The sequence below is a fragment of the Crinia signifera genome, chromosome 3 (genome assembly GCF_055691185.1).
Source record: "Crinia signifera chromosome 3, ASM5569118v1, whole genome shotgun sequence".
In the NCBI taxonomy this organism is placed as follows: Eukaryota; Metazoa; Chordata; class Amphibia; order Anura; family Myobatrachidae; genus Crinia; species Crinia signifera.
Genome location: NC_139219.1, coordinates 342041622 through 342286557, shown reverse-complemented (window position 1 = coordinate 342286557; position 244936 = coordinate 342041622). Strand labels below are relative to the sequence as shown.

Here is a 244936-nt window from a genome sequence, read left to right as displayed (position 1 = left end):
TTACTGTAGTGTGCAGGGGGAAGTCAGTGTGTGAGTGGGGGGGGGCTTGGTACTGTAGTGTGCAGGGGTGAAGTCAGTGTGTGAGTGGAGGGGGGCTTGGTACTGTAGTGTGCAGGGGTGAAGTCAGTGTGTGAGTGGGGGGGGCTTGGTACTGTAGTGTGCAGGGGGAAGTCAGTGTGTGAGTGGGGAGGCTTGGTACTGTAGTGTGCAGGGGTGAAGTCAGTGTGTGAGTGGGGGGGCTTGGTACTGTAGTGTGCAGGGGGAAGTCAGTGTGTGAGTGGGGGGGGCTTGGTACTGTAGTGTGCAGGGGTGAAGTCAGTGTGTGAGTGGGGGGGGGGGGGGCTTGGTACTGTAGTGTGCAGGGGTGAAGTCAGTGTGTGCGTGGGGGGCTTGGTACTGTAGTGTGCAGGGGTGAAGTCAGTGTGTGAGTGGGGAGGGGCTTGGTACTGTAGTGTGCAGGGGGGAAGTCAGTGTGTGAGTGGGGGGGCTTGGTACTGTAGTGTGCAGGGGTGAAGTCAGTGTGTGAGTGGGGGAGGGGGGCTTGGTACTGTAGTGTGCAGGGGGAAAGTCAGTGTGTGAGTGGGGGGGGGGCTTGGTACTGTAGTGTGCAGGGGTGAAGTCAGTGTGTGAGTGGGGGGGGGGCTTGGTACTGTAGTGTGCAGGGGTGAAGTCAGTGTGTGAGTGGGGGGGGGGCTTGGAACTGTAGTGTGCAGGGGTGAAGTCAGTGTGTGAGTGGGGGGGGGGGGCTTGGTACTGTAGTGTGCAGGGGTGAAGTCAGTGTGTGAGTGGGGGGGGGGGGGGCTTGGTACTGTAGTGTGCAGGGGGGAAGTCAGTGTGTGAGTGGGGGGTTTGGTACTGTAGTGTGCACGGGTGAAGTCAGTGTGTGAGGGGGGGGGGGGCTTGGTACAGTAGTGTGCAGGGGTGAAGTCAGTGTGTGAGTGGGGGGGGGGGGGGCTTGGTACTGTAGTGTGCAGGGGTGAAGTCAGTGTGTGAGTGGGGGGGGGGGCTTGGTACTGTAGTGTGCAGGGGTGAAGTCAGTGTGTGAGTGGGGGGGCTTGGTACTGTAGTGTGCAGGGGTGAAGTCAGTGTGTGAGTGGGGGGGGGGCTTGGTACTGTAGTGTGCAGAGGTGAAGTCAGTGTGTGAGTGGGGGGGGGGCTTGGTACTGTAGTGTGCAGGGGGGAAGTCAGTGTGTGAGTGGGGGGGGGGCTTGGTACTGTAGTGTGCAGGGGGAAGTCAGTGTGTGAGTGGGGGGGGGGCTTGGTACTGTAGTTTGCAGGGGGGAAGTCAGTGTGTGAGTGGGGGGGGGGGGGGGGCTTGGTACCGTAGTGTGCAGGGGTGAAGTCAGTGTGTGAGTGGGGGGGGGGCTTGGTACTGTAGTGTGCAGGGGTGAAGTCAGTGTGTGAGTGGGGGGGGGGGCTTGGTACTGTAGTGTGCCGGGGTGAAGTCAGTGTGTGAGTGGGGGGGCTTTGTACTGTAGTGTGCAGGGGTGAAGTCAGTGTGTGAGTGGGGGGGGGGGGGCTTGGTACTGTAGTGTGCAGGGGTGAAGTCAGTGTGTGAGTGGGGGGGGGTTGGTACTGTAGTGTGCCGGGGTGAAGTCAGTGTGTGAGTGGGGGGGGGGGGCTTGGTACTGTAGTGTGCAGGGGTGAAGTCAGTGTGTGAGTGGCTGGTGATATGACCAATCAGTGTGATAAATACATGGGATTTAATCTTAGTACCATAGTGTTCGGAGGTTGTTATTATTATTATTATTATTATTATTATTATTATGATAATTTTATTTATAAGGCGCCACAAGTGTTTTGCAGCGCCGTTCAAAGGAACAGTACATGGAGACAAAACTTAACATTACAGTAAATGAATAACAATATAGAGTACAGGTAAAGAGCGCCACAGTTACAGCTTAAATGTAAGTAGTGAGGACTCAATCAACATACAACTAGAGGCTTGAGGCCAATGATGGAGATGAGTATGCGGACAAAGATGGTCACTGAGTGTTGGAGTATAGGAGAGCTGTGAGTGACATGTGAAGAGAAGAGGGCTTTGACAACAGGAGGGAAGAGGGCCCTGCTCAGAGGAGCTTACAATCTAGTAGGAAGGGGAGACAGACAGATTACATTACATGAGGTGCAAGTGAGTGGGAGGTGGCTTGATGGCCGCATGTTAGCAGGCAGAGATTGTCAAGGCGTGTATCAGGGGTCAAAGGACAAGCCTCAGAACTACGTTATGCAGTGGAGTACAGTATGTGAGGGGCGGTTCATCTTACCTTAGTGTGGGAATAGATTCAGTTTCTGAGGGGTGGGTCATACCTCAAGGCATCCAGGGTGTAGTGATATCCAGGCTTCAGCACAATAGGAACTTATTAAGTCACCTGTGTTCAAGTATGGCTGTGCTGAAAACCTGGCCTGAGAACCATGTCTGGGAATCTCTTACTATAGCCAATGATCAGCCAATCACTGGGAAGACTACTTACCAGTCACCTGAGAGATAATGGATCATTTCCTAGTGTAAACTTCCCAATACCATCCAATCAGAAGTTCTCTTTCATTTTCCACAAGAATGTCTGGTACAATTTGGCACCCGCAGCCAATTCCCCAACACTGGCCACGTACCCGCAGCCAATTCCCCAACACTGGCCACGTACCCGCAGCCAATTCCCCACAACTGGCCACGTACCCGCAGCCAATTCCCCACAACTGGCCACGTGCCCGCAGCCAATTCCCCAACACTGGCCATGTGCCCGCAGCCAATTCCCCAACACTGGCCACGTACCCCCATCCAATTCCCCACAACTGGCCACGTACCCGCAGCCAATTCCCCACAACTGGCCATGTGCCCGCAGCCAATTCCCCAACACTGGCCATGTGCCCGCAGCCAATTCCCCACAACTGGTCACGTGCCCGCAGCCAATTCCCCAACACTGGCCACGTACCCCCATCCAATTCCCCACAACTGGCCACGTACCCGCAGCCAATTCCCCACAACTGGCCATGTGCCCGCAGCCAATTCCCCAACACTGGCCATGTGCCCGCAGCCAATTCCCCACAACTGGTCACGTGCCTGCAGCCAATTCCCCAACACTAGCCACGTGCCTGCAGCCAATTCCCCACAACTGGCCACGTGCCCGCAGCCAATTCCCCAACACTGACCATGTGCCCGCAGCCAATTCCCCACAACTGGTCACGTGCCTGCAGCCAATTCCCCAACACTAGCCACGTGCCCGCAGCCAATTCCCCAACAATGGCCACACGTGCCCGCAGCCAATTCCCCAACACTGGCCACACGTGCCCGCAGCAAATTCCCCAACACTGGCCACGTGCCCGCAGCAAATTCCCCAACACTGGCCACACATGCCCGCAGCCAATTCCCCAACACTGGCCACACGTGCCCACAGCCAATTCCCCAACACTAGCCACGTGCCCACAGCCAATTCCTCAAAACTGGCCACACATGCCCGCAGCCAATTCCCCACAACTGGTCACGTGCCCACAGCCAATTCCCCAACAATGGCCACACATGCCCACAGCCAATTCCCCAACAATGGCCACACATGCCCACAGCCAATTCCCCAACACTGGGCCTGATTCAGATTTGCAAACAATGCAGAACAGCAGGATCTAAGTAATGCCAAGCTGCACTGCAGGGGGGCAGATGTAATGTGCAGAGAGAGATAGAACTGAAATCTAAATTGCAGTGTAAATTTAAAGCAGTATAACATGTGGGCTACATGTAGAAGCAGTCAATATTTTCCTTGCACAGAAACATGTATGTACATAGAAGCATTGTGTGTCCCAGAGTTACTTATCCCAAGTACGCTATCACATAAACTGCCAGGGTTCCGTGACATCTACAGATGTGTCCTCTGACCTCTATTGGCATAATGCCATAGTCTCCCAGTCATGGCATGGCGATCCAGTCGCAGCGTGTCATGGCGTGGCATTCCTCCCAGTCACAGCGTGTCATGGCATGGCATTCCTCCCAGTCGCAGCGTGTCATGGCGTGACATTCCTCCCAGTCGCAGCGTGTCATGGAGTGGCATTCCTCCCAGTCGCAGCTTGTCATGTCGTGGCGTTCCTCCCAGTCGCAGCTTGTCATGTCGTGGCGTTCCTCCCAGTCACAGCGTGTCATGGCGTTCCTCCCAGTCGCAGCGTGTCATGGCGTTCCTCCCAGTCGCAGCTTGTCATGGCGTGGCATTCCTCCCAGTCGCAGCGTGTCATGGCGTGGCGTTCCTCCCAGTCGCAGCGTGTCATGGCGTGGCATTCCTCCCAGTCGCAGCTTGTCATGGCGTGGCGTTCCGCCCAGTCACAGCGTGTCATGGTGTGACATTCCTCCCAGTCGCAGCGTGTCATGGCGTGGCATTCCTCCCAGTCGCAGCTTGTCATGTCGTGGCATTCCTCCCAGTCGCAGCGTGTCATGGCGTGGCGTTCCTCCCAGTTGCAGCGTGTCATGTTGTGGCATTTCTCCCAGTCGCAGCGTGTCATGGCGTGGCGTTCCTCCCAGTCGCAGCGTGTCATGGCGTTCCTCCCAGTCGCAGCGTGTCATGGCGTGGCATTCCTACCAGTCGCAGAGTGTCATGGCGTGGCATTCCTCCCAGTCGCAGAGTGTCATGGCGTGGCATTCCTCCCAGTCGCAGCGTGTCATGGCGTGGCATTCCTCCCAGTCGCAGCGTGTCATGGCGTGGCATTCCTCCCAGTCGCAGCGTGTCATGGCATTCCTCCCAGTCGCAGCGTGTCATGGCGTGGCATTCCTCCAAGTCGCAGCGTGTCATGGCGTTCCTCCCAGTCGCAGCATGTCATCGCGTGGCATTCCTCCCAGTCGCAGTGTGTCATGTCGTGGCGTTCCCCCCAGTCGCGCGTGTCATGGCGTTCCTCCCAGTCGCAGCGTGTCATGGCGTGGCATTCCTCCCAGTCGCAGCGTGTCATGGCGTGTCATTCCTCCCAGTCGCAGCGTGTCATGGCGTGTCATTCCTCCCAGTCGCAGCGTGTCATGGCATTCCTCCCAGTCGCAGCGTGTCATGTCGTGGCGTTTCCTCCCAGTCGCAGCGTGTTATGGCGTTCCTCCCAGTCACAGCGTGTCATGGCGTGGCATTCCTCCCAGTCGCAGCGTGTCATGGCGTGGCATTCCTCCCAGTCGCAGCTTGTCATGGCGTGGCATTCCTCCCAGTCGCAGCTTGTCATGGCGTGGCATTCCTCGCAGCGTGGCATGGCATTCCTCCCAGTCGCAGCGTGTCATGGCGTGGCATTCCTCCCAGTCGCAGCGTGGCATGGCGTTCCTCCCAGTGGCAGCATGTCATGGCGTTGCGTTCCTCCCAGTGGCAGCGTGTCATGGCGTGGCGGGTGCACGTGTTACGTGTCCTCCCGACCTGTTCATACCCCCACTATCCACGCCAGCCCGAAGTGTGGCGAGTGCACGTGTTACGTGTCCTCCCGACCTCTTCATACCCCCACTATCCACGCTAGCTACCCCCCCTCCCTAACAGCCTCCCCCATCCCCCCTCCCCCCCCCCCCCCCGGCCGCCCGTGCACCCCCCCCCCCCCCCCCCCCCATTGCCGCAGGCTTACTTTTCTGCGCGTCCCAGGGCCCCTCCTGGCTTCAATTAATTCTATGCAGACGGACCACGATAAAATGGCCGCCCCCATACTGCAGACTGTTTCAGAGAAATGTCTGCTTTATGGGGCGGCCATTTTATCGTGGTCCGTCTCCATAGAATTGATTGAACCCAGGTAAGCCTGCCGGGGATGGGGGGCGGGGGCATTAGTATAGCACCGCAGCGCCCCCCCGCTACCGTGGGGGCTGCGGTTCTATAGTTACGCCACTGCCTTAGAGATGAGGCTTTGTATGCTCTGCACCCCTCAGAGATGAGGCTCTGTATGTGAATGCTCTGCACCCCTCAGAGATGAGGCTTTGTATGCTCTGCACCCCTCGCAGATGAGGCTCTGTATGCGTATTTTCTGCACCCCTCAGAGATGAGGCTTTGTATGCTCTGCACCCCTCAGAGATGAGGCTTTGTATGCTCTGCACCCCTCGCAGATGAGGCTCTGTATACGTATGCTCTGCACCCCTCAGAGATGAGGCTTTGTATGTTCTGCACCCTTCGGAGATGAGGCTCTGTATGCGTATGCTATGCACCCCTCAGAGATGAGGCTTTGTATGCTCTGCACCCCTCAGAGATGAGGCTTTGTATGCTCTGCACCTCTCGCAGATGAGGCTCTGTATACATATGCTCTGCACCCCTCAGAGATGAGGCTTTGTATGCGTATGCTCTGCACCCCTCAGATATGAGGCTTTGTATGCTCTGCACCCCTCAGAGATTAGGCTCTGTATGCGTATGCTCTGCACCCCTCAGAGATGAGGCTTTGTATGCGTATGCTCTGCACCCCTCAGATATGAGGCTTTGTATGCTCTGCACCCCTCAGAGATGAGACTTTGTATGCTCTGCACCCCTCAGAGATTAGGCTCTGTATGCGTATGCTCTGCACCCCTCAGAGATGAGGCTTTGTATGCGTATGTTCTGCACCCTTCGGAGATGAGGCTCTGTATGCGTATGTTCTGCACCCCTCAGAGATGAGGCTCTGTATGCGTATGCTCTGCACCCCTCATAGATGAGGCTTTGTATGTATATGTTCTGCACCCCTCAGAGATGAGGCTCTGTATGCATATGTTCTGCACCCCTCAGAGATGAGGCTTTGTATGTATATGTTCTGCACCCTTCGGAGATGAGGCTCTGTATGCGTATGCTCTGCACCGCTCAGAGATGAGGCTTTGTATGCTCTGCACCTATACAGTAGTATAGGGGGGTAGATTTCGCACTGGATGGCTGCTTATTGGTACATTGCCCTTGAGAATTACAAATAAGACAGTATAAGCTCCTATACCCAAATTTAGTAAGCTTAAGAAAAGCTATCAGAAGATGATAGGGTAGGAGGTGCTCCCCAAAGTCAGAAGCAACATAAATTTACACATAGAAAAAGAAGACTTATGTTGGGGGCACTAATTAGAAAAAAAGGGATGTAATATGGTTTATTATTCTATTAAAACTTAACGTTTATTTTATGTACACTTAGAAAAAGGTCCTGTAGTACCCTCTCAGTTTATATAACCGAGCCGGGTATGGGACTAAAAGGGGAGGAATATGGTAATATTCCACTACTACATAAATTGACATACAGACTCTGCACCCCTCAGAGATGAGGCTTTGTATGCTCTGCACCCCTCGCAGATGAGGCTCTGTATACATATGCTCTGCTCCCCTCAGAGATGAGGCTTTGTATGCTCTGCACCCCTCAGAGATGAGGCTCTGTATGCATATGCTCTGCACCAGAGGCGTAGCGAGGGCGGTGCCGGCGGAGCACACGCTCCGGGCGAAGGAAGATAGCATGGCGCCGGAGCTGTGCCTGTGCCGGCACCGCCAGCTCGCCCGCCTGCTACTTGCCAGCCCCCCCTGTCAGTGTGTGTGTCCATGTTCGCACCGCCCGCCCGCTCGCGGCTCCCCCGCTGTGTCCAGGAGAGAGACTCGCTGTGCTGATATGCAATATTCATATCCCACCCTACTGCACCCACCCAGCTGCACACTACTGCAATCCACCCTGCTGCACCCTCCCTCCCTCCCTGCTGCACGCTACTGCTCCCACCCTCCCTCCCTCCCTCCCTGTTGCACACTACTGCTCCCACCATCCCTCCCTGCTGCACACTACTGCTCCCACCCTCCCTCTCTGCTGCACGCTACTGCTCCAACCCTCCCTTCCTGCTGCACGCTACTGCTCCCACCCTCCCTCCCTGCTGCACGCTACTGCTCCCACCCTCCCTCCCTGCTGCACGCTACTGCTCCCACCCTCCCTCCCTGCTGCACGCTACTGCTCCCACCCTCCCTCCCTGCTGCACACTACTGCTCCCACCCTCCCTCCATGCTGCACGCTACTGCTCCCACCCTCCCTCCCTGCTGCACACTACTGCTCCCACCCTCCCTCCCTGCTGCACTCTACTGCTCCCACCCTCCCTCCCTGCTGCACACTACTGCTCCCACCCTCCTTCCATGCTGCACACTACTGCTCCCTCCCTGCTACACACTACAGGCGGAGCATTGAATTGAAAATAGCGTCGGGGAGCCAGGAGTGGGCCACCGCACAGTTCGGTTCCCCTTGGCAACGAGCAAATTCAGTCCCCCTTGGCATCGAGCATGAAGCCTCTTGGCAACGAGCATGAATCCCCTTGGCATCGAGCAAGAAGCCCCTGGCATTGAGCATGTAGGTAAGTGGCACTTATGTGTCAAATGTGTATGGTGTGTTATATAGTATGTAATGGGCATTACGGTGTGTTACTGTATATAGTATGTCATGGGCATTGCGGTGTGTTATATAGTATGTAATGGGCATTACGGTGTGTTATATAGTATGTGATGGGCATTACGGTGTGTTATATAGTATGTGATGGGCATTACGGTGTGTTATATAGTATGTCATGGGCATTGCGGTGTGTTATATAGTATGTAATGGGCATTACGGTGTGTTATATAGTATGTAATAGGCATTACGGTGTGTTATATAGTATGTAATGGGCATTACTGTGTGTTATATAGTATTTTATGGGCATTGCCGAGTGTTATATAGTATGTTATGGGCATTGCAGAGTGTTATATAGTATGTCATGGGCATTGCGGTGTGTTATATAGTATGTAATGGGCATTACGGTGTGTTATATAGTATGTCATGGGCATTACTGTGTGTTATATAGTATGTAATGGGCATTACTGTGTGTTATATAGTATGTAATGGGCATTACGGTGTGTTATATAGTATGTGATGGGCATTACGGTGTGTTATATAGTATGTGATGGGCATTACGGTGTGTTATATAGTATGTAATGGGCATTACGGTGTGTTATATAGTATGTCATGGGCATTGCAGTGTGGTATATAGTATGTCATGGGCATTACGGTGTGTTATATAGTATATAATGGGCATTGCGGTGTGTTATATAGAATGTCATGGGCATTACGGTGTGTTATATAGTATGTAATGGGCATTACGGTGTGTTATATAGAATGTAATGGGCATTACACTGTGTTATATAGTATGTAATGGGCATTACGGTGTGTTATATAGTATGTAATGGGCATTACGGTGTGTTAAATAGTATGTAATGGGCATTACGGTGTGTTATATAGTATGTCATGGGCATTGCGGAGTGTTATTTAGTATGTCATGGGCAATGCGGTGTGTTATATAGTATGTACTGGGCATTACGGTGTGTTATATAGTATGTAATGGACATTACGGTGTGTTATATAGTATGTAATGGGCATTACGGTGTGTTATATAGTATGTACTGGGCATTACGCTGTGTTATATAGTATGTAATGGGCATCACGGTGTGTTATATAGTATGTAATGGGTATTATGGTGTGTTATATAGTATGTACTGGGCATTACGGTGTGTTATATAGTATGTAATGGGCATTACGGTGTGTTATATAGTATGTCATGGGCATTACGGTGTGTTATATAGTATGTAATGGGCATTACGGTGTGTTACATAGTATGTAATGGGCATTACGGTGTGTTATATAGTATGTGATGGGCATTACGGTGTGTTATATAGTATGTCATGGGCATTACGGTGTGTGATATAGTATGTAATGGGCATTACGGTGTGTTACATAGTATGTAATGGGCATTACGGTGTGTTATATAGTATGTAATGGGCATTACGGTGTGTTATATAGTATGTAATGGGCATTACAGTGTGTTATGTAGTATGTAATGGGCATTACGGTGTTATATAGTATGTAATGGGCATTACGGTGTGTTATATAGTATGTAATGGTCATTACGCTGTGTTATATAGTATGTAATGGGCATTACGGTGTGTTATATAGTATGTCATGGGCATTACGGTGTGTTATATAGTATGTAATGGGCATTACGGTGTGTTACATAGTATGTAATGGGCATTACGGTGTGTTATATAGTATGTAATGGGCATTACGGTGTGTTATATAGTATGTAATGGGCATTACGGTGTGTTATGTAGTATGTAATGGGCATTACGGTGTTATATAGTATGTAATGGGCATTACGGTGTTATATAGTATGTAATGGGCATTACGGTGTGTTATATAGTATGTGATGGGCATTACGGTGTGTTATATAGTATGTGATGGGCATTACGGTGTGTTATATAGTATGTAATGGGCATTACGGTGTGTTATATAGTATGTAATGGGCATTACGGTGTGTTACATAGTATGTAATGGGCATTACGGTGTGTTATATAGTATGTAATGGGCATTACGGTGTGTTATATAGTATGTAATGGGCATTGCGGTGTGTTATATAGTATGTAATGGGCATTACGGTGTGTTATATAGTATGTAATGGGCATTGCGGTGTGTTATATAGTATGTAATGGGCATTGCGGTGTGTTATATAGTATGTAATGGGCATTACGGTGTGTTATATAGTATGTAATGGTCATTACGCTGTGTTATATAGTATGTAATGGGCATTACGGTGTGTTATATAGTATGTAATGGGCATTACGGTGTGTTATATAGTATGTAATGGGCATTACGGTGTGTTACATAGTATGTAATGGGCATTACGGTGTGTTATATAGTATGTAATGGGCATTACGGTGTGTTATATAGTATGTAATGGGCATCACGATGTGTTATATAGTATGTAATGGGCATTACGGTGTGTTATGTAGTATGTAATGGGCATTACGGTGTTATATAGTATGTAATGGGCATTACGGTGTTATGTAGTATGTAATGGGCATTACGGTGTGTTATATAGTATGTAGTGGGCATTACGGTGTGTTATATAGTATGTAGTGGGCATTACGGTGTGTTATATAGTATGTGATGGGCATTACGCTGTGTTATATAGTATGTAATGGGCATTACGGTGTGTTATATAGTATGTAATGGGCATTACGGTGTGTTATATAGTATGTAATGGGCATTACAGGGTGTTATATAGTATGTAATGGGCATTACGGTGGGTTATATAATATGTAATGGGCATTACGGTGTGTTATATAATATGTAATGGGCATTACGGTGTCTTATATAGTATGTAATGGGCATTACGGTGTGTTACATATGCCCTTATTCTAATCGGCACGGTACGGCCCGCGTGCGGCCGTACCGCCGATGTTTTGCCACTGCACATGCGCAGAGGTCATTCTGCGCATGTGCAGCCCCCTTCGCCGCAGACGGATTTCGTCCGCCGCAAAGGGGGCGTATAGGGGCGTGAGGGGCTTCATCCCCTCATTTCCCTATGTGTACGCCCCGCGTTTCATGGGCGTTCCCATGCAAACGCGGGGCGTATGCATGGTAATGAGGGCATGACGCCCTCATTACCATGACATGGGGGCGGAAAGCTGACGTCGCCGGATGTCAGCTTTCAGCCCCCATACAAGCTACCACACGGACGATTGTCCGTGTGGTCTCAGCTTGCGGGGCTGCCGCGGCGTGCGGCCCTGCCTTCGATGGTCGACGACCATCGAAGGCAGGGGGCAGCTCCCACCATGGTGGAGGCGTACGCCTCCACCATTTTGATGCGGATCGCCAGCCGTCCGTGTACGGACGGCAGTGGCGATCCGTCGGGTCAGTGGCAAACGCAGGATTTTCAGAAGGGGGTTTCCAGAGGGGTGGAACAAAGCACGGAGATGGACACTTAGGTGACCCAGTATATACCGGGTCAGTTAAAGTATTATAGATAGACCAAATGTATATAAATAATAATAAAAAAATATATATACATACATACAGGGGCGTCAACAGCAGTGTAGACCCCTGGGCATAGCAATGTATTGGGGCCCCTACCGATCCTCCATCGGTAGGGGTGGGGTAAGCTTTGATGTCCCGCGGGTGGTAGGGGGTGTTATATAAACCGCTTAGCATGTAGGGCTCAGTAATTTCCACTAATTACCCCTTTACTGCACAGATGGTGGGAGATGGGGTGGGAGAAGGGGGCATTGGGCTGAATAAAGGGGCCCTGATACATAACTTCCAGGGTGGTAGAGGATGTTTAATAAGCAGAGGAGGGGTGTGTAGTGGAGTGGGCTTATTATTCATAATTTTCTGGTGCGAGGACAGCTTGCTTGACAGCAGATATCTCCAGTTCCCGGAAATAGATTTCTTGAATTTTAATGGAATTAAAAACTAGAGAATCCCACCTACCAAATGGTATTGGGGACTAGGGGATTAGAGTTCAGGAGGCAGAGAAATCCGCCAACGAGTATATAAAACTACATACCAGGTGTGTGGAGCTGGGGCAGTAACCAGCTACTGGAAGGCTGATATCTCTGGTTCTGGGAATAGTAGAGACAAGCTACTAGGGCCTTTCAAAGGGGGAGAGTCCCAGCTTTTGGAATATATCCTCAGAAAAACTCTAAGTCAGACAGAACCTGAAATATCTGACTGGGAATAACAATTAACATGCTTGGATGGGGACCACTGCTTTGAAGTCAGATATCTCTGGTTCCCAAGGGCCGATTTTTACAATTCTTGTATCCATGGAAAGAGGGGACCCTCAGCTTTCATGTAAGTGCCCTTAGACTCCTGGGGGGGTTTCTGGGTACTCAGAAACCCCCCCTGCGTGCGCTACTGCGGCGGCCCTTGGTTTGTGCGGTCGGAGCCCCGTGTGCGGCTCTGACCGCACCAACCAGAATAAGGGCCATAGTATGTAATGGGCATTACGGTGTGTTATATAGTATGTAATGGGCATTACGGTGTGTTATATAGTATGTAATGGGCATTACGGTGTGTTATGTAGTATGTAATGGGCATTACGGTGTTATATAGTATGTAATGGGCATTACGGTGTTATATAGTATGTAATGGGCATTACGGTGTGTTATATAGTATGTAATGGGCATTACGGTGTGTTATATAGTATGTCATGGGCATTGCGGTGTGTTATATAGTATGTAATGGGCATTACGGTGTGTTATATAGTATGTAATGGGCATTACGGTGTGTTATATAGTATGTAATGGGCATTACGGTGTGTTATATAGTATGTAATGGGCATTACGGTGTGTTATATAGTATGTAATGGGCATTGCGGTGTGTTATATAGTATGTAATGGGCATTACGGTGTGTTATATAGTATGTAATGGACATTACGGTGTGTTATATAGTATGTCATGGGCATTACGGTGTGTTATATAGTATGTAATGGGCATTACGCTGTGTTATATAGTATGTAATGGGCATTACGGTGTGTTATATAGTATGTAATGCGCATTACGGTGTGTTATATAGTATGTAATGGGCATTACGGTGTGTTATATAGTATGTAATGGGCATTACGGTGTGTTATATAGTATGTAATGGGCATTACGCTGTGTTATATAGTATGTAATTGGCATAACGGTGTGTTATATAGTATGTCATGGGCATTACGGTGTGTTATATAGTATGTAATGGGCATTACGGTGTGTTATATAGTATGTAATGGGCATTACGGTGTGTTATATAGTATGTAATGGGCATTACGGTGTGTTATATAGTATGTAATGGGCATTGCGGTGTGTTATATAGTATGTAATGGGCATTACGGTGTGTTACATAGTATGTAATGGGCATTACGGTGTGTTACATAGTATGTAATGGGCATTACGGTGTGTTACATAGTATGTAATGGGCATTACGGTGTGTTATATAGTATGTAATGGGCATTACGGTGTGTTATATAGTATGTAATGGGCATCACGATGTGTTATATAGTATGTAATGGGCATTACGGTGTGTTATGTAGTATGTAATGGGCATTACGGTGTTATATAGTATGTAATGGGCATTACGGTGTTATGTAGTATGTAGTGGGCATTACGGTGTGTTATATAGTATGTAGTGGGCATTACGGTGTGTTATATAGTATGTGATGGGCATTACGCTGTGTTATATAGTATGTAATGGGCATTACGGTGTGTTACATAGTATGTAATGGGCATTACGGTGTGTTATATAGTATGTAATGGGCATTACGGTGTGTTATATAGTATGTAATGGGCATTACGGTGTGTTATGTAGTATGTAATGGGCATTACGGTGTTATATAGTATGTAATGGGCATTACAGTGTTATATAGTATGTAATGGGCATTACGGTGTGTTATATAGTATGTAATGGGCATTACGGTGTGTTATATAGTATGTCATGGGCATTGCGGTGTGTTATATAGTATGTAATGGGCATTACGGTGTGTTATATAGTATGTAATGGGCATTACGGTGTGTTATATAGTATGTAATGGGCATTACGGTGTGTTATATAGTATGTAATGGGCATTACGGTGTGTTATATAGTATGTAATGGGCATTGCGGTGTGTTATATAGTATGTAATGGGCATTACGGTGTGTTATATAGTATGTCATGGACATTACGGTGTGTTATATAGTATGTCATGGGCATTACGGTGTGTTATATAGTATGTAATGGGCATTACGCTGTGTTATATAGTATGTAATGGGCATTACGGTGTGTTATATAGTATGTAATGGGCATTACGGTGTGTTATATAGTATGTAATGGGCATTACGGTGTGTTATATAGTATGTAATGGGCATTACGGTGTGTTATATAGTATGTAATGGGCATTACGCTGTGTTATATAGTATGTAATTGGCATAACGGTGTGTTATATAGTATGTCATGGGCATTACGGTGTGTTATATAGTATGTAATGGGCATTACGGTGTGTTATATAGTATGTAATGGGCATTACGGTGTGTTATATAGTATGTAATGGGCATTACGGTGTGTTATATAGTATGTAATGGGCATTGCGGTGTGTTATATAGTATGTAATGGGCATTACGGTTTGTTATATAGTATGTAATGGGCATTACGGTGTGTTATATAGTATGTAATGGGCATTGCGGTGTGTTATATAGTATGTAATGGGCATTGCGGTGTGTTATATAGTATGTAATGGGCATTACGGTGTGTTATATAGTATGTAATGGGCATTACGGTGTGTTATATAGTATGTAATGGGCATTACGGTGTGTTATATAGTATGTAATGGGCATTACGGTGTGTTATATAGTATGTAATGGGCATTACGGTGTGTTATATAGTGTGTAATGGGCATTACGGTGTGTTATATAGTATGTCATGGGCATTACGGTGTGTTATATAGTATGTCATGGGCAGTACGGTGTTATATAGTATGTCATGGGCATTACAGTGTGTTATATAGTATGTGGTGGGCAATACGGTGTGTTATATAGTATGTAATGGGCATTACGGTGTGTTATATAGTATGTCATGGGCATTACGGTGTTATATAGTATGTAATGGGCATTACGGTGTGTTATATAGTATGTCATGGGCATTACGGTGTGGTATATAGTATGTAATGGGCATTACTGTGTGTTATATAGTATGTAATGGGCATTACGGTGTGTTATATAGTATGTAATGGGCATTACGGTGTTATATAGTATGTGATGGGCATTACGGTGTGTTATATAGTATGTAATGGGCATTACGGTGTGTTATATAGTATGTAATGGGCATTACGGTGTTATATAGTGTGTAATGGGCATTACGGTGTGTTATATAGTATGTAATGGGCATTACGGTGTGTTATATAGTATGTAATGGGCATTACGGTGTGTTATATAGTATATAATGGGCATTACGGTGTGTTATATAGTATGTAATGGGCATTACGGTGTGTTATATAGTATGTATTGGGCATTACGGTGTGCTATATAGAATGTAATGGGCATTACGGTGTGTTATATAGTATGTCATGGGCATTACGGTGTGTTATATAGTATGTCATGTGCATTACGGTGTTATATAGTATGTAATGGGCATTACGGTGTGTTATATAGTATGTCATGGGCATTACGGTGTGGTATATAGTATGTAATGGGCATTACTGTGTGTTATATAGTATGTAATGGGCATTACGGTGTGTTATATAGTATGTAATGGGCATTACGGTGTTATATAGTATGTGATGGGCATTACGGTGTGTTATATAGTATGTAATGGGCATTACGGTGTGTTATATAGTATGTAATGGGCATTACGGTGTTATATAGTGTGTAATGGGCATTATAGTGTGTTATATAGTATGTAATGGGCATTACGGTGTGTTATATAGTATGTCATGGGCATTACGGTGTGTTATATAGTATGTGATGGGCATTACCGTGTGTTATATAGTATGTAATGGGCATTACGGTGTGTTATATAGTATGTAATGGGCATTACGCTGTGTTATATAGTATGTAATGGGCATTACGGTGTGTTATATAGTATGTAATGCGCATTACGGTGTGTTATATAGTATGTAATGGGCATTACGGTGTGTTATATAGTATGTAATGGGCATTACGGTGTGTTATATAGTATGTAATGGGCATTACGCTGTGTTATATAGTATGTAATTGGCATAACGGTGTGTTATATAGTATGTCATGGGCATTACGGTGTGTTATATAGTATGTAATGGGCATTACGGTGTGTTATATAGTATGTAATGGGCATTACGGTGTGTTATATAGTATGTAATGGGCATTACGGTGTGTTATATAGTATGTAATGGGCATTGCGGTGTGTTATATAGTATGTAATGGGCATTACGGTTTGTTATATAGTATGTAATGGGCATTACGGTGTGTTATATAGTATGTAATGGGCATTGCGGTGTGTTATATAGTATGTAATGGGCATTACGGTGTGTTATATAGTATGTAATGGGCATTACGGTGTGTTATATAGTATGTAATGGGCATTACGGTGTTATATAGTATGTGATGGGCATTACGGTGTGTTATATAGTATGTAATGGGCATTACGGTGTGTTATATAGTATGTAATGGGCATTACGGTGTTATATAGTGTGTAATGGGCATTATAGTGTGTTATATAGTATGTAATGGGCATTACGGTGTGTTATATAGTATGTCATGGGCATTACGGTGTGTTATATAGTATGTGATGGGCATTACCGTGTGTTATATAGTATGTAATGGGCATTACGGTGTGTTATATAGTATGTAATGGGCATTGCGGTGTGTTATATAGTATGTAATGGGCATTACGGTGTGTTATATAGTATGTAATGGACATTACGGTGTGTTATATAGTATGTCATGGGCATTACGGTGTGTTATATAGTATGTAATGGGCATTACGCTGTGTTATATAGTATGTAATGGGCATTACGGTGTGTTATATAGTATGTAATGCGCATTACGGTGTGTTATATAGTATGTAATGGGCATTACGGTGTGTTATATAGTATGTAATGGGCATTACGGTGTGTTATATAGTATGTAATGGGCATTACGCTGTGTTATATAGTATGTAATTGGCATAACGGTGTGTTATATAGTATGTCATGGGCATTACGGTGTGTTATATAGTATGTAATGGGCATTACGGTGTGTTATATAGTATGTAATGGGCATTACGGTGTGTTATATAGTATGTAATGGGCATTACGGTGTGTTATATAGTATGTAATGGGCATTGCGGTGTGTTATATAGTATGTAATGGGCATTACGGTTTGTTATATAGTATGTAATGGGCATTACGGTGTGTTATATAGTATGTAATGGGCATTGCGGTGTGTTATATAGTATGTAATGGGCATTACGGTGTGTTATATAGTATGTAATGGGCATTACGGTGTGTTATATAGTATGTAATGGGCATTACGGTGTGTTATATAGTATGTAATGGGCATCACGGTGTGTTATATAGTATGTAATGGGCATTACGGTGTGTTATATAGTGTGTAATGGGCATTACGGTGTGTTATATAGTATGTCATGGGCATTACGGTGTGTTATATAGTATGTCATGGGCATTACGGTGTTATATAGTATGTCATGGGCATTACAGTGTGTTATATAGTATGTGGTGGGCAATACGGTGTGTTATATAGTATGTAATGGGCATTACGGTGTGTTATATAGTATGTCATGGGCATTACGGTGTTATATAGTATGTAATGGGCATTACGGTGTGTTATATAGTATGTCATGGGCATTACGGTGTGGTATATAGTATGTAATGGGCATTACTGTGTGTTATATAGTATGTAATGGGCATTACGGTGTGTTATATAGTATGTAATGGGCATTACGGTGTGTTATATAGTATGTGATGGGCATTACGGTGTGTTATATAGTATGTAATGGGCATTACGGTGTGTTATATAGTATGTAATGGGCATTACGGTGTTATATAGTGTGTAATGGGCATTATGGTGTGTTATATAGTATGTAATGGGCATTACGGTGTGTTATATAGTATGTAATGGGCATTACGGTGTGTTATATAGTATGTAATGGGCATTACGGTGTGTTATATAGTATGTAATGGGCATTACGGTGTGTTATATAGTATGTAATGGGCATTACGGTGTGTTATATAGTATGTAATGGGCATTACGGTGTGTTATATAGTATGTAATGGGCATTACGGTGTGTTATATAGTATGTAATGGGCATTACGGTGTGTTATATAGTATGTAATGGGCATTACGGTGTGTTATATAGTATGTAATGGGCATTACGGTGTGCTATATAGTATGTAATGGGCATTACGGTGTGTTATATAGTATGTCATGGGCATTACGGTGTGTTATATAGTATGTCATGGGCATTACGGTGTTATATAGTATGTAATGGGCATTACGGTGTGTTATATAGTATGTCATGGGCATTACGGTGTGGTATATAGTATGTAATGGGCATTACTGTGTGTTATATAGTATGTAATGGGCATTACGGTGTTATATAGTATGTGATGGGCATTACGGTGTGTTATATAGTATGTAATGGGCATTACGGTGTGTTATATAGTATGTAATGGGCATTACGGTGTTATATAGTGTGTAATGGGCATTATAGTGTGTTATATAGTATGTAATGGGCATTACGGTGTGTTATATAGTATGTCATGGGCATTACGGTGTGTTATATAGTATGTGATGGGCATTACCGTGTGTTATATAGTATGTCATGGGCATTACGGTGTGTTATATAGTATGTAATGGGCATTACAGTGTGTTATATAGTATGTAATGGGCATTACGGTGTGTTATATAGTATGTAATGGGCATTACGGTGTGTTATATAGTATGTAATGGGCATTACGGTGTGTTATATAGTATGTAATGGGCATTACGGTGTGTTATATAGTATGTAATGGGCATTACGGTGTGTTATATAGTATGTAATGGGCATTACGGTGTTATATAGTGTGTAATGGGCATTATGGTGTGTTATATAGTATGTAATGGGCATTACGGTGTGTTATATAGTATGTCATGGGCATTACGGTGTGTTATATAGTATGTGATGGGCATTACCGTGTGTTATATAGTATGTCATGGGCATTACGGTGTGTTATATAGTATGTAATGGGCATTACAGTGTGTTATATAGTATGTAATGGGCATTACGGTGTGTTATATAGTATGTAATGGGCATTACGGTGTGTTATATAGTATGTAATGGGCATTACGGTGTGTTACATAGTATGTAATGGGCATTACGGTGTTATATAGTATGTAATGGGCATTACGGTGTGTTATATAGTATGTAATGCGCATCACGGTGTGGTATATAGTATGTAATGGGCATTACGGTGTGTTATATAATATGTAATGGGCATTACGGTGTGTTATATAGTATGTTATGGGGATTACGGTGTGTTATATAGTATGTGATGGGCATTGCCGAGTGTTATATAGTATGTTATGGGCATTGCAGAGTGTTATATAGTATGTACTGGGCATTACGCTGTGTTATATAGTATGTAATGGGCATTACGGTGTGTTATATAGTATGTAATTGGCATAACGGTGTGTTATATAGTATGTAATGGGCATTACGGTGTGTTATATAGTATGTAATGGGCATTACGGTGTGTTATATAGTATGTAATGGGCATTACGGTGTGTTATATAGTATGTAATGGGCATTACGGTGTGTTATATAGTATGTTATGGGCATTGCCGAGTGTTATATAGTATGTTATGGGCATTGCAGAGTGTTATATAGTATGTCATGGGCATTGCAGAGTGTTATATAGTATGTCATGGGCATTACGGTGTGTTATATAGTGTGTCATGGGCATTACGGTGTGTTATATAGTATGTCATGGGCATTATGGTGTGTTATATAGTATGTCATGGGCATTACGGTGTGTTATATAGTATGTCATGGGCATTACGGTGTGTTATATAGTATGTCATGGGCATTACGGTGTGTTATATAGTATGTCATGGGCATTACGGTGTGTTATATAGTATGTGATGGGCATTACGGTGTGTTATATAGTATGTCATGGGCATTATGGTGTGTTATATAGTATGTCATGGGCATTACGGTGTGTTATATAGTATGTCATGGGCATTACGGTGTGTTATATAGTATGTCATGGGCATTACGCTGTGTTATATAGTATGTAATGGGCATTACAGTGTGTTATATAGTATGTAATGGGCATTACGGTGTGTTATATAGTATGTAATGGGCATTACGGTGTGTTATATAGTATGTAATGGGCATTACTGTGTGTTATATAGTATGTAATGGGCATTACGGTGTGTTATATAGTATGTAATGGGCATTACGGTGTTACATAGTATGTAATGGGCATTACGGTGTTATATAGTGTGTAATGGGCATTATGGTGTGTTATATAGTATGTAATGGGCATTACGGTGTGTTATATAGTATGTCATGGGCATTACGGTGTGTTATATAGTATGTCATGGGCATTACGGTGTGTTATATAGTATGTAATGGGCATTATGGTGTGTTATATAGTATGTAATGGGCATTACGGTGTGTTATATAGTATGTGATGGGCATTACGGTGTGTTATATAGTATGTCATGGGCATTGCGGTGTGTTATATAGTGTGTAATGGGCATTACGGTGTGTTATATAGTATGTCATGGGCATTACGGTGTGTTATATAGTATGTAATGGGCATTATGGTGTGTTATATAGTATGTAATGGGCATTACGGTGTGTTATATAGTATGTGATGGGCATTACGGTGTGTTATATAGTATGTCATGGGCATTGCGGTGTGTTTTATATAGTATGTAATGGGCATTACGGTGTTTTATATAGTATGTAATGGGCATTGCGGTGTGTTATATAGTATGTAATGGGCATTGCGGTGTGTTATATAGTATGTAATGGGCATTACAGTGTGTTATATAGCATGTAATGGGCATTACGGTGTGTTATATAGTATGTAATGGGCATTACGGTGTGTTATATAGTATGTAATGGGCATTACGGTGTGTTATATAGTATGTAATGGGCATTACGGTGTGTTATATAGTATGTGATGGGCATTACGGTGTGTTATATAGTATGTAATGGGCATTACGGTGTGTTATATAGTATGTAATGGGCATTACGGTGTGTTATATAGTATGTCATGGGCATTGCTGGGTTTTTTATATAGTATGTAATGGGCATTACGGTGTGTTATATAGTATGTAATGGGCATTACGGTGTGTTATATAGTATGTAATGGGCATTACGGTGTGTTATATAGTATGTCATGGGCATTGCGGTGTGTTTTATATAGTATGTAATGGGCATTGCGGTGTGTTATATAGTATGTAATGGGCATTACGGTGTTATATAGTATGTAATGGGCATTACGGTGTGTTATATAGTATGTAATGGGCATTACAGTGTGTTATATAGTATATAATGGGCATTACGGTGTGTTATATAGTATGTGATGGGCATTACGGTGTGTTATATAGTGTGTAATGGGCATTGCGGTGTGTTATATAGTATGTAATAGGCATTACGGTGTGTTATATAGTATGTAATGGGCATTACGGTGTGTTATATAGTATGTAATGGGCATTACGGTGTGTTATATAGTATGTAATGGGCATTACGGTGTGTTATATAGTATGTCATGGGCATTACGGTGTGTTATATAGTATGTAATGGGCATTGCGGTGTGTTATATAGTATGTAATAGGCATTACGGTGTGTTATATAGTATGTAATGGGCATTACGGTGTGTTATATAGTATGTAATGGGCATTACGGTGTGTTATATAGTATGTAATGGGCATTACGGTGTGTTATATAGTATGTCATGGGCATTACGGTGTGTTATATAGTATGTAATGGGCATTATGGTGTGTTATATAGTATGTAATGGGCATTACGGTGTGTTATATAGTATGTCATGGGCATTACGGTGTGTTATATAGTATGTCATGGGCATTGCGGTGTGTTATATAGTATGTAATGGGCATTACGGTGTGTTATATAGTATGTAATGGGCATTACGGTGTGTTATATAGTATGTAATGGGCATTACGGTGTGTTATATAGTATGTAATGGGCATTGCGGTGTGTTATATAGTATGTAATGGGCATTACGGTGTGTTATATAGTATGTCATGGGCATTGCGGTGTGTTATATAGTGTGTAATGGGCATTACGGTGTTATATAGTATGTAATGGGCATTATGGTGTGTTATATAGTATGTAATGGGCATTACGGTGTGTTATATAGTATGTGATGGGCATTACGGTGTGTTATATAGTATGTCATGGGCATTGCGGTGTGTTATATAGTGTGTAATGGGCATTACGGTGTGTTATATAGTATGTCATGGGCATTACGGTGTGTTATATAGTATGTAATGGGCATTATGGTGTGTTATATAGTATGTAATGGGCATTACGGTGTGTTATATAGTATGTGATGGGCATTACGGTGTGTTATATAGTATGTCATGGGCATTGCGGTGTGTTTTATATAGTATGTAATGGGCATTACGGTGTTTTATATAGTATGTAATGGGCATTGCGGTGTGTTATATAGTATGTAATGGGCATTGCGGTGTGTTATATAGTATGTAATGGGCATTACAGTGTGTTATATAGCATGTAATGGGCATTACGGTGTGTTATATAGTATGTAATGGGCATTACGGTGTGTTATATAGTATGTAATGGGCATTACGGTGTGTTATATAGTATGTAATGGGCATTACGGTGTGTTATATAGTATGTGATGGGCATTACGGTGTGTTATATAGTATGTAATGGGCATTACGGTGTGTTATATAGTATGTAATGGGCATTACGGTGTGTTATATAGTATGTCATGGGCATTGCTGGGTTTTTTATATAGTATGTAATGGGCATTACGGTGTGTTATATAGTATGTAATGGGCATTACGGTGTGTTATATAGTATGTAATGGGCATTACGGTGTGTTATATAGTATGTCATGGGCATTGCGGTGTGTTTTATATAGTATGTAATGGGCATTGCGGTGTGTTATATAGTATGTAATGGGCATTACGGTGTTATATAGTATGTAATGGGCATTACGGTGTGTTATATAGTATGTAATGGGCATTACAGTGTGTTATATAGTATATAATGGGCATTACGGTGTGTTATATAGTATGTGATGGGCATTACGGTGTGTTATATAGTGTGTAATGGGCATTGCGGTGTGTTATATAGTATGTAATAGGCATTACGGTGTGTTATATAGTATGTAATGGGCATTACGGTGTGTTATATAGTATGTAATGGGCATTACGGTGTGTTATATAGTATGTAATGGGCATTACGGTGTGTTATATAGTATGTCATGGGCATTACGGTGTGTTATATAGTATGTAATGGGCATTGCGGTGTGTTATATAGTATGTAATAGGCATTACGGTGTGTTATATAGTATGTAATGGGCATTACGGTGTGTTATATAGTATGTAATGGGCATTACGGTGTGTTATATAGTATGTAATGGGCATTACGGTGTGTTATATAGTATGTCATGGGCATTACGGTGTGTTATATAGTATGTAATGGGCATTATGGTGTGTTATATAGTATGTAATGGGCATTACGGTGTGTTATATAGTATGTCATGGGCATTACGGTGTGTTATATAGTATGTCATGGGCATTGCGGTGTGTTATATAGTATGTAATGGGCATTACGGTGTGTTATATAGTATGTAATGGGCATTACGGTGTGTTATATAGTATGTAATGGGCATTACGGTGTGTTATATAGTATGTAATGGGCATTGCGGTGTGTTATATAGTGTGTAATGGGCATTACGGTGTGTTATATAGTATGTCATGGGCATTGCGGTGTGTTATATAGTGTGTAATGGGCATTACGGTGTTATATAGTATGTAATGGGCATTACGGTGTGTTATATAGTATGTAATGGGCATTACGGTGTGTTATATAGTATGTAATGGGCATTACGGTGTGTTATATAGTATGTGATGGGCATTACGGTGTGTTATATAGTATGTCATGGGCATTGCGGTGTGTTTTATATAGTATGTAATGGGCATTACGGTGTGTTATATAGTATGTGATGGGCATTACAGTGTGTTATATAGTATGTCATGGGCATTGCGGTGTGTTTTATATAGTATGTAATGGGCATTGCGGTGTGTTATATAGTATGTAATGGGCATTACGGTGTGTTATATAGTATGTAATGGGCATTACGGTGTGTTATATAGTATGTAATGGGCATTACGGTGTGTTATATAGTATGTAATGGGCATTACGGTGTGTTATATAGTATGTAATGGGCATTACGGTGTGTTATATAGTATGTAATGGGCATTACGGTGTGTTATATAGTATGTGATGGGCATTACGGTGTGTTATATAGTATGTCATGGGCATTGCGGTGTGTTTTATATAGTATGTAATGGGCATTACGGTGTGTTATATAGTATGTAATGGGCATTACGGTGTGTTATATAGTATGTAATGGGCATTACGGTGTGTTATATAGTATGTAATGGGCATTACGGTGTGTTATATAGTATGTAATGGGCATTACGGTGTGTTATATAGTATGTGATGGGCATTACAGTGTGTTATATAGTATGTCATGGGCATTGCGGTGTGTTTTATATAGTATGTAATGGGCATTGCGGTGTGTTATATAGGGATCCATGACGGATGAAAAAACACAAGACACCCGGGCACAACAACTAAGTACAAAGAGATCCTCCAGAACCGCTGGGGGATAATGTTTCTGGCCGGTTATAATGTAAGGATTCTAGGAGTATCCCCAGTACCCTAACTCCGTTACCTCCAGTGGTGCAAGTATAATTTTTTTCTTGGTGGTACTGATAGCCTCCACCAAAATGGGCGTAGCCATGTGTCTAAATGACAATAGTGGCGTGGCATCAGGAGACAGGGAATGAGAAACATGGAATGACCGAGGGTGGGTTGGCTCTTGCTTGGGGGGAGAGCCGAGCAGCTTGTGCTTACAATTGTGGAGCCTGCTCTTCATGCTGTCGGTGCTGCTGATGCCAACAGTAGCTGGTAGCTGCATAACGCTGGGTGTGCAGACTGTGGATGCATTATATTTAGACTTAAAATAAAAATAGAATTGACAGTGGGTCAGGGGGTGAAGTGGTACTGCGTACCTGCAACATATTTCTTACAGGTACTCCGTACCACGCCGTACCCCCTTACTTGCAACACTGGTTACCTCTGACTGGAGTCGACGGGCGTGTGCGGTGCTAGGCTTCACCTGGGCCCGTCTCGGCTGAAGGGCGAATTAGGTCTGCCCCACTCCGCTACAGGCAGGTCTTAGGGAATGACAACACGCCCGCCGAGACCAGGAGAGAGCAAGGGGAATAGCTAACTAAATCCCTATACCGGGGAACTCCCAGAAACCCAAAAGAAGTATGGCCTGAGCAGGTGACTCTAACTGGCAATAGAGCACGTGTGCTATAAGCCCATACAATGGCAACAATGCTACTGAGATGTTATATAAGGAAAAGGCAACAATGCTAATGAGATGTTATATAATATAATGGGCAACAATGCTAATGAGATGTTATATAATACAATGGGCAACAATGCCCAGAAGAGGAATACGTAAAATGGCAACAATGCTAATAGGATGTAATATAAGAAAATGACTCTAATGCCCAGTGACACCGTGTGTCACAACTGCGTAAGGAGAGAGACAGGGTAACCCCTGACTTATCTGAGATGATGATGGAGTCCCAGACAGTCACTTGCAGAACTCTTGGGCAGATGAGTGAACAGCAGGGCAGAAGTAGAAATCCAGACTCAGCAAGAGCAGACCAAACAGGCGTGGAACAAAAGGAAGGATTTCCACCAGGAACCAGGACCAGGAACACACTCTGACATGGGCTGACAGAACGCTATAACCGGCGTCTGTTTGTGAGAGACGCCAGCTTATATTTCAAATTTGCCGCCCCTTGCGTGACGTCACGTGCGGTCCGTCCTGCAGAGTCTTCCCCCTGCAGAGACGGCCGCGGCCGAAGCTCTCCAGTGACGCGTCCAGAGAAGATGGCCGCCGTCCTAGCAGCGCAGACGCTGCTGATGGAATAGGACGGCGGCGGTGCCTGAGACGGCGCCTAACAGTACCCCCCCGTTGAGGAGGGGTCAAGGGACCCCCAAGTCTGGGTTTATGGGGAAATTCCTCAAAAAATCTCTTCTTGAGGGTAGGAGCGTGGAGCTCGTGGTCCGGAATCCAGGATCTCTCCTCTGGGCCATACCCTTTCCAATGAACCAGAAATTTGAGCTGATTGCGAATCATCTTGGAATCAAGAATCTTTTCAATAAGGAATTCTTTGTGACCTTGGACAAGGATGGGTGCAAGTCCCTTGCGTCTGGGCTGAGATGCCTGCTTAAAAAGAGAACAATGGAAAGTATTGTGGATTTTCATTGCCCGGGGCAGTTGGAGCTTGAACGCCACCGGGTTGATTTGACTGATGATTCTAAAAGGACCAATAAAGCGGGGTCCCAGTTTCTGAGAGGCCTGGCGAATCTTGATGTTCCGGGTCGAAAGAAAAACCCAGTCTCCCACTCTAAAAGAACAAGGCCTTCTGTTGCGGTCAGAGAACCGTTTGGCAGAAGCCGAAGAAGCTAGAAGAGCCTTATGAACTTTGCTCCAAATAAGCCTCCTTTGAGAACCAAGAACCACCCCCGGAAGCTCCGGAATCAAAAGAATTGGCTCTGGGGTGTTGACCAGAGACACAGAAAAAAGGAGACATCCTCGAAGCAGAATGCCATGCATTATTATATGCAAACTCTGCGAAAGGCAGATGCTCTGACCAATTGTTCTGACACTTGGAAGCATAACATCTAAAAAATTGTTCCAGACTTTGATTGATTCTTTCAGTCTGTCCATTCGACTGGGGATGATACCCAGAGGATGGACTGAGACTGATGCCTAAAGCTGCACAGAGGAACCTCCAAAACTTGGCGACAAACTGTACCCCCCTATCTGAGACAATGTCTGTGGGAAGACCATGGAGGCGAAAAATATGCAGCAAAAATAATGCAGCTAATCTCTGAGCAGAAGGAAGACCGATCAGGGGAACAAAATGCGCCATCTTGCTGAAACGGTCCACGACCACCCAGATGGTATTATGACCAGAGGATGAGGGCAAATCCACAATAAAATCCATGGAGATATGGGTCCATGGTCTCTCCGGACAAGATAAAGGAAGGAGTTGACCCGTGGGAGGGGTGCGGAGGGACTTGTTTTTGGCACAAACCTCGCAAGACTTGACAAAAGATTCCACATCCCCCCTCATTGAAGGCCACCATACAGAACGAGAAATTAATGGCCTGCGGTCTTGACCGTATGAAATTCAGCAAGAACCTTCCCTCGGAGTTTGGAGGGGACAAATAATCTCCCAGAAGGGGTGAGGTCAGGTGCCTCCTTTTGAGCCCGCAGGACTTTATCCAAAAGTGTTTGCGCAATACCAACGTAAATCCTAGAAGAAGGAATAATGGTCTCCAGCGCCGACTCCTTGTTTTGAAAACCCAAAAAACTCCTGGCCAAGGCGTCCGCCTTGACGTTTCGGGAACCTGGCCTAAAGGTGATGCGAAAATTAAAATGAGCAAAGAATAACGCCCACCTTGCCTGACGGGCATTTAGTCTCTTGGCATCTTGAAGGTAAGAGAGGTTTTTATGATCAGTGAAAATGATCACCTAATATTTGGCTCCCTCCAGCCAGTGCCGCCATTCCTCCAGAGCGCATTTTATGGCCAGAAGTTCCCTGTTCCCCACATCGTAATTCCGTTCAGCCGACGAGAACTTACGTGAATGGAAGGAACAAGGGTGTAATAGACCATCCTTAGAATCTACCTGTGACAACACAGCCCCTATGCCAATTTCGGAGGCATCTACCTCTAAAATAAATGGGCGATCAGGATCTGGGTGCCGTAAGATCCGGGCAGATAAAAAGGCCTCTTTGAGAAGACGAAAAGAATTGTGGACTTCTGAGGACCAGAGAGCGGGGTCTGCCCCCTTCTTGGTGAGTGCAACGATGGGTGCGACTATATCAGAGAACGCGGGAATGAACCTGCGGTAGTAGTTCGCGAACCCCAAAAACCTCTGGACTGCTTTAAGAGTAGTGGGCTGCACCCAATCCAAGATAGCCTGAACCTTAACAGGATCCATATAGAAGCCCTTAGGAGAAATAACATAGCCCAGAAAAGAAATACTCTGGACCTCGAACTCACACTTTTCGAGTTTCGCATACAGACAGTTTTCTCTGAGTCTCTGTAAAACCTTCTTAACGTGAACTCTATGTTGCTCCAAAGAAGAAGAAAAAATCAAAATATCGTCCAGATAAACGACCACAAAAATCCCCAAAAAATCCCGAAGGACGTCATTAATGAAGTCTTGAAAGACTGCAGGGGCATTGGCTAGCCCAAAAGGCATTACCAGGTATTCATAATGACCAGTATGGGTGTTAAAAGCGGTCTTCCACTCATCGCCCGCTTTGATTCTTATCAAATTATATGCCCCTCGGAGATCAATCTTAGAGAAAACTGTAGCAGAGCGTAATTGATCAAACAAGACGGAAATTAAAGGTAATAAGTAAGAGTTCTTTACCGAGATTAAATTAAGCTGTCTGTAATCAATACATGGACGTAAGGTACCGTCTTTTTTTACCAACAAAGAAAAACCCCGCCCCCACAGGAGATTTTGAGGGACGAATAAAGCCTTTCTTTAAGTTGTCAGTAATATACTCCTCCATCGCCTTAGCTTCGGGTAAGGACAATGCATACAAACGACCCTTGGGTAATTTGGCCTGAGGGAGGAGAGTGATGGCACAGTCATAGGGGTGATGGGGAGGTAAGATCTCTGCCTCTTTTTTTGAAAAGACATCTGAAAAAGAAACATACGGAGCAGGGAGCAGAGGATTGGCGAGGCTAGAGACCCTGACAGGGAGGTGCAGGCAGGAGTCCGCGCATGTCACACCCCACTGCAACAGCTCCCCCGTCCGCCAATCAAAGTGAGGGTTATGTACCCTTAACCATGGTAACCCCAACACCACAGGAGCTAAGGGACTGTGAATAACAAGGAATTCAAGAGTCTCGGAATGGGTGGAGCCTATGCTTAGGTCTAAGGGCACAGTGCGATGTGAAATAAGCCCCTTGGGAAGGAGACTGCCATCCAAGCCAAAAACAGATAACTCAGAAGAAAGAGGGACTAATGGAATGGCAAGATCCTGAACCAGACGAGAATCGATGAAATTCCCGGCTGCCCCACTATCCACAAAGGCCTGAGATTCCCACCGCTGAACCCCCAGACCCAAACAAATACATAACAGAAGAGAATTATTGGGAGATAAACGGGACTGGCCTAGAAGGATTCCTCCCCGAACCCCTAGGCCCTGGCGTTTCCCGGACGCTCTGGACATGTGCCCACCAGGTGTCCTTTACCCCCACAATACAAACATAAGCCCAGGGAGCGACGACGGGCCTTCTCCTGGTTCGATAGGCGAGATGCACCAATTTGCATTGGTTCTTCAGACCCACCTGCCAGATCACCTCCTGTCTCGGCCAGAGGATAGGAGGGTAATTCTCGCGCGGAGCGCCTCTCTCTGATACGTCTATCAATGCGGACCACCAACTGCATCAATTCATCAAGAGAGGCTGCCGCCGGATATTGTACCAGGAAATCTTTTACCTGATCTGCTAGGCCAAGACGGAATTGGCTCCGCAGCGCAGGGTCATTCCAAGTGGTATCACCAGCGTAACGTCGGAATTCAGAGCAGTAGGCCTCTGCAGTACAGCGACCTTGTTTCAAGGCCCGAATGTGAGCCTCGGCAGAGGCTGCTTTATCAGGATCGTCATAAAGCACCCCCATAGCTGTGAAAAAGGCATCCACAGAACTGAGCTCAGAACTGTCTGCCCCTAAACCAAAGGCCCATGTTTGTGGATCCCCTTGAAGTAGGGAGACAACCAACCCGACTTTCTGAACTTCTGAGCCTGAGGAAACGGGCCGGAGACGGAAATAAAGTTTACAGCTCTCCCTAAAATTAAAAAACAACTTCCGGTCACCTGAAAAACGATCAGGAAGGTTCATTTTAGGTTCTTTGATGGGTTGAGCCCCAGCCGGGACTACTCTCCTAACCTCCTCCTGTGTCTCTACACGCAGGGACAACCCCACCATCTGCTGCGTGAGGAGACGAACCTGATCTGACAGTACTTGCGCTGGGCCCCCTGCAGAGGGATCCATGACGGATGAAAAAACACAAGACACCCGGGCACAACAACTAAGTACAAAGAGATCCTCCAGAACCGCTGGGGGATAATGTTTCTGGCCGGTTATAATGTAAGGATTCTAGGAGTATCCCCGGTACCCTAACTCCGTTACCTCTGACTGGAGTCGACGGGCGTGTGCGGTGCTAGGCTTCACCTGGGCCCGTCTCGGCTGAAGGGCGAATTAGGTCCGCCCCACTCCGCTACAGGCAGGTCTTAGGGAATGACAACACGCCCGCCGAGACCAGGAGAGAGCAAGGGGAATAGCTAACTAAATCACTATACCGGGGAACTCCCAGAAACCCAAAAGAAGTAAGGCCTGAGCAGGTGACTCTAACTGGCAATAGAGCACGTGTGCTATAAGCCCATACAATGGCAACAATGCTACTGAGATGTTATATAAGGAAAAGGCAACAATGCTAATGAGATGTTATATAATATAATGGGCAACAATGCTAATGAGATGTTATATAATACAATGGGCAACAATGCCCAGAAGAGGAATACGTAAAATGGCAACAATGCTAATAGGATGTAATATAAGAAAATGACTCTAATGCCCAGTGACACCGTGTGTCACAACTGCGTAAGGAGAGAGACAGGGTAACCCCTGACTTATCTGAGATGATGATGGAGTCCCAGACAGTCACTTGCAGAACTCTTGGGCAGATGAGTGAACAGCAGGGCAGAAGTAGAAATCCAGACTCAGCAAGAGCAGACCAAACAGGCGTGGAACAAAAGGAAGGATTTCCACCAGGAACCAGGACCAGGAACACACTCTGACATGGGCTGACAGAACGCTATAACCGGCGTCTGTTTGTGAGAGACGCCGGCTTATATTTCAAATTTGCCGCCCCTTGCGTGACGTCACGTGCGGTCCGTCCTGCAGAGTCTTCCCCCTGCAGAGACGGCCGCGGCGGAAGTTCGGGGCGTTGCCTAGCAACGTCCCCAAAGCTCTCCAGTGACGCGTCCAGAGAAGATGGCCGCCGTCCTAGCAGCGCAGACGCTGCTGATGGAATAGGACGGCGGTGGTGCCTGAGAGGGCGCCTAACAGTATGTTCTGCACCCTTCAGAGATGAGGCTCTGTATGCGTATGTTCTGCACCCCTCGGAGATGAGGTTTTGTATGCGTATGCTCTGCACCCCTCGGAGATGAGGCTTTGTATGCTCTGCACCCCTCATAGATGAGGCTCTGTATGCGTGTGCTCTGCACCCCTCGGAGATGAGGCTCTGTATGCGTGTGCTCTGCACCCCTCAGAGATGAGGCTCTGTATGCGTATATGTTCTGCACCCCTTGGAGATGAGGCTTTGTATGCGTATGCTCTGCACCCCTCAGAATGAGGCTCTGTATGCGTATGTTCTGCACCCCTCGGAGATGAGGCTCTGTATGCGTATGCTCTGCACCCCATAGAGATGAGGCTCTGTATGCGTATGCTCTGCACCCCTCAGAGATGAGGCTCTGTATGCATATGCTCTGCACCCCTCAACGATGAGGCACTGTATGCGTATGCTCTGCACCCCTCAGAGATAAAGCTCTGTAAGCGTATGTTCTGCACCCCTCAGAGATGAGGCTCTGTATGCGTATGTTCTGCACCCCTCAGAGATGAGGCTCTGTATGCGTATGTTCTGCACCCCTCAGAGATGAGGCTCTGTATGCGTATGCTCTGCACACCTCGGAGATGAGGCTTTGTATGCGTATGTTCTGCACCCCTCAGAGATGAGGCTCTGTATGCGTATGCTCTGCACCTCTCATAGATGAGGCTCTGTATGCGTATGCTCTGCACCCCTCGGAGATGAGGCTCTGTATGCGTATGCTCTGCACCCCTCAGCAATGAGGCTCTGTATGCGTATGCTCTGCACCCCTCGGAGATGAGGCTCTGTATGCGTATGCTCTGCACCCCTCGGAGATGAGGCTCTGTATGCTTATGTTCTGCACCCCTCAGAGATGAGGCTCTGTATGAGTATGCTCTGCACCTCTCATAGATGAGGCTCTGTATGCGTATGCTCTGCACCCCTCGGAGATGAGGCTTTGTATGCGTATGTTCTGCACCCCTCAGAGATGAGGCTCTGTATGCCTATGTTCTGCACCCCTCTGAGATGAGGCTTTGTATGCTCTGCACCCCTCATAGATGAGGCTTTGTATGCGTATGCTCTGCACCCCTCGGAGATGAGGCTCTGTATGCGTATGTTCTGCACCCCTCAGAGATGAGGCTCTGTATGCGTATGTTCTGCACCCCTCAGAGATGAGGCTCTGTATGCGTATGCTCTGCACCTCTCGTAGATGAGGCTCTGTATGCGTATGTTCTGCACCCCTAAGAGATGAGGCTCTGTATGTGTATGCTCTGCACCCCTCGGAGATGAAGCTTTGTATGCTCTGCACCCCTCAGAGATGAGGCTCTGTATGCGTATGTTCTGCACCCCTCAGAGATGAGGCTATGTATGCGTATGCTCTGCACCCCTCAGAGATGAGGCTCTGTATGCGTATGCTCTGCACCTCTCTTAGATGAGGCTCTGTATGCGTATGCTCTGCACCCCTCAGAGATGAGGCTCTGTATGCATATGTTCTGCACCCCTCAGAGATGAGGCTCTGTATGCGTATGCTCTGCACCTCTCTTAGATGAGGCTCTGTATGCGTATGCTCTGCACCCCTCAGAGATGAGGCTCTGTATGCATATGTTCTGCACCCCTCAGAGATGAGGCTCTGTATGCGTATGTTCTGCACCCTCAGAGATGAGGCTCTGTATGCGTATGTTCTGCACCCTCAGAGATGAGGCTCTGTATGCGTATGCTCTGCACCCCTCAGAAATGAGGCTCTGTATGTGTATGCTCTGCACCCCTCAGAGTTGAGGCTCTGTATGCGTATGTTCTGCACCCCTCAGAGATGAGGCTCTGTATGCGTATGCTCTGCACCGCTCAGAGATGAGGCTCTGTATGCGTATGCTCTGCACCCCTCAGAGATGAGGCTCTGTATACGTATGTTCTGCACCCCTCAGAGATGAGGCTCTGTATGCGTATGCTCTGCACCCCTTAGAAATGAGGCTCTGTATGCGTATGCTCTGCACCCCTCAGAGTTGAGGCTCTGTATGCGTATGTTCTGCACCCCTCAGAGATGAGGCTCTGTATGCGTATGCTCTGCACCGCTCAGAGATGAGGCTCTGTATGCGTATGCTCTGCACCCCTCAGAGATGAGGCTCTGTATACGTATGTTCTGCACCCCTCAGAGATGAGGCTCTGTATGCGTATGCTCTGCACCGCTCAGAGATGAGGCTCTGTATGCGTATGCTCTGCACCCGTCGGAGATGAGGCTCTGTATGCGTATGTTCTGCACCCCTCAGAGTTGAGGCTCTGTATGCGTATGCTCTGCACCCCTCAGAGATGAGGCTCTGTATGCGTATGCTCTGCACCCCTCAGAGATGATGCTCTATATGCGTATGCTCTGCACCTCTCATAGATGAGGCTCTGTATGCGTATGTTCTGCACCCCTCGGAGATGAGGCTTTGTATGCGTATGTTCTGCACCCCTCAGAGATAAGGCTCTGTATGCGTATGCTCTGCACCGCTCAGAGATGAGGCTCTGTATGCGTATGCTCTGCACCCGTCGGAGATAAGGCTCTGTATGCGTATGTTCTGCACCCCTCAGAGATGAGGCTCTGTATGCGTATGCTCTGCACCCCTCAGAGATGATGCTCTATATGCCTATGTTCTGCACCCCTCTGAGATGAGGCTTTGTATGCGTGTGCTCTGCACCCCTCGGAGATGAGGCTCGGTATGCGTATGTTCTGCACCCCTCAGAGATGAGGCTCTGTATGCGTATGTTCTGCACCCCTCAGAGATGAGGCTCTGTATGCGTATGCTCTGCACCTCTCGTAGATGAGGCTCTGTATGCGTATGTTCCGCACCCCTAAGAGATGAGGCTCTGTATGTGTATGCTCTGCACCCCTCTGAGATGAGGCTCTGTATGCGTATGCTCTGCACCCCTCAGAGATAAGGCTCTGTATGCGTATGCTCTGCACCCCTCAGAGATGAGGCTCTGTATGCGTATGTTCTGCACCCCTCAGAGATGAGGCTCTGTATGCGTATGTTCTGCACCCCTCAGTGATGAGGCTCTGTATGCGTATGTTCTGCACCCTTCAGAGATGAGGCTCTGTATGCGTATGTTCTGCACCCCTCGGAGATGAGGCTTTGTATGCTCTGCACAACTCATAGATGAGGCTCTGTATGCGTGTGCTCTGCACCCCTCGGAGATGAGGCTCTGTATGCGTATGTTCTGCACCCCTCGGAGATGAGGCTTTGTATGCGTATGCTCTGCACCCCTCAGAATGAGGCTCTGTATGTGTATGTTCTGCACCCTTCGGAGATGACTCTGTATGCGTATGCTCTGCACCCCATAGAGATGAGGCTCTGTATGCGTATGCTCTGCACCCCTCAGAATGAGGCTCTGTATGTGTATGTTCTGCACCCTTCGGAGATGACTCTGTATGCGTATGCTCTGCACCCCTCAGAGATGAGGCTCTGTATGCATATGCTCTGCACCCCTCAACGATGAGGCACTGTATGCGTATGCTCTGCACCTCTCGTAGATGAGGCTCTGTATGCGTATGCTCTGCACCCCTCAAAGATGAGGCTCTGTATGCGTATGTTCTGCACCCCTCAGAGATGAGGCTCTTAATGCGTATGTTCTGCACCCCTCATAGATGAGGCTCTGTATGCGTATGTTCTGCACCCTTCGGAGATGAGGCTCTGTATGCGTATGTTCTGCACCCCTCAGAGATGAGGCTCTGTATGCGTATGCTCTGCACCCCTTAGAGATGAGGCTCTGTATGCGTATGTTCTGCACCCCTCAGAGATGAGGCTCTGTATGCCTATGTTCTGCACCCCTCAGCAATGAGGCTCTGTATGCATATGCTCTGCACCCCTCGGAGATGAGGCTCTGTATGCGTATGCTCTGCACCCCTCGGAGATGAGGCTCTGTATGCTTATGTTCTGCACCCCTCAGAGATGAGGCTCTGTATGCGTATGCTCTGCACCTCTCATAGATGAGGCTCTGTATGCGTATGCTCTGCACCCCTCGGAGATGAAGCTTTGTATGCGTATGTTCTGCACCCCTCAGAGATGAGGCTCTGTATGCCTATGTTCTGCACCCCTCTGAGATGAGGCTTTGTATGCTCTGCACCCCTCATAGATGAGGCTTTGTATGCGTGTGCTCTGCACCCCTCATAGATGAGGCTCTGTATGCGTATGCTCTGCACCCCTCGGAGATGAGGCTTTGTATGCGTATGTTCTGCACCCCTCAGAGATGAGGCTCTGTATGCCTATGTTCTGCACCCCTCAGCAATGAGGCTCTGTATGCATATGCTCTGCACCCCTCAGAGATGAGGCTCTGTATGCGTATGTTCTGCACCCCTCGGAGATGAGGCTTTGTATGCGTATGCTCTGCACCCCTCAGAATGAGGCTCTGTATGTGTATGTTCTGCACCCTTCGGAGATGACTCTGTATGCGTATGCTCTGCACCCCATAGAGATGAGGCTCTGTATGCGTATGCTCTGCACCCCTCAGAATGAGGCTCTGTATGTGTATGTTCTGCACCCTTCGGAGATGACTCTGTATGCGTATGCTCTGCACCCCTCAGAGATGAGGCTCTGTATGCATATGCTCTGCACCCCTCAACGATGAGGCACTGTATGCGTATGCTCTGCACCTCTCGTAGATGAGGCTCTGTATGCGTATGCTCTGCACCCCTCAAAGATGAGGCTCTGTATGCGTATGTTCTGCACCCCTCAGAGATGAGGCTCTTAATGCGTATGTTCTGCACCCCTCATAGATGAGGCTCTGTATGCGTATGTTCTGCACCCTTCGGAGATGAGGCTCTGTATGCGTATGTTCTGCACCCCTCAGAGATGAGGCTCTGTATGCGTATGCTCTGCACCCCTTAGAGATGAGGCTCTGTATGCGTATGTTCTGCACCCCTCAGAGATGAGGCTCTGTATGCCTATGTTCTGCACCCCTCAGCAATGAGGCTCTGTATGCATATGCTCTGCACCCCTCGGAGATGAGGCTCTGTATGCGTATGCTCTGCACCCCTCGGAGATGAGGCTCTGTATGCTTATGTTCTGCACCCCTCAGAGATGAGGCTCTGTATGCGTATGCTCTGCACCTCTCATAGATGAGGCTCTGTATGCGTATGCTCTGCACCCCTCGGAGATGAAGCTTTGTATGCGTATGTTCTGCACCCCTCAGAGATGAGGCTCTGTATGCCTATGTTCTGCACCCCTCTGAGATGAGGCTTTGTATGCTCTGCACCCCTCATAGATGAGGCTTTGTATGCGTGTGCTCTGCACCCCTCATAGATGAGGCTCTGTATGCGTATGCTCTGCACCCCTCGGAGATGAGGCTTTGTATGCGTATGTTCTGCACCCCTCAGAGATGAGGCTCTGTATGCCTATGTTCTGCACCCCTCAGCAATGAGGCTCTGTATGCATATGCTCTGCACCCCTCGGAGATGAGGCTCTGTATGCGTATGCTCTGCACCCCTCGGAGATGAGGCTCTGTATGCTTATGTTCTGCACCCCTCAGAGATGAGGCTCTGTATGCGTATGCTCTGCACCTCTCATAGATGAGGCTCTGTATGCGTATGCTCTGCACCCCTCGGAGATGAGGCTCTGTATGCTTATGTTCTGCACCCCTCAGAGATGAGGCTCTGTATGCGTATGCTCTGCACCTCTCAGAGATGAGGCTCTGTATGCGTATGCTCTGCACCCCTCGGAGATGAAGCTTTGTATGCGTATGTTCTGCACCCCTCAGAGATGAGGCTCTGTATGCCTATGTTCTGCACCCCTCTGAGATGAGGCTTTGTATGCTCTGCACCCCTCATAGATGAGGCTTTGTATGCGTGTGCTCTGCACCCCTCAGAGATGAGGCTCTGTATGCGTATGCTCTGCACCCGTCGGAGATGAGGCTCTGTATGCGTATGCTCTGCACCGCTCAGAGATGAGGCTCTGTATGCGTATGCTCTGCACCCCTCAGAGATGAGGCTCTGTATACGTATGTCCTGCACCCCTCAGAGATGAGGCTCTGTATGCGTATGTTCTGCACCCGTCGGAGATGAGGCTCTGTATGCGTATGTTCTGCACCCCTCAGAGATGAGGCTCTGTATGCGTATGTTCTGCACCCCTCAGAGATGAGGCTCTGTATGCGTATGTTCTGCACCCCTCAGAGATGAGGCTCTGTATGCGTATGCTCTGCACCCCTCAGAGATGAGGCTCTGTATGCGTATGTTCTGCACCCCTCAGAGATGAGGCTCTGTATGCGTATGTTCTGCACCCCTCAGAGATGAGGCTCTGTATGCATATGTTCTGCACCCCTCAGAGATGAGGCTCTGTATTCGTATGTTCTGCACCCCTCAGAGATGAGGCTCTGTATGCGTATGCTCTGCACCCCTCAGAAATGAGGCTCTGTATGCGTATGCTCTGCACCCCTCAGAGTTGAGGCTCTGTATGCGTATGTTCTGCACCCCTCAGAGATGACGCTCTGTATGCGTATGCTCTGCACCGCTCAGAGATGAGGCTCTGTATGCGTATGCTCTGCACCCCTCAGAGATGAGGCTCTGTATACGTATGTTCTGCACCCCTCAGAGATGAGGCTCTGTATGCGTATGCTCTGCACCGCTCAGAGATGAGGCTCTGTATGCGTATGCTCTGCACCGCTCAGAGATGAGGCTCTGTATGCGTATGCTCTGCACCCCTCAGAGATGACGCTCTGTATGCGTATGCTCTGCACCGCTCAGAGATGAGGCTCTGTATGCGTATGCTCTGCACCCCTCAGAGATGAGGCTCTGTATACGTATGTTCTGCACCCCTCAGAGATGAGGCTCTGTATGCGTATGCTCTGCACCGCTCAGAGATGAGGCTCTGTATGCGTATGCTCTGCACCCGTCGGAGATAAGGCTCTGTATGCGTATGTTCTGCACCCCTCAGAGTTGAGGCTCTGTATACGTATGCTCTGCACCCCTCAGAGATGAGGCTCTGTATGCGTATGCTCTGCACCCCTCAGAGATGATGCTCTATATGCGTATGCTATGCACCTCTCATAGATGAGGCTCTGTATGCGTATGTTCTGCACCCCTCGGAGATGAGGCTTTGTATGCGTATGTTCTGCACCCCTCGGAGATAAGGCTTTGTATGTTCTGCACCCCTCATAGATGAGGCTCTGTATGCCTATGTTCTGCACCCCTCTGAGATGAGGCTTTGTATGTTCTGCACCCCTCGGAGATGAGGCTCTGTATGCGTATGTTCTGCACCCCTCAGAGATGAGGCTCTGTATGCGTATGTTCTGCACCCCTCAGAGATGAGGCTCTGTATGCGTATGCTCTGCACCTCTCGTAGATGAGGCTCTGTATGCGTATGTTCTGCACCCCTCAGAGATGAGGCTCTGTATGCGTATGCTCTGCACCCCTCATAGATGAGGCTTTGTATGTATATGTTCTGCACCCCTCAGAGATGAGGCTCTGTATGCGTATGTTCTGCACCCCTCAGAGATGAGGCTCTGTATGCGTATGCTCTGCACCGCTCAGAGATGAGGCTCTGTATGCGTATGCTCTGCACCGCTCAGAGATGAGGCTCTGTATGCGTATGCTCTGCACCCCTCAGAGATGACGCTCTGTATGCGTATGCTCTGCACCGCTCAGAGATGAGGCTCTGTATGCGTATGCTCTGCACCCCTCAGAGATGAGGCTCTGTATACGTATGTTCTGCACCCCTCAGAGATGAGGCTCTGTATGCGTATGCTCTGCACCGCTCAGAGATGAGGCTCTGTATGCGTATGCTCTGCACCCGTCGAAGATAAGGCTCTGTATGCGTATGTTCTGCACCCCTCAGAGTTGAGGCTCTGTATACGTATGCTCTGCACCCCTCAGAGATGAGGCTCTGTATGCGTATGCTCTGCACCCCTCAGAGATGATGCTCTATATGCGTATGCTATGCACCTCTCATAGATGAGGCTCTGTATGCGTATGTTCTGCACCCCTCGGAGATGAGGCTTTGTATGCGTATGTTCTGCACCCCTCGGAGATAAGGCTTTGTATGTTCTGCACCCCTCATAGATGAGGCTCTGTATGCCTATGTTCTGCACCCCTCTGAGATGAGGCTTTGTATGTTCTGCACCCCTCGGAGATGAGGCTCTGTATGCGTATGTTCTGCACCCCTCAGAGATGAGGCTCTGTATGCGTATGTTCTGCACCCCTCAGAGATGAGGCTCTGTATGCGTATGCTCTGCACCTCTCGTAGATGAGGCTCTGTATGCGTATGTTCTGCACCCCTAAGAGATGAGGCTCTGTATGCGTATGTTCTGCACCCCTCAGAGATGAGGCTCTGTATGTGTATGTTCTGCACCCCTCAGAGATGAGGCTCTGTATGTGTATGATCTGCACCCCTCAGAGATGAGGCTCTGTATTCGTATGCTCTGCACCTCTCTTAGATGAGGCTCTGTATGCGTATGCTCTGCACCCCTCAGAGATGAGGCTCTGTATGCGTATGCTCTGCACCGCTCAGAGATGAGGCTCTGTATGCGTATGCTCTGCACCCCTCAGAGATGAGGCTCTTTATACGTATGTTCTGCACCCCTCAGAGATGAGGCTCTGTATGCGTATGCTCTGCACCGCTCAGAGATGAGGCTCTGTATGCGTATGCTCTGCACCCGTCGGAGATGAGGCTTTGTATGCGTATGTTCTGCACCCCTCAGAGATGAGGCTCTGTATACGTATGCTCTGCACCCCTCAGAGATGAGGCTCTGTATGCGTATGCTCTGCACCCCTCAGAGATGAGGCTCTGTATGCGTATGTTCTGCACCCCTCAGAGATGAGGCTCTGTATGCGTATGCTCTGCACCCGTCGGAGATGAGGCTTTGTATGCGTATGTTCTGCACCCCTCAGAGATGAGGCTCTGTATACGTATGCTCTGCACCCCTCAGAGATGAGGCTCTGTATGCGTATGCTCTGCACCCCTCAGAGATAAGGCTCTGTATGCGTATGTTCTGCACCCCTCGGAGATGAGGCTCTGTATGCGTATGCTCTGCACCCCTCAGAGATGAGGCTCTGTATGCATATGCTCTGCACCCCTCGGAGATGAGGCTCTGTATGCGTATGCTCTGCACCCGTCGGAGATGAGGCTCTGTATGCGTATGTTCTGCACCCCTCGGAGATAAGGCTCTGTATGCGTATGCTCTGCACCCGTCGGAGATGAGGCTCTGTATGCGTATGCTCTGCACCCGTCGGAGATGAGGCTCTGTATGCGTATGTTCTGCACCCCTCGGAGATGAGGCTCTGTATGCGTATGCTCTGCACCCGTCGGAGATGAGGCTCTGTATGCGTATGTTCTGCACCCCTCGGAGATGAGGCTCTGTATGCGTATGCTCTGCACCTGTCGGAGATGAGGCTCTGTATGCGTCCCCTTCTCGCCATCGAAAACGTTTCTAGCTGTAATGTGAAAGGTCCAGAGAGAATTTACCTTTTTTAAAATACCTGTAATCCAAAACGGGTTAAAAGCAGTTACATAGTTACATAGTAGGTAAGGCTGAAAAAAGACTTGTGTACATCTAGTTCAACCTTATAAAAGATTATCCATTGCTGTATAGTATGTTCTGATATTTTAAAGACAGATTATATTTCTCATATGTACCTATGGATGTTTTTAACCAATAAGTGTTTGTCCAACCTTATTTTGAACGTATTTATAGTGTCTGCCGACACCACCTTTCTGGGAAGAGAGTTCCAAAGTTTGACTGCTCTGACTGTAAAGAATTTTTTTCTTCTAGCTGAACAAAATCTTTGTTCTTCTAATCTATACTCGTTCCCTCGCATCCTAGATTCCTTTCTAGTAGAAAAGAGGGTGTGTGACAGTTCCTTATATTGGCAACTGATATATTTGTACATGTTGAGCATGTCCCCCCTTAAACGTCTCTTTTCTGGTGTAAATAGTCCCAAATTGCTTAATCTCTCCTCGTAGCTTAAATTCTCCATTCCCCTAATAAGCTTTTTTGCTCGTCTCTGGATTTTTTCTAATTCTATGATGTCCTTTTTATAGTGTGGGGCCCAGAACTGCACTGTGTATTCGAGGTGAGGTCTCACCAATGCCTTGTACAGAGGCATAATTACTTTTGAGTCCCTAGTTTCCATTCCCCTCTTAATACATGCTAAAATTTTGTTGGCCTTTTTTGTTGCTACATTATAATGGGCACTACACCCCAGTTTGCTGTCTATTTGGACTCCTAGATCCTTTTCTAGTATTGAAATACCCAGTTCCTTTCCGCTAAGGTTGTAACTTGCACACTGGTTGTGTCTCCCAAGGTGCATAACCTTACATTTATCCACGTTGAACCTCATCTTCCACTTTTTAGCCCATTCCTCTAGATTTGCAAGATCCTTTCGAAGCGTGGTGACATCTGATGTTTTAATAACTTTGCTTAGTTTTGTATCGTCTGCAAAGATGGATACATTGCTGAGTAACCCCATCCCAATATCGTTAATAAAAATGTTAAATAAAATGGGCCCTAAAACGGAACCCTGAGGCACTCCACTTAGTACCGGTATCATATCTGATACGGCACCATTCACAACCACTCTTTGTTCTCTATTACATAGCCAAATCCCTACCCATCTGCAGATATTTTCACCCAATCCTAGGTCCTCCATTTTATTTATCAACCTCTTGTGTGGGACAGTATCAAAGGCCTTAGCAAAATCTAGGAAAATCACATCTACAGCATTTCCATTATCGAGGTTTTTGCTAACCTCCTCATAGAACCCTAGTAGATTAGTTTGTCATGAACGATTTTTCACGAACCCAGGTTGGTTAGTACTGAGTAGACGGTGATGGTCTAGATATTCCTGGATACTATCACTTAAAAATCCTTCAAATAGTTTACCCACAATTGATGTTAAACTAATGGGTCTGTAATTAGCGGGATCTTCCTTTTTGCCTTTTTTTAATATCGGCACTACCTCTGCTATTCTCCAATCTTTTGGTACTTTACCTGACGATAGTGAATTGCTAAAGATATAATGTAGGGGGTAGCTAGATCCTCCCTTAATTCCATTAGTACCCTCGGATGAATTCCATCTGGCCCCGGTGATTTATTTGTTTTGATTTTGCTGAGCTTCAGTATTATTTCCTTGGGCGTGAAATCCACAATGAGATCTGGCTTATTTTTGGTATATGTACGTTCCACAGTCTGCTCTCCCTTAGTAAATACTGATGAGAAGAACTCCTTTAACAGTTTTGCTTTTCCCTTATTTTCTGTAACACTTTTTTCCACTGATATCAGTTAGTGGGCCTATGTTTTCCTTAATTATATGCTTACTATTTATGTATTTAAAAAACTTCTTGGGGTTAGTTTTGCTTTCAGTGGCTATGCGCTCTTCATAGAATTTTTTAGCTGCTTTGATTACCCCTTTGCAAGTTTTGTTTGATTCTTTGTATTTGGTGAACGCCTCCTCATTTGAGTTATTTTTATAGAATTTAAATGCTCTTGTTTTGTTGTTGATTGCTGACCTTACTTTTTTGTCCAACCATGGTGGCTTTTTTTATTGAATTTACCCATTTCAGAGCCAATCTATTTGTAGTGTAAATGGCTCTGAAACGGTATTTACAAGTCAATAGCAGGTCACAGAGGGTGATAGGCTATCTCCCTTGTGATCTCACCAGGCACAGGTAGGAAGTCATGAGCAGGTCACAGAGGGTGATAGGCTATCTCCCTAGTGATGTCACCAGGCACAAGCAGGAAGTCATGAGCAGGTCACAGAGGGTGATAGGCTATCTCCCTAGTGATGTCACCAGGCACAGGCAGGAAGTCATGAGCAGGTCACAGAGGGTGATAGGCTATCTCCTGTAATGTGATGTCACCAGGCACAGGCAGGAAGTCATGAGCAGGTCACAGAGGGTGATAGGCTGTATCCTGTAATGTGATCTCACCAGGCACATGCAGGAAGTCATGAGCAGGTCACAGAGGGTGATAGGCTATCTCCCTAGTGATCTCACCAGGCACAGACAGAAAGTAATGAGCAGGTCACAGAGGGTGATAGGCTATCTCCTGTAATGTGATGTAACAGGGCACAGGCAGGAAGTAATGAGCAGGTCACAGAGGGTGATAGGCTATCTCCTGTAATGTGATGTCACCAGGCACAGACAGGAAGTAATGAGCAGGTCACAGAGGGTGATAGGCTGTCTCCCTAGTGATGTCACCTGGCACAGGCAGGAAGTCATGAGCAGGTCACAGAGGGTGATAGGCTATCTCCCTAGTGATGTCACCAGGCACAGGCAGGAAGTCATGAGCAGGTCACAGAGGGTGATAGGCTGTCTCCTGTAATGTAATCTCACCAGGCACAGGCAGGAGGTCATGAGCAGGTCACAGAGGGTGATAGGCTATCTCCTGTAATGTGATCTCACCAGGCACAGACAGGAAGTAATGAGCAGGTCACAGAGGGTGATAGGCTATCTCCTGTAATGTGATGTCACCAGGCACAGGCAGGAAGTAATGAGCAGGTCACAGAGGGTGATAGGCTATCTCCCGTGTGATGTCACCAGGCACAGGCAGGAAGTAATGATAAGGTCACAGAGGGTGATAGGCTGTCTCCTGTAATGTGATGTCACCAGGCACAGGCAGGAAGTCATGAGCAGGTCACAGAGGGTGATAGGCTATCTCCTGTAATGTGATCTCACCAGGCACAGGCAGGAAGTCATGAGCAGGTCACGGAGGGTGATAGGCTGTCTCCCGTGTGATGTCACAAGGCACAGGCTGGAAGTAATGAGCAGGTCACAGAGGGTGATAGGCTGTCTCCCTTGTGATGTCACCAGGCACAGGCAGGAAGTCATGAGCAGGTCACAGAGGGTGATAGGCTATCTCCTGTAATGTGATCTCACCAGGCACATACAGGAAGTAATGAGCAGGTCACAGAGGGTGATAGGCTGTCTCCCTAGTGATGTCACCAGGCACAGGCAGGAAGTCATGAGCAGGTCACAGAGGGTGATAGGCTATCTCACTAGTGATCTCACCAGGCACAGGCAGGAAGCCATGAGCAGGTCACAGAGGGTGATAGGCTATCTCCCTAGTGATCTCACCAGGCACAGGCAGGAAGTCATGAGCAGGTCACGGAGGGTATTAGGCTGTCTCCCGTGTGATGTCACCAGGCACAGGCAGGAAGTCTTGAGCAGGTCACGGAGGGTGATAGGCTATCTCCCGTGTGATGTCACCAGGCACAGGCAGGAAGTCTTGAGCAGGTCACAGAGGGTGATAGGCTGTCTCCCTTTTGATGTCACCAGGCACAGGCAGGAAGTCATGAGCAGGTCACAGAGGGTGATAGGCTATCTCCCTTGTGATCTCACCAGGCACAGGCAGGAAGTCATGAGCAGGTCACAGAGGGTGATAGGCTATCTCCTGTAACGTGATGTCACCAGGCACAGGCAGGAAGTCATGAGCAGGTCACAGGGGGTGATAGGCTGTCTCCTGTAATGTGATCTCACCAGGCACAGGCAGGAAGTAATGAGCAGAACACAGAGGGTGATAGGCTATCTCCCGTGTGATCTCACCAGGCACAGGAAGGAAGTAATGAGCAGAACACAGAGGGTGATAGGCTATCTCCTGTAATGTGATGTCACCAGGCACAGGCAGGAAGTCATGAGCAGGTCACAGAGGGTGATAGGCTGTCTCCTGTAATGTGTTGTCACCAGGCACAGGCAGGAAGTAATGAGCAGGTCACAGAGGGTGATAGGCTATCTCCCTAGTGATCTCACCAGGCACAGACAGGAAGTCATGAGCAGGTCACAGAGGGTGATAGGCTGTCTCCCTTGTGATGTCACCAGGCACAGGCAGGAAGTCATGAGCAGGTCACAGAGGGTGATAGGCTATCTCCTGTAATGTGATGTCACCAGGCACAGACAGGAAGTCATGAGCAGGTCACAGAGGGTGATAGGCTATCTCCTGTAATGTGATGTCATCAGGCACAGACAGGAAGTCATGAGCAGGTCACAGAGGGTGATAGGCTATCTCCTGTAATGTGATGTCACCAGGCGCAGGCAGGAAGTAATAAGCAGGTCACAGAGGGTGATAGGCTGTCTCCCTTGTGATCTCACCAGGCACAGGCAGGAAGTCATGAGCAGGTCACGGAGGGTGATAGGCTGTCTCCCTTGTGATGTCACCAGGCACAGGCAGGAAGTCATGAGCAGGTCATGGAGGGTGATAGGCTATTTCCCGTGTGATGTCACCAGGCATAGGCAGGAAGTCATGAGCAGGTCACAGAGGGTGATAGGCTATTTCCCGTGTGATGTCACCAGGCACAGGCAGGAAGTCATGAGCAGGTCACAGAGGGTGATATGCTGTCTCCCTTGTGATGTCACCAGGCACAGGCAGGAAGTCATGAGCAGGTCACAGAGGGTGATAGGCTATCTCCTGTAATGTGATCTCACCAAGCACAGACAGGAAGTAATGAGCAGGTCACAGAGGGTGATAGGCTGTCTCCCTAGTGATGTCACCAGGCACAGGCAGGAAGTCATGAGCAGGTCACAGAGGGTGATAGGCTATCTCCCTAGTGATCTCACCAGGCACAGGCAGGAAGTCATGAGCAGGTCACGGAGGGTGCTAGGCTGTCTCCCGTGTGATGTCACCAGGCACAGGCAGGAAGTCTTGAGCAGGTCACGGAGGGTGATAGGCTGTCTCCCGTGTGATGTCACCAGGCACAGGCAGGAAGTCTTGAGCAGGTCACAGAGGGTGATAGGCTGCCTCCCTTTTGATGTCACCAGGCACAGGCAGGAAGTCATGAGCAGGTCACAGAGGGTGATAGGCTATCTCCCTTGTGATGTCACCAGGCACAGGCAGGAAGTCATGAGCAGGTCACAGAGGGTGATAGGCTGTCTCCTGTAATGTGATGTCACCAGGCACAGGCAGGAAGTCATGGGCAGGTCACATAGGGTGATAGGCTGTCTCCTGTAATGTGATGTCACCAGGCACAGGCAAGAAGTCATAATCAGGTCACAGACGGTGATAGGCTGTCTCCCTTGTGATGTCACCAGGCACAGGCAGGAAGTCATGAGCAGGTCACGGAGGGTGATAGGCTGTCTCCCTTGTGATGTCACCAGGCACAGGCAGGAAGTCATGAGCAGGTCACAGAGGGTGATAGGCTATCTCCTGTAATGTGATGTCACCAGGCACAGGCAGGAAGTCATGAGCAGGTCACAGAGGGTGATAGGCTGTATCCTGTAATGTGATCTCACCAGGCACATGCAGGAAGTCATGAGCAGGTCACAGAGGGTGATAGGCTATCTCCCTAGTGATCTCACCAGGCACAGACAGAAAGTAATGAGCAGGTCACAGAGGGTTATAGGCTATCTCCTGTAATGTGATGTCACAGGGCACAGGCAGGAAGTAATGAGCAGGTCACAGATTGTGATAGGCTATCTCCTGTAATGTGATGTCACCAGGCACAGACAGGAAGTAATGAGCAGGTCACAGAGGGTGATAGGCTGTCTCCCTAGTGATGTCACCTGGCACAGGCAGGAAGTCATGAGCAGGTCACAGAGGGTGATAGGCTATCTCCCTAGTGATGTCACCAGGCACAGGCAGGAAGTCATGAGCAGGTCACAGAGGGTGATAGGCTGTCTCCTGTAATGTAATCTCACCAGGCACAGGCAGGAGGTCATGAGCAGGTCACAGAGGGTGATAGGCTATCTCCTGTAATGTGATCTCACCAGGCACAGACAGGAAGTAATGAGCAGGTCACAGAGGGTGATAGGCTATCTCCTGTAATGTGATGTCACCAGGCACAGGCAGGAAGTAATGAGCAGGTCACAGAGGGTGATAGGCTATCTCCCGTGTGATGTCACCAGGCACAGGCAGGAAGTAATGAGCAGGTCACAGAGGGTGATAGGCTATCTCCCGTGTGATGTCACCAGGCACAGGCAGGAAGTAATGATAAGGTCACAGAGGGTGATAGGCTGTCTCCTGTAATGTGATGTCACCAGGCACAGGCAGGAAGTCATGAGCAGGTCACAGAGGGTGATAGGCTATCTCCCTAGTGATCTCACCAGGCACAGGCAGGAAGTCATGAGCAGGTCACGGAGGGTGCTAGGCTGTCTCCCGTGTGATGTCACCAGGCACAGGCAGGAAGTCTTGAGCAGGTCACGGAGGGTGATAGGCTGTCTCCCGTGTGATGTCACCAGGCACAGGCAGGAAGTCTTGAGCAGGTCACAGAGGGTGATAGGCTGCCTCCCTTTTGATGTCACCAGGCACAGGCAGGAAGTCATGAGCAGGTCACAGAGGGTGATAGGCTATCTCCCTTGTGATCTCACCAGGCACAGGCAGGAAGTAATGAGCAGGTCACAGAGGGTGATAGGCTATCTCCTGTAATGTGATGTCACCAGGCACAGGCAGGAAGTCATGGGCAGGTCACATAGGGTGATAGGCTGTCTCCTGTAATGTGATGTCACCAGGCACAGGCAAGAAGTCATAATCAGGTCACAGACGGTGATAGGCTGTCTCCCTTGTGATGTCACCAGGCACAGGCAGGAAGTCATGAGCAGGTCACGGAGGGTGATAGGCTGTCTCCCTTGTGATGTCACCAGGCACAGGCAGGAAGTCATGAGCAGGTCACAGAGGGTGATAGGCTATCTCCTGTAATGTGATGTCACCAGGCACAGGCAGGAAGTCATGAGCAGGTCACAGAGGGTGATAGGCTGTATCCTGTAATGTGATCTCACCAGGCACATGCAGGAAGTCATGAGCAGGTCACAGAGGGTGATAGGCTATCTCCCTAGTGATCTCACCAGGCACAGACAGAAAGTAATGAGCAGGTCACAGAGGGTTATAGGCTATCTCCTGTAATGTGATGTCACAGGGCACAGGCAGGAAGTAATGAGCAGGTCACAGATTGTGATAGGCTATCTCCTGTAATGTGATGTCACCAGGCACAGACAGGAAGTAATGAGCAGGTCACAGAGGGTGATAGGCTGTCTCCCTAGTGATGTCACCTGGCACAGGCAGGAAGTCATGAGCAGGTCACAGAGGGTGATAGGCTATCTCCCTAGTGATGTCACCAGGCACAGGCAGGAAGTCATGAGCAGGTCACAGAGGGTGATAGGCTGTCTCCTGTAATGTAATCTCACCAGGCACAGGCAGGAGGTCATGAGCAGGTCACAGAGGGTGATAGGCTATCTCCTGTAATGTGATCTCACCAGGCACAGACAGGAAGTAATGAGCAGGTCACAGAGGGTGATAGGCTATCTCCTGTAATGTGATGTCACCAGGCACAGGCAGGAAGTAATGAGCAGGTCACAGAGGGTGATAGGCTATCTCCCGTGTGATGTCACCAGGCACAGGCAGGAAGTAATGATAAGGTCACAGAGGGTGATAGGCTGTCTCCTGTAATGTGATGTCACCAGGCACAGGCAGGAAGTCATGAGCAGGTCACAGAGGGTGATAGGCTATCTCCTGTAATGTGATCTCACCAGGCACAGGCAGGAAGTCATGAGCAGGTCACGGAGGGTGATAGGCTGTCTCCCGTGTGATGTCACAAGGCACAGGCTGGAAGTAATGAGCAGGTCACAGAGGGTGATAGGCTGTCTCCCTTGTGATGTCACCAGGCACAGGCAGGAAGTCATGAGCAGGTCACAGAGGGTGATAGGCTATCTCCTGTAATGTGATCTCACCAGGCACATACAGGAAGTAATGAGCAGGTCACAGAGGGTGATAGGCTGTCTCCCTAGTGATGTCACCAGGCACAGGCAGGAAGTCATGAGCAGGTCACAGAGGGTGATAGGCTATCTCACTAGTGATCTCACCAGGCACAGGCAGGAAGCCATGAGCAGGTCACAGAGGGTGATAGGCTATCTCCCTAGTGATCTCACCAGGCACAGGCAGGAAGTCATGAGCAGGTCACGGAGGGTATTAGGCTGTCTCCCGTGTGATGTCACCAGGCACAGGCAGGAAGTCTTGAGCAGGTCACGGAGGGTGATAGGCTATCTCCCGTGTGATGTCACCAGGCACAGGCAGGAAGTCTTGAGCAGGTCACAGAGGGTGATAGGCTGTCTCCTTTTTGATGTCACCAGGCACAGGCAGGAAGTCATGAGCAGGTCACAGAGGGTGATAGGCTATCTCCCTTGTGATCTCACCAGGCACAGGCAGGAAGTCATGAGCAGGTCACTGAGGGTGATAGGCTATCTCCTGTAACGTGATGTCACCAGGCACAGGCAGGAAGTCATGAGCAGGTCACAGGGGGTGATAGGCTGTCTCCTGTAATGTGATCTCACCAGGCACAGGCAGGAAGTAATGAGCAGAACACAGAGGGTGATAGGCTATCTCCCGTGTGATCTCACCAGGCACAGGAAGGAAGTAATGAGCAGAACACAGAGGGTGATAGGCTATCTCCTGTAATGTGATGTCACCAGGCACAGGCAGGAAGTCATGAGCAGGTCACAGAGGGTGATAGGCTGTCTCCTGTAATGTGTTGTCACCAGGCACAGGCAGGAAGTAATGAGCAGGTCACAGAGGGTGATAGGCTATCTCCCTAGTGATCTCACCAGGCACAGACAGGAAGTCATGAGCAGGTCACAGAGGGTGATAGGCTGTCTCCCTTGTGATGTCACCAGGCACAGGCAGGAAGTCATGAGCAGGTCACAGAGGGTGACAGGCTATCTCCTGTAATGTGATGTCACCAGGCACAGACAGGAAGTCATGAGCAGGTCACAGAGGGTGATAGGCTATCTCCTGTAATGTGATGTCATCAGGCACAGACAGGAAGTCATGAGCAGGTCACAGAGGGTGATAGGCTATCTCCTGTAATGTGATGTCACCAGGCGCAGGCAGGAAGTAATAAGCAGGTCACAGAGGGTGATAGGCTGTCTCCCTTGTGATCTCACCAGGCACAGGCAGGAAGTCATGAGCAGGTCACGGAGGGTGATAGGCTGTCTCCCTTGTGATGTCACCAGGCACAGGCAGGAAGTCATGAGCAGGTCACGGAGGGTGATAGGCTATTTCCCGTGTGATGTCACCAGGCATAGGCAGGAAGTCATGAGCAGGTCACAGAGGGTGATAGGCTATTTCCCGTGTGATGTCACCAGGCACAGGCAGGAAGTCATGAGCAGGTCACAGAGGGTGATATGCTGTCTCCCTTGTGATGTCACCAGGCACAGGCAGGAAGTCATGAGCAGGTCACAGAGGGTGATAGGCTATCTCCTGTAATGTGATCTCACCAAGCACAGACAGGAAGTAATGAGCAGGTCACAGAGGGTGATAGGCTGTCTCCCTAGTGATGTCACCAGGCACAGGCAGGAAGTCATGAGCAGGTCACAGAGGGTGATAGGCTATCTCCCTAATGATCTCACCAGGCACAGGCAGGAAGTCATGAGCAGGTCACGGAGGGTGCTAGGCTGTCTCCCGTGTGATGTCACCAGGCACAGGCAGGAAGTCTTGAGCAGGTCACGGAGGGTGATAGGCTGTCTCCCGTGTGATGTCACCAGGCACAGGCAGGATGTCTTGAGCAGGTCACAGAGGGTGATAGGCTGCCTCCCTTTTGATGTCACCAGGCACAGGCAGGAAGTCATGAGCAGGTCACAGAGGGTGATAGGCTATCTCCCTTGTGATCTCACCAGGCACAGGCAGGAAGTAATGAGCAGGTCACAGAGGGTGATAGGCTATCTCCTGTAATGTGATGTCACCAGGCACAGGCAGGAAGTCATGGGCAGGTCACATAGGGTGATAGGCTGTCTCCTGTAATGTGATGTCACCAGGCACAGGCAAGAAGTCATAATCAGGTCACAGACGGTGATAGGCTGTCTCCCTTGTGATGTCACCAGGCACAGGCAGGAAGTCATGAGCAGGTCACGGAGGGTGATAAGCTGTCTCCCTTGTGATGTCACCAGGCACAGGCAGGAAGTCATGAGCAGGTCACAGAGGGTGATAGGCTATCTCCTGTAATGTGATGTCACCAGGCACAGGCAGGAAGTCATGAGCAGGTCACAGAGGGTGATAGGCTGTCTCCTGTAATGTGATCTCACCAGGCACAGGCAGGAAGTAATGAGCAGGTCACAGAGGGTGATAGGCTATCTCCCGTGTGATCTCACCAGGCACAGGAAGGAAGTAATGAGCAGAACACAGAGGGTGATAGGCTATCTCCTGTAATGTGATGTCACCAGGCACAGACAGGAAGTCATGAGCAGGTCACAGAGGGTGATAGGCTATCTCCTGTAATGTGATGTCACCAGGCACAGACAGGAAGTCATGAGCAGGTCACAGAGGGTGATAGGCTATCCCCTGTAATGTGATGTCACCAGGCGCAGGCAGGAAGTAATAAGCAGGTCACAGAGGGTGATAGGCTGTCTCCCTTGTGATCTCACCAGGCACAGGCAGGAAGTCATGAGCAGGTCACGGAGGGTGATAGGCTGTCTCCCTTGTGATGTCACCAGGCACAGGCAGGAAGTCATGAGCAGGTCACGGAGGGTGATAGGCTATTTCCCGTGTGATGTCACCAGGCATAGGCAGGAAGTTATGAGCAGGTCACAGAGGGTGATAGGCTATTTCCCGTGTGATGTCACCAGGCACAGGCAGGAAGTCATGAGCAGGTCACAGAGGGTGATAGGCTGTCTCCCTTGTGATCTCACCAGGCACAGGCAGGAAGTAATGAGCAGGTCACAGAGGGTGATAGGCTATCTCCTGTAATGTGATGTCACCAGGCACAGGCAGGAAGTCATGAGCAGGTCACAGCGGGTGATAAGCTATCTCCTGTAATGTGATGTCACCAGGCACAGGCAGGAAGTCATGAGCAGGTCACAGAGGGTGATAGGCTGTCTCCCTTGTGATGTCACCAGGCACAGGCAGGAAGTCATGAGCAGGTCACAGAGGGTGATAGGCTATCTCCCTAGTGATCTCACCAGTCACAGGCAGGAAGTCATGAGCAGGTCACAGAGGGTGATTGGCTATCTCCTGTAATGTGATGTCACCAGGCACAGACAGGAAGTAATGAGCAGGTCACAGAGGGTGATAGGCTATCTCCTGTAATGTGATGTCACCAGGCACAGACAGGAAGTAAAGAGCAGAGAGGAGACTTTTTTAACCCAATACATACTGTGCAGGTGTTGGGATCATTTGGTCAACAGTCCTTAGGTCGACACTGTTGGGTCAACATGCTGGAAGGTCGACAGGTGTCTATACCAACCTTGCAGAAGGTTGACATGAGTCTAGGTTGACAGGGTTCTAGGTTAACATAGGTGAAGGTCGACATGTGTCTAGGTCGACAGGTCGTTAGGTCGACATGGGTTTTTTCACTGTTTTATGAGCCGACATAACCCGGCAGGCGTTATTTCATGCTCTACCATCCACTAGGGCATGGTGCTGAGCACAGCGAGGCACCGCGCCCGAAGCATTGCAAGCGAATCAAGCGATGCGAGGTTCTGCAGGTTCACTTACAACTGTGTCCATGTCGACAATGTCGACATTTGTATAAAAAAAAACTGCGAAAAACCCATGTCAACCTAATGACCTGTCGACCTAATCCATGTCGACCTAACGCATGTGTCAACCTAAACCCATGTTGACATTGTCCCATGTGTTGACCTAAACCCATGTTGACCTTGTCCCATGTCGACCTAGACACCTGTTGACCTTCACCCATGTTGACCTAGAGCCCTGTTGTCCTTGCCCCCTGTCGACCCAACGGTGTCGACCTAAGTATGGTTGATAAAACGATCCACACCCTTTAAAATTACAATCCAGAGCCTCTATGCTTTTCCTCTGTCCAATCCAGAGCCTCAACTGTTCAATCCAGAGCTTCCAATCTCCTATTCTGTCCAATCCAGAGCTTTAACTCTCCTCCTCCTGTCCAATCAAATGCCTCCACTCCCGTCAATACAATCCACAGCCAGCACTCTCCTCAATCCAATCCCAAGCCACCAGTCTCCTCCTTAGTTCAATCCAGAGCCTCCACTCTTCTCTTCAGTCCAAACCACAAGCTCTATTTTTCCACAATATCAAATCAAGAAGCTATAATGTATGTCCTTTTTCCATTGTATGCGCTTTTCTGCCCCTACCATTGTCTAATCCAGAACGTACTGTACATTGCTCACTTGCTGTCTAATCTAGAATCTTTACTCTGCACCTCATGTTCTTATATAGAAATGTTTTCCCTACCATGCTGATTACCCCAGAATTCTCCTTCTCCTCTACCTCCGGTGTGACTCTATCCCACCTTCTTTATTCTTCTTTGGCTCTTCCCATGGACCAAGTCTTTTCTATCTGTTCCTAATCCTCATAACTTTGACTGTCTGTAAATACCCTGTTTGTTCTATCACTGTCTTCTATAGTAAAGCGCAATGAAATATGATGCTCTATATAAGAAACTGTTAAAAATTAAACCCTCGCTTATCTTCCCATATTAGTACAGATTTTTTTTTTATTGTGTTACATTTATACTGTCTTTTATCTAACTCTTCTTTCTCTGTCATTAATTAATGATTAATTGCCCTTGGTCTGTGCCCCTCTCTCCCCTGCCCGGCAGTTTTACGTTGGCCAACCTGAGAAGTTACGGCATAGACATAAGACATGTTGTGATTCATCCCGGTTCTGCCTTCCCGGCATCTATAGTCATCAGCAACGTTACCAATGGGAGCCGTACCATTCTTCATATGAACAGGTGTGTGTGGCATCTCCTCTACTGCATGTAAGGGTTGTGTTATACATAGGGTTCTATTGTCCGGTAATCCGGCCCCTGTATACTGTGGCTTCACATATCACACAGGAAAGGACAAAAGGCATTATACAATGATCTCAAGATGACACTGCACACACATCGTATGTAATGCAGTAAAAGTAACAGTGCTCGGGGGTATAATGGTGGCAAGGTTGGAGGTGATTTTAAACTAGGCGGTTGAGGGGAGGGAATAGTTAGTAACCGTAGACCAATAAATGAGTGTAGTATAGAGAGAAAAGACAGATACATTGTGGAGGAAGCAAGGTGAAGAGAGGAAGAGGAGGGAACAAGGCACACAATGGTGTATGAGAGTCACACAACCAAAACACAAGTTTTGTCCAAAATACTAATTTACCATTTCAGGAACCTTCTGCAACTGTAACAGATAACAGAATGAGGGCAAAGAAAAAACAAGGTCTGAATGCTTAGAGCTTAACTGGTAAATTGGGGGAACTAGAGACCGTAGTTTCGGAGGAGGATTTTGATCTCATAGGTATTACCAAAACTTGGTTGGACAAATCACATGAGTGGGAGGTTAACATACTGTAGAAGGTTAATGTCATTTTAGAAAAAACAGATTAGGTAGAAGGGGAGGGAGGTATGTTTATATGTTAAGCCATCCTTAAAACCATACATAAGGGAAGACATAAACGAGAGCACAATGGAGTTGGTAGAATCGGTCTGGGTAGAAATCACAGGTACTATTAAAGGGGCTAAAAACTTATAGTAGGAACAGGTTATAAACCACCCAACATAAATAAGGAGGAGGAAAAAGACCTCTTGCTACAGGTGGGAAAAGCGGCAGCTTAGGGAACATTCTGATGACTTTCCACACAAACCTCCCAGTGCTTACAAAAATACACAATACTTCCCTTGTTGGTCTGATGTTTTTAGTCGTCAGATGGACTAAAATGGGTCCTCGTGGCAAATTTTCATATATGTTTGTCCATGTAAGAGAATAGAAACAAATGGTATATAGTGAAGTATGACCACACAAAGGGGTTTATTCTAGTTCATTCTTTCTGACAAAATCCTTCTTAGATGGACAAAACCATGTGCACTGCAGGGGGGCAGATGTAACATGTGCAGAGAGAATTAGATTTGGGTGAGTAATTTTGTTTCTGTGCAGGGAAAATACTGACTGCTTTATTTTTACACTGCAATATAGATCTCACTTTGAAGTAAAACCTCACCCAAATCTAATTGTCTCTGCACAAGTTACATCTGCCCCACCTGCAGTGCACATGGTTTTGTTCATCTAAGAAGGATTTTGTCAGAAAGAATGAACTAGAATAACCCCCAAAGTTTTGTTTAGACACCCGTGCAGGTAGTTAAGGGCTGTGATGCTGTTCCTTCCACCCGATTAATTCTGAAAGTGAATCACGTACCCAACTCACATCAGTGATATGATTGATAAATCATATCAAGGTATCTTTTACTTGATTCGTACCCCAACTCACAGTGTACAGATGTTATGCTCTCACATCAAGGTATCTTTAAATTCACCGAAAGAGAAGGGGGTGCCACCGAAATAGATATACAATGCGTACCCCAACTCACTGATATGAATGCTGTGATGTTCCCATAAAGGTTTCTTTAAGCCACACGATAAATGGATCACAAAAAACTTTTAATAGCTTCCACATCCAGTTGCAAAGACATACAAGATAAAAATAGTGAGGGTATCACTAGGACTTCTGAAGTGGGATAGATGTTAAACACAAGGTCTGCAACCTGGAAGGTTTTCCGGATATTCCAACAGGGAGAATATCGATCAGGGTCCCAAACTGGATATCAGCGGTCCAAAGTGAATCCTCCTCTGCTCACACAACGCGTTTCAGTCCCCTCTGGGATCTTCCTCAAGGTGTACAGAGGAGTGCTTGGGTATGGGTTTATATACCCTATGGACAGGAAGTCAAATGACTTCCTTTTCCTTGATGCCGGAAACTTATTCGGGCGGGTGACAAGCGGAAGTGGGTGCATTGGAACGCACCGCACTTCCGGTTATCGCGTCTCCCGGCATGAGATATTTATACAGATCGCTTCACAGCGTTTTATTGATTACGTTTTTTTTTATTTCAGGAGAGTGATCCACACTATATAGAGCAGTTGTACACTCTAAAGTATTTTAAATGTTATTTTATACATACTGTAGTTATGATTTTATTGAGGTACAGGAACAGGAAGTCACTTCCTGTCCATAGGGTATATAAACCCATACCCAAGCACTCCTCTGTACACCTTGAGGAAGATCCCAGAGGGGATTGAAACGCGTTGTGTGAGAGCAGAGGAGGATTCACTTTGGACCGCTGATATCCAGTTTGGGACCCTGGTCGATATACTCCCTCGTTGGAATAATGACATCATATCCTTTCCGACTAAGAGGTGTGAGACGCATCTGCAGAACTCTGATACGTCACTTCCAGCGCAATGGTTGAGCGCTACGGAAGCTGGCCTCTGGTTGATTGAGCGCTTCAAAAAACATGGAGAAAACCCGCTTGTTCGCAGAACCATTCATTGCTTTAGCATTATGTTGCGATTATATGTATATCCGCTATTAGTGAGGCAATGTGTTAGAGATAGCACTGTCGTGTTGTATTAGAACAGATGTATTAGGGGAAGTTCAGTTCATGTTTTCTATGTATACAGTACATGTATGTATACCTGCTCTGATTCCACTTCCTCCATACCTTGAAAAAGGGCCATATGTGAGGCCCGAAACGCGTTGCTAGGAGGAACAGTGTCCAGGTACTTTGGGGACTCCAGTGTCAACTTTTTAATCTTATAGACACCCACTCTCTTCTCTAACCCGGGTGAGTGAGAGGTGGAGGACTTGTTTCTTTTGGACCCCATTAGTGCATGGACTTTTTATTCTTTGCATTTTTTAAAGAAGTTTTTTATCGTAATTTTGTTATTATTTGGAAACTGTGTACCTGTTGTGACCCGAGTAAAAGTGTTTTTTACTCACTCTGGATCATAATGACTGGGCTATCTCCCGACTGATCAAGGACTATAGGGCACAGAAACAAGGTGAGCTCTGATTCGATTAGAGTGAAAGACTGGATATCTCCTGTTTAAGATACCTTTATATGTCTATAGGGCTCTGCAGAGAGTTCAGTTGCAGAGGGTGACACCCTCTTGTGTGATTTGTTATTGGGATAAACACTGACCGTTGCTGCTTTATCTCTGTTCACATACTGGAGAAACGTCTGCCGGTGTCCCATCCAGTCATGTTCACAATAAGACAGCGCAAGTGTATTCATCGTTTGTGTATTTGGATATTGTATTTTGGTATTGGTAATCCCTGGTGTTTACGGTGCTGCAGTCTTGTGTCGCGGATCACTTAAACAAATTTCTAGATTACAGTGTAACGCAGGTGAGAGTGAGCTAGATTACAGTGTGACCCAGGTGAGTGAGCTAGATTACAGTGTGACCCAGGTGAGAGTGAGCTAGATTACAGTGTGACGCAGGTGAGAGTGAGCTAGATTACAGTGTGACGCAGGTGAGAGTGAGCTAGATTACAGTGTGACGCAGGTGAGAGTGAGCTAGATTACAGTGTGACGCAGGTGAGAGTGAGCTAGATTACAGTGTGACGCAGGTGAGAGTGAGCTAGATTACAGTGTGACGCAGGTGAGAGTGAGCTAGATTACAGCGTGACGCAGGTGAGAGTGAGCTAGATTACAGTGTGACGCAGGTGAGAGTGAGCTAGATTACAGCGTGACGCAGGTGAGAGTGAGCTAGATTACAGCGTGACGCAGGTGAGAGTGAGCTAGATTACAGCGTGACGCAGGTGAGAGTGAGCTAGATTACAGTGTGACGCAGGTGAGAGTGAGCTAGATTACAGTGTGACGCAGGTGAGAGTGAGCTAGATTACAGTGTGACCCAGGTGAGAGTGAGCTAGATTACAGTGTGACGCAGGTGAGAGTGCGCTAGATTACAGTGTGACGCAGGTGAGAGTGAGCTAGATTACAGTGTGACGCAGGTGAGCTAGATTACAGTGTGACGCAGGTGAGAGTGAGCTAGATTACAGTGTGACGCAGGTGAGCTAGATTACAGCGTGACGCAGGTGAGAGTGCGCTAGATTACAGTGTGACACAGGTGAGAGGGAGATAGATTACAGTGTGACGCAGGTGAGAGGGAGATAGATTACAGTGTGACGCAGGTGAGAGTGAGCTAGATTACACTGTGACGCAGGTGAGAGTGAGCTAGTTTACAGTGTGACGCAGGTGAGAGTGAGCTAGATTACAGTGTGACCCAGGTGAGAGTGAGCTAGATTACACTGTGACGCAGGTGAGAGTGAGCTAGTTTACAGTGTGACGCAGGTGAGAGTGAGCTAGATTACAGTGTGACGCAGGTGAGAGTGAGCTAGATTACAGTGTGACGCAGGTAAGAGTGAGCTAGATTACATTGTGACGCAGGTGAGAGTGAGCTAGATTACAGTGTGACGCAGGTGAGAGTGAGCTAGATTACAGTGTGACGCAGGTGAGAGTGAGCTAGATTACAGTGTGACCAAGGTGAGAGTGAGCTAGATTACAGTGTGACGCAGGTGAGATAGATTACAGTGTGACGCAGGTGAGAGTGCGCTAGATTACAGTGTGACGCAGGTGAGTGAGCTAGATTACAGTGTGACGCAGGTGAGAGTGAGATAGATTACAGTGTGACGCAGGTGAGAGTGAGCTAGATTACAGTGTGACGCAGGTGAGAGTGAGCTAGATTACAGTGTGACGCAGGTGAGAGAGATTACAGCGTGACGCAGGTGAGAGTGCGCTAGATTACAGTGTGACGCAGGTGAGAGGGAGATAGATTACAGTGTGACGCAGGTGAGAGGGAGATAGATTACACTGTGACGCAGGTGAGAGTGAGCTAGTTTACAGTGTGACGCAGGTGAGAGTGAGCTAGATTACAGTGTGACGCAGGTGAGCTAGATTACAGCGTGACGCAGGTGAGAGTGAGATAGATTACAGTGTGACGCAGGTGAGAGTGAGCTAGATTACAGTGTGACGCAGGTGAGAGTGAGCTAGATTACAGTGTGACGCAGGTGAGAGTTAGCTAGATTACAGTGTGACCCAGGTGAGTGAGCTAGATTACAGTGTGACCCAGGTGAGAGTGAGCTAGATTACAGTGTGACGCAGGTGAGAGTGAGCTAGATTACAGTGTGACGCAGGTGAGAGTGAGCTAGATTACAGTGTGACGCAGGTGAGAGTGAGCTAGATTACAGCGTGATGCAGGTGAGAGTGAGCTAGATTACAGTGTGACGCAGGTGAGAGTGAGCTAGATTACATCGTGACGCAGGTGAGAGTGAGCTAGATTACAGTGTGACGCAGGTGAGAGTGAGCTAGATTACAGTGTGACGCAGGTGAGAGTGAGCTAGATTACAGTGTGACGCAGGTGAGAGTTAGCTAGATTACAGTGTGACGCAGGTGAGAGTGAGCTAGATTACAGTGTGACGCAGGTGAGAGTGAGCTAGATTACAGCGTGACGCAGGTGAGAGTGAGCTAGATTACAGCGTGACTCAGGTGAGAGTGAGCTAGATTACAGTGTGACGCAGGTGAGAGTGAGCTAGATTACAGCGTGACCCAGGTGAGTGAGCTAGATTACAGTGTGACCCAGATGAGAGTGAGCTAGATTACAGTGTGACGCAGGTGAGAGTGAGCTAGATTACAGTGTGACGCAGGTGAGAGTGAGCTAGATTACAGTGTGACGCAGGTGAGAGTAAGATAGATTACAGCGTGACGCAGGTGAGTGAGCTAGATTACAGCGTGACGCAGGTGAGAGTGTGCTAGATTACAGTGTGACGCAGGTGAGAGTGAGCTAGATTACAGTGTGACCCAGGTGAGAGTGAGCTAGATTACAGTGTGACGCAGGTGAGAGTGAGCTAGATTACAGTGTGACGCAGGTGAGAGTGAGCTAGATTACAGTGTGACGCAGGTGAGTGAGCTAGTTTACAGTGTGACGCAGGTGAGAGTGCGCTAGATTACAGTGTGACGCAGGTGAGAGTGAGCTAGATTACAGTGTGACGCAGGTGAGCTAGATTACAGTGTGACGCAGGTGAGAGTGAGCTAGATTACAGTGTGACGCAGGTGAGCTAGATTACAGCGTGACGCAGGTGAGAGTGCGCTAGATTACAGTGTGACGCAGGTGAGAGGGAGATAGATTACAGTGTGACGCAGGTGAGAGGGAGATAGATTACAGTGTGACGCAGGTGAGAGTGAGCTAGATTACACTGTGACGCAGGTGAGAGTGAGCTAATTTACAGTGTGACGCAGGTGAGAGTGAGCTAGATTACAGTGTGACGCAGGTGAGAGTGAGCTAGATTACAGTGTGACGCCGGTGAGAGTGAGCTAGATTACAGTCTGACGCAGGTGAGAGTGAGCTAGATTACAGTGTGACGCAGGTGAGAGTGAGCTAGTTTACAGTGTGACGCAGGTGAGAGTGAGCTAGATTACAGTGTGACGCAGGTGAGAGTGAGCTAGATTACAGTGTGACGCAGGTGAGAGTGAGCTAGATTACAGTGTGACGCAGGTGAGAGTGAGCTAGATTACAGTGTGACGCAGGTGAGAGTGAGCTAGATTACAGTGTGACGCAGGTGAGCTAGATTACAGCGTGACGCAGGTGAGAGTGAGATATATTTCAGTGTGACGCAGGTGAGAGTGAGCAAGATTACAGTGTGACGCAGGTGAGAGTGAGCTAGATTACAGTGTGACGCAGGTGAGCTAGATTACAGCGTGACGCAGGTGAGAGTGCGCTAGATTATAGTGTGACGCAGGTGAGAGGGAGATAGATTACAGTGTGACGCAGGTGAGAGGGAGATAGATTACACTGTGACGCAGGTGAGAGTGAGCTAGTTTACAGTGTGACGCAGGTGAGAGTGAGCTAGATTACAGTGTGACGCAGGTGAGAGTGAGCTAGATTACAGTGTGACGCACGTGAGTGAGCTAGATTACAGCGTGATGCAGGTGAGAGTGCGCTAGATTACAGTGTGACGCAGGTGAGAGGGAGATACATTACAGTGTGACGCAGGTGAGAGGGAGATAGATTACACTGTGACGCAGGTGAGAGTGAGCTAGTTTACAGTGTGACGCAGGTGAGAGTGAGATAGATTACAGTGTGACGCAGGTGAGTGAGCTAGATTACAGCGTGACGCAGGTGAGAGTGCGCTAGATTACAGTGTGACGCAGGTGTGAGGGAGATAGATTACAGTGTGATGCAGGTGAGAGGGAGATAGATTACACTGTGACGCAGGTGAGAGTGAGCTAGTTTACTGTGTGACGCAGGTGAGAGTGAGCTAGATTACAGTGTGACGCAGGTGAGAGTGAGCTAGTTTACAATGTGACGCAGGTGAGAGTGAGCTAGATTACAGTGTGACGCAGGTGAGAGTGAGATAGATTACAGCGTGACGCAGGTGAGAGTGAGATAGATTACAGTGTGACGCAGGTGAGAGGGAGATAGATTACAGTGTGACGCAGGTGAGAGTGCGCTAGTTTACAGTGTGACACAGGTGAGAGTGAGCTAGTTTACAGTGTGACGCAGGTGAGAGTGAGATAGATTACAGTGTGACGCAGGTGAGAGTGAGATAGATTACAGTGTGACCCAGGTGAGAGTGAGATAGATTACAGTGTGGCGCGGGTGAGAGTGAGATAGATTACAGTGTGACGAAGGTGGGAATGAGATAGATTACAGTGTGACGCAGGTGAGAGTGAGCTAGATTACAGTGTGACGCAGGTGAGCTAGATTACAGCGTGACGCAGGTGAGAGTGCGCTAGATTACAGTGTGACGCAGGTGAGAGGGAGATAGATTACAGTGTGACGCAGGTGAGAGGGAGATAGATTACAATGTGACGCAGGTGAGAGTGAGCTAGATTACACTGTGACGCAGGTGAGAGGGAACTAGATTACAGTGTGACGCGGGTGAGAGGGAGCTAGATTACAGCGTGACGCGGGTGAGAGGGAGTTACATTACAGCGTGACACGGGTGAGAGGGAGCTAGATAACAGCGTTCCGCAGGTAAGAGGGAGCTAGATAACAGCGTTCCGCAGGTAAGAGGGAGCTAGATAACAGCGTTCCGCAGGTAAGAGCGAGCAAGATTACAGCGTGACGCAGGGGAGAGGGAGCTAGATTACAGTGTGACGCAGGTGAGAGTGGGCTAGATTACAGCGTGACACGGGTGAGAGGGAGTTAGATTACAGCGTGACGCAGGTAAGTGGGAGTTAGATTACAGCATGACGCGGGTGAGAGGGAGTTAGATTACAGAGTGGCGCAGGTGAGAGGGAGTTAAATTACAGCGTGACGCAGGTGAGAGTGAGCTAGTTTACAGCGTGACGCAGGTGAGAGGGAGTTAGATTACAGCATGACGCGGGTGAGAGGGAGTTAGATTACAGAGTGGCGCAGGTGAGAGGGAGTTAAATTACAGCGTGACGCAGGTGAGAGTGAGCTAGTTTACAGCGTGACGCAGGTGAGAGGGAGCTAGATAACAGCGTTCCGCAGGTAAGAGGGAGCTAGATTACAGCGTGATGCAGGGGAGAGGGAGCTAGATTACAGCGTGACACGGGTGAGAGGGAGTTAGATTACAGCGTGACGCAGGTGAGTGGGAGTTAGATTACAGCGTGACGCAGGTGAGTGGGAGTTAGATTACAGCGTGACGCAGGTGAGAGTGAGCTAGATTACACTGTGACGCAGGTGAGAGTGAGCTAGTTTACAGCCTGACGCAGGTGAGAGTGAGCTAGATTACAGCGTGACACAGGTGAGAGGGAGTTAGATTACAGTGTGACGCAGGTGAGTGGGCTAGATTACAGCATGACACTGGTGAGAGGGAGTTAGATTACAGTGTGACGCAGGTGAGAGTGGGCTAGATTACAGTGTGACGCAGGTGAGTGGGAGTTAGATTATAGCTTGATGCGGGTGAGAGGGAGTTAGATTACAGAGTGGCGCAGGTGAGAGGGAGTTAGATTACAGTGTGACGCAGGTGAGAGTGGGCTAGATTACAGCGTGACGCAGGTGAGTGGGAGTTAGATTATAGCGTGATGCGGGTGAGACGGAGTTAGATTACAGAGTGGCGCAGGTGAGAGGGAGTTAGATTACAGCGTGACACGGGTGAGAGGGAGTTAGATTACAGCGTGACGCAGGTGAGTGGGAGTTAGATTACAGCGTGACACGGGTGAGAGGGAGTTAGATTACAGCGTGACGCAGGTGAGTGGGAGTTAGATTACAGCGTGACGCAGGTGAGTGGGAGTTAGATTACAGCGTGACGCAGGTGAGTGGGAGTTAGATTACAGAGTGGCGCAGGTGAGAGGGAGTTAGATTACAGCGTGACGCAGGTCAGTGGGAGCTAATGTGAGACTCCGATGAGTGAAAGCCACCATTGCAGGAGAGAGCAGTATCTGTAGGGACCCTCTCCCCATGTCCGCCATTTCACAGTCACTAATCCGCTGCTTTCTCCTGTGTCTCCTGCTGTGTTGTAGCTTCATTATTGCTGACTTCTCCAGGAGGAATATTGATGTATCAGCCGTGAGCTGGCAGACTCACGGGGACAGTCCATGTGCTTGCTGCCTGGTAAACATCAACACTGGTTCTCGGACCGTCACACTGTATGACACGTAAGGACGGAGGGACCCTGTTATATCTCAGTACCACAGTTACCGTTCCCAAGAGACGGGTGCCTGAACTGGCCAAGCTGCAGTACTAGGGTGCAAATACTGGTAGATTCTGCAAGTAGCTCACAGATGCTGGGAACCTTCATTCTCAACAGTCTCTGTGGCACACCCAGACTGGCACACATTACCCATAACATCAGTAACGCTCTCTGTGGCACACCCAGATGGGCACACATTCCCCATAACATCAGGAACAGTCTCTGTGGCACACCCAGATGGGCACACATTCCCCATAGCATCAGTAACACTCTCTGTGGCACACCCAGATGGGCATACATTCCCCATAGCATCAGTAACACTCTCTGTGGCACACCCAGATGGGCATACATTCCCCATAAAGTCAGGAACGGTCTTTGTGGCACACCCAGGTGGGCACACATTACCCCTAACATCAGGAACAGTCTCTGAGGCACACCCAGACGGGCACACATTACCCATAACATCAGTAACACTCTCTGTGGCACACCCAGATGGGCATACATTCCCCATAACATCAGGAACGGTCTCTGTGGCACACCCAGATGGGCATACATTCCCCATAACGTCAGGAACGGTCTCTGTGGCACACCCAGGTGGGCACACATTACCCCTAACATCAGGAACAGTCTCTGTGGCACACCCAGATGGGCACACATTCCCCATAATATCAGGAACAGTCTCTGAGGCACACCCAGACGGGTACACATTCCGCATAATATCAGGAACAGTCTCTGAGGCACACCCAGACGGGCACACATTACCCATAACATCAGTAACACTCTCTGTGGCACACCCAGATGGGCATACATTCCCTATAACATCAGGAACGGTCTCTGTGGCACACCCAGATGGGCATACATTCCCCATAACGTCAGGAACGGTCTCTGTGGCACACCCAGGTGGGCACACATTACCCCTAACATCAGGAATGGTCTCTGTGGCACACCCAGACTGGCACACATTCCCCATAACATCAGTAACGCTCTCTGTGGCACACCCAGATGGGCACACATTCCCCATAACATCAGGAACAGTCTCTGTGGCACACCCTGACAGGCACACATTCCCCATAACATCAGGAACAGGCTCTGTGACACACCCTGACGGGCACACATTCCCCATAATATCAGGAACAGTCTCTGAGGCACACCCAGACGGGCACACATTCCGCATAATATCAGGAACAGTCTCTGAGGCACACCCAGATGGGCACACATTCCGCATAATATCAGGAACAGTCTCTGAGGCACACCCAGACTGGCACACATTCCCCATAACATCAGTAACGCTCTCTGTGGCACACCCAGATGGGCACACATTCCCCATAACATCAGGAACAGTCTCTGTGGCACACCCTGACAGGCACACATTCCCCATAACATCAGGAACAGTCTCTGAGGCACACCCAGATGGGCACACATTCCGCATAATATCAGCAACAGTCTCTGAGGCACACCCTGACGGGCACACATTCCCCATAACATCAGTAACGCTCTTTGTGGCACACCCAGATGGGCACACATTCCCCATAACACCAGGAACAGTCTCTGTGACACACCCTGACGGGCACACATTCCGCATAATATCAGGAACAGTCTCTGAGGCACACCCAGACGGGCACACATTCCGCATAATATCAGGAACAGTCTCTGAGGCACACCCAGATGGGCACACATTCTCTATAACATCAGGAACAGTCTCTGTGACACACCCTGACGGGCACACATTCCGTATAATATCAGGAACAGTCTCTGAGGCACACCCAGACGGGCACACATTCTGCATAATATCAGGAACAGTCTCTGAGGCACACCCAGATGGGCACACATTCCCCATAACACCAGGAACAGTCTCTGTGGCACACCCAGATGGGCACACATTCCCTATAGCATCAGGAATAGTCTCTGAGGCACACCCAGACTGGTACACAAACCCCATAACATCAGTAACGCTCTCTGTGGCACACCCAGATGGGCACACATTCCCTATAACATCAGGAACAGTCTCTGTGGCACACCCAGACGAGCACTCATTCCCTATAACATCAGGAACAGTCTCTGTGACACACCCAGATGGGCACACATTCCCCATAATATCAGGAACAGTCTCTGTGGCACACCCAGACTGGCACACATTCCGCATAATATCAGGAACAGTCTCTGTGGCACACCCAGACTGGCACACATTCCCCATAATATCAGGAACAGTCTCTGTGGCACACCCAGATGGGCACACATTCCCTATAACATCAGGAACAGTCTCTGTGGCACACTCAGATGGGCACACATTCCCTATAACATCAGGAACAGTCTCTGAGACACACCCTGACGGGCACACATTCCCCATAACATCAGGAACAGTCTGTGGCACACCCAGGTGGGCACACATTCCCTATATCATCAGGAACAGTCTCTGTGGCACACCCTGACAGGCACACATTCCCCATAATATCAGGAAAAGTCTCTGAGGCACACCCAGACGAGCACACATTCCCCATAACATCAGGAACATTCTCTGTGACACACCCTGACGGGCACACATTCCGCATAATATCAGGAACAGTCTCTGTGGCACACCCAGATGGGCACACATTCCCCATAACATCAGGAACAGTCTCTATGGCACACCCAGATGGGCACACATTCCCCATAACATCAGGAACAGTCTCTGTGGCACACCCAGATGGGCACACATTCCCCATAACATGAGGAACAGTCTCTGTGGCACACTCAGATGGGCACACATTCCCCAAAATATCAGGAACAGTCTCTGTGGCACACCCAGATGGGCACACATTCCCCATAACATCACGAACGGCATCTGAAGCAGACCCTGACGGGCCCACATTTCCCAAATTGTCTGGAATTGTCTGTAGCAGAACCAGATGGGCACACATTCCTCATAACGTCAGCAACGGTCTCTGTGGCACAGCAATACGGGCACACATTCCTCATATAATCAGGAACGGTCTCTGTGGCACACCCAGATGGGCATACATTCCCCATAACGTCAGGAACGGTCTCTGTGGCACACCCAGGTGGGCACACATTACCCCTAACATCAGGAATGGTCTCTGTGGCACACCCAGATGGCCACACATTCTCCCTAACATCAGGAAGGGTCTCTGTGGCACACCCAGACGGGCACACAATCCCCCTAACATCAGGAATGGTCTCTGTGGCACACCCAGATGGCCACACATTCTCCCTAACATCAGGAAGGGTCTCTGTGGCACACCCAGACGGGCACACAATCCCCCTAACATCCGGAACAGTCTCTGTGGTACACCCAGAAGGGCACACATTCCCCATAATGTCAGGAACGGTTTCTGTGGCACACCCATATGGGCACACATTCCCCATAACGTCAGGAACAGTCTCTGTGGCACACCCAGATGGGCACACATTCCCCATAACGTCAGGAATGGTCTCTGTGGCACACCCAGACGGGCACACATTCCCCTTAACATCACGAACTGTCTCTGTGGCACACCCAGATGGGCACACATTCCCCATAACATCAGGAACAGCCTCTGTGGCACACCCAGATGGGCACACATTCCCCATAACACCAGAAACAGTCTCTGTGGCACACTCAAATGGCCACACATTCCCCCTAACATCAGGAACAGTCTCTGTGGTACACCCAGAAGGGCACACACTCCCCTTAATGCCAGGAACAGTCTCTGTGGCACACCCAGACGGGCACACATTCCCCATAACATCAGAATAGGTCTTTGTGGCATAACCATATCTGCACACATCCCCCCTAACATCAGGAACAGCATCTGCGGCACACCCAGGTGGGCACACATTCCCCCTAACATCAGGAACGGTCTCTGTGGCACACCCAGATGGGCACATATTCCCCATAACGTCAGGAACGGTCTCTGCAGCAGTCCCAGATGGGCACACATTCCCTATAACATCAGAAACCCTCTCTGTGGCACACCCAGATGGGCACACATTCCCCATAACATCAGGAACGGTCTCTGTGGCACACCCAGACAGGCACACATTCCCTATAGCATCAGGAACCCTCTCTGTGGCACACCCAGATGGGCACACATTCCCCATAACATCAGGAACGGTCTCTGTGGCACACCCAGATGGGCACACATGCCCTATAACATCAGGAACCCTCTCTGTGGCTCACCCAGATCTGTGAGTTAAGGTTAAGGGTGCACTTGGTTCCCCAATTGCTTCGTTTTCCCCACTGATTAGTTACAAGGCACACATACTACAAAGTCACATAGTCTGTTTCCATAACAGTGTCGTGGTGTGTGCGCGTGAGTGGCTGTGTGGGGGTGAGTTGTACTTCTGTGTATCAGAGGTACTGCCTCATCATGGTAAAAAAGTTTACTTGCATGGTGTGTAGCACCAAGTTTGATCCCAAGTCACAGTCCCAGGTCACTTGTGAAACTTGTATGTCACCACAACCCAGTGGTGCTGACACCCAGATCAGTGGGGTGCCCCCACAGCTTGCAGGGACATCTCAGGCTGATGATCAGGAGCCTGCTTGGGCCTCCAACATAAAGACATTGTTGGATTCTGTAGCTTCACAGCTTTCCACTAACACTCAGCAGACGCAGAGGGTTCAGAGGGAGTTGTCCATGTTATCTGCCAGGGTTGATATTCTTCATACCCTTAACATTCCTCCTCCTCCCGCACAGCCCCAGAAGAGGCCGGCTGCTGCAATGGCCCCTGACTCAGATGAGGACGATGAGGACATATTGGAGGAAGGAGAGGAGCAGGTTCAGCAGGAACCAGTCCCTGAGTTAGCAGTACATGGTCCTGAACCACTAATCAGGGCCATTAGGGATGTTTTAGATCTCCCGGTGGAGGCATCCGCAGAAGGGGATCCTTTCTTCATGACTCAGAGGAAACAGCCAGTGTACTTCCCTGAGCAGGCAGAATTAGAAACGGTTTTCAGGGCAGCATGGCAGAACCCTGATAAAAGGTTCACTCTGTCTAAAAGGTTTACAAATGCTTATCCTTTTGAACCTTTGGGCAGGAAGAAGTGGGAGGAGCCACCGGTGGTGGACTCATCTGTCTCCCGCCTTTCAAAGAAGGTGTTGCTGCCAGTCCCGGGTGTATCCACCCTTAAGGACGGGGCGGACAGAAGGCTTGAAGCTACCCTCAAGTCTATGTACACAGCTAGTGGGGCCTCTCAACGCCCAGTTCTAGCCAGCTGTTGGATGGCTAGGGCCATTCATACCGTGTCAACCCAGATTCAGGAGGGGTTGTTGGGTGACATGACGGTGGCCCAGATTGGTGACAGTCTGCGTCACATTCAGGACAACCGCAAGGATCCTTTGTGAGGCGCAGAAGGAATTGGGCGCAATAAACGCGCGCAATTCGGCCATGGCGGTGTCAGCCAGACGGGCCTTGTGGCTACGGCAGTGGACTGCGGATGTGGACTCTAAAAAGAGCGTGGAGGGTATTCCCTTTACAGGCGAATGGCTCTTTGGAAGTGAACTAGACGGCTGGATTTCCAAGGCCACGGCAGGAAAATCCACCTTCCATCGGCACCCACAGTAACAAAGCGCACCTTCACAGGTAATTCCCAGCAGTCCTTTCGTGGGAACAGGTTTCGCCCCAAGGCAAGGGGCGCCTCCAATGCCAACAGAGGCACGAGAGGAAAGTTTAGGAAACCAAACACCTCAGGTACCCAAGAACGTACCAATGCCACGGCTACCTCTAAGCCTGCAGCATGACGGGGTTCTCCCGACACGAGAATCTCTCGAGGTGGGAGCACGGTTGTTGCACTTCAGTCATGTGTGGGATGCCTCCGGCCTGGATTCCTGGGCCAGGAGTCTCATTTCACTAGGCTACAGGCTGGAATTCGACAAGCCCCCTCCCAGAAGGTATTTCAAGTCGGCCTTTCCAGCATCCCAGGAGGATCAGGTTCTCCTTCAGGGGGCCATTCACAGGCTCCTTCAGACACAGGTAATTGTGCCAGTCCCAAGCACGGAGCAGGGCCAGGGATATTATTCCAACCTATTCCTGATTCCGATGCCAGACGGCTCAGCAAGGCCCATCCTGAACCTAAAGTCACTGAACCCCTTCCTTCAGGTGTTCAAGTTCAGGATGGAGTCCTTGCGGTCGGTGATTGCCAGTCTAGAAAGAAGGGAGTTTCTGGCCCCAATAGACGTAAAAGACGCCTATTTACAAATCCCAATTTGGCCCCCGCACCAAATCTACCTCAGATTTGCCTTGGGAAACGACCATTACCAATTCCGGGCCTTACCCTTCGGGCTGTCAACAGCCCCGCGGGTTTTTCACAAAGGTAATGGCGGAAATGATGTCACTCCTCAGGCTTCAAAGGGTAAACGTCATACCCTACTTGGACGATCTGCTAATAAAGGCACGGTCGGCAGAAGCCTTGAGAAGTGCTCTCAATCTGACCATGCAGATTCTACGAGATCACGGATGGATTCTGAACATGTCCAAATCATCGCTGGTTCCGACCCAAAGGATGTTATTCCTGGGCATGATCCTGGACACGTCGGAACAAAGGGTTTTCCTGCCAATGGAAAAGGTCAGTGTGATACAACAGCTTGTGAGAGAGGTTCTACTGACTCCTTTGGTACAGATCCATCTTTGCCTCAGGCTCCTAGGCAAGATGGTGGCTTCATTCGAAGCAATTCAATTTGGCCGTTTCCATTCCAGAGTCCTGCAGCTGGATATTCTGACAAAATGGTCCGGTTCCCCCCTGCAGATGCACAGGAGGATTGGCCTTGCAACAAGAACCAGGATCTCGCTACAGTGGTGGCTAGATTCATCCAATCTGTTGGCAGGCCGACGGTTCCAGATCCAGGACTGGATTCTGGTAACCACAGACGCCAGCCTGAAGGGCTGGGGGGCTGTGACACAGGGAGTCCGCCTCCAAGGTCGGTGGTCCCCACTGGAGTCCAGTCTACATATCAACAAGCTGGAGTTGAGGGCGGTCTACTATGCCCTGTTACAGGCGGCTCCATTGTTACAGGGCAAGGCGGTCCAGGTCCAGTCGGACAATGCCACCACTGTGGCTTACATAAATCGACAGGGTGGTACGAAAAGCATGCCTTGCATGAGGGAAGCGACAAAGATACTCTCTTGGGCAGAACAGAATGTCCAGGCCCTGTCAACAATTTTCATCCCGGGAGTCGACAACTGGGAGGCGGACTTCCTGAGTCGTCACGACCTTCACCCGGGAGAGTGGGGGCTTCACCCTCAAGTGTTCAACACCATAGTGGATCAGTGGGGTCTCCCCCAGATCGACCTAATGGCTTCACGATTAAACCACAAGGTAGAGAGGTATTGTGCACGAACCAGAGATCCAGGGGCGATAGCAGTGGACGCTCTCACTTGGACCTGGGATTTCCAATTAGTGTACCTGTTCCCACCACTCCCATTGTTGGCACGGGTGCTAAAGCGACTTCGGCATCAGGAGACGGAAGCCATACTGGTGGCACCAGATTGGCCACGAAGGGCCTGGTATGGGGACATTCAGGCCATGCTTGTGGAAGACCCGTGGCGTCTGCCCCTAAGAAAAGACCTGCTCCTCCAAGGGCCGTTCGTCTTTCAGGACTTACAGCAGCTAAGTTTAACGGCCTGGAGGTTGAGCGGCAGATCTTAGTCCACAAGGGTCTACATCCCTCTGTGGTCACTACCAAGATAAAAGCCAGAAAGCCGGTGACGGCTTCTCATTATCATGTTATATGGCGAAGATATATTGCCTGGTGCGAAAGAAATACCTTACCTCCGGCTATTTTTCAACTAAACAGCCTGCTGCGGTTCCTTCAGGCTGGGTTGGAGAAGGGACTCCGATTGGGATCCTTAAAGGTCCAGATATCTGCGCTGTCTGTGTTTTTCCAGAGAAAGATTGCGGCCTTGCCAGAAGTACAAACCTTCCTACAAGGGGTCCTGAGGATTCAGCCCCCCTTCGTGCCACCCACTGCACCGTGGGATTTGGAGGTGGTTCTTACTTTTCTAAGATCTGCTCGGTTTGTTCCACTAGAGGAGTCTGAGTTGCGACACCTCACTTAGAAGACGGTTGTACTGCTGGCCCTGGCTTCGGTCAGGAGGGTGTCCGAGCTTGGGGCCTTGTCATGTAGGAGTCCTTATCTAGTGTTCCACGACGATAGGGCTGAGCTCAGGACTAGACCACATTTTCTTCCAAAGGTTGTGTCTGGGTTCCACGTAAACCAACCTATTGTGGTCCCTTCTAGCGCGGCACATCCAGATATACCTGATTCCTTGGATGTGGTCCTCACCCTAAAAGGGTATGTCAAGTGCACAGCTAGGATCCGAAAGACGGACAGCCTCTTTGTGCTTTATGATGCGCAGAAGAAGGGGTCACCTGCTTCTACGCGGACCATAGCCAGATGGATACGATGTACTATCCAACAGGCCTATGCAACAGCTGGTTTATCCCTTCCTTTTTCAGTAAAGGCTCATTCAACCAGATCTGAAGGTACTTCTTGGGCGGCTGCTCGAGGGGTCTCGGCCATGCAACTTTGTATGGCCGCTACTTGGTCAGGTCAACACACTTTTGTAAAGTTTTACAAATTTGACACCCTGGCTAGGGAGGATTCCCAGTTCGGGAATGCGGTTCTGCAGCAGACTCCGCACGTTCCCACCCATTCTGGTAGCTTTGGGACCTCCCCATAGTAGTAAACCCAGTATCCCATTGGACGGTAGAGAAAGTAGGATTTTGGGTACCTACCGGTAAATCCTTTTCTCGTAGTCCATATGGGATACTGGGAGCCCGCCTCAGTGCGGCTATTCTGCTGTAAGTTTTCTGCTTTTTATTACGTTAAGGCTTGTTGCCTTATTGTCTATAGGATGGTTATATATATGTATATAGATACATATACATATTTCCTTTTTCTGGTTAAAGGTGTCCTCTGAAAGTGTTAGGATTCACCTTTTCTATGTTTGTTTGTTTGGGTGTGCTGGATGAATCTCACCACAGTAAATGATCACATACTCCTCACATGCTCTCCTTCGGCACAGTTTTTTTCATTAACTGACTAGTGGAGGGAGATTGAGGGGAGGAGTTCTTTTATGTGCCTGTCTCTCCTGCGGAGGTCTCAATCCCCATAGTAGTGAACCCAGTATCCCATATGGACTACGAGAAAAGGATTTACCGGTAGGTACCCAAAATCCTATTTTCTGTAGTGCCTGGATATGGGAAGCCCGCTGCTGGGCACAAGGTATATGTATTGCTGTAGTGCCTGGATATGGGAAGCCCGCTGCTGGGCACATGGTATATGTATTGCTGTAGTGCCTGGATATGGTACGCCCGCTGCTGGGCACATGGTATATGTAATGCTGTAGTGCTTGGATATGGGAAGCCCGCCGCTGGGCACAAGGTATATGTATTGCTGTAGTGCCTGGATATGAGACGCCCGCCGCTGGGCACATGGTATATGTATTGCTGTAGTGCCTGGATTTGGGATGCCCGCTGCTGGGCACATGGTATATGTATTGCTGTAGTGCCTGGATATGGGACGCCCGCCGCTGGGCACATGGTATATGTACTGGTGCAGTGCCTGGATATGGGACGCCCGCCGCTGGAAACATGGTATATGTATTGGTGTAGTGCCTGGATATGTGAAGCCCGCTGCTGGGCACAAGGTATATGTATTGCTGTAATGCCTGGATATGCGACGCCCGCTGCTGGGCACATGGTATATGTATTGCTGTAGTGCCTGGATATGGTAAGCCTGCTGCTGGCCACAAGATACAGTATATGTATTGCTGTAGTGCCTGGATATGGGATGCCCGCTGCTGGGCACAAGGTATATGTATTGCTGTAGTGCCTGGATATGGGACGCCTGCTGCTGGGCACATGGTATATGTATTGCTGTAGTGCCTGGATATGGGACGCCCGCCGCTGGGCACAAGGTATATGTATTGCTGTAGTGCCTGGATATGGGACGCCCGCCGCTGGGCACAAGGTATATGTATTGCTAAAGTGCCTGGATATGGGACGCCCGCTGCTGGGCACATGGTATATGTATTGCTGCAGTGCCTGGATATGGGACACCCGCTGCTGGGCACAAGGTATATGTATTGCTGTAGTGCCTGGATATGGTACGCCCGCTGCTGGGCACATGGTATATGTAATGCTGTAGTGCTTGGATATGGGAAGCCCGCCGCTGGGCACATGGTATATGTATTGGTGTAGTGCCTGGATATGAGACGCCCGCCGCTGGGCACAAGGTATATGTATTGCTGTAGTGCCTGGATATGGTACGCCCGCCGCTGGGCACATGGTATATGTATTGCTGTAGTGCCTGGATATGGGACGCCCGCCGCTGGGCACATGGTATATGTACTGGTGCAGTGCCTGGATATGGGACGCCCGCCGCTGGAAACATGGTATATGTATTGGTGTAGTGCCTGGATATGTGAAGCCCGCTGCTGGGCACAAGGTATATGTATTGCTGTAATGCCTGGATATGCGACGCCCGCTGCTGGGCACATGGTATATGTATTGCTGTAGTGCCTGGATATGGTAAGCCTGCTGCTGGCCACAAGATACAGTATATGTATTGCTGTAGTGCCTGGATATGGGATGCCCGCTGCTGGGCACAAGGTATATGTATTGCTGTAGTGCCTGGATATGGGACGCCTGCTGCTGGGCACATGGTATATGTATTGCTGTAGTGCCTGGATATGGGACGCCCGCCGCTGGGCACAAGGTATATGTATTGCTGTAGTGCCTGGATATGGGACGCCCGCCGCTGGGCACAAGGTATATGTATTGCTAAAGTGCCTGGATATGGGACGCCCGCTGCTGGGCACATGGTATATGTATTGCTGCAGTGCCTGGATATGGGACACCCGCTGCTGGGCACAAGGTATATGTATTGCTGTAGTGCCTGGATATGGGAAGCCTACTGCCGGGCACATGGTATATGTATTGCTGTAGTGCCTGGATATGGGACGCCCGCTGCTGGGCACATGGTATATGTATTGGTGTAGTGCCTGGATATGGGACGCCCGCTGCTGGGCACAAGGTATATGTATTGCTGTAGTGCCTGGATATGGTACGCCCGCCGCTGGGCACATGGTATATGTATTGCTGTAGTGCCTGGATATGGGACGCCCGCTGCTGGGCACATGGTATATGTATTACTGTAGTGCCTGGATATAGGACGCCTGCTGCTGGGCACATGGTATATGTATTGCTGTAGTGCCTGGATATGGGAAGCCCGCTGCTGGGCACAAGGTATATGTATTGCTGTAGTGCCTGGATATGGGACACCCGCCGCTGGGCACATGGTATATGTATTGCTGTAGTGCCTGGATATGGGACGCCCGCCGCTGGGCACATGGTATATGTATTGCTGTAGTGCCTGGATATGGGACGCCCGCTGCTGGGCACATGGTATATGTATTAGTGTATTGCCTGGATATGGGACGCCCGCTGCTGGGCACATGGTATATGTATTGCTGTAGTGCCTGGATATGGGACGCCCGCTGCTGGGCACATGGTATATGTATTGGTGTAGTGCCTGGATATGGGAAGCCCGCTGCTGGGCACATGGTATATGTATTGGTGTAGTGCCTGGATATGGTACGCCTGCTGCTGGGCACATGGTATATGTATTGCTGTAGTGCCTGGATATGGGTAGCCCGCAGCAGCACTATCCAGGCACTACAGCTGGGCACAAGGTATATGTATTGCAGCACTACCCAGGCACTACAGCTGGGCACAAGGTATATGTATTGCTGTAGTGCCTGGATATGGGAAGCCCGCTGCTGGGCACAAGGTATATGTATTGCTGTAGTGCCTGGATATGGGACGCCCGCTGCTGGGCACATGGTATATGTATTGCTGTAGTGCCTGGATATGGGACACCCGCGGCTGGAGACAAGGTATTGGTATTACTGTAGTGCCTGGATATGGGATGCCCGCTGCTGGGCACACAGTATATGTATCGCTGTAGTGCCTGGATATGGGACGCCCGCTGCTGGGTACAAGGTATATGTATTGCTGTAGTGCCTGGATATGGGACGCCTGCCGCTGGGCACAAGGTATATGTATTGGTGTAGTGCCTGGATATAGGACGCCCGCTGCTGGGCACATGGTATATGTATGGGGTAGTGCCTGGATATAGGACGCCTGCTGCTGGGCACAAGGTATATGTATTGCTGTAGTGCCTGGATATGGGAAGCCTGCTGCTGGGCACATGGTATATGTATTGCTGTAGTGCCTGGATATGGGACACCCGCTGCTGGAGACAAGGTATTGGTATTACTGTAGTGCCTGGATATGGGATGCCCGCTGCTGGGCACACAGTATATGTATTGCTGTAGTGCCTGGATATGGGACGCCCGCTGCTGGGTACAAGGTATATGTATTGCTGTAGTGCCTGGATATGGGACGCCTGCCGCTGGGCACAAGGTATATGTATTGGTGTAGTGCCTGGATATGGGACGCCTGCTGCTGGGCACAAGGTATATGTATTGGTGTAGTGCCTGGATATGGGAAGCCTGCTGCTGGGCACAAGGTATATGTATTGGTGTAGTGCCTGGATATGGGACGCCTGCTGCTGGGCACAAGGTATATGTATTGCTGTAGTGCCTGGATATGGGACGCCCGCTGCTGGGCACATGGTATATGTATTGGTGTAGTGCCTTGATATGGGAAGCCCGCTGCTGGGTACAAGGTATATGTATTGCTGTAGTGCCTGGATATGGGACGCCTGCCGCTGGGCACAAGGTATATGTATTGGTGTAGTGCCTGGATATGGGACGCCTGCTGCTGGGCACAAGGTATATGTATTGGTGTAGTGCCTGGATATGGGAAGCCTGCTGCTGGGCACAAGGTATATGTATTGGTGTAGTGCCTGGATATGGGACGCCTGCTGCTGGGCACAAGGTATATGTATTGCTGTAGTGCCTGGATATGGGACGCCTGCCGCTGGGCACAAGGTATATGTATTGGTGTAGTGCCTGGATATGGGACGCCTGCTGCTGGGCACAAGGTATATGTATTGCTGTAGTGCCTGGATATGGGAAGCCTGCTGCTGGGCACATGGTATATGTATTGCTGTAGTGCCTGGATATGGGACACCCGCTGCTGGGCACATGGTATATGTATTGCTGTAGTGCCTGGATATGGGACGCCTGCCGCTGGGCACAAGGTACAGTATATGTCTTGCTGTAGTGCCTGGATATGGGATGCCCGCTGCTGGGCACACAGTATATGTATTGCTGTAGTGCCTGGATATGGGACGCCTGCCGCTGGGCACATGGTATATGTATTGCTGTAGTGCCTGGATATGGGACGCCTGCTGCTGGGCACATGGTATATGTATTGCTGTAGTGCCTGGATATGGGACGCCCGCTGCTGGGCACATGGTATATGTATTGCTGTAGTGCCTGGATATGGGACACCCGATGCTGGAGACAAGGTATTGGTATTGCTGTAGTGCCTGGATATGGGACGCCTGCTGCTGGGCACATGGTATATGTATTGCTGTAGTGCCTGGATATGGGACGCCTGCTGCTGGGCACATGGTATATGTATTGCTGTAGTGCCTGGATATGGGACGCCTGCTGCTGGGCACATGGTATATGTATTGCTGTAGTGCCTGGATATGGGACACCCGCTGCTGGAGACAAGGTATTGGTATTACTGTAGTGCCTGGATATGGGATGCCCGCTGCTGGGCACACAGTATATGTATTGCTGTAGTGCCTGGATATGGGACACCCGCTGCTGGGCACAAGGTATAAGTATTGCTGTAGTGCCTGGATATGGGACGCCTGCGGCTGGGCACAAGGTACAGTATATGTATTGCTGTAGTGCCTGGATATGGGATGCCCGCTGCTGGGCACACAGTATATGTATTGCTGTAGTGCCTGGATATGGGACGCCTGCCGCTGGGCACAAGGTACAGTATATGTCTTGCTGTAGTGCCTGATAAGCTTTGTGCAGAATAATTATGTTTAAAATCAGCATTAATAAAATATAAATTGTGAATATGTTTGATATATGTAATATAATAGGAAGGCCCCTATATACTAGGAAATTAATAAATTTCCTGCGAATGCGGCTAGGAATCACAGAAAAAGTGCCAAAATTGCAGTTGAACACAGCGCAATATTCAGGCATTTTCTGAGCGATTTTAACAAATGCCTGGAAACACATGTAAATCGATGTGCGTACAGCCCACCCCGCCGGACGCTCAGAAAGCTCCTGCCCTTCTCCCGCATGTGTGGCCGCAGGCAGATGAGCAGGGCTGTTCTGAGCTGAAGATGCCACAGTATGCTGATGAACGCCGACAACAAGCCCGCCGCCCAGGAGCCCCACAGTGCCTACCTGAAGTGAGTACCCGCTGACTCTGCCTCCTCTCCGCAGCAGTGGGCCAGTTACAGGCAGCAGCAGCGCCTAGAGGAGCCAGGGGGAGAGGCAGCAGAGGCACACTAAGAGCCAGCAGTGAGAAAAGGAGAGGCAGCAGCATGGCCACAACAAGGCCTGGGCCAGGGAGGACCCCAGAGGAGCAGGCACAGCAGGAGGAGGTTGACTTGCCTCCACATCTCATCCCCTCACACAGGAGGACCTGTTCCGCACACAGTCCGAGGAGGAGGGGGACATGGCCGCAGAGGAGGTTGAGGAGGAACCAGAAAGTGCCCGCACCCAAAGTGGCTGTAAGGTGCATTTCCCTTATGAGCAAAATGTGGCCCTTGTCCGTGTCATAGTGCCCATATTTGACAGGCTGCTGGGGAAGCACAACAACAGCACCACTGTGGAGCGGAAGAGGGCCATGTGGGAATCCATCACTGGCGCAGTCAATGCCGTTAGCAGCCACAAAAGAAGTGTCAAAAATCTTAAAAAGAGGTTTAATGACATCAAAATGCTACTCAAAGCCAAGATGGCGACAGAAATGAAAGAGGCCAGCCGCACTGGGGGAGGCACCAGCCAACCGATTACATACACCCATGCAAGCCCAGACACTGCATAGTTGCCCCCCCCCCCCCCCCCATAAGGCTCCCAATCATCTCTCACCTGCTCATATACAATAAGTCCAACAGGTTTTTGTGGTTCATCCTAAACATCCCCACAACCTGTTGATCCGAGAGGGAGTCCAGGTACAGCCGAGCACGATACCTACGTTAAGCACGCAGTAGTCGGGGTACCTGGAACTGGCGCGCAGCAGCCTCCCTCCTCCTGCGCAGCTCCTCCAAACGAACAATGTCACAAACAGAAAGATCAACACCACTCTGTGCAATCTCCATCTCTCACACCCTCACAGGGGGCCTTAACAATGTTTGGGTATATGTAGGGGAGTATATGAATAAAATTTTGGACACCTGTGTGAAAATTAATCATTTCTCCATTTTTACAAAGTTGCTTCTAAGTCAATTCGCCCATCAGGGCCTGGTCTACATCATTGGCGATTTTTAGACACTTTTGAAATGCGATTACCATTAGCACATTCAATTCTATAAGCAATTTGTATACTTTTCAATGTGAAAACATCTGGATGCAATAAAAATGCGAATTTAAACCGGCAAGTGAGAAAGTGCTATTTACGTGACTTAATAAGTTAGCGGTTTCGCCAAAATGTGCGAAAACACCATTTGGTACTTGTTTCCTAGCACGGCCACAATCGGTGTCGGTCGCGGACCTTAATTAGTGCACTATAAGGGCCGCGATTAACACCGACGGACGCGATGCTCTTGAATTCAGAAATCGCAGACATTGTGTACCATGCTTCAATTACCGCGACGCGACCGACGCGATGATTGAAGTATTGCACGAAATCGGTGGCATTACAAACCGCGACGTGACCGACGCGATGATTGAAGTATTGCACGAAATCGGTGGCATTACAAGCCATCGGGTGCACTGTTTGACAGTATTCAATGCCCCCGACGAGATCGACGTGATTTCTTCATTGCAAGCACCGATTTCATGATGTGACATGGGTGCTTATAATGACATACCCGAGATGGGTGCTAACAATGAAATACCCCCTTATCAATAATATCACACCCACATTTTGCACCCCTACATTACCTGTACCACAATAAATCAGACGACACATCTCAATAAATGTAACGGTTTTTATTTTGAAAACTGTTTTATAGCCCTTCTAAGGCCATAATTTTTTTTTTTTTTTTTTTTTTTATTAAAACTGTTTTATAGCCCTTCTCAGGCCATAATTTTTTTTTTTTTTTTATAAATAAAATAGAAATATTAACAGAGGCAGGGGGGCGGGGGAGACCCAAACAGAGGATAATTTTTTTTTTTTCCATTTTCTTATTTTTTTTTTTTTTTTTCCATTTTTTTCATTTTTTTTTTTTTTTTTTTTTGGTAACAGTAACAAATATGCCAGGATGGGGCAGGGGGATACGACCACAACATTCGGTCATGTCTTGCAGAGGAAGTTGATCAATCAGTACAAGAAGAATAGATGCCTGACTATCACAACCAGGCAAATTGAAATGAGGCATGGGAAGATAACGGCACGCTAGAATACCGTGCCCACTAATGCAAACAATCACATGAATCCGGAAGAAAACACAAATATACGGAACAGTGGTTAGTGAAGGAGCAAAACAAGTACGGTCATCGCAAACTTCAGGAAGACCGGACTGCAACGTTCACCAACCAAAATTGCAGTACATGACCAAAAACTGTTCATTATGGAGAAAACAGAAAGGAACAGAAACAAGAACATTGCTGCCAAATAATAAATGAAACGTCAATTTAGCCAAATTAAAACTAATAATTAAAGTAACGCTCTTCATCTGGGGTGGGGGTCTGCACAGTTCTCAAAGCAGACAACAGAGTCCCAGACAAAGACGAGGGATCAGTGGCAGGTGGCATAGGGGGTACCGGCGCGTAGTAAGGGGCAGGCGGAGGAGCAACCGGCGCACTGAACATTGGGTGGTGATGTGGGTGATGAGGTGGTGGCCCTACTTGCACTGTGTGCGTGCTACATGACGGTGGCTTGCACTCACCACACAGGTGATCCTCGGATGCGCGCAACATACTGTCATATAGCAAACACTTAAAGTGGTGGTATGTGGTTCGCTTCCACTTCCGCATTTCTGTGCAAACATGATTTGCTAGCATTTGATACTCATCGGGGGGATTTGTTAATGCTTCCTCCTTATAGTGGCAGCAATGGTCTTGGCCACTAGCAGCAGGTCTCGTCGGCTGTCTCCTCCTACGCCTCCTGGGGGGAGCTGATGATGTGCTCGCCACCGCAGGAGCCGCCACCTCCGACAACGACTCAGCCTGCTGCGTTGACTCAGAGGGAACTACCTAGAATGAAAAGAAACGGAAAAAATATGTTAAAACATTACATTTTACTTTCATTTACATTCCGATCATATTTGAACACGATACTTACTACGTCCGCACTCTCCTGTGCACTGGATGAAGAGCCTTCATCCGTAGGAGTTCCCTCTGTTTCTGTCCTTCCTTGTTCCTCCACAATGAACAGCATCCGGTCATAATACCACAACTTCGGTTGATAGACGTTTGCCGGATCGGTTCCCGAAGCTTGCGACTCCCGGACCCGATTATGCTCCTTCACCAGCACTGTCCGCATATTAGTGAATTTCTTCCGGACCCATGTGACATCTGCATTAGGGACACGTCTCCTAGCGTAGGCCGAGATCTTCCCAAACACCTCATTCCGCTTCTCCTGGTTGTGAAAGTCGATATGGTCCTTCTTCCACAGGCATCTATTCTCCTTGTAGAGATCGATCAACTTCCTCATCAGATGTCTGTCGACACTGCGCTCCATTCTGGAAAAAAATATTAAAAAATGAAGTATTCCCTGCAAAACACAATGCACTCCACTGTTATTCATTAATGTGCAGCCCAAAGCCACTAATATTTACCTCAGAGTTTGGGAGGAATTATTCAAAATCAATTTTTTGGAATATGTCTGAAATAAGTTTTTTTTAAAAACTGTCAATAACTGAAATAGAATACGGGAAAAAAAAACAAGGCTTAAATCTTACACGCTACTTCCATATTACATAATAAGTGCAATATGCACCACATTTCAATACATGCTGACAGAAGCACTGATATATATGTGTCCCCCACTATCCTCGCCATCCCGAAGCGTGGCGAGCGGCGGCGGTACGCGTCCTACGACCTTTTCATACCCCCACTATCCATGTCGGCGTGGAGTTGAGAATATATAGTGTGGCGAGCGCAGCGAGGGGACGCGGATACCTTCACAGATCCCTGTGTCCCCTCGCGGGCTTCACAGGTATCAGCGTCCCCTCGCGGGGCTCGCTGCGCTCGCCACACTATATATTCTCAACTCCACGCCGACGTGGATAGTGGGGGTATGAAAAGGTCGTAGGACGCGTACCGCTGCGCTAGCCACGCTTTGGGTTCACGTGCCATGGGCGCTGTAATAGGACACAAGTTACACAAAGTCTACTCCAACTTTTTTTGCTTTCCAAAAAAAAAAAACAGCTTGCACATTAATACTAATAGGATACATCATGCTGCCTGCAGCACCATTGCAATAACAACCACATGACACCATGATCCTGTCTATACATCAACACTTTGTACATTAATACTAATAGGATACATCATGATACCTGCAGCACCATTGTAATAACAACCACATGACACCATGATCCTGTCTATACATCAACACTTTGTACATTAATACTAATAGGATACATCATGATACCTGCAGCACCATTGTAATAACAACCACATGACACCATGATCCTGTCTATACATCAACACTTTGTACATTAATACTAATAGGATACATCATGATACCTGCAGCACCATTGTAATAACAACCACATGACACCATGATCCTGTCTATACATCAACACTTTGTACATTAATACTAATAGGATACATCATGATACCTGCAGCACCATTGTAATAACAACCACATGACACCATGATCCTGTCTATACATCAACACTTTGTACATTAATACTAATAGGATACATCATGATACCTGCAGCACCATTGTAATAACAACCACATGACACCATGATCCTGTCTATACATCAACACTTTGTACATTAATACTAATAGGATACATCATGCTGCCTGCAGCACCATTGTAATAACAACCACATGACACCATGATCCTCTCTATACATCAACACTTTGTACATTAATACTAATAGGATACATCATGATACCTGCAGCACCATTGTAATAACAACCACATGACACCATGATCCTGTCTATACATCAACACTTTGTACATTAATACTAATAGGATACATCATACTACCTGCAGCACCATTGTAATAACAACCACATGACACCATGATCCTGTCTATACATCAACACTTTGTACATTAATAGTAATAGGATACATCATGATACCTGCAGCACCATTGTAATAACAACCACATGACACCATGATCCTGTCTATACATCAACACTTTGTACATTAATACTAATAGGATACATCATGATACCTGCAGCACCATTGTAATAACAACCACATGACACCATGATCCTGTCTATACATCAACACTTTGTACATTAATACTAATAGGATACATCATACTGCCTGCAGCACCATTGTAATAACAACCACATGACACCATGATCCTGTCTATACATCAACACTTTGTACATTAATACTAATAGGATACATCATGCTGCCTGCAGCACCATTGTAATAACAACCACATGACACCATGATCCTGTCTATACATCAACACTTTGTACATTAATACTAATAGGATACATCATGATACCTGCAGCACCATTGTAATAACAACCACATGACACCATGATCCTGTCTATACATCAACACTTTGTACATTAATACTAATAGGATACATCATACTACCTGCAGCACCATTGTAATAACAACCACATGACACCATGATCCTGTCTATACATCAACACTTTGTACATTAATACTAATAGGATACATCATACTACCTGCAGCACCATTGTAATAACAACCACATGACACCATGATCCTGTCTATACATCAACACTTTGTACATTAATAGTAATAGGATACATCATACTACCTGCAGCACCATTGTAATAACAACCACATGACACCATGATCCTGTCTATACATCAACACTTTGTATATTAATAGTAATAGGATACATCATGCTGCCTGCAGCACCATTGTAATAACAACCACATGACACCATGATCCTGTCTATACATCAACACTTTGTACATTAATAGTAATAGGATACATCATGATACCTGCAGCACCATTGTAATAACAACCACATGACACCATGATCCTGTCTATACATCAACACTTTGTACATTAATAGTAATAGGATACATCATACTGCCTGCAGCACCATTGTAATAACAACCACATGACACCATGATCCTGTCTATACATCAACACTTTGTACATTAATAGTAATAGGATACATCATGATACCTGCAGCACCATTGTAATAACAACCACATGACACCATGATCCTGTCTATACATCAACACTTTGTACATTAATAGTAATAGGATACATCATGATACCTGCAGCACCATTGCAATAACAACCACATGACACCATGATCCTGTCTATACATCAACAATTTGTACATTAATAGTAATAGGATACATCATGATACCTGCAGCACCATTGTAATAACAACCACATGACACCATGATCCTGTCTATACATCAACACTTTGTACATTAATACTAATAGGATACATCATGATACCTGCAGCACCATTGTAATAACAACCACATGACACCATGATCCTGTCTATACATCAACACTTTGTACATTAATACTAATAGGATACATCATGCTGCCTGCAGCACCATTGTAATAACAACCACATGACACCATGATCCTGTCTATACATCAACACTTTGTACATTAATAGTAATAGGATACATCATGCTGCCTGCAGCACCATTGTAATAACAACCACATGACACCATGATCCTGTCTATACATCAACACTTTGTACATTAATACTAATAGGATACATCATACTGCCTGCAGCACCATTGTAATAACAACCACATGACACCATGATCCTGTCTATACATCAACACTTTGTACATTAATACTAATAGGATACATCATACTACCTGCAGCACCATTGTAATAACAACCACATGACACCATGATCCTGTCTATACATCAACACTTTGTACATTAATAGTAATAGGATACATCATACTGCCTGCAGCACCATTGTAATAACAACCACATGACACCATGATCCTGTCTATACATCAACACTTTGTACATTAATACTAATAGGATACATCATGATACCTGCAGCACCATTGTAATAACAACCACATGACACCATGATCCTGTCTATACATCAACACTTTGTACATTAATACTAATAGGATACATCATACTGCCTGCAGCACCATTGTAATAACAACCACATGACACCATGATCCTGTCTATACATCAACACTTTGTACATTAATACTAATAGGATACATCATGCTGCCTGCAGCACCATTGTAATAACAACCACATGACACCATGATCCTGTCTATACATCAACACTTTGTACATTAATAGTAATAGGATACATCATGCTGCCTGCAGCACCATTGTAATAACAACCACATGACACCATGATCCTGTCTATACATCAACACTTTGTACATTAATACTAATAGGATACATCATACTACCTGCAGCACCATTGTAATAACAACCACATGACACCATGATCCTGTCTATACATCAACACTTTGTACACCCATGTGCATTATTCAGATCACCCTAAATCCTGCACCACATCACCCCCTTCACATGATCACTGTCTGGATCTATACATGAGCAGTACCCCTGAATATAGACATGATCCACACACTTTAGTAGCTATACCACACCCTGCATTTCATCACTGGTATACATAATCACAATCCCCACATACACTCCCCCCTGTGCCCCCCCCCCCCCACCTCCCTCTCCCCCCTTCCCTCAACATTAATACTTGTACCCCACCCTGCATAACAGGGCCCCTGCACATAGTAAAAACTAGCCATATATATATATCATTGCCCCCCAAAGCGCCCCCCCCCAAACCCCCACACCCGCTCCCTCCCCCTCCAACACCCTGTATATGACTCTCCCAAACCCCACACCCCACCTGAGTAGAGTAATCATTAAATCAGCTTACTTTTTGCGCAGGGGCAGGGAGCCAGATTAATCAGCTGCAGCCAGAGCTCAATTAGCATGTAAAATGGCTGCTGTTGTCCTTCCCCAGGGTCCTTTTGGCGCCTTTGGCCTTTGCCCGTCATCAAAATCGCGTCGGTCGGTCGCTGGGAGGCGTTCTAAACAGTTCAATGCCTCAGACCGACGCAATGTTTTATATTACAAGAACTTAGCAGCACTTACTATGGACGTCACTTCTCATACCTCGCGTCGCTCGCGTTACATGGTACACCGTCCCTTACACCCCGACCGACGCGATTTCACCAGATAAGTGTGGCGCAGTACTTCGAAAATGATTGATCGCGTTGGTCGCAGCCCTTGTACATTGTGCCCGACGCGACTGACATGATAAGCACTATATAGTGCTTATACTATGAAATATTGCGTCGGTCGGGCGCATTGAGCTGTAATGGTTACAGTACATTGCGCCCGACGCCACGTATTTTTCCACTTGTCGACATGTGGACCATGTCAACATGTCGATTATGCATGTCACCATGTATTTGATAATATGTAGTGTGCTGATCACACTTTGTGCTCGGCGGATTTGCTGTGATCAGCACACTACATATTATCAAATCCATGGTGACATGATCATCGCCCCTCGCCACGCCTCTAAAAATGGCGTGGATAGTGGCGGTGTGCGACTGCAATCCATTCATCCATCCAAAATCATTCTTCAGAGACAGTAAAGACAAGTTTTTGAAATCATTTTTGAAATTTTACTAAAAAATTAAAAGAATCAAGAAAATAGGCATTTCATTGAAAAATGAACAAATGACAATAATAATAATGGGACAATTAGAAATATGATGGGGGAATTGTTCAATAATCAGTCTTTTGGTAATAAAGTCAACGCATGTAATGCACGTCCAAAGGGGTCATCGCGTGCAAGGCTCTTCCGCCACATAAACTCCTCCAAGTAGCTCTGCAGCATGTGTCTGGCAGTGTCCCGGTGGCGTTTGTTTCGCCACTTGCACGCCCCCCTCATGCGCTCTATATTTTGGGTATGCACCCCTGTTGTAGGATTAAACATTAAAACATATGTTTCTAGGAAGAATTGATAAGAGGCAGGACTACAAGGGTTAATTGGGCCTATTACAGAAGGGCCTACAAAGCGGGAAAAACCTAGGGGGAATGGGCCTGATGAAAATCGGGTTCATCGCGACCGTCGGTTGCATTACAGGTAACATTCGACGCGACCGACGCGATTGAGGCAATTTTGACATAAAAACGTAACCATCAGGCACATCGGGTCCATCGCAAGCAGCTATTTACAGGTTACCGACGCGATTAATGAGATGCCGATTAAAATGGAGAGGGAAAAAATGACATCGCCAGTATCACAAGTGTCGGGACCATCGTTACCATACCAAAATGTGCACGACACGACGCGATGATAAAGATGGACCAGATGTATATCTTTGTGGCCGTGCTAGGAAACAAGTACCCACCATTTTGTTACCTAAATGTTGCACAAATTCAACTAGCGCATCCTATTACATGTCAGCCAAAGTTTCTCAGTCCAGGTCCATCTCGTTTCGTCACGAATGGTTCCTGGGTAATGACTGTGGGATTTTTTCCCCATGATATATGTCTTATGTTGTTTTATGATCTCTTGACACTGCAGGAACTTGCCTGATGTTACTGTGGATGACTTCCAGAAAGTAGATCTAACCCAACACAGGTGGATTCACTGGGAGGTAAAATTGAAAGACCGGTGTTGTTAGTCTATGGGGGTGGTTCTGTTTTACTCGCTACATAGCGCGTTCAGCCCCGTTCAAATGTTTGGGGACTGTGCATGGCCTATGATGCACATGTGCAGCTCCCCTTTGTGAATGGCTTCGGCAACTTGCATAGTCGCCAAGCTTAACGCAACCATTGTGACGTTCCCATGGGTACGCAGGTGGGCTGATGCCTACAGGAGGGTTGGCGGCTGACATGCTCATCAGTAGACATTGGGTGGAGGTGCACTGGTCAGCATTAGAGTGGTAACATCAGTAGACATTGGGTGGAGGTGCACTGGTCAGCATTAGAGTGGTAACATCAGTAGACATTGGGTGGAGGTGCACTGGTTAGCATTAGAGTGGTAACATCAGTAGACATTGGGTGGAGGTGCGCTAGTAGGAGAGAGTAGAGACGGACGGCTACACCAGTCCCCGGACCCCCTCTGCCTGCCCACAGGAGTTATGTAAGTTGTCAGCGGGGAGGGGGGGGGGTTCTCCGGCGCCAGGGCCAAGGCGGTCATTTGGGTTGGATGTGCGCTGGTCAGCATTAGATTGGTAACACCAGTAGACATTGGGTGGAGGTGCACTGGTCAGCATTAGAGTGGTAACACTAGTAGAGATTGGGAGGTGGTGCGCTAGTAAGCATTAGAGTGGAAGCATCAGTAGACATTGGGAGGTGGTGTACTGGTAAGCATTAGAGTGGTAACATCAGTAGATAATGGGTGGAGGTGCACTGGTCAGCATTAGAGTGGTAACACTAGTAGAGATTGGGAGGTGGTGCGCTAGTAAGCATTAGAGTGGAAGCATCAGTAGACATTGGGAGGTGGTGCACTGGTAAGCATTAGAGTGGTAACATCAGTAGATATTGGTTGGAGGTGCGCTGGTCAGCATTAAAGTAGTCTCATCAGTAGACATTGTGAGGAGGTGCGCTGGTCAGCATTAGAGTAGTAACATCAGTAGATATTGGTTGGAGGTGCGCTGGTCAGCATTAGAGTGGTCTCATCAGTAGACATTGTGAGGAGGTGCGCTGGTCAGCATTAGAGTGGTCTCATCAGTAGACATTGTGAGGAGGTGCGCTGGTCAGCATTAGAGTGGAAGCATCAGTAGACATTGGGAGGTGGTGTACTGGTCAGCATTAGAGTGGTAACACTAGTAGAGATTGGGAGGTGGTGCGCTAGTATGCATTAGAGTGGAAGCATCAGTAGACATTGGGAGGTGGTGTACTGGTAAGCATTAGAGTGGTAACACCAGTAGACATTGGGTGGAGGTGCACTGGTCAGCATTAGAGTGGTAACACTAGTAGAGATTGGGAGGTGGTGCGCTAGTAAGCATTAGAGTGGAAGCATCAGTAGACATTGGGAGGTGGTGTGCTGGTAAGCATTAGAGTGGTAACATCAGTAGATATTGGTTGGAGGTGCGCTGGTCAGCATTAAAGTAGTCTCATCAGTAGACATTGTGAGGAGGTGCGCTGGTCAGCATTAGAGTAGTAACATCAGTAGATATTGGTTGGAGGTGCGCTGGTCAGCATTAGAGTGGTCTCATCAGTAGACATTGTGAGGAGGTGCGCTGGTCAGCATTAGAGTGGTCTCATCAGTAGACATTGGGTGGAAGTGCGCTGGTCAGCATTATAATAGTAAGATCAGTATACATTGAGTCGAGGTTTGCTGGGCAGCAATAGAGTGGTAACGTTAGTAGGCAATGGGTGGAGGTGCACTAGTAAGCATTTTGTGGTAACATCAGTAGACTTTGGGAGGAGGTGCACTGGTCACCCTTATAATTGGTACATCAGTAGACATTGGGTGGATGTGCACTGTTCAGCATTAAAGTGGTAACGTCAGTAGACATTGGGTGGAGGTGCGCTGATCAGCATTAGAGTGGTAACGTCAGTAGGGGATGCAGTTAGAATCCCGGTGGTCAAAATCCGACCGCCGAAATCCCGACCGCCGAAATTCCGACACTTTCTCCCTCTATGGGTGTCCACAACACCCACAGAGGGAAAATAAATTAGTGTGCCGAGCGTAGCGAGGCACCAAGCCCGCAAGGGGGGGGGGGGGCGATCCTCGTCCCCCCCTTGTCGGGATTTCGGCGGTCGGGATTCCGGCATTGAGATTTATCAGTAGACATCGGGTGGAGGTGCGCTGGTCAGCATTATAATGGTAATATCAGTATACATTGAGTGGAGGTGCGCTAGTAAGCATTAGAGTGGTAACATCAGTAGACTTTGGGAGGAGGTGCACTGGTCAGCATTACATTGGTCTCATCAGTAGACATTGGGTTAAAGGTGCGCTGGTCATCCTTATAATGGTTACATCAGTAGACATTGGGAGGAGGTGCGCTGGTCAGCATTATAATGGTAGCAACAGTAGACATTGGGAGGAGGTGTGCTGGTCAGCATTAGAGTGGTAACACCAGTAGACATTGGGAGGAGGTGTGCTGGTCAGCATTAGAGTTGTAACACCAGTAGACATTGGGAGGAGGTGCGCTGGTCACCATTAGAGTAATATCGTCAGTAGACATTGGGAGTAGGTGCGCTGGTCAGCATTGAAGTAGTAACATTAGTAGACATTGGTAGGAGGTGCGCTGGTCACCATTAGAGTAGTCTCATCAGTAGACATTGGGAGGAGGTGCGCTGGTTAGCATTAGAGTGGTAACACCAGTAGACATTGGGAGGAGGTGCGCTATTCAGCATTAGAGTAGTCTCATCAGTAGACTTTGTAAGAATTTAATGCTGGGTGGCAGATCCCTACTCAGTCTGTAAGTTATCGCTATAATGCTGACCGTCACATCTCCACCAAATGTACAATTGTTTATATACATGTATCCTGTTGTCCTGTGTGATGTTACAGGGGCCACTAATGTAAAATGTAGGGTGTGTTGTAGCACAGCCTTATACAGTATTTCTTTGATCCTTTTTCTTAGGGTAGGAATGCTGACGAGCAAGCTAAGATGATACAAAGAGTGGAGCATTACAACAAGAGCTGTGCCCCAGACCAGCGTATCACCATCTCAGTGGAGATTGAAAAGGAGAGAGAAGAGCTGTTCCAATTATTCCAGCACGGTGACCTGGTAAGGATGAGATTAGTGTCCCATCAGACAGGTGACCTGGTAAGGATGAGATCCGTGTCCCCTCAGACAGATGACCTGGTAAGGATGACATCCATGTCCCCTCAGACAGGTGACCTGGTAAGGAGGAGATCAGTGTCCCCTCAGACAGGTGACCTGGTAAGGATGAGATCCGTGTCCCCTCAGACAGATGACCTGGTAAGGATGACATTCATGTCCCCTCAGACAGGTGACCTGGTAAGGAGGAGATCAGTGTCCCATCAGACAGGTGACCAGGTAAGGATGAGATCAGTGTCCCGTCAGACAGATGACCTGGTAAGGATGAGATCAGTGTCCCATCAGACAGGTGTCCTGGTAAAGATGAGATCAGTGTCCCATCAGATAGGTGTCCTGGTAAGGTTGTATGGCTGGAGTGGCTGGTTACCATTAGCGGCCGGTTGGCTGGAGCGGCTGGTTGCCATTAGCGGCCGGTTGGCTGGAGCAACTGGTTATCATTAGCGGCCGGATGGCTGGAGCTGCTGGACACCATTATTGGCCAGATGGCTGGAACGGCTGGTCACCATTATTTGTCGGATGGCTGGAGCGGATGGTTACCATTATTTGCTGGATGGCGGGAGCGGCCGTTAGTCCTTAGAAGCTGGAGTGGCTGGTAACCATTAGTGGCCGGATGGCTGGAGCAGCTGGTTACCATAAGCGCCAGGATGGCTTGAGCAGCTGGTTACCATTAGCCAGGGCCGTTTCTAGACAATTTAGCTCCCAGGGCAAAGGAACAAAAATGCGCCCCCCCCCCCCCACCCAAATATAAAAAGTTAACACGGCATAGAAGAAATTGCGCGCGCCAAAATAGGGGGCGTGGTTTATTTTTCAAATGGCCGTGGCTTAATATAAGGGCGTGGTCTAGCAGGAAAACAATTACCTTACAACTCACCTTTGCAACCTGCATGTCCAGACATTGGTTACCGCAGGAATTGTCATTGTACTCCCGCACTTTAGTTGGCCGGCTGAAGGCCACACAGTGACATAAAAATATAAAGGCCCACACAGTGACCTAGTACGCCTCACAGATCAAGGCCAAACAATGATAGGTTACTTGAATCATTATACACTATTTATCCATGACGCCGCACACCGTGATGACAATTACACATTGTCGCACACCGTGATGACAATTACACATTATGTCGCACACCGTGATGTCAATTACACATTACGCCGCACACCATGATGACAATTACACATTATGATGCCCGTTACACCCCACACTGTGATGGCAATTACACAATACTCCCCACACCGTAATGCCTATTACACATTATGCCCCACACGCCGCTGCCGCACAACTCATGCTGTTTATTAATATGCCCCCACAGTGCCACACATATGCCCCCACAGTGCCACACATATGCCCCCACAGTGCCACATATATATGCCCCCACAGTGCCACATATATATGCCCCCATAGTGCCAAATATGCCCCTAGTGCCAGATATGTCACCAGTGCCAGATATGCCCCCCCAGTGCCACACATATGCCCCCACAGTGACACACATATGCCCCCACAGTGACACACATATGCCCCCACAGTGACACACATATGCCCATACAGTGCCAGATATGCCCCCACAATGCCACATATATATCCCCCACAGTGCCAAATATGCCCCTAGTGCCACAGATATGTCCCCAGTGCCACACATATGCCCCCACAGTGCCAGATATGCCCCTACAGTGCCACAGATATGCCCCCAAAGTGCCACATATATGCCCCCAAAGTGCCACATATATGCCCCCAAAGTGCCACATATATGCCCCCCAAAGTGCCACATATATGCCCCCACAGTGCCACACATTCCCCCAAAGTGCCAGCAGCACAACTCACTCTCTTTCTCTCTCTCTGGGTCTCCCCCTCCAGTCCCCCGCCGCTGCATGCTGCTGCCTGCTGCTGCTTTCGATGTGTCCCTGAGCCGGCAGCCATTCATACCTCGCGGGCTGGCTCCTGATTGGCTGCCAGCCCGCGAGGTCCTCTGATTGGCTGCCAGCCCAAGGACACAGTGAGCGAGGGGAAGGAGAGACGCGCTGCGCTCTCCTCCCCTGGGGCTCACCTGTGCGCCTATTCGTTGCGGGGGGCGGGGGGGCGAGACGGGACTTGGAGGAGGCGGCGGCGGGGGAGACTTGGAGGCGGAGGCGGCGGGGGAGACTTGGAGGCGGCGGCGGCGGCAGCGGCGTTGTGGGCTGTGGGGAGCTGAGAGCTCAGCTGCCGGCCGGGCGCCCTGGCTGTGTAACAGGTGGACAAGCCGTGCGGCGCCCCGGGCTGCTGCACGGCTTGTCCGCCTGTAGAAACGGCCCTGCCATTAGCGGCCGGATGGCTGGAGCGGCAGGTTACCATTAGCGGCCAGATGGCTGGAGCTGCTGGTAACCAATATTCGCTGGATGACTGGAGCGGCTGGTTACTATTATTCACCAGATGGCGGGAGCAGCTGGTTACGATTAAAAAACGGATGGCTGCAGTGACTGGTAACCATTATTTGCCGGATGGCTGGAGCAGCTGGTGGTTGGCTGGAGTGGCTGGTTGGCTGGAGTAGCTGGTTACCATTAGTGGCAGGGTGGCTGGAGCAGCTGGAAACCATTAGCGGCCAGATGGCTGGAGTGGCTGGTTACCATTAGCGGCTGGATGGCTGGAGCTGCTGGTTACCATTAACGGCTGAAGCGGCTGGTAACCATTTATCATCAGATGGCTGGAGCGGCTGGTTACCATTAGTGACTGGATGGCTGGAGCGGCTGTTAACCATTATTCGTCGAATGACTGGAGTGGCTGGTGGCCATTAGCAGCTGGAGCAGCTGGTAACCATTAGTGGCCGGTTGGCTGGAGCATCTGGTTACCGGTAGCGGCTGGATGGCTGGAGTGGCTGGTTAACATTAGTGGCAGGATGGCTGGAGCGGCTGGAAACCATTAGCGTCTAAATGGCTGGAGCGGCTGGTTACCATTAGCGGCTCGATGGCTGGTGCAGCTGGTTACAATTAGCGGCTGGATGGCTAGAGCTGCTGGTTACCATTAGCGACTGGTTGGCTGGAGTGGCTGGTTACTATTAATGGTTGGAGCGGCTGGAAACCATTAATGGCTGAAGCGGCTGGTTACCATTAGCGGCTGGATTGCTGGAGCGGCTGGTAACCATTATTTGTCAGATGACTGGAGCATCTGGTAATCATTACTCACCAGATGGCTGGAACGGCTGGTTACCATTAACGGTTGGAGCGGCTGGTAACCATTATTCACCAGATGACTGGAGTGGCTGGTGGCCATTAGCGACTGATAACCATTAGTTGCCGGTTGGCTGTTGTGGCTGGTTACCATTAGCATCCGGATGGCTAGAGCGGCTGGTTACCATTAGCTGCTGGAGCAACTGGTAACCATTTTTTGCCGTATGGCTGGAGCGGCTGGTAATCATTATTCACCAGACGGCTGGAGCGGCTGGTTACCATTATTGGCCAGATGACTGGAGCAGCTGGTTACCATTAGCGACTGGAAGGCTGGAGTGGCTGGTTACTATTAATGGTTGGAGCGGCTGGAAACCATTATTCGCCTGATGGCTGGAATATCTGGTAATCCTTACTTGCCGGATGGCTGGAGCGGCTGGTTACCATTAACGGCTGGAGCGGCTGGTAACCATTATTCGCCAGATGACTGGAGTGGCTGGTGGCCATTAGCGGCTGGGGCAGCTGGTAACCATTAGTGTGGCCGGTTGGCTGGAGCGGCTGGTTACCATAAGCAGCCGGATGGCTGGAGCAGCTGGTTACCATTAGCGGCTGGATGGCTGGAGCGGCTGGTTAACATTAGCTGCCGGATGGCTGGAGCTGCTGGTTACCATAAGCGGCCAGATGGCTAGAGCTGCTGGTTACCATTAGCGACTGGATGGCTGGAGTGGCTGGTTACTATTAATGGTTGGAGCGGCTGGAAACCATTATTCGCCTGATGGCTGGAGCGTCTGGTAATTATTACTTGCCGGATTGCTGGAGCGGCTGGTTACCATTAACGGCTGGAGTGGCTGGTAACCATTATTCACCAGATGACTGGAGTGGCTAATGGCCATTAGCGGCTGGGGCAGCTGGTAACCATTAGTGGCCGGTTGGCTGGAGCAGCTGGTTACCATTAGCGGCCAGATGGCTGGAGCAGCTTTTTCCATTAGCGTTTGAATGGCTGGAGTGGCTGGTTACCATTAGTGGCAGGATGGCTGGAGCAGCTGGAAAGGTGGAGTGGCTGGTTACCATTAGCGGCTAAATGGCTGGAGTGGCTGGTTACCATTGGGGGCCGGATGGCTGGTGGCTGGTTACCATTATTGGTGAATGCCTGGAGTGGCTGGTAACTATTATTGGCAAGATGGCTGGAGTGGCCAGTAGCCTATATTGGCTGGAGTGGCTGGTTACCATTAGCGGCTGGATGGATGGAGCAGCTGGTTACCATTAGCGACTGGATGGCTGGAGCAGCTGGAAACCATTAGTGGCCGGATGACTGGAGTTGCTGATAATCATTATTGGTCGGATGGCTGGAGCGGCTGGTAACTATTATTGGCCAGATGACTGGAGCAGCTGGTAACCATTAGCGGCCGGATGACTGGAGTGGCTGGTTACCATTGGCTGCCGGATGGCTGGTGGCTGGTTATCATTAGTGGTGAATGGCTGCTAACCATTATTGACTGGAGCGGCTGGTTACCATTAGAAACATAGAAACATAGAATTTGACAGCAGATAAGAACCACTTGGCCCATCTAGTCTGCCCCTTTTTTAACATGTTACCTCGAACCATATTTGTTCCTTATTTCTTTGTAAGGATATCAATATGCCTATCCCAAGCATGTTTACATTGTACTACTGTATTTGCCTCTACCACCTCTGATGGGAGGCTATTCCACTTATCTACTTCTGTTTCGGTGAAGTAATTTTTCCTCAAATTTCCCCTGAATCTTCCTCCCTCTAGTGTCAGTGCATGTCCTCGTGTTCTGCTGCTCCTCTTCCTATGAAGAATGTCTCCCACCTGTACCTTGTTAAAGCCTTTCAATCATGTCCCCCCTTTCCCTTCTCTGCTCTAAACTATATATATTAAGATATTTTAGTCTTTCCTGGTACGTTTTGTGATGTACTGTAGGCCATGCACCATTTTATTTGCCCTTCTTTGTACAGTCTCTAATGTATTTATATCCTTCTGGAGATATGGCCTCCAGAACTGGACACAGTATTCCAGATTAGGCCATACCAATGACCTATACAGTGGCATTATTACTTCTTTCTTTCTACTGCTGATACCTCTCCCTATACAACCAAGCATCTGACTTGCCTTCTTCATTGCTTTGTTACATTGCCTACCTGCTTTTAAGTCCCCTGAAATAGTGACACCTAGATCCCTCTCTTCCTCAGTAGTTTCCATTATAGTGCCATTTATACTATAACCATTATAATATATATATATATATATATATATATATATATATATATATATATATATATAGATATAACAAGTGGTTTCTCTGAAGCAGAGACACAGGCACTCGCCACTTTATCCAAAAATAACTCAGATTTTCGGTAAAAAACAGATAAGGTTTATTACTCATATAAGCCAGCAGGTCAAAGATTATAGCATCACCAAACTCCGACGTTTCGGTCCTTCACAATGGACCTTTATCAAGGAGCCTAATAGAGCACAGAAAACAATGTGAACAGCACAAAGAGGCTACAACATGTTTAAGTGCTCAACAGGGAATGCAACAAAATATAGACATATGCAGGTAGACTTACGTTTTTAGGTGAGATAAACAGTACAGCAAAGCCATAGGAGCTGCATGCAAACCAGCATGGAGCAGAGGTGGTAACCACAAGGAAGTGCTGGTTTGGTTTATATAGCCCAAAACAGGAAATGAATAGCGCTGTGTGCCGCCGGGATCCCCGGTGACGTCACTTCCGGTGTGACGTTACCAGGAGGGGAATACTTCTAATGACACGCAAAATGGCGGAAGCGGCACTTCCGCTGTTTGGAACGCATCGCTTAGGGATGCGTTCCAACTAGTCTGGGAGACTAGCGATGCGCTATACGCATCATAGGTGAGGCGGTGATAGTGCGCAAGAGGGGCGTTGTGGGCACGAGCCGGTATTTGCGGGAGCGTGTGGGGGCGGAGCGCTGTGACGTCGGGAGCCCTATTGGAACGCACCACCCGGAAGTGTGCGTTCCAGGGCTTACTGAGATGAAAATGGAACAGCCGTGTATGTTGCCAAATTAGAACGCAACACCATGTGATGTGCGTTCCGGGGCAAAGCGCCAACGGGCGCATGTGGGGTACATGAAGGAACACGGAGTAAAGGACGTCATAACCCATAGGAAACATAACCTAATTAAGAGTATGTTTCAGGGTATAGCGCAGTAAGCGCATCGTTGGGCATATGGGGTGTTGTGGGAGGACTGAGACTCACTAAGTCTCAATGAGTATTCAATAAATTGTATTCATTCCTAATGGGGAAAAAAACTGTATAAACCAAAGCCTTAGTAACAACTGGGTGAAGTAGTATTATTATGGGTGACTAAAAACACCAGTGTGTCATTTTGCCATTAATACACCGAATTAGTGAATTGAGGCAAGTGTGATCAGGGTATAAGTGGGGTTATATCAAGTGGGTGTTGTGGTGTATGACAGCACCTACTGGTACAGAGGATAAGGACAGAGCAAATGAAGGAAAAGAAGGGAAAAAAAGGGAAAAAAAAGGGAAGAGGAAGGAGTGAGAACCTGAGTTAGTGACAATACAGTTCAAGCATCAATTACAAAAATTCATTTCAGAAAGATATTCAGCGGATTGTTTTCATTAAGACCCCTCGGGGCCAATGTCCCAAGTTCAAAAATCCATCGGCTTTCTTTCTTTTTTAATAATAGTCCACGGTCACCACCTCGCGGGGGAGGGGGTACCCAGTCAATAAGCCGGCAACGTAGGCTGGCAATCTGATGTCCCGCAGAAAGGAAATGCCTTGGGATCGGTAAATCTGTTTTGCCAGTTTCCAAGGCGGACCGGATCGAGTTCCTGTGGTTGGCCATACGTTCCCTGAATTTCCGGGTGGTCATACCAATGTATGCCAATCCACAGGGGCAAGTGAGAAGATAAATAACATGGTCTAAGAGACAGTGTAGCCGAAATCTGATTTTTATGGCTTTGCCTGATAGGGGGTGTGGGAAAGTTGGACCAGTCAGCATAGCGTTACAGGTGGTGCAGCCGGTGCATTTGTAGCACCCAGGGCGTTGGGAGAGAAGCCAGGAGGTGTTTTGTTTGGGATCCGGTTGGATCATGGGTCGCATGAGTAGCTGCTTCAGGTTCGGACCTTTGCGATATGCCATCATAGGGCTTGTGTGGCGTTGTAGTCTGAGGTGGGGGTCAGACGATATCATCGGCCAATTTCTTTGCAGACTCCTGTTGATGGTGGGGGATGCATGGTTGAAGGTGTTCACAAAAGTCATACGTGGATTTTTGTGAGGATGTTTAACTTCAGTGTTGCAATGGTGTGCCATTTTGGTTTTGGCTTTTTTCAGACATCTGTAGAGAGTTTTTTTGGTATATCCACGGGTTTTAAAACGTTCAGTCATGGCTTCCAGTTGTTCCTCCATCACTATAGGGTTGCTGTTGTTGCGTATCACCCGCATATATTGTGATACCGGTAGGTTCTCCTTGAGAGCCGGAGGGTGCTGACTGCTGGTGGTTAGAAGGGTATTTCTGTCCGTAGACTTCCGAAACAGACTAGTTTGTAGGTGATTGTCAACAATGGATACACAGATGTCAAGGAAACTGATGGAGGTAGGATTGATAGCGTGGGTGAAACGGATTGGATGGTCCATCATGTTGAGGGTGGAGATCATCTCAAGTAGTTCGGTTTCGGTGCCCTGCCAGATTAGGAATATATCATCGATATACCGTCTGAATATGGCTATCTTATTGCTGAATCTAGGTAGGATGAACTGGTCTTCGTACTCTTGCATATATAGGCAGGCATATGATGGGGCTAGGTTGGACCCCATCGCGGTTCCTGCGATCTGAATGTAGTATTTCTGTTGGTGCATGAAATGATTGCATCTGAGGATCAGCGAGGCAAGATCAACGAGGAAATCGGTAGGGGGATGAAGGTTGGATCTAGTGTCTAGTTTTTTCTTCAGGACCCTGAGGCCATCATCATGCGGTATGACAGTATACAAAGAACTGACATCCATAGTAGCCAGCAGTGGTTGATCGGATAGGTTGATATTCTGTAGTTGTGCAATGAAGTCGCTTGAGTCCCGGACGTATGTGGAACCAGATGTTACCAGTGGTTGTAAAAAACAGTCGACAAAAATTGCCAGGGGTTGCAGGAGGGAATTGCGAGCAGAAATGATGGGCCTGCCCGGGGGGTTGGTGTCTGATTTGTGAATTTTCGGCAGTGTGTATATAATGGGACAAACAGGGAAGGGTACCGTGAGGAAGCTGTGGTTATCTTTGGAGATCCAGTGCTGGGATACGCCAAGGTTCAGGAGGGCATCAACCCTGAGTTTAAAACCAGGGATTGGATTTTGGGGAACCTGGGTATACGTCTGGGTGTCAGAGAGTTGGCGGAGTATCTCAGTATTGTACTGTGCCCAATTATATATATATACCATTGGCAACTGGGTGGCTGGTGGGTGTTACCATTAGTGGTGAATTGCTGGAGTTACTGCTAACCATTAGCGGATGGATGGATGGAGTGTCTGCAGTGGCGTAGCTAGCGTAAGGCAGCCCCCGCTGCCGATTGGGGGAGCGTGCGGCAGCGGGGGCGCCGTATGCAGGGATTGCTCCGCCAGGCAAAAAAACTGCAGTGCAGGGACTCGGGAGGTGCTGTCCCAAGCTGTCAGTTAGCGGCGCCGGCAGCAGGAACTCTACCTCCACTCCACCTCTCACATCCGCTGAGGCTGTGAGGTCTGTAGCCCATGAGTACTTATGTCCCCTCCGGTGGATATCTCCTCCCTCTCCTCTGCCCGAGACCTTCCTCCCCTTCCCTCCTAGAAGAGGTCACAGGTGGTTCCATACCCTAGAGCCGGATTAAGGCCCCCCCTGCTGCCGCTCGGAACCCCTGCACTGCTACACAGCACCGACTCAGCTGTCACTCAGCAGAGCAGGGAGCGGGATGTGCATTGCTGCAGATCGGATCCATAAGAGATCTGTTCGCTCCTGGCTCCCTGCTGTGCTGAGTGACATCTGAGCCGGTGCCGTGTAGCAGTGCAGGGGGAGCCGAGCGGCATCTCAGCTGTTCAATAGCGTGTAGGCAGTACTAGGCACCAGCCTGCAGCTGTGACTGATTACTGAGCATGCAGGCTGTGCAGGCAAGCAAGCTGTCGCTCCTCCCCTCCCCCGGGCTCTCACAGAGCTGTCTCCAGTCTCCACGATGACCCCCCCAATCCCCGCTTGAACACCCACCCATGCAGGAAATCCCTAGTCTCCCACATGACTGAAGAGAGGGGGATGTTGAAGAGGAGCCATGCCGCCCACGAAGATGGAGCAGCGAGCAGGGTGAGTGTGGGCTGGGGAGAAATGGGTCTGGGAGGCTGAAGAACATCAGTAAAGTTGTAGGGGCAGCAGGGTGCTGCGCAGTGGCTGGGGGCAGGGTGCCATGTGCCCCAGCCAGTGCATTAATGTAGCACTGCGGCACTGTGTGCATACATACTTCACAGCCGGGAAGGATGCTCCGTCTGCCAGGGACGAGGTCAGGCTGCAGCTAGGTGATTGGGCTGGGGCTCATTGCTGTGTGCTGCACATCAGGCTGGAGTAGGGACTCTGTGAGTGCTGGGATTAGCGGGCCATGAGGGGGCGGGACTTATACATGAGGGGAGGGTCGTTTTGGCTGCCCAGTGCCCACCATGTGAGGAGCACTGCCTGGCAGAACCTTCCACAATTTTCTCCTCCTCCTTCCTTTGTACTGTACACAAGTCACCATGCAAGTCACCAAAAACAACAGAGGAGCGATAAAACGATAAAAGGCAATAATGAACCAATCCACAAGGTAAACTGCAAAGCGTCCTCCCCGCACAGTCTCTCACCCCTAGTTGACACAGAGGTTGTTGGATACCAGGCGCCGGCACAAGGAGTCCACAGGATGGCGAGTCGGGCAGCAAAGCAGTCAGTTCCAAGTGGGTGGTCCACACACACACACTTAACGCGTTTCTGACTTGCGTCCTTCGTCAGAAGTGTGTAATGCACATTATGGTGTGGCAATGTGTGTAATAAGCATTATGGTGTGTGAGATGTGTAATGGGCATTACGGTGTGTTATATAGTATGTAATGGGCATTATGGTGTGTGGTATAATGTGTAATGAGCATTATGGTGTGTGGTATAATGTGTAATGGGCATTATGGTGTGCGCAATAATGTGTAATGGGCATTATGGTGTGCGCAATAATGTGTAATGGGCATTATGGTGTGCGGAATAATGTGTAATGGGCATTATGGTGTGTGGAATAATGTGTAATGGGCATTATGGTGTGCGCAATAATGTGGAATGAGCATCACGTGTGTGGAATGTGTATATTGGGCACCGCAGTGTGTGGCATATGTATATTGGGCATCACAGGGTGTGGAATATGTATATTGGGCACGGCAGTGTGTGGCATATGTATATTGGGCATCACAGGGTGTGGAATATGTATATTGGGCATCACAGGGTGTGGCATATGTATAATGAGCATCAGGGTTTGTGGCATATGTATAATGAGCATATTCCACACACACGCATTATACATATGAGATGTGTCTTTACATTGTGTCATGAAAGGGGTCCTACGGTGAGTGGCATATAGTGTAAGGTGCATTATGGGGGGAGGGGGGCGACAGAGTTTTTTTGGCAGGGGGGTTGGGCAAAATTTATAGTTATGCTGCTGAGTGTCTGGTAACCATTATTGGCTGGAGCAGCTGGTAACAATTAGCGGCTGGTAACCATAGAATTTGACGGCAGATAAGAACCACTTGGCCCATCTAGTCTGTCCCTTAGCACATCTAATCTGCCCCTTTAGCCACCCCTACCATTAGTGGCTAGATGGCTGAAGCGACTGGAAACAATTAGCGTCTGGATGGCTGGAGAGGCTGGTTACCATTAGTCGCTACATGGCTGGAGCGACTGGTAACAATTAGCAGCTGGATGGCTGGAGCGACTGGTAACATTAGCAGCTGGATGCATGGAGGGGCTGGTTAGCATTAGTGGCTAGATGGCTGGAGCGACTGGTAACATTGGCAGCTGGATGCATGGAGGGCCTGGTTAGCATTAGTGGCTAGATGGCTGGAGCAACTGGTAACATAAGCAGCTGGATGGATGGAGGGGCTGGTTACCATTAGTGGCTAGATGGCTGGAGCGACTGGTAACAATTCACAGCTGGATGGATGAAGCGGCTGGTTAGCATTAGTGGCTAGATGGCTGGAGCGACTGGTAACATTAGCAGCTGGATGCATGGAGGGGCTGATTAGCATTAGTGGCTAGGTGGCTGGAGCGACTGGTAACAATTTGCAGCTGGATGGATGGAGCGGCTGGTTAGCATTAGTGGCTAGATGGCTGGAGCGACTGGTAACAATTCGCAGCTGGATGGATGGAGCGGCTGGTTAGCATTAGTGGCTAGATGGCTGGAGCGACTGGTAACAATTCGCAGCTGGATGGATGAAGCGGATGGTTAGCATTAGTGGCTAGATGGCTGGAGCGACTGGTAACATTAGCAGCTGGATGCATGAAGGGGCTGGTTAGCATTAGTGGCTAGATGGCTGGAGCGACTGGTAACATTAGCAGCTGGATGCATGGAGGGGCTGGTTAGCATTAGTGGCTAGATGGCTGGAGCGACTGGTAACAATTCGCAGCTGGATGGATGAAGCGGATGGTTAGCATTAGTGGCTAGATGGCTGGAGCGACTGGTAACATTAGCAGCTGGATGCATGAAGGGGCTGGTTAGCATTAGTGGCTAGATGGCTGGAGCGACTGGTAACATTAGCAGCTGGATGCATGAAGGGGCTGGTTAGCATTAGTGGCTAGATGGCTGGAGCAACTGGTAACATAAGCAGCTGGATGGATGGAGGGGCTGGTTACCATTAGTGGCTAGATGGCTGGAGCGACTGGTAACAATTCGCAGCTGGATGGATGGAGCGGCTGGTTAGCATTAGTGGCTAGATGGCTGGAGCGACTGGTAACATTAGCAGCTGGATGCATGGAGCGGCTGGTTAGCATTAGTGGCTAGATGGCTGGAGCGACTGGTAACATTAGCAGCTGGATGCATGGATGGGCTGGTTAGCATTAGTGGCTAGATGGCTGGAGCGACTGGTAACATTAGCAGCTGGATGGATGGAGCGGCTGGTTAGCATTAGTGGCTAGATGGCTGGAGCGACTGGTAACATTAGCAGCTGGATGCAAGGAGCGGCTGGTTAGCATTAGTGGCTAGATGGCTGGAGCGACTGGTAACATTGGCAGCTGGATGCATGGAGGGGCTGGTTAGCATTAGTGGCTAGATGGCTGGAGCGACTGGTAACATTAGCAGCTGGTTGCATGGAGGGGCTGGTTAGCATTAGTGGCTAGATGGCTGGAGCGACTGGTAACATTGGCAACTGGATGCATGGAGGGGCTGGTTAGCATTAGTGGCTAGATGGCTGGAGCGACTGGTAACATTAGCAGCTGGTTGCATGGAGGGGCTGGTTAGCATTAGTGGCTAGATGGCTGGAGCGACTGGTAACATTAGCAGCTGGATGCATGGAGGGGCTGGTTAGCATTAGTGGCTAGATGGCTGGAGCGACTGGTAACATTAGCAGCTGGATGCATGGAGGGGCTGGTTAGCATTAGTGGCTAGATGGCTGGAGCGACTGGTAACATTAGCAGCTGGATGCATGGAGGGGCTGGTTAGCATAAGTGGCTAGATGGCTGGAGCGACTGGTAACATTAGCAGCTGGATGGATGGAGGGGCTGGTTAGCATTAGTGGCTAGATGGCTGGAGCGACTGGTAACATTAGCAGCTGGATGCATGGAGGGGCTGGTTAGCATTAGTGGCTAGATGGCTGGAGCGACTGGTAACATTGGCAGCTGGATGCATGGAGGGGCTGGTTAGCATTAGTGGCTAGATGGCTGGAGCGACTGGTAACATTAGCAGCTGGATGCATGGAGGGGCTGGATAGCATTAGTGGCTAGATGGCTGGAGCGACTGGTAACATTGGCAGCTGGATGCATGGAGGGGCTGGTTAGCATTAGTGGCTAGATGGCTGGAGCGACTGGTAACATTAGCAGCTGGATGCATGGAGGGGCTGGTTAGCATTAGTGGCTAGAGGGCTGGAGCGACTGGTAACATTGGCAGCTGGATGCATGGAGGGGCTGGTTAGCATTAGTGGCTAGATGGCTGGAGCGACTGGTAACATTAGCAGCTGGATGGATGGAGGGGCTGGTTAGCATTAGTGGCTAGATGGCTGGAGCGACTGGTAACATTGGCAGCTGGATGCATGGAGGGCCTGGTTAGCATTAGTGGCTAGATGGCTGGAGCGACTGGTAACATTGGCAGCTGGATGCATGGAGGGGCTGGTTAGCATTAGCGGCTAGGTGGCTGGAGCGACTGGTAACATTAGCAGCTGGATGGATGGAGGGGCTGGTTAGCATTAGCGGCTAGATGGCTGGAGCGACTGGTAACATTAGCAGCTGGATGCATGGAGGGGCTGGTTAGCATTAGTGGCTAGGTGGCTGGAGCGACTGGTAACATTAGCAGCTGGATGGATGGAGCGGCTGGTTAGCATTAGCGGCTAGGTGGCTGGAGCGACTGGTAACATTAGCAGCTGGATGCATGGAGCGGCTGGTTAGCATTAGCGGCTAGATGACTGGAGCGACTGGTAACATTAGCAGCTGGATGCATGGAGGGGCTGGTTAGCATTAGTGGCTAGATGGCTGGAGCGACTGGTAACATTAGCAGCTGGATGCATGGAGCGGCTGGTTAGCATTAGTGGCTAGGTGGCTGGAGCGACTGGTAACATTAGCAGCTGGATGCATGGAGGGGCTGGTTAGCATTAGTGGCTAGATGGCTGGAGCGACTGGTAACATTAGCAGCTGGATGCATGGAGCGGCTGGTTAGCATTAGTGGCTAGATGGCTGGAGCGACTGGTAACATTAGCAGCTGGTTGCATGGAGGGGCTGGTTAGCATTAGTGGCTAGATGGCTGGAGCGACTGGTAACATTAGCAGCTGGATGCATGGAGGGGCTGGTTAGCATTAGTGGCTAGATGGCTGGAGCAACTGGTAACATTAGCAGCTGGTTGCATGGAGGGGCTGGTTAGCATTAGTGGCTAGATGGCTGGAGCGACTGGTAACATTAGGGGAGGGGCTGGTTAGCATTAGTGGCTAGATGGCTGGAGCGACTGGTAACATTAGCAGCTGGATGCATGGAGGGGCTGGTTAGCATTAGTGGCTAGATGGCTGGAGCGACTGGTAACATTAGCAGCTGGATGCATGGAGCGGCTGGTTAGCATTAGTGGCTAGATGGCTGGAGCGACTGGTAACATTAGGGGAGGGGCTGGTTAGCATTAGTGGCTAGATGGCTGGAGCGACTGGTAACATTAGGGGAGGGGCTGCTTAGCATTAGTAGCTAGATGGCTGGAGCGACTGGTAACATTAGGGGAGGGGCTGGTTAGCATTAGTGGCTAGATGGCTGGAGCGACTGGTAACATTGGCAGCTGGATGCATGGAGGGGCTGGTTAGCATTAGTGGCTAGATAGCTGGAGCGACTGGTAATATTAGGGGAGGAGCTGGTTAGCATTAGTGGCTAGATGGCTGGAGCGACTGGTAACATTAGGGGAGGGGCTGGTTAGCATTAGTGTCTAGATGGCTGGAGCAACTGGTAACATTAGGGGAGGGGCTGGTTAGCATTAGTGGCTAGATGGCTGGAGCGACTGGTAACATTAGCAGCTGGATGGATGGAGGGGCTGGTTAGCATTAGTGGCTAGATGGCTGGAGCGACTTGTAACATTAGCAGCTGGATGCATGGAGGGGCTGGTTAGCATTAGTGGCTAGATGGCTGGAGCGACTGGTAACATGAGCAGCTGGATGCATGGAGGGGCTGGTTAGCATTAGCGGCTAGGTGGCTGGATCGACAGGTAACATTATCAGCTGGATGGATGGAGGGGCTGCTTAGCATTAGTGGCTAGATGGCTGGAGCGACTGGTAACATTAGCAGCTAGATGGCTGGAGCAACTGGTAACATTAGCAGCTGGTTGCATGGAGGGGCTGGTTAGCATTAGTGGCTAGATGGCTGGAGCGACTGGTAACATTAGGGGAGGGGCTGGTTAGCATTAGTGGCTAGATGGCTGGAGCGACTGGTAACATTAGCAGCTAGATGCATGGAGGGGCTGGTTAGCATTAGTGGCTAGATGGCTGGAGCGACTGGTAACATTAGCAGCTGGATGCATGGAGCGGCTGGTTAGCATTAGTGGCTAGATGGCTGGAGCGACTGGTAACATTAGGGGAGGGGCTGGTTAGCATTAGTGGCTAGATGGCTGGAGCGACTGGTAACATTAGGGGAGGGGCTGGTTAGCATTAGTGGCTAGATGGCTGGAGCGACTGGTAACATTAGGGGAGGGGCTGGTTAGCATTAGTGGCTAGATGGCTGGAGCGACTGGTAACATTAGCAGCTGGATGCATGGAGCGGCTGGTTAGCATTAGTGGCTAGATAGCTGGAGCGACTGGTAATATTAGGGGAGGGGCTGGTTAGCATTAGTGGCTAGATGGCTGGAGCGACTGGTAACATTAGGGGAGGGGCTGGTTAGCATTAGTGTCTAGATGGCTGGAGCAACTGGTAACATTAGGGGAGGGGCTGGTTAGCATTAGTGGCTAGATGGCTGGAGCGACTGGTAACATTAGCAGCTGGATGGATGGAGGGGCTGGTTAGCATTAGTGGCTAGATGGCTGGAGCGACTTGTAACATTAGCAGCTGGATGCATGGAGGGGCTGGTTAGCATTAGTGGCTAGATGGCTGGAGCGACTGGTAACATGAGCAGCTGGATGCATGGAGGGGCTGGTTAGCATTAGCGGCTAGGTGGCTGGATCGACAGGTAACATTATCAGCTGGATGGATGGAGGGGCTGCTTAGCATTAGTGGCTAGATGGCTGGAGCGACTGGTAACATTAGCAGCTGGATGGATGGAGCGGCTGGTAACATTGGCAGCTGGATGCATGGATGGGCTGGTTAGCATTAGTGGCTAGATGGCTGGAGCGACTGGTAACATTAGCAGCTGGATGCATGGAGGGGCTGGTTAGCATTAGTGGCTAGATGGCTGGAGCGACTGGTAACATTAGCAGCTGGATGCATGGAGGGGCTGGTTAGCATTAGTGGCTAGATGGCTGGAGCAACTGGTAACATTAGCAGCTGGATGCATGGAGGGGCTGGTTAGCATTAGTGGCTAGATAGCTGGAGCGACTGGTAACATTAGCAGCTGGATGCATGGAGGGGCTGGTTAGCATTAGTGGCTAGATGGCTGGAGCGACTGGTAACATTAGCAGCTGGATGCATGGAGGGGCTGGTTAGCATTAGTGGCTAGATGGCTGGAGCGACTGGTAACATTAGCAGCTGGATGCATGGAGGGGCTGGTTAGCATTAGTGGCTAGATAGCTGGAGCGACTGGTAACATTAGCAGCTGGATGCATGGAGGGGCTGGTTAGCATTAGTGGCTAGATGGCTGGAGCGACTGGTAACATTAGCAGCTGGATGCATGGAGGGGCTGGTTAGCATTAGTGGCTAGATAGCTGGAGCGACTGGTAACATTAGCAGCTGGATGCATGGAGGGGCTGGTTAGCATTAGTGGCTAGATGGCTGGAGCGACTGGTAACATTAGCAACTGGATGCATGGAGGGGCTGGTTAGCATTAGTGGCTAGATAGCTGGAGCGACTGGTAACATTAGCAGCTGGATGCATGGAGGGGCTGGTTAGCATTAGTGGCTAGATGGCTGGAGCGACTGGTAACATTAGCAGCTGGATGCATGGAGGGGCTGGTTAGCATTAGTGGCTAGATGGCTGGAGCGACTGGTAACATTGGCAGCTGGATGCATGGAGGGGCTGGTTAGCATTAGTGGCTAGATGGCTGGAGCGACTGGTAACATTAGCAGCTGGATGCATGGAGGGGCTGGTTAGCATTAGTGGCTAGATGGCTGGAGCGACTGGTAACATTGGCAGCTGGATGCATGGAGGGGCTGGTTAGCATTAGTGGCTAGATGGCTGGAGCGACTGGTAACATTGGCAGCTGGATGCATGGAGGGGCTGGTTAGCATTAGTGGCTAGATGGCTGGAGCGACTGGTAACATTAGCAGCTGGATGCATGGAGCGGCTGGTTAGCATTAGTGGCTAGATGGCTGGAGCGACTGGTAACATTGGCAGCTGGATGCATGGAGGGGCTGGTTAGCATTAGTGGCTAGATGGACGGAGCGACTGGTAACATTAGGGGAGGGGCTGGTTAGCATTAGTGGCTAGATGGCTGGAGCGACTGGTAACATTAGCAGCTGGATGGATGGAGCGGCTGGTTAGCATTAGTGGCTAGATGGCTGGAGCGACTGGTAACATTAGTAGCTGGATGGATGGAGCGGCTGGTTAGCATTAGTGGCTAGATGGCTGGAGCGACTGGTAACATTAGGGGAGGGGCTGGTTAGCATTAGTGGCTAGATGGCTGGAGCGACTGGTAACATTAGCAGCTGGATGCATGGAGGGGCTGGTTAGCATTAGTGGCTAGATGGCTGGAGCGACTGGTAACATTAGCAGCTGGATGCATGGAGGGGCTGGTTAGCATTAGTGGCTAGATGGCTGGAGCGACTGGTAACATTGGCAGCTGGATGCATGGAGCGGCTGGTTAGCATTAGTGGCTAGATGGCTGGAGCGACTGGTAACATTAGCAGCTGGTTGCATGGAGAGGCTGGTTAGCATTAGTGGCTAGTTGGCTGGAGCGACCGGTAACATTAGCAGCTGGATGCATGGAGCGGCTGGTTAGCATTAGTGGCTAGTTGGCTGGAGCGACCGGTAACATTAGCAGCTGGATGCATGGAGGGGCTGGTTAGCATTAGTGGCTAGATGGCTGGAGCTACTGGTAACATTGGCAGCTGGATGCATGGAGCGGCTGGTTAGCATTAGTGGCTAGATGGCTGGAGCGACTGGTAACATTGGCAGCTGGATGCATGGAGGGGCTGGTTAGCATTAGTGGCTAGTTGGCTGGAGCGACCGGTAACATTAGCAGCTGGATGCATGGAGCGGCTGGTTAGCATTAGTGGCTAGATGGCTGGAGCGACTGGTAACATTAGCAGCTGGATGCATGGAGGGGCTGGTTAGCATTAGTGGCTAGATGGCTGGAGCGACTGGTAACATTAGGGGAGGGGCTGGTTAGCATTAGTGGCTAGATGGACGGAGCGACTGGTAACATTAGGGGAGGGGCTGGTTAGCATTAGTGGCTAGATGGCTGGAGCGACTGGTAACATTAGCAGCTGGATGGATGGAGCGGCTGGTTAGCATTAGTGGCTAGATGGCTGGAGCGACTGGTAACATTAGTAGCTGGATGGATGGAGCGGCTGGTTAGCATTAGTGGCTAGATGGCTGGAGCGACTGGTAACATTAGGGGAGGGGCTGGTTAGCATTAGTGGCTAGATGGCTGGAGCGACTGGTAACATTAGGGGAGGGGCTGGTTAGCATTAGTGGCTAGATGGCTGGAGCGACTGGTAACATTAGGGGAGGGGCTGGTTAGCAGTGCTCTCTGAATACAGTATGGTGTCAGTTTACTGATTGGCAGCTGGGAAGCACATGGAGGCAGGATACATGATGCTGTACAGAAGTAGGATAGCCATGTGAAGCAGATAGTGGCTGGAGCTGTGGTTTAGAAGCCGCACAGCAGCTGAATGTCAGATGGCAGCTGGAAGCTGGATTTTGGCAGTGGACCAGATGGTAGTTAAGAGCCCAGGTGGAGACTGGTCTTTGTAATGGAGCCCACACACGCACCAATCCCAGCGTGCGTTGTGGGCTTAACTAGCACACATAGCATCGCATCGTACAGCATCGCATCGTACAGCATCGTATCGTACAGCATCGGTGCGTGTGTGGCCTCCATTAGAGGGAAAAAGGGAACTTATTCTCTGCACAGGAAGGGTGCTACTGCTGGTATACAGTCGTTGGATCACCACCAAGTGGGTCGACAAGCATTAGGCCAACACCACTAGGTCGACATGATTTTAAGTCGACATACAGTTAGGTTGACGGGGTCATTAGGTCGACGGGGTCATTAGGTCGACAGGGTTATTAGGTTGACATGCAGTTAAGTCAACATGGGTCATTAGGTCGACAGGGGCATTAGGTTGACATGGTTTTTTTTACTGTTTGAGCCGACATGCCCTACTATCCACTAGGGCATGGTGGGAGAATAAAATAGTGTGCTGAGCGTAGCGAGGCACCGCGCCCAAAGCATGGCGAGTGCAGCGAGCGATGCGAGGGGACCTGGTGGTACGTTTCAGTGTCATTGTCAACACATGTATAATAACATTATGGTGTGTGGCATAATATGTAATGAGCATTACATTGGGTGGCATAATATGTAATGAGCATTACCGTGTTTGGCATTATGTGTAATGGGCATTACGGTTTGTTATATAGTATGTAATGGGCATCATGTGTTCATGTGTGGCCTTATGTGTAATTAGCATTACGGCATGTGGCCTTATGTGTAATGGGCATTACGGCATGTGGCTTTATGTGTAATGGGTATTACGGTTTGTTATGTAGTATGTAATGGGCATCATGTGTTCATGTGTGGCCTTATGTGTAATGGGCATTACGGCATGTGGCTTTATGTGTAATGGGTATTACGGTTTGTTATGTAGTATGTAATGTGCATTACGGCATGTGGCTTTATGTGTAATGGGCATTACGGTTTGTTATGTAGTATGTAATGGGCATCATGTGTTCATGTGTGGCCTTATGTGTAATTAGCATTACGGCATGTGGCTTTATGTGTAATGGGCATTACGGTTTGTTATATAGTATGTAATGGGCATCATGTGTTCATGTGTGGCCTTATGTGTAATGGGCATTACGGCATGTGGCTTTATGTGTAATGGGCATTACGGTTTGTTATGTAGTATGTAATGGGCATCATGTGTTCATGTGTGGCCTTATGTGTAATTAGCATTACGGCATGTGGCTTTATGTGTAATGGGTATTACGGTTTGTTATGTACAGATGGGTCTTTTCCCATCTTGGCAGGGGATGGCGCTGGCGTCGCCAGCCGCCATCCCCCACCAGCGCCATGGCGATCGTGAGAAGGGGACGCGCGCGCACGAGAGGCGCGCGCGTCCCCTTCCGACGGCGCTTCCATACGTTTCCCCGGGTCCCCGCCGGCTTGCCGGCGGTAACCCGGGGTCCCCGCCGACTGCCCGCACCCCCCCTAATCCCACCCTAACCCTGTCCGTCTCCCTGAGGCGGAGACGGACAGGGTTTCCGTCGCGCTAGCGACGGAGACTGAGACGCGCTTGCGACGCACGCGCGTCTGTCTCCTCGCTGGCGTGGCTGCTGGCGGGTCGCCAGCGCAGACGCCATGGCGACCCGCCAGCAAGGATGGGACAAGACCCATCTGTAGTATGTAATGGGCATCATGTGTTCATGTGTGGCCTTATGTGTAAGTAGCATTACGGCATGTGGCCTTATGTGTAATGGGTATTACGGTTTGTTATGTAGTATGTAATGGGCATCATGTGTTCATGTGTGGCCTTATGTGTAATTAGCATTGCGGCATGTGGCTTTATGTGTAATGGGTATTACGGTTTGTTATGTAGTATGTAATGGGCATCATGTGTTCATGTGTGGCCTTATGTGTAATTAGCATTGCGGCATGTGGCTTTATGTGTAATGGGTATTACAAAATTCGCAAAAATGTGCAATGGGCATAATGTTAAGCCGCACCCCCTTTTCGCTGCGCAAGAGCCCCGCCTACTACAAATCAGGGGGGGACGAAACATACCCTTGCTCCGGGCACTGTGGGACCTAGCTACACCACTGCCTACCAGGACCGCCGAGAGGTATGCTCGGCATATGTGAATCTAAGGGGTGGTCCAGGGGTGCACCGAACCACTCATAAGACCGCTGGCCGCCACACACACACAATTAATATAAATGACAGCCGGGCAGTAAGGGCTGTGCGCTGTTCGGCTGTATAGTCACTGACTAACTTCTAAGCAAAAAAGCAGCTCCGTCCCGTCGATACCGTCAATGCTCCCACTGGACTGTGAACCAATAGGAGCTTGCAGTCCGGCATCCAATCAGGAGCGGCCACCAATGCCGCTCCTGATTGGCGGCCGGCTGCTAGCTCCTGGCTCGCGATCCAGCGGGAGTCTTTAATGAAGATACCGACGGGGACGGAGCTTCTGCTTTGCTTAGAAGTTAGTCAATGACTATACAGCCAGGCAGCGCACAGCCCTTACTGCCTGGCTGTCTCCACTGGCGATCCGCGAGCAGCGAGGCTCTCCATCTGGCTCCATCTGACTGAGACGCGCATGTGTCTCACACGCACGCGCGTCTCAGTTTCCAGGCGGCGGGGCGACGGGAACCCTGTCCGTCTCCGCTTCAGGGAGATGGACAGGGTTAGGGGAGGCGGCTGGGGGGAGCGGGGAGGCGGTGGGGACCCCGGGTGACTGCCGGAAAGCGCACGCGTCCCCTTTTGCAGAGCATATGGCGGCTGGCGGGGGATGGCGGCTGGTGATTCTGCTGCCATCCCCTGCAAAGACAAGGTCGGCTCCATCTGTAGGTCCTTGGCAACTAGCAATTCCCTCCCCCTTGGCAATGAGCAATTCCCTCCCCCTTGGCAATGAGAATTACTTTTTTTGGAAGGAGGGGGTTTGTCACAGGCTGTTAATGGTGGTAGGGGATCAATATAACATGAAAGAAACCAACATAAAGCTAATCAGGGTATGATATCACGTATTTCAAGTTGGTGGTGCTCCCAAAGAAGTTCAGCAGGATACGCTGTACAAAGGGGTTTATGTCCAAGAGGGACAAAGAAAGGAAGAACCAAAAAGGTTTTTTGGGGCACGCTTTAATGAATAGTTTATAAGAAGAATGGAATAATGATAAGATTAAAATATAGCTTTTATTACACTTGTTAAGATAAAGGCGTCAGAAAGAATTTGTTCGTCACTAAAGATTGAAACCGACAATGCTGAGTATCACGGAATTAATAGTAATTCTAGATATAATAACTACATAAATACACATGTGAAATCACAAGCGTAATGTCTAAAAGTTTCTTGCGAAAATGTTTGGTTATCCGTGGACCAACCCCCACACCCTAGTCAATAGTATTAAATATAACTATTGACACTTCATATATTGGGTGAGTTTTGATAAGGCGTCATTAGTTAAGAAAGAGGCGCAAAAGATGCCGAAAGGGATAGAATGGAGGGAAAATGCCCTCATGAAAACCAGATGCAGCTGTATCCCAATTAACTATACAGCACCGAATCTTCCCTACTGGTCCCCCAGTAGGTACTGTCCCGGCCTCTCACTGCTTAGCTGCTGAGATCGGACGGGATCAGGCGGCACAGTGAAGTATGATCGTATCCGTAATGGGTTCTGAAGCAGGTGGCTGACATGCAGGGCTGCAGGGCACTTCTGCTTTCCAGAGGGTCAGACAAATCACCTCCCTGTTGGCATAGGTGACATTGCAGGGGGGGACCGGTGGCCCAGATGGATGAGAGAGTGACAGATATATGAGATTGAAGTTCAAGTGGTTTATGCGATACACAGACCCTTCTGCTATCCTACCATCATGGTGTACATAGGATGGAGGTTGAGAGTGATAATCTGTGTCTGCTCCCCACAGAGAGAGAGTCAAGAGGGAAAAGATGATAATAGTAAAATGGATGTACCCCGTATTGGTGTCACACTTGTGTCAGTATTAATGGAAACTGACCAACTGTATAGACCGGGGGTTAAAGTATTGCTTTGTATAGACAAAAGGAAACAAAGTTCAAAGGAATCAATGTAACCCTGTCACCTCCCTGGTAGTAATTGACAGCACACTGATGTTAGAAATTGTTACAGCATGTAAAACAACTTATGGCTTAAATGTGCACATGTAGCAGGACCAGACACAGATTTGTGGGGAGCAGACACAGATTATCACTCTCAACCTCCATCCTATGTACACCATGATGGTAGGATAGCAGAAGGGTCTGTGTATCGCATAAACCACTTGAACTTCAATCTCATATATCTGTCACTCTCTCATCCATCTGGGCCACCGGTCCCCCCCTGCAATGTCACCTATGCCAACAGGGAGGTGATTTGTCTGACCCTCTGGAAAGCAGAAGTGCCCTGCAGTCCTGCATGTCAGCCACCTGCTTCACAACCCATTACGGATACGATCATACCTCGCTGTGCCGCCTGATCCCGTCCGATCTCAGCAGCTAAGCAGTGAGAGGCCGGATCAGTACCTACTGGGGGACCAGTAGGGAAGATTCGGTGCTGTATAGTTAATTGGGATACAGCTGCATCTGGTTTTCATGAGGGCATTTTCCCTCCATTCTATCCCTTTCGGCATCTTTTGCGCCTCTTTCTTAACTAATGACGCCTTATCAAAACTCACCCAATATATGAAGTGTCAATAGTTATATTTAATACTATTGACTAGGGTGTGGGGGTTGGTCCACGGATAACCAAACATTTTCGCAAGAAACTTTTAGACATTACGCTTGTGATTTCACATGTGTATTTATGTAGTTATTATATCTAGAATTACTATTAATTCCTTGATACTCAGCATTGTCGGTTTCAATCTTTAGTGACGAACAAATTCTTTCTGACGCCTTTATCTTAACAAGTGTAATAAAAGCTATATTTTAATCTTATCATTATTCCATTCTTCTTATAAACTATTCATTAAAAGCGTGCCCCAAAAAACCTTTTTGGTTCTGCCTTTCTTTGTCCCTCTTGGACATAAACCCCTTTGTACAATGAGAATTACTTCACAGAAAGAGTAGTAGATAAGTGGAATACCCCCCATCAGAGGTGGTAGAGGCAAATACAGTGGTACAATGTAAACATGCTTGGGATAGGCATATTGATATCCTTACACAGAAATAAGGATCAAAAAGGGTTGAGTTTACCTGAAGGATAAATAAGGGGCAGACTAGATGGGCCAAATGGTTCTTATCTGCCGTCACATTCTTGTTTTTATGTTACCCTCTGTCAGAGAGGTGGGGCCCAGGACACTTGTCCCCATAGCACCCTCTATCCGCGGCCCTGCGCAATCCCACCCTCCCCACCCCCCACCCCGGTGGCCCTGGGTTCTATTTCCGTGCTATTGTGTGTGATTAGTTATCCACATGGTTCTGCAGTAATATCGTCTGTCCCTCAGTTCAGCTGCAGACAATCATTTGGATAGGTTATCAGCAGTGTTATGCGCTGTGTCCATCAGCCACAGCACACCAACAGCCGTCTCCCTATTCGTGTGTCTGGCTAATCATTCATAATGTTACATCTCCAAATGGGAGTGCTGGATAACATATATCCATACCTCCCAGCATGCCCCTCTCCAGGGGGACACAATGTTCTGATCCTGGGCTTACCTGGTAATGTAGGATTGCCAGCACCTGTGGTGACACCTTTCTTATCAGTTACCTAGCTCCCCACAGGTGCTGGCAATCATACATTATCCATACCTCCCGGCATGCCCCTCTCCAGGAGGAGACAATGCTCTGCTCCTGGGCTTCCCTGGTAATGTATGATTGCCAGCACCTGTGGTGACAACTTTCTTATCAGTTACATAGCTCCCCACAGGTGCTGGCAATCATACATTATCCATACCTCCCAGCATGCCCCTCTCCAGGAGGACACAATGCTCTGTTCCTGGGCTTCCCTGGTAATGTAGGATTGCCAGCACCTGTGGTGACACCTTTCTTATCAGTTACCTAGCTCCCCACAGGTGCTGGCAATCATACATTATCCATACCTCCCGGCATGCCCCTCTCCAGGAGGAGACAATGCTCTGCTCCTGGGCTTCCCTGGTAATGTAGGATTGCCAGCACCTGTGGTGACAACTTTCTTATCAGTTACCTACTGTAGCTCCCCACAGGTGCTGGTAATCCTACATTATCCATACCTCCCAGCATACCCCTCTCCAGGAGGACACAATGCTCTGTTCCTGGGCTTCCCTGGTAATGTATGATTGCCAGCACCTGTGGTGACACCTTTCTTATCAGTTACCTAGCTCCCCACAGGTGCTGGCAATCCTACATTATCCATACCTCCCAGCATGCCCCTCTCCAGGAGGACACAATGCTCTGTTCCTGGGCTTCCCTGGTAATGTATGATTGCCAGCACCTGTGGTGACACCTTTCTTATCAGTTACCTAGCTCCCCACAGGTGCTGGCAATCATACATTATCCATACCTCCCAGCATGCCCCTCTCCAGGAGGACACAATGCTCTGTTCCTGGGCTTCCCTGGTAATGTATGATTGCCAGCACCTGTGGTGACACCTTTCTTATCAGTTACCCAGCTCCCCACAGGTGCTGGAAATCATACATTATCCATACCTCCCAGCATGCCCCTCTCCAGGGGGACACAATGCTCTGTTCCTGGGCTTCCCTGGTAATGTATGATTGCCAGCACCTGTGGTGACACCTTTCTTATCAGTTACCTAGCTCCCCACAGGTGCTGGCAATCCTACATTATCCATACCTCCCAGCATGCCCCTCTCCAGGAGGACACAATGCTCTGTTCCTGGGCTTCCCTGGTAATGTATGATTGCCAGCACCTGTGGTGACACCTTTCTTATCAGTAACCTAGCTCCCCACAGGTGCTGGCAATCATAGATTATCCATACCTCCCAGCATGCCCCTCTCCAGGAGGACACAATGCTCTGTTCCTGGGCTTCCCTGGTAATGTATGATTGCCAGCACCTGTGGTGACACCTTTCTTATCAGTTACCTAGCTCCCCACAGGTGCTGGCAATCATACATTATCCATACCTCCCAGCATGCCCCTCTCCAGGAGGACACAATGCTCTGTTCCTGGGCTTCCCTGGTAATGTATGATTGCCAGCACCTGTGGTGACACCTTTCTTATCAGTTACCCAGCTCCCCACAGGTGCTGGAAATCATACATTATCCATACCTCCCAGCATGCCCCTCTCCAGGGGGACACAATGCTCTGTTCCTGGGCTTCCCTGGTAATGTATGATTGCCAGCACCTGTGGTGACACCTTTCTTATCAGTTACCTAGCTCCCCACAGGTGCTGGCAATCATACATATATCCATACCTCCCAGCATGCCCCTCTCCAGGGGGACACAATGCTCTGTTCCTGGGCTTCCCTGGTAATGTATGATTGCCAGCACCTGTGGTGACACCTTTCTTATCAGTTACCCAGCTCCCCACAGGTGCTGGAAATCATACATTATCCATACCTCCCAGCATGCCCCTCTCCAGGGGGACACAATGCTCTGTTCCTGGGCTTCCCTGGTAATGTATGATTGCCAGCACCTGTGGTGACACCTTTCTTATCAGTTACCTAGCTCCCCACAGGTGCTGGCAATCATACATATATCCATACCTCCCAGCATGCCCCTCTCCAGGGGGACACAATGTTCTGATCCTGGGCTTCCCTGGTAATGTATGAATGCCATCACCTGTGGTGACACCTTTCTTATCAGTTACCTAGCTCCCCACAGGTGCTGGTAATCATACATTATCATACCTCCCAGCATGCCCCTCTCCAGGAGGACACAATGCTCTGTTCCTGGGCTTCCCTGGTAATGTATGATTGCCAGCACCTGTGGTGACACCTTTCTTATCAGTTACCTAGCTACCCACAGGTGCTGGCAATCCTACATTATCCATACCTCCCAGCATGCCCCTCTCCAGGAGGACACAATGCTCTGTTCCTGGACTTCCCTGGTAATGTATGATTGCCAGCACCTGTGGTGACACCTTTCTTATCAGTTACCTAGCTCCCCACAGGTGCTGGCAATCCTACATTATCCATACCTCCCAGCATGCCCTTCTCCAGGAGGACACAATGCTCTGTTCCTGGGCTTCCCTGGTAATGTATGATTGCCAGCACCTGTGGTGACACCTTTCTTATCAGTTACCTAGCTCCCCACAGGTGCTGGCAATCATACATTATCCATACCTCCCAGCATGCCCCTCTCCAGGAGGACACAATGCTCTGTTCCTGGGCTTCCCTGGTAATGTAGGATTGCCAGCACCTGTGGTGACACCTTTCTTATCAGTTACCTAGCTCCCCACAGGTGCTGGCAATCATACATTATCCATACCTCCCAGCATGCCCCTCTCCAGGGGGACACAATGTTCTGATCCTGGGCTTCCCTGGTGATGTATGAATGCCAGCACCTGTGTGTGTATACTGTATATACCTGTGTGTGTGTGTGTATATATATATCCTCTGTTAGACAGGACTCAGAGATAGGAAATAGAAATACTGTAGGGAGGGATATCTCTGAGGGCGCTGTAACAAGTAACAACTATTATAGTGTTATGATAAATGCAAAATCACATTTTAGACTTTAATAAAAAATAATTAACGGTCATTAAAATTCACTATGAAAATGAGTCTAATTTACATATTAACATCAGTGCATGAGGATGATGCCCGCCAGAACTCAGCACGAACATCAAACAGAATAGCACCCAATGCATTTCATCAGGGGTAGAAACACAGAACCATTCCATTAATAATTGCAACACTTTGAAGGGGATGTCTCCTCTAAAGCCCCGTACACACGGGGGAGATATATTGCTCAGTGTCCCCTTTGCATCAGTGACCAGAGATGGTCGCTGATGAAAAGGAACCTCTGCCGGGCGGTGCCGCAGAGGTAATTAGCTGGTCGCAGGAGCAAGCTCCTGCGACCAGCGATTAGAACGGGGCTGAAAACGGGAGCGTGCACCCGGCGATTTATCGCTGGGGCTAACTCCTATCACTGGCAATATGGTCGCCTGCGACCATATTTCCAGCGATTTCAGCCCCTATCGGCCCCGTGTGTAAACAGCTTTAGCGCAGGGTTGCCGACCCTCCCGGAATTTCCGGGAGTCTCCCGAAAATCGGGTCCCCCTCCCGGCCCCCCGGAAGGGTGGGCAACCCTCCCGGATTCAGGGGGGACTCCCGCTGTCCCCCGGATCGCGGCATTAAAATGCCACAATCCTCGGGTCTCAGAGGAGGGGGCGGAGCTAAAATGACACAATCGCGTCATTTTAGCCCCGCCACCTCCACCTCCACGGAGATCCCTGAATTTGCTGGGTTAGCATCATGGGGGCGGGGCTTAGTGATGTCACGCTTAAGCCCGCCCCCTGAGCGACTACTGAAACTCTCCTCTTCGGGCTTCTCCCGGAGAGGAGAATAAGAAGGTCGGCAACCCTGCTTTAGCGACGAGCCAGCTTAATTAACTGTTTGTGTATATTTTAATAGACCAATTTGTGGAGATTCAATAGAAAAAAAAATACAGTTTACAACAGGCGAAGATCAGGATCCTCCAAAAATACACTTAAAAAAAAAGGCTCAGCATACAGTGACCAATGGTAAGCAGCGTTCACATTAAGGTTGCTGTGCTGAATCAGGCCCAAAATGAGCCCTGCGATGAGGCCTGAATTAGGCCTAAGGTCATTGTCATAGTATAGAGGGTAATTAATAGCAATTAATCTGATATCTCTGTACAGGGGCTGGCTGGCAACTTTTAGCCTGGGGGGCAAGTCCAGAGCACTGGCCCATAAGTAACAGCGCATCATTAAAATGGAGGTTTTTCGGTAAAAAAATGTGTATTAATAAAAAAAAAGATAACTACACCACCACAGGCTGCTCCCCCTGTATAATAACAGGACACCACAGGCTGCTCCCCCTGTATAATAACAGGACACCACAGGCTGCTCTCCCTGTATAATAACAGGACACCACAGGCAGTGTTCCCTCTAAGCTGTGCGTGTGCCCACAACTCGCCGAGCATGCGCACAGACATCACAACAGGCTACTCCCCCTGTATAATAACAGGACACCACAGACTGATGCCCTGTATAATAACAGGACACAACAGACTTCTCCCCCTGTATAATAACAGGACACCACAGACTGCTCCCCTGTACAATATCTGGACACCGCAGGCTGCTCCTCAGTATAATAACAATAACAGGAGACCACAGGCTGCCCCCTTTTATTAAAATAACAGACTAGGACACCACAGGCTGCTCCCTCTGTATAATTATACCAGGACACCACAGGCTGCTCCCTCTGTATAATTATACCTTACGCCACAGGGTGCTCCCCCGCATAACAACAAAAATACACCACAGGCTGCTCCCCTGTACAAAATGAACAGTTACCACAGGCTGCCCCCTATATTAAGAGAATAGGACACCACAGGCTGCTCCCTCTGTATAATTATGTCAGGACACCACAGGCTGTTCCCCTTGTATAATTATACCAAGACTATCCTGGAATAATTATACGCCAGGACACCACCGGCTGCTCCCCCTGTATAATTATACCGGGACACCACAGGCTGCTCCCTCTGTATAATTATGCCAGGACACCACAGGCTGCTCCTCCTGTATAATTGTACCAAGACTGTCCAGGTATAATTATACAGGGGGGGGTGGGCAGCCTGTGGGGTCTTGGCAGGACACCACAGGCTGCTCCCCCTGTATAATTACACCAGGACACCACAGGCTGCTCCCTCTGTATAATTATGCCAGGACACCACAGGCTGCTCCCTCTGTATAATTATGTCAGGACACCACAGGCTGCTCCCCCTGTATAATTATACCAAGACTATCCTGGAATAATTATACGCCAGGACACCACCGGCTGCTCCCCCTGTATAATTATACCGGGACACCACAGGCTGCTCCCTCTGTATAATTATGCCAGGACACCACAGGCTGCTCCTCCTGTATAATTGTACCAAGACTGTCCAGGTATAATTATACAGGGGGGGGGGGCAGCCTGTGGGGTCTTGGCAGGACACCACAGGCTGCTCCCCCTGTATAATTACACCAGGACACCACAGGCTGCTCCCTCTGTATAATTATGCCAGGACACCACAGGCTGCTCCCTCTGTATAATTATGCCAGGACACCACAGGCTGCTCCCCCTGTATAATTGTACCAAGTCTGTCCTGGTATAATTGTACAGGGGGAGCAGCCTGTGGGGTCTTGGCAGGACACCACAGGCTGCTTCCCCTGTATAATTATACCAGGGCACCACAGGCAGCTCCCCCGCCCCCATTATAACACCCAGAGCATAGTGACAGTCACCTGCCTTTCATATCCCCGGGTCCGTGCTCCATTGCTGCGTCTCCCTCTGCCCTGCTTTGCTCATATTTCCGGCACCGCGGCTCCGTCCTATGAGTATCTGTCGCAATGGTGATATCGTCATGACGTCACACGGCGTCCGCCAGTGCCAGGAATCAGGCCGGGACTTGCACATCCCAGGCTGGTGTGCATGTCCTCATCCAGGAGGCGGCCATGTTCCTGTAGCCGCGGTGCTGCCTACAGGATTTTACATAGGAGGCAGCCCGCGGCCCACAACAGTCCATGTTAGAGCGGCCCGGGGGGCACAAGGAACCCTGGCCCCCGGCCCAGCCCGCCCCTGTCTCTGTATGACATCCTGCAGATTGTGTTACTGGCCCCGGACTCCAAATCTGCCATTAGTGAGCTGAACATCATTCAGGTTCGCTCGCTCCCCGGCGCTTTTGCACATGCCCAAAACATTTCTGCTCATGTGCAGCCGATTGGTGCAAGCAGCCACAACGAATTGATTATTCGCTGTCCATTTGCACAAAGCAGTGCAGGTGGGGGCCGTGGGGTGGCTGCCTGTAATCTTCCCGTACAGGGAGCCGCAGATTTCAGACACCAGAGAGGTGCCTGAGGTCGGCGAGCGATGTAGAAGTCATTCGATGGTCGGTTATTGATATGTTCTCTCCTGTCTCACACTGTATACAGGACACGGGTTATTTATATGTTCTCTCTCCTGTCTCACACTGTATACAGGACACTGGTCCTCTCTCCTGTCTCACACTGTGTACAGGACACTGGTTATTTATATGTTCTCTCCTGTCTCACACTGTATACAGGACACTGGTTATTTATATGTTCTCTCTCCTGTCTCACACTGTATACAGGACACTGGTCCTCTCTCCTGTCTCACACTGTGTACAGGACACTGGTTATTTATATGTTCTCTCTCCTGTCTCACACTGTATACAGGACACTGGTTATTTATATGTTCTCTCTCCTGTCTCACACTGTATACAGGACACTGGTTATTTATATGTTCTCTCTCCTGTCTCACACTGTATACAGGACACTGGTTATTTATATGTTCTCTCTCCTGTCTCACACTGTATACAGGACACTGGTTATTTATATGTTCTCTCTCCTGTCTCACACTGTATACAGGACACTGGTTATTTATATGTTCTCTCCTGTCTCACACTGTATACAGGACACTGGTTATTTATATGTTCTCTCTCCTGTCTCACACTGCGTACAGGACACTGGTTATTTATATGTTCTCTCCTGTCTCGCACTGTATACAGGACACTGGTTATTTATATGTTCTCTCTCCTGTCTCACACTGCGTACAGGACACTGGTTATTTATATGTTCTCTCTCCTGTCTCACACTGTATACAGGACACTGGTTATTTATATGTTCTCTCCTGTCTCACACTGTATACAGGACACTGGTTATTTATATGTTCTCTCCTGTCTCACACTGTATACAGGACACTGGTTATTTATATGTTCTCTCTCCTGTCTCACACTGTATACAGGACACTGGTTATTTATATGTTCTCTCCTGTCTCACACTGTATACAGGACACTGGTTATTTATATGTTCTCTCTCCTGTCTCACACTGTATACAGGACACTGGTTATTTATATGTTCTCTCTCCTGTCTCACACTGTATACAGGACACTGGTTATTTATATGTTCTCTCTCCTGTCTCACACTGTATACAGGACACTGGTTATTTATATGTTCTCTCTCCTGTCTCACACTGTATACAGGACACTGGTCCTCTCTCCTGTCTCACACTGTGTACAGGACACTGGTTATTTATATGTTCTCTCTCCTGTCTCACACTGTATACAGGACACTGGTTATTTATATGTTCTCTCCTGTCTCACACTGTATACAGGACACTGGTTATTTATATGTTCTCTCTCCTGTCTCACACTGTATACAGGACACTGGTTATTTATATGTTCTCTCTCCTGTCTCACACTGTATACAGGACACTGGTTATTTATATGTTCTCTCTCCTGTCTCACACTGTGTACAGGACACTGGTTATTTATATGTTCTCTCTCCTGTCTCACACTGTATACAGGACACTGGTTATTTATATGTTCTCTCTCCTGTCTCACACTGTATACAGGACACCGGTTATTTATATGTTCTCTCTCCTGTCTCACACTGTATACAGGACACCGGTTATTTATATGTCCTCTCTCCTGTCTCACACTGTGTACAGGACACTGGTTATTTATATGTTCTCTCCTGTCTCACACTGTATACAGGACACTGGTTATTTATATGTTCTCTCCTGTCTCGCACTGTATACAGGACACTGGTTATTTATATGTTCTCTCCTGTCTCGCACTGTATACAGGACACTGGTTATTTATATGTTCTCTCTCCTGTCTCACACTGTATACAGGACACTGGTTATTTATATGTTCTCTCTCCTGTCTCACACTGTATACAGGACACTGGTTATTTATATGTTCTCTCTCCTGTCTCACACTGTATACAGGACACTGGTTATTTATATGTTCTCTCTCCTGTCTCACACTGTATACAGGACACTGGTTATTTATATGTTCTCTCTCCTGTCTCACACTGTATACAGGACACTGGTTATTTATATGTTCTCTCCTGTCTCGCACTGTATACAGGACACTGGTTATTTATATGTTCTCTCCTGTCTCACACTGTATACAGGACACTGGTTATTTATATGTTCTCTCCTGTCTCACACTGTATACAGGACACCGGTTATTTATATGTTCTCTCTCCTGTCTCACACTTTATACAGGACACCGGTTATTTATATGTTCTCTCCTGTCTCACACTGTGTACAGGACACCGGTTATTTATATGTTCTCCTGTCTCACACTGTATACAGGACACGGGTTATTTATATGTTCTCTCCTGTCTCACACTATATACAGGATGTCATGAACCATCATTTGGGCACCCCCGCACCTGGATCATGAGGGGGTAGACACCCCAAAATTCCTAAATACAGCCCAGAGACACAGACACCCTCTTAGCTGAATTCATAGACTGCAACCTCCTGGGAGCTGTGCCTCTCACACTAATGGAGCCATCCACAGGACTGTGTGTTCTATAGTAATAGAATGTGACTTTATTAGATACCAGATGTTTCGGGAAGTAGTCCCTTGTTCTTATAAGTGTTGTGCCTATCAGGGCATATACCCCTGAGCCTGATAGATGTCTGTCTCCGTAATGTACTGTTTATTGCATGTGTGCAATTTCCTGCCATCCAGTGTGTGAGTGATACATGGGACAGCCAGGACTGACCCCCCCTCTCCCCCTGTGCTCACAACCCCCCTGCACAGGAAGCAGCAATCAGCTGAGGGGGCTGTGACATCACAAATGACTACAAGGGGTTAACATGGCTCATTATACAATCCCAAAGTGGACATTTTCCTTATCAGCATAATTACCTGGCCTTTGTTCTAAGGGGAATCATTGCAGACTACATGTCTCCAAAACCACAGGGGGTCTCCACATAGCTCTGAGACACCTTCTAAAGAGCAGGATTGAAATCCCTCCAATCAGGACACTCCGTGAGGTCACCAGAGGAGCGGAGCATTCTGGGAGGATGGAAGCTTTGAAGAGGGCACGCACCAGGGGTGGGGGTTGTTGTTGAGTTTGAGAGACTGCAGAGAGAGGCGGCTGCCAGGAACCAAGCCTGTCCGCCTGGTGCTGGTAGATGGGGACACAGCCAAGCGTACTGCCCCCACCAGAGCATCACAGGTGCCGGGCTTAAGTGTGCCAGCAGGAGCTGGGTGACTTTTCCAGGGTGCCCTACTCCCAGGAGTAGTGATTGGCGCAGGCCAAGATCAGCAGGACACCATCATCGCCCTCCCAGCAACCAACATCCAGCAGACGCAAGTATTCCCTGAGGTGGATATTCCCGGTATTGGGGGAGGGGTTCTTGCTTTGTGTGGTTCTAGTCATATTGGTCTATTCATAACTGTGTTTAATGTTAATGCTACCTGTATATATATGTACATAGTGTGGTTACGGTTTACATGTTTATTTAGTCTCTATGTAATAAAGGTTCCGTTGGACCTTGCTATTGCGTGCTTTCTGTGTGATCGCAGAATCGTGTGTGGCCCCAGGACCCGTGCAAAGCTGTAAACGCTGCCTTTCTCAAGGCGGAAAATACATGAGGCAAAAGTAATGCACATTATGAGCCTGGGGTCGTCACAATTGGTGGCAAGCAGTGGGGATCACACAGGCCCGACGTCCGGGCAGAGCCAGGGGTCCGTATCGGTATGCGGCCAAGCTCTAAAGGCGCAATAGTCCGTAACCCAGTAGTATAGAACCACACAGAGCAGAGCTCTTATAAACCTAGCTGGAACACCGGGGAGGAAGAAAAAGGTTCCTGTGCGAGGGCATTACGCGAGGGAAGCATTCCCCTGAAGTGCCTGCTTGTCCAGGGGACTTTCCCTGCAAGCGTGAGAACGGTGGAGTGTGCCGTGGCCCAGAAGCGGAAGCTGAAGTGAGGGGGTTCAGCAAGTGACGCTGGCCAAGCCCTACTAGTGCAGCACGGTTGGAGAATGGGGCCAGGAAAAGGACAGAAACGTCTAAAGAGAGGCAAGAGGTGCCCACAGTTGCCCAGAGCAGTGAGGCTCATAGATGAGGAATCGTCATGGAGTCGTCTGGCTGAGGAATGGGACCTGAGCAGTCCATCCACGCTGATGCAGCCCCTCTGGGAGGATTGGGAAGCAGCATATCGTGGATTAATGTATGGACAGGAGCTACTACAGAGGAGAAAGCAGCTTACCTGACCGATGAATTTGAGCAGTATGTATTTGAGGCTGCTGCAGGGAACCATGCTGCATACGGTGGCGTGGAAGGCTTTTGTCACAGAAGTAAGTAACGCCACGCATCAGCTAATGCACAGAAGCCGGGTCGCTGAGGCCAGCGTGCCAGCACCGGGTAAAGTGGGTCCTGGGAAGGAGCCCGCGAAGAGAACTCAAAGGGAGGAGGAGTTGATGGTGCCACCGGGGTGGATGACCGAGGGGTCCACTACCGAGATCCCAGGGGGGGAGGCGGAGGATCTGTGGCCTGCAGAATCTGGAGCTCCATTAGCAAGAATGAGTCTGGAGGACCTAATTGCGGAATGGAGGCTACGATGCAGCACACCCCCTGAAGGCCGCTCACACTGCACTCTTATTCGATGGGTGTACGAGCAGCAAGAGGACCCGCTACATGCGTTCAGCGCGTATAGAAACTGGGTCCTGTGTCCAGGGGAACTGAGAAGTGTCCAGGAGCAGTTGCAGTGTCTCCTGCACTGTTATGATAATGCAGAGAGGGTCGCCCTGGCACAGGGGCAGCTGAATTCCCAGAGTGGCTGGACCAGTGTCAGCGGGGGGAGGCAGAGGAACGTCGGCTGCTGCAGCTTGTGCATCCGCACAGAGACACTGAACTAAATTCCCCTCTGACACCGGGAGAAATCACAGAACTGTTCCCATTCAGTGAGTTGGGAAATGAGGAACGAGCTGTGGAGTGTCCCTGCGATTTCGCACCAGGGACCTGGGACTCCCAAGGAGCCCTATCATCATGGACTGTGTCTGTTGCAGATGGACATTGGGAAGGGGATATTTATTCCCCCTGCATTGTGCCAAGTAGTGTGGCAGAGCTGGGCACTGTGGCCCCACATGGTGATGATGGACTGGTGCACACGGAGCCCGTGATAGATGGAGCAGTGCCAGTGTACAGTGCAGGGGCTGCCCCAGAGAATAGCCCCAGAGCAGAGCAGACCTCGGAGGCTGGGACTGTGATTGCTGAGTCCTCGCCACAGGAGGTACAAAGCAGGGGTCAGCCACTGCTCCAAGCAGCTAGCCAAAGGATGGGGGTGCACCCAAAAATGGCACCCCAGGAAGAATGGCAGTACATCTTCCCTTTTGCAGATGTGGGAGATGGGGACTTTGAAACTAGCGGCCAGGGGGTCTGCAATGATTGTGCCCCAGCCGAGGGGGCAGTAATTCTCCCTTACAGGACCACCAGCGGCCCAGCGAATGAGGGCATCTTGCCACAGGATCCCCAGCATATTCAGCAGGGGGAGATGGAAGAAAATGTGTCTGGTGTGTGCTCCGCCGCTCCACCCCCCCAGGAGGATTATCCCGGACTGTTCCCACTTAGCCATCAGAGCCAGGAGGATCTGAAGTTAAAAGGCAGGTACGTGACCGGGGTGCCAGAGCAGGGAGTAGAGGCTGGGGTGCAGCGCTACTGTGAGTCCCCTGCAAGAGTGACTAACTGTAATTATGTGCCCGGGGAGCCACTGCAGCAAACAGGCAGCCAAGCAAGCAAACATGGAGGGGATGGTCAGAGGCATAGCTCATCACCCCCCTGCGCCTCAGAGGAAGACACCTCACTACCCAGCATGGCACGAGCAAGAGAATGTGAGTTTGCACCTGGGGCTGTAAGGGAGATGCCAGCAGTGCTGCCGTACAATGCCACCCCACCAGTCCCTCTCATAGCCAGGCTGGGGAAGCAGTGCACCCTGGGGAAGATGGAAGTTTGCCCAGGGGAGGCCCAGCAGTTGTTGTTCCAAGGGCTGGGGGAGGTGTTCGACCCAAAGGGGGAAGCTTTTGAGGGAAGAGCAGGAGAAGGATTGCGGATACCCCCTGCTCTTCTGCAGCCATGGGGTGGAGGAGAATTCCCTGGGCCACTGCCTATTGCTAGGGGCAGGTGGGGGCAGAGTGTGCGGAAGCCCTGCGAGGTGGATGAACAGACAGGGATGGAAGGTTGCCCAGTGGAGGCCCAACAGTTTCCGGGGCTGGGGGAGGTTTCCGACCCAAGTGGGGTGGATGTGAAGGCGTTGGAGGGAGGAACATTGTCGGTACCTACCACTCCTCTACAGCCAACATCAGCACTGTTGTTGAGAGCGGCCAGGTTCCATGATGCTGGTCTGAGTGTGCAGATCAAGCCCCTCCCAGTTGCGCCAGAGGCGGAGGGAGGAGGAACAACCAAAAGGGAAGGCGAGGAGGAAAGCTTTCCACATGACAGGGGAAAACCCGGTCACGGGGATGCGGGAAGGTGTGTTACAAATGGTAAACTGCTGACCTCAGACCCCACTCACCCGGACCAGGAGCCGGTCCTCCCCAAGGGTAACATATGCACACCTTGGGGTGACCCAGGCGGGAAAGGGGTGATGTCGGCCCAGGCCACAGGGGTAGTGGTTATACCTGACCCGCAGCCCCTGGGACGATTCGCCAAACCCAAGAGGAAGAAGGAACGCCCAAAGGGTTGTGGGTTGTCCCGACAGGATGAGCGGGATCATGCCCGCATGCGATCTCTGGGCCCGGTCATCCTGACTGGCTCCGATCGCGGAGCTAGCCCCTCTGACCGGATTTAGGAAGGGGGAGGTGTGTCATGAACCATCATTTGGGCACCCCCGCACCTGGATCATGAGGGGGTAGACACCCCAAAATTCCTAAATACAGCCCAGAGACACAGACACCCTCTTAGCTGAATTCATAGACTGCAACCTCCTGGGAGCTGTGCCTCTCACACTAATGGAGCCATCCACAGGACTGTGTGTTCTATAGTAATAGAATGTGACTTTATTAGATACCAGATGTTTCGGGAAGTAGTCCTTGTTCTTATAAGTGTTGTGCCTATCAGGGCATATACCCCTGAGCCTGATAGATGTCTGTCTCCGTAATGTACTGTTTATTGCATGTGTGCAATTTCCTGCCATCCAGTGTGTGAGTGATACATGGGACAGCCAGGACTGACCCCCCTCTCCCCCTGTGCTCACAACCCCCCTGCACAGGAAGCAGCAATCAGCTGAGGGGGCTGTGACATCACAAATGACTACAAGGGGTTAACATGGCTCATTATACAATCCCAAAGTGGACATTTTCCTTATCAGCATAATTACCTGGCCTTTGTTCTAAGGGGAATCATTGCAGACTACATGTCTCCAAAACCACAGGGGGTCTCCACATAGCTCTGAGACACCTTCTAAAGAGCAGGATTGAAATCCCTCCAATCAGGACACTCCGTGAGGTCACCAGAGGAGCGGAGCATTCTGGGAGGATGGAAGCTTTGAAGAGGGCACGCACCAGGGGTGGGGGTTGTTGTTGAGTTTGAGAGACTGCAGAGAGAGGCGGCTGCCAGGAACCAAGCCTGTCCGCCTGGTGCTGGTAGATGGGGACACAGCCAAGCATACTGCCCCCACCAGAGCATCACAGGTGCCTGGCTTAAGTGTGCCAGCAGGAGCTGGGTGACTTTTCCAGGGTGCCCTACTCCCAGGAGTAGTGATTGGCGCAGGCCAAGATCAGCAGGACACCATCATCGCCCTCCCAGCAACCAACATCCAGCAGACGCAAGTATTCCCTGAGGTGGATATTCCCGGTATTGGGGGAGGGGTTCTTGCTTTGTGTGGTTCTAGTCATATTGGTCTATTCATAACTGTGTTTAATGTTAATGCTACCTGTATATATATGTACATAGTGTGGTTACGGTTTACATGTTTATTTAGTCTCTATGTAATAAAGGTTCCGTTGGACCTTGCTATTGCGTGCTTTCTGTGTGATCGCAGAATCGTGTGTGGCCCCGGGACCCGTGCAAAGCTGTAAATGCTGCCTTTCTCAAGGCGGAAAATACATGAGGCAAAAGTAATGCACATTATGAGCCTGGGGTCGTCACACAGGACACTGGTTATTTATATGTTCTCTCCTGTCTCACACTGTATACAGGACACTGGTTATTGATATGTTCTCTCTCCTGTCTCGCACTGTGTACAGGACACTGGTTATTTATATGTTCTCTCTCCTGTCTCACACTGTGTACAGGACACCGGTTATTTATCTGTTCTCTCCTGTCTCGCACTGTATACAGGACACCGGTTATTTATCTGTTCTCTCCTGTCTCACACTGTATACAGGACACCGGTTATTTATATGTTATCTCTCCTGTCTCACACTGTATACAGGACAAAGGTTATTTATATGTTCTCTCTCCTGTCTCACATTGTATACAGGACACTGGTTATTTATATGTTCTCTCTCCTGTCTCGCACTGTATACAGGACACTGGTGATTGATATGTTCTCTCCTGTCTCACACTGTATACAGGACACCGGTTATTTATATGTTATCTCTCCTGTCTCACACTGTATACAGGACAAAGGTTATTTATATGTTCTCTCTCCTGTCTCACACTGTATACAGGACACTGGTTATTTATATGTTCTCTCTCCTGTCTCACACTGTATACAGGACACTGGTTATTTATATGTTCTCTCCTGTCTCGCACTGTATACAGGACACTGGTTATTTATATGTTCTCTCCTGTCTCGCACTGTATACAGGACACTGGTTATTCATATGTTCTCCTGTCTCACACTGTATACAGGACACTGGTTATTTATATGTTCTCTCCTGTCTCACACTGTATACAGGACACTGGTTATTTATATGTTCTCTCTCCTGTCTCGCACTGTATACAGGACACTGGTTATTTATATGTTCTCCTGTCTCACACTGTATACAGGACACTGGTTATTTATATGTTCTCTCCTGTCTCACACTGTACACAGGACACTGGTTATTTATATGTTCTCTCTCCTGTCTCGCACTGTATACAGGACACTGGTTATTTATATGTTCTCCTGTCTCACACTGTATACAGGACACTGGTTATTTATATGTTCTCTCCTGTCTCGCACTGCATACAGGACACTGGGTATTTATATGTTCTCTCCTGTCTCGCACTGTATACAGGACACTGGTTATTTATATGTTCTCTCTCCTGTCTCGCACTGTATACAGGACACTGGTTATTTATATGTTCTCCTGTCTCACACTGTATACAGGACACTGGTTATTTATATGTTCTCTCCTGTCTCACACTGTACACAGGACACTGGTTATTTATATGTTCTCTCTCCTGTCTCGCACTGTACACAGGACACTGGTTATTTATATGTTCTCTCTCCTGTCTCGCACTGTACACAGGACACTGGTTATTTATATGATCTCTCTCCTGTCTCACACTGTATACAGGACACCGGTTATTTATATGTTCTCTCCTGTCTCGCACTGTATACAGGACACCGGTTATTTATATGTTCTCTCCTGTCTCACACTGTATACAGGACACCGGTTATTTATATGTCCTCTCTCCTGTCTTACACTGTATACAGGACACCGGTTATTTATATGTTCTCTCTCCTGTCTTACACTGTATACAGGACATTGGTTATTTATATGTTCTCTCCTGTCTCACACTGTGTACAGGACACTGGTTATTTATATGTTCTCTCTCCTGTCTCGCACTGTGTACAGGACACTGGTTATTTATATGTTCTCTCTCCTGTCTCACACTGTGTACAGGACACTGGTTATTTATATGTTCTCTCGCCTGTCTCACACGGTATACAGGACAATGGTTATTTATATGTCCTCTCGCCTGTCTCACACTGTATACAGGACACTGGTTATTTATATGTTCTCTCTCCTGTCTCGCACTGTGTACAGGACACTGGTTATTTATATGTTCTCTCTCCTGTCTCGCACTGTGTACAGGACACTGGTTATTTATATGTTCTCTCTCCTGTCTCACACTGTGTACAGGACACTGGTTATTTATATGTTCTCTCGCCTGTCTCACACTGTATACAGGACAAAGGTTATTTATATGTCCTCTCTCCTGTCTCACACTGTAAACAGGACACTGGTTATTTATATGTTCTCTCCTGTCTCGCACTGTATACAGGACACTGGTTATTTATATGTTCTCTCCTGTCTCGCACTGTATACAGGACACTGGTTATTTGTATGTCCTCTCTCCTGTCTCGCACTGTATACAGGACACTGGTTATTTATATGTTCTCTCCTGTCTCACACTGTATACAGGACACCGGTTATTTATATGTTCTCTCTCCTGTCTCGCACTGTATACAGGACACTGGTTATTTATATGTTCTCCTGTCTCACACTGTATACAGGACACTGGTTATTTATATGTTCTCTCCTGTCTCACACTATATACAGGACACTGGTTATTTATATGTTCTCTCCTGTCTCACACTGTATACAGGACACTGGTTATTTATATGTTCTCTCTCCTGTCTCACACTGTGTACAGGACACTGGTTATTTATATGTTCTCTCTCCTGTCTCACACTGTATACAGGACACCGGTTATTTATATGTTCTCTCCTGTCTCACACTGTATACAGGACACTGGTTATTTATATGTTATCTCTCCTGTCTCACACTGTATACAGGACAAAAGGTTATTTATATGTTCTCTCTCCTGTCTCACACTATATACAGGACACTGGTTATTTATATGTTCTCTCCTGTCTCGCACTGTATACAGGACACTGGTTATTTATACTGTATATTCTCTCTCCTGTCTCACACTGTATACAGGACACTGGTTATTTATATGTTTTCTCTCCTGTCTCACACTGTATACAGGACACTGGTTATTTATATGTCCTCTCTCCTGTCTCACACTGCATACAGGACACTGGTTATTTATATGTTCTCTCTCCTGTCTCGCACTGTATACAGGACACTGGTTATTTATATGTTCTCTCCTGTCTCGCACTGTATACAGGACACTGGTTATTTATATGTTCTCTCCTGTCTCGCACTGTATACAGGACACTGGTTATTTATATGTTCTCTCCTGTCTCGCACTGTATACAGGACACTGGTTATTTATACTGTATATTCTCTCTCCTGTTTCACACTGTATACAGGACACTGGTTATTTATATGTTTTCTCTCCTGTCTCACACGGTATACAGGACACTGGTTATTTATATGTTCTCTCTCCTGTCTCGCACTGTATACAGGACACTGGTTATTTATATGTCCTCTCTCCTGTCTCGCACTGCATACAGGACACTGGTTATTTATATGTTCTCTCTCCTGTCTCGCACTGCATACAGGACACTGGTTATTTATATGTTCTCTCTCCTGTCTCGCACTGTATACAGGACACTGGTTATTTATATGTTCTCTCTCCTGTCTCGCACTGTATACAGGACACTGGTTATTTATATGTTCTCTCCTGTCTCGCACTGTATACAGGACAAAGGTTATTTATATGTTCTCTCTCCTGTCTTACACTGTATACAGGACACTGGTTATTTATATGTTCTCTCTCCTGTCTCACACTGTATACAGGACACTGGTTATTTATATGTTCTCTCCTGTCTCACACTGTATACAGGACACTGGTTATTTATATGTTCTCTCCTGTCTAACACTGTATACAGGACACTGGTTATTTATATGTTCTCTCCTGTCTCACACTGTATACAGGACACTGGTTATTTATGTGTTCTCTCCTGTCTCACACTGTATACAGGACACTGGTTATTTATATGTTCTCCTGTCTCGCACTGTATACAGGACACTGTTTATTTATATGTTCTCTCTCCTGTCTCACACTGTATACAGGACACTGGTTATTTATATGTTCTCTCTCCTGTCTCGCACTGTATACAGGACACTGGTTATTTATATGTTCTCTCCTGTCTTGCACTGTATACAGGACACTGGTTATTTATATGTTCTCTCCTGTCTCGCACTGTGTACAGGACACTGGTTATTTATATGTTCTCTCTCCTGTCTCACACTGTGTACAGGACACTGGTTATTTATCTGTTCTCTCCTGTCTCGCACTGTATACAGGACACCGGTTATTTATCTGTTCTCTCCTGTCTCACACTGTATACAGGACACCGGTTATTTATATGTTCTCTCTCCTGTCTCGCACTGTATACAGGACACCGGTTATTTATATGTCCTCTCTCCTGTCTCACACTGCGTACAGGACACTGGTTATTTATATGTTCTCTCTCCTGTCTCGCACTGTATACAGGACACCGGTTATTTATCTGTTCTCTCCTGTCTCACACTGTATACAGGACACCGGTTATTTATATGTTATCTCTCCTGTCTCACACTGTATACAGGACAAAGGTTATTTATATGTTCTCTCTCCTGTCTCACATTGTATACAGGACACTGGTTATTTATATGTTCTCTCTCCTGTCTCGCACTGTATACAGGACACTGGTGATTGATATGTTCTCTCCTGTCTCACACTGTATACAGGACACCGGTTATTTATATGTTATCTCTCCTGTCTCACACTGTATACAGGACAAAGGTTATTTATATGTTCTCTCTCCTGTCTCACACTGTATACAGGACACTGGTTATTTATATGTTCTCTCTCCTGTCTCACACTGTATACAGGACACTGGTTATTTATATGTTCTCTCCTGTCTCGCACTGTATACAGGACACTGGTTATTTATATGTTCTCTCCTGTCTCGCACTGTATACAGGACACTGGTTATTCATATGTTCTCCTGTCTCACACTGTATACAGGACACTGGTTATTTATATGTTCTCTCCTGTCTCACACTGTATACAGGACACTGGTTATTTATATGTTCTCTCTCCTGTCTCGCACTGTATACAGGACACTGGTTATTTATATGTTCTCCTGTCTCACACTGTATACAGGACACTGGTTATTTATATGTTCTCTCCTGTCTCACACTGTACACAGGACACTGGTTATTTATATGTTCTCTCTCCTGTCTCGCACTGTATACAGGACACTGGTTATTTATATGTTCTCCTGTCTCACACTGTATACAGGACACTGGTTATTTATATGTTCTCTCCTGTCTCGCACTGCATACAGGACACTGGGTATTTATATGTTCTCTCCTGTCTCGCACTGTATACAGGACACTGGTTATTTATATGTTCTCTCTCCTGTCTCGCACTGTATACAGGACACTGGTTATTTATATGTTCTCCTGTCTCACACTGTATACAGGACACTGGTTATTTATATGTTCTCTCCTGTCTCACACTGTACACAGGACACTGGTTATTTATATGTTCTCTCTCCTGTCTCGCACTGTACACAGGACACTGGTTATTTATATGTTCTCTCTCCTGTCTCGCACTGTACACAGGACACTGGTTATTTATATGATCTCTCTCCTGTCTCACACTGTATACAGGACACCGGTTATTTATATGTTCTCTCCTGTCTCGCACTGTATACAGGACACCGGTTATTTATATGTTCTCTCCTGTCTCACACTGTATACAGGACACCGGTTATTTATATGTCCTCTCTCCTGTCTTACACTGTATACAGGACACCGGTTATTTATATGTTCTCTCTCCTGTCTTACACTGTATACAGGACATTGGTTATTTATATGTTCTCTCCTGTCTCACACTGTGTACAGGACACTGGTTATTTATATGTTCTCTCTCCTGTCTCGCACTGTGTACAGGACACTGGTTATTTATATGTTCTCTCTCCTGTCTCACACTGTGTACAGGACACTGGTTATTTATATGTTCTCTCGCCTGTCTCACACGGTATACAGGACAATGGTTATTTATATGTCCTCTCGCCTGTCTCACACTGTATACAGGACACTGGTTATTTATATGTTCTCTCTCCTGTCTCGCACTGTGTACAGGACACTGGTTATTTATATGTTCTCTCTCCTGTCTCGCACTGTGTACAGGACACTGGTTATTTATATGTTCTCTCTCCTGTCTCACACTGTGTACAGGACACTGGTTATTTATATGTTCTCTCGCCTGTCTCACACTGTATACAGGACAAAGGTTATTTATATGTCCTCTCTCCTGTCTCACACTGTAAACAGGACACTGGTTATTTATATGTTCTCTCCTGTCTCGCACTGTATACAGGACACTGGTTATTTATATGTTCTCTCCTGTCTCGCACTGTATACAGGACACTGGTTATTTGTATGTCCTCTCTCCTGTCTCGCACTGTATACAGGACACTGGTTATTTATATGTTCTCTCCTGTCTCACACTGTATACAGGACACCGGTTATTTATATGTTCTCTCTCCTGTCTCGCACTGTATACAGGACACTGGTTATTTATATGTTCTCCTGTCTCACACTGTATACAGGACACTGGTTATTTATATGTTCTCTCCTGTCTCACACTATATACAGGACACTGGTTATTTATATGTTCTCTCCTGTCTCACACTGTATACAGGACACTGGTTATTTATATGTTCTCTCTCCTGTCTCACACTGTGTACAGGACACTGGTTATTTATATGTTCTCTCTCCTGTCTCACACTGTATACAGGACACCGGTTATTTATATGTTCTCTCCTGTCTCACACTGTATACAGGACACTGGTTATTTATATGTTATCTCTCCTGTCTCACACTGTATACAGGACAAAAGGTTATTTATATGTTCTCTCTCCTGTCTCACACTATATACAGGACACTGGTTATTTATATGTTCTCTCCTGTCTCGCACTGTATACAGGACACTGGTTATTTATACTGTATATTCTCTCTCCTGTCTCACACTGTATACAGGACACTGGTTATTTATATGTTTTCTCTCCTGTCTCACACTGTATACAGGACACTGGTTATTTATATGTCCTCTCTCCTGTCTCACACTGCATACAGGACACTGGTTATTTATATGTTCTCTCTCCTGTCTCGCACTGTATACAGGACACTGGTTATTTATATGTTCTCTCCTGTCTCGCACTGTATACAGGACACTGGTTATTTATATGTTCTCTCCTGTCTCGCACTGTATACAGGACACTGGTTATTTATATGTTCTCTCCTGTCTCGCACTGTATACAGGACACTGGTTATTTATACTGTATATTCTCTCTCCTGTTTCACACTGTATACAGGACACTGGTTATTTATATGTTTTCTCTCCTGTCTCACACGGTATACAGGACACTGGTTATTTATATGTTCTCTCTCCTGTCTCGCACTGTATACAGGACACTGGTTATTTATATGTCCTCTCTCCTGTCTCGCACTGCATACAGGACACTGGTTATTTATATGTTCTCTCTCCTGTCTCGCACTGCATACAGGACACTGGTTATTTATATGTTCTCTCTCCTGTCTCGCACTGTATACAGGACACTGGTTATTTATATGTTCTCTCTCCTGTCTCGCACTGTATACAGGACACTGGTTATTTATATGTTCTCTCCTGTCTCGCACTGTATACAGGACAAAGGTTATTTATATGTTCTCTCTCCTGTCTTACACTGTATACAGGACACTGGTTATTTATATGTTCTCTCTCCTGTCTCACACTGTATACAGGACACTGGTTATTTATATGTTCTCTCCTGTCTCACACTGTATACAGGACACTGGTTATTTATATGTTCTCTCCTGTCTCACACTGTATACAGGACACTGGTTATTTATATGTTCTCTCCTGTCTCACACTGTATACAGGACACTGGTTATTTATGTGTTCTCTCCTGTCTCACACTGTATACAGGACACTGGTTATTTATATGTTCTCCTGTCTCGCACTGTATACAGGACACTGTTTATTTATATGTTCTCTCTCCTGTCTCACACTGTATACAGGACACTGGTTATTTATATGTTCTCTCTCCTGTCTCGCACTGTATACAGGACACTGGTTATTTATATGTTCTCTCCTGTCTTGCACTGTATACAGGACACTGGTTATTTATATGTTCTCTCCTGTCTCGCACTGTGTACAGGACACTGGTTATTTATATGTTCTCTCTCCTGTCTCACACTGTGTACAGGACACTGGTTATTTATCTGTTCTCTCCTGTCTCGCACTGTATACAGGACACCGGTTATTTATCTGTTCTCTCCTGTCTCACACTGTATACAGGACACCGGTTATTTATATGTTCTCTCTCCTGTCTCGCACTGTATACAGGACACCGGTTATTTATATGTCCTCTCTCCTGTCTCACACTGCGTACAGGACACTGGTTATTTATATGTTCTCTCTCCTGTCTCGCACTGCATACAGGACACTGGTTATTTATATGTTCTCTCTCCTGTCTCGCACTGTATACAGGACACTGGTTATTTATATGTTCTCTCTCCTGTCTAGCACTGTATACAGGACACTGGTTATTTATATGTTCTCTCTCCTGTCTCGCACTGTATACAGGACACAGGTTATTTATATGTTCTCTCCTGTCTCGCACTGTATACAGGACAAAGGTTATTTATATGTTCTCTCTCCTGTCTTACACTGTATACAGGACACTGGTTATTTATATGTTCTCTCTCCTGTCTCACACTGTATACAGGACACTGGTTATTTATATGTTCTCTCCTGTCTCACACTGTATACAGGACACTGGTTATTTATATGTTCTCTCCTGTCTCACACTGTATACAGGACACTGGTTATTTATATGTTCTCTCCTGTCTCACACTGTATACAGGACACTGGTTATTTATATGTTCTCCTGTCTCGCACTGTATACAGGACACTGTTTATTTATATGTTCTCTCTCCTGTCTCACACTGTATACAGGACACTGGTTATTTATATGTTCTCTCCTGTCACGCACTGTATACAGGACACTGTTTATTTATATGTTCTCTCTCCTGTCTTACACTGTATACAGGACACTGGTTATTTATATGTTCTCTCTCCTGTCTCGCACTGTATACAGGACACTGGTTATTTATATGTTCTCTCCTGTCTCACACTGTATACAGGACACTGGTTATTTATATGTTCTCTCTCCTGTCTCACACTGTATACAGGACACATTGTGTATTTATATGTTCTCTCCTGTCTCACACTGTATACAGGACACTGGTTATTTATATGTTCTCTCCTGTCTCGCACTGTATACAGGACACTGTTTATTTATATGTTCTCTCTCCTGTCTCACACTGTATACAGGACAATGGTTATTTATATGTTCTCTCCTGTCACGCACTGTATACAGGACACTGTTTATTTATATGTTCTCTCTCCTGTCTCACACTGTATACAGGACACTGGTTATTTATATGTTCTCTCTCCTGTCTCGCACTATATACAGGACACTGGTTATTTATATGTTCTCTCCTGTCTCGCACTGTATACAGGACACTGGTTATTTATATGTTCTCTCCTGTCTCGCACTGTGTACAGGACACTGGTTATTTATATGTTCTCTCTCCTGTCTCGCACTGTATACAGGACACTGGTTATTTATATGTTCTCTCTCCTGTCTCGCACTGTATACAGGACACTGGTTATTTATATGTTCTCTCCTGTCTCACACTGTATACAGGACACTGGTTATTTATATGGTCTCTCTCCTGTCTCACACTGTATACAGGACACTGGTTATTTATATGTTCTCTCCTGTCTCACACTGTATACAGGACACTGGTTATTTATATGTTCTCTCCTGTCTCGCACTGTATACAGGACACTGTTTATTTATATGTTCTCTCTCCTGTCTCACACTGTATACAGGACAATGGTTATTTATATGTTCTCTCCTGTCACGCACTGTATACAGGACACTGTTTATTTATATGTTCTCTCTCCTGTCTCACACTGTATACAGGACACTGGTTATTTATATGTCCTCTCCTGTCACGCACTGTATACAGGACACTGTTTATTTATATGTTCTCTCTCCTGTCTCACACTGTATACAGGACACTGGTTATTTATCTGTTCTCTCCTGTCACGCACTGTGTACAGGACACTGGTTATTTTTATGTTCTCTCTCCTGTCTCGCACTGTGTACAGGACACTGGTTATTTATATGTTCTCCTGTCTCGCACTGTATACAGGACACTGGTTATTGATATGTTCTCTCCTGTCTCGCACTGTATACAGGACACTGGTTATTTATATGTTCTCCTGTCTCACACTGTATACAGGACACTGGTTATTTATATGTTCTCTCCTGTCACGCACTGTGTACAGGACACTGGTTATTTTTATGTTCTCTCTCCTGTCTCGCACTGTGTACAGGACACTGGTTATTTATATGTCCTCTCTCCTGTCTCACACTGTATACAGGACACTGGTTATTTATATGTTCTCTCCTGTCTCGCACTGTATACAGGACACTGGTTATTTATATGTTCTCCTGTCTCACACTGTATACAGGACACTGGTTATTTATATGTTCTCTCCTGTCATGTCAGGTGTTTGTCAGTAAGGATGTGGCCAAATATCTGGGGTATAACTGTGCAGCTGAGGCTCTTATAGGACTCTACCCACGTGTGCAAAAGGGGTAAGATATCCTTTCGCTATATGTAATATTTATGTACATTACACAGTGCTTACAGCATAAGAGTTTGATGTGGTGGTGAGTAGTACCTGTTCTAGGGTGTACCAGTGTAATTAGTACAAGTGTAAGTAGCACAGGTGTGAGGGTGTTACTAGTTTGAGTAGTACAGGTGGATGTAGTACAGGTGTGAGTGTGAATAGTACAGGTGGATGTAGTACAGGTATGTGTAACAATGTTAGTAGTACAGGTGGATGTAGTACAGGTGTAAACATGGACCAGTGTGAGAAGTACAGGTGTAAAGGTGTACCAGTATAAGTAGTACAGGTGTGTGGGTGTACCACTGTTTGTAGCACAGGTGTGAGAGTGTACCAGTATAAGTAATACCGGTGTGAGTGTGTACCAGTGTGAGTAGTACAGGTGGATATAGTACAAGTGTGAGGGTGTACCAGTATAAGTAGTACAGGTGTGAGTTTGTATCAGTATAAGTATTACAGGTGTGAGTGTGTATCAGTATAAGTATTACAGGTGTGAGTGTGTATCAGTATAAGTAGTACAGGTGGATGTAGTACAGGTGTGAGTTTGAATCAGTATAAGTAGTACAGGTGGATGTAGTACAGGTGTGATTGTGTATCAGTATAAGTAGTACAGGTGGATGTATTACAGGTGTGTGTGTATCAGTATAAGTAGTACAGGTGGATGTAGTACAGGTGTGCGTGTGTATCAGTAGAAGTAGTACAGGTGTGAGTGTGTATCAGTATAAGTAGTACAGGTGGATGTAGTACAGGTGTGAGTGTGTATCAGTATAAGTAGTACAGGTGGTAGTGTGTATCAGTATAAGTAATACTGGTGTGAGTGTGTACTAGTATAAGTAGTAGAGGTGGATGTAGTACAGGTGTTAAGGTGTACCAGTATAAGTAGTACAGGTGGATGTAATACCGGTGTGAGTGTGTACCAGTATAAGTAGTACAGGTGGATGTAGTACAGGTGTGAGGGTGTAAGTAGTAGAGGTGGATGTAATACCGGTGTGAGTGTGTACCAGTATAAGTAGTACAGGTGGATGAAGTACAGGTGTGAGGGTGTACCAGTATAAGTAGTACAGGTGTGAGTGTGTATCAGTATAAGTAATACTGGTGTGAGTGTGTACCAGTATAAGTAGTACAGGTGGATGTAGTACAGGTGTGAGGGTGTATCAGTATAAGTAGTACAGGTGGATGTAGTACAGGTGTGAGGGTGTACCAGTATAAGTAGTACAGGTGGATGTAGTACAGGTGTGAGGGTGTACCTGTATAAGTAGTACAGGTGGATGTAGTACAGGTGTGAGGGTGTACCAGTATAAGTAGTACAGGTGGATGTAGTACAGGTGTGAGTGTGTACCAGTATAAGTAGTACAGGTGGATGTAGTACAGGTGTGAGGGTGTACCAGTATAAGTAGTACAGGTGGATGTAGTACAGGTGTGAGGGTGTACCAGTATAAGTAGTACAGGTGGATGTAGTACAGGTGTGAGTGTGTACCAGTATAAGTAGTACAGGTGGATGTAGTACAGGTGTGAGGGTGTACCAGTATAAGTAGTACAGGTGGATGTAGTACAGGTGTGAGGGTGTACCAGTATAAGTAGTACAGGTGGATGTAGTACAGGTGTGAGGGTGTACCTGTATAAGTAGTACAGGTGGATGTAGTACAGGTGTGAGGGTGTACCAGTATAAGTAGTACAGGTGGATGTAGTACAGGTGTGAGGGTGTACCAGTATAAGTAGTACAGGTGGATGTAGTACAGGTGTGAGGGTGTACCAGTATAAGTAGTACAGGTGGATGTAGTACAGGTGTGAGGGTGTACCAGTATAAGTAGTACAGGTGGATGTAGTACAGGTGTGAGGGTGTACCAGTATAAGTAGTACAGGTGGATGTAGTACAGGTGTGAGGGTGTACCAGTATAAGTAGTACAGGTGGATGTAGTACAGGTGTGAGTGTGTACCAGTATAAGTAGTACAGGTGGATGTAGTACAGGTGTGAGGGTGCACCAGTATAAGTAGTACAGGTGGATGTAGTACAGGTGTGAGGGTGTACCAGTATAAGTAGTACAGGTGGATGTAGTACAGGTGTGAGGGTGTACCCATGTGGATATAGTGCAGGTGTAAGGATGTACCAGTATAAGTAGTACAGGTGGATGTAGTACAGGTGTGAGGGTGTACCAGTATAAGTAGTACAGGTGGATGTAGTACAGATGTGAGGGTGTACCAGTATAAGTAGTACAGGTAGATGTAGTACAGGTGTGAGGGTGTACCAGTATAAGTAGTACAGGTGGATGTAGTACAGGTGTGAGGGTGCACCAGTATAAGTAGTACAGGTGTGAGGGTGTACCAGTATAAGTAGTACAGGTGGATGTAGTACAGGTGTGAGGGTGCACCAGTATAAGTAGTACAGGTGGATGTAGTACAGGTGTGAGGGTGCACCAGTATAAGTAGTACAGGTGGATGTAGTACAGGTGTGAGGGTGTACCAGTATAAGTAGTACTGGTGGATGTAGTACAGGTGTGAGGGTGCACCTGTATAAGTAGTACAGGTGTGAGTGTCTACCAGTATAAGTAGTACAGGTGGATGTAATACTGGTGTGAGTGTGTACCAGTATAAGTAGTACAGGTGGATGTAGTACAGGTGTGTGGGTGTACCCGTGTGGATATAGTGCAGGTGTAAGGATGTACCAGTATAAGTAGTACAGGTGTGAGGGTGTACCAGTATAAGTAGTACAGGTGGATGTAGTACAGGTGTGAGGGTATACCTGTATAAGTAGTACAGGTGTGAGTGTGTACCAGTATAAGTAGTACAGGTGGATGTAATACTGGTGTGAGTGTGTACCAGTATAAGTAGTACAGGTGGATGTAGTACAGGTGTGAGGGTGTACCCGTGTGGATATAGTGCAGGTGTAAGGATGTACCAGTATAAGTAGTACAGGTGTGAGGGTGTACCAGTATAAGTAGTACAGGTGGATGTAGTACAGGTGTAAGGATGTACCAGTATAAGTAGTACAGGTGGATGTAGTACAGGTGTGAGTGTGTACCTGTATAAGTAGTACAGGTGGATGTAGTACAGGTGTGAGGATGTACCAGTATAAGTAGTACAGGTGGATGTAGTACAGGTGTGAGGGTGTACCAGTATAAGTAGTACAGGTGGATGTAGTACAGGTGTGAGGGTGTACCTGTATAAGTAGTACAGGTGGATGTAGTACAGGTGTGAGGGTGTACCAGTATAAGTAGTACAGGTGGATGTAGTACAGGTGTGAGGGTGTACCAGTATAAGTAGTACAGGTGGATGTAGTACAGGTGTGAGGGTGTACCAGTATAAGTAGTACAGGTGGATGTAGTACAGGTGTGAGGGTGTAAGTAGTACAGGTGGATGTAATACCGGTGTGAGTGTGTACCAGTATAAGTAGATTTACACATAGAAAAAGAAGACTTATATTGGGGGCACTTAATTAGAAAGGAAGGGATGAGATTATTATAGTATTAAAACTTAACGTTTAATGTATATATTTAGAAAAAGGTCCTATAGTACCCTCTCAGTTTATATATCTGAGCTGGGTGTAGGACTAAAGAGGGGAATATATTGATATTCCACTATTACACTAATTGACATACAGACTAAAGGCCCCCATACACTAGCCGATTTTGGTCAGATTTCAGCCAGATCAGTCGGATCTGGCCGAAATCGGACCAAAATCGGCTAGTTTTGATGTCCCCTCAGATCCAATGCGCGGTCCCGTGCGCATCGGATCTGCGTCGGTTGGTCGGACCTGCTGCACGTCCGACCACCCGACTTGGGACCTAGTGGGGCGGTGGAGGGAGCAGGGGGGGCTGGGGACGCTGCGGGGGACACGTCTGTGTCCCCCGCTGCTGGGGACAGCGTCTGTGCGGCGAGAAGGTAGAGGGAGCAGGGGGGGCTGGAGACGCTGCGGGGGACACAGGCTGCATAGAGCCGGGCAGGGGTAGCCGGCCGGGAGCTGTCAGTAATGAATAAAAAAAAAAGCCCATACAATGAATGGGCGGCCTGTGATTGGCTGAGCGCTCTCTCAGCCAGTCAGCAATTGGCTGAGAGAGCGCTCAGCAGCCAATCACAGGCCGCCCATTCATTGTATGGGCTTTTTTTTTTATTCATTACTGACAGCTCCCGGCCGGCTACCCCTGCCCGGCTCTATGCAGCCTGTGTCCCCCGCAGCGTCTCCAGCCCCCCCTGCTCCCTCTACCTTCTCGCCGCACAGACGCTGTCCCCCGCAGCGTCCCCAGCAGCGGGGGACACAGATGTGTCCCCCGCAGCGTCCCCAGCCCCCCTGCTCCCACCAGCTCTCACCTCTTAGCCCCCCCCCCCCCCCCCCTGCTCCCCGGGTTTTTTACATGTGATAAATCGAGACGATTTATCACATGTAAAAAATGGCACATCAAGTGCCAATCTAATCAAGCTCCCCCGGGGAGCAGCCGGGGAAGCTCAGGGGGAAGTCGGGGGCGACTTGTCCTAAGGACAAGTCGCCCTAGTGTATGGGGGCCTTTACAGACATAAAGCACCCACACAGAGTGCTGTAAAATACCCAGTGATTAGATTAATTACAGGTGATTACTGTCACAAACGGAGAATTGTCCAATTCAATTTGTATACAATCTCAGAGGTATAATATTCAAAGATTAGTATTTAGACAGTAAAATAGAGAGCTGTTAGCTTATTATCTCCACCTATCCTCCTACTTTCACTATCTTGTTTCAGAGGATAGTGGTTCGGAGATTTCAAGGTAGTGAAGCCTTATTAGCTCTAAAGTGATAGATTTCACAATTTCCTTCTGCTTCTTGCTCACGTCTGCATGGCAGTACTGGTGTTTAAATAACATTTACAGTACCGTCATCCGTCTGTCAGTCAAGTGAGAGAGGAAGGAAAAGGAAAAGGAGCAGAGGGGAAAAGTATTTTTGTGCAACCAATTTCAATACTGGCTATATATAGAGAGATTGCAAAATTGTTAACTTTGATACACACTGGCTATTTTGTACACAGCAGAATTGATACAATGTATCCATTGGTTTGCACAATAGAGAAAAGCAAAGGTATAGATTAACAAGATATTCTTTCCCAATCAAATTCTGCTATCATCCCATCTTTTCATAAAGCGGATGGGTGATGAGAGATCCGATGGGATATCTGTTAATTTGTAGGGACAGTTAGGTAAAGGAAAACTGCCTACTCCTTCACGTTTAACATGTGGCTATACACCTGGTGTCCTGTACATTGCAGGAATAATGCCACCGGTCCCGTTAGTGAGAGGAGTTTTGTAGAAAATTAGTAGCAGAGTGCTAATATTAGACATAGATATTTAGTGGCATATTCAGTGAACTTGGAATTGTTCCCTATAAGATAAATTGCCTATATCGTGTAGTCTGTGGTACTAATAAGGGTCAGATTGTATGCCCATATAAACATTAGCACATTTTATCTGCCCGTCTATGCAAAACAATATATATTCTCAATTATATCTCCAGCCTTCCTTGGGCAATACAGCAGAAAAGAGACAAAATTATTTTTGCAGCAAGAGAGCATGAAATAAACAGCAGAACAGGGTTAAACTCCAGCGGTGATACTATATTAAATTAAGAGGTACTTCCTATAGAATATATGCATATATCTCTAGCATATATATTGCCACAATAAGCGTTTTACCCTCAGTAGGAATAAGTTACTTATCTGGTGATGTATTCACCCGTCACTCGTATCTGCTAGGTATATTCCTCTGTATCGCTGGCCTGGAGAGAGGTGTCACCCGTCGTAAGTTCACTGGTGCTGGCGGCACTCTCCTTGTAGCTGAGCTCCGTTAGAGTTCAGTGTCAATACCCCGCTGGCGTGAGACAGGCTCCGTTAGCGGGAGGAGACCCGTCACTGAGTATCCCTCTCTGTCGGCGGCACTTGTTCAGCGAAATTGCTTAGTCGGCATTACGTGTCAGTTCCCTGCTAGCGTAAGACAGGCTCCGGTAATAGGAGCGGACCTGTCACTGGGTATTCACTCTGTGCGGTGATAGGGAACGTGGGAAGACGCGTTTCGCCCGCAGTGGGCTTGATCACTTCCTGTAAGAAGGGTGCCAGGGCTAGCTCTATTTAACCCTGCAACTCCTCCTCTTTGTTCAGCATTTTTTGAAAATACGTATAATTGGGAAACCAATTGGTTCAATTAAATGTTAAGTGCTGAGTTTCAATCTCAGCAAGGTAGTACGTTCAGTGAACTAGGTTGATGAAATGTGAAAGATTTATTAACAAATATTAAGTCCTTCCTTTAGATTAATTATATGGGAAGAAAATTGCATTTATATAATTAAATATATTGGTTGTATGATGACAAGAGAATAAACACTAGACAGTGATGATGTCATTTCGTCCTAGCAGTGATTTCTATGGTCCATTTATTTTATTATTTTAGGACAAGCTGTCCGTAATTCGAGAGCGCTACTGCAAGGATACTACATATTGGACCGATATAAGGTTACAAATCCGAGTAATCTTAATGTGACAGTTTGATAATAGACTGTACTGTAAAGAAATATATGTAACGTCCCAAAAGTAGGATAGGATATAATAAATTTATCAGATTTAAAGAAGACAATGTTTGCGATATAGATATAGTGTGGTCTATACAATAATTGTAGCTATTTCTAATAGCGTGAAAAAGAGAGAAGGTACTAAAATGTCCTATAAGGGGGAAAAAAGGGGAGAATGGGCTCGTGATAAACCTTCATGTTTAAATTGCATGAAATTGATAATATAATATTAGAGTGATATCATGTCCTTGACACATATTAGTGAAGCCAGTAATAAGGTATATAATTCTGAGGTAAATATACAGTCACTTATATCTACTGGAGCAAGAAGTCACATTGATTATTTAGTAGTCTAGTAGCTATACATGAAATAATCAAAGAGAACCTCTAGTATTGCTACTAATTTATAGTGTTTCATAATCCCACAAGGATTTGAATGGATACATGGTCCCTGGATGGAGGAGTAGGGAGTCAATGTATAAGTGATCCATATGTCACGTTCATTATACAAATGATTAATTGAAGTATGGAATGAAAGAGGGGGTGTGCGTTTTGTGATTAGATTAATTTTAATTTCCATCAGGAATGTACATACTTTAGTGGATAGATAGATGGAGGCATAGATGATAGCAGAGAGAGGGGAAGCAAGGGTGATAAAATGTTTACTGTTTACCCGGGTCTTAGTTTATAAGAATGAGTTGTAATTGATGTTTTCATTTAGACCATTCGGTGTCATGGATCCCAGTGTGAAGATCCAGTAACTCTCCCTTTTAAGTAATTCTTTATTAATATCGCCTCCTCTGATGCCCAGATGTACTATCTCCAATCCAAAGGCTTTTAGGAGATTTTGGTCTCCATTGTGTTTACGTAGAAAGTGACGTGCCACTGAGGTTAGTTGTTTACCTCTGTTTAGATCTGTGGTGGCATTTCTGATGGTCCCCAGGTGCTCTAGGACTCTTTCTTTGAACTTCCTGCTTGTCATTCCGACATATCTCATTCCGCAGTCACAAAGGAGGCAGTAAATGATGCCCGTGGTACGGCAGTTGATGTAATCCTTTATTTTGTGGGTGATCTCGTATTTGTCTACCACTTCCTTCTTACTTATCATATGTCTGCAGGCTTTACACATTCCACACGGGAATGAGCCTGTCAGGAGGGGTGGTTTGGGTTTTTTCTTAGTAAAGTGACTCTTTACAAGATGGTCTCTTATATTGGGAGATCTTCTCCAGCTGACTTCGACTCTCTCACCAACATGTTTCATGAGATCTGTATCGAGTTGAAGAATGTGCCAGTGTCTTTGTAGGCATTCCTTGATCTGTTTCCAGTTCTGATTGAAGTTACTGATGAACCTGGGTGCAGTTTCAATGGTGTTGTCCTTCCTTTTTTGATGAAAGATCAGGGTTTCCCTGTCTTTATTTCGAAGTGACTGCTGTGCTTTCTTGAGAGATCTATTACTATATCTCCTCTCTTTGAGGCGAGAGATCAGTTCTCTGCTCTGTTCCAGGTATACCGTGTCCTCTGAGCAGTTCCTGCGTAATCTGAGGAATTCCCCCTTAGGGATGTTCTCCACTGTTGGGGGAAAATGGTGGCTGGTCTGGTACAGCACACTGTTGGTGGCAGTGCTTTTGCGAAATAACTTGGTTTCCACCCTCTTGTCATCCCCTTTGTAGATCTTAAGATCGAGGAAGGATATCTCTCTGTTGCTGATTTCCGAGGTCAGGCGTAGGTTAAGTGTGTTATCATTGAGTTTGTTCAGGAATTCTTTAAGTAGTTCTTCTCCCCCATCCCAGATCAGAATGATATCATCAATATACCTACACCACAGGGAGATGTTTTCAGTATATTTTTCATTCATTTCACAGAAAACCAATTCTTTCTCCCACCATCCTAGATATAAATTAGCGTAAGTGGGCGCGCAAGCTGCCCCCATCGCAGTCCCCCTAGTCTGCAGATAGTAGGAGTCATTAAAGGTAAAGAAATTGTAGTTCAATACAAACTCCATCAGGTCCACCAGGAATTCTTGAAAGTTGCCCTGTTCCTCCATGTTCAAGAAGTACTTGATGGCATTCACACCTTCTTTGTGGTTGATGCTAGTATACAGTCCCTCAACGTCCAAGCCAACTAGTAGTTGGTTGTCCTCCAGTCTGATGCCGTGGATTTTCTTCAGTATGTCACTGGTGTCACGTGTGTACGAGGGAAGTTCAAGTACAAATTTGCACAGATGAAGGTCCAAGAAAATGCTTGCTTTCTCAGAGAGACTTCCTATCCCTGACACAATTGGTCTTCCTGGGGGTGTTTGAGGGTTTTTATGAACTTTGGGGAGTAAGTAGAATGTAGAGATTTTAGGATTCTCCATCCACAGATAATCGTGTTCGTTTTTGGTTATTGCTCCTTCTTGTAAGGCATTTCTCAGGATGAGTTTGTATTTGTTTTTAATCATGTCAAGAGGGTTAAAGAGTATCTTTCTGTAACAGTCCTTGCTGTCAAGTTGTTTCAGTGCCTCTGTCACATACATTGTTTTGGGCCAGATAACCACATTCCCCCCTTTATCAGAGGGTTTGATGACGACATCCTCCCAGTCCTGTATGATTTTCAGGCTTTGCCATTCCTCTTTGTTGAGATTATATGGACTCTTGTGAAATCTCCTGTTGGCATATAGTTTGTCAAAGTCATTGGAGACTAGATTTAAGAAAACATTGACCTCAGGACAGATAGTTTCAGTTGGAGTAAAGGTAGATTTCTTTTTACATTTCGGTCTTGCTCCTTGGGTTTCAAAATGTGTCTCGTCTTCATGGATATGTTCAGACTCACGTAGGAGCTCCTCCATGTAGTCAAGTGTTGCGATTTCTTCCTCAGTAAGTTGTGTTGTTTCCGCTGAGTTTTCCACATAGTTTTTCTTTGCAAAGAATTTTTTAAGCAGGAGTTTTCTGCCAAAGAGTCTCAGATCCTTCTCCAAGTTAAACCTGTCAAAATGATTGGTGGGTGAGAATGACAGGCCCTTCTTAAGTACTGTTTGTTCAGGTATCGTTAGGATGTGGTCAGATAGGTTGATTATCTGTAGAGAGTCAGTAGTTGTTATTTCCGTGCCCTGATCGGATAGCGATTGGGGGAGGGGGAGCCCCATCTTCTTCTTCTTCCTCGAGGAGCGCCTCGTCTTTTTCCTTTTTCCTGGTATCCACTCTGATGATCCCAGCGGTTCTCTAAAAAAGGCACACTGTTAGATGCTTGATTGAGTCTAGAGGTATTGCTCTCAGATGTATTAGGGTTAACCTGATGAGGATGTAACCTGATGAGTCCAATTCGGAGGAAGAGTAATTATATTCTCTGATGTTGTTCAGGGTCCCTCTGTTGCCCCTGTTATCACTGCGTTTCCATGAGAAGATCTGTCCTGTGTTCAAAGAAAGAGTCCTAGAGCACCTGGGGACCATCAGAAATGCCACCACAGATCTAAACAGAGGTAAACAACTAACCTCAGTGGCACGTCACTTTCTACGTAAACACAATGGAGACCAAAATCTCCTAAAAGCCTTTGGATTGGAGATAGTACATCTGGGCATCAGAGGAGGCGATATTAATAAAGAATTACTTAAAAGGGAGAGTTACTGGATCTTCACACTGGGATCCATGACACCGAATGGTCTAAATGAAAACATCAATTACAACTCATTCTTATAAACTAAGACCCGGGTAAACAGTAAACATTTTATCACCCTTGCTTCCCCTCTCTCTGCTATCATCTATGCCTCCATCTATCTATCCACTATAGTATGTACATTCCTGATGGAAATTAAAATTAATCTAATCACAAAACGCACACCCCCTCTTTCATTCCATACTTCAATTAATCATTTGTATAATGAACGTGACATATGGATCACTTATACATTGACTCCCTACTCCTCCATCCAGGGACCATGTATCCATTCAAATCCTTGTGGGATTATGAAACACTATAAATTAGTAGCAATACTAGAGGTTCTCTTTGATTATTTCATGTATAGCTACTAGACTACTAAATAATCAATGTGACTTCTTGCTCCAGTAGATATAAGTGACTGTATATTTACCTCAGAATTATATACCTTATTACTGGCTTCACTAATATGTGTCAAGGACATGATATCACTCTAATATTATATTATCAATTTCATGCAATTTAAACATGAAGGTTTATCACGAGCCCATTCTCCCCCTTTTTCCCCCTTATAGGACATTTTAGTACCTTCTCTCTTTTTCACGCTATTAGAAATAGCTACAATTATTGTATAGACCACACTATATCTATATCGCAAACATTGTCTTCTTTAAATCTGATAAATTTATTATATCCTATCCTACTTTTGGGACGTTACATATATTTCTTTACAGTACAGTCTATTATCAAACTGTCACATTAAGATTACTCGGATTTGTAACCTTATATCGGTCCAATATGTAGTATCCTTGCAGTAGCGCTCTCGAATTATGGACAGCTTGTCCTAAAATAATAAAATAAATGGACCATAGAAATCACTGCTAGGACGAAATGACATCATCACTGTCTAGTGTTTATTCTCTTGTCATCATACAACCAATATATTTAATTATATAAATGCAATTTTCTTCCCATATAATTAATCTAAAGGAAGGACTTAATATTTGTTAATAAATCTTTCACATTTCATCAACCTAGTTCACTGAACGTACTACCTTGCTGAGATTGAAACTCAGCACTTAACATTTAATTGAACCAATTGGTTTCCCAATTATACGTATTTTCAAAAAATGCTGAACAAAGAGGAGGAGTTGCAGGGTTAAATAGAGCTAGCCCTGGCACCCTTCTTACAGGAAGTGATCAAGCCCACTGCGGGCGAAACGCGTCTTCCCACGTTCCCTATCACCGCACAGAGTGAATACCCAGTGACAGGTCCGCTCCTATTACCGGAGCCTGTCTTACGCTAGCAGGGAACTGACACGTAATGCCGACTAAGCAATTTCGCTGAACAAGTGCCGCCGACAGAGAGGGATACTCAGTGACGGGTCTCCTCCCGCTAACGGAGCCTGTCTCACGCCAGCGGGGTATTGACACTGAACTCTAACGGAGCTCAGCTACAAGGAGAGTGCCGCCAGCACCAGTGAACTTACGACGGGTGACACCTCTCTCCAGGCCAGCGATACAGAGGAATATACCTAGCAGATACGAGTGACGGGTGAATACATCACCAGATAAGTAACTTATTCCTACTGAGGGTAAAACGCTTATTGTGGCAATATATATGCTAGAGATATATGCATATATTCTATAGGAAGTACCTCTTAATTTAATATAGTATCACCGCTGGAGTTTAACCCTGTTCTGCTGTTTATTTCATGCTCTCTTGCTGCAAAAATAATTTTGTCTCTTTTCTGCTGTATTGCCCAAGGAAGGCTGGAGATATAATTGAGAATATATATTGTTTTGCATAGACGGGCAGATAAAATGTGCTAATGTTTATATGGGCATACAATCTGACCCTTATTAGTACCACAGACTACACGATATAGGCAATTTATCTTATAGGGAACAATTCCAAGTTCACTGAATATGCCACTAAATATCTATGTCTAATATTAGCACTCTGCTACTAATTTTCTACAAAACTCCTCTCACTAACGGGACCGGTGGCATTATTCCTGCAATGTACAGGACACCAGGTGTATAGCCACATGTTAAACGGGAAGGAGTAGGCAGTTTTCCTTTACCTAACTGTCCCTACAAATTAACAGATATCCCATCGGATCTCTCATCACCCATCCGCTTTATGAAAAGATGGGATGATAGCAGAATTTGATTGGGAAAGAATATCTTGTTAATCTATACCTTTGCTTTTCTCTATTGTGCAAACCAATGGATACATTGTATCAATTCTGCTGTGTACAAAATAGCCAGTGTGTAACAAAGTTAACAATTTTGCAATCTCTCTATATATAGCCAGTATTGAAATTGGTTGCACAAAAATACTTTTCCCCTCTGCTCCTTTTCCTTTTCCTTCCTCTCTCACTTGACTGACAGACGGATGACGGTACTGTAAATGTTATTTAAACACCAGTACTGCCATGCAGACGTGAGCAAGAAGCAGAAGGAAATAGTGAAATCTATCACTTCAGAGCTAATAAGGCTTCACTACCTTGAAATCTCCGAACCACTATCCTCTGAAACAAGATAGTGAAAGTAGGAGGATAGGTGGAGATAATAAGCTAACAGCTCTCTATTTTACTGTCTAAATACTAATCTTTGAATATTATACCTCTGAGATTGTATAAAAATTGAATTGGACAGTTCTCCGTTTGTGACAGTAATCACCTGTAATTAATCTAATCACTGGGTATTTTACAACACTCTGTGTGGGTGCTTTATGTCTGTAAGTCTGTATGTCAATTAGTGTAATAGTGGAATATCAATATATTCCCCTCTTTAGTCCTACACCCAGCTCAGATATATAAACTGAGAGGGTACTATAGGACCTTTTTCTAAATATATACATTAAACGTTAAGTTTTAATACTATAATAATCTCATCCCTTCCTTTCTAATTAAGTGCCCCAATTATAAGTCTTCTTTTTCTATGTGTAAATTTATGTTATTTCTGACTTTGGGGAGCACCTCCTACCCCACTCTATCTCGATAGCTTATTTTTAAGCTTGTTAATTTTGGGTATAGGAGCCTATACTGTCTTATATGCAATTTTCACGTACATTGTACCAATAAGCAGTCATCCAGTGCGAAATCTACCCCCCTATACTACCAGTATAAGTAGTACAGGTGGATGAAGTACAGGTGTGAGGGTGTATCAGTATAAGTAATACTGGTGTGAGTGTGTACCAGTATAAGTAGTACAGGTGGATGTAGTACAGGTGTGAGGGTGTATGAGTATAAGTAGTACAGGTGGATGTAATACCGGTGTGAGTGTGTACCATTATAAGTAGTACAGGTGGATGTAGTACAGGTGTGAGGGTGCACCAGTATAAGTAGTACAGGTGGATGTAGTACAGGTGTGAGGGTGTACCATTGTGAGTAGTACAGGTGTGAGGGTGTACCAGTATAAGTAGTACAGGTGGATGTAGTACAGGTGTGAGGGTGTACCTGTATAAGTAGTACAGGTGGATGTAATACCGGTGTGAGTGTGTACCAGTATAAGTAGTACAGGTGGATGAAGTACAGGTGTGAGGGTGTACCAGTATAAGTAGTACAGGTGTGAGTGTGTATCAGTATAAGTAATACTGGTGTGAGTGTGTACCAGTATAAGTAGTACAGGTGGATGTAGTACAGGTGTGAGGGTGTATCAGTATAAGTAGTGCAGGTGGATGTAGTACAGGTGTGAGGGTGTGTACCAGTATAAGTAGTACAGGTGGATGTAGTACAGGTGTGAGGGTGTACCATTGTGAGTAGTACAGGTGTGAGGGTGTACCAGTATAAGTAGTACAGGTGGATATAGTACAGGTGTAAGGATGTACCAGTATAAGTAGTACAGGTGGATATAGTGCAGGTGTAAGGATGTACCAGTATAAGTAGTACAGGTGGATGTAGTACAGGTGTGAGGGTGTACCAGTATAAGTAGTACAGGTGGATGTAGTACAGGTGTGAGGGTGTACCATTGTGAGTAGTACAGGTGTGAGGGTGTATTAGTATAAGTAGTACAGGTGGATGTAGTACAGGTGTGAGGGTGTACCTGTATAAGTAGTACAGGTGGATGTAATACCGGTGTGAGTGTGTACCAGTATAAGTAGTACAGGTGGATGAAGTACAGGTGTGAGGGTGTATCAGTATAAGTAATACTGGTGTGAGTGTGTACCAGTATAAGTAGTACAGGTGGATGTAGTACAGGTGTGAGGGTGTATCAGTATAAGTAGTACAGGTGGATGTAGTACAGGTGTGAGGGTGTACCAGTATAAGTAGTACAGGTGGATGTAGTACAGGTGTGAGGGTGTACCATTGTGAGTAGTACAGGTGTGAGGGTGTACCAGTATAAGTAGTACAGGTGGATGTAGTACAGGTGTGAAGGTTTACCTGTATATGTAGTACAGGTGGATGTAATACCGGTGTGAGTGTGTACCATTATAAGTAGTACAGGTGGATGAAGTACAGGTGTGAGGGTGTACCAGTATAAGTAGTACAGGTGGATATAGTGCAGGTGTAAGGATGTACCAGTATAAGTAGTACAGGTGGATGTAGTACAGGTGTGAGGGTGTACCAGTATAAGTAGTACAGGTGGATGTAGTACAGGTGTGAGGGTGTACCAGTATAAGTAGTACAGGTGGATGTAGTACAGGTGTGAGGGTGCACCAGTATAAGTAGTACAGGTGGATGTAGTACAGGTGTGAGGGTGTACCAGTATAAGTAGTACTGGTGGATGTAGTACAGGTGTGAGGGTGTACCTGTATAAGTAGTACAGGTGTGAGTGTGTACCAGTATAAGTAGTACAGGTGGATGTAATACTGCTGTGAGTGTGTACCAGTATAAGTAGGACAGGTGGATGTAGTACAGGTGTGAGGGTGTACCTGTGTGGATATAGTGAAGGTGTAAGGATGTACCAGCATAAGTAGTACAGGTGTGAGGGTGTACCAGTATAAGTAGTACAGGTGGATGTAGTACAGGTGTGAGGGTATACCTGCATAAGTAGTACAGGTGTGAGTGTGTACCAGTATAAGTAGTACAGGTGGATGTAATACTGGTGTGAGTGTGTACCAGTATAAGTAGTACAGGTGGATGTAGTACAGGTGTGAGGGTGTACCCGTGTGGATATAGTGCAGGTGTAAGGATGTACCAGTATAAGTAGTACAGGTGTGAGGGTGTACCAGTATAAGTAGTACAGGTGGATGTAGTACAGGTGTAAGGATGTACCAGTATAAGTAGTACAGGTGGATGTAGTACAGGTGTGAGGGTGCACCAGTATAAGTAGTACAGGTGTGAGGGTGTACCAGTATAAGTAGTACAGGTGGATGTAGTACAGGTGTGAGGGTGTACCCGTGTGGATATAGTGCAGGTGTAAGGATGTACCAGTATAAGTAGTACAGGTGTGAGGGTGTACCAGTATAAGTAGTACAGGTGGATGTAGTACAGGTGTTAGGGTATACCTGTATAAGTAGTACAGGTGTGAGGGTGTACCAGTATAAGTAGTACAGGTGGATGTAGTACAGGTGTAAGGATGTACCAGTATAAGCAGTACAGGTGGATGTAATACTGGTGTGAGTGTGTACCAGTATAAGTAGTACAGGTGGATGTAGTACAGGTGTGAGGGTGTACCCGTGTGGATATAGTGCAGGTGTAAGGATGTACCAGTATAAGTAGTACAGGTGTGAGGGTGTACCAGTATAAGTAGTACAGGTGGATGTAGTACAGGTGTAAGGATGTACCAGTATAAGTAGTACAGGTGGATGTAGTACAGGTGTGAGGGTGCACCAGTATAAGTAGTACAGGTGTGAGGGTGTACCAGTATAAGTAGTACAGGTGGATGTAGTACAGGTGTGAGGGTGCACCAGTATAAGTAGTACAGGTGTGAGGGTGTACCACTATAAGTAGTACAGGTGGATGTAGTACAGGTGTTAGGGTATACCTGTATAAGTAGTACAGGTGTGAGGGTGTACCAGTATAAGTAGTACAGGTGGATGTAGTACAGGTGTAAGGATGTACCAGTATAAGCAGTACAGGTGGATGTAGTACAGGTGTGAGGGTGCACCAGTATAAGTAGTACAGGTGTGAGGGTGTACCAGTATAAGTAGTACAGGTGGATGTAGTACAGGTGTGAGGGTGTACCCGTGTGGATATAGTGCAGGTGTAAGGATGTACCAGTATAAGTAGTACAGGTGTGAGGGTGTACCAGTATAAGTAGTACAGGTGGATGTAGTACAGGTGTGAGGGTGTAACAGTATAAGTAGTACAGGTGGATGTAGTACAGGTGTGAGGGTGTACCTGTATAAGTAGTACAGGTGGATGTAGTACAGGTGTGAGGGTGTACCAGTATAAGTAGTACAGGTGGATGTAGTACAGGTGTGAGGGTGTACCAGTATAAGTAGTACAGGTGGATGTAGTACAGGTGTGAGGGTGTACCAGTATAAGTAGTACAGGTGGATGTAGTACAGGTGTGAGGGTGTACCTGTATAAGTAGTACAGGTGGATGTAGTACAGGTGTGAGGGTGTACCAGTATAAGTAGTACAGGTGGATGTAGTACAGGTGTGAGGGTGTACCAGTTTAAGTAGTACAGGTGGATGTAGTACAGGTGTGAGGGTGTACCAGTATAAGTAGTACAGGTGGATGCAATACTGGTGTGAGTGTGTACCATTATAAGTAGTACAGGTGTGAGGGTGTACCAGTATAAGTAGTACAGGTGGATGTAGTACAGGTGTGAGGGTGTACCAGTATAAGTAGTACAGATGGATGTAATACCGGTGTGAGTGTGTACCAGTATAAGTAGTACAGGTGTGAGAGTGTACCAGTATAAGTATTACAGGTGGATGTAATACTGGTGTGAGTGTGTACCAGTATAAGTAGTACAGGTGGATGTAGTGCAGGTGTAAGGATGTACCAGTATAAGTAGTACAGGTGTGAGGGTGTACCAGTATAAGTAGTACAGGTGTGAGGGTGTACCAGTATAAGTAGTACAGGTGGATGTAGTACAGGTGTGAGGGTGTACCAGTATAAGTAGTACAGGTGGATGTAGTACAGGTGTGAGGGTGTACCCATGTGGATATAGTGCAGGTGTAAGGATGTACCAGTATAAGTAGTACAGGTGGATGTAGTACAGGTGTGAGGGTGTACCAGTATAAGTAGTACAGGTGGATGTAGTACAGGTGTGAGGGTGTACCAGTATAAGTAGTACACAGTAGCGCACGCAGGGGGGGGTTTCTGAGTACCCAGAAATCCCCCAGGAGTCTAAGGGCCCTAGGCTGAAAGCTGAGGGTCCTCTCTTTCCAAGGGTACAATAATTTTTAAAATCGGCCCTTGGGAACCGGAGATATCTGACTTCCAAGCCTGTTAATTGCTCTTACCAGTCAGATATTTCAGGTTCTGTCTGACTTAGAGTTTTAATGAGGGTATATTCCAAAAGCTGGGACTCTTCCCCTTTCAGGGACACTAGTCTTTTGTCTCTACTTTTCCCAGAACCAGAGATATCAGCCTTCCAGCATCTGGTTACTGCTCCAGCTCCACACACCTGGTATGTAGTTTTATATACTCGTTGGCAGATTGCTCTGCCTCCTGAACTCTGATCCCCTAGTCCCCAATACCATTTGGTAGGTGGGATTCTCTAGTTTTTAATTCCATTAAAATATAAGAAATCTATTTCCGGGAACTGGAGATATCTGCAGTCAAGCAAGCTGTCCTCCCACCAGAAAATTATGAATAATAAGCCCACTCCACTATACACCCCTCCTCTGCGTATTAAACATCCTCTACCACCCTGGAAGTTATGTATCAGGGCCCCTTCATTCAGCCCAATGCCCCCTTCTCCCACCATCTGTGCAGTAAAGGGGTAATTAGTGCTGAGCGGTTGATATAATACCCCCTACAACCCTCAGGACATCAAAGCTTCCGCTCAAAGCACCCCCCACCCCTACCGCTGGAGGATCGGTAGGGGCCCTAATACATTGCTATCCCCAGGGGTCTACACTGCTGTTGACGCCCCTGTATGTATGTATAGATATATAGATGGCGTACCTTAATCTGGAGCTGGTGACTGCGGCGGCTTCTGGATTCTTCGCGGCTCCTGCTGGAGAACCTGTGGCAGGGAACGGCACAACCCAAGGGACCCACAGAAGACAACGCTAAACATTTAGCAGCAACTGAAATTTATTTAAAGAATACGTAGTGCAATCCTGCTGCTCTTTCCTCACATAACTGCGTAAACATCACACTTACAATAACGACTGTATGAATGGGTGAATGAATGAATATCTCTGCATCGCTAACTAGTAACCAATGACCACCTCAGTCCGTTTCAAGGGTCAGACTGTACTGGTCATGAGCATTCCTACCTATGGTACCGTAACACTAAACACTGGTGCAATAAATGACAGTTCTACATAAAATGACAGTCAGCAAAAATATTATAATAAAGACAAGGGTAAAGAGATTTACTTCAAAGACTGGTATTTCAAAACAAGATGACTTTACCGGTGTAATAAAGAATGTCCACAAGATGGCGCCGGGCACCTTATATATGCATACTACACGATAGTCCCTGAGTCGGAGTACAAGGTCCCACGAAGTCAAATCCTCACTCTGAATTAGGCCCTAACAGTGTGCACACCTATCTACATAGACCCACAACAGGGTAACTCACAAAACGATCCTCATGAAAGAGGGGCAGGCAGATTCCCGTTTCCTGGGGTAACCTCCTGTACTCAGGTAACAACAGGCTTTGGAAGCACTTTGCAAAATAGGGAGCTTTCACCAAGGGAGTCTCTCAAGGGGCCTCCTTCTCTCCAGGTGCTGGGTTAGGGGTGTCCCTGGAACTGGGCCTCAGCTGGGTTCTACGCAGGCTGGCACATGGGTGGGTCAGCCAAGGGGGACTGGGTACCTGTGATTACTGCTGCTGATGCTGGCTCCAGCCAGTAACGATTGCTTCCTCTCAGCAGCTGTCCCTTCTCCTCCTGCAGCTGTCTCTAGCATCCAGGGTCTGTGGGGTCACTGCTCTGCTTTGATGCTCTCTCTCTTGGTCTCTCCTGGCTGCTGCACTTCACGCTGCCCAGCTCTGGCTACTGGACACACACTACACAGCGTCTCCTCTCTGGCAGCACGTGAGTCTCTTTCCTCTCATGCTGCTGCAGACTTCTCTCTCTCGCCAGTTTCAGCACAGCTGACCTCTGATCTCCTCCTCACGCTCCCTCAGCCAGCTAATCAGGGGGGTGTCAGGTTCTCTGCACGTGGATGTGAGCTGGGTCTGTTAACCCCTCACATCCCTGCAGTGTCTATGAAGCTGCAGTCTTTCCTAACAGCAGCATTGGCTGCAATTAAATCCTTGTGGCACAGGCACACCTCTGGGGTGGACTGCCACATACCTCCCTGCTGGAAATTTGCCGGTCCGCAGGCAACTTACCCGGACCAATAACTACTTGACAAAGTCCTATCAATAAACATCCTAACGGCAAAAATAAAAAAAAATTGCAAACACTTACATAATAATACAAATGTCAAATTACTCCCTATCACCTGATATCTAATGTGGGCTCCCCGTGCCAACCATCCCTCCGCCACAGGACCTCCATCCCTCTGCGGTCCAGCTTCTCCAAGGCTGTCAATGGATGGCGCCCACTCTCACGATGTACGCATCTTTAGGCATGTCTCACCTCTCGAACTTGCCTCTTCGACCTCTGTATCGCCTGCTGGATTCTGAGGGCGAATTCCTCTCCTGAGATGGTCGTATATTCACCACTTGTTACCGGCTTCCCACCGATTAAACAGATCTTGGCCTTGTCTTCTCTCTCTGGTGCTTCTACTTTGGCCTTGGATTCAGGCAGTGGCACCACTGGTTCTGCTTCTGACGGCTCCACTGTCTGTGTCACAGCCATGTGAACCTCAATCTCTGGGCTTCTCTGCTGGTCTACCATTCCGACATTTCTCGGCCTTAGATTCGCCACCCGGTAATCGGCATCGTCCATCCTGGGCACATACTCCCGCGTCGGCTCCGGAAGTTGAGGCCTGGTCGCTTTTTGCCAGTTCTGATGGACTGCCTCACTCCGCACGACCGGTTTCTTGCTTGACCTCGTGATGTCAGGTTCTGGTGGGCGGGGCATCTGTCCTGGTCGAGGAGGGTTGGCATTAAATCGGTCACTCTCGCCATTTACTTCCCTCAGTTCAGCTCTACTTCCGCTGTGGCTGTACTCTTGCTAGTAGTACGGTTGGGGCTTTCTATGACTTGGATAGTGTGCTGGGGTGCATCTGTTACGTAGCACCGGTGTTCCATTCGGTCCAGTCACGTTGGCGGCCTTGTTGCCTTTCTTCCCGCTTGTCAATTCAAATTCTACGGCCTCACCGTTGCTCAGGCTCCGGAAGCTGTTTTGGGGGTTGGCATGCTGGATGGCGGTATAGTGGACATACACGCTATGGCCAGTGTCTGCGCGCTTAATGAATCCATATCCGCGTGGCACATCAAACCACAGGACACGACCTGTGATCCTTCTTGGGCCGGTTCGCGGCCTATTGGTCATCTGACTTACACCGGATGCTCTTGACGCGTTCTGGAACACTGCCGGTGGACTACTTCTCCCGTGCCATCTCACAGTCTGTGGGCATACATCGGCTCGGTCACTGTGTAGTCGTTCCGACATCCATTGGCGATTCTGTTGCCATCTATGCCTTCTGCCACCTTCACGTTGCTGTCTTTCCTTTTCATCCTCCGCCCATTCCTGACGCATCTGATGGCTCATCCTGGTCATTTCGGTCATCGCTCCGATGATGGCCCCAATCGAGTTCTGATTGGCTTGGGCTGGTGGAGTGGCGGTTCTTCGCATCTCCTGCGGTTCTGTGTACTGCGATCGCCACATCTTGCCGTTCACAGGGGTCTTGTGCAATCCTGTTCGTAGACGCCAAGTGTGACAGTGCCCCTGTACGGTGTGGTGCAAGATGGCGTACCTTAATCTGGAGCTGGTGACTGCGGCGGCTTCTGGATTCTTCGCGGCTCCTGCTGGAGAACCTGTGGCAGGGAACGGCACAACCCAAGGGACCCACAGAAGACAACGTTAAACATTTAGCAGCAACTGAAATTTATTTAAAGAATACGTAGTGCAATCCTGCTGCTCTTTCCTCACATAACTGCGTAAACAGCACACTTACAATAACAACTGTATGAAAGGGTGAATGAATGAATATCTCTGCAACGCTAACTAGTAACCAATGACCACCTCAGTCCGTTTCAAGGGTCAGACTGTACTGGTCATGAGCATTCCTACCTACGGTACTGTAACACTAAACACTGGTGCATTAAATGACAGTTCTACATAAAATGACAGTCAGCAAAAATATTATAATAAAGACAAGGGTAAAGAGATTTACTTCAAAGAATGGTATTTTAAAACAGGATGACTTTACCGGTGTAATAAAGAATGTCCACAAGATGGCGCCGGGCACCTTATATATGCATACTACACTATAGTCCCTGAGTCGGAGTACAAGGTCCCACGAAGGCAAATCCTCACTCTGAATTAGGCCCTAACAGTGTGCACACTTACAGTATCTACATAGACCCACAACAGGGTAACTCACAAAACGATCCTCATGAAAGAGGGGCAGGCAGATTCCCGTTTCCTGGGGTAACCTCCTGTACTCAGGTAACAACAGGCTTTGGAAGCACTATGCAAAATAGGGAGCTTTCACCAAGGGAGTCTCTCAAGGGGCCTCCTTCTCTCCAGGTGCTGGGTTAGGGGTGTCCCTGGAACTGGGCCTCAGCTGGGTTCTACGCAGGCTGGCACATGGGTGGGTCAGCCAAGGGGGACTGGGTACCTGTGATTACTGCTGCTGATGCTGGCTCCAGCCAGTAACGATTGCTTCCTCTCAGCAGCTGTCCCTTCTCCTCCTGCAGCTGTCTCTAGCATCCAGGGTCTGTGGGGTCACTGCTCTGCTTTGATGCTCTCTCTCTTGGTCTCTCCTGGTTGCTGCATTTCACGCTGCCCAGCTCTGGCTACTGGACACACACTACACAGCGTCTCCTCTCTGGCAGCACGTGAGTCTCTTTCCTCTCATGCTGCTGCAGACTTCTCCCTCTCCTCAGTTTCAGCACAGCTGACCTCTGACCTCCTCCTCACGCTCCCTCAGCCAGCTAATCAGGGGGGTGTCAGGTTCTCTGCACGTGGATGTGAGCTGGGTCTGTTAACCCCTCACATCCCTGCAGTGTCTATGAAGCTGCAGTCTTTCCTAACAGCAGCATTGGCTGTAATTAAATCCTTGTGGCACAGGCACACCTCTGGGGTGGACTGCCACATATTCTTTTTTGAATACCTTTCTGTGTGTATACCAGATTAAGTAGTACATGTGAATGTAGTACAGGTGTTAGGGTGTACCAGTGTGAGTAACACAGGTGTGAGGGTGTACCAGTGTGAGGGTGTACCAGTGTGAGTAACACAGGTGTGAGGGTGTACCAGTGTGAGGGTGTACCAGTGTGAGTAACACAGGTGTGAGGGTGTACCAGTGTGAGGGTGTACCAGTGTGAGTAACACAGGTGTATGTAGTACAGGTGAGAGGTGTACCAGTGTGTAGTACAGGTGGATGTTGTACAGGTGTGAGTAGTACAGGTAGGACAGTGTACCAGTATAAGTATTACAGCAGGATGTATTACATGTGTGAGGGTGTACCAGTGTGAGTTGCACAGGTGTGAGGGTGTAACAGTGTGAGTTGCACAGATGTGAGGGTGTACCAGTGTGAGTTGCATAGATGTGAGGTTGTACCAGTGTGAGTAGTACAGTTGGATGTAATACAGGTGTGAGTGTGTACCAGTGTGAGTTGCACAGGTGTGAGGGTGTACTAGTGTTGGTGGCCATACACACGCAGATTTATCTGCAGATCTGTCTGGTTGGAACAAAAACCTGGTTATGGATGAGAGCAAATGACAGTTGACCATAAGCTTGGTAATGCTGGAAAACTGACAAACTGTCACTCCATGTTTTTGTTCCAGCCAGCCAGATCTGCAGATAAATCTTACTAGTGTATGGGCACCTTTAGTAGCATAGGTGGATTTAATCCCTTTGGGTTTAAGGTTATGAGCAGTGGTGGCTGCAGCAATTCAGATATTCAAGCCGCACCCAGTGCCACAAACTGCCATTCTAAACAGACTCAGTGGCAGTGGGTGAAGCTGCTCCCCTTTCTGAATTCTGGACTGTGTTGTATCCCCCACTGGTTGGGAGCAGTTTAATTGCGGGTATGGAGAGACAGAGACCCCTGGACATGTAGTGTGACCTTACCTCTCTCCACAGGGCATATCTGGTCTGTGCTTGGGCTGAGCAAGGAGCAGATGCCCTGGGCCCTGATGGGAGTGTTATTCATTCCCCCTCCTTTCCACCTGAGGCCATTGTGGACACATTGGGTGCTGGAGATACATTCAATGCTTCCGTCATCTTCGCTTTGTCTAAAGGTAAGTCGCCATCACTGTTACCGTTCCAGGTCTATAAAATCACTTTTCTATGGGAAATTTGTTTTTGATGGATCCCATAAATTAGATTTTTTTTTGCCCTTAATGAAATATTGTAATTGTAGTAATTCCCAGGCACAGCCTAAAGAGCGCTCGCAATAGTGTTGTTTATTATTATTATTATTATTATTATTATTATTATTATTATTATTACATGTAACTATAGTAATTCCCAGGCACAGCCCATAGAGCTCTCGCACTAGAGATTATTATTATTATTATTATTACATGTAACTATAGTAATTCCCAGGCACAGCCTATAGAGCGCTCGCACTAGTGATTATTATTATTATTATTATTATTATTATTATTATTATTATTATTACATGTAACTATAGTAATTCCCAGGCACAGCCCATAGAGCTCTCGCACTAGTGATTATTATTATTATTATTATTATTATTATTATTATTACATGTAACTATAGTAATTCCCAGGCACAGCCTATAGAGCGCTCGCACTAGTGATTATTATTATTATTATTATTATTATTACATGTAACTATAGTAATTCCCAGGCACAGCCCATAGAGCTCTCGCACTAGTGATTATTATTATTATTATTACATGTAACTATAGTAATTCCCAGGCACAGCCTATAGAGCGCTCGCACTAGTGATTATTATTATTATTATTATTATTATTATTATTATTATTATTATTATTACATGTAACTATAGTAATTCCCAGGCACAGCCCATAGAGCTCTCGCACTAGTGATTATTATTATTATTATTATTACATGTAACTATAGTAATTCCCAGGCACAGCCTATAGAGCGCTCGCACTAGTGATTATTATTATTATTATTATTATTATTATTATTATTACATGTAACTATAGTAATTCCCAGGCACAGCCCATAGAGTGTTCGCACTAGTAATTATTATTATTATTATTATTATTATTATTATTATTATTATTATTATTACATGTAACTATAGTAATTCCCAGGCACAGCCCATAGAGCGCTCGCACTAGTGATTATTGTTATTATTATTATTATTATTATTACATGTAACTATAGTAATTCCCAGGCACAGCCTATAGAGCACTCGCACTAGTGATTATTATTAGTATTATTATTATTATTACATGTAACTATAGTAATTCCCAGGCACAGCCCATAGAGCGCTCGCACTAGTGATTATTATTATTATTATTATTATTATTATTATTACATGTAACTAGAGTAATTCCCAGGCACAGCCCATAGAGCTCTCGCACTAGTGATTATTATTATTATTATTATTATTATTATTATTATTATTATTATGTAACTATAGTAATTCCCAGGCACAGCCCATAGAGCGCTCGCACTAGTAATTATTATTATTATTATTATTATTATTATTATTATTATTATTACATGTAACTATAGTAATTCCCAGACACAGCCCATAGAGCGCTCGCACTAGTAATTATTATTATTATTATTATTATTATTATTATTATTATTACATGTAACTATAGTAATTCCCAGGCACAGCCTATAGAGCGCTCGCACTAGTGATTATTATTATTATTATTATTACATGTAACTATAGTAATTCCCAGGCACAGCCCATAGAGTGTTCGCACTAGTAATTATTATTATTATTATTATTATTATTACATGTAACTATAGTAATTCCCAGGCACAGCCCATAGAGCGCTCGCACTAGTGATTATTGTTATTATTATTATTATTATTATTATTATTATTATTATTACATGTAACTATAGTAATTCCCAGGCACAGCCTATAGAACACTCGCACTAGTGATTATTATTATTATTAGTATTATTATTATTACATGTAACTATAGTAATTCCCAGGCACAGCCCATAGAGCGCTCGCACTAGTGATTATTATTATTATTATTATTACATGTAACTATAGTAATTCCCAGGCACAGCCCATAGAGCTCTCGCACTAGTGATTATTATTATTATTATTATTATTATTATTATTATTATTATGTAACTATAGTAATTCCCAGGCACAGCCCATAGAGCGCTCGCACTAGTGATTATTGTTATTATTATTATTATTATTACATGTAACTATAGTAATTCCCAGGCACAGCCCATAGAGCTCTCGCACTAGTGATTATTATTATTATTATTATTATTATTATTATTATTATTATTATGTAACTATAGTAATTCCCAGGCACAGCCCATAGAGCGCTCGCACTAGTAATTATTATTATTATTATTATTATTATTATTATTATTACATGTAACTATAGTAATTCCCAGACACAGCCCATAGAGCGCTCGCACTAGTAATTATTATTATTATTATTATTATTATTATTATTACATGTAACTATAGTAATTCCCAGGCACAGCCTATAGAGCGCTCGCACTAGTGATTATTATTATTATTATTATTACATGTAACTATAGTAATTCCCAGGCACAGCCCATAGAGTGTTCGCACTAGTAATTATTATTATTATTATTATTATTATTACATGTAACTATAGTAATTCCCAGGCACAGCCCATAGAGCGCTCGCACTAGTGATTATTGTTATTATTATTATTATTATTATTATTATTATTATTATTATTATTATTATTACATGTAACTATAGTAATTCCCAGGCACAGCCTATAGAACACTCGCACTAGTGATTATTATTATTATTAGTATTATTATTATTACATGTAACTATAGTAATTCCCAGGCACAGCCCATAGAGCGCTCGCACTAGTGATTATTATTATTATTATTATTACATGTAACTATAGTAATTCCCAGGCACAGCCCATAGAGCTCTCGCACTAGTGATTATTATTATTATTATTATTATTATTATTATTATTATGTAACTATAGTAATTCCCAGGCACAGCCCATAGAGCGCTCGCACTAGTGATTATTGTTATTATTATTATTATTATTACATGTAACTATAGTAATTCCCAGGCACAGCCTATAGAGCGCTCGCACTAGTGATGATTATTATTATTATTATTATTATTATTACATGTAACTATAGTAATTCCCAGGCACAGCCCATTGAGTGTTCGTACTAGTGATTATTATTATTATTATTATTATTATTATTATTACATGTAACTATAGTAATTCCCAGGCACAGCCCATAGAGTGTTCGTACTAGTTATTATTATTATTATTATTATTATTATTATTATTATTACATGTAACTATAGTAATTCCCAGGCACAGCCCATAGAGCGCTCGCACTAGTGATTATTATTATTATTATTATTATTATTATTATTATTATTATTATTATTATTACATGTAACTATAGTAATTTTCAGGCACAGCCCATAGAGTGTTCGCACTAGTAATTATTATTATTATTATTATTATTATTATTATTACATGTAACTATAGTAATTCCCAGGCACAGCCCATAGAGTGTTCGTACTAGTGATTATTATTATTATTATTATTATTATTATTATTATTATTACATGTAACTATAGTAATTCCCAGGCACAGCCCATAGAGCGCTCACACTAGTGATTATTATTATTATTATTATTATTATTATTATTATTATTATTATTACATGTAACTAGAGTAATTCCCAGGCACAGCCCATAGAGCTCTCGCACTAGTGATTATTATTATTATTATTATTATTATTATTATTACATGTAACTATAGTAATTCCCAGGCACAGCCCATAGAGCTCTCGCACTAGTGATTATTATTATTATTATTATTATTATTATTATTATTACATGTAACTATAGTAATTCCCAGGCACAGCCCATAGAGTGTTCGCACTAGTGATTATTATTATTATTATTATTATTATTATTATTATTATTATTATTACATGTAACTATAGTAATTCCCAGGCACAGCCCATAGAGCGCTCGCACTAGTGATGATTATTATTATTATTACATGTAACTATAGTAATTCCCAGGCACAGCCTATAGAGTGCTCACACTAGTGATGATTATTATTATTATTATTATTATTATTACATGTAACTATAGTAATTCCCAGGCACAGCCCATAGAGCGCTCGCACTAGTGATTATTATTATTATTATTATTATTATTATTATTATTATTATTATTATTACATGTAACTATAGTAATTCCCAGGCACAGCCTATAGAGCGCTCGCACTAGTGATGATGATTATTATTATTATTATTATTATTACATGTAACTATAGTAATTCCAAGGCACAGCCTATAGAGCGCTCGCACTAGTGATTATTGTTATTATTATTATTATTATTATTATTCCATGTAACTATAGTAATTCCCAGGCACAGCCCATAGAGCTCTCGCACTAGTGATTATTATTATTATTATTATTATTATTATTATTATTATTATTATTACATGTAACTATAGTAATTCCCAGGCACAGCCCATAGAGTGTTCGCACTAGTGATTATTATTATTATTATTATTATTATTATTATTACATGTAACTATAGTAATTCCCAGGCACAGCCCATAGAGTGTTCATACTAGTTGTTATTATTATTATTATTATTATTATTATTATTATTATTACATGTAACTATAGTAATTCCCAGGCACAGCCCATAGAGCGCTCGCATTAGTGATTATTATTATTATTATTATTATTATTATTATTATTATTATTATTACATGTAACTATAGTAATTTTCAGGCACAGCCCATAGAGTGTTCGCACTAGTAATTATTATTATTATTATTATTATTATTATTATTATTACATGTAACTATAGTAATTCCCAGGCACAGCCCATAGAGTGTTCGTACTAGTGATTATTATTATTATTATTATTATTATTACATGTAACTATAGTAATTCCCAGGCACAGCCCATAGAGCGCTCGCACTAGTGATTATTATTATTATTATTATTATTATTATTATTATTATTACATGTAACTAGAGTAATTCCCAGGCACAGCCCATAGAGCTCTCGCACTAGTGATTATTATTATTATTATTATTATTATTATTATTATTATTATTATTACATGTAACTATAGTAATTCCCAGGCACAGCCCATAGAGCTCTCGCACTAGTGATTATTATTATTATTATTATAATTACATGTAACTATAGTAATTCCCAGGCACAGCACATAGAGTGTTCGCACTAGTGATTATTATTATTATTATTATTATTATTATTATTACATATAACTATAGTAATTCCCAGGCACAGCCCATAGAGCGCTCGCACTAGTGATGATTATTATTATTATTACATGTAACTATAGTAATTCCCAGGCACAGCCTATAGAGTGCTCACACTAGTGATGATTATTATTATTATTATTATTATTATTATTATTATTATTACATGTAACTATAGTAATTCCCAGGCACAGCCCATAGAGCGCTCGCACTAGTGATTATTATTATTATTATTATTATTATTATTATTACATGTAACTATAGTAATTCCCAGGCACAGCCTATAGAGCGCTCGCACTATTGATGATTATTATTATTATTATTATTACATGTAACTATAATAGTCCAAAGGGCAAGGCACATCCAGAGTACAAGGGCAAAAAGAGTCCGGTGCCCGCTGTCAGCCTTGCAAGAGGCTTGTATATAGAATACTCACGCTGCCAGGTTAGCAGCAACAGCAGCACACGGTCATCCAATAAAGAGGTATAACAGGAGTCAGCAACGTTTCGATTTTATTTATAAAATGATGATGACGATTTTATAAATAAAATCGAAACGTTGCTGACTCCTGTTATACCTCTTTATTGGATGACCGTGTGCTGCTGTTGCTGCTAACCTGGCAGCGTGAGTATTCTACATGTAACTATAGTAATTCCCAGGCACAGCCTATAGAGCGCTCGCACTAGTGATTATTGTTATTATTATTATTATTATTATTATTATTATTACATGTAACTATAGTAATTCCCAGGCACAGCCTATAGAGCACTCGCACTAGTGATTATTATTATTATTATTATTATTATTATTATTATTATTATTACATGTAACTATAGTAATTCCCAGGCACAGCCTATAGAGCGCTCGCACTAGTGATGATTATTATTATTATTATTATTATTATTACATGTAACTATAGTAATTCCAAGGCACAGCCTATAGAGCGCTCGCACTAGTGATTATTGTTATTATTATTATTATTATTATTACATGTAACTATAGTAATTCCCAGGCACAGCCTATAGAGCACTCGCACTAGTGATTATTATTATTATTATTATTATTATTATTATTATTATTATTATTATTATTATTATTATTACATGTAACTATAGTAATTCCCAGGCACAGCCCATAGAGCTCTCGCACTAGTGATGATTATTATTATTATTATTATTATTATTATTACATGTAACTATAGTAATTCCCAGGCACAGCCCATAGAGTGTTCGCACTAGTGATTATTATTATTATTATTATTATTATTATTATTATTACATGTAACTATAGTAATTCCCAGGCACAGCCCATAGAGTGTTCATACTAGTTATTATTATTATTATTATTATTATTATTATTATTATTATTATTATTATTATTATTACATGTAACTATAGTAATTCCCAGGCACAGCCCATAGAGCGCTCGCATTAGTGATTATTATTATTATTATTATTATTATTACATGTAACTATAGTAATTTTCAGGCACAGCCCATAGAGTGTTCGCACTAGTAATTATTATTATTATTATTATTATTATTATTATTATTACATGTAACTATAGTAATTCCCAGGCACAGCCCATAGAGTGTTCGTACTAGTGATTATTATTATTATTATTATTATTATTACATGTAACTATAGTAATTCCCAGGCACAGCCCATAGAGCGCTCGCACTAGTGATTATTATTATTATTATTATTACATGTAACTAGAGTAATTCCCAGGCACAGCCCATAGAGCTCTCGCACTAGTGATTATTATTATTATTATTATTATTATTATTACATGTAACTATAGTAATTCCCAGGCACAGCCCATAGTGATTATTATTATTATTATTATAATTACATGTAACTATAGTAATTCCCAGGCACAGCACATAGAGTGTTCGCACTAGTGATTATTATTATTATTATTATTATTATTATTATTATTATTATTATTACATGTAACTATAGTAATTCCCAGGCACAGCACATAGAGTGTTCGCACTAGTGATTATTATTATTATTATTATTATTATTATTACATGTAACTATAGTAATTCCCAGGCACAGCCCATAGAGCGCTCGCACTAGTGATGATTATTATTATTATTACATGTAACTATAGTAATTCCCAGGCACAGCCTATAGAGTGCTCACACTAGTGATGATTATTATTATTATTATTATTATTATTATTATTATTACATGTAACTATAGTAATTCCCAGGCACAGCCCATAGAGCGCTCGCACTAGTGATTATTATTATTATTATTGTTATTATTATTATTATTACTTGTAACTATAGTAATTCCCAGGCACAGCCTATAGAGCGCTCGCACTAGTGATGATTATTATTATTATTACATGTAACTATAGTAATTCCCAGGCACAGCCTATAGAGCGCTCGCACTAGTGATTATTGTTATTATTATTATTATTATTATTACATGTAACTATAGTAATTCCCAGGCACAGCCTATAGAGCACTCGCACTAGTGATTATTATTATTATTATTATTATTATTATTATTATTATTATTATTACATGTAACTATAGTAATTCCCAGGCACAGCCCATAGAGCTCTCGCACTAGTGATGATTATTATTATTATTATTATTATTATTATTATTATTATTATTATTACATGTAACTATAGTAATTCCCAGGCACAGCCCATAGTGTGTTCGTACTAGTGATTATTATTATTATTTTTATTATTATTATTATTATTATTATTATTATTATTATTATTACATGTAACTATAGTAATTCCCAGGCACAGCCCATAGAGTGTTCGTACTAGTTATTATTATTATTATTATTATTATTATTATTATTATTATTACATGTAACTATAGTAATTCCCAGGCACAGCCCATAGAGCGCTCGCACTAGTGATTATTATTATTATTATTATTATTACATGTAACTATAGTAATTCCCAGGCACAGCCCATAGAGCGCTCGCACTAGTGATTATTATTATTATTATTATTATTATTATTATTATTACATGTAACTATAGTAATTCCCATGCACAGCCAATAGAGTGCTCGTACTAGTGATTATTATTATTATTATTATTATTACATGTAACTATAGTAATTCCCAGGCACAGCCCATAGAGCTCTCGCACTAGTAATTATTATTATTATTATTATTATTACATGTAACTATAGTAATTCCCAGGCACAGCCCATAGAGCGCTCGCACTAGTGATTATTATTATTATTATTATTATTACATGTAACTATAGTAATTCCCAGGCACAGCCCATAGAGCGCTCGCACTAGTGATTATTATTATTATTATTATTATTATTATTATTATTATTATTATTATTATTATTATTAATACATGTAACTAGAGTAATTCCCAGGCACAGCCCATAGAGCTCTCGCACTAGTGATTATTATTATTATTATTATTATTATTATTATTATTATTATTACATGTAACTATAGTAATTCCCAGGCACAGCCCATAGAGCTTTCGCACTAGTGATTATTATTATTATTATTATTATTATTATTATTATTATTATTATTACATGTAACTATAGTAATTCCCAGGCACAGCCCATAGAGTGTTCGCACTAGTGATTATTATTATTATTATTATTATTATTACATGTAACTATAGTAATTCCCAGGCACAGCCCATAGAGCGCTCGCACTAGTGATTATTATTATTATTATTATTATTATTATTATTATTACATGTAACTATAGTAATTCCCAGGCACAGCCCATAGAGCGCTCGCACTAGTGAATATTATTATTATTATGATTATTATGGTACTTATGTATTATCTGGGCTGCCGATTTTTTGATTGTATGCCTTAACTTAAGGCATACAACCAGATGCGATGCGATGACCCGATTTTTCCATAGGATTCATTTTAACATGGAATTCAATGGGAAAAAGGGATCCTTTTCATACCCCTACTATCCAAGTGGGCGTGGAGTTGGATATAAACATGTGGTGAGCGTAGCGAGCCACCGAGCCCGAAGCGTGGCGAGCGAACGGTATTCTGTGTCCCCTCGCGGGGCTCGCTACGCTCGCCACGCTTCGGGCTCGGTGGCTCGCTACGCTCGCCACAGGTTTATATCCAACTCCATGCCCACTTGGATAGTAGGGGTATGAAAAGGACCCCTTTTCCCATTGAATTCCATGTTAAAATGGACTCAGTCCATTTTAACATTGAATCCAATGGAAAAATCGGGTCCATCGCATCGCATCACATGCGATATGGTCGGATGCGATGCGATGCGATGGACCCGATTTCAAAATCGGCAGCCCAGTTAGTACATAAGTACCATTATTATTATTATTACATGTAACTATAGTAATTCCCAGGCACAGCCAATAGAGTGCTCGTACTAGTGGTTGTTATTATTATTATTAATATTATTATTATTATTATTATTAAATGTAACTATTGGTTATTATTATGATGTATGTAGGGAGATTTTTCTGCTTATGTACCTGCGCATCACAGTGGCAGAGACCAGTAACTATAGTATCATGGGCGTCTGCTTGTGACTCTGGGAGGTGCGTACAGGAACCAGCAGAGGTCGCTTCACCAAATTTCCCAGCTACACCAAAACCCTTATCTTGGCGCTGCTGAATGGCTGCCTGGGTGCTGCACAGCTCAGTAATTATATGTTCCCCATGTCCGTGTCCCTCATTAGAGTACATCTAGTATATATATATATAAAAAACCGACTGACCGTAACACCATTTTGCACGCTGCTAGCCATCACCCTAGGTCACTTAAGTTTGGCCTGCCATATTCGCAGTTTATTCGTGCATGTAGGATATGCTGTGATGTGTCTGAGGCCACTGCACAAATTGATGATATGGTCAAAAACTTCCTTGTACGTGGGTATGATCTTGATCTACTTTTATGTGCCAAACAAAAAGCTCTGGCCCAACCTAGAGAATCTTTATTGTCACCCAAGCCTGTTGTTCCCAATGCCAAAAAGAAGATGCCCTGGGTTAACCACTACAATACTTCCAGTGATGCCATTAGAAATATTTCCAGAAGACATTGGCCGCTTGTCAGTACTGATGATTCCCTTAGATTATCTGGGGTATCCCTTATGCCATGTTATACCAGGGGGAGGAATGTTCGTGACTGGGTGGTACGTGCGGACATTACTCCTCCTGTTGATGCATCCCCCAATACATTTCTGGGGAGGCGTAATGGATGTTTTCGCTGTCTTAATTGTATTGCTTGCAGAAGCCTGACTGTAGGTGATAGCTTTTGCCATCCATTCTCTGGTAAACGTTATGCCATCAGACATAAGGTCACATGTACCACCAGGTACATAGTGTACCTTATATCATGTCCCTGTGGACTTCACTACGTAGGTAAAACTGAAAGGAACCTACGTGACAGAATGGCAGGACATCGTTCCTCCATTCGAGCGGCCTTAGCATCGGGTTCAAGTGACCAGCCAGTTGCAAGGCACTTTGCACTGGCTGGCCACAACATGGCAAACTTACATTATATTATCATTGACCATATACCTGCTAGGCTACGTGGGGGTAATAGATCACTGGCGCTGTTGCGGTGTGAATCTAGGTGGATATACCGGCTTAGAACCATGGTCCCACATGGGCTTAATGACCATCTGGGGCTTCATGCGTTCTTATGACCGGTTGTTTACACCTTTAGCTTGTTTGCACTTATTTTTAGTGTATTTTTGCTGTCGATGTTTAGGTATCCTTGTTCATGAGGTGTGTACATTATTGCATATGATTGCATGTACCTGTTAGATGTCTATCTTTATTTTGTTTCCGTGCCTTGATCAAAATGCTTTTTATATTTTATATTTACTATTTTTGTATATAGTACTAGCACTGTGCATACGTTGTATTTTTGATACGCCAGCTATCACTGATGCCATCCTCTGCATTTTTTTATATTCACGTATCCTTCACTGTGTTCCCTGTGATCCATTGGTCGCGTGTCGGCCGCGTCATTAGGATACGCCGGTTGCCATGGTGTGGGAGACGCAGCGTTGCTGCGTGACCATGGTAGCCGACGGTACTGTGACGCGTGCCGATGACGTGGACGGGGGACGCGGGAAACGTGAGGAGACGTGCACTCGGGTGTAGGGGATATAAGGTGAGATGTTTGCTTATTGTGTTTATGCCTGATGACGATTTGTAAATAAATCGAAACGTTGCAGTATTCTGTTGGAGTTGCTTTATTACGACTGTGTGCCGCCTTCACTGTTCTGACGGTGTGGATATCTATATTTGGCCTGACCCGGGTCTTTGGTGAGCACCAGGAAATTACGCTGACATTAGCTGGAGTGCTGGGCCTATTGGACATTATATATATATATATATATATAGTCCAGAGGGTCAGGCACAGCCACAATAACAAGGTAAAGTCCCGGTGCCAGCAGTGACCCCACAGAGAGGGTAAACACAATACTCACGCTGCTGGAGAGCAGCAACTGCAGCACACAGAGGAGGGTGAAGAATCACGTAGGCAGGAATCAATGCAACGTTTCGATTTTAATAATCGTCATCAGGCATGAATAACACAAACAAATCACTCACCTTATATCCCCGTTCACCCGTGCACGCTCCGGTCACGTTTCGCGCCAGGAAGACTCCCGCTACGTCATCAGCGTGCGTCGGCCGCGTCATCGTCACCCCGGTTACCATCCACAAAGAATATGGATGCGTTGCCAAGGGGACGTACACACAGCGGCGCACAACCAAATGACACGGCAGAACTAACCCGCGGTCATGTGACCCAGAGGCAAAAGCCGGCATTGATGGGGAATACAGGCACTGATACATCAATACAAAACGTATGCAAAAAAGATATATATGCAAAAGACAGTATATAAATGCAATAGTTTATAACAATGTATGCATTTAAGTATATCAAAATAAAAAAAAACAAGAAAACATGACGATAATGACAGAATCAGGTGAGGACGTATGCGCTGTCACTTAAAGGTCCATCTAGGGAGACAAAGGGGTATAAACCCTTTAGAACATAATCATATCAAAGAAACAAAGCAAAGGTAATACATTAAATCACATTATATTAAGTTTACCTAAAGATTAGGGACACAAAAGGCCAAGATACACATTAAGATCACAAAAAGGCATAAAAGCCCAAGTGATCATTCAGTCCATGGGGTGTCATGGTCCTAAGACGGTGGATCCAGCGTGATTCACACCGCAATAGTTCCAAGGAGCGGTTACCCCCCCTCAATTTAGCTGGTATATGGTCTATAATGATGTATTTTAGGTTAGCCATACTGTGACCAGCCTGTGCAAAATGCCGTGCAACAGGCTGGTCACTAGTACCAGAAGCTAGAGCAGAGCGAATCGCTGTACGATGCCCTGCCATGCGGTCACGCAGGGTACGGTCTGTCTTACCAACATAATGTAATCCACATGGGCAGGAAATAAGATAGACAATAAAACGAGTCGTACAGGTGACCCTATGCCGTATACTGTACCGCTTGCCACTAAAGGGATGATAGAAACTATCACCCTTAGTCATGTTACTGCAAGTGGTACAGTGAAGGCATCGGAAGCAGCCATTACGCCTACCAAGAAAGGATGTCTGGGATGCCGCATCCGGACGAGGTGAAATATCCGTCCGGACCACCCAGTCCCTAATATTCTTGCCCCGAGTATAACAGGGCATGAGGTCAGTATGGGTCAGCTTCAGGTCTTTGTCACTACTGATGATGGGCCAATGTCGTCTAGCTACAGTGCGGATGGAGTCACTGCTGGTGTTGAAGTGGTTCACCCATGGGAGTCTGGTGCGTCCAGGTCGGTCAGATTTCGCAGAGGATTTAAGTAAATCTTCCCTAGGAATAGCCAATGCTTTATCCTTAGCCCTAGTGAGCAGGTCAATATGATAACCCCTCACCAGGAAATTGTTGATCATAATGTCAATCTGTGTTACAGCTTCAGTACGATCACTACAAATACGGCAAGCCCTAAGGAACTGTGAATATGGTAAACCAAATTTAAGTGATCTAGGATGGAAACTAGTACAATGTAATACCGTATTTCGGTCAGTATCCTTCCTATATAAAGAGGTCGTCAAATGTCCGTCATGTAAAGTTACTGCAACATCAAGGAAATTTACCTTGATGGGACTAATGACATAAGTCAACTTAAGAGGGGATAAAGACGCATTATGTTGGTCAATAACATCAATGAATTGCTGCTCAGTCCCTGTCCAGATAACAAAGATATCATCTATGTATCTGGTATAGAAGGCTATCATACCAGACACATAGAGATCATTGAAGAAGATCTCCTCCTCAGCCACAAACATGTAGGCGTTGGCGTACGATGGGGCCACATTCGACCCCATCGCACAGCCAGAACGCTGCAGATAGAAACGACCATCATGTATGAAAAAGTTGTGAGTTAATAATAACAACAATAGGTCACACACAAGGTCAATGGAGGGACCCACATACAAAGAATTATCATGAATAAGGTTGCGTACAGCCTGAACCCCAGCCGTATTAGGTATAACAGTATACAGGCTGGAAACATCAATACTGCACAAAAAGCTACCAGCGGGCACTTGTTGTATACCCCGTAGCTTATTGATGAATGAAGTAGTGTCCAAAAGATATCGGGGATGTTGGACAATACACGGTTGCAGCAACGAGTCAAGGTATACAGAACAATTCTGGAACAAGGAATTATTGGCAGCAATTATAGGACGACCAGGCGGCACTGTGGCATGCTTGTGTATTTTGGGGAGCGTATAGAGTACCGGTGTGACCGGCCATGCTGGAATCAATGCTTCCCCAAGGGTTTTTCCAATCACGCCATCCAATACCGCCTGATCAATCCTGCTCCGCAACAACTTAGCATAAGCATTAGTAGGGTCCCCAACAAGTAATTGATAAACAGAAACATCGGAGAGTTGACGCTCAATCTCAGCCTTATACTGGCACAAATCCTGTATCACCACAGCCCCGCCTTTGTCAGCGGGACGAATGATGACATCAGGATTAGCTGACAGTTGTTTTAAGGCATGCAATTCACTAGCAGGTAGATTATTATGAAGAATATTCTTACTGCTAGATTGACATTTGATAGACAATTGTACATCATGTTCTAACATCCTAGAAAATGTTTTGATGGACGTATTATTGGACAATGGATCGAATTTAGATTTAGGCAGTAGCTTACGTAATTGCGGTGGAACCACCTCAGCTGCCACAGATGCAGACTGGGGGGTTTTAGCATAATGTTCATGTAAACGTAGCTGTCTGTTAAGACGGTATTTTTCCAACTGCCAATCAAAGTCTCGCAATTGATTAGTAGGTACAAAAGAAAGTCCACGACTTAGTACCTTAGTCTCAGCAGATGATAATTCATAGGAGGACAAGTTGAAGATTATCGTGGTGTCCTGTTCAAGGGCGGTCTGCCTGGCTTTCTTCGCTCTACATCTTTTGCCCCCGCGCCTCGACCGGAGCCGTTGTCTTGGAGCAGCTGTGTGCGGGTTAACACCCCTAAAGGGGCAGATGAGCCAGATGTGGAAGGGAGACCACCATGTTGATCATAATTGCCATCAGAATCACTGGTAGTATAGTGGTCCCTAGATCGTGCAGGACGTCTATTATATTGCCGAGACCCACGTCCCCTTGGACGACCACGACCTCTAGGTTCAGTATTGGTCCATTGATACACCAAGTTATGCTCGTAGTCATTAATGACCTTATCCAACTTCTGACGCTTATATTGCAAAAGATCACGTTTGTAGGTGGCTAGTTGGATTTTCAATTTCTCACACCAATCAACACTGGTGTCAGTATCCAAAGACTCTTTGTTGATACCTTCAAATGCAATAATTTTCTCACGGGTGTTCTTAAGTTCACGTGCAGACTCCTCTATAACGAGGAGCATGAGATCATAGCTGCACTTGTTAAGAACCCCTATCCATCTCTTGCAAAAGGTCAAATTGTGGCGGCCAATGGTGGGACAGTTTTTAACTCTGAACCCCCGGGGTATACGTTTTTCTTTATAATAATCAGTCAAGGTAACCCCGTGGTAAAAGAAATCCAATTCTTTCTGCTTAAGCCTTAACCAGTCTCTATAAATGATTTCAGGAGACTTGCTAGAAGCATCAACGAACGCCTCCTTAAATAAAACATCATCTGCCTCAGATTCTGAAAACGTCACAGCAAATCCTTGTGTCAATTTTGCAAGGTTAATGCATTCAACAGGTGTATCAGCACCTGTACCACCCTCAGCCATAGTGGTTAAAAATCAGGACAGCGTCCAAATGTTAAAAGATGATGGTAACAGGTAAACCACAGGCAATTCCAATAAATAGGGGTGCCAACGACCAGGTAGGATCCTTTTCCCGCACAGAGATCCACCAAATATATAGTCCAGAGGGTCAGGCACAGCCACAATAACAAGGTAAAGTCCCGGTGCCAGCAGTGACCCCACAGAGAGGGTAAACACAATACTCACGCTGCTGGAGAGCAGCAACTGCAGCACACAGAGGAGGGTGAAGAATCACGTAGGCAGGAATCAATGCAACGTTTCGATTTTAATAATCGTCATCAGGCATGAATAACACAAACAAATCACTCACCTTATATCCCCGTTCACCCATGCACGCTCCGGTCACGTTTCGCGCCAGGAAGACTCCCGCTACGTCATCAGCGTGCGTCGGCCGCGTCATCGTCACCCCGGTTACCATCCACAAAGAATATGGATGCGTTGCCAAGGGGACGTACACACAGCGGCGCACAACCAAATGACACGGCAGAACTAACCCGCGGTCATGTGACCCAGAGGCAAAAGCCGGCATTGATGGGGAATACAGGCGCTGATACATCAATACAAAACGTATGCAAAAAAGATATATATGCAAAAGACAGTATATAAATGCAATAGTTTATAACAATGTATGCATTTAAGTATATCAAAATAAAAAAAAACAAGAAAACATGACGATAATGACAGAATCAGGTGAGGACGTATGCGCTGTCACTTAAAGGTCCATCTAGGGAGACAAAGGGGTATAAACCCTTTAGAACATAATCATATCAAAGAAACAAAGCAAAGGTAATACATTAAATCACATTATATTAAGTTTACCTAAAGATTAGGGACACAAAAGGCCAAGATACACATTAAGATCACAAAAAGGCATAAAAGCCCAAGTGATCATTCAGTCCATGGGGTGTCATGGTCCTAAGACGGTGGATCCAGCGTGATTCACACCGCAATAGTTCCAAGGAGCGGTTACCCCCCCTCAATTTAGCTGGTATATGGTCTATAATGATGTATTTTAGGTTAGCCATACTGTGACCAGCCTGTGCAAAATGCCGTGCAACAGGCTGGTCACTAGTACCAGAAGCTAGAGCAGAGCGAATCGCTGTACGATGCCCTGCCATGCGGTCACGCAGGGTACGGTCTGTCTTACCAACATAATGTAATCCACATGGGCAGGAAATAAGATAGACAATAAAACGAGTCGTACAGGTGACCCTATGCCGTATACTGTACCGCTTGCCACTAAAGGGATGATAGAAACTATCACCCTTAGTCATGTTACTGCAAGTGGTACAGTGAAGGCATCGGAAGCAGCCATTACGCCTACCAAGAAAGGATGTCTGGGATGCCGCATCCGGACGAGGTGAAATATCCGTCCGGACCACCCAGTCCCTAATATTCTTGCCCCGAGTATAACAGGGCATGAGGTCAGTATGGGTCAGCTTCAGGTCTTTGTCACTACTGATGATGGGCCAATGTCGTCTAGCTACAGTGCGGATGGAGTCACTGCTGGTGTTGAAGTGGTTCACCCATGGGAGTCTGGTGCGTCCAGGTCGGTCAGATTTCGCAGAGGATTTAAGTAAATCTTCCCTAGGAATAGCCAATGCTTTATCCTTAGCCCTAGTGAGCAGGTCAATATGATATGATTTTTATATTCACGTATCCTTCACTGTGTTCCCTGTGATCCATTGGTCGCGTGTCGGCCGCGTCATTAGGATACGCCGGTTGCCATGGTGTGGGAGACGCAGCGTTGCTGCGTGACCATGGTAGCCGACGGTACTGTGACGCGTGCCGATGACGTGGACGGGGGACGCGGGAAACGTGAGGAGACGTGCACTCGGGTGTAGGGGATATAAGGTGAGATGTTTGCTTATTGTGTTTATGCCTGATGACGATTTGTAAATAAATCGAAACGTTGCAGTATTCTGTTGGAGTTGCTTTATTACGACTGTGTGCCGCCTTCACTGTTCTGACGGTGTGGATATCTATATTTGGCCTGACCCGGGTCTTTGGTGAGCACCAGGAAATTACGCTGACATTAGCTGGAGTGCTGGGCCTATTGGACATTATATATATATATATATATATATATATATATATATATATACGGTCTATACGGTGATACCTAACACTGAGGGGATTGAGGCTGTGCGAACCTTGTTGTTGGATAACCCTCTTTATATCGGTCCTTCTATTGATTTTTTCTGCTCTCTCCTTGAATTATTGTTGACACACAATTTTTTTATACATTATGGTAATTTCTACCTACAACGCTCTGGCTGTGCGATGGGGTCCAATGTGGCCCCATCTTACGCCAATGCGTACATGTTTTGTGCTGAGAAGCAGATATTTTTTGATGACATCGGTGTGTCTGACAGGATATTTTTCTATGTCAGATACATCGATGACATCTTCTTGATTTGGACCGGTGGTGAAAAAGAACTTGTGGATTTCATTAGTCGACACAATGGGTCGACATCCCCGTTGAAATTTACCTTTGAAATCAGTGCTGTGAAACTTAATTACCTTGATGTTGCTGTCAGTCTGGTGGATGGTATTATCAAAACATCGTTATTTAAGAAACCGACTGACCGCAACACCATTTTGCATGCTGCTAGCCATCACCCCAAGCCGTTAAAGTTTGGGCTGCCATACTCTCAGTTTATCCGTGCATGCAGGATTTGCTGTGATGTGTCTGAGGCCACTGCACAAATAGATGACATGGTTAAAAATTTCCTTGTACGGGGGTATGACTTGGACCTCCTTATGTGTGCTAAACAAAAAGCACTGGCACAACCTAGAGAATCTTTATTGTCACCTAAGCCCATTAACTCTAATGCCAAAAAAAGAATGCCCTGGGTTAACCATTACAGCACATCTAGTGATGCTGTCAGGAGCATCTCCAGGAGACATTGGCCTCTTGTCAGCACTGATGATTCCTTGCAATTATCTGAAGTGTCCCTTATGCCATGCTACACCAGGGGGAAGAATGTGCGTGACTGGGTGGTTCGTGCGGACATTACTCCCCCTGTTGATGCATCCCCTAATACATTCTTGGGTAGACGCAACGGGTGTTTCCGCTGCCTAAACTGCATCACCTGCAGGAGCCTGACTGTAGGTGACAGTTTTTGTCATCCCTTTTCTGGGAAGAGGTATTCCATTAGACATAGGGTGACATGTACTACACGCTACATAGTGTATCTTATATCATGTCCGTGTGGACTACATTATGTAGGAAAAACCGATAGGAATCTGCGAGACAGGATGGCAGGGCACCGTGCCTCCATTCGGGCTGCTTTATCCTCTGGCTCTAGTGACCAGCCAGTTGCGAGACATTTTGCACTGGCTGGACACAATATGGCCAACCTACATTATATCATCATTGACCACATACCTGCTAGGCTTCGTGGAGGAAATAGATCGTTGGCATTATTGCAATGTGAATCGAGGTGGATACACCGTCTTAGAACCATGGTCCCACATGGTCTTAATGACCATCTGGGTCTCCATGCATTCTTATGATTGTTCACCCATTCACTTTTTCTGGGATACTCTGGATGTGGTTACTTTGGTGCATATATATTCTTTGTATATGAGTCATTGTGATCTTGATTAGGATTCTGGTACATTATTGCATATGCTTTTGCATGTACTCCGTATGACCTTTATTGTATATATTTTACCGTGCCTTGATTGTATGATTACATTACTGCTTTTTGCATCTACATTGCTATGTATGCCTTTTTTTGTACATTGTATACATTTAGCCACCTGGTATCCCCGATGCCATCCTCTGTCTGTGCTTTTATTTACACGTCCTTCGCTGTGGTCTGTTTGGGCGGCTCATCTACGACGGAGCGGCCGCGTCATTAGGATACGCCGGTTGCCATGGTGTGGGAGACACAGCGTTACTGCGTGACCATGGTAACTGACGACACTGACGCGCGCTGATGACGTGGGTGGCCGGCCGCGGGAAACGTGAAGAGACGTGCACTCGGGTGTAGGGGATATAAGGTGAGCTGTTTGTTTGTTTGTTTATGCCTGATGACGATTTGTAAATAAATCGAAACGTTGCAGAAACTTGTTGGATTTACTTTCACTACTACTGTGTGCTGCCTTCACTGCCCTGACGGTGTGAGTACTTGTATTTGGCCCGACCTGGGTCTTTGGCGAGCACCAGGAAATTCCTCTCCTGTTGGCTGGAGTGCTTGGTCTGCTGGACTCTATATATATATATATATATATATATATATATATATATATATATATATATAATTACTCCAGACGGCGGCACTCCAAATATCAAATAAGTCTACCAACACAGGGTTAAGACAACGTTTCGAGGTTTAATAATCACCTCTTCATCAGGTCACATAAAATACATGTACAAACAACATTACTTTTATACTTACAGATCAACAGTGTACCTCTCCCGGTCCCGGGCTTCCCGCCAGCGGCGTCCAGCTCCGTCATCAGCGTGCGTCGCACTACGTCACTCCGCACGGACGTAGACCCGTCGCGCCCACTGGACGGCACCCGTTACCTAGGATACATAAAACAACAACCCAAATTTTATTACATATATAATCACCGTGAAAAAAGGCTGATAAAATGTCTAAAAAATAGAAAACACATATAAAAGGTCAGAAGCAGACAATATGGACAAATCATAATGATATAGCAAGTAATCGTAATACATATGGCTAGCAAGCTTGATTTTAGTGTGAATCATGAATTACTAAACGACTAAAAAACGTATAAAGTTACAAAAATACCATAGAAGATACTAACTGCAATGATAAAGCATAGATCAAAGGTAGCACCGTAATCCCAACTGCTCATTCAGGCCACGAGGGGCCAATGTTCCCAGGCGGTAAATCCAGCTGGTTTCTCGCTGTAGTAATTTGAGTGACCTATCCCCCCTTCTCATAGAGGGGGGTATATGGTCAATCAGAATGTATCGAAGTGAGGCAATATTGTGGCCAGCCTGTAGGAAATGCCTCACCACAGGCTGGTCACTGGTACCACTCTCCAGTGCCAGTTTAATACTATGGCGATGAGTCGCCATCCTCTCCCTCAGGGTACGGTCAGACTTACCCACATAGCTTCGCCCACAGGGACATGTAATAAGATAGATAATGAATTTAGTAGTGCATGTTAATCTGTGGCGGATATAATATTTTTTACCAGATGAGGGATGATTGAAAAATGGGGAAGCCACCATAGATCTACAAGTAGTGCAATTTAAGCACTTAAAGCAACCCATTTTCTTGGAAAGAAAATTCGCTGTGTGGGTCTGGCTGGTTGATAAGCCAGTTATGTCCGTCCGGACCACCCAGTCAAAGAGGTTGCGCCCTCTTTGATAACAGGGCATTAATTTGCTCTCACTAAGACCTATTTTGGGGTCTGCAGTCACCAGTGGCCACCATCTCTTAGACACTTTGTTAATGTTAGCACTCTGATCATTGAAATGGTTAACCCATGGAAATCGGTTAGTGGTAGATTTTTTAGGCTGTACCTTCAAAAGGTCAGCTCTAGGTACACTCATGGCTTTAGCTTTCGCTGTTTCCAAAGATTTAGAATCATAGCCTCGGACCACAAATTTTGCTGCCATTTTATCAATTTGTTTTATAGCATCCAAGCCAGAACTGCACACTCTCTTGGCCCTCAAAAATTGAGAGTATGGCAGTCCATACTTGGATGACTTGGGGTGGAAGCTGTTGGCATGCAAAATTGTGTTCCGATCAGTCGGTTTGGTGAACAAGTTTGACGAGATTTTGCCATCACTAAGGTTCACTTCCACATCAAGAAAGTGATACCAGTGACCAGCCTGTGGCGAGGCATTTCCTACAGGCTGGCCACAATATTGCCTCACTTCGATACATTCTGATTGACCATATACCCCCCTCTATGAGAAGGGGGGATAGGTCACTCAAATTACTACAGCGAGAAACCAGCTGGATTTACCGCCTGGGAACATTGGCCCCTCGTGGCCTGAATGAGCAGTTGGGATTACGGTGCTACCTTTGATCTATGCTTTATCATTGCAGTTAGTATCTTCTATGGTATTTTTGTAACTTTATACGTTTTTTAGTCGTTTAGTAATTCATGATTCACACTAAAATCAAGCTTGCTAGCCATATGTATTACGATTACTTGCTATATCATTATGATTTGTCCATATTGTCTGCTTCTGACCTTTTATATGTGTTTTCTATTTTTTAGACATTTTATCAGCCTTTTTTCACGGTGATTATATATGTAATAAAATTTGGGTTGTTGTTTTATGTATCCTAGGTAACGGGTGCCGTCCAGTGGGCGCGACGGGTCTACGTCCGTGCGGAGTGACGTAGTGCGACGCACGCTGATGACGGAGCTGGACGCCGCTGGCGGGAAGCCCGGGACCGGGAGAGGTACACTGTTGATCTGTAAGTATAAAAGTAATGTTGTTTGTACATGTATTTTATGTGACCTGATGAAGAGGTGATTATTAAACCTCGAAACGTTGTCTTAACCCTGTGTTGGTAGACTTATTTGATATTTGGAGTGCCGCCGTCTGGAGTAATTATTGTGATACCGTGCGCGGAATCTGGTGTGCACCCTTCTAACAGCTAAGGACGCTAAGGAGTGCTTTCCCACAACGTTGTATATATATATATATATATATATATATATATATATATATATATATATATATATATGCTGCGTAAGCCGGCACTCCCAGGTGGATGATGCAGTCGATACTGACCCGGTGCCTTCCAGCATGGACTGGCTGGTCCTTGTATAGGGTCAATGAATCAGGCGGCACTCACAGATTTGCAAAACGTGAACAAACTTATTTATTCATCCAACATGTTTCGGGCACTCGGCCCGTCCTCAGGGATCCCTGAGGACGGGCCGAGTGCCCGAAACATGTTGGATGAATAAATAAGTTTGTTCACGTTTTGCAAATCCGTGAGTGCCGCCTGATTCATTGACCCTATATATATATATATATATATATATATATATATATATATATATATATATGTATATCAGTACTGTTACTGGCTACCTAGCTGGCTGGTGTAATCACCATGTGGTGCTGCTGAATGGCTGCCTGGGTGCTGCACAGCTCAGTAATTATATGTTCCCCATGTCCGTGTCCCTCATTAGAGTACATCTAGTATATATATATATATATATATATATATATATATATATATATATATATATATATATATATATATGTATGTATATCAGTACTGTTACTGGCTACCTAGCTGGCTGGTGTAATCACCATGTGGCATGATAGGGGTATGTGGGCAACACAGTGTCAGCGACTCCCCAGTGGTGGAAGTTACGGTTCAGGAGAGCAGGAAGCTGGGTAGTAATAGGGGTGTGTGGGCATATGGGGGACTAAAGAGGAGGGTGGGGGACACTGTGCAGCTTCTGCCAGTGGGCTGCGTGTCCAGCGTGGCATCACAGGAGTACAGGACGGTGGCCCTGAGTCAGTGTCTCCTCCTACTAGGTGGGAGTTAGGGTGCACGAGAGCAGGAGGCTGGGTGGTAAAGCATGATAGGGGAATGTGGGCAACACAAGATGAACTGGTCCCCACTGGCGGATGTTACGGGGCAGGAGAACAGGTGGCAGGGCAGTGATAGAGGTGTGTGGGCATGAGGGTAGTAAAGGTTTTTGGCTGTTGCAGAGTAGGGATGGGCATTGGTGCAGACACCATCGATGGTTGGCATTGATGGTGATTTTGCACCCTGCCATCGATAGTAGTAACATATTACTTGGATAACCATCGATTGTTGTAGCTATCGATGGTCATCTATTATATCTGACTGAATAGGCCGTGGGTCAATCAGAACTCGGTGGAGGGACTTCCGGGTGGGGGGGGGGCGGAGCTATGCTCTGTGTCCCGGCACCTTAAAAAAAATTGAAACTTGATCGGTTCTCCTTTGCCATTGATGTAGGGAAACCCACATCGATAGCAAAAGTATTCAACATCGGCCATAAACCATCGATGATTTGAAAGAGGGTGGGGGACAGTATGCAGCTCCCGGCAGTGGGTGAGCGTCTCCTCCCACTGGGAGGGAGTAAGGGGGTGCATGAGAGGAGGTGCTGGTGCAGAGGACCGTGGGGACACTTCTGGCAGTGGGGGAACCTGCAGCGCGTCAGCTAGGGCCGGATTTCCCACCTAGGGGCAGCACCTGCTTGTGGCGGTACAGGATCCCCCATTCTCACGGGGGTATGTGAAATGCGGGAGCGGGCTCCGCTGGGGGGGGGGGAATTGCCGGAAGGGGGTCATAGGGGTCTGCAAATTGCGGGGGGGGGGGTTTGCGGGGATCTGCGATTAGTGGGAGGGGTCTGCAAATGGTGGGAGGGGGCGCGGGGGTGGCTTGAATCGTGGGAAGGGGGGGCCCGCAAATTGCAGGAGGTGGGTTGTGGGGTTCAGTGAATTGCAGGAGGGGGGTTGTGGGGGTCCGTGAATCGAGGGAGGGGCGCGGGGGTGCCGTGAATCAAGGCAGGGGGGTGCGGGGGTCCACTAATCGCGAGAGGGGGCGCGGGGGGTCATGAATCGCGGGAGGGGGTGTCGTGGGGGGCCGCAAATCATGGGAGGGGGGTGCCGTGAATCGTGGGAGGGGGGTCTGCAAATCGCGGGAGGGGGTCTGCAAATCGCGGGAGGGGGTGTGAATCTCGGTAGGTGCCGTGGTGGTCCGTGAATCGCAAGAGGGGGGCGCGGCGGGGGGTGCCGTGAATCGCAGGAGTGGGAGGGGGTCCGCAAATCGCGTGAGGGGGGGCTAGAATCGCGTGAGGGGGGCGCGAATCACGGGAGGGGGGGTCATGGGGTGCGCAAATCGTAGGAGAGGGGTGCCATGAATCGCGGGAGGGGGCTGGGGTTCGCAAATTGTGGGAGGGGGCGCAGGGGTGCCATGAATCGCGGGTGGGGGGCGCGAATTGCGGGAGAGGGGATCGCGTGGGTACCGTGAATCGATGGGAGGGGGGTCGCTGGGGGTGCCACGAATTGCGGGAGGGGGGGTCTGCAAATTGTGAGAGGGGGGGCGTCGCAGGGGTCCCGCGAATCGCGGGAGGGGGGTCACGGGGGGCCAGCGAATCGCGGGCGGGGTCGCGGGGGGCCCGCAAATCGCGGGAGGGGGGTCGCGGGTGTCTGGGGGGGGTGCTGGAGTAATGGTGGATGGTGGCTGTGGAGAAATAGTGGATGTGGGCGTGTACTGTAGCCCTGGCTGGGCAGGGGTAGGTGATGTCAAGGGGGTGGGGTGAGTAGAACACTGGTCTTTTCCTTGGGGGGGGCGGGTTTGTGTAAAACGCTGGGCGGGAACATTATACACATAGAACACTGGTCTTTTCCCTAGGGGGGGGGCGGGTTTGTGTATCCCGCTGGGCGGGAACGTTATATACACAGGGGATGAGTGACAGATCTGGCTAAATATATAAGAGATGTGCACTGTTATTTTGTATTACAGTATCTGCACTGTTATTTTTAATGTCTGTAAAGCGCCTTGAGTCCTCTTGGCGAAAGTGCACTATATAAATAAAACTTATTTATCTCCTGCTATGTAATATGTAACGGATTATGTAGCACTGTACATTATGGGGATATATGGCTAAAGTCTGCCCTGTGAGCTTACAATCTATTCAGCACTATGAGGAAGCTGGTGATTTGTTTACAACAAGCCTGCGCCATTATTAGCCACCAATAATATAACTGCCATTAGTGGCAGGCATTTCCGTGGCCTGTATAGTCTGTGGTTATTTGTTGTATCAGTTCCCACCTCACTCTGAGCTTTTGTCCTAGGTCAGACGATGCAGGAGGCACTGACATTCGGCTGCAGAATAGCAGGCAAGAAGTGCGGAATACAAGGCTATGATGGGATTGTTTCATGACGGACGGAGTATGCAGGATGGAGACCACACACAATGTTATTACCTCTTATTGTATAAACACGTGGAACTTCTAAACAACTGTAATCCATTTATAATAAAATGATATTCGATTCTAATGGTGTCATTGTATACAGGAGTCAAAGTGATTGTTCAGGGACTCTACTGTCCATGTGCAGCCCTCTCTCTGATCACTGGTTCTATGGCTGGATACACATAACATAAAATGATCTGTCCAATCTCTCTGCTTACAAAATCCTGTAATGTATGCATGGGACATACATGTGGCTAGCCGCATTATTTTGAGTTGTCCCATGACTAGCCATATACCAAGTTCTCCCTTGGGTATCCGCATTATACGGAGTTGTTCCGTGGGTAGCCACATTATACTGAGTAACTCGGTGGGTAGCCACATTATACCGAGTTTCCTCGTGGATAGCTGTATTATACAGAGTTGTCCCGTGGGTAGCCACAGTATACCGAGTTTCCTCGTGGATAGCTGTATTATACCGAGTTGTCCCATGGGAAGCCGCAGTATACCGAGTTGTCCCATGGGAAGCTGCAGTATACCGAGTTGCCCCGTGGGTAGCTGCATTATACCGAGTTGCCCCGTGGGTAGCCACATTATACAGAGTTGCCCGTGGGTAGCCACATTATACCAAGTTGCCCCGTGGGTAGCCGCATTATACAGAGTTGCCCTGTGGGTAGCCGCATTATACCAAGTTGCCCCGTGGGTAGCCGCATTATACAGAGTTGCCCTGTGGGTAGCCGCATTATATCAAGTTGTTCCGTGGGTAGCCACAGTATACCGAGTTGTCCCATGGGAAGCCGCATTATACCGAGTTGCCCCGTGGGTAGCCACATTATACAGAGTTGCCCCGTGGGTAGCCACATTATACCAAGTTGCCCCGTGGGTAGCCGCATTATACAGAGTTGCCCTGTGGGTAGCCGCATTATACCAAGTTGCCCCGTGGGTAGCCGCATTATACAGAGTTGCCCCGTGGGTAGCCGCATTATACCGAGTTGCCCTGTGGGTAGCCGCATTATACAGAGTTGCCCCGTGGGTAGCCGCATTATACCGAGTTGCCCTGTGGGTAGCCGCATTATACAGAGTTGCCCCGTGGGTAGCCGCATTATACCGAGTTGCCCCGTGGGTAGCCGCAGTATATCGAGTTGCCCCGTGCGTAGCCGCATTGTACAGAATTGCCCTGTGGGTAGCCGCATTATACCGAGTTGCCCTGTGGGTAGCTGCATTATACCGAGTTGTGCCGTGGGTAGCCGCAGTATACGGAGTTGTCCCGTGGGTAGCCGTATTATACTCACCTAGACACACCATTTTATACAGTTCTCCTGTAGATCTATAATGATTATTTTGTTTAGTTGGTGAACTCAAATTAGAGACTTCAGATTCTTAAGTGCTGCCCAGTGGTCAGACAGGTTCCAAGAAGACACTGGATGGGACAAACATTCCTATGACATCATCAATTACATCCCTCTCAACCAATGGACATGTGACATATATTCAAGAGTGCTGAAATGGGTGGAGGTGGGTGATTCTGTATTTTAGCCTGCAGGTGAGAGGTTGTTCTCTCCCAGTGCTAGAGACTTCTGGGGGAGGCCTTGTGCAGCTTAAGGAGTGGATACAGCTGTACAGAGTGCCATCAGGACAACCCCTGGGTGAGACTTAACACATCTGCAGTCACTGCCACTGATGTTGTGGGACTCTGCAGGGGCTGATTTGGGGACTGGTAGTTAAGAATGCTTTGCTGATTACATTCCAGGTAACTACAGAGACATACCAGTTTTAATTTCAGACTAAAAATAATTAATTGCATCCCAGAAGTCAGCAAAGCCATTTTTTCCAGAACATTCATCTGTTTCTGTGCCATCTATGAAGGAGAACCTGATTTGTGCTGCAGCATTTCAACCACTGAGACTATGAGTACCAGATATGACATCTCGGAAGTGTTGCCGGTGTAACCAAAATGGACACCTCCAGAGGGATTGTCCTCAGTCACAGGGTCGTTTCCTGGAGGTCAAGCTGTCCCTGTCTCCGCAATGCATTATGCACCCCAGGGTTACCAGATTGGAGTGAAAAAAGAGGGACTTCACCCTGATGATACAGAATTGATGGAGGGAGTCTATATAGTGGATTTGGACTAGAGAGGGGAACAACAAGCCCCAAACAACTTGGAGGGACACCTGCAGACGGTGTGGGTGGAAACTCACAAAGTTCAAAGTCTCCGAGACTCACATTAATGGAGCCAGACTTGGTTTCTAACACACAAGTATTACAGGGTCAGCATGTATGAATTGCCACAGTTGGGGTCTGTAAGCAGAGATTCCAGTTGCCAGGGTACACCTGGATTGAGGTGTAGACTATGGAATTGTGTAACTTGGAATTTGAAATGGACTTCCTGCAAAGGTCATCCTGGAGAACAATTTGGGTCAAGGGCTGGTGACCCACTTTGTACAAGCCATTACCAGAAATCAGAGCCAGAAACATGACCTTCTTGAACACCCCAGGCCTTACACTCCCATTACGCCAATGACAGATGATCATATACAACCCAAGCCTCCACTGGTGAAAAAGGCTCACCAAGGCTTATTATCATCTATTGTTTTCAGCTGTAATACAATGTATGGGCGATTAGCAGAGGATTAAGTCTGACAGCTCTGGCACACTTAGTCTATTAAAGGGCTAGACAAGGATGGATAGAGGAAGGGTTAGGCCACCAGAGTGACCTTATGGAGCGCCTGGAAGGAGTGTGTTTTGCTGAAGCAGCAGTTTCTAAATTGGGAAGTCAGGCCCAAATAATATACAACAGAAAAAAAGAGGGGGTGAAACTGCGCTTATCTAAAAACATGCAACAGGTGTTGGTAATGGTAGACAAGAATTTAATAAAAGTAGATATAATTAAAAATGACAATTCATAGATCCATTAAATATCAATGATACCACAATAATGAGTAGTGAGAGTGGGCACAAATGCCTATCTTCATTATGATAGCACCCACTACCCCCCTGGAAAAAGGGGATCCCCAAGGGCCAACTAATGCGGCTATATTGTAATTGTACAAGTAAAGAAACATTCGAAAAACAGGCAAAAGATATGTTAACCTCGTTTACACAGAGAGGATATTCGGAACGACTAACAAGAAAAGCATATGAGGAAGTGATATCTTTGGATAGGGAAACACTACTCCAAACTAAACAGAAACAGTCTGTTGAAAAGAACCAACAGGTTAAATACATATCCACATATAATAGCCACTCGGATGAAATCAGAAAAATAATAGGGAGAAATTATAGAATACTGAAACAAGACCACCTCTTGGTAGACGTCATTCCCCCCAAACCGCTATTTGTGTTCAGAAAGAACAAATCTATTAAGAATTCCCTGGCCCTAAGTTTCCTCAAATCGGCCACATCCACACCTGAGGGAGAAGGTCCTAGCACATGGCTTGGATGTCAACCTAAAGGCTTTTTCAGGTGCGGTGCATCGAGATGCATAACCTGCGAGTATATTGAACTCAGGGGGTGCCACTCTATAGAAGCTAAAGAAGGCACCAATATCAAAATCGACAGTTTCATTAACTGCAACACCAGCTACACCATCTACATGTTTAGTTGCGAGTGCAAACTCTACTATGTAGGACGCACTACAAGGAAGATCAAAGTCCGCTTTTAAGAACATAGACGCAACATAATGAAACATGTACAGACACATAGTTTCCATGAATACCATGGAGGGGATCCAAAAGGCTTAAGGCTAGTTGGTTTAGAACATGTTAGAAGGACCCCACGTGGAGGAGACCGATATAAAACTTTGTGCAGACAAGAGGTGTACTGGATGTACAAAATGGTTTCTATACATCCAGGGGGGCTTAACGAGGCTGTAGAGCTAAACTCAGTGATTTAGACACTACTACATCCCTTACAGAAACATGCACCCATGTGTCGAAATGTATATGCACCCATATGTTGAAATGTATATGGCCACCGGCTCTACATAATAATAAAAACTCTTCCCTTTTTGGGCTCATAAACCCCTGTCTCCCTTCTCCCTCCCCAACACGAGAACCAACCCCCCCCCCCTCTTTTTTCCCTCCCTTCCCGCTAAACCACCCTTTCCCCACCCCCAAAATATGTATGAAGAAATGTTTCTACCCCAAAGAAAAGTGGGAACAACACCCCAATTCTTCGGTTTCCATATAAGTTACTAACTAAATGACCATAGAGTATCAAATGAAATTAATAAAATCATAATCTACACGTATAGGAAAATGACAATACCATATAATATGTGAATATACGTTACAGAGACCTAATCCCCTGTATGCCTATATGACTGCGAAACCATAAAATAAAAAATCCCTGTACATACTGTGACTCTGTCGATGGCTTCCTATTATGCAAATTTGGAATGTTTTCTCTATCCTATGTATACAAAGAATGCTATTCCTTCCTTTATTTATGGGAATGAATCCACTCTATTCAAAATATAAGGTCCGTGCCTAAGTGTGTAATACTATTGTATATAGATCCAGTAATATACCTATATTGATTGTTGCCTTCTTTAAATTGTAAATAAACTGTACATACTTAAGTGTCACTGTGTACAACCGCACATGCGCACCACGAATGCAAGGTGCAACGAAAAAATCCTATTAAAAAGAACCAAAAGCACTTTGCTATTAATGACCCCAAAATAGGAGGAATGGATAATAAGGTGACATCCTCCGCCTCATTGCAGATAGAGCACGGGGAGGGAATTAACTCTGGCTCACAGAACCCGGAAATACACAATCCGCCATTGTTATAAAGGGCGAAAATAGCCTGAAAACTGAGGTACAATACCAAGTATTGGTGGAACGCATGTGCGGTCCACCAGACACGGAAATGAGGTAACCGGATGTCCTGAAACGGGTCTCTAAATATGTAATATTAAACATGGTTTTTCTGCATTTTATAACACTCATTTTTTAATGAAAAAGCCATTATTAGATATAGTTTTGTCTCCTATTCCTAATCATAATAGATATACAATATGCATAAGAAATTAGCTCTTATCAAGCATCACCTTGATAAAGCTTGACAGCGAAATGCGTCGGTGGAAGAGAGCAAAGATACCCACACCCTGATAATCCACTCATTTGCTTCCTGTGATGGGACCAGCTTCTGGAACCCATTTCCCAGCCTGAAACCTTGGGGTACACAATTCTCATCACCAGGTAGAGCACCAACAACATCAGGCGCTCCCTGGACTTCAACTACAAAACTCCAGGTAGAGCACCTAACACGAGCAGGAGCTTCCTGGACCGGAGAATTTCACCTCTCCCAAATAAATCCCCCCCCCCTGTCTACTGGCTGTACATATTGGGACATAATACAGAAGCAACCTAGGAACAGACTCAGGAATATACGGCTGAACTGTGGGTGACTATACAGACTCTCATTATTGTGGTATCATTGATTTTTAATGGATCATTTTTAATTATATCTACTTTTATTAAATTCTTGTTTACCATTACCAATACCTGTTGCATGTTTTTAGATAAGCGCAGTTTCACCCCCTCTTTTTTTCTGCTAGACGAGGATGGCTCTATCTGGATATCAGAGCAAGATCTTGGCACTGAAGTAAAACAATTAGTGGTACCTCAGGCATATAGGATGCAAGTGTTAGTGCTTGCCCATGACATTCCTATAGCAGGAGACTTTGGGACCAGAAAAACTTTGGCTTGGCTGCGTATTAATTTTTTCTGGCTAGGAGTCTCACAGGATATGCCTCCTGTGACATCTTTCAAAGAATAAGAAAGCCTCCACAGAAGGCACCTCTCCATCTTCTTCCAGTAATTCAGGAACAGTTCACCCAGGTTGGCATTGACATAGCAGGACCATTAGCCATCCCTAGTCATAAAGGGAAAAGGTTTATTCTGAGTCTGGTGGATTTCAAAACCTGATACCTTGAGGCAATAGTTCTAAATTCTATAGATGCAGAAAACGTGGCTCAAGCCCTAATAGATATTTTCAGTAGGGTTGGACTCTCAAATGAGGTTGTCACTGATCAAGGAGCAAAATTCCAGGGAGAGGTCCTGCAAACTCTATGGGAAAATTGGGGTGTGAAACCTTTTCATACCTCCCCATACCACCCCCAAACAAATGGGTTATGTGAGAGATTTAATGGTACCCTCAAACACCTCCTTCAAGCATACATATACAGTCTGAGGGGAGCTACTGGGAACAAGACCTGCAGCAACTTCTATTTGCTTATCGGGAGATGCCTCAGGAGTCCACTGAGTATTTGCCTTTTGAGCTAGGAAGGTACGTGGGCCTTTAAATCTAGTCTGGGAAAGTTGGGAAGACACCTTCCAAGAGAATGAACAGCCTATCCTCCAATATGTGGGGGAAATGAGAAATAGGAGGAGACTAATGCGCTTATCGCAGGAGCATACAGGGGGCTCAACAATGGCAAAAGGAGTGGTATGATGCCCATGCTCAGGACTGAAATCTAAAAGCAGGAAAAATGGTACTTATATCTGTCTGTAAAAACAAGCTACAGGCAACTGTGGGATTGCCCTATACCATAATCCGACAAGCAGGCCTGTAGTAGCGTTAGACAATGGAGAAAGCATTGTTGCACATTCCACATCAATCCATTAAATGAATATGTAGAGTGACAGGTAGAGGCTATGTTGATATGCTGCCCCCCCTATGTGGAGCCTCAAATTAGATCCCTTCCCAGACCTACTAGAATCCACTCTAGGGGTTGAAGCGGTACAGGTGGAGCAACATTTAGGCCCAGTTCAAAAACAGGAGATATGGAGAGTATTAAAAAGAGAAAGGGCCCTGTTCACCTGCAATCCAAGTTGCACACATTTGGCCATGCACCATGTAGATAAAGGGAATACAAAGTCCATAAGATGGGTAGCATATAGGATCATAGGTGCCAATTCTGTGGGTGCTTGAGGGCCCGAGCACCCATGGAAATTGATGAGCACCCATCCGCTCAGCAGCAGCCCACCCTTCCGTGTCCCACTGCACTCCCTCTCCCTTTGTCGCTGGCACAGGTACTGTGTGGGCATTTATGTACCTGCACTGTGGGGGCATTTATGTTTTTGGCACTGTGGGGGCGATTATGTAATTGGCACTGTGGGGGGGATTAATGTATTTGGCACTGTGGGGGGGATTTTTGTACATGCACTGAGGGCATTTATGTATTTGGCACTGTTGCCATAATTTGAATATTGGAGACAACTGTGCTGCGTAATATAAATCCGTATTAATTTGTGGCCACGCCCCTTTCCCATGAAGCCACTCCCCTATATTTTTGGCTTGAGCACCCAGCAAAAACATAAATCGGCACCTATGTATAGGATGACACTTTCTGTGCTGATCCAGGTAAGGAAGGAGATTAAGGAAATGCTGGCCTTAGCAGTTATCGTGCTATCTAGGATTCCCTGGGCCACTGGGGCGGTGTTGGTGCCAAAGAAGGATGTCAGCACAAGGTTCTGTGTAGAATACATAAAGCTTAATGAGGTGACCACGACTGATCATCCCATGCCAATGAGTTACTAGACCTATTCGGGGGAGCTCAGTTTGTATCCACTATAGACTTGCACAAAGGGTACTGGAATATACCCTTTACCAAAGAGCACAAGAGCAATCAGCCTTTACCAATCCATTGGGCCTGTTTGAATTCACCAATATGCCCTTTGGGATGAAGAACAGTACCAAACAGTAGATACACTTTTGGATGGTTGTGAAGCCTTTGCAAAAGCATATTTAAATGACATTGCCATTTTCAGACAGAGTTGGAAAGATCACGTTGTCTATGTAGCTGAGGTACTAAGATGGATCAACCAGGCTGGACTGACTATCCATGCTGACAAATGTCAAATGGGGATGGCAGAGGTACATTACTTAGGACATTGTGTTGGGGGAGGAATATTCGGTCCTGAGCCAGCCCATATCTCAATGGCCCAGACCCTCAATCTGGAAGCAAGTAAGAGCATTCTTCGGAATTGCTGGATATTACTGGAAGTTTACCCCTCAGTATAGTACCATATCGAAACCCCTGAATGACCTGACTAAACAAAACAGATAGTGTGGACGCATGATTGTGAAATATCATTTACCACGTTAAAGACAGCTTTGTCACAGACCCCAGTACTAGCCGCTCCAGACTACATTTTTGGTACAGACAGATGCATCAGGGTGTGGATTGGGAGCTGTGCTAAGCCAAGTGGGCAAGGATGGGAATGAGCATCCCATCTCTTATATATTTAGCCAGATCTGTCACTCATCCCCTGTGTATATAACGTTCCCACCCAGCGGGATACACAACCAACCCCCCCCCAGGAAAAGTGTTCTATGTGTATAACGTTCTACACACCCCACCCCCTTGACATCACCTCCCCCCGCCCAGCCAACGCTACAGTACACGCGGGAGTCACCATTCAGGATGGCTCCATTATGACTCAAATTTATAGAAAGCCGACAGATAAAAATACTCTTCTGATGGCAGTTAGCTTCCATCCATTACCACTTAAGCGTGGACTACCCCTATCACAATTGCTCAGGGTGAGACGCATTACTTCTGATAAAAATATTTCTACAGCTTTAGTAGTGATGGGTAGAGATGGGTAGCAGATTTGAAGAGGGTACTTGTCAGATGAGATTAAAGATGCTATTATACAATGCAGTGAATTTACTCAAGAACAAGCTACTCAAGGCTAAGACCAATCAATTAGACTTGATGACATTTATTAGCACATATTCTATAGCTTCGGAAAAAAGTATGTCAGGTCATTGGCATATATTGCAAGCGGACAACATTATGGGGCAATTTTGTCTTAATAAACCGATGTTTTGTTACAAAAAGAGCAGTAATGTTAAAGATTTAATTCCTGTGAAAATGTCCAAGTGACTTGCACCCAAAAACAGTAGTTTTAAATGCTCGAAATGTGTAATTGTCCATTTTTGCTAATCTCTCCCATCTTTATTGATCCTAGAACTTTTATCTCCTATCCCATCGATTCCACCTTAATTGTGACAGCCACTATGTGGTATATGCCATTATTTGCTTGTGTAAATTTGTCTACCTTGGGAAAGCTATGAGGTCTTTGCGATGAATGGGTCTTTGCTTAAAAAAAGGCCTTTATTTCAATTGATGCCACTATGCCTCCTGTTGCTAAGCACTTTCATCACTTTACGCATACTATGAAGGGGATGCAGTTATAATCCCGGCGGTCCGAATACCGGCGTTCAAAATACTGACACTTTCTCCCTCTGTGGGTGTCCACGACACCCATAGAGGATGAATAATTTAGTGTGCCAAGCGTAGCGAGGCACCGGGGCGTGTTTTCAATTTTTTTGCGCGGCGAGCTTGTCGGGATTTCGGCTGTTGTGATTCTGGCGTCGGGATTTTGAACGCCAGGATTCCGACTGCCGGGATTTCGTATCAATCCCCTATGAAGGACTTCTGCTTTATACCAGTGGACCATGTTCCTCCACTAAGGAGAGGTGGAGATCGTGGTAACCTTTTATTGCAAAGGGAAAGTTATTGGATCAACCACTTGGACTGCATTTCCCCTAATGGACTTAGGCCCTTATTCACATTGGCGCGTACGCATGCGAATTAGCACGTTTCACCCTTCTACCCCCATTGCGCATGTGCAGCTAACGCACTGCGCATGTGCAATCTAATTAAAAAGTACTCGCAAGCAAACTTTCGCGTAGATTTCTCCGTGCGAACGAGTGCATAGGTAGTAGGCGTGCAGTGGGCGTTAGCATGGGCGCGACCATTATAATGAGCAAAACTGGGCGTACACATGGGCGTTCACTATGAGTGGTGGGTGTGCTTTCGCATGAGTGCAAGAGGGATTGTTCCCCTCAAACGCAAAACTTTTCGCAAGCTCAAAGCAGGTTTTTAGTTTCGCACACCTTGCTCCTTGTAATGTGCTCATTCGTACGGAGCAAACACACGCACAAAATGGCTAAATCAATGGGTAAATCAATGGCACCTGCACACTATTGACACCAATACATGGTTGATTTCATGAGACAATTACCTCAGCACAACTTCTGATTGCATACCACCAGCAATCACGTGTTAGCAGATACAAACTTCTTCTGTTGCTAAAGTTATTTTGACCAAATCAATGCGCTACAACCAAACAAATCCCACCGTTAGCAGACTGAGGTGAGTGTGCGTACGAAAATGTGTGGGTGCGAGCGACCAGTTACACGTACGCGCAATGATAGTCCACCCCCCTTTTAAGTATGGTTGCGTGTGAATGATTTCGCAAGCACTATAGGCGTGCCTTCGCCCGATGCGTGCGTGTGGGTTTTTTTTGTAAGAGTGCTTGCAAATGTGCATGCGAGCGCATGAACCTGAATGATGCCCTTAATGAGGAGGAATCCCTACATTGCTTCTTATAGATATGCCCCATTTTATATTCATGTATGTCATGGTTCCTTCTATACGTATTTCTCCAGATTTTATGGTGTTTGTAAGGTTGGCCTGCACTCATATTCCTGCTTCTTATAACCTGTTCCCATATTTACATTATTTGTAGTTAAGGATATGGGGCCCACAGAGAGATGGGTGGGGTGTCGGGCAATTTTGCCCTGTCCCCCATCTCGTCATTTCTGGTTATGCCCCTTTAGAGTCTGATGCGCTCCCTTGGTTGTGGTGGTGTGCCCTGGCAGATTGCTGGGATCGCTGCTTGATACGGAGGTTAGATAGGCTAGCCGCATAGTGTTAGGCATCAACATGGATACGGAGCTTAGATACGCTAGCCGCATCACCATGGATATGGACGCTGTGCCGTGGTTCCCCTTAGTTCGACGCTGTCTCTATGGGCCTTATTCTGGTCGATGCGGCCAGATAGGAATATGCGGCCAGATAGGAATATGCGGCCAGGACCGTACGTCCGAAACCCCGCCTTCCATACGGATCGCCAACTCCGTCCGTACGCGGTAAGAAGCTGTCCGCACGGACCGCAAGTGTATTTCTCAAGGAATACGCCTCCTCCGTCTCAGGTAACCTCCCCCATCATTCGATGGTCGCAGACCATCGAATGCAGGACCGAGTGTTGTACACCAGCTCCCGCAACCTGAGACCACACGGGCATTTCTCCATGCAAAAGCAGGGATCTGGGCGGGCAGCTGACATCCGGCAATGTCATATGTCCACCCCCTACACGTGCGTCACGGCCACATTACCATACGTACGCCCAGCGTTCTCATGGGAACGCCCATGAAACGCGGGGCATATGCATATGGAAATGAGCCCAAATAGCCCTTCACGCCCCTCTCCACCCCCTGTTCGTAGTGTTAACATTTCATGCAGAATTTGGCCGTACACCCCGCTCGCACATGCGCAGAGACGCCTCTGCACATGCGCAGACAAAAAACATCGGCGGCACGAACGCACGCGGATATTACCGCACCAACCAGAATAAGGGCCTATGTTTCTGACGCACATTGTGTGGGCCTTGCGGCATTGTCTGGGAGACGGACCCGGTGACCGGCTTCGGCCGGGTCCTGTGTTATGTAAGTTCCGGACGGACGCACTTGCTTCTTGTAGTTTGAACACACTGTCGTCTGTGTTTGGCGGGACAGTGACGGTGGACACAGGTGATATTGAGGCTGCAGGCTTTATTTCTTCATTATGTGCACTATATATATCTGGTCCCTTGTGCTCCTGATGACGATGAGTATACACCAAAACGGCTGTCGGCATCAGTGACCTAGCAATGACCACCATGTACAATCTTGTATACTCATTCTTGGTGTGTCCAGCTGATTTGTTTTATTTATGACTTTGATTATTCATTGAAATATAAAAGAAAGGTTGGTAGAGGGAACCTCGGGCAGATATAATAGGTCTGCCGGGAGGCTTTTTTTTCCAACCCCCCCGCCATCCAAAGAAATAACTTTTAATTTATCCTCCCGCTCGCTGTCAGACACAGAAATACAGGTACTATCTATGGGACTCAAATTTGTGCCGACTTCCAAGACTGATCCTTTCATGGTAAAAGTAGAGCAGTTTAAACTTAATCGGCAGTTGAAATTAAGGGAATATTTCCAGTCTAAAACCCCTGATCCTTCACCCATACCATCTTGTCCTCCATTTCCAAAAGCACTTAAAAAGAAATCCAAGTTTGAGCCTCAGACATTTAATCCTTCATTAAAGACATTCGCCCGACTCATTGAACAGGACATCGGCAGAGTTTTAGCTAACCCTTCCCCACACAGGTCGAACCTCTCTAAAGGGCAATGGCAGGCTCTAAAAAATCTAAGTAACGATCCATCCATTGTAATCCGCCCCGCCGATAAAGGCGGGGGCACAGTCATTATGGATACAGTGGATTATGTCCATGATCTCAATTTACAATTACAGGATTGTGAGACTTATTGCTCATTGCCCAAGGATCCCACCATGGGGTACAAGTTGGAGTTGGATCTGATTTTGAATAAAGCATACATTGATGGCATCATAGATGCAGAGACAAAGGAAGCATTAACTGTACAGTTTCCTGTTGTGCCTATTATGTATTCCATCCCCAAAGTGCACAAAGATGCAAAAAAGCCTCCCGGCAGACCTATTATATCTGCCCGAGGTTCCCTCTACCAAGCTATTTCCATATACTTAGACCAGTTTTTACAACCTTGTGTTCAGAGTGACAGCGCCTATTTGAAAGATACCAACATGTTGTTGCAAAAATTGTTTGCTGTTGCAGCACTTCCTTCTGAATGTATCATGGCCACTATAGATGTTTCAAGCCTGTATACTGTAATTCCACATCAGGCAGGCTTGGATGCGGTAGAACAGCTGATTTCTGATAATGAACTTTACAGGGGACCAGCCATACCTTTTTTCATGCAACTCTTAGAATTAACCCTCAAAAGGAATTATTTCCGGTTCAATGGGAGGTTCTTCTTGCAATTAAGAGGTTGTGCGATGGGGTCCTCAGTGGCCCCATCGTTCGCCAACTCTTACATGTTTGGGGTTGAGCGAAAATTGTTCACCCAAAATCCACTGATCAGAGAACACCTCATTATATATTTGAGGTATATTGATGACCTCTTGGTCTTCTGGTCAGGAGGCCGTGACCAGTTAGAAAATCACATTCAGGCCCACAACGCCACCGAATCTCCTATCAAATTGACATATTCACTGAGCTCAGAAGCGGTCCAATATTTGGATGTTGATATTCGCATCCAGGGGGGCAAAATAACTACGGCCTTATTCACAAAGGCCACGGATAGAAACAATACGCTCTTGGCGAATAGTTTCCATCCCATCCCCCTCAAAAAGGGACTTCCATTTTCCCAGATGTTGCGGGCTCGCCGCATCTGTAGTCAACCAACAGATCTGGAGGACACCCTTAGCAAAATGTGTACTAAGTTTGAGGAGAGGGGTTATACACCCAAAGAGTTGCTGATCACTAAAAACAGAGTGCTGAAAATGACCCGGGAAGAGGCCCTGTCTCCAAGGACCCCTAAAAAACAAATCGAGGATAAAATCATCTGGGTCAATAAATTTCACCCTGCTAGTTCCCAAATTAAACGTGTCATTAACACACACTGGCCCATCATTACGTCAGATCCCAGTTTGCCTTCTTTACACGGCAAAAAGATCATGAATTCTTTCACACGTGGCAAAAATCTTAAGGATTATTTGGTTAAGAACGATGTCGTATTTCCACCCCCCAAAGATCCTACTTTTTTGGGGACACCAAAGGTTGGATGCTACAGGTGTTGCGGCTGCACCACCTGCAGCTTCATGATACCGGGGAACTCCTTTCACCACCCATACTCGGGGAGGAAGTTTAAAATCAATCATCGAGTGGGATGCAGTACTAAATTCGTCATTTATTTAATCAGTTGCCCCTGCGGACTCCACTATGTGGGAAAAACTGACCGCACTTTCAAAGAAAGAGCAGCGGCACACCGTTCTGCCATCAAGAGTGCCATCAATTCAGGACATAGTGATCAACCAGTCGCCAGACACTTTGTCGAGGCTAGACACAATCTTACCACACTTAGATACCGCATAATAGACCATGTCCCCCCCCCTTCTAGAGGGGGTGACAGATCACTACGGTTACTCCAATTGGAAAGCCGATGGATTTTTCGGTTGGACACCCTGGCCCCTAGGGGCTTGAACGATCATGCGGGGTTATCGCATTTTCTATAAAAGTCAGGAGTAAGCGCCACATAACATAATCTGTATGATGCCTAACAACAACATTGGCTTAGCTCAGCGATTGGTGACGTCGACATTGGACACCAATTTTTCTCTAGTTAGAGGTGCCAGTGTTCCATGCCCTAGACATAGTACCCAACAGGAACCGATTAACTGATAAAATAGCTAAGCGATATGCATTAATGGTTTTTAACATTTTGTATGTGTTTGTCATTTTTCATGTTTATTTTGATTTAGCACTGTCACTTTAAATCAGCAGCCATATTGGAAGCGCCGATAAGTTAAGCACTTTGCACTTTAGTTTGCCTTTGGCATCATATTATATATTAGATTGCAAAATAGCAGTTTATTGAGAACACAAAGTAACGTTGTTGCACATGTTTTATGTTTTAATTGTAGAATCATTATCCCTCCTCCGGGACTCCCGGCTGGGACGCAGCTCGAGTGACGTCATCGGTAGACGCCGGGGAAGTCGGACCACGCCGCGAGTCCCGTCAGGACCGGAGCAGGTATTTAAATTATTCACTATTGTACATGAATGTTTGTCACTTCTTTTGAGCACCTTGATAAAGAGGCAATTCGCCTCGAAACGTTGGACACCCATTTGGTGTGGTCTCAAGTTATTTGCGAGTGCCGCCACCCCTCACCCCCTTATATATATATATATATATATATATATATATATATATATATATATATATATATATATATATATATATATATATACTGTATATATATATTGTATGGTGCACCAACAGCGCTATCACTCACTTAGTGTTGACCAGTATTTCAAATAATAAATAGTACAAAGTATGAAAATAATGATAAAAGTGACTAGTGTTATATTACAGAAACACTCCAGAATTGATGCTGTGTTGTCAGAGGTCATTTCCATAGGACCATAGAGTGCGTGTAGACTAGAGTGGTGTGACTTCTGCGCCTTCAGTGTTACAGTTTATCTTGTGAGAATCCTTCTTAAAGTCTTATATATGCGTACCAGCAAGTAAGTGACAGCTCTCATGTAGCGATATCTGTCACTTTCTCTCCTGTCAGCCAGTCTCATTGGAGCATTTCAGACATAAGGAAAGTGGCGGAGGAGTGTATTATTATTATATATCCAAAGTGATAATTATGTGACTCAGTGAAAAAAACGGTACTTGTTTCCTAGCAGGGCGCCCAGTTTTATTACGTACGTGAACATAGTGAAATCGCATCGCATTACGTTATAGTAGCATGCGATGCAATTTTCCCGTTCTCGCTCCCTGTCATTCCCGCCCCCTGTCAGATCCTGTCAGAAATCACTCTGAGGTGATATTCTGACAGGAATAGAAGCACCCCTCAGAGCTGCTGGTGATTTATTGAAAGTTATTGAGATGGCTGCATCTATGACTATGTTTACGCTGCCTCAGACGGAGGAGGAGGCTATTGCCTTTTTTCAAGGACACGATCTCCTTCCAGTGGCGCAGAATTGCGCGAATGGCCACGTAATGCGCCTTTCTATGAAGGAATGCATGTAGCGCTGCCATGTAAAAGTGTGTCGGCTGAAGGTGAGCCTGAGAGCGGCCCACTGGTTTCCTGGGTGCCGCTTGTCCTTTGTGACCATGCTGCGGTTCATCTATTACTGGGCCCAGGAGCTCACCTCTATTGAGTATTATAGCCAGCAGCTGGACATTTCCAAGAAAACGGCGGTCCTCTATAACCGCTGGGTGCGGGAGGCTTGTGCAATGGACATTATGGCACAGACCCAGCGGAGGATCGGTGGATCTGGCTACATTGTGGAAGTAGACGAGACGCTATTTGTGAAGCGTAAAAATAACGCAGGGCACATTTTACCACAGCAGTGGATTTTCGGGGAATATGTCGGGACACTGGACATTGCTTCTTGAAAATGGTGCCTAGGCGTGATGCCACCACATTAAAGGATTGTATCCTGGAGAATATAGAGCCGGGCATCACTATCTATACGGAGGCATTGCGCGACACGAGCTCCAGTCGTATCTCACTGAATTCATGTGGAGAAAGACATTGGGAGCGGAGGACCCAATCCACCGCATACTTCAAACACTGAAGCTCCTCCCTAAGGACGATTAACTGTGATTTTATTTCTTGTTCTTTAATAATTAACAGAGGCGTAACTACGGTGGAGCCGGCGGAGCACAAGCTCCAGACGGCGACATGTCACCTGGCGCCGGAGCTCTGCCGCCGGCTCCACCCCCCACAGGAGACACTCACATCTCCTTACTGAGTGACAACATACACTGCGTGTACGCGGCTTCCAGCTATCACTCCGGAGTCACGCAGAGAAGTCCGGCGCCCGGTGACGTCATTACCTGGTGCGCGCCGGGCAGCTGGACTTAGCGGACTGTGTGCTCTGGTCTGGTGTAGAACTCACCAGAAGCAAGCCCGCAGTACAGCACAGCATCGACAGACGACGGGGGACTGACACAACAGCGGGGGACCTCTGCCCCACTCTGATACTATCGCCAGGACTCATTCAGGTACCTTCAGGGGGCGTGCACTGCAGGGAGTCAGGACGCCAGCTCCCTGCAACACGACCCCCCTGCCCACAGAGACTGCATTCACCTGCGTCCATTTGCATGGACAATTGGGGATGCATGTTATGCATATCCTGTGTCCCTGCTTATAATACAGTCTATCATTTCTCTGCTGATAATAAAGTTGTACATCGTAACATTGGCAGCCCTGCATCCTGCAAATTCATTTCAATGCAGCTTTTATAGAAACTATAAAGGCCCGTACTCGGCTATTCCATCTGTTATCACTCTGCATTGGATGTATCTTACTATATAACATACAAATAATATTTCTTAGCTGAGAGTTTCGTTATTGATTTTCTACCATTGGTTATGTAATGTAAACCTGTAGCGATCCATTTGTCGCACCTGTCACCCGGGATAATGTACTGCAGAGTAATGAATGAAAGGGGAGCCCTGTATCTGGGAAGAGGGGTATTGATCTGGGGCTTTATACACAGGATACAATGTGTCTAATTCTCTTTCAGTCTCGGGTATAGTAATCTACAGATGCTGCAATACATTTTACAGTCTACGTAGTAATACGAGTGTCACCAATCTGGTTCGGACTTGCAAATGCTCGCCGCTACAATCGTTCTCTGCCAAAATCCTGCACCGTCATGCTTCCCACCCATGGTCGTCAGTATCCCACGGTGGTGGTGGTTGGAAATTGGGAGTCCCTCCTGTTAGTACGCACAGCATCTATGTACTATATTTTACTCCAAGGATAGTCCCCCTTGGCAACGAGCATGAAGCCCCTGGCATAGAGCATGAAGTTCCTAGCAATGAGCATGACAAATGTGCAACGGGCATCACGGTGTGTGGTATAATGTTAGGCCACGCCCCCTTTTTGGCGTGTAAGGGTCCCACCTACTACAAATCGGGGGGGGGGGGCGGGTTGGGGGGCAAAACATGCCCTTGCTCCGGGCACCGTGGAGCCTAGCTACACCACTGATCATTAATGTTTTTTTATTTTAAAGTTCTTATATTGGAATTATTCTCATAAATTATTGTAATCAATGTTCTCAATTATTTATGCTTCATTAATTAATTAATTTATTTAAGTAAATGAAAGTTATTAGTTAACATATGTCGTCATTACTGTGTCAGCTGTATGATTTTGCAGGTGTGAATGTGTTCCTAAAACACCAGTACTATCCACGCGACCCCGAAGCATGCCGAGCGGAGGCGGAACGCGTCCTCCTGACCTTTTCATACCCCCACTATCCATGTCGGCGTGGAGTTGATTTTACATAGTGTGGCGAGTGTAGCGAGCCACCGAGCCCGAAGCGTGGTGAGAGGACGAGGATTACTTTACATGTATTCTGCAGGGCTCGCTGCGCTCGCCACGCTTTGGGCTCGGTGGCTTGCCACACTATATAAAAACAACTCCACGCTGACGTGGATAGTGGGGATATCAAAAGGTTGGGAGGACGCGTTCCGCTGCCGCTCACCACGCTTCGGGTGGCGTTGATACTGGAGGTGATGCTAAACAATGGCATAGGTGCTTTCAATTGTAAGCACCCATCACATGTCATACTAAGCACACATCATCTCATCCCATCACATCTCATTGTAAGCACCCATCACATGTCATACTAAGCACACATCATCTCATCCCATCACATCTCATTGTAAGCACCCGTCACATGTCATAATAAGCACACATCATCTCATCCCATCACATCTCATTGTAAGCACCCATCACATGTCATACTAAGCACACATCATCTCATCCCATCACATCTCATTGTAAGCACCCATCACATGTCATACTAAGCACACATCATCTCATCCCATCACATCTCATTGTAAGCAGCCGTCACATGTCATACTAAGCACACATCATCTCATCCCATCACATCTCATTGTAAGCACCCGTCACATGTCATAATAAGCACACATCATCTCATCCCATCACATCTCATTGTAAGCACCCATCACATGTCATACTAAGCACACATAATCTCATCCCATCACATCTCATTGTAAGCACCCATCACATATCATACTAAGCACACATCATCTCATCACATCTCATTGTAAGCACCCATCACATGTCATACTAAGCACACATCATCTCATCCCATCACATCTCATTGTAAGCACCCATCACATGTCATACTAAGCACACATCATCTCATCTCATCCCATCACATCTCATTGTAAGCACCCGTCACATGTCATACTAAGCACACATCGTCACATCCCATCACATCTCATTGTAAGCACCCGTCACATGTCATAATAAGCACACATCATCTCATCCCATCACATCTCATTGTAAGCACCCATCAAATGTCATACTAAGCACACATCATCTCATCCCATCACATCTCATTGTAAGCACTCATCACATGTCATACTAAGCACACATCATCTCATCCCATCACATCTCATTGTAATCACTCATCACATTTCATACTAAGCACACATCATCTCATCCCATCACATCTCATTGTAAGCACCCATCACATGTCATACTAAGCACACATCATCTCATCCCATCACATCTCATTGTAAGCACCCATCACATATCATACTAAGCACATATCATCTCATCCCATCACATCTCATTGTAAACACCCATCACATGTCATACTAAGCACACATCATCTCATCCCATCACATCTCATTGTAAGCACCCATCACATGTCATACTAAGCACACATCATCTCATCTCATCCCATCTCATTGTAAGCACCCGTCACATGTCATACTAAGCACACATCATCTCATCCCATCACATCTCATTGTAAGCACCCATCACATGTCATACTAAGCACACATCATCTCATCCCATCACATCTCATTGTAAGCACCCATCACATGTCATACTAAGCACACATCATCTCATCCCATCACATCTTATTGTAGCACCCATCACATGTCATACTAAGCACATATCTCATCTCATACCATCACATCTCATTGTAAGCAACCCTAACATGTCATACTAAGCACACATCATCTCATCCCATCACATCTCATTGTAAGCACCCATCACATGTCATACTAAGCACAAATCACATCTCATCCCATCACATCTCATTGTATGCACCCGTCACATGTCATACTAAGCACACATCATCTCATCCCATCACATCTCATTGTAAGCACCCATCACATGTCATACTAAGCACACATCATCTCATCCCATCACATCTCATTGTAAGCACCCATCACATGTCATACTAAGCACACATCTCATCTCATCCCATCACATCTCATTGAAAGCACCCATCACATGTCATACTAAGCACAAATCATCTCATCCCATCACATCTCATTGTAAGCACCCATCACATGTCATACTAAGCACACATCATCTCATCCCATCACATCTCATTGTAAGCACTCATCACATGTCATACTAAGCACACATCATCTCATCCCATCACATCTCATTGTAAGCACCCATCACATGTCATACTAAGCACACATCATCTCATCCCATCACATCTCATTGTAAGCACCCGTCACATGTCATAATAAGCACACATCATCTCATCCCATCACATCTCATTGTAAGCACCCGTCACATGTCATACTAATCACACATCATCTCATCCCATCACATCTCATTGTAAGCACACGTCACATGTCATACTAAGCACACATCATCTCATCCCATCCCATCTCATTGTAAGCACCCGTCACATGTCATACTAAGCACACATCATCTCATCCCATCACATCTCATTGTAAGCACACATCACATGTCATACTAAGCACACATCATCGCATCCCATCACATCTCATTGTAAGCACCCGTCACATGTCATTCTAAGCACACATCTCATCCCATCACATCTCATTGTAAGCACCCGTCACATGTCATACTAAGCACACATCATCTCATCACATCACATCTCATTGTAAGCACCCGTCACATGTCATACTAAGCACACATCATCTCATCCCATCACATCTCATTGTAAGCACCCGTCACATGTCATACTAAGCACACATCATCTCATCCCATCACATCTCATTGTAAGCACACGTCACATGTCATACTAAGCACACATCATCTCATCCCATCCCATCTCATTGTAAGCACCCGTCACATGTCATACTAAGCACACATCATCTCATCCCATCACATCTCATTGTAAGCACCCGTCACATGTCATACTAAGCACACATCATCTCATCCCATCACATCTCATTGTAAGCACCCGTCACATGTCATACTAAGCACACATCATCTCATCCCATCACATCTCATTGTAAGCACCCATCACATGTCATACTAAGCACACATCATCTCATCCCATCACATCTCATTGTAAGCACCCATCACATGTCATACTAAGCACACATCATCTCATCCCATCACATCTCATTGCAACTAAGCACCCGTCACATGTCATACTAAGCACACATCATCTCATCCCATCACATCTCATTGTAAGTACCCATCACATGTCATACTAAGCACACATCATCTCATCCCATCACATCTCATTGTAAGCACCTATCACATGTCATACTAAGCACACATCATCTCATCCCATCACATCTCATTGTAAGCACCCATCACATGTCATACTAATCACACATCATCTCATCCCATCACATCTCATTGTAAGCACCCGTCACATGTCATACTAAGCACACATCATCTCATGCCATCACATCTCATTGTAAGCACCCATCACATGTCATACTAAGCACAAATCATCTCATCCCATCACATCTCATTGTAAGCACCCATCACATGTCATACTAAGCACACATCATCTCATCCCATCACATCTCATTGTAAGCACCCATCACATGTCATACTAAGCACACATCATCTCATCCCATCACATCTCATTGTAAGCACCCATCACATGTCATACTAATCACACATCATCTCATCCCATCACATCTCATTGTAAGCACCCATCACATGTCATACTAAGCACACATCATCTCATCCCATCACATCTCATTGTAAGCACCCATCACATGTCATACTAAGCACACATCATCTCATCCCATCACATCTCATTGTAAGCACCCATCACATGTCATACTAATCACACATCATCTCATCCCATCACATCTCATTGTAAGCACCCATCACATGTCATACTAAGCACACATCATCTCATCCCATCACATCTCATTGTAAGCACCCGTCACATGTCATACTAAGCACACATCATCTCATTCCATCACATCTCATTGTAAGCACCCGTCACATGTCATACTAAGCACACATCATCTCATGCCATCACATCTCATTGTAAGCACCCATCACATGTCATACTAAGCACACATCATCTCATCCCATCACATCTCATTGTAAGCACTCGTCACATGTCATACTAAGCACACATCATCTCATCCCATCACATCTCATTGTAAGCACCCGTCACATGTCATACTAAGCACACATCATCTCATCCCATCACATCTCATTGTAAGCACCCGTCACATGTCATACTAAGCACACATCATCTCATCCCATCACATCTCATTGTAAGCACCCGTCACATGTCATATTAAGCACACATCTCATCTCATCACATCACATCTCATTGTAAGCACCCGTCACATCAGGGCCGGCCTTAGGCATAGGCACACTAGGCAATTGCCTAGGGCATTTGGAATTCCTAGGGGCATCAGCAGCTTCTGCTGATTAAAATGATATGCAGCATGCCTATATTCTGTGTGTGAGTGAGGGTGTATCTGCATATGAAATAGTGTATCCATGGAAATCACTGTAACATAGCATTCCGTATGCAGGTACAGCCACAGTCGCACACAGAATATAGGCATGCCGCATATCATTTTAATCATCGGAAGCTCCTTGTGTGTGCTGGTCATAACAATGCAAATAAGACGAATTTTCAGCAAAAAAGGCACCCAACGTTAGCAGAACTGGCCAGGAGCTGCATGGCCTATTGAGACAAGATGTATGAGGAAACATCTGAATCCAAGCAGAGGCAGAGGTCACAGTATTAGCGGCTGTGCGAGTGCGGTCTGCGGGTGGGTTGGTTGTGCAATAGTGTTCGGCATATGTGTAAGGGGCATTATGTGTGTCATGTATAAATGCATTAATAATGTGCGACATATGTGTAACAAGCATTATGTGTGTCATGTGTATAAGGGCATTAATAATGTGCGACATGTGTAATGGGCATTTTGTGTGTCATGTGTATAAGGGCATTAATAATGTGAAACATATGTGTAAGGGGCATTATGTGTGTCATGTGTATGAAGGGCATTAATAAAGGTTGGCATAATGTGTAAGGGGCATTACGGTTATAAGGACATAAATAATGTGTGTCATGTGTAAGGGGCATTACTGTGTGGTATTATCAGGGGTGCCGAGAGAAAGGGGTAGGGGGTACAAATTACCCAGGCCAAAGCCTGATGGGAGGGCCCAGTGGGGGCCCTGGGCCCCCTCCCCTTAAGTGACAGCAGCAGCTGCAGCTCTTCTCCTCTGCCCAGCACACACTGCTTTGTGCTGGGTTGCAGTGTGGCCATGGAGGTGGTTAAAATACAATATTTTCTCGGGATTTTTTTCTAAGGGTATAATTTGATGAGTAATGTATATAAGGTAAAGTGGTACTACAATGTGATGTAACATGAATAAGGGACACTCTCACATGATATAATGTGAATAAAGTTGCACTACTGTGTGGCATAATTTGAATTTGGGGTAAAATTGTGTGGCCATGCCCCTTCCCAGCAATAACGCACCCCTATTTGGGCTGCGCACCAAATGTGTGCACTGTTTCTATTTAAAATATTGCAGGTAGGAGCACCAAAATGATGACTGCTATGATGAGGGTTGATGGTGCTGGGAAAGGGGAGCAGTGTCAGAGGCGGAACTAGTGGTGGTGCTAGGGGGCACCAGCCAAAATCTTGCCTAGGGCATCATTTAGGCTAGGGCCGGCTCTGCGTCACATGTCATACTAAGCACACATCATCTCATCCCATCACATCTCATTGTAAGCACCCATCACATGTCATACTAAGCACACATCATCTCATCCCATCACATCTCATTGTAAGCACCCATCACATGTCATACTAAGCACACATCATCTCATTCCATCACATCTCATTGTAAGCACCCATCACATGTCATACTAAGCACACATCATCTCATCCCATCACATCTCATTGTAAGCACCCATCACATGTCATACTAAGCACACATCATCTCATCCCATCACATCTCATTGTAAGCACCCGTCACATGTCATACTAAGCACACATAATCTCATCCCATCACATCTTATTGTAAGCACCCATCACATGTCATACTAAGCACACATCATCTCATCCCATCTCATTGTAAGCACCCGTCACATATCATACTAAGCACATATCATCTCATCCCATCACATCTCATTGTAAGCACCCGTCACATGTCATACTAAGCACACATCATCTCATCCCATCACATCTCATTGTAAGCACCCGTCACATGTCATACTAAGCACACATCATCTCATCCCATCACATCTCATTGTAAGCACCCGTCACATGTCATACTAAGCACACATCATCTCATCCCATCACATCTCATTGTAAGCACCCATCACATGTCATACTAAGCACACATCATCTCATCCCATCACATCTCATTGTAAGCACCCATCACATGTCATATCAAGCACACATCATGTCATGTCATCCCATCACATCTCATTGTAAGCACTCATCACATGTCATACTAATCACACATCATCTCATCCCATCACATCTCATTGTAAGCACCCATCACATGTCATACTAAGCACACATCATCTCATCCCATCACATCTCATTGTAAGCACCCGTCACATGTCATAATAAGCACACATCATCTCATCCCATCACATCTCATTGTAAGCACCCATCACATGTCATACTAAGCACACATCATCTCATCCCATCACATCTCATTGTAAGCACCCATCACATGTCATACTAAGCACACATCATCTCATCCCATCACATCTCATTGTAAGCACCCGTCACATGTCATACTAAGCACACATCATCTCATCCCATCACATCTCATTGTAAGCACCCGTCACATGTCATACTAAGCACACATCATCTCATCCCATCACATCTCATTGTAAGCACCCGTCACATGTCATAATAAGCACACATCATCTCATCCCATCACATCTCATTGTAAGCACCCATCACATGTCATACTAAGCACACATCATCTCATCCCATCACATCTCATTGTAAGCACCCATCACATATCATACTAAGCACACATCATCTCATCACATCTCATTGTAAGCACCCATCACATGTCATACTAAGCACACATCATTTCATCCCATCACATCTCATTGTAAGCACCCATCACATGTCATACTAAGCACACATCATCTCATCTCATCCCATCACATCTCATTGTAAGCACCCGTCACATGTCATACTAAGCACACATCGTCACATCCCATCACATCTCATTGTAAGCACCCGTCACATGTCATAATAAGCACACATCATCTCATCCCATCACATCTCATTGTAAGCACCCATCACATGTCATACTAAGCACACATCATCTCATCCCATCACATCTCATTGTAAGCACTCATCACATGTCATACTAAGCACACATCATCTCATCCCATCACATCTCATTGTAAGCACTCATCACATTTCATACTAAGCACACATCATCTCATCCCATCACATCTCATTGTAAGCACCCATCACATGTCATACTAAGCACACATCATCTCATCCCATCACATCTCATTGTAAGCACCCATCACATATCATACTAAGCACATATCATCTCATCCCATCACATCTCATTGTAAACACCCATCACATGTCATACTAAGCACACATCATCTCATCCCATCACATCTCATTGTAAGCACCCATCACATGTCATACTAAGCACACATCATCTCATCCCATCTCATTGTAAGCACCCGTCACATGTCATACTAAGCACACATCATCTCATCCCATCACATCTCATTGTAAGCACCCATCACATGTCATACTAAGCACACATCATCTCATCCCATCACATCTCATTGTAAGCACCCATCACATGTCATACTAAGCACACATCATCTCATCCCATCACATCTTATTGTAGCACCCATCACATGTCAAACTAAGCACATATCTCATCTCATACCATCACATCTCATTGTAAGCACCCCTAACATGTCATACTAAGCACACATCATCTCATCCCATCACATCTCATTGTAAGCACCCATCACATGTCATACTAAGCACAAATCACATCTCATCCCATCACATCTCATTGTATGCACCCGTCACATGTCATACTAAGCACACATCATCTCATCCCATCACATCTCATTGTAAGCACCCATCACATGTCATACTAAGCACACATCATCTCATCCCATCACATCTCATTGTAAGCACCCATCACATGTCATACTAAGCACACATCTCATCTCATCCCATCACATCTCATTGTAAGCACCCATCACATGTCATACTAAGCACAAATCATCTCATCCCATCACATCTCATTGTAAGCACCCATCACATGTCATACTAAGCACACATCATCTCATCCCATCACATCTCATTGTAAGCACTCATCACATGTCATACTAAGCACACATCATCTCATCCCATCACATCTCATTGTAAGCACCCATCACATGTCATACTAAGCACACATCATCTCATCCCATCACATCTCATTGTAAGCACCCGTCACATGTCATAATAAGCACACATCATCTCATCCCATCACATCTCATTGTAAGCACCCGTCACATGTCATACTAATCACACATCATCTCATCCCATCACATCTCATTGTAAGCACCCATCACATGTCATACTAAGCACACATCATCTTATCCCATCACATCTCATTGTAAGCACACATCACATGTCATACTAAGCACACATCATCGCATCCCATCACATCTCATTGTAAGCACCCGTCACATGTCATTCTAAGCACACATCTCATCCCATCACATCTCATTGTAAGCACCCGTCACATGTCATACTAAGCACACATCATCTCATCACATCACATCTCATTGTAAGCACCCGTCACATGTCATACTAAGCACACATCATCTCATCCCATCACATCTCATTGTAAGCACCCGTCACATGTCATACTAAGCACACATCATCTCATCCCATCACATCTCATTGTAAGCACACGTCACATGTCATACTAAGCACACATCATCTCATCCCATCCCATCTCATTGTAAGCACCCGTCACATGTCATACTAAGCACACATCATCTCATCCCATCACATCTCATTGTAAGCACCCGTCACATGTCATACTAAGCACACATCATCTCATCCCATCACATCTCATTGTAAGCACCCGTCACATGTCATACTAAGCACACATCATCTCATCCCATCACATCTCATTGTAAGCACCCATCACATGTCATACTAAGCACACATCATCTCATCCCATCACATCTCATTGTAAGCACCCATCACATGTCATACTAAGCACACATCATCTCATCCCATCACATCTCATTGCAACTAAGCACCCGTCACATGTCGTACTAAGCACACATCATCTCATCCCATCACATCTCATTGTAAGTACCCATCACATGTCATACTAAGCACACATCATCTCATCCCATCACATCTCATTGTAAGCACCTATCACATGTCATACTAATCACACATCATCTCATCCCATCACATCTCATTGTAAGCACCCGTCACATGTCATACTAAGCACACATCATCTCATGCCATCACATCTCATTGTAAGCACCCATCACATGTCATACTAAGCACAAATCATCTCATCCCATCACATCTCATTGTAAGCACCCATCACATGTCATACTAAGCACACATCATCTCATCCCATCACATCTCATTGTAAGCACCCATCACATGTCATACTAAGCACACATCATCTCATCCCATTACATCTCATTGTAAGCACCCATCACATGTCATACTAATCACACATCATCTCATCCCATCACATCTCATTGTAAGCACCCATCACATGTCATACTAAGCACACATCATCTCATCCCATCACATCTCATTGTAAGCACCCATCACATGTCATACTAAGCACACATCATCTCATCCCATCACATCTCATTGTAAGCACCCATCACATGTCATACTAATCACACATCATCTCATCCCATCACATCTAATTGTAAGCACCCATCACATGTCATACTAAGCACACATCATCTCATCCCATCACATCTCATTGTAAGCACCCGTCACATGTCTTACTAAGCACACATCATCTCATTCCATCACATCTCATTGTAAGCACCCGTCACATGTCATACTAAGCACACATCATCTCATGCCATCACATCTCATTGTAAGCACCCATCACATGTCGTTCTAAGCACACATCATCTCATCCCATCACATCTCATTGTAAGCACCCGTCACATGTCATACTAAGCACACATCATCTCATCCCATCACATCTCATTGTAAGCACCCGTCACATGTCATACTAAGCACACATCATCTCATCCCATCACATCTCATTGTAAGCACTCGTCACATGTCATACTAAGCACACATCATCTCATGCCATCACATCTCATTGTAAGCACCCATCACATATCATACTAAGCACACATCATCTCATCACATCTCATTGTAAGCACCCATCACATGTCATACTAAGCACACATCATCTCATCCCATCACATCTCATTGTAAGCACCCGTCACATGTCATACTAAGCACACATCATCTCATCCCATCACATCTCATTGTAGCACCCATCACATGTCATACTAAGCACACATCATCTCATCCCATCACATCTCATTGTAGCACCCATCACATGTCATACTAAGCACACATCATCTCATCCCATCACATCTCATTGTAAGCACCCGTCACATATCATACTAAGCACACATCATCTCATCCCATCACATCTCATTGTAAGCACCCATCACATGTCATACTAAGCACACATCATCTCATCCCATCACATCTCATTGTAAGCACACATCACATGTCATACTAATCACACATCATCTCATCCCATCACATCTCATTGTAAGCACCCATCACATGTCATACTAAGCACACATCATCTCATCCCATCACATCTCATTGTAAGCACCCATCACATGTCATACTAAGCACACATCATTTCATCCCATCACATCTCATTGTAAGCACCCATCACATGTCATACTAAGCACACATCATCTCATCCCATCACATCTCATTGTAAGTACACATCACATGTCATACTAAGCACACATCATCTCATCCCATCACATCTCATTGTAAGCACCCATCACATGTCATACTAAGCACACATCATCTCATGCCATCACATCTCATTGTAAGTACACATCACATCTCATCACATGGGTGCTTCCACTATTAAATATCGAATCGCATCGCACCTGGTGCCCTGCGATTCCATGCAATATTTCATGCGCACGGCTCCCGCATTGCTATAGCAACCTCCGGGGTATATTGACTTTTTTTGCTCGATTGCGCGAGCACTCCCCGATATCGCAAGAGTGCTCTATGCTATGCCCTCCATTCCCTATATAGTTTACAAGTATTTTTTTAAAACATTCTTATGCACATGCAGATATAAATATATTGGCAGAACCAAGAGGCCTTTGAAAATAAGAATACAGGAACATGTTAGGGCTATCAAAAACAAAATGGAAAACCACTCTGTCTCCCGACATAAGTCAAATCCTGACCACTTATCCATCAAGGCTATAGAACATGTTATCTTGGGAGAGGGGAGGTGACAGGGATAAAGAACTATCCCAGAGGGAGATGATTTGGATATATTCTCTGAATCAATAATTCCTATGAGATAGCACCTTTCCTCTGATCCATATTATCTGTTCATATAATAGACAGATGTATGCGGTTAAATATATATATTTATTTTTTTTAACTTTTTTTATATACATATGTTTTTATATTTGTATATAGTTATCTATTTATTTATTCATGCTGCTAAAATTCCTTGATTATTTCTATCTTGTATGTATCCCTCCTCTTGTTTGTATCCCTCCTCTTGTGTGTATCCCTCCTCTTGTGTGTATCCCTCCTCTTGTGTGTATCCCTCCTCTTGTTTGTATCCCTCCTCTTGTGTGTATCCCTCCTCTTGTTTGTATCCCTCCTCTTGTTTGTATCCCTCCTCTTGTTTGTATTCCTCCTCTTGTGTGTATCCCTCCTCGTGTGTATCCCTCCTCTTGTGTGTATCCCTCCTCTTGTTTGTATCCCTCCTCTTGTGTGTATCCCTCCTCTTGTGTGTATCCCTCCTCTTGTGTGTATCCCTCCTCTTGTGTGTATCCCTCCTCTTGTGTGTATCCCTCCTCTTGTGTGTATCCCTCCTCTTGTGTGTATCCCTCCTCTTGTTTGTATCCCTCCTCTTGTGTGTATCCCTCCTCTTGTGTGTATCCCTCCTCTTGTGTGTATCCCTCCTCTTGTTTGTATCCCTCCTCTTGTGTGTATCCCTCCTCTTGTGTGTATCCCTCCTCTTGTATGTATTTTATTGTTTTGTAATCTTTGATGTAGATGGATCCACATTGAACAGTGTGAACGGCATCAGCACTTTAATTTGCGTTTGAATATGTAGTATTATCCGCAATATAACAAATGTCAATGATGTGTTTAATATGCAATCCCTAGCTGCCTAGTAATATGGTTCAGCCACAAGTGTATTTCATGACTTAATGTGGGATCTTCACTATAGGACTCTGATATCAATTACAACAGTCTCATTGACCAATCCACTCCCAGGATAAACGTCCAATGGCGTACTGGATACTGCGGTACCTTAAATGATGACACACACCATTATCTGAATCGCCCCATACTATGAGTTGCGCTGTCCCTGCGCATGCGCGGTTGTATTCTTGCGTCATCGCGGGAGTTTTGCACATGCGCAATAGGCGTTTAATACTTGTAAACTATAGGGAATGGAGGGCATAGCATAGAGCACTCTTGTGATATCAGGGAGTGCTCGCGCAATCGAGCAAAAACCGGTAATATACCCCGGAGGTTGCTATAGCAACGCGGGAGCCGTGCAAATGCGCAGTTCTGATTTCCAGACACAATCCACTTAAGAATAATCCTATGGCCGATATATAAGTCCCCTAATCCTGGTCACCTCATCTCTAACCCCTGAGGAAGTCCATTATATGGAATAAAGGGACGAGAGCGGTTGGCAAATACCTCTCCATCCCCCGCTGGCATCACAACCAGATAACTACAAACTATTGTTGTTTATGTACGGTCCACCCACACTGTTTCTATATATGAATACTTTTTCATTGATGTGTATTGTTTTAAATAAATGTTTTATTTTTTACAAAAAAAATAATCACGCTATGAGTTTTTCCCATGCTGGGAGATTTCTTTGGTTTTAAGGGTCTTGGATGATACCCGTTGGAAATAACACCTTACGATTCGTGTGAGTTTTTAAAGGATTTTACCTTTTAAAACTTTCTTTTCACAAGGTGATCACTACGTGCATTTATTCTGAATAACCACAAGGTGGCGATGCTCACCCACTTATATTTCCTATGCACAAGCACCTATAGAGTGTATTTTCTTCACTTAGTCACATAATTATCACTTTGGATATATAATAATAATACACTCCTCCGCCACTTTTCTTATGTCTGAAATGCTCCAATGAGAGAAAGTGAAGGAAGGAGATCGTTCAAGTGACAGATATCGCTACATGAGAGCTGTCACTTACTTGCTGGTACGCATATATAAGACTTTAAGAAGGTTGTCACACTATAAACTGTGACACTGAAGGTGCAGAAGTCACACCACTCTCTACATTATATATATATATATATATATATATATATATGGAGAAAAAGGAGTATCAGAGTGCGCCAATTCATTTGCATACACAGCAAATTTGTTGAACAAACAATATAGTAGTCCGGAAAAGAATCATATAAAAGTTTATTCAGGAATCTTCCAAATGATGATACAGACCTGTATCATCATTTGGAAGATTCCTGAATAAACTTTTATATGATTCTTTTCCGGACTACTATATTGTTTGTTCAACAAATTTGCTGTGTATGCAAATGAATTGGCGCACTCTGATACTCCTTTTTCTCCATCTCTAAACCTTTGGGTCCTGTCTAACAGGGGGCCCCTCAGAGGTGCTGCCTTCTCTCCGTGAGGCGCAGTTGGGTTTTTCCGGTCTTTTATATATATATATATACACATCTTTCTAATTAGGGTGTCCTCAATCACTATGTACATCTAAGGCAGGGTGTGGCCACAGCTTGGGAGGAGTCAGATGGCGATCAGCATAAGTAGCCAGGACACGGTATCAGGCCATATGTATCTGGCTGGAATCCTGCTATTCCTATGGAAGAACGTGAGAGATTCTGAAGAACAAAGTATCGTATTTGTTTCTCTTTCAAGTACAACTGTTGGTAGACAGTACACAATAAACCACATACTAATATCACATAGAACTATCAGAGCTGCAGATGTGACCAGATCCGCATTGGTTCCATGTGTTTGTGGAGCTGCGTAGAGCTTGGGTATAATCAGACATTTCTTGGCCACCGGAGAAGTCAGCAAACTAAAGAAGATGCAGTAATGTGTTGTCACGAAGGGTGCCGGACGGGTTCCCGACACTCGGAGCCCCATACCACACCCGTCACGAAGGACTTAGACTTCCTGGTTATTCCTGGTAGGATGGATCATGGTGAGGAGACCCAGTAACAAAACCTGTTCCTGCATTCTGTAAGTGGTAGGATGATTCCTTCTCTCCCCAGCTAAATATGATAGTAGGACAATAGTCTGATAACGTTCTTCTTCAGAATGGGAATGTATCTAATAATTAGTTATTTCTCCGCAAAATGAGCTGCAACTAAGGAACCAAGTGCAAACTCCACCACCACCACCAATCATGGTCACCACCTAGTAACAGCTCCAGTAGGCTTCATGTGTTGCTACTAGATCATTGTTACGTGAGGATAAGGAGCCTTACATCTCATTCTCAGCATCTTGTTTCTCCTCTTCCTCTGAGTCCAGCGCAACTTCTATTGCGTTAATTTTCTCATTACCCTCATCTTCATGGCTCCTAATTGCATCTTCAGGTGGAGTAGCAGAGTCATGTATTTGTATATGGTCTTGGAGCGCACTATCGTCCTCTACAGGTGGAGTAGCAGTTTCTACTTCCTTTATTATATCTTCATTTGTGTTCGTACCATTGTCCAATAGCTTCTGCAGATCTTCTGTCTGAGGTGGTGGAATAGCCACATGAATGGATGGAGCATCCTCTGTGTAGACTGGAGGGGTCACAATTTCCTGGGCACTGAGAAGTCCATCCATGTTCATGTCCTGTTTCTCCAAGACTTCATCAACCAAAAGGACCACCTGCAAAACAGGAACAACAGTTGTGGTAAATCTCTCCACAGATATGCGCCAACAGCACAACATACTGTGAAAAAGAAAGAGGGTGACATTTAATAGGGGCTGATTTTTAGGCACTTTCCAAAATCGTACAAAATCTCACTTTTTAAAAATCAAATTTTTTCTGTAAATTCGCATCTTTAATTAAATGCGAATTCGCGGCAAAAAAGTGTGATATGGTGCGATTTTTAGTCATGAAAATGTGCGCATTTTCGGGAATGTGCGATTTTGTGTAAAAAAAAAAACGGCGTGGGGTCCCCCCTCCTGAGCATAACCAGCCCCGGGCTTAAAGAGCCGGTCCTGGTTTGATAAAATCACGGAGCCAAACAAATAGGGGTCCCCAGGATTTTATAAAACCAGCACCAGGCTCAAGGGCCGGTTCTGGTTCTCAAAATACGGGGGACAAAATGACTAGGGGTCCCCCGTATTTCAAGAACCAGCACCGGGTCCAACCAGCCAGCAGGGTAATGCCACAGCCGGGGGGAGACTTTTTATACAAGTCCCCCGGCCACCCTATTAAATTTCACCCAGAATGTCTGTTTGTGGCACACTAGTAATACAGTAATATAAAATGTAACTTTTAATAGATTCCAATAAAATTGCTTTCTTTACTTCAGCAAAATATTTTAAAAGTACAGACTGTGTCAGAGAAAATAAAGTGTGAACAAATAAAATTAGGCTGTGTGTCGTTTACTTGTTGCGTCTGTTAATTTGACTTATTTGTTTATTCAATGAGTTATATAGTGATGTTGGTTCTAATTAGACCTGAGCATTTACCACCCATATATCGGGTCCAATGTTATCCGAGGGGTTGCTCTCGGTCATAAGAGACCCAATGTATTATGGGCTGTATATCAGTGCGTTATTATTTGTACCTATATTGGTTCCATTGTAGTCTCAATTTGATCTGCCTTGAGGGTTTGTGTATATTTTGTAATTTTCTAATTTTGCAAGATTCCCATTGGATTACATATGTATTACTATCAGTTCAGTGAGCACTACCTGGTCATCTGACCCTGCAAGGAAATGCATTAGCCAATCAGCTCACAGCAAGAGGTGGTTGCTCGGGTGTTGCTGGTGCCCACAGCTTCAAGAAAGCCCTGCTCTGTACTGCTGGTGTCCCCAGCTTTAAACAAACCTGCACTACTGCATATCTGGTGTCCCCAGCTCCATGCAAGCCTGCACTCCTGCACTACTGCATAGCTGGTGTCCCCAGCTCCATGCAAGCCTACACTCCTGCATCGCTGGTGTCCCCAGCTCCATGCAAGCCTGCACTACTGCATCGCTGGTGTCCCCAGCTCCATGCAAGCCTGCACTCCTGCAGTACTGCATCACTGGTGTCCCCAGCTCCATGCAAGCCTTCACTCTTGCACTACTGCATTGCTGGTTTCCCCAGGTCTGTACAAGCCTGCACTCCTGCACTACTGCATAGCTGGTGTCCCCAGCTCCATGCAAGCCTGCACTCCTGCATCGCTGGTGTCCCCAGCTCCATGCAAGCCTGCACTACTGCATCGCTGGTGTCCCCAGCTCCATGCAAGCCTGCACTACTGCATAGCTGGTGTCCCCAGCTCCATGCAAGCCTGCACTCCTGCACTACTGCATAGCTGGTGTCCCCAGCTCCATGCAAGCCTGCACTCCTGCATAGCTGGTGTCCCCAGCTCCATGCAAGCCTTCACTCCTGCATCGCTGGTGTCCCCAGCTCCATGCAAGCCTGCACTACTGCATCGCTGGTGTCCCCAGCTCCATGCAAGCCTGCACTACTGCATAGCTGGTGTCCCCAGCTCCATGCAAGCCTGCACTCCTGCATTCCTGCATCTCTGGTGTCCCCAGCTCCATGCAAGCCTGCACTCCTGCACTACTGCATAGCTGGTGTCCCCAGCTCCATGCAAGCCTGCACTCCTGCACTACTGCATAGCTGGTGTCCCCAGCTCCATGCAAGCCTGCACTCCTGCAGTACTGCATCGCTGGTGTCCCCGGCTCCATGCAAGCCTTCACTCTTGCACTACTGCATTGCTGGTGTCCCCAGGTCTGTACAAGCCTGTCCTCCTGCATTGCTGTTATCCCCAACTCCACGCAAGTCTTCACTCCTGCATTCCTGCATCTCTGGTGTCCCCAGCTCCATGCAAGCCTGCACTCCTGCATCTCTGGTGTCCCCGGCTCCATGCAAGCCTGCACTCCTGCATTCCTGCATCTCTGGTGTCCCCAGCTCCATGCAAGCCTGAACTCCTGCATCACTGGTGTCAACAGATGGTTTCTGGTCTCACGGCACCTGGCCAATAAGGGGATTCCCTGTTACCATCAGTAACCACCTGTTACTGACTCCACCCACTATGCAGTGGGTGGGGATATCACTGCCACCACCAGACTCCTACCACGTGGCATCTGGAACCACGTATAACAAATCAGGCCCAACTTCTAGCACCTGAGTACTACCTGCTGGGGTGCATGCGTCAACACGCTGCTGAGACCCGGAAGAAGCTGCGGAACTTGGAGACGCTGGATCCTTTACCAAGTACAGCCGGGGAACGGAATTAGTGCAGTAATTCTGTTGGTCGCAAGATGAAAATGCTCGTCTTGAGGCAAAGATGTTTTATTTGCTCAAATAAAGCCTTAAAAGGACCTTTTCCTATTGCTAGGAGGCACAGCATACAGTGATGTTACAGCATGCAGATCCAGGTAGAAGTACAAATACCAGGGCTCACAGGCCCTCTTTATATAGACAGAAAACACACTGGCATGGTCAGATCCTTCCCTATACCTTAGGATTCGTATATCAACCAGACCATCGTACTTCCAATGCATAATTAAATCAAGATTACATGCCAAAAGGAAAAATCCAATTTCCTTAGAATACTTAACTTCTAGGTAAGTTGGAGATAATTTGATTATCTCCTGGACACATTTACATAAAGAAACACCTGTCACCCTGTTATGGACACTTAGGTTGAAATTTATTAGGATGAGATGCAGAAAGTGATCTCTGGTGTACCCAGCTCCACGGTAGTCTTCACACCTGCACTCCTGCATCGCTGGTGTCTCCAGCTCCACACAAGTCATCACTCCTATGCGGTCAAACCAATGATTTGTACAGAGGCATAATTACTTTTGAGTCCCTAGTTTCCATGCCCCTTTTAATACATGCTATAGTTTTATTGGCCTTTTTTGTTGCTATATTACATTGAGCACTACACCCCAGTTTGTTGTCTATTTGGACTCCTAGATCCTTTTTGAGTACTGATTTACCCAATTCATCCCCGCTTAGGTTATAACTATAACCTCACACTCACATACAGGGCCATCTCTAATTCCATTGCTCCATATATCTCTAACCTCAACTCCATTCATACACCCTCCCGCCCTCTACGGTCAGCTGACGACTGTCTTCTCTCCTCCACCCTGATCACTGCTTCCCATGCTAGAGTACAGGAATTTGCCCGTGCTGCACCCCTTCAGTGGAACGCACTCCCTCGCTCCATTAGACTACTGAGTAAACTATGAAGGTCTAAATATTGCTGGATACCATCTCTTAAAAATCCTTCAAATAGTTTACCCCCTATTGATGTTAAACTAACAGGTCTGTAATTAGCGGGATCCTCCTTTTTTCCTTTTTTGAATAATGGCACTACCTCTGCTATTCTCCAGTCTTTTGGTACCTTTCCTGATGATAGTGAATTATCAAAGATATAATGTAGAGGGGAAGCTAATTCCTCCCTTAATTCCATTAGTACCCTAGGATGAATTAAAAAAAAATTGGGTTTATTTGTTTTGATTTTGCTGAGCCTCAATATTATTTCCTCGGTAGAGAAATCAATATTGAGATCCGGCTTGTTCATCCCATTTTGTGGTATGTGTGCGTTCCACAGTCTGCTCTCCCTTAGTAAACACTGATGAGAAGAACTCATTTAACAGTTCTGCTTTTCCCTTGTCCTCCGTAAAACTTTTTCCATTGATATCGGTTAGTGGGCCTATGTTGTCCTTAATTATATGTTTACTATTTATGTATTTGAAGAACTTCTTGGGGTTAGTTTTGCTTTCAGTGGCTATGCACTCTTCATAATCCCTTTTAGCTACTTTGATTGCCCCTTTGCAAATGTTGTTTGATTCTTTGTAATTGGTTACCGCCTCCTCTTTAAGTTATTTTTATAGAATTTAAATGCTCTTGTTTTATTGTTGATTGCTGACCTAACTTTTTTGTCCAACCATGGTGGCTTTTTTTATTGAATTTACCCTTATTTACTTTAGGAATGTATTTAATAGTTAATGATTCAAATACATTTTTTAGAGTATCCCACATTTCCTCAGCACTTTTCCCCTCAAAAACCGTTTCCCACACAATTCTTTTTAGGGCTTCTCTGAATTATTCTCTGAATAATTCAATTTACTGAAGTTGATTTCCAGTGAAACCATATTGTGGTCACTGTTCCCTAGATGTTCAATTACTTTTGTGTTTGAAACTAAATCTATGTTATTTGTTAATACCAAATCCAATAATGCCTTATTACGAGTTGGAGCTTCTACCGTTTGTGTGATAAACTGGTCTTTAAGTAAACTTAGGAACCCATTGCTTCTTGCCGTTACGTTTTTCCAATCAATATCAGGTAAATTAAAATCCCCAATAATTAATACCTGACCCTGATCTGATGATTGTTTGATTTGGTTTAAAAGAAGAGACTCGTCCCTTTCGTTTATGTTCGGAGGTCTATAGCATACCCCTATTAAAATTGTATTATTTTTTGTTATTGTCGGTTATCTCTGCCCACACGGCCTCCGTGTAGTCTTCCTCTGTACCTTTTGCTCATTTCTTTCTCACACGATGTTAAGTTATTTTTTACATATAGGCGCTTTAACAACGTGTCAAAATCGCATCAAACTATAATTGTGTCATACAATAATATTGACTCCAGGTGCAAAATGAAATGCCCTTTCCTGCTGTAGGTCTATATGCTGGACCGGCAGGAGGGGGCTGAATGGCTACCATCTACCCCCTTTATCTTTTATTTCCTGCTGTATACCATTATACTATAGCAGGGGTCCTCAAACTATTTTGCTCTGGGACCATTAGACAATAAAAATAATGATGGGACCCCAGCAAGTGACTGTAGAAGTTCATCACAACACATGTGTAGGCAACAGAAAGCCAGGCCCGGCGACAGGGGGGGTCAAAGGGGACAGCTGACCCAGGCCCAGATGATTGGAGGGGCTCCAGAATCAGCCACTGGTCTCTGCAGTCAGCCGCCCTGCACTCGATTGCTGTGGGTGGCTGACACATAAACCAGAATTTTTGCGGCCTTGGTGCTGCAGGGACTCGGGAGTTGCATGTTTAAACAGGAGTCCCCAAGCAGCTTCACCTCCCAAGTCCCTGCAGCGACGCAGCTGCAAAAATTCTTGTTGGGGGGGGGATATTAAGTGCCAGCCGCCCACAGCAGTCTAGTGCCAGGTAGCTGAATGAAGGGAGGAGTGGCTGAATTTGGGGTCCCTCTGATGCATAGGTTACCCCTGGGCAAGAAGCATGTAAATTCCTCTGGGAGCAAACATTTAACCCCCATGGCAACAAGCATGTTATCCCCCTGGGCAACAACCATTTAACTCATCTGGCAACAAGCATGTAATCCCTCCCTGGGCATTGAGTGGGTAATTCCCACTGGGCAATGAACATGTACTCCCCCATGGCAACAAGTATGTACTCCCCCATGGCAAGGAACATAAAACTCAGGCAAGGGTAACCCCCCTGACACCGAGCATGCAACTCCCCTGGCACTGAGCAAGAAACCACTGGCAATGAGCTTGCAACCCCTGGCAAAGAGCTGCCACCCCTGGAAAAGAGCATGTAGGTAAGTGGCACTTATGTGGCATAATATGTAATGGGCATTATGTCATGTGGTATAATATGTAATGTGCATTCTAGTGTGTGGCCTAATATGTAATGGGCATTGCAACGTGTAGCATAATATATAATGGGCATTATGGCATGTGTCCTAATGTGTAATGGGCATTACGGTGTGGGGTATAAGTAATGGGCATTACATGTATGGTATAATATGTAATGGGAATGATGGTTTGTGGCCTAATGTGTAATAGGCATTATAGTGTGTGACATAATATGTAATGGACATCATAGTGTGTGGTAAAATATGTAATGGCATTACAGTGTTTGGAATAATATGCAATGAGCATTGTAGTGTGTGGCATAATGTGTAATGGGCATTACAGTGTGTGGTAGAATGTGTAGTAGGCATTACAGTGTGTGGCATAATGTGTAGTAGCTGTCAGTTCAGAAGAGAGACTGTCTGCACTGGGGGCAGCCATTAAATGGGACTTCTTGCTTCCAATATGCCCACCATTCCTCCCTTCTCCACACAACTACTAGTGCTTAAGGGGGTGGGGGGCCCCCAGAAATATCAATGTATGGGGCCCCAAGATTTCTGCTGCTGGCCCTGCAGACAGCACATGCATTGCAGCATTATGGAGGAATAAAATTATGTGACAAGTCTAAAATAACAGACAATTAAACAGATTTTTCAGACTCCTTGAATCACTGACAGATTACCAAAGTCATCAGCCTGATGGTCAGCAACATGGAGTCGCGACCCCATGCTCAGAAGGTCGGGACCCACTTTGGGGTCAGGAGTCAGGACCCACAGTTTGAGAACCGCTGGCCTAGGGCATCAAACTAGGTCGGGCCGGCTCTGATTAGCAAAGTTCCAATGTTGGCATACAATGTGTTCTGTTGGTGTTAATGTCAAACTGTTAGTAGGCTGAGTATCCCGGTAATGAGGAGGTGCGGCACACAAGGATCAGTCCGGTCCACTACTACCCGCTGTGACAAGAACACTGGAGTAGTGTTTGAGGGCAGGTATATTTGTCCCAGGTTCTTGTCCTACACCTTTAAGAAACAGGTGTTTTGCCTCACAGAGGGCTAATCAGCAAGCAAGCAAGCTGTAAAAAAGGCTGCCAGAGTGAGCAGTGTGAGATGACTGCCTGGGAGATTGCAGAGTCTCTGTGTGAGAAGCAAACCTGCCTTTTACAAGTGAGTCCCCAGTGTTGACTGGGAAACTTTGTATTTTTCTTTAGTGACAGTTATTAGCATCCTGTGTATAGTTAGTGCCGGACAGGCAAGGTATTTTCTTTTTATGTTTATTTTGTTTTCTGCTGAAATAAAACTGGTTGCGGCCAGCTGTACCACAAAGACTGGACTGGTGTGATTACTCAGCTGCTGTTGGCTGCCTTCTACCCCAGGAAAAGGCATCCAAATTCCCCTACAGTGTTACAACTTGGTGGAGAATGCAAGCAATCCGTTCTGTGCATAAGTGAGAGCCGCAGCTGTGTGAGCCCTGCAGAAAACAGTGGTTTATGCAGATACAGCCCAGTGTGAAGTTGCTGAGAATTGCCTGAGGATTTTATATATGTCCTGGGTGAAAGCAGCTACAAAGCCACCTGAAAAATCTGTCAACATGGAGGAACTGCTTAAAGCCTTGCTGCAAGCTACAGCGGTACAGCGGGAGGCCACAGCAGCTCAGCAGGGAGCAATGGATGAACTTTGCAGGCAACAGCATCAGGATAGAGAGGCTTTAACCAAAGTGGTGCGAAGCCTGGCAACACGGATCGGTGAGGTGGCCGTCAGTGCTCCAGCCAGCTCTAGTTCTATCCGGGTCAGTCACTTCCTGCAGAAAATGACAGAGACTGATGATGTGGAGGCCTATCTGACCACGTTTGAAAGGACTGCTGAGCGTAAGAACTGGCCGGAAGCACAATGGGCAAGTCTGCTAGCACCTTTTCTCTCGGGTGAGCCCCAAAAAGCATACTTTGATTTAAGCCCGGCAGATGCTCGGGACTATGACAAGTTAAAAACTGAGATTCTAACCCGCCTGGGAGTCACACTGTCCGTAAGAGCCCAACGGGTGCACTGCTGGGTATATGCCCTGGAGAAGCCTCCTCGCTCACAGATGCACGACCTTATTCAGCTAACCAAAAAATGGTTACAGCCAGAGACATTAAGTGGTCCCCAGATGGTGGAAAGAGTCGTCATGGACCGCTATTTGAGATCCTTGCCTGTGGTCCTGCGCAAGTGGGTGAGCCATGGAAATCCGGAGACTGCTGACCGGTTAGTGGACATGGTAGAGAGGAATCTGGCGGCAGAGGAATTACTGATGACCACCCAGCACCCCACAGATCCCCGACAGCGCCCTTCAGTGAAGACTGGTAAGACTGTTCCGTGGGAAAATGTTGCTGGGCGGTTAAGAGAGCGCAAGGCTGGAGAGACTGTAAACAGTGGCCCTGGAGACAGGCCAATGGGACTAGAAAGGTCTATGCTGCCCAAACGGGTTGATAATCGTGTGATTAAATGTTTCAGGTGTGGTATGCCAGGTCATATTATTGCTAATTGCCCAGTTACGCAGGAACCCATGCAATGTGATGCTGCCTTTGAAAATCGCAGAATGTCTTTCTTTGCTAGATTAGCTTGTACTGTGGTGCCTTCTCCTAAACTCGAAAGACAAATGTGTGATGTGTTCTTAGAGGGTAACCGGGTAGAGGCTTTGCTGGACTCAGGAAGTTTGGTTACCCTTGTGAAAGCTGGATTAGTGAATCCCTTAAAGGTCCAGCAAATACCTATTGGGGTTACTTGTATACATGGGGATACCCAACATTATGCCACTGCTGAAGTACATATAGAAACTTGTTGTGGGACAGCAATTGTGAAAGTAGGACTGGTCCCCTCTATGGTGCATGAGGCCATAATAGGGAGGGATTTTCCTCATTTTTGGAAGCTGTGGGAATCACGTTTAGCCACAGATGGGAGAAGTGAAGAGCCAGTAGTTAATGCCAATGATTTTGTGGATGTATGTGGATCCTTTGAACCTTCTGACCCTTTACCTTTTGCTAGTTTGGCTGGGGAGGGGACAAATGGAGAGTCCAGTGAGGACCCTCTTGCTGGAAACGGAGAGGTAGTAGTGCCCGATCTGGAGGTAAAGAAGGATTTGTTTATGTCTGAACAGTTAAAGGACCCTACTTTATTGAAGGCCAGAGAAAATGTTAAGGTTGTTAATGGGGAACCCGTGGTACCAGGTGCCAAGATTTCTTATCCCCACATGGCTATTTGTAATGAGCTTTTGTACCACGTTGTCAAAAAGGGTGAGGAAGTGGTGGATCAGCTGGTAGTTCCCCAACCTTATAGGAGAACGGTACTAGATTTAGCCCATAATCATGTTACAGCAGGACATTTAGGGGCAGAAAAGACCACAGAAAGAGTTTTACAAAGGTTCTTTTGGCCAGGGGTGTATAAAGAAGTGTCTGAATATTGTTCTTCCTGTCCTGAATGCCAGTATCATGCCCCTAGACCTCATTTCAGGAGCCCACTAGTTCCCATGCCTATTATAGAGGTCCCATTTGACAGAATAGCCATGGATCTCGTGGGGCCCTTGTTAAAATCCGCTCGGGGCCATCAGTATATTTTGGTAATAATAGACTACGCCACTCGATATCCTGAGGCTGTCCCTTTACGCACTATCGCCACCAAAGCGATAGCTAGGGAACTGGTGCAGGTTTTCAGTAGAGTGGGAATACCAAAAGAAATTTTGACTGACCAAGGTACTCCATTTATGTCAAGGGTCATGAAAGAATTGTGCAAGTTGTTTAAGGTCACCCACCTCAGGACGTCTATCTACCATCCCCAAACTGATGGGTTGGTGGAAAGATTTAATAAAACGTTAAAAAGGTTGTTGACAAAGATGGGAAAAACTGGGATTGTTTGTTGCCCTTCTTGTTGATGGCCATCAGAGAAGTTCCACAGTCCTCTACTGGGTTTTCTCCATTTGATTTGTTGTATGGTAGACACCCCAGAGGGCTGTTGGACATTGCCAAGGAGACGTGGGAAGGACAACCCACCCCTTATAAAAGTGTTGTTGAACATGTATCACAAATGCAGGATAGGATTGCAACAGTGGTACCTATTGTCAGAGAGCACATGGAACAAGCCCAAAGTGCTCAACAGAGGGTATATAACCGGAGTGCCAAGATACGGGAATTTGCTCCGGGGGATAGAGTTCTTGTGTTGGTGCCCACTGTGGAAAGCAAGTTCCTAGCTAAATGGCAGGGACCATTTGAGATTTTGGAAAAAGTGAATGAGGTCAATTATAAAGTATACCAACCAGGAAAGAGAAAACCTGAACAAATCTACCATGTTAACTTAATCAAACCCTGGAAAGATAGGTTGTCTCTGTCAGCGGAGCCTTGCTCTTTGGCGTCTTCACCTCAGTTGCTTCCCGCGGTGAAGGTGTCAGATACATTGTCAGCTGATCAGAACAATCAGGTTAAAGAATTTCTCAACCGAAATAGGGAGATATTTTCAGAGCTGCCTGGCCAAACGACCATAATAAAACATGACATTGTCACTGAACCAGGGGTCAGGGTTCATTTAAAGCCATATAGGATTCCTGAAGCTCAGAGAGAAGCTGTCTCTAAAGAAGTTAAAAACATGTTAGAACTAGGAGTCATAGAGGAATCCAACAGTGAGTGGTCCAGTCCTATAGTTCTCATCCCAAAGCCAGATGGTAGCATACGCTTTTGTAATGATTTTCGTAAATTAAATGAGGTGTCCAAATTTGACGCATACCCCATGCCCCGTGTGGATGAGCTTATAGAAAGGCTGGGAACAGCCAGGTTTCTCACCACATTGGACCTGACTAAAGGTTACTGGCAGATACCCCTAACTGATAGCGCAAAAGAAAAAACAGCCTTTTCGGTTCAAGAGGGGCTGTTTCAGTATAAGATGTTACCTTTTGGGTTGCATGGGGCTACAGCAACCTTTCAACGGACGATGGATAAAATTTTAAGGCCCCATAGAAAATATGCAGCTGCATATTTGGATGATGTGGTAATTCACAGTCCCATTTGGTTAAAGTACAAGCAGTACTGGACTCAATCAGAGAAGCAGGGTTTACTGCTAACCCAAAGAAGTGCTGCCTTGCAATGGAGGAGGTTAAGTACTTGGGCTTCACCATTGGTAGAGGTCTGATTAAGCCCCAATTAAATAAAATCGATGCTATTCAAAACTGGCCTCGGCCAGTGAATAAAAAACAAGTAAGGGCTTTTTTGGGAATAACTGGGTATTACAGACGATTTATTCCTAATTTTGCAGCCACAGCAGTGCCGTTGTCAGACCTTACCAAGGGGAAGCAGTCAAATACGGTGAAATGGAACCCTGATGCAGAAAAAGCGTTCCAAGCCTTAACCCCTTCCCGACATATGACGTACATTTACGTCATATGTCGGTTGCGGGGGAATCAAGCCAGCTCACGGAGTGAGCTAGCTTGACAGAGAGCAGGTAATGGCTGTATATTACAGCCAGGTACCTGCTCTCACGGCCACGAGCGGCGAGTTCGCCGATCGTGGCCGTTTAACCCTTTAAGCACCGCGGGCAAAGCGCCCGCAGTGCTTTAATAGCTGATCGGAGGGGGGGCGCCCCCCTCCGGCGCCGATCGGGGCCCCCCGCAGCGAGATCGGAGGGTGCTGATCGGTTGCCATGGCAGCCAGGGGTCTAATGTAGACCCCTGTGCTGGCCGTGTCAGCATTCCTATTACATCCTGCCTGAGGCAGGATGTAATAGGAAGTGCTGAAAATCACTATGTTCAGCCATAGAGCTCTATGGCTGAACCTAGTACAGGCGATCGCGCCCCCTAGTGGTCAAGTACACTAGGGGGCCTTGTAGTAAAAGTAAAAAAAAAATAAGTTTACAAAAAAAAAAAAAAAATATTAAAAGTTCAAATCACCCCCCTTTCCCCATTTCACAAATAAAAATAAATAAAAAAATAAAAAAATAAACATATTTGGTATCGCCGCGTTCCTAAAAGTCCGATCTATTAAAATATAACATTAGTTATCCCGCACGGTTAAAGGCGTAAACGGAAAATAATTCCCAACGCCAAAACTAAGTTTTTTGGTCGCATCGCCTACCCAAAAAAAAATAACTAAAAGAGATCAGAAAGTCTCCCATATCCCATAATGGTATTAATTAAAAAGTACACTTCAGCCCGCAAAAAATGAGCCCTCACCCAGGTCCGTAGGTGGAAAAATAAAAAAGTTATAAGCCGCAGAACATGGCGACGCGACGCAAATTAGAAAAACCGTAAAAGTTTCTATTTTTTTTTTTAGTGGTAAAACATAATGAAAACTATATAAGTTTGGTATCACCGGAATCGTAACGACCCATAGAATAAAGATAACCCATCATTTTAAACGAACTATGAACTCCAAAAAAAACGTAACCAGCGCAAAATTGTGGAATTGCGTTTTTTTTCTTTTTTACCCCACATTGAATTATTTCCTGATTCCCCAGAATATTATACGGTATGGTAAATGGTACCATTAAAAAGTACAACTTGTCCTGCAAAAAAAAAGCCCTCATGTGTCTATATAGCCGGAAAATTAAAAAAGTTACGCTTATTTGAACGCGAGGAGGAAAAAAAAAATTTTTACAAAAAAGGCCTCGTCGGGAAGGGGTTAAAAGTGGTTTTGTGTTCACAACCTGTACTGATAACGCCAGATTTTTCAAAAGAATTTGTTGTACAGACAGATGCCTCAGAGGTAGGGATAGGGGTTTTGTTGTCCCAAACCAGAGATGGGGATGAACACCCTATCATCTATTTGAGTAGGAAACTCAATGAGCATGAAAAAAGGTATGCCATTGTGGAAAAGGAGGCTTTGGCCATTAAATGGGCATTAGATACCTTGAGGTATTACCTCTTGGGAAGACAGTTTAGGCTAGTGACAGATCACGCCCCTTTAAAATGGATGCATGTAAACAGAGGTCAGAATGCTCGGGTAACCAGATGGTTTCTAGCATTACAGGATTTCAAGTTTAAGGTCGAACATAGACCAGGATCACAGTTGGCCAATGCAGATGCATTTTCCCGCACCTTCTGTTTGGGGTCTACAAGTGTTCCGGCCCCTAGGTCGAAACAGGGGAGGGGGATATGTGACAAGAACACTGGAGTAGTGTTTGAGGGCAGGTATATTTCTCCCAGGTTCTTGTCCTACACCTTTTAGAAACAGGTGTTTTGCCTCACAGAGGGCTAATCAGCAAGCAAGCTGTAAAAAAGGCTGCCAGAGAGCAGTGTGAGGGAACTGCCTGGGAGATTGCAGAGTCTCTGTGTAAGAAGCAAACCTGCCTTTTACAAGTGAGTCCCCAGTGTTGACTGGGAAACTTTGTATTTTTCTTTAGTGACAGTTAGGAGCATCCTGTGTATAGTTAGTGCCGGACAGGCAAGGTATTTTCTTTTTATGTTTATTTTGTTTTCTGCTGAAATAAAACTGGTTGCGGCCAGTTGTACCACAAAGACTGGACTGGTGTGATTACTCAGCTGCTGTTGTCTGCCTTCTACCCCAGGAAAAAGGCATCCAAATTCCCCTACAGTGTTACACCGCGTTGCTCTGATGGTAATAGAGCCGGTGCCGGGAGCAGACTTTACCACTGTCACCTTCCAGCGGCTCAATTACCATCAGAGCAACGCCGGTAGTAGTGGACCGGACAGATCCTTGTGTGCCGCACCTCATTACCGGGATACTCAGCCTACTAACAGTTTGACATTAACACCAACAGAACACATTGTATGCCAACATTGGAACTTTGCTAATCATCCCCAAAAGGAGCATTGTCTAAAGTTTTTTTTATGAAGGAGGACTATTGAATAATTATTACCTCCTTGAAATTCCCCAGTTGAAAGACTATGAGCAGTTGAGAGCCTTAAAAAAAATTCATACGAAATATTATTATATTGTGAATTTTATGAATTAATACGTGGATACTGTGTGTCGTTGCTATATTAATGATTTTAATCCAGCTAATAATTATTTTTAAATTGTATGACTATGTTTTATTCGTGTATTTCTTTGTTTAATTAATAAATATTAATTAGTTCAACACAGTGCGCTCTCTTATTATCTAGTCCTGAATAGAATTGAGCACATCTGGGACATCATGTCTCACTCCATGCACCACAGACTGTCCAGGAGTTGGTGGATGCTTTAGTCCAAGTCTGGGAGGAGATCCCTGAGGAGACCATCTCATCAGGAGCATGCCCAGGTGTTTTAAGGAGGTCATACAGGCACGTGGAGGCCCCACACACTACTGAGCCTCATCACTACTGAGTACTCAAACACTCAGCGACCATCTTCGTCCGCATACTCATCTCCATCATTGGCCTCAAGCCTCTAGTTGTATGTTGATTGAGTCCTCGCTGCTTATATTTAAGCTGTAATGTGTATTGATCTGTGGCGCTCTTTATTTGTACTCCTATTTTTGTTATTTATTCAATGTTATGCCAAGTTCTGTCTCCCTGTATTGTTCCTTTGTACGGTGCTGCGAAACACTTGTGGGGCCTTATAAATAATATAATAATAATAATAATAATAATAATTTAGACTTGTTTTAAGGACATCACATCAAAGTTGGATCAGCCTATAGTGTTTTTCCACTTTAATGGAAATAATGGTTAAAAAATGTGATTTCCATTGATAATTTTTGTGTGATTTTGTTGTCAGCACATTCAACTATGCAAAGAACAAAGTATTTAATAAGAATATTTCATTCATTCAGATCTAGGATGTGTTATGTTAGTGTTCCCTTTATTTTTTTGAGCAGTGTATTATATAGGACATATGAACCAGTGAATTAGATTATATAGTGTATATGGTGCTTTGAATTAGATTATATACTGTAGGGCAGGCATGTCCAAAGTCAGGCCCGGGGGCCAATTGCGGCCCGTGCTGTAATTTCAAGCGGCCTGCAGCCTCCAGCTGGAAGCGGGCAGAACATCAGATGTGGGAAGCACAGCACAGGACACTAAAGGTGGGGCCCCGGCGAGCGCGCCTTTACCTTGCTATCTGCTGCAGTGAGGAGGTGCCGGCCGCCACAGTCAGATGTGTTTGGCGTTCTACCCCTGCTGCTGCAATCGTATATCACCCTACTCCACAATCACAGTGACAGCAGTGTTTGGGGAGGGGGGCAGCAAAGGGGAAGCTTGCTACCGTAACATGCAGAGCGGAGGAGGGCAGCAGCGGGAGCCCAAGCATCTCCTGTCCTTGCAGTGCCTGCTTTGCCTCTCCTTCCTCTGGCTCACACAAGGGGCTGGGAAACATACAGAGAAGGGAGGGGGCAGAGTGGGGGACATACAGTGAAGGAGTGTCAGGCTGGGGGACATACAGTGAATGGAGGCACTGATGGACATTAAGAGAAATGGGGGTAGGCTGGGGGACAGAGTGAATGGGTGCAGAGTGGGGAACATACAGTGAATGGGGGACATACAGTGAAGGAGGGGCAGGCTGGGGGAAATACAGTGAAGGGCAGGCTGGGGGGCAAAGAGTGAATGGGGGCAAAGTGGGGGACAATTCTGATGTGATTAATGATTCAAAGAAGGTCAGGCTGAATGGTCGGCCCCCACACATTTACACTTCAACAAATCTGGCCCTCGTCGCAAAAAGTTTGGACACCCCTGCTGTAGGGTATATGAACCACTAAATTAGATTATATAGGATAACTGGACCAATTAATTCGATTATATAGGGTATATGGACCTCTGAAATAGATTATATAGGATATAGCGGCCACTGAAATATATGGGATCTATGAACCACTGAGTTAGATTATATAGGGTATATGGACCCTGAAATAGATTTAAAAGGGTGTATGGACCACTGAGTTAGATTATATAGGGTACATGGACCTTTGAATTAGATTATATAGGGTATATATACCACTGAATTAGATTACATAGGGTATATGGACCTCTGAAATAGGAGAAAGAAGAACAATATTCGGGTATATGACGTGTTGCAGTGATGGTCACAATTTCAAAATAAAAGGGAAATAAAACAATGTGTAAATTTCCCCAATAGATATAATTAGAAAAAGAGGGGGAGTGGAAAACATGGGTCGTGTACCACACTCACATGGGAGTGGGTGAAAACAAACGTGTAAAGGTATCTTTAAGTGGTCACACCTTCAGTGAAGACTTAACTGTGGAGGTGATAAAGTTGCGTACCATACTCACAATGGAATGGATTTATTGACTCATATCAAGGTTTCTTTATACCTGCCAGACAGAGTGACTGATATCCATTGTGCTGGTCATGTGACCTCACCCTATTGAGGTCATTTCGCAGGTATTCGCTTTCTGTTTTGTTTTTATCTTGTTTTTATTGTTATTAAATTTTTGGTACTGAGACGGTCTCCACTCTTATATTCATGGAAAAACAGTGTAAGCGGCGCTTTAAGGACTACAATTCAAATATCAAAATATGATTTATTTATATATAAAAAAACACAATAAATACAATGTACAGTACCACCGGCCAGCAGGAAATATAATTATCCCAACATATATAGACAAAAATTATTTCTTAAAAACACATTACTGCATAATCAAATAGCTCCTCCACAATTAAAGTATTCCAGCTAATGGACCTTTTTGTAGTCACCCAGCTGGATTTTTTCCTTTTTAGAGGCTCTTTTTAGCCTTGGGTGAGGTTTTGCATAGAATGCTAATAGAAATAATGTCCTGTTTGTTTCAGGGAGAATAAGTAATAATCTTATCCAGCATCAAGTAATTAGCGGTAAGTCACACTTTCAGATTTTAGTTAGTCTTTTTAGACCAGGCAACTTTAAACAAGCTGTTTAGTGCTCACTCATTCAGCAAATTAGTAGAGAATGGATTTAATACTTATGCTCCGTTGGACCCAGGCAGGAGGGTTTGGATTTGTACTTCACTGGGGGCGAGATGCGGCTCACCTGGAGCGGGTCCCTGGCTGCTGATCTTTCCAACTTGCGCAGCCCTCTCAGGGACTCCCGGCTCTGATGTTAGTGTCCCCGTCTCGAATGGTAGGGGCAAGGTGCGGCTCACCTGGAGCGGGTCCCCGGCTGTTGGTCTTCCCGTATTGTGCAGCCTTTTCAAGGACTCCCGGCTCCGGCGTTCGTTTCCCCGGCTCAAGAGGTAGCAGTAGTCGGAAGTGACGGTAGGATGGATGATGCGTTTCCCCGCCTTCAATACGTCAGCGGCTTCATCAGATAATTTGTTAGACTCATTCTCCGTCTATTTATTTGCACAGTGTCCCGCCCAAATGGGCGTGTACTAATCGCGTCGCTGGTTCTCCCAGCTCTCTTATTTGCTGTGCATGTGATATTTGTAAATCCAAGACCAAGCCTCGATTTCGGCTTCGTTCACTATATTGCTCAAAGAGCTTCCTTGTTTTCATGCGGCTCAAGCCTCCATTTCAAATTGCAGTGAATAACTTTATTGTTTCTCCATTTGACATTACTCCGTATATAATAGCAGCATTACCTATCATACATACATATTTATGGGTTACAGACAGGGCCGGTGCTAGGGTGTCCGGAGCCCTCCTGCAAACCATACATTTTGCGCCCTTTCACATTGCCATTACAACAAGCTGCAGTCCGATTGTGGGAGTGTATGCAACATGCGATCCTATGGAGGATCTCGGGTACATGTACATGTATGCATACACCATCTCAGTGCTGTGTCCGCAAAATGTTGCAGGCACTAAAGGTGCCCATACACGCTGCGAGAATTGCATACATTATGGGCTAGATCGCATTGCATCATACGGTGTGTGATCCGAAAGCAGTACAAAAAGTATGTGCAGCACTCATGACTGAGGGGGAGAGGAGGGGAGAGAAGGAGATGGAAGAAGAGGGGAGGAGATAGAGGGGGCGGAGTGTTGAGGACTGGCAGCGGCACTGGCACAGCACACTGAGAAGAGGGAACAAAGGGGAGGCGGCGCTGCCTGTTTGTCATTTGATTGACAGCTGACAGGCGCAGGGAGCAATGGGTAGGGGGCGGATCCGGACATGTCATCCAGGCATTCACAGACAGTGCTACATGCCTCAGCTCAAGTGTCTGTGAGGAACAGGGGACAGGTCACAGGAGGAGGACAGTGTGTGCGCGGTGCAGGGAGCTGCTCTGCCTCTCCATACTGCCGCACGCTGTCAGACAGGTGCTGCGGGCGGTGTGCATGAGGCAGTGACAGTGAGGGCTGAGGCAGCTTTAGCAGAGCAGGGAGGGAGACAGCGCCTTTTCAGCATGGCGCCTCCCTGCTTTGCAGGAGCTGCTGAGTGGGTAGCGCCGGCCCTGGTTACAGACATTTGATCCCATATATTCGCCATGTCATAACTAAAATTACAGACTTAGTTCACATCTAAGGAAACTATATATTTCAAATTAAGAAAATAATTATAAAAATAAATATAAAAATAAAAATAAAAAATAATAAAAATAAAAATAAGAGATATGTAGTATAGATAATAAATATAATCCATTCAATATAAAAATATATAAAAATATATATAATAAAAATAAGAGAGTATTATATAAATTTGAGATTGGGCAGATAATAATAACTAGACACCTCCAGTGAGGTATAGACAGAACACATATATGTGACTGACAAAAAGTTTTTTTTTTTTTCCTAACATATGTTAAATCCAAGGACTCGTAGACCACAGACGTTAATAGCAGTACTTCTTAATGTTCAATTATAGCTCCCTGGAACAAGGGAACCATGACCGGATTATTTCATACCTGGCATATTGCCAGACATAAAGTAAAAGGAGGGGGGGGGGAATAAGGAGAGAGAGATGAGGGGAGAGCAAAGAAGGAAGGGGGGATATTTTGGAATGCACTCAGTAGACCAAAAATAGGGGGGACCTATTAGAGAGGAGGATTGCATCCGAAGAAGATCTTCTCGGGGGGGGGGGGGGGGGGTGGCCGTTATGATACACTGTGTATATTTCAATTACCATTTGTTTCAAATGTTATTTAGTTCGATCGTGTCGTTGAGGTCATGGTTCCCTTGTTCCAGGGAGCTATAATTGAACATTAAGAAGTACTGCTATTAACGTCTGTGGTCTACGAGTCCTTGGATTTAACATATGTTAGGAAAAAAAAAGAAAAACTTTTTGTCAGTCACATATATGTGTTCTGTCTATACCTCACTGGAGGTGTCTAGTTATTATTATCTGCCCAATCTCAAATTTATATAATACTCTCTTATTTTTATGTATATTTATTATATATATTTTTATATATTTTTATATTTAATGGATTATATTTATTATCTATATTACATATCTCTTTTATTTTTATAATTATTTTCTTAATTTGAAATATATAGTTTCCTTAGATGTGAACTAAGTCTGTAATTTTAGTTATGACATGGCGAATATATGGGATCAAATGTCTGTAACCCATAAATATGTATGTATGATAGGTAATGCTGCTATTATATACGGAGTAATGTCGAATGGAGAAACAATAAAGTTATTCACTGCAATTTGAAATGGAGGCTTGAGCCGCATGAAAACAAGGAAGCTCTTTGAGCAATATAGTGAACGAAGCCGAAATCGAGGCTTGGTCTTGGATTTACAAATATCACATGCACAGCAAATAAGAGAGCTGGGAGAACCAGCGACGCGATTAGTACACGCCCATTTGAGCGGGACACTGTGCAAATAAATAGACGGAGAATGAGTCTAACAAATTATCTGATGAAGCCGCTGACGTATTGAAGGCGGGGAAACGCATCATCCATCCTACCGTCACTTCCGACTACTGCTTCCTCTTGAGCCGGGGAAACGAACGCCGGAGCCGGGAGTCCTTGAAAAGGCTGCACAATACGGGAAGGTCAGGAGCCGGGGACCCGCTCCAGGTGAGCCGCACCTTGCCCCTACCATTCGAGACGGGGACACTAACACCAGAGCCGGGAGTCCCTGAGAGGGCTGCGCAAGTTGGAAAGATCAGCAGCCGGGGACCCGCTCCAGGTGAGCCGCATCTCGCTCCCAGTGAAGTACAAATCCAAACCCTCCTGCCTGGGTCCAACGGAGCATAAGTATTAAATCCATTCTCTACTAATTTGCTGAATGAGTGAGCACTAAACAGCTTGTTTAAAGTTGCCTGGTCTAAAAAGACTAACTAAAATCCGAGAGTATGACTGACTAACCTGCTTACCACTAATTGCTTGATGCTGGATAAGATTATTACTTATTCTCCCTGAAACAAACAGGACATTTTTTCTATTAGCATTCTATGCAAAACCTCACCCAAGGCTAAAAAGAGCCTCTAAAAAGGAACAAATCCAGCTGGGTGACTACAAAAAGGTCCATTAGCTGGAATACTTTAATTGTGGAGGAGCTATTTGATTATGCAGTAATGTGTTTTTAAGAAATAATTTTTGTCTATATATGTTGGGATAATTATATTTCCTGCCGGCCGGTGGTACTGTACATTGTATTTATTGTGTTTTTTTATATATAAATAAATCATATTTTGATATTTGAATTGTAGTCCTTAAAGCGCCGCTTACACTGTTTTTCTTTGATTGTTGTCCCTCCTAAGGGTTGAGTATCCCTTATAAGTGGCAGCCTAGGACTATAATTAGTGCCCTGCGCTTGGTTATAACATTTGTCTATTTTCTTATATTCATGCACTGCTCAACCTACAAGTAAACAGAATAGAATTTGCCTAGAGGACCGTCTTGTAAAGATACCATTATAGGAGTACCATCATATGTCATACTGTAAGTACGGTACGCATCAATTTAGATCACAGAACCCCTCACCATGGGTGATTCTTGTAAAGAAACCTTTTTATACACGTTTATGCACACTTTCCAGTGAGTTTGGTACGATATACTGGTTCCCTCTGATGTCTTGTCCTATTGAAATTGAATACTTTTTACAAAAACTATATTGTTTCTTTTTTAATATTCAAACGAGTCATATCCCATTTGAACCAACAACAAGGGGACCTTATAAAGAAACCTTGATAGGAGTCAATAAATCCATTCCATTGTGAGAGTGGTATCACCTCCCCAGTTCAAAGTCTTCACTGAAGGTGTGACCACTTAAAGATACCTTTACACGTTTGTTTTCACCCACTCCCATGTGAGTGTGGTACATGACACACGTTTACCACTCCCCCTATTTTTTTAATTATATCTATTGTGGAAATTTACACATTGATTTATTTCACTTTTATTTTGAAATTGTGACCATCACTGCAACACGTCATATGCGCCAAGCATATTGTTATTCTTTCTCCAAATTCTACAAGGGAGGCACTCCAGTGACCCTCCATCAATATTGAGGCTGCAAGGACTCTAGGATTGCGCCTTGGGACTTACTTTTTTCCTTTTTGTGGACCTCTGAAATAGATTATATAGAATATACAGACCACTGAATTAGATTATATAGGGTATATGGACCACTGAAATAGATATTAGAGGGTATATGGACTATTGCATTATATTATAAATAGGGTATATGGACACTGAATAAGATTATAAAGGATAAACGGACTTCTGCATTATACTATATAGGGTATATGGACCTCTGAAATAGATTATATAGGGTATATGGACCACTGAAATACATTATATAGGGTATATGGACCTCTGAAATACATTATATAAGGTATATGGATGGAGCACCTCTCAGCCAGCACCGGGGCTCGCCAGAATGCCCCGCTGGCAAGATGGCGCACCATTTGACTGGGAAGCGCGTCCCAGTTTCCAGGTGGCGGGGGACTTGAACTCTGACCGTCTCTACTTCAGGGAAAAGGTTGGGGGGGAGCGGGGAGGTGGGATTGAGCGGTGGGGACTTGAGGCGAGGAGCTCCATTGTAAGAGGACACACGCATGTCCCCTTCCGGGGGATGACAGTTTCCAATCCGACCACCAGACCCCTGCTGAATGAATATGGACCTCTGAATTATATTATATAGAGTATATGAACAACGGAAATATATTATATAGGGACTATGGACACTGAATTATTTATTTGTTTATTTACAGTGTCTTATATAGCGCAGCAGATTCCGTTACAGCGTCTTATATAACGCGGCAGATTCCATTACAGGGTCTTATATAGCGCAGCAGATTCCGTTACAGCATCTTATATAGCGCAGCAGATTCCGTTACAGTGTCTTATATAGCGCAGCAGATTCCATTACAGTGTCTTATATAGCGCAGCAGATTCCGTTACAGTGTCTTATATAGCGCAGCAGGTTCCGTTACAGTGTCTTATATAGCGCAGCAGATTCCGTTGTCAGTGCTCTTGCACTGCACTGAAGTTAATTAGGTGTATACCTCAGAGCAAGTCTGGACAAGAAAGCATAATCGAGGGGACATCGATGTCGGCAGTGTTATATTCCAAACAGCCCATCCACCAGACGTGATGAGATAGGGAGATCCCGAGTGTAACCGCTCCTACACTTTATGTGTTTGTGACACTATTTCATGCGAGTATCTTGCGGTGGTTATACCACTCATTGTGGTACGTCACTTTACACCTGTTTTTATTGGAAAAACCTTGTTCTTAAAATAAAAGCTGCTTTGTGATATTGCACTATGGAGCGCTCTCATCTCTCTTTACACCTGCGGGATTCAGGTGACCGAGAGCTGCCAGGACAATATAAAGATCCTTTGG

At 46.1% G+C, this 244936-nt stretch overlaps 2 protein-coding genes across 4 annotated transcripts in view; one reads left to right on the top strand and one right to left on the bottom strand.

Moving 5' to 3' along the window:
- The first annotated feature begins 31214 nt into the window (after positions 1–31214).
- On the top strand, positions 31215–189410 carry KHK (ketohexokinase). The gene is made up of 9 exons (XM_083175122.1): positions 31215–31298; positions 53419–53609; positions 54117–54251; positions 63767–63901; positions 87720–87792; positions 90736–90882; positions 140195–140283; positions 163760–163917; positions 189206–189410. Exons 1-9 carry the CDS (start codon positions 31215–31217, stop codon positions 189292–189294), a joined length of 1101 nt encoding a protein of 366 aa, XP_083031248.1. The 3' UTR covers positions 189295–189410.
- Positions 189411–221407: 31997 nt separating this feature from the next.
- CGREF1 (cell growth regulator with EF-hand domain 1) overlaps positions 221408–244936 on the bottom strand; it is a 181835-nt gene continuing 158306 nt past the window's right edge. For all 3 annotated transcript variants that reach the window (XM_083179000.1, XM_083178999.1, XM_083178998.1), the window contains exon 6: positions 221408–222409. In XM_083179000.1, coding sequence (XP_083035126.1) covers positions 222017–222409 — 393 coding nt within the window. In that variant the 3' untranslated portion in view covers positions 221408–222016. The remainder of the gene's footprint in view (positions 222410–244936) is intronic.

What these genes read in the sequence shown, in the direction of transcription:
- KHK (XM_083175122.1), top strand. Translation starts at nt 31,215, where the DNA reads ATGATGATGGAGTCCCAGACAGTCACTTGCAGAACTCTTGGGCAGATG. An exon ending in ACCATTCTTCATATGAACAG is followed by an intron (nt 54,252 to 63,766) that starts GTGTGTGTGGCA and finishes GCTGTGTTGTAG; the next exon opens with CTTCATTATTGCTGACTTCT. An exon ending in CATCTTCGCTTTGTCTAAAG is followed by an intron (nt 163,918 to 189,205) that starts GTAAGTCGCCAT and finishes CTTTTGTCCTAG; the next exon opens with GTCAGACGATGCAGGAGGCA.